The 288,358-nt window shown below is 43.6% G+C and overlaps 4 protein-coding genes, 1 long non-coding RNA gene and 1 pseudogene across 14 annotated transcripts in view; 4 read left to right on the top strand and 2 right to left on the bottom strand.

Moving 5' to 3' along the window:
* LOC106575852 (Nance-Horan syndrome protein) overlaps positions 1-50,897 on the bottom strand; it is a 200,237-nt gene extending 149,340 nt beyond the window's left edge. For 5 of the 6 annotated variants that reach the window (XM_045699498.1, XM_045699501.1, XM_045699500.1 and 2 more), the window contains exon 1: positions 50,296-50,897. In XM_045699498.1, coding sequence (XP_045555454.1) covers positions 50,296-50,578 — 283 coding nt within the window. In that variant the 5' untranslated portion in view covers positions 50,579-50,897. The remainder of the gene's footprint in view (positions 1-50,295) is intronic. The other variant, XM_045699503.1, reaches the window with a different exon arrangement.
* Positions 50,898-64,698: 13,801 nt separating this feature from the next.
* Positions 64,699-84,911, top strand: LOC106609069 (angiotensin-converting enzyme 2). Its single transcript, XM_045699497.1, has 18 exons — positions 64,699-64,998; positions 65,306-65,464; positions 66,590-66,683; positions 67,969-68,115; positions 68,581-68,693; positions 75,164-75,269; positions 75,368-75,465; positions 75,651-75,823; positions 76,851-77,077; positions 79,433-79,577; positions 79,801-79,899; positions 81,330-81,452; positions 81,554-81,732; positions 81,982-82,040; positions 82,150-82,250; positions 82,418-82,534; positions 82,827-83,021; positions 83,926-84,911. Exons 1-18 carry the CDS (start codon positions 64,807-64,809, stop codon positions 84,020-84,022), a joined length of 2,424 nt encoding a protein of 807 aa, XP_045555453.1. The 5' UTR covers positions 64,699-64,806; the 3' UTR covers positions 84,023-84,911.
* On the bottom strand, positions 84,159-115,094 carry LOC106609070 (uncharacterized). 2 transcript variants are annotated; one of them, XR_006760072.1, is made up of 9 exons: positions 114,894-115,094; positions 114,555-114,676; positions 110,471-110,567; positions 98,238-98,395; positions 97,321-97,538; positions 97,018-97,073; positions 95,208-95,339; positions 94,829-94,968; positions 84,159-84,841 (listed from the first exon to the last, which is right to left on the bottom strand). It is a non-coding gene; the product is annotated as an uncharacterized lncRNA (long non-coding RNA). The 2 variants fall into 2 exon arrangements; XR_006760071.1 differs by lacking the exon at positions 97,018-97,073.
* An 8,570-nt stretch (positions 115,095-123,664) lies between these two features.
* LOC106563837 (uncharacterized) lies at positions 123,665-137,137 on the top strand (annotated as a pseudogene).
* Positions 137,138-137,167: 30 nt separating this feature from the next.
* pir (pirin) lies at positions 137,168-254,686 on the top strand. 4 transcript variants are annotated; one of them, NM_001141576.1, is given in 10 exon segments: positions 137,229-137,417; positions 137,749-137,904; positions 139,601-139,693; positions 233,716-233,796; positions 235,546-235,752; positions 245,107-245,191; positions 252,101-252,145; positions 253,987-254,069; positions 254,152-254,218; positions 254,322-254,685. In NM_001141576.1, coding segments are annotated over 9 exon segments (873 nt in total). In that variant the 5' UTR covers positions 137,229-137,417; positions 137,749-137,811; the 3' UTR covers positions 254,441-254,685.
* A 1,357-nt stretch (positions 254,687-256,043) lies between these two features.
* On the top strand, positions 256,044-265,341 carry vegfd (Vascular endothelial growth factor D). Its single transcript, NM_001140636.2, is given in 7 exon segments — positions 256,044-256,248; positions 261,119-261,368; positions 262,360-262,550; positions 263,336-263,469; positions 263,631-263,749; positions 264,780-264,968; positions 265,204-265,341. Coding segments are annotated over 6 exon segments (933 nt in total). The 5' UTR covers positions 256,044-256,146; the 3' UTR covers positions 264,917-264,968; positions 265,204-265,341.
* Positions 265,342-288,358: the final 23,017 nt, after the last annotated feature.

The raw sequence follows: 288,358 nt of genomic DNA, 5'->3' as shown, positions 1-288,358 counted from the left end.
GTGTTCATATAGGAATCAGCTATATAGCTATATATTAAAAACAAACATGTGTTGTTTTCATATAGGAATCAGCTATATAACTATATATTAAAAACAAACATGTGTTGTGTTCATATAGGAATCAGCTATATAACTATATATTAAAAACAAACATGTGTTGTGTTCATATAGCAATCAGGTATATAACTATATATTAATAACAAACATGTGTTCATATAGGAATCAGCTATATAACTATATATTAAAAACAAACATGTGTTGTGTTCATATAGGAATCAGCTATATAACTATATATTAAAAACAAACATGTGTTTGTTCATATAGGAATCAGCTATATAGCTATATATTAAAAACAAACATGTGTTGTGTTCATATAGGAATCAGCTATATAACTATATATTAAAAACAAACATGTGTTCATATAGGAATCAGCTATATAACTATATATTAAAAACAAACATGTGTTCATATAGGAATCAGCTATATAACTATATATTAAAAACAAACATGTGTTCATATAGGAATCAGCTATATAGCTATATATTAAAAACAAACATGTGATGTGTTCATATAGGAATCAGCTATATAACTATATATTAAAAACAAACATGTGTTGTGTTCATATAGGAATCAGCTATATAACTATATATTAAAAACAAACATGTGTTCATATAGGAATCAGCTATATAACTATATATTAAAAACAAACATGTGTTGCATATAGGAATCAGCTATATAACTATATATTAAAAACAAACATGTGTTGTGTTCATATAGGAATCAGCTATATAGCTATATATTAAAAACAAACATGTGTTGTGTTCATATAGGAATCAGCTATATAACTATATATTAAAAACAAACATGTGTTCATATAGGAATCAGCTATATAACTATATATTAAAAACAAACATGTGTTTCATATAGGAATCAGCTATATAGCTATATATTAAAAACAAACATGTGTTGTGTTCATATAGGAATCAGCTATATAACTATATATTAAAAACAAACATGTGTTGTGTTCATATAGGAATCAGCTATATAACTATATATTAAAAACAAACATGTGTTGTGTTCATATAGCAATCAGCTATATAACTATATATTAATAACAAACATGTGTTCATATAGGAATCAGCTATATAACTATATGTTAAAAACAAACATGTGTTGTGTTCATATAGGAATCAGCTATATAACTATATATTAAAAACAAACATGTGTTCATATAGGAATCAGCTATATAGCTATATATTAAAAACAAACATGTGTTGTGTTCATATAGGAATCAGCTATATAACTATATATTAAAAACAAACTGTGTTCATATAGGAATCAGCTATATAACTATATATTAAAAACAAACATGTGTTGTGTTCATATAGCAATCAGGTATATAACTATATATTAATAACAAACATGTGTTCATATAGGAATCAGCTATATAACTATATATTAAAAACAAACATGTGTTGTGTTCATATAGGAATCAGCTATATAACTATATATTAAAAACAAACATGTGTTGTGTTCATATAGGAATCAGCTATATAGCTATATATTAAAAACAAACATGTGTTGTGTTCATATAGGAATCAGCTATATAACTATATATTAAAAACAAACATGTGTTGTGTTCATATAGGAATCAGCTATATAACTATATATTAAAAACAAACATGTGTTGTGTTCATATAGGAATCAGCTATATAACTATATATTAAAAACAAACATGTGTTGTGTTCATATAGGAATCAGCTATATAACTATATATTAAAAACAAACATGTGTTGTGTTCATATAGGAATCAGCTATATAACTATATATTAAAAACAAACATGTGTTGTGTTCATATAGGAATCAGCTATATAGCTATATATTAAAAACAAACATGTGTTTTTCATATAGGAATCAGCTATATAACTATATATTAAAAACAAACATGTGTTGTGTTCATATAGGAATCAGCTATATAACTATATATTAAAAACAAACATGTGTTTCATATAGGAATCAGCTATATAACTATATATTAAAAACAAACATGTGTTGTGTTCATATAGGAATCAGCTATATAGCTATATATTAAAAACAAACATGTGTTCATATAGGAATCAGCTATATAACTATATATTAAAAACAAACATGTGTTGTGTTCATATAGGAATCAGCTATATAACTATATATTAAAAACAAACATGTGTTCATATAGGAATCAGCTATATAACTATATATTAAAAACAAACATGTGTTGTGTTCATATAGGAATCAGCTATATAGCTATATATTAAAAACAAACATGTGTTCATATAGGAATCAGCTATATAACTATATATTAAAAACAAACATGTGTTTCATATAGGAATCAGCTATATAACTATATATTAAAAACAAACATGTGTTCATATAGGAATCAGCTATATAACTATATATTAAAAACAAACATGTGTTGTGTTCATATAGGAATCAGCTATATAGCTATATATTAAAAACAAACATGTGTTGTGTTCATATAGGAATCAGCTATATAACTATATATTAAAAACAAACATGTGTTGTGTTCATATAGGAATCAGCTATATAACTATATATTAAAAACAAACATGTGTTGTGTTCATATAGCAATCAGGTATATAACTATATATTAATAACAAACATGTGTTCATATAGGAATCAGCTATATAACTATATATTAAAAACAAACATGTGTTGTGTTCATATAGGAATCAGCTATATAACTATATATTAAAAACAAACATGTGTTGTGTTCATATAGGAATCAGCTATATAGCTATATATTAAAAACAAACATGTGTTGTGTTCATATAGGAATCAGCTATATAACTATATATTAAAAACAAACATGTGTTCATATAGGAATCAGCTATATAACTATATATTAAAAACAAACATGTGTTCATATAGGAATCAGCTATATAACTATATATTAAAAACAAACATGTGTTCATATAGGAATCAGCTATATAACTATATATTAAAAACAAACATGTGATGTGTTCATATAGGAATCAGCTATATAACTATATATTAAAAACAAACATGTGTTCATATAGGAATCAGCTATATAACTATATATTAAAAACAAACATGTGTTCATATAGGAATCAGCTATATAACTATATATTAAAAACAAACATGTGTTCATATAGGAATCAGCTATATAACTATATATTAAAAACAAACATGTGTTGTGTTCATATAGGAATCAGCTATATAGCTATATATTAAAAACAAACATGTGTTGTGTTCATATAGGAATCAGCTATATAGCTATATATTAAAAACAAACATGTGTTCATATAGGAATCAGCTATATAACTATATATTAAAAACAAACATGTGTTCATATAGGAATCAGCTATATAACTATATATTAAAAACAAACATGTGTTGTGTTCATATAGGAATCAGCTATATAACTATATATTAAAAACAAACATGTGTTGTGTTCATATAGGAATCAGCTATATAACTATATATTAAAAACAAACATGTGTTGTGTTCATATAGGAATCAGCTATATAACTATATATTAAAAACAAACATGTGTTGTGTTCATATAGGAATCAGCTATATAACTATATATTAAAAACAAACATGTGTTCATATAGGAATCAGCTATATAACTATATATTAAAAACAAACATGTGTTGTGTTCATATAGGAATCAGCTATATAACTATATATTAAAAACAAACATGTGTTGTGTTCATATAGGAATCAGCTATATAACTATATATTAAAAACAAACATGTGTTGTGTTCATATAGGAATCAGCTATATAACTATATATTAAAAACAAACATGTGTTGTGTTCATATAGGAATCAGCTATATAACTATATATTAAAAACAAACATGTGTTCATATAGGAATCAGCTATATAACTATATATTAAAAACAAACATGTGTTGTGTTCATATAGCAATCAGGTATATAACTATATATTAAAAACAAACATGTGTTTCATATAGGAATCAGCTATATAACTATATATTAAAAACAAACATGTGTTGTGTTCATATAGGAATCAGCTATATAACTATATATTAAAAACAAACATGTGTTGTGTTCATATAGGAATCAGCTATATAACTATATATTAAAAACAAACATGTGTTGTGTTCATATAGGAATCAGCTATATAACTATATATTAAAAACAAACATGTGTTGTGTTCATATAGGAATCAGCTATATAACTATATATTAAAAACAAACATGTGTTTTTCATATAGGAATCAGCTATATAACTATATAATAAAAACAAACATGTGTCGTGTTCATATAAGAATCAGCTATATAGCTATATATTAAAAACAAACATGTGTTCATATAGGAATCAGCTATATAACTATATATTAAAAACAAACGTGTTGTGTTCATATAGGAATCAGCTATATAACTATATATTAAAAACAAACATGTGTTCATATAGGAATCAGCTATATAACTATATATTAAAAACAAACATGTGTTGTGTTCATATAGGAATCAGCTATATAGCTATATATTAAAAACAAACATGTGTTCATATAGGAATCAGCTATATAACTATATATTAAAAACAAACATGTGTTCATATAGGAATCAGCTATATAACTATATATTAAAAACAAACATGTGTTCATATAGGAATCAGCTATATAACTATATATTAAAAACAAACATGTGTTGTGTTCATATAGGAATCAGCTATATAGCTATATATTAAAAACAAACATGTGTTGTGTTCATATAGGAATCAGCTATATAACTATATATTAAAAACAAACATGTGTTTTCATATAGGAATCAGCTATATAACTATATATTAAAAACAAACATGTGTTTCATATAGGAATCAGCTATATAACTATATATTAAAAACAAACATGTGTTGTGTTCATATAGGAATCAGCTATATAACTATATATTAAAAACAAACATGTGTTTTCATATAGGAATCAGCTATATAACTATATATTAAAAACAAACATGTGTTCATATAGGAATCAGCTATATAACTATATATTAAAAACAAACATGTGTTCATATAGGAATCAGCTATATAACTATATATTAAAAACAAACATGTGTTTTTCATATAGGAATCAGCTATATAGCTATATATTAAAAACAAACATGTGTTGTGTTCATATAGGAATCAGCTATATAGCTATATATTAAAAACAAACATGTGTTTTTCATATAGGAATCAGCTATATAACTATATATTAAAAACAAACATGTGTTGTTCATATAGGAATCAGCTATATAACTATATATTAAAAACAAACATGTGTTGTGTTCATATAGGAATCAGCTATATAGCTATATATTAAAAACAAACATGTGTTGTGTTCATATAGGAATCAGCTATATAACTATATATTAAAAACAAACATGTGTTTCATATAGGAATCAGCTATATAACTATATATTAAAAACAAACATGTGTTTTTCATATAGGAATCAGCTATATAACTATATATTAAAAACAAACATGTGTTCATATAGGAATCAGCTATATAGCTATATATTAAAAACAAACATGTGTTGTGTTCATATAGGAATCAGCTATATAACTATATATTAAAAACAAACATGTGTTCATATAGGAATCAGCTATATAACTATATATTAAAAACAAACATGTGTTTCATATAGGAATCAGCTATATAACTATATATTAAAAACAAACATGTGTTGGTCATATAGGAATCAGCTATATAACTATATATTAAAAACAAACATGTGTTGTGTTCATATAGGAATCAGCTATATAGCTATATATTAAAAACAAACATGTGTTGTGTTCATATAGGAATCAGCTATATAGCTATATATTAAAAACAAACATGTGTTCATATAGGAATCAGCTATATAACTATATATTAAAAACAAACATGTGTTCATATAGGAATCAGCTATATAACTATATATTAAAAACAAACATGTGTTGTTTCATATAGGAATCAGCTATATAACTATATATTAAAAACAAACATGTGTTGTGTTCATATAGGAATCAGCTATATAACTATATATTAAAAACAAACATGTGTTGTGTTCATATAGGAATCAGCTATATAGCTATATATTAAAAACAAACATGTGTTGTGTTCATATAGGAATCAGCTATATAACTATATATTAAAAACAAACATGTGTTCATATAGGAATCAGCTATATAACTATATATTAAAAACAAACATGTGTTGTGTTCATATAGGAATCAGCTATATAGCTATATATTAAAAACAAACATGTGTTGTCATATAGGAATCAGCTATATAACTATATATTAAAAACAAACATGTGTTGTGTTCATATAGGAATCAGCTATATAGCTATATATTAAAAACAAACATGTGTTGTTTCATATAGGAATCAGCTATATAACTATATATTAAAAACAAACATGTGTTGTTTCATATAGGAATCAGCTATATAACTATATATTAAAAACAAACATGTGTTGTGTTCATATAGCAATCAGCTATATAACTATATATTAAAAACAAACATGTGTTCATATAGGAATCAGCTATATAACTATATATTAAAAACAAACATGTGTTGTGTTCATATAGGAATCAGCTATATAACTATATATTAAAAACAAACATGTGTTGTGTTCATATAGGAATCAGCTATATAACTATATATTAAAAACAAACATGTGTTGTTTCATATAGGAATCAGCTATATAACTATATATTAAAAACAAACATGTGTTGTGTTCATATAGGAATCAGCTATATAACTATATATTAAAAACAAACATGTGATGTGTTCATATAGGAATCAGCTATATAACTATATATTAAAAACAAACATGTGTTGTGTTCATATAAGAATCAGCTATATAGCTATATATTAAAAACAAACATGTGTTGCATATAGGAATCAGCTATATAACTATATATTAAAAACAAACATGTGTTGTGTTCATATAGGAATCAGCTATATAACTATATATTAAAAACAAACATGTGTTGCATATAGGAATCAGCTATATAACTATATATTAAAAACAAACATGTGTTGTGTTCATATAGGAATCAGCTATATAGCTATATATTAAAAACAAACATGTGTTCATATAGGAATCAGCTATATAACTATATATTAAAAACAAACATGTGTTCATATAGGAATCAGCTATATAACTATATATTAAAAACAAACATGTGTTCATATAGGAATCAGCTATATAACTATATATTAAAAACAAACATGTGTTGTGTTCATATAGGAATCAGCTATATAACTATATATTAAAAACAAACATGTGTTCATATAGGAATCAGCTATATAACTATATATTAAAAACAAACATGTTCATATAGGAATCAGCTATATAACTATATATTAAAAACAAACATGTGTTGTGTCATATAGGAATCAGCTATATAGCTATATATTAAAAACAAACATGTGTTGTTTCATATAGGAATCAGCTATATAACTATATATTAAAAACAAACATGTGTTTTCATATAGGAATCAGCTATATAACTATATATTAAAAACAAACATGTGTTCATATAGGAATCAGCTATATAACTATATATTAAAAACAAACATGTGTTCATATAGGAATCAGCTATATAACTATATATTAAAAACAAACATGTGTTGTGTTCATATAGGAATCAGCTATATAGCTATATATTAAAAACAAACATGTGTTGTGTCATATAGGAATCAGCTATATAACTATATATTAAAAACAAACATGTGTTCATATAGGAATCAGCTATATAACTATATATTAAAAACAAACATGTGTTGTTCATATAGGAATCAGCTATATAACTATATATTAAAAACAAACATGTGTTGTGTTCATATAGGAATCAGCTATATAACTATATATTAAAAACAAACATGTGTTTGTTCATATAGGAATCAGCTATATAACTATATATTAAAAACAAACATGTGTTGTCATATAGGAATCAGCTATATAACTATATATTAAAAACAAACATGTGTTGTGTTCATATAGGAATCAGCTATATAGCTATATATTAAAAACAAACATGTGTTGTGTTCATATAGGAATCAGCTATATAACTATATATTAAAAACAAACATGTGTTGTGTTCATATAGGAATCAGCTATATAACTATATATTAAAAACAAACATGTGTTTGTTCATATAGGAATCAGCTATATAACTATATATTAAAAACAAACATGTGTTGTGTTCATATAGGAATCAGCTATATAACTATATATTAAAAACAAACATGTGTTGTGTTCATATAGGAATCAGCTATATAGCTATATATTAAAAACAAACATGTGTTGTGTTCATATAGGAATCAGCTATATAACTATATATTAAAAACAAACATGTGTTGTCATATAGGAATCAGCTATATAACTATATATTAAAAACAAACATGTGTTGTGTTCATATAGGAATCAGCTATATAACTATATATTAAAAACAAACATGTGTTCATATAGGAATCAGCTATATAACTATATATTAAAAACAAACATGTGTTGTGTTCATATAGGAATCAGCTATATAACTATATATTAAAAACAAACATGTGTTGTGTTCATATAGGAATCAGCTATATAACTATATATTAAAAACAAACATGTGTCGTGTTCATATAGGAATCAGCTATATAGCTATATATTAAAAACAAACATGTGTTTGTCATATAGGAATCAGCTATATAACTATATATTAAAAACAAACATGTGTTGTGTTCATATAGGAATCAGCTATATAACTATATATTAAAAACAAACATGTGTGTGTTCATATAGGAATCAGCTATATAACTATATATTAAAAACAAACATGTGTTGTGTTCATATAGGAATCAGCTATATAACTATATATTAAAAACAAACATGTGTTGTTTCATATAGCAATCAGCTATATAACTATATATTAAAAACAAACATGTGTTGTGTCATATAGGAATCAGCTATATAACTATATATTAAAAACAAACATGTGTTTTTCATATAGGAATCAGCTATATAACTATATATTAAAAACAAACATGTGTTGTTCATATAGGAATCAGCTATATAACTATATATTAAAAACAAACATGTGTTTTTCATATAGGAATCAGCTATATAACTATATATTAAAAACAAACATGTGTTTCATATAGGAATCAGCTATATAACTATATATTAAAAACAAACATGTGTTTTTCATATAGCAATCAGCTATATAACTATATATTAAAAACAAACATGTGTTCATATAGGAATCAGCTATATAACTATATATTAAAAACAAACATGTGTTGTGTTCATATAGGAATCAGCTATATAACTATATATTAAAAACAAACATGTGTTGTGTTCATATAGGAATCAGCTATATAACTATATATTAAAAACAAACATGTGTTGTGTTCATATAGGAATCAGCTATATAGCTATATATTAAAAACAAACATGTGTTCATATAGGAATCAGCTATATAACTATATATTAAAAACAAACATGTGTTGTGTTCATATAGGAATCAGCTATATAACTATATATTAAAAACAAACATGTGTTCATATAGGAATCAGCTATATAACTATATATTAAAAACAAACATGTGTTGTGTTCATATAGGAATCAGCTATATAGCTATATATTAAAAACAAACATGTGTTGTGTTCATATAGGAATCAGCTATATAACTATATATTAAAAACAAACATGTGTTGTGTTCATATAGGAATCAGCTATATAACTATATATTAAAAACAAACATGTGTTGTTCATATAGGAATCAGCTATATAACTATATATTAAAAACAAACATGTGTTGTGTTCATATAGGAATCAGCTATATAACTATATATTAAAAACAAACATGTGTTGCATATAGGAATCAGCTATATAACTATATATTAAAAACAAACATGTGTTTGTTCATATAGGAATCAGCTATATAACTATATATTAAAAACAAACATGTGTTCATATAGGAATCAGCTATATAACTATATATTAAAAACAAACATGTGTTTTTCATATAGGAATCAGCTATATAACTATATATTAAAAACAAACATGTGTTTCATATAGGAATCAGCTATATAACTATATATTAAAAACAAACATGTGTTGTGTTCATATAGGAATCAGCTATATAACTATATATTAAAAACAAACATGTGTTTTCATATAGGAATCAGCTATATAACTATATATTAAAAACAAACATGTGTTTTCATATAGGAATCAGCTATATAACTATATGTTAAAAACAAACATGTGTTGTGTTCATATAGGAATCAGCTATATAACTATATATTAAAAACAAACATGTGTTTTTCATATAGGAATCAGCTATATAGCTATATATTAAAAACAAACATGTGTTGTGTTCATATAGGAATCAGCTATATAGCTATATATTAAAAACAAACTTTTTTTCATATAGGAATCAGCTATATAACTATATATTAAAAACAAACATGTGTTGTGTTCATATAGGAATCAGCTATATAACTATATATTAAAAACAAACATGTGTTTCATATAGGAATCAGCTATATAGCTATATATTAAAAACAAACATGTGTTGTGTTCATATAGGAATCAGCTATATAGCTATATATTAAAAACAAACATGTGTTGTGTTCATATAGGAATCAGCTATATAACTATATATTAAAAACAAACATGTGTTGTGTTCATATAGGAATCAGCTATATAACTATATATTAAAAACAAACATGTGTTGTTTCATATAGGAATCAGCTACATAACTATATATTAAAAACAAACATGTGTTTTTCATATAGGAATCAGCTATATAACTATATATTAAAAACAAACATGTGTTTGTTCATATAGGAATCAGCTATATAACTATATATTAAAAACAAACATGTGTTTTTCATATAGGAATCAGCTATATAGCTATATATTAAAAACAAACATGTGTTCATATAGGAATCAGCTATATAACTATATATTAAAAACAAACATGTGTTGGTCATATAGGAATCAGCTATATAACTATATATTAAAAACAAACATGTGTTGTTCATATAGGAATCAGCTATATAACTATATATTAAAAACAAACATGTGTTGTGTTCATATAGGAATCAGCTATATAGCTATATATTAAAAACAAACATGTGTTTTCATATAGGAATCAGCTATATAACTATATATTAAAAACAAACATGTGTTGTGTTCATATAGGAATCAGCTATATAGCTATATATTAAAAACAAACATGTGTTCATATAGGAATCAGCTATATAACTATATATTAAAAACAAACATGTGTTGTGTTCATATAGGAATCAGCTATATAGCTATATATTAAAAACAAACATGTGTTGTGTTCATATAGGAATCAGCTATATAACTATATATTAAAAACAAACATGTGTTGTGTTCATATAGGAATCAGCTATATAACTATATATTAAAAACAAACATGTGTTCATATAGGAATCAGCTATATAACTATATATTAAAAACAAACATGTGTTGTTTCATATAGGAATCAGCTATATAACTATATATTAAAAACAAACATGTGTTTGTTCATATAGGAATCAGCTATATAACTATATATTAAAAACAAACATGTGTTCATATAGGAATCAGCTATATAACTATATATTAAAAACAAACATGTGTTTTCATATAGGAATCAGCTATATAACTATATATTAAAAACAAACATGTGTTTGTTCATATAGGAATCAGCTATATAGCTATATATTAAAAACAAACATGTGTTGTTTCATATAGGAATCAGCTATATAACTATATATTAAAAACAAACATGTGTTGTCATATAGGAATCAGCTATATAACTATATATTAAAAACAAACATGTGTTGTGTTCATATAGGAATCAGCTATATAACTATATATTAAAAACAAACATGTGTTGTGTTCATATAGGAATCAGCTATATAGCTATATATTAAAAACAAACATGTGTTGTGTTCATATAGGAATCAGCTATATAACTATATATTAAAAACAAACATGTGTTCATATAGGAATCAGCTATATAACTATATATTAAAAACAAACATGTGTTGTTTCATATAGGAATCAGCTATATAACTATATATTAAAAACAAACATGTGTTTCATATAGGAATCAGCTATATAACTATATATTAAAAACAAACATGTGTTGTGTTCATATAGGAATCAGCTATATAACTATATATTAAAAACAAACATGTGTTGTGTTCATATAGGAATCAGCTATATAGCTATATATTAAAAACAAACATGTGTTGTGTTCATATAGGAATCAGCTATATAACTATATATTAAAAACAAACATGTGTTGTGCATATAGGAATCAGCTATATAACTATATATTAAAAACAAACATGTGTTGCATATAGGAATCAGCTACATAACTATATATTAAAAACAAACATGTGTTGTGTTCATATAGGAATCAGCTATATAACTATATATTAAAAACAAACATGTGTTGTTCATATAGGAATCAGCTATATAACTATATATTAAAAACAAACATGTGTTGTGTTCATATAGGAATCAGCTATATAGCTATATATTAAAAACAAACATGTGTTGTCATATAGGAATCAGCTATATAACTATATATTAAAAACAAACATGTGTTGTGTTCATATAGGAATCAGCTATATAACTATATATTAAAAACAAACATGTGTTCATATAGGAATCAGCTATATAACTATATATTAAAAACAAACATGTGTTGTGTTCATATAGGAATCAGCTATATAGCTATATATTAAAAACAAACATGTGTTGTGTCATATAGGAATCAGCTATATAACTATATATTAAAAACAAACATGTGTTGTGTCATATAGGAATCAGCTATATAACTATATATTAAAAACAAACATGTGTTGTTCATATAGGAATCAGCTATATAACTATATATTAAAAACAAACATGTGTTGTGTTCATATAGGAATCAGCTATATAGCTATATATTAAAAACAAACATGTGTTGTGTTCATATAGGAATCAGCTATATAACTATATATTAAAAACAAACATGTGTTGTTTCATATAGGAATCAGCTATATAACTATATATTAAAAACAAACATGTGTTGTGTTCATATAGGAATCAGCTATATAACTATATATTAATAACAAACATGTGTTCATATAGGAATCAGCTATATAACTATATATTAAAAACAAACATGTGTTGTGTTCATATAGGAATCAGCTATATAGCTATATATTAAAAACAAACATGTGTTGTGTTCATATAGGAATCAGCTATATAGCTATATATTAAAAACAAACGTGTTGTGTTCATATAGGAATCAGCTATATAACTATATATTAAAAACAAACATGTGTTTCATATAGGAATCAGCTATATAACTATATATTAAAAACAAACATGTGTTTCATATAGGAATCAGCTATATAACTATATATTAAAAACAAACATGTGTTGTGTCATATAGGAATCAGCTATATAACTATATATTAAAAACAAACATGTGTTGTGTTCATATAGGAATCAGCTATATAACTATATATTAAAAACAAACATGTGTTTCATATAGGAATCAGCTATATAACTATATATTAAAAACAAACATGTGTTGTTTCATATAGGAATCAGCTATATAACTATATATTAAAAACAAACATGTGTTGTGTCATATAGGAATCAGCTATATAACTATATATTAAAAACAAACATGTGTTTTCATATAGGAATCAGCTATATAGCTATATATTAAAAACAAACATGTGTTTTCATATAGGAATCAGCTATATAGCTATATATTAAAAACAAACATGTGTTTGTCATATAGGAATCAGCTATATAACTATATATTAAAAACAAACATGTGTTGCATATAGGAATCAGCTATATAACTATATATTAAAAACAAACATGTGTTGTTTCATATAGGAATCAGCTATATAACTATATATTAAAAACAAACATGTGTTGTTCATATAGGAATCAGCTATATAACTATATATTAAAAACAAACATGTGTTGTGTTCATATAGGAATCAGCTATATAGCTATATATTAAAAACAAACATGTGTTGTCATATAGGAATCAGCTATATAACTATATATTAAAAACAAACATGTGTTTTCATATAGGAATCAGCTATATAACTATATATTAAAAACAAACATGTGTTGTGTTCATATAGGAATCAGCTATATAGCTATATATTAAAAACAAACATGTGTTGTGTTCATATAGGAATCAGCTATATAACTATATATTAAAAACAAACATGTGTTGTGTTCATATAGGAATCAGCTATATAGCTATATATTAAAAACAAACATGTGTTTTCATATAGGAATCAGCTATATAACTATATATTAAAAACAAACATGTGTTTCATATAGGAATCAGCTATATAACTATATATTAAAAACAAACATGTGTTGTTTCATATAGGAATCAGCTATATAACTATATATTAAAAACAAACATGTGTTGTGTTCATATAGGAATCAGCTATATAACTATATATTAAAAACAAACATGTGTTGTGTTCATATAGGAATCAGCTATATAACTATATATTAAAAACAAACATGTGTTGTGTTCATATAGGAATCAGCTATATAACTATATATTAAAAACAAACATGTGTTGTGTTCATATAGGAATCAGCTATATAACTATATATTAAAAACAAACATGTGTTTTCATATAGGAATCAGCTATATAACTATATATTAAAAACAAACATGTGTTGTTTCATATAGGAATCAGCTATATAACTATATATTAAAAACAAACATGTGTTGTGTTCATATAGGAATCAGCTATATAGCTATATATTAAAAACAAACATGTGTTGGTCATATAGGAATCAGCTATATAACTATATATTAAAAACAAACATGTGTTGTTTCATATAGGAATCAGCTATATAACTATATATTAAAAACAAACATGTGTTGTTTCATATAGGAATCAGCTATATAACTATATATTAAAAACAAACATGTGTTGTGTTCATATAGGAATCAGCTATATAGCTATATATTAAAAACAAACATGTGTTCATATAGGAATCAGCTATATAACTATATATTAAAAACAAACATGTGTTGTGTTCATATAGGAATCAGCTATATAACTATATATTAAAAACAAACATGTGTTGGTTCATATAGGAATCAGCTATATAACTATATATTAAAAACAAACATGTGTTTGTTCATATAGGAATCAGCTATATAACTATATATTAAAAACAAACATGTGTTGTGTCATATAGGAATCAGCTATATAACTATATATTAAAAACAAACATGTGTTGTGTTCATATAGGAATCAGCTATATAGCTATATATTAAAAACAAACATGTGTTTGTCATATAGGAATCAGCTATATAACTATATATTAAAAACAAACATGTGTTGTTTCATATAGGAATCAGCTATATAACTATATATTAAAAACAAACATGTGTTTGTTCATATAGGAATCAGCTATATAACTATATATTAAAAACAAACATGTGTTGTTCATATAGGAATCAGCTATATAACTATATATTAAAAACAAACATGTGTTTTTCATATAGGAATCAGCTATATAACTATATATTAAAAACAAACATGTGTTGTGTTCATATAGGAATCAGCTATATAACTATATATTAAAAACAAACATGTGTTTGCATATAGGAATCAGCTATATAACTATATATTAAAAACAAACATGTGTTTCATATAGGAATCAGCTATATAGCTATATATTAAAAACAAACATGTGTTGTGTTCATATAGGAATCAGCTATATAACTATATATTAAAAACAAACATGTGTTCATATAGGAATCAGCTATATAACTATATATTAAAAACAAACATGTGTTGTGTTCATATAGGAATCAGCTATATAGCTATATATTAAAAACAAACATGTGTTTCATATAGGAATCAGCTATATAACTATATATTAAAAACAAACATGTGTTGTGTTCATATAGGAATCAGCTATATAACTATATATTAAAAACAAACATGTGTTGTGTTCATATAGGAATCAGCTATATAACTATATATTAAAAACAAACATGTGTTGTTTCATATAGGAATCAGCTATATAACTATATATTAAAAACAAACATGTGTTGTCATATAGGAATCAGCTATATAACTATATATTAAAAACAAACATGTGTTCATATAGGAATCAGCTATATAACTATATATTAAAAACAAACATGTGTTTTCATATAGGAATCAGCTATATAACTATATATTAAAAACAAACATGTGTTTTTCATATAGGAATCAGCTATATAACTATATATTAAAAACAAACATGTGTTTCATATAGGAATCAGCTATATAACTATATATTAAAAACAAACATGTGTTCATATAGGAATCAGCTATATAACTATATATTAAAAACAAACATGTGTTGTGTTCATATAGGAATCAGCTATATAGCTATATATTAAAAACAAACATGTGTTTCATATAGGAATCAGCTATATAACTATATATTAAAAACAAACATGTGTTTCATATAGGAATCAGCTATATAACTATATATTAAAAACAAACATGTGTTGCATATAGGAATCAGCTATATAACTATATATTAAAAACAAACATGTGTTGTGTTCATATAGGAATCAGCTATATAACTATATATTAAAAACAAACATGTGTTTTTCATATAGGAATCAGCTATATAACTATATATTAAAAACAAACATGTGTTGTTCATATAGGAATCAGCTATATAACTATATATTAAAAACAAACATGTGTTTTTCATATAGGAATCAGCTATATAACTATATATTAAAAACAAACATGTGTTCATATAGGAATCAGCTATATAACTATATATTAAAAACAAACATGTGTTGTGTTCATATAGGAATCAGCTATATAACTATATATTAAAAACAAACATGTGTTTTCATATAGGAATCAGCTATATAACTATATATTAAAAACAAACATGTGTTGTCATATAGGAATCAGCTATATAACTATATATTAAAAACAAACATGTGTTGTTTCATATAGGAATCAGCTATATAACTATATATTAAAAACAAACATGTGTTTGTTCATATAGGAATCAGCTATATAACTATATATTAAAAACAAACATGTGTTGTGTTCATATAGGAATCAGCTATATAACTATATATTAAAAACAAACATGTGTTGTGTTCATATAGGAATCAGCTATATAACTATATATTAAAAACAAACATGTGTTGTGTTCATATAGGAATCAGCTATATAACTATATATTAAAAACAAACATGTGTTGTGTTCATATAGGAATCAGCTATATAACTATATATTAAAAACAAACATGTGTTGTGTTCATATAGGAATCAGCTATATAACTATATATTAAAAACAAACATGTGTTGTTCATATAGGAATCAGCTATATAACTATATATTAAAAACAAACATGTGTTGTCATATAGGAATCAGCTATATAACTATATATTAAAAACAAACATGTGTTGTGTTCATATAGGAATCAGCTATATAACTATATATTAAAAACAAACATGTGTTGTGTTCATATAGGAATCAGCTATATAACTATATATTAAAAACAAACATGTGTTGGCATATAGGAATCAGCTATATAACTATATATTAAAAACAAACATGTGTTGTGTTCATATAGGAATCAGCTATATAACTATATATTAAAAACAAACATGTGTTGTGTTCATATAGGAATCAGCTATATAACTATATATTAAAAACAAACATGTGTTTTCATATAGGAATCAGCTATATAACTATATATTAAAAACAAACATGTGTTGCATATAGGAATCAGCTATATAACTATATATTAAAAACAAACATGTGTTTTCATATAGGAATCAGCTATATAACTATATATTAAAAACAAACATGTGTTTTCATATAGGAATCAGCTATATAACTATATATTAAAAACAAACATGTGTTGTGTTCATATAGGAATCAGCTATATAACTATATATTAAAAACAAACATGTGTTGGTCATATAGGAATCAGCTATATAACTATATATTAAAAACAAACATGTGTTTGCATATAGGAATCAGCTATATAACTATATATTAAAAACAAACATGTGTTGTGTTCATATAGGAATCAGCTATATAGCTATATATTAAAAACAAACATGTGTTGTGTTCATATAGGAATCAGCTATATAACTATATATTAAAAACAAACATGTGTTGTCATATAGGAATCAGCTATATAACTATATATTAAAAACAAACATGTGTTGTGTTCATATAGGAATCAGCTATATAACTATATATTAAAAACAAACATGTGTTGTTTCATATAGGAATCAGCTATATAACTATATATTAAAAACAAACATGTGTTGTCATATAGGAATCAGCTATATAACTATATATTAAAAACAAACATGTGTTGTTTCATATAGGAATCAGCTATATAACTATATATTAAAAACAAACATGTGTTTCATATAGGAATCAGCTATATAACTATATATTAAAAACAAACATGTGTTGTCATATAGGAATCAGCTATATAACTATATATTAAAAACAAACATGTGTTTTTCATATAGGAATCAGCTATATAACTATATATTAAAAACAAACATGTGTTTTCATATAGGAATCAGCTATATAACTATATATTAAAAACAAACATGTGTTGTTCATATAGGAATCAGCTATATAACTATATATTAAAAACAAACATGTGTTCATATAGGAATCAGCTATATAACTATATATTAAAAACAAACATGTGTTGTGTTCATATAGGAATCAGCTATATAACTATATATTAAAAACAAACATGTGTTGGTCATATAGGAATCAGCTATATAACTATATATTAAAAACAAACATGTGTTTCATATAGGAATCAGCTATATAACTATATATTAAAAACAAACATGTGTTGTGTCATATAGGAATCAGCTATATAACTATATATTAAAAACAAACATGTGTTGTGTTCATATAGGAATCAGCTATATAACTATATATTAAAAACAAACATGTGTTGTCATATAGGAATCAGCTATATAACTATATATTAAAAACAAACATGTGTTTCATATAGGAATCAGCTATATAACTATATATTAAAAACAAACATGTGTTGTGCATATAGGAATCAGCTATATAACTATATATTAAAAACAAACATGTGTTCATATAGGAATCAGCTATATAACTATATATTAAAAACAAACATGTGTTGTGTTCATATAGGAATCAGCTATATAACTATATATTAAAAACAAACATGTGTTGTTCATATAGGAATCAGCTATATAACTATATATTAAAAACAAACATGTGTTCATATAGGAATCAGCTATATAACTATATATTAAAAACAAACATGTGTTGTGTCATATAGGAATCAGCTATATAACTATATATTAAAAACAAACATGTGTTGTGTCATATAGGAATCAGCTATATAACTATATATTAAAAACAAACATGTGTTTGTTCATATAGGAATCAGCTATATAACTATATATTAAAAACAAACATGTGTTGTGTTCATATAGGAATCAGCTATATAACTATATATTAAAAACAAACATGTGTTCATATAGGAATCAGCTATATAACTATATATTAAAAACAAACATGTGTTGTCATATAGGAATCAGCTATATAACTATATATTAAAAACAAACATGTGTTGTTCATATAGGAATCAGCTATATAACTATATATTAAAAACAAACATGTGTTGTTCATATAGGAATCAGCTATATAACTATATATTAAAAACAAACATGTGTTCATATAGGAATCAGCTATATAACTATATATTAAAAACAAACATGTGTTGTGTTCATATAGGAATCAGCTATATAACTATATATTAAAAACAAACATGTGTTGTTTCATATAGGAATCAGCTATATAACTATATATTAAAAACAAACATGTGTTTTTCATATAGGAATCAGCTATATAACTATATATTAAAAACAAACATGTGTTCATATAGGAATCAGCTATATAACTATATATTAAAAACAAACATGTGTTGTGTTCATATAGGAATCAGCTATATAACTATATATTAAAAACAAACATGTGTTGTGTTCATATAGGAATCAGCTATATAACTATATATTAAAAACAAACATGTGTTGTGTTCATATAGGAATCAGCTATATAACTATATATTAAAAACAAACATGTGTTTGCATATAGGAATCAGCTATATAACTATATATTAAAAACAAACATGTGTTGTGTTCATATAGGAATCAGCTATATAACTATATATTAAAAACAAACATGTGTTTCATATAGGAATCAGCTATATAACTATATATTAAAAACAAACATGTGTTCATATAGGAATCAGCTATATAACTATATATTAAAAACAAACATGTGTTGTCATATAGGAATCAGCTATATAACTATATATTAAAAACAAACATGTGTTTGTTCATATAGGAATCAGCTATATAGCTATATATTAAAAACAAACATGTGTTGTGCATATAGGAATCAGCTATATAACTATATATTAAAAACAAACATGTGTTTTCATATAGGAATCAGCTATATAACTATATATTAAAAACAAACATGTGTTGTGTTCATATAGGAATCAGCTATATAACTATATATTAAAAACAAACATGTGTTGCATATAGGAATCAGCTATATAACTATATATTAAAAACAAACATGTGTTTCATATAGGAATCAGCTATATAACTATATATTAAAAACAAACATGTGTTGTTTCATATAGGAATCAGCTATATAACTATATATTAAAAACAAACATGTGTTGCATATAGGAATCAGCTATATAACTATATATTAAAAACAAACATGTGTTTCATATAGGAATCAGCTATATAACTATATATTAAAAACAAACATGTGTTCATATAGGAATCAGCTATATAACTATATATTAAAAACAAACATGTGTTGTGTTCATATAGGAATCAGCTATATAACTATATATTAAAAACAAACATGTGTTTCATATAGGAATCAGCTATATAACTATATATTAAAAACAAACATGTGTTTTCATATAGGAATCAGCTATATAACTATATATTAAAAACAAACATGTGTTGGTCATATAGGAATCAGCTATATAACTATATATTAAAAACAAACATGTGTTGTGTTCATATAGGAATCAGCTATATAGCTATATATTAAAAACAAACATGTGTTGTTCATATAGGAATCAGCTATATAACTATATATTAAAAACAAACATGTGTTGGTCATATAGGAATCAGCTATATAACTATATATTAAAAACAAACATGTGTTGTGTTCATATAGGAATCAGCTATATAACTATATATTAAAAACAAACATGTGTTGTGTTCATATAGGAATCAGCTATATAACTATATATTAAAAACAAACATGTGTTCATATAGGAATCAGCTATATAACTATATATTAAAAACAAACATGTGTTTTCATATAGGAATCAGCTATATAACTATATATTAAAAACAAACATGTGTTTTTCATATAGGAATCAGCTATATAACTATATATTAAAAACAAACATGTGTTGCATATAGGAATCAGCTATATAACTATATATTAAAAACAAACATGTGTTTCATATAGGAATCAGCTATATAACTATATATTAAAAACAAACATGTGTTGTGCATATAGGAATCAGCTATATAACTATATATTAAAAACAAACATGTGTTGCATATAGGAATCAGCTATATAACTATATATTAAAAACAAACATGTGTTGTGTTCATATAGGAATCAGCTATATAACTATATATTAAAAACAAACATGTGTTTCATATAGGAATCAGCTATATAACTATATATTAAAAACAAACATGTGTTGTGTTCATATAGGAATCAGCTATATAACTATATATTAAAAACAAACATGTGTTGTCATATAGGAATCAGCTATATAACTATATATTAAAAACAAACATGTGTTGTGTTCATATAGGAATCAGCTATATAACTATATATTAAAAACAAACATGTGTTGTTTCATATAGGAATCAGCTATATAACTATATATTAAAAACAAACATGTGTTGTGTTCATATAGGAATCAGCTATATAGCTATATATTAAAAACAAACATGTGTTTGTTCATATAGGAATCAGCTATATAACTATATATTAAAAACAAACATGTGTTGTTTCATATAGGAATCAGCTATATAACTATATATTAAAAACAAACATGTGTTGTGTTCATATAGGAATCAGCTATATAACTATATATTAAAAACAAACATGTGTTCATATAGGAATCAGCTATATAACTATATATTAAAAACAAACATGTGTTTCATATAGGAATCAGCTATATAACTATATATTAAAAACAAACATGTGTTCATATAGGAATCAGCTATATAACTATATATTAAAAACAAACATGTGTTTTTCATATAGGAATCAGCTATATAGCTATATATTAAAAACAAACATGTGTTCATATAGGAATCAGCTATATAACTATATATTAAAAACAAACATGTGTTCATATAGGAATCAGCTATATAACTATATATTAAAAACAAACATGTGTTGTGTTCATATAGGAATCAGCTATATAGCTATATATTAAAAACAAACATGTGTTGTTTTCATATAGGAATCAGCTATATAACTATATATTAAAAACAAACATGTGTTCATATAGGAATCAGCTATATAACTATATATTAAAAACAAACGTATTCATATAGGAATCAGCTATATAACTATATATTAAAAACAAACATGTGTTGTGTTCATATAGGAATCAGCTATATAACTATATATTAAAAACAAACATGTGTTGTGTTCATATAGGAATCAGCTATATAACTATATATTAAAAACAAACATGTGTTCATATAGGAATCAGCTATATAACTATATATTAAAAACAAACATGTGTTGTGTTCATATAGGAATCAGCTATATAGCTATATATTAAAAACAAACATGTGTTGTGTTCATATAGGAATCAGCTATATAACTATATATTAAAAACAAACATGTGTTTCATATAGGAATCAGCTATATAACTATATATTAAAAACAAACATGTGTTGCATATAGGAATCAGCTATATAACTATATATTAAAAACAAACATGTGTTGTGTTCATATAGGAATCAGCTATATAACTATATATTAAAAACAAACATGTGTTGTGTTCATATAGGAATCAGCTATATAACTATATATTAAAAACAAACATGTGTTGTGTCATATAGGAATCAGCTATATAACTATATATTAAAAACAAACATGTGTTTTCATATAGGAATCAGCTATATAACTATATATTAAAAACAAACATGTGTTTCATATAGGAATCAGCTATATAACTATATATTAAAAACAAACATGTGTTCATATAGGAATCAGCTATATAACTATATATTAAAAACAAACATGTGTTGCATATAGGAATCAGCTATATAACTATATATTAAAAACAAACATGTGTTGTGTTCATATAGGAATCAGCTATATAACTATATATTAAAAACAAACATGTGTTGTGTTCATATAGGAATCAGCTATATAGCTATATATTAAAAACAAACATGTGTTTCATATAGGAATCAGCTATATAACTATATATTAAAAACAAACATGTGTTGCATATAGGAATCAGCTATATAACTATATATTAAAAACAAACATGTGTTGTGTCATATAGGAATCAGCTATATAACTATATATTAAAAACAAACATGTGTTTTCATATAGGAATCAGCTATATAACTATATATTAAAAACAAACATGTGTTGTTCATATAGGAATCAGCTATATAACTATATATTAAAAACAAACATGTGTTTGTCATATAGGAATCAGCTATATAACTATATATTAAAAACAAACATGTGTTGTTTCATATAGGAATCAGCTATATAGCTATATATTAAAAACAAACATGTGTTGTTTCATATAGGAATCAGCTATATAACTATATATTAAAAACAAACATGTGTTCATATAGGAATCAGCTATATAACTATATATTAAAAACAAACATGTGTTGTGTTCATATAGGAATCAGCTATATAGCTATATATTAAAAACAAACATGTGTTCATATAGGAATCAGCTATATAACTATATATTAAAAACAAACATGTGTTTTCATATAGGAATCAGCTATATAACTATATATTAAAAACAAACATGTGTTTTTCATATAGGAATCAGCTATATAGCTATATATTAAAAACAAACATGTGTTTTCATATAGGAATCAGCTATATAACTATATATTAAAAACAAACATGTGTTGTCATATAGGAATCAGCTATATAACTATATATTAAAAACAAACATGTGTTCATATAGGAATCAGCTATATAACTATATATTAAAAACAAACATGTGTTTCATATAGGAATCAGCTATATAACTATATATTAAAAACAAACATGTGTTTCATATAGGAATCAGCTATATAACTATATATTAAAAACAAACATGTGTTCATATAGGAATCAGCTATATAACTATATATTAAAAACAAACATGTGTTGTGTTCATATAGGAATCAGCTATATAACTATATATTAAAAACAAACATGTGTTGTTTCATATAGGAATCAGCTATATAACTATATATTAAAAACAAACATGTGTTCATATAGGAATCAGCTATATAACTATATATTAAAAACAAACGTATTCATATAGGAATCAGCTATATAACTATATATTAAAAACAAACATGTGTTGTGTTCATATAGGAATCAGCTATATAACTATATATTAAAAACAAACATGTGTTGTGTTCATATAGGAATCAGCTATATAACTATATATTAAAAACAAACATGTGTTTTCATATAGGAATCAGCTATATAACTATATATTAAAAACAAACATGTGTTCATATAGGAATCAGCTATATAACTATATATTAAAAACAAACATGTGTTGTGTTCATATAGGAATCAGCTATATAACTATATATTAAAAACAAACATGTGTTCATATAGGAATCAGCTATATAACTATATATTAAAAACAAACATGTGTTGTGTTCATATAGGAATCAGCTATATAACTATATATTAAAAACAAACATGTGTTGTGTTCATATAGGAATCAGCTATATAACTATATATTAAAAACAAACATGTGTTTGTTCATATAGGAATCAGCTATATAACTATATATTAAAAACAAACATGTGTTTCATATAGGAATCAGCTATATAACTATATATTAAAAACAAACATGTGTTGTTTCATATAGGAATCAGCTATATAACTATATATTAAAAACAAACATGTGTTTCATATAGGAATCAGCTATATAACTATATATTAAAAACAAACATGTGTTTTCATATAGGAATCAGCTATATAGCTATATATTAAAAACAAACATGTGTTCATATAGGAATCAGCTATATAACTATATATTAAAAACAAACATGTGTTTTCATATAGGAATCAGCTATATAACTATATATTAAAAACAAACATGTGTTGGTCATATAGGAATCAGCTATATAGCTATATATTAAAAACAAACATGTGTTTTTCATATAGGAATCAGCTATATAACTATATATTAAAAACAAACATGTGTTCATATAGGAATCAGCTATATAACTATATATTAAAAACAAACATGTGTTGTGTTCATATAGGAATCAGCTATATAACTATATATTAAAAACAAACATGTGTTGTTCATATAGGAATCAGCTATATAACTATATATTAAAAACAAACATGTGTTCATATAGGAATCAGCTATATAACTATATATTAAAAACAAACATGTGTTTGTTCATATAGGAATCAGCTATATAGCTATATATTAAAAACAAACATGTGTTGTGTCATATAGGAATCAGCTATATAACTATATATTAAAAACAAACATGTGTTGTGTTCATATAGGAATCAGCTATATAACTATATATTAAAAACAAACATGTGTTCATATAGGAATCAGCTATATAACTATATATTAAAAACAAACTATGTGTGTTCATATAGGAATCAGCTATATAACTATATATTAAAAACAAACATGTGTTTTCATATAGGAATCAGCTATATAACTATATATTAAAAACAAACATGTGTTGTCATATAGGAATCAGCTATATAACTATATATTAAAAACAAACATGTGTTGGTTCATATAGGAATCAGCTATATAACTATATATTAAAAACAAACATGTGTTGTGTCATATAGGAATCAGCTATATAACTATATATTAAAAACAAACATGTGTTTCATATAGGAATCAGCTATATAACTATATATTAAAAACAAACATGTGTTGTCATATAGGAATCAGCTATATAACTATATATTAAAAACAAACATGTGTTGTGTTCATATAGGAATCAGCTATATAACTATATATTAAAAACAAACATGTGTTTTTCATATAGGAATCAGCTATATAACTATATATTAAAAACAAACATGTGTTTCATATAGGAATCAGCTATATAACTATATATTAAAAACAAACATGTGTTGTCATATAGGAATCAGCTATATAACTATATATTAAAAACAAACATGTGTTGTGTCATATAGGAATCAGCTATATAACTATATATTAAAAACAAACATGTGTTTCATATAGGAATCAGCTATATAACTATATATTAAAAACAAACATGTGTTCATATAGGAATCAGCTATATAACTATATATTAAAAACAAACATGTGTTGTGTTCATATAGGAATCAGCTATATAACTATATATTAAAAACAAACATGTGTTGTGTTCATATAGGAATCAGCTATATAACTATATATTAAAAACAAACATGTGTTCATATAGGAATCAGCTATATAACTATATATTAAAAACAAACATGTGTTGTTCATATAGGAATCAGCTATATAACTATATATTAAAAACAAACATGTGTTGTTTCATATAGGAATCAGCTATATAACTATATATTAAAAACAAACATGTGTTCATATAGGAATCAGCTATATAACTATATATTAAAAACAAACATGTGTTGTGTTCATATAGGAATCAGCTATATAACTATATATTAAAAACAAACATGTGTTTTCATATAGGAATCAGCTATATAACTATATATTAAAAACAAACATGTGTTTTCATATAGGAATCAGCTATATAGCTATATATTAAAAACAAACATGTGTTGTGTTCATATAGGAATCAGCTATATAACTATATATTAAAAACAAACATGTGTTCATATAGGAATCAGCTATATAACTATATATTAAAAACAAACATGTGTTTCATATAGGAATCAGCTATATAACTATATATTAAAAACAAACATGTGTTGTGTTCATATAGGAATCAGCTATATAACTATATATTAAAAACAAACATGTGTTGTGTTCATATAGGAATCAGCTATATAACTATATATTAAAAACAAACATGTGTTGTCATATAGGAATCAGCTATATAACTATATATTAAAAACAAACATGTGTTTTTCATATAGGAATCAGCTATATAACTATATATTAAAAACAAACATGTGTTGTTCATATAGGAATCAGCTATATAACTATATATTAAAAACAAACATGTGTTGTGTTCATATAGGAATCAGCTATATAGCTATATATTAAAAACAAACATGTGTTGTGTTCATATAGGAATCAGCTATATAGCTATATATTAAAAACAAACGTGTTGTGTTCATATAGGAATCAGCTATATAACTATATATTAAAAACAAACATGTGTTGGCATATAGGAATCAGCTATATAACTATATATTAAAAACAAACATGTGTTGTGTTCATATAGGAATCAGCTATATAACTATATATTAAAAACAAACATGTGTTCATATAGGAATCAGCTATATAACTATATATTAAAAACAAACATGTGTTTGTTCATATAGGAATCAGCTATATAACTATATATTAAAAACAAACATGTGTTGCATATAGGAATCAGCTATATAACTATATATTAAAAACAAACATGTGTTTGTTCATATAGGAATCAGCTATATAGCTATATATTAAAAACAAACATGTGTTGTCATATAGGAATCAGCTATATAACTATATATTAAAAACAAACATGTGTTCATATAGGAATCAGCTATATAACTATATATTAAAAACAAACATGTGTTGTGTTCATATAGGAATCAGCTATATAGCTATATATTAAAAACAAACATGTGTTCATATAGGAATCAGCTATATAACTATATATTAAAAACAAACATGTGTTCATATAGGAATCAGCTATATAACTATATATTAAAAACAAACGTTTTGTGTTCATATAGGAATCAGCTATATAACTATATATTAAAAACAAACATGTGTTGTGTTCATATAGGAATCAGCTATATAACTATATATTAAAAACAAACATGTGTTCATATAGGAATCAGCTATATAACTATATATTAAAAACAAACTTGTTCATATAGGAATCAGCTATATAACTATATATTAAAAACAAACATGTGTTTTCATATAGGAATCAGCTATATAACTATATATTAAAAACAAACATGTGTTGTGTTCATATAGGAATCAGCTATATAGCTATATATTAAAAACAAACATGTGTTGTGTTCATATAGGAATCAGCTATATAACTATATATTAAAAACAAACATGTGTTCATATAGGAATCAGCTATATAACTATATATTAAAAACAAACATGTGTTGTTCATATAGGAATCAGCTATATAGCTATATATTAAAAACAAACATGTGTTGTGTTCATATAGGAATCAGCTATATAACTATATATTAAAAACAAACATGTGTTTCATATAGGAATCAGCCATATAACTATATATTAAAAACAAACATGTGTTCATATAGGAATCAGCTATATAACTATATATTAAAAACAAACATGTGTTTGTTCATATAGGAATCAGCTATATAACTATATATTAAAAACAAACATGTTTTGTGTTCATATAGGAATCAGCTATATAACTATATATTAAAAACAAACAGTGTTCATATAGGAATCAGCTATATAACTATATATTAAAAACAAACTGTGTTCATATAGGAATCAGCTATATAGCTATATATTAAAAACAAACATGTGTTTTCATATAGGAATCAGCTATATAACTATATATTAAAAACAAACATGTGTTTCATATAGGAATCAGCTATATAGCTATATATTAAAAACAAACTTGTGTTCATATAGGAATCAGCTATATAACTATATATTAAAAACAAACATGTGTTCATATAGGAATCAGCCATATAACTATATATTAAAAACAAACGTGTGTTGTTCATATAGGAATCAGCTATATAACTATATATTAAAAACAAACATGTGTTGTGGTCATATAGGAATCAGCTATATAACTATATATTAAAAACAAACATGTGTTGTGTTCATATAGGAATCAGCTATATAGCTATATATTAAAAACAAACATGTGTTGTGTTCATATAGGAATCAGCTATATAACTATATATTAAAAACAAACATGTGTTGTGTTCATATAGGAATCAGCTATATAGCTATATATTAAAAACAAACATGTGTTGTGTTCATATAGGAATCAGCTATATAGCTATATATTAAAAACAAACGTGTTGTGTTCATATAGGAATCAGCTATATAGCTATATATTAAAAACAAACATGTGTTGTGTTCATATAGGTATCAGCTATATAGCTATATATTAAAAACAAACGTGTTTTCATATAGGAATCAGCTATATAACTATATATTAAAAACAAACATGTGTTGTGTTCATATAGGTATCAGCTATATAACTATATATTAAAAACAAACATGTGTTGTGTTCATATAGGAATCAGCTATATAGCTATATATTAAAAACAAACATGTGTTGTGTTCATATAGGAATCAGCTATATAACTATATATTAAAAACAAACATGTGTTGTGTTCATATAGGAATCAGCTATATAGCTATATATTAAAAACAAACATGTGTTGTGTTCATATAGGAATCAGCTATATAACTATATATTTAAAACAAACATGTGTTCATATAGGAATCAGCTATATAACTATATATTAAAAACAAACATGTGTTGTGTTCATATAGGAATCAGCTATATAACTATATATTAAAAACAAACATGTGTTCATATAGGAATCAGCTATATAACTATATATTAAAAACAAACATGTGTTCATATAGGAATCAGCTATATAGCTATATATTAAAAACAAACATGTGTTGTGTTCATATAGGAATCAGCTATATAACTATATATTAAAAACAAACATGTGTTGTGTTCATATAGGAATCAGCTATATAACTATATATTAAAAACAAACATGTGTTGTGTTCATATAGGAATCAGCTATATAACTATATATTAAAAACAAACATGTGTTGTGTTCATATAGGAATCAGCTATATAGCTATATATTAAAAACAAACATGTGTTGTGTTCATATAGGAATCAGCTATATAGCTATATATTAAAAACAAACATGTGTTCATATAGGAATCAGCTATATAGCTATATATTAAAAACAAACATGTACATTTCAATTAGAGTAGACTTTCACTACCAGGAAGCAAAAACAACTGTAAGAGCTACATACATATCATGATGTCTATAACACCTCTGTGTAGATAGACAGGGTTATATCACGATGTCTATAACACCTCTGTGTAGATAGACAGGGTTATATCGCGATGTCTATAACACCTCTGTGTAGATAGACAGGGTTATATCGCGATGTCTATAACACCTCTGTGTAGATAGACAGGGTTATATCGCGATGTCTATAACACCTCTGTGTAGATAGACAGGGTTATATCACGATGTCTATAACACCTCTGTGTAGATAGACAGGGTTATATCATGATATTCTCTATTCATTGTATCAGTGCATGTTTTTCACATGCGGCTGTAGAGAGAGAGAGAGAGAGAGAGAGAGAGAGAGAGAGAGAGAGAGAAAGAGAAAGAGAGAGAGATAGAAAAAGGGAGAGAGATAGATAAGGAGAGAGAGGGCGAGAGGGAGCGAGAGAGAAAGAGAAAGAGAGACGGAGATAGAGAGAGGGAGAGAGAAAAAGGGAGAGAGATAGATAGGGAGAGAGAGGGAGAGAGGGAGAGAGATAGAGAGAGAGAGGGAGAGAGAGTGCGAGAGGGAGCGAGAGAGAAAGAGAGACGGAGATAGAGAGAGGGAGAGAGAAAAAGGGAGAGAGAGAGACAGAGTGAGGGAGAGAGAAAAAGGGAGAGAGAGAGATAGGGAGAGAGAGGGAGAGGGAACGAGAGAAAGAGAAAGAAAAAGAAAGAGAGAGACGGAGAGAGAGAGAGAGAGAGAGAGGGAGAGAGAAAAAGGGAGAGAGATATAGGGAGAGTAGAGGGAGAGAGAGAGAGAGAGATGGAGAGAGATAGAAAAGGAGAAGGAGAGAGAGAGAGGGAGCGAGAGAGAAAGATAGATAGGGAGAGAGGGAGGGAGCGAGAGAGAAAGATAGATAGGGAGAGAGAGGGAGAGAGAGAAAGAGGCAGAGGGAGAGAAAGAGAAAGAAAAAGAAAGAGAGAGACGGAGAGAGAGAGAGAGAGAGAGAGAGGGAGAGAGAAAAAGGGAGAGAGATATAGGGAGAGTAGAGGGAGAGAGAGAGAGAGATGGAGAGAGATAGAAAAGGAGAAGGAGAAAGAGAGAGGGAGCGAGAGAGAAAGATAGATAGGGAGAGAGGGAGGGAGCGAGAGAGAAAGATAGATAGGGAGAGAGAGGGAGAGAGAGAGCGAGAGAGAGAGAGAAAGAGGCAGAGGGAGAGCGAGAGAGTGAGAAGGAGAGAGATAGATAGGGAGAGAGGGAGAGAGAGAGAGCGAGAGAGAAAGAGAAAGAGGCAGAGGGAGAGAGAGCGACTGAGAAGGAGAGGGATAGATAGAGAGAGAGGGAGAGAGAGCGAGAGAGAAAACGGCAGAGGGAGAGAGAGAGTGAGAAGGAGAGAGATAGATAGGGAGAGAGAGGGAGTGAGATGGAGAGGGATAGATAGCGAGAGTGGCAGAGAGAGAGGCAGAGAGAGAGAGAGCCCAGAGGCCAGCCAATCAGTGCTAGGCCAGCAGTGTGACGTGGGCTCAGTTGATCCAGCTAGCAGCAGTAGTCTCTGAGCCAGGCAGCCAGGCAGAGTGTGTGTGTTGAGCCATCAGGATGATGATGTGCTGTCTACAGCAACTTTACTTCCAGGCCACTGGGGCTGGAGTTGGGGATAGGGATACGGCTGGGGATAGGGATAGGGCTGGAGCTGGGGATAGGGATAGGGCTGGAGCTGGGGATAGGGCTGGGGATAGGGCTGGGGATAGGGATAGGGCTGGAGCTGGGGATAGGGCTGGGGCTGGGGATAGGGATAGGGCTGGAGCTGGGGATACGGCTGGGGCTGGGGATAGGGATACGGCTGGGGAGAGGGCTGGAGCTCCTGTAAGGATAACACCCAATCAGCTCAATGTAATGGTTAACAGAGCTTTTTCCTTCAGCTCATTCTATCTCTCTGGGCCTCTTTCTCTCTCTTTCACCTCTCTCTTTCTCTCTCTTTTCACCTCTCTCTTTCTCTTTCAGACAAGCTATTTTCCACACCACATTTGTTCATGTGATGGTTACGTGTGTGTGTGTGTGTGTGTGTGTGTGTGTGTGTGTGTGTGTGTGTGTGTGTGTGTGTGTGTGTGTGTGTGTGTGTGTGTGTGTGTGTGTGTGTGTGCGTGTGCATGTGTGTGTGTGTGTGTGTGTGTTGTCTATTTATGGCGTTTGTAGCTAACACATGATGTACAAAATGTTTTGCTCCAAAGAGGATGTGCTACTGGACATTTACGAAAACAAAATGCAGAAAAGAGGTATGCTACCTAAAAGGTTACAGCATGCATCCCCTGTTAGCCTGCTGTTACTATGCAGACTCTGGCAGGGAGGAGAGGAGTCCCCTCCAGCACTGGGCGATGACAAAGGTAAGTAGAGCTAATGCAGTCTGTCTCTCTCCCTCTCTCTATCTCTCCCTGTCTCTCTCCCTCTATCTCTCCCTGTCTCTCTCCCTCTATCACTCCCTGTCTCTCTCTCTCCCTCTCTATCTCTCCCTCTCTCATTCTCTCTCTCTGCTTCACTCTCTCTTTCTCTCTCCCCCCCCCCCCTCTCTCTCTATATATAGTACCAGTCAAAACTATTAAATTACACATATGGAATCACGTAGTATCCAAAAAAATTGTTAAACAAATATTTTACATTCATCAAATTAGCTTAGCCACCCTTTGCCTTGATGACAGCTTTGCAGACTCTGGGCATTTTCTCAACCAGCTTCATGAGGTATTTACCTGGAATGCATTTCAATGAACAGGTGTGCCTTGTTAAAAGTTAATTTGACTGGTACTGTATATATCTCCCTCTATCAATTCAATTCATAAAAATGAACAGTAAACATTACACCCACACAAGTTCCAAAAGAATAAAGACATTTCAAAAGTCCTATTATGTCTATATACAGTGTTGTAACGATGTGCAAATAGTTAAAGTACAAAAGGGAAAATAAATAAACATAAATATGGGTTGTATTTACAATGGTGTTTGTTCTTCACTGGTTGACCTTTTCTTGTGGCAACAGGTCACAAATCTTGCTGTTGTGATGTCACACTGTGGTATTTCACCCAGTAGATATGGGAGTTTATCAAAATCGGTTTGTTTTCTAATTCTTTGTGGATCTGTGTAATCTGAGGGAAATATGTGTCTCTAATATGGTCATACATTTGGCAGGTTAGGAAGTGCAGCTCAGTTTCCACTTCATTTTGTGGGCAGTGTGCACATGGCCTGTCTTCTCTTGAAAGCCAGGTCTGCCTACGGCGGCCTTTCTCAATAGCAAGGCTATGCTCACTGAGTCTGTACATAGTCAAAGCTTTCCTTAAGTTTGGGTCAATCACAGTGGTCAGGTATTCTGCCACTGTGTACTCTCTGTTTAGGGCCAAATAGCATTCTAGTTTGCCCTCTTTTTTTGTTAATTCTTTCCAATGTGTCAAGTAATGATATTTTTGTTTTCTCATGATTTGGTTGGATCTAACTGTGTCTCTTTCTCTGTCTCTCTCCGTCTAAATAACACAGTAGTCTACTAGACGTACTGCATTTCAATTAAGCCATTAGCCAGTGAAATATGAACAAAACACATTTTGAATGGTCTACGAATGGTTATGAATGGTCTATGAGCGGTTATGAAGGGCCTTTGATAACAGATTAATAAAGCCTAATATAACAGGCTTGTACATGTGTGAACCCAGAACTGTGACATCACCTCATCACTCACCAGGTGACTGGGGAGGAGAGGAGTATAACACGTTGGGAGGTGTGGTAATAGTCCCTCTGTGTGTGTGTGTGTGTGTGTGTCGAATCAGTTGCTGTGTGTGTGTGTGTGTGTGTGTGTGTGTGTGTGTGTGTGTGTGTGTGTGTGTGTGTGTGTGTGTGTGTGTGTGTGTTTATGTGTGTATGTGTGTGTGTGTGTGTGTGTGTGTGTGTGTGTGTGTGTGTGTCGAATCAGTTGCTGTGTGTGTGTGTCGAATCAGTTGCTGTGTGTGTGTCGAATCAGTTGCTGTGTGTGTGTGTGTGTGTGTGTGTGTGTGTCGAATCAGTTGCTGTGTGTGTGTGTCGAATCAGTTGCTGTGTGTGTGTGTGTCGAATCAGTTGCTGTGTGTGTGTGTGTGTGTGTGTGTGTGTGTGTGTGTGTGTGTGTGTGTGTGTGTGTGTGTGTGTGTGTGTGTGTGTGTGTGTGTGTGTGTGTGGGTCGAATCAGTTGCTGTGTGTATGTGTGTGTGTGTGTGTGTGTGTGTGTGTGTGTGTGTGTGTGTGTGTGTGTGTGTGTGTGTGTGTGTGTGTGTGTGTCGAATCAGTTGCTGTGTGTGTGTGTCGAATCAGTTGCTGTGTGTGTGTCGAATCAGTTGCTGTGTGTGTGTGTGTGTGTGTGTGTGTGTGTGTGTGTGTGTGTGTGTGTGTGTGTGTGTGTGTGTGTGTGTGTGTGTGTGTGTGTGTGTGTGTGTGTGTGTTCGAATCAGTTGCTGTGTGTGTGTGTCGAATCAGTTGCTGTGTGTGTGTGTGTCGAATCAGTTGCTGTGTGTGTGTGTGTGTGTGTGTGTGTGTGTGTGTGTGTGTGTGTGTGTGTGTGTGTGTGTGTGTGTGTGTGTGTGTGTGTGTGTGTGTGTGTGTGTGTGTGTGTCGAATCAGTTGCTGTGTGTGTGTGTGTGTGTGTGTGTGTGTGTGTGTGTGTGTGTGTGTGTGTGTTCGAATCAGTTGCCGTGTGTGTGTGTGTGTGTGTGTGTGTGTGTGTGTGTGTGTGTGTGTGTGTGTGTGTGTGTGCGAATCAGTTGCTGTGTGTGTGTGTGTCGAATCAGTTGCTGTGTGTGTGTGTGTCGAATCAGTTGCTGTGTGTGTGTGTGTGTGTGTGTGTGTGTGTGTGTGTGTGTGTGTGTGTGTGTGTGTGTGTGTGTGCGAATCAGTTGCTGTGTGTGTGTGTGGGTGTGTGTGTCAAATCAGTTGCTGTGTGTGTGTGTGTGTGTGTGTGTGTGTGTGTGTGTGTGTGTGTGTGTGTGTGTGTGTGTGTGTGTGTGTGTGTGTGTGTGTGTGTGTGTAAATGCTTCACATTATCACAGTGCTGTGAAAGCCTCCATGTGATGCTGTGACAAGAGTTGTCTGATAATAGAGAAAGCCAGGAGAGCCATGGGGCAGGCTTTCACTACACCACCCCTCCCCACATCTGGCCACCCTAACTGGGGTTGTGGAACCGCAGGTATCCCCCCTGCCCACTTGATTAATGATGGGATTAGTGATGCGCAAGTTGACTCATAACCCGCGATTATATCTACGGGGTGGGTGGGTTTAGGGTCATGAAATATTGTGTGGTTGAATGGCGGGTGGCAGGCAGTTTGAATTAAGAGAAAACGATGCATAAAAAAAATCTGTAAGTGTATAATTCTTGTGCATTTCATACCTATAGGCTATATTTAGGTTTTACTTACATAATTTTTATCTGGCGTAAGTGCCTAAGATTTAGGGACTAATCTTTCCAGTTTAGTTTTTGTTGAGTTATTGCATTTTCTCTCCGGTCCCTAAACGTCTGCTGCACGAGAAAAGCAGAGATGAAAGAGAAAACTTGACGGATGTCATACACCACTATCCATATGAGTGGTATAGCCATCCCACTGACACAGACGTCAATTCAACATCTATTCCACGTTGGTGGAAACAAAGTTGATTCAACCAGTGTGTGCCTAGTGGGATACTGCTATACACTGCCCAGCCAACCAATCAGGACCTGAAGCTACTACTACTACTACTACATTACTATACTACTATTACTACTACTACTACACTACTACTACTACTATTACTACTACTACTACTTCTAATACTACAACTACTACCACTACTACTGCTCCTCCTCTTACTACTACTACTACCACTACTACTACTACTACTACCACTACTACTACCACTACTACTACTACTACTACTACTACTACTACTACTACTACTACTACTACTACGATGTTGTAAGTTAAGTTCCAGCCTCAACATAGTAACGTGACACTCCTCTGGGTCTCCCTCCTCTCCTCAGGCCAGACAACTGAGAAGAAACTAAACACAGACGTTCTCCAGACTGACTCCATCAATTACATCTTCCAGGCCCCTTGAAATACAGTATGATTAAAGAGTTGGACAAAATGAAAACAGGTATCAGTTGAAAGTGTAAACCTCCCTCTTATCCCCTCCTCCGTCCCATAGCCATCCAGCCATCCAAAGCAGGCCTAACTAACAGTGCCTTCAGAAAGTATTCATACCCCTTGACTTATTCAACATTTTGTTGTTACAGCCTGTATTCAAAATTTATTAAATAAATGTTTTTCTAACCCACCTACACACAATACCCCATAATGACGTCACAATACCCCATAACGAGAAAGTGAAAAGATGTTTTATAACATCTATTTAAAATTAAATACAGAAATATCGAATTGACATAAGTATTCACACCCCTGAGTCAATACATGTTAGAATCACCTTTGGCAGCGATTACAGCTGTGAGTCTTTGTGGGTAAGTCTCTAAGAGCTTTGCACACCTGGATTGTACAATATTTGCCCATTGTTCTTTTAAAAATCCTTTAAAATTGTTGATCATTGATAGACAGCCATGTTCAAGTCTTACTGTCTTGCCATCAAGCTGATTTAAGTCAAAACTGTAACTAGGCCACTCAGGAACATTTCATTTTCAATACTCCCTAGTCCTTGCCGATGACAAGCATACCAATAACATGATGCAGCCACAACCATGCTTGAAAATATGAAGAGTGGTACTCAGTGTTGTGCTGTGTTGGATTTGCCCCATACATAACACTTTGTATATAAAGTCAATTTCTTTGCCACCTTTATTTGCAGTTTTACTTTAGTGCCTTTATTGAAAACCCGGGTGCCTGTTTTAGAATATGTTTATTCTGTACAGGTTTCCTTCTTTTCACTCTGTCATTTAGGTTAATATTGTAGAGTAACTACAATGTTGTTGATCCATCCTCAGTTTTCTCCTATCACAGCCATTAAACTCTGTAACTGTGTTAAAGTCGCCATTGGCCTCATGGTGAAATCCCTTGAGCGGTAATTGAATAGGATCTATGTGAGCAGTTGTACAGTAGAGTTCTGAGGAAGGGAAGGCAGTCAGGGCATAAGTTCCTGGGTGTTAACATAACAGCGTTGTAATTCACCCTATTCACACAACAACACTGATGACATATTAACACAGCGTTGTAATTCACCCTATTCCCACAACAACACTGATGACATATTAACACTCAGCATTGTAATTCCCCCTATTCACACAACACTGATGACATATTAACACAGCGTTGTAATTCACCCTATTCCCACAACAACACTGATGACATATTAACGCTCAGCGCTGTATTCCACCCTATTCACACAACAACACTGATGACATATTAATACTCAGCATTGTAATTCCCCCTATTCACACAACACTGATGACATATTAACACAGCGTTGTAATTCACCCTATTCACACAACAACACTGATGACATATTAACACTCAGCATTGTAATTCACCCTATTCACACAACAACACTGATGACATATTAACACTCAGTGCTGTAATTCACCCTATTCACACAACAACACTGATGACATATTAACACTCAGTGTTGTAATTCACCCTATTCACACAACAACACTGATGACATATTAACACTCAGCGCTGTAATTCACCCTATTCACACAACAACAGAGATTACATATTAACACTCAGCATTGTAATACCCCCTATTCACACAACACTGATGACATATTAACACGGCGTTGTAATTCACCCTATTCACACAACAACACTGATGACATATTAACACAGCGTTGTAATTCACCCTATTCACACAACACTGATGACATTAACACAGCGTTGTAATTCACCCTATTCACATAACAACACTGATGACATATTAACACTCAGCGCTGTAATTCACCCTATTCACACAACAACACTGATGACATATTAACACTCAGCATTGTAATTCGCCCTATTCACACAACACTGATGACATATTAACACGGCGTTGTAATTCACCCTATTCACACAACAACACTGATGACATATTAACACAGCGTTGTAATTCACCCTATTCACACAACACTGATGACATTAACACAGCGTTGTAATTCACCCTATTCACACAACAACACTGATGACATATTAACACCCAGTGTTGTAATTCACCCTATTCACACAACAACACTGATGACATATTAGCACTCAGTGTTGTAATTCACCCTATTCACACAACAACACTGATGACATATTAACACAGCGTTGTAATTCACCCTATTCACACAACAACACTGATGACATATTAACACACAGCGTTGTAATTCACCCTATTCACACAACACTGATGACATTAACACAGCGTTGTAATTCACCCTATTCACACAACAACACTGATGACATATTAACACAGCGTTGTAATTCACCCTATTCACACAACAACACTGATGACATATTAACACAGCGTTGTAATTCACCCTATTCACACAACACTGATGACATTAACACAGCGTTGTAATTCACCCTATTCACACAACAACACTGATGACATATTAACAGTCGGCTTTATTATCAGACTCTAGGCGTTCTCTAGCCTTATACAGACAGACAGATAGGACAGATAAGAGAGAAAAGAGGGGGGATTCAGACAGTGAGAGAGAGAGAAAGAGAGAATGAAAGAAAGAAAAAAGAGAAACAGAGAAAAGACAACTAGCTACCTATTTAGCCAAGTGTAGAGTGTAAAGAGAAAGGGAGGGAACAAGGGAGAGAGATAGAGAGGAGAGATGCTGCAGTGCATGTCTATACTGTACTGTGCTGTGTGTCTGGTGAGGAGGGAGTGGTGTCATCTCTCTCAACTTGCTCCCTCTCTCCGCTGCTGCTTCCTGTGACCCACTTCCTCATCTCACCAACACCTAGGTAGCTGGCTGGCTTGTCAAGGCTACAACATGCTATTTAGGAGTTGAACAACGTGGCCACTCTGTAACAGACCTATCATCTTAAAGGCACAATCTGCAATTTAAACAGCCTGGCCCTGCTCCACATGATCGTTCTTTAAACCTTGTTTTGAAGCCATACAGATTTGGGGTTTTGTTCGGTTAAGGCAGTTGTAGTAAGTTCGTAATAAGGGATCTATGAGTTCTATTCTTCAAGAAGCAATTTGTTAGTACGTATGTGGCCTTTTTCAGGAAGCTAGGTGTATGACGATCGTCACTACTTCACAGGAGAGACATTTAAAAAAAATCTAAATGCATATTCTTTTTTCAGAAATGCCTTCTTCAACATGTGAACTTTAATGTGCCTTAATAATAAACGGGTATACCATCTGTAAATATGAATACAATTGTTCAATTACAAGCCTAGTTGGTTTAGCCACAGAAAAAGACAGGAACCTTCACGCTACCCATGATTGGTTGAGACAATTGATGGGCTGGACATGCCAAGAGATTAGTTCTGATTGGTCTGCCATGTCACAGGCTTCTGTCTATAACATGAGCTGCTCAGATAATCCTTGCTACCGGGTTTTAAAAACAAGATATAGCCATGGAGAACTGCAAGTGTTGCTACTGCTCTCAATGACATTGCTGCCCTGAATTTAGCAGGCGCAATTGACAAATATCAGTGGGAAAAAGTTGTGATGGACTACTTTCTGGAGAACGATCGTCCCATGTTGACTGTCTCTGACTCTGAAAATGAATCAGACGATGAGGAAATCCCTGACTTAGGTAAAATCATTTTTTTCTGTATTTTATCCCCTTTTCTCACCGATGTCATGATATCCAATTACGATCTTGTCTCATCACTGCAACTCCCCAATGGGCTCAGGAGAGGCGAAGGTCAAATCATGCGTCCTCAGAAACATGACCCGCCAAACCGTGCTTCTTAACCTGTTGGGTCTAGGGGGCAGCATTTGCACGTCTGGATAAAAAAAATGTACCCGATTTAATCTGGTTACTAATCCTACCCAGTAACTAGAATATGCATATACTTATTATATATGGATAGAAAACACTCTAAAGTTTCCAAAAATGTTTGAATGGTGTCTGTGAGTATAACAGAACTCATTTGGCAGGCAAAACCCTGAGACATTTTCTGACAGGAAGTGGATACCTGATGTGTTGTATTGACTTTAAACCTATCCCATTGAAAAACACAGGGGTTTAGGAATATTTTGGCACTTCCTATTGCTTCCACTAGATGTCACCAGCCTTTACAAAGTGTTTTGAGTCTTCTGGAGGGAGATCTGACCGAACAAGAGCCATGGAACGGTGATGTCCCATTAGACACCTGGCGCGCTACTTCATGTTGGGTACCCTCGTTCCAATACGTTATAAAAGAGTATGCATTCGTCCACCTTGAATATTATTCATGTTCTGGTTAAAAAGGCCCTAATGATTTATGCTATACAACGTTTGACATGTTTGAACGAACGGAAATATATTTTTTCCCCTCGTTCATGACGAGAAGTCCGGCTGGCTTACATCATGTGCTAACGAGACGGAGATTTTTGGACATAAATGATGAGCTTTTTTGAACAAAACTACATTCGTTATGGACCTGTGATACCTGGAAGTGACATCTGATGAAGAGAATCAAAGGTAATGGATTATTTACATAGTATTTTCGATTTTAGATCTCCCCAACATGACGTCTAGTCTGTATCGCAACGCGTATTTTTCTGGGCGCAGTGCTCAGATTATTGCAAAGTGTGATTTCCCAGTAAGGTTATTTTTAAATCTGGCAAGTTGATTGCGTTCAAGAGATGTAAATCTATAATTCTTTAAATGACAATATAATATTTTACCAATGTTTTCTAATTTTAATTATTTAATTTCTGACGCTGACTTGACTGCCGGTTATTGGAGGGAAACGATTTCCTCAACATCAATGCCATAGTAAAACGCTGTTTTTGTATATAAATATGAACTTGATAGAACTAAAAATGCATGCATTGTCTAACATAATGTCCTAGGAGTGTCATCTGATGGAGATTGTAAAAGGTTAGTGCATCATTTTAGCTGGTTTTATGGTTTTGGTGACCCTGTCTTTGACTTGACAAAACATTACACACAACTCTTGTAAATGTACTGTCCTAACATACTCTAAATTTATGCTTTCGCCGTAAAACCTTTTTGAAATCGTAAAACGTGGTTAGATTAAGGAGATGTTTATCTTTCAAATGGTGTAACATAGTTGTATTTTTGAAAAATTTGAATTTTTACATTTATTTGGATTCAAATTTGCCGCTCTTGAAATGCACCTGCTGTTGATGGAGTGCACCACGGGTGGCACGCTAGCGTCCCACCTAGCCCCAAGAGGTTAACACCCGCCCGCTTAACCCGGAACCCGCCCGCTTAACCCGGAGGAAACACCGTCCAACTGACGAACGAAGTCAGCCTGCAGGCGCCCGGCCCGTCACAAGGAGTCACTAGAGTGCAATAAGCCAAGTAAAGCCCCGCCAGTCAAACCCTCCCTTAACCTGGACAACACTGGGCCAATTGTCCTATGGAACTCCCGGTCATGGCCGGTTGTGGCACAGCCTGGGATCAAACCCGGGTCTATAGTGATGCCTCAAGCAGTGCCCTGTAGTGCTTTAAACCGCTGCGCCACTTGGGAGGCCCCGGTAAAACTTTGTTTCTTCCTCATTGAACTAGACATTGTAGAGTCTTCCAATGACGGTGATGGGGAAGAAATGGAGATCAACAGTGTTGTTGTTACAGAAGAAATTGACAGAGTTTTGAAATCAGTGGAATGCCCTGTGGAAACCGAGTTTGATTGTTAATGTAGAAGGAGTCAAAAAGAGAACACAGAAGGCTGTTTTATAAAACACCTGTCTCTAGATTACATCTTCAAACTAAGGGCAACCATGGCCGTGAAGCGTTCATACATGTATACGGGTAAGAGTCTAGCTATATTTTCAGATATTATACATTTCTAAAGTCATTTTCATTGCAAGTTAAAGCGTACTGTTAGCTAGCTAGCTAATGTTAGCTGGCTGGCTCACTAGCTAGCTACGTGTATGATATGTGTAGTAATATTATTCAAATCTCAGAAAGCCGTTTCCATTGCTACACTGAACAAAAATATGAACGCAACATACAACAATTTCAAAGATTTTACTGAGTTACAGTTCATATAAGGAAATCAGTCAATTCGATCCAGTCGATCCTGAGCATCCCAAACAAGCTCAATGGGTGACATGGGTGTATGGGTGACATGGGTGATATGCGTGACATGGGTGACATGGGTGATATGGGTGACATGGGTGTATGCAGGTCATGGAGGTTTCCTTCTTTTCACTCTATCATTTAGGTTAGTATTGTGGAGTAACTACACATTTTGTTGATCCATCCTCAGTTTTCTCCTGTCACAGCCATTGAACTCTGCAAACTATTTTAATGTCACCATTGGCATCCTGAGCGGTTTCCTTCCTCTCCGGCAACTGAGTTAGGACGGACACCTGTATGTATTTAGTGACTGGGTGTATCGATACACCATGCAAACTGTTAAAACCTGTTAGGGCTAGGGGGCAGTATTGACACGGCTGGATAAAAAACATACCCGATTTAATCTGGTTACCACTCCTACCCAGTAACTAGAATATGCATATACTTATTACATATGGATAGAAAACACCCTACATTTTCTAAAACTGTTTGAATGGTGTCTGTGAGTATAACAGAACTCAAATGGCAGGTCAAAACCTGAGAGATTCCTTTACAGGAAGTGGCCTGTCTGACCATTTCTTGAACTTCTTTTCCATCTCTATCATTTACTAAGGATCTCTGCTCTAACGTGACACTTCCCACGTCGTCCATAGGCGCTCAGAGCCCGGGAAAAAACAGAATGTCGTCATTCCAGCCCCAGGCTGAAACACATTATCGCCTTTCTCAAGTGGCCGATCAAGGGACACTGGGCTTATGCGCGTGACCCGACCGCCCCCGCCTTCGGGATTTTTTCCTCTGTTTGCCGAAAAGGAGATTCCCTGTCGGAATATTATCGCTTTTCTACGAGAAAAATGGCGTAAAAATTGATTTTAAACAGCGGTTGACATGCTTCGAAGTACGGTAATGGAATATTTAGAATTTTATTGTCACGAATTGCGCCATGCGCGCGACACTTCTTTACTATTTCGGATAGTGTCTGGAACGCACGAACAAAACGCGCTATTCGGATATAACGATGGATTATTTTGGACCAAACCAACATTTGTTATTGAAGTAGCAGTCCTGGGTGTGCATTCTGACGAAGACAACAAAAGGTAATCAAACTTTTATAATAGTAAATATGATTATGGTGAGTGCTAAACTTGCCGGGTGTCTAAATAGCAAGCCCGTGATGCCTGGGCTATGTACTTAGAATATTGCAAAATGTGCTTTCACCAAAAAGCTATTTTAAAATCGGACATATCGAGTGCATAGAGGAGGTCTTTATCTATAATTCTTAAAATAATTGTTATGCTTTTTGTGAACGTTTATCGTGAGTAATTTAGTTAAATGTTAGCGAATTCCCCGGAAGTTTGCGGGGGGTATGCTAGTTCTGAACGTCACATGCTAATGTAAAAAGCTGGTTTTTGATATAAATATGAACTTGATTGAACAAAACATGCATGTATTGTATAACATAATGTCCTAGGGTTGTCATCTGATGAAGATCATCAAAGGTGAGTGCTGCATTTAGCTGTCTTCTGGGTTTTGGTGACATTATATGCTGGCTTGAAAAATGGGTGTCTGATTATTTCTGGCTTGGTACTCTGCTGACATAATCTAATGTTTTGCTTTCGTTGTAAAGCCTTTTTGAAATCGGACAGTGTGGTTAGATTAACGAGAGTCTTGTCTTTAAATAGCTGTAAAATAGTCATATGTTTGAGAAATTTAAGTAATAGGATTTTTAAGGTTTTGAAAATCGCGCCACAGGCTGCCAGTGGCTGTTACGTAGGTGGGACGCAAGCGTCCCACCTAGCCCATAGAGGTTAATAATATTTCACCATGCTCAAGGGGATATTCAACATCTGATTTGTTTTTTACCCATCTACCAATAGGTGCCCTTCTTTACAAGGCATTGGAAAACCTCCCTGGTCTTTCACTGCTCGACTGAGGGACCTTACAGATAATTGTGTGGGGTACAGTGATGAGGCAGTCATTCTAAAATCATGTTAAACACTGTTATTGCAAACAGAGTGAGTCCATGCAAGTTATTATGAGACCCGTTAAGCCCCCCAAAACTTATTTTGGCTTGCCATAACAAAGAGGTTGAATACTTATTGACTCAAGACATTTCATTTGAATTAATTTGTACAAATAAAAAATAAACATTATTCCACTTGGACATTATGGGTATTGTGTGTAAGCCAGTGACAACAAAACATCTACATTTAACCCACTTGTAAATTCAGGTGTAACACAACAACATGTGGAAAAAGTTAAGGGATGTGAATACTTTCTGAAGGCACTGTAAAGTATAAACAACACATATTTTGTGAACAAGGAAGTGTAAAAAACGGAGCCAAAACTTTTCAAGGGCCATTTCTCAAAAGTGGGGTTACAAGTTTATCAACTTTCAACGTAGCAGTACTTTCCCATTGTTCCTCCAAACTGCAGTGAAGCTCAGAGCCTGTACTTTAATCCAATAACAAAAACACCATTTCAAATTTTGGAACATAAGACTGAAAAGAGATGAGGGGTCACATATTGTTGAAATGACCACTGAACAGCAGGAACTCTTATAGACTGTGTCTTTGAGAAAGCCAATCAGATTCTCTACAGTGTATATCATTTACAGCAGGGCTCCTGAGCTGAGATCACAAGTGCTTGTTGATTATCGCTGTGAAAAACCTAGTCATGTGTCATTCTGATTCACACAGGGTAGCCAATGACATGACAGCCAGAGTAGAGAGGAGAACTCATGGCTCTCCATGCTACAGCATATTGACTCCTGTTGACCAGATCAAATCAGATCCTAATGAAGGTAATCACCACCTCTCCTCAACTGTAGTTCAAATGTTGTACAAAAATATAACACGAGAACAGTAATGTAGTTCAATGTAGCTTATTCATCAACACTCAAACATAGTACTGTAAATGTATACCTTGGTGATTATAAAATGTATGCCACTAACCCATCCTCTGGACTATGTATCAATCACTAGGGTACATATTGGATAGAAAAAACACATACTTTAGTGAATGAAAAAGTCCACACCTCCACCTCAGGGGCTGACTGACCCTTTTAATGCAATGTTGTCAAGAGCACAACGGATCCCTGAACAATCTGTCCTTTCTGTCAACAGCACAACGGATCCCTGAACAATCTGTCCTTTCTGTCAACAGCACAACGGTTCCCTGAACAATCTGTCCTTTCTGTCAACAGCACAACGGATCCCTGAACAATCTGTCCTTTCTGTCAACAGCACAACTGATCCCTGAACAAACTGTCATTTCTGTCAACAGCACAACGGATCCCTGAACAATCTGTCCTTTCTGTCAACAGCACAACTGATCTCTGAACAATCTGTCCTTTCTGTCAACAGCACAACTGATCCCTGAACAATCTGTCCTTTCTGTCAACAGCACAACTGATCCCTGAACAATCTGTCCTTTCTGTCAACAGCACAACGGATCCCTGAACAATCTGTCCTTTCTGTCAACAGTACAACTGATCCCTGAACAATCTGTCCTTTCTGTCAACAGCACAGCTGATTCCTGAACAAGCTCTACTTCCTGTTCTTTAAGATGTATCCCTCAGGCCTCAGGGTGTCTTATTCACCTGGCAAACCTCTCAAACAGCACCAGGAGTTTTTTTTGTGTGTGTGTGTGTGTGTATCCTTGTGTTAGTGTGTGTACCTAGCCCCCCCCTCAGGGTCAGTTGTCTTTAGTTTAGACAGGAGGAAATCATTAAGAAGCCTTTCATTTCAGAGAACTAAGACCTGAGGAACACCAGCCACAGCATGTCTGGTAGTGGATGGAACTAAGAACTGAGGAACACCAGCCACAGCATGTCTGGTAGTGGATGGAACTAAGAACTGAGGAACACCAGCCACAGCATGTCTGGTAGTGGATGGAACTAAGACCTGAGGAACACCAGCCACAGCATGTCTGGTAGTGGATGGAACTAAGAACTGAGGAACACCAGCCACAGCATGTCTGGTAGTGGATGGAACTAAGAACTGAGGAACACCAGCCACAGCATGTCTGGTAGTGGATGGAACTAAGACCTGAGGAACACCAGCCACAGCATGTCTGGTAGTGGATGGAACTAAGAACTGAGGAACACCAGCCACAGCATGTCTGGTAGTGGATGGAACTAAGAACTGAGGAACATCAGACACAGCATGTCTGGTAGTGGATGGAACTAAGAACTGAGGAACACCAGCCACAGCATGTCTGGTAGTGGATGGAACTAAGAACTGAGGAACACCAGCCACAGCATGTCTGGTAGTGGATGGAACTAAGAACTGAGGAACACCAGACACAGCATGTCTGGTAGTGGATGGAACTAAGACCTGAGGAACATCAGACACAGCATGTCTGGTAGTGGATGGAACTAAGACCTGAGGAACATCAGACACAGCATGCCTGGTAGAGGATGGAACTGAGACCTGAGGAACATCAGACACAGCATGCCTGGTAGAGGATGGAACTAAGAACTGAGGAACATCAGACACAGCATGTCTGGTAGAGGATGGAACTAAGAACTGAGGAACATCAGACACAGCATGTCTGGTAGTGGATGGAACTAAGACCTCAGGAACATCAGCAACAGCATGCCTGGTACTGAATGGAACACATGAATGAATGGCACACTGTAAACTACTGAAACAACTCTCTTCTGAGTTCTCCTTGAGTAGAGTTCATAGTGAAACTATTCCCTTCTCAGGGCTAAGAGGCCAGGGGGTCAGGGAGCCAGGGGGGGTCAGGTCAGGCTTTGATGCCTTCACATGGCCCGCCCCTCCCCTGTGGAGAAGCAGAGAGACGGTCTGCTCTGTCTGGGCTGCTTGTGGAGGGGGGTAGAGGATTTGGGGGTTCCCTGGCCATGTGTCTAACTAACCCCAGCCTCATCACTCTCACCAACATCACCATTCAGCCTCAGCCTCCACTCCAGGCTCTTTCACACTAAACTAAGATGACAAGCCAGGTTACCCACCACCTCTGTTGAGATGACATTATAGAAGGCCAGGCCATCACCAATGATAAGGGTAATCATTTTATGAAACTTCAACTGGCTATGACTAACTAAGAGTCAGTGTTAGCAAAGAGGGCCACTTCAGGCCAGAGTAGCTTCATTTGAAAGTTCCCTGTCAGTGTAAGCAAAGATGGACACTCCAGGCCAGAGTAGCTGCATTTGAAAGTTCCCTGTCAGTGTAAGCAAAGATGGACACTCCAGGCCAGAGTAGCTCCATTTGAAAGTTCCCTGTCAGTGTTATTAATGAGGGCCCCTTCAGGCCAGAGTCGCTACATTTGAAAGTAATTTATTTTCTACACATTCAAGTTATTTTTAGCAAAAAGTTTGAGCACCTGCTAATAACCAACAAATGATTCAATTCAAAACGTGGCAGATCAGATCAGTGGGCTGGAAATAGAAATAAATAGTCTCTAGTCTAGATTCCCAGCCCCATTCATTTGCATTGGTCAGTAAAGTCCCACCTACCTACAGTACATGTACAAATGACCTCAACTAACCTGTACCTCCGCACACTGACTCAGTACCGGTAACCCCTGTATATAGCCTCATTATTGTTATTCTATTGTTATTTATTTTAGTTTTTTACTTTAGTTTATTTGGTCAATATTTTCTTAAACTGCACTGTTGGTTAAGGGCTTGTAAGTAAGCATTTCACGGTAAGGTCTACCTACACCTGCTGTATTCGGGCGCATGTGACAAATAAAGTTTGATTTGATTTGATGCATGCTTAACAGCCATAAACATAGAATTAGGCTTACTGGAACAGGAATCCCCATTCAAGCCAATTGCAATGGCCTGAGGCTTTTTCCTGTTCTAGCTATTATATTTCTTTGAACACAGCATCCCAGAGAGCTAGGGATTAGTTTAACATCAACACTGGAGAGGAACGATCCTCATCCTCCTCGTCCCTCAAATCCAGCCATTGACAGTCCTCCCTTTCGCCGTTTCACTGGCTTAGTTTAGCCATGCTGCTGCCCAGTCTCGGCTAGCAGCATGCCTACCTACAGCCAAACCCAGACCACATCATCATCACTGCATCCATCCACACCATAGTTGGCCTCTATCCCCCCCCCTCTCTCTTACTCTCTGTCTCTCTCACACTCTCTCTCTTTCTCAGTACTCCATGATGATTCACAGCAACAGCAGTAGCACTACAATATCCAGGCTACAACATCACCACCACATCTCAGCTAGGTGACTGTTAGAAATAGTGGAATATGTGAATGTCTCTCTTTTCCTTACGTAACTAAACCATGGCTTGCATTACACTGACTGCTGTGGCTCGAGGAAGAGGGAGGGAGGGAGGGAGGGAGGGAGGGAGGGAGGGAGGGAGGGAGGGAGGGAGGGAGGGAGGGAGGGAGGGAGGGAGGGAGGGAAGAGAGGGAAGAGAGAGGGGAAAAGCCAGGGTGGATGACTGAAATGAATTTTAAAGATGGAGTCTTGTTTTTTTTCCACCCTTCATTTCGCCTGAGGCTTTAGAATGCTGTTTAGTTCAGTGGAAATAGAAGGCTAGGCTACGGGAATGAATCCACATGATGTTGCTGATGCAGGAACCATTTTCAGACAGCCTATGAATGCATAAGGTCAGTGCAAGGTACCTACCATTCCCTATCTACTACACCATATGATGTAAAAAGGACATCAAACAACACATAGAACATCAATAGATCCAAAACAACATCTAGCCTATTCATATCTATGGGCTTGCAGTCCCTCCAATTGAGGCCACTGGGTTTCTTCTCAAATGCATCCATCCATTGAACAATTGTCTGTGTTTAATCATAATTTTATCTGACATAATTACCAGTCATATACTATCTATCCATGACTTCATATTCGGACTGTGTCCATTTCCATATAAAGTCATTATTAATGCTAGGACGAGCTGTGCTGTCAAGGGTGGGTTTGCTCTAGCGGCGGGTGATGAGTGTCAACAATATTACACTGCATTCTGAGAACGATATTCAACATTCCATATTTATTCCTTAACTTCCATGATAGAATGTTGCGTTTTACGCATTCCAGTCACAGTTATATTAGATGCAGGCTAGGCTACTATCAAGAGAGGATGAGGATGTGGAGAATACTGACACTGGTACCACTGCCCATTCCAATGCAGACTACACGCCCCTCTGTGGCATGACTTCTCCAAAGCTCAGAAATTCTACATCAAATGACTTTTAAAAAACTGCCAAGGGAAAAATACGCACGGATGTGAAACTCCAAACAGCGCATAATGGGTTTGTGTGGGCGTATATTCATATTTTCGATTCGTTATAACAAATTCACAATATCAGGGCCAGGTCAGTGCAATGCAGGTGTGCGCATGCATCCGTGTGACACATTTCAATGTGGAGGAGATTCTAGTGTGGGCTCGGGCGCCGCGAAAATCGAGGCGTGTGCGTCCTTACGACTTGAACGCACTGCGATGCCTCGGAATGAATGGAATATAAACAGAAATCCCACACATTGCAGAAGCAGACGCAACTATATAACATAGCGTACAGTTTAGACATTTTAGTCATGGGGGGTAGGCTACTTACGGACTGCCTCCTTTTTGGGATCGAGACCGCTGGCGTTCTGTTGGATCTTCCCTATTTTATTCTGCAGAACCCAGACCCTCTGGTTGGTGGACATGATCTCGTTCTCCAGCTCCTGAAATAGGGAGCAGGCGTGTTTGGCCAGGTCGGAGAGCTGCCGCAAGGTCCGCGAGAGCACCACATTATTGATGGAACACAGATCCTCAATGTTGAGCGAGCCTTCGTCATTTGGAATAGGTAACCTGCACAGTAACTGGGGTTCTACAATCCTTTTGGCAAATGGCATTTTGATCAACCGCAAAAATTATCCAAAATCCCCCCTAGAAAAAGCACACCAAAAATATCCAAGAAAAAAACTGTCGTTCATCGGGCGGTCTTCCGTCCCTCGTCCCCTCCTCTCCTCAATCGAAAGTTCCCCGTGTCTCCTTCAGACCCTCCATCCTTTTCGTTGCTGAGATCTTACTCCGTCCGTTCTCCCGAAGCGTGGCGCAGCCTGCCTGCATATAAGGATCCGCGCTGCCGGAATGATCTTGGGTTTCCTCCGTGGCCTCCCGGGTTCTAGTTTTTCATTGCTCCAGAGTAGCGCGTGAGGGCTTTAAAGGAAGAGAACACAAAATCCCGGAGTGTTGTCCTCATGATCCGGATCAGGATTCAGGAATAGGGGAAGCTATTCAAGCGGCAGTAGTGTTGAGCGCCAAATCAACGGCGAAGCGCGTGCTGCATACTGTCTCTACTATTACAGTCATAACGGGAAGAGCAGCGAATGAAAAATAGAGGGCTGGAATATAGTCAGATCTTTGTCTTTGAGAAAAGATTCAGCTTGATCTAATCTTTAGCTGCATTGCTGAGGTCAAGATCATATAAACTGTATAAACCAAAGAAAAGTCCAAAGGCATTGGGCCGATAACTACAAAAGTCTATTGTTTATAGAACTGACAGACAACACCAATTAATCATTGACATTTATGATAAAAACGCAGGTTCATTGTTCCTATGTAATAAAACAAGATACGCCACACCAGTTGCCAGTTCATAGGTCTTCTTCCAGAACCAGTGTTTAAAGCCATGCAAGGGCTGACCATCCATGATATCAAAATGATAGATTTAACCAGGGCTGTGTTTATTTAAATGAGCTTTGTTTAGAAACACTGGAGTAAAACAAGCTTATATTTTGGGTTCTCATGGAGTGTGACAGTTAAACTAAGCTCATGAGGCATTTATAAGTTATATTCTTCAAGAATCAATGGGTTCATATCATTCATTTCTGAGTCCAAAAGTGGATGTGCCATCTGCTGATTTCCCCTTTAACACAGCCCTGTTGACCCCTGTCAGGCCTGGTTCTGTATAGTGGTCATTTAACACAGCCCTGTTGACCCTGTCAGGCCTGGTTCTGTATAGTGGTCATTTAACACAGCCCTGTTGACCCCTGTCAGGCCTGGTTCTGTATAGTGGTCATTTAACACAGCCCTGTTGACCCCTGTCAGGCCTGGTTCTGTATAGTGGTAATTTAACACAGCCCTGTTGACCCTGTCAGGCCTGGTTCTGTATAGTGGTCATTTAACACAGCCCTGTTGACCCCTGTCAGGCCTGGTTCTGTATAGTGGTCATTTAACACAGCCCTGTTGACCCTGTCAGGCCTGGTTCTGTATAGTGGTCATTTAACACAGCCCTGTTGACCCTGTCAGGCCTGGTTCTGTATAGCGGTCATTTAACACAGCCCTGTTGACCCCTGTCAGGCCTGGTTCTGTATAGTGGTCATTTAACACAGCCCTGTTGACCCCTGTCAGGCCTGGTTCTGTATAGCGGTCATTTAACACAGCCCTGTTGACCCTGTCAGGCCTGGTTCTGTATAGCGGTCATTTAACACAGCCCTGTTGACCCTGTCAGGCCTGGTTCTGTATAGTGGTCATTTAACACAGCCCTGTTGACCCCTGTCAGGCCTGGTTCTGTATAGCGGTCATTTAACACAGCCCTGTTGACCCTGTCAGGCCTGGTTCTGTATAGCGGTCATTTAACACAGCCCTGTTGAGCCCTGTCAGGCCTGGTTCTGTACAGCGGTCATTTAACACAGCCCTGTTGACCCTGTCAGGCCTGGTTCTGTATAGCGGTCATTTAACACAGCCCTGTTGACCCTGTCAGGCCTGTTTCTGTATAGTGGTCATTTAACACAGCCCTGTTGACCCCTGTCAGGCCTGGTTCTGTATAGCGGTCATTTAACACAGCCCTGTTGACCCTGTCAGGCCTGGTTCTGTATAGTGGTCATTTAACACAGCCCTGTTGACCCCTGTCAGGCCTGGTTCTGTATAGTGGTCATTTAACACAGCCCTGTTGACCCCTGTCAGGCCTGGTTCTGTATAGTGGTCATTTAACACAGCCCTGTTGACCCTGTCAGGCCTGGTTCTGTATAGCGGTCATTTAACACAGCCCTGTTGACCCTGTCAGGCCTGGTTCTGTATAGCGGTCATTTAACACAGCCCTGTTGACCCTGTCAGGCCTGGTTCTGTATAGTGGTCCTATCTGCAGACACATTCAAGTTGAATGAAAGGATGTTATTCAAGTTCACTCAATAGGAGTTTCCTGGGCGTTCATTCATATTTTTGCTGAACGAGTGTTTCACTTAATCCATACTGTTGTTGTCAGAATCATTCAGTCAAAACTGTTCGCTGCTCTGGCACCCCAATGGTGGAACAAGCTCCCTCGCGACACCAGGACAGCGGAGTCAATCACCACCTTCCGGAGACACCTGAAACCTATACCTCTTTAAGGAATACCTGGGATAGGATTAAGTAATCCTTCTAACCCCCCCCCCCACACAAAAAAGATATAGATGTACTATTGTAAAGTGGTTGTTCCACTGGATATCATAAGGTGAATGCACCAATTTGTAAGTTGCTCTGGATAAGAGCGTCTGCTAAATGACGTAAATGTAATGTAAATGTAATTCAGAGGGCCTCAGTCTGAGCTCTGTCTATGGTGAGGGTCCCCACCTCTGTACTAGAACAGAACTGCTAAGTTAGCAAAGCTGAGGGACAGGCTCTAGAGGTGATCACAGTGGTTCAGTGTCCAGTCTCCTACAAAGCTGAGGGACAGGCTCTAGAGGTGATCACAGTGGTTCAGTGTCCAGTCTCTTACAAAGCTGAAGGACAGGCTCTAGAGGTGATCTGCAGTGGTTCAGTGTCCAGTCTCCTACCAAGCTGAGGGACAGGCTCTAGAGGTGATCTGCAGTGGTTCAGTGTCCAGTCTCCTACCAAGCTGAGGGACAGGCTCTAGAGGTGATCACAGTGGTTCAGTGTCCGGTCTCCTACAAAGCTGAAGGACAGGCTCTAGAGGTGATCACAGTTGTTCAGTGTCCAGTCTCCTACAAAGCTGAGGGACAGGCTCTAGAGGTGATCTGCAGTGGTTCAGTGTCCAGTCTCCTACAAAGCTGAGGGACAGGCTCTAGAGGTGATCTGCAGCGGTTCAGTGTCCGGTCTCCTACAAAGCTGGGGGACAGGCTCTAGAGGTGATCTGCAGTGGTTCAGTGTCCGGTCTCCTACAAAGCTGAGGGACAGGCTCTAGAGGTGATCACAGTGGTTCAGTGTCCAGTCTCCTACAAAGCTGAAGGACAGGCTCTAGAGGTGATCACAGTGGTTCAGTGTCCAGTCTCCTACAAAGCTGAAGGACAGGCTCTAGAGGTGATCACAGTGGTTCAGTGTCCAGTCTCCTACAAAGCTGAAGGACAGGCTCTAGAGGTGATCACAGTGGTTCAGTGTCCAGTCTCCTACAAAGCTGAGGGACAGGCTCTAGAGGTGATCTGCAGTGGTTCAGTGTCCAGTCTCCTACAAAGCTGAGGGACAGGCTCTAGAGGTGATCACAGTGGTTCAGTGTCCGGTCTCCTACAAAGCTGAAGGACAGGCTCTAGAGGTGATCACAGTGGTTCAGTGTCCGGTCTCCTACAAAGCTGAAGGACAGGCTCTAGAGGTGATCACAGTGGTTCAGTGTCCAGTCTCCTACAAAGCTGAAGGACAGGCTCTAGAGGTGATCACAGTGGTTCAGTGTCCGGTCTCCTACAAAGCTGAGGGACAGGCTCTAGAGGTGATCTGCAGTGGTTCAGTGTCCAGTCTCCTACAAAGCTGGGTTGAATTCTTTGGGAAACAGAAAGTTGCTTTCAGATATTACAGTCGTTGTTGTTCATGTTGAGATGTGGGATGTGAGCATCTTTCCACCGTCTTTATTAACCTTTTACTGCAGTGGGCTAAATCAGGGTCACACAGAGTGTTTCTTGGTAGTCTTAAACAAATCTACTTTGTAACAAAGTATAAACCTCACACACATGGTTATGGGTTTAACAAAAGAAGACACCTGTATCATGTCAGATATAAAGTTGAAATGTATTGCAAAGTAACAATGTTTATTGTAACCACAGGAGCAGGCAAACGACAGGTCAAGGCAGGCAGGGGTCGATAATCCAGAGCAGAGACCAAGGTACAGGACAACAGGCAGGCTCAGGGTCAGGTCAAGCAGAGGTCAGTAATCCAGAGGTGGAGCAAGGTACAGGACAACAGGCAGGCTCAGGGTCAGGGTCAGGTCAGGCAGTGTTCAGGCGGGCGAGAACAGGGTCAGGACAGGCAAAGGTCAAAAACCAGCAGGACGAGAAAAAGAGAGACTAGGGGCAAACAGGAGCTGAGACAAAACACTGGTAGGCTTGAACAAACAAGACGAACTGGCAACAGACAGACAGAAAACACAGGTATAAATACACAGGGGATAATGGGGAAGATGGGCGACACCTGGAGGGGGGTGGAGATAAGCACAAGGACAGGTGAAACAGATCAGGGTGTGTATATACATCACAGAAGACTGAAATATAACAAAAATGTTTGACATAGAAACCCTGGATTTCAAATCAAATCGTATTTGTCCCAACGCCCCGAATACAACAGGTGTAGACCTTACTGTGAAATGTTTACTTACAAGCCCTTAACCAACAATGCAGTTCAATAAATAGAGTTAAGAATATATTTACTAAATAAACTAAAGTAAAAAATCGAATAAAAAGTAACACAATACAATTAAATAACAATAACGAGGCAATATACAGGGGTTACCGGTACTGAGTCAATGTGCGAGGGTACAGGTTAGTCGAGGTAATTTGTACATGTAAGTAGGGGTGAAGTGAATATGCATAGATAATAAACAGCGAGTAGCTCAATGTAAATAGTTAATGGAAATAGTTAATGGAAATAGTCAATGGAAATAGTCAATGGAAATAATCAATGGAAATAGTCAATGGAAATAGTTAATGGAAATAGTCAATGTAAAAGGTTAATGGAAATAGTCAATGGAAATAGTCAATGGAAATAGTTCATGGAAATAGTCAATGTAAATAGTTAATGGAAATAGTCAATGGAAATAGTCAATGGAAATAGTTAATGGAAATAGTCAATGGAAATAGTCAATGGAAATAGTCAATGGAAATAGTCCGGGTGGCCATTTGATTAAATGTTCAGCGGTCTTATGGCTTGGGGGTAGAAGCTGTTAAGAAGCCTTTTGGACCTAACCTTGGTGCTCCGGTACCGCTTGCCGTGCAGTAGCAGAGGGAACACTCTATGACTTGAGTGACTATGACTTGAGTCTTTGACAATTTGTTGGGCCTTCCTCTGACACTGCCTAGTATATAGGTCCTGGATGGCAGGATTTTCAGCTGGTTTAAAATAATCTGTTTATTAACCCCCCCACCGGTGCGTCAATACAGGTTACATAACAAACACATCCACATCAAAACCAGTCAGTTAAAGCTGTAGAGATATGTGCTTTTGCATGGGCTGCATCTCAATCCACCGCATCCACCACTTCCGCATCTGTGGTGAAAGGTGGCAGAGCTAGAGCGGTGTTTGTCAGACCATGAGACATCTGCAGTGGAAGGTGGCAGAGCTAGAGCTGTGTTTGTCAGACCATGAGACATCTGCAGTGGAAGGTGGCAGAGCTAGAGCGGTGTTTGTCAGACCATGAGACATCTGTGGTGAAAGGTGGCAGAGCTAGAGCTGTGTTTGTCAGACCATGAGACATCTGCAGTGGAAGGTGGCAGAGCTAGAGCTGTGTTTGTCAGACCATGAGACATCTGCGGTGAAAGGTGGCAGAGCTAGAGCGGTGTTTGTTAGACCATGAGACATCTGTGGTGAAAGGTGGCAGAGCTAGAGCTGTGTTTGTCAGACCATGAGACATCTGCGGTGAAAGGTGGCAGAGCTAGAGCGGTGTTTGTCAGACCATGAGACATCTGTGGTGAAAGGTGGCAGAGCTAGAGCTGTGTTTGTCAGACCATGAGACATCTGTGGTGAAAGGTGGCAGAGCTAGAGCTGTGTTTGTTAGACCATGAGACATCTGTGGTGAAAGGTGGCAGAGCTAGAGCTGTGTTTGTCAGACCATGAGACATCTGCGGTGAAAGGTGGCAGAGCTAGAGCGGTGTTTGTTAGACCATGAGACATCTGTGGTGAAAGGTGGCAGAGCTAGAGCTGTGTTTGTCAGACCATGAGACATCTGTGGTGAAAGGTGGCAGAGCTAGAGCTGTGTTTGTCAGACCGTGAGACATCTGTGGTGAAAGGTGGCAGAGCTAGAGCTGTGTTTGTCAGACCATGAGACATCCCGAAAATCGGTCTTCTCACGAAAAACGTCTGGAGCATCCGAGCGGTTTGACCTAAAAAACGAATATGATTACTCTATCTCACAAACACGGTGGTGTTCTCCATTTTACTATACGAACCCAACAAGTGTCAGGACACTCGTCTGAAGTCAGTACCGTTGATGTGCCAGTAGCGTCAGAACCGTTTGGGCTACAAACTAATTTCCCCTAAGTGGAAAATGGATATTTGCACGAACACGATGATGTTCTTCGTTTTGATATATGACCCCCACAAGTGACACGGGATGTGTCTGAAGGTAACCGGTACCGGATTTAAAAAAGGAATGGAAGTCGAAGGTAGTTTTGTGCCTACCCAGGAGAAGGGGTTAAATACTGTATGTGATTTAGGACTGTGTCACGACTTCCACCGAAGTCGGTCCCTCTCCTTGTTCGGGTGGCGTTCGGCGGTCGACGTCACCGGCCTTCTAGCCATCTGTAACGGCTGTCGTAGCAAGGGGACCAAAGCGCAGCGTGTTGAGTGCTCATAATGAGTTTTTATTTTAACACAGAACACTAAAGAAAATAACAAAAGCGAAAACGATCAGCTCACAGTTCTGTCAGGAACATAGACTAAACAGAATACATCTACCCACAACACAGGTGGAAAAAACACCTACTTAAGTATGATCTCCAATTAGAGACAACGAGGACCAGCTGCCTCTAATTGGAGATCATCCCCAAAAAACCAACATAGAAATAGAAAACTAGAACTAAACATAGAAAACATAGAAAAACACAAAACACCCCCTGTCACGCCCTGACCTACTCTACCATAGAAAATAACATCTTACTACGGTCAGGACGTGACAGTACCCCCCCCCCAAAGGTGCAGACTCCGAATGCTCCTAAAAAACAAAAACAAAAAAGGGAGGATAGGGTGGGTAACACCTGTTTATGGCGGCTCTAGTGCAGTCCACATAACCCTAACCTCCAGCAGAGGAGGCGGCTCCGGTTCGGGGCGTAACCCCCGCTCCACCCGCTGATCTACCATACATTTTGCCATGTCTGAATGTGTTTTTCAATTAGTTTCTATAGGCTTTAGTACTAAAGACAAAAATCTATATTTTATCCAATAATTTTTGTATATATATCTTTTAATATGTAAAAGAAGTCCTAAAATTTCAAATCAAATAGCAATTCAAAATCTTAAAACAATTCCATAAGTCAGCTTAAACCCCCCCCCCAACGTTTAGACTCTAAATAATTATTTAATTAATTAATAACCAAATGATGAATAACATTCCGAGGCCACCAGGTCATTTGACTGCAGGAAAGGGCTACAGTGCAGACCGTCGGCTTTCATTTGAGTGTATTTTCATCCATATCAGGTGAACTGTTTAGAAAATAAACTGAGACCATCATCCTTTATAACCAGTTAATATTAATCAAACGTTTGGAATTATTCCATTCTCTCCCCATTAAAGGCTAAGATATGTAGCATTGGACACTAAGTAGCCACACATAGGCTACACACTGTCTGATAAAGGTATTCCTGGAATACCTGTTAGTAATGGCAGAATGGCAGACAGAGAGAGAGGCTGATTCTTCTGTGACACGGCTGTAACTATAGAGCTATAGAGCCCCCTCTTGTGGCAGATCTCATAACTTCATCTTCCTTGAATCAATCACATGCAGCATCACTAACGGAGCTCTCTCTCTCTCTCTCTCTCTCTCTCTCTCTCTCTCAGGGTGTTGCCTGAGTTGCAATGATATCAAGCAGCTACATAATGATAACAACTCAAAAATAGTTCCTCATTTCCTGAAAGGACATTAAAAGGGATGGTTTACATTGTTATTGTTCGGCCTGTCAGTCATAAGCCTCTGTCCCAAATGGCTTCTTATTCTCTATAGAGTGCACAAACGTCGACCAGGGTTCGCAGACACTGTCACCTGATCCTGGGGCAGACATGGAGGGAGTGATACGGTTACGCGAGCGATGAACTGAAAGCCAGAACAGGTTGAACAGGTATCCTTCCACCACGGCCTAGGGGCCACACAGGAAGTCACTCTATAATGCTGGAGGTCAGTCAGGTAAACTTGCACACAGATAGAAGAAACACCCCGTGTGACATTTTGGTCACTAAGCAACACCTTTTAGCTGTTTCATCTCTCTGGATACTCATGCAATACATATTCAGTCCAAAATAAACACAACTGCATTCTGAGGTAAATATATATATATATATATATATATATATATATATATATATATATATATAGTGTACTGACACAATACAAAAAGTCCATTAGATGTTTGGTTTCAATGAAGCCCAAACCATATGATGATATAGTGATATACATCTAAAATGAATGAGTCCAACTAGAGGGAACAACCCCCAATCCCTTTCTAGCCGTTCTCCTGCTGATTCATTTACTGAGACATAAATACAATACTGGGGACTGCAGGTACCGGGATCAGATATCTGTTATCATATTGTTGTAATAACAACTTTAATAATCAACTTTGCCTTGATCTGATCGATACTTATCTCCCTTTAGGGCCCAAAGGTGCTTGTCTTGCAGTTTCCATCCTGCCTGTAATAGTCCCCGAGTCTGATAAGGTGTCAGCTACAACCAAGAGGCCAGTTAAGACCTGCCGTTTCTTTTTAAACCATGTTCCCCTGCTGAAGTACAGCTAAGGACACAGGAAACCAAACAGTTGGGAATTGATCTGTTAAAATGAGTTTCCTTCCCTGTGTTAATAAAGTAGTTCCTTATAAATGATCTACTAAAGGCTTATTGACAAACAATAAATATATTGTTATATAAATATCAAGTATTTTTGTTTAGTATTATAAACTATCCATGTTTTGGAAAAGTTTGATAAACATTCGCAGTTGTGCATTTGAGATGACTAACTGTTAAAAATCCAAACATTTGTGCAGTCATTTTACTACATTGAACAGAGCTAATACATTTTAAGTTTGGTTTGAGTTCCTTTTAGCCCTTGTCCCAAATGGCACCCTATTCCCTACATAGTGCACTTATGGGCCATAGGGCCCTGGTCAAAAGTAGTGCACTACATAAGGAATAGGGTAACATTTGGGACAAACCTTAATGGATGTTTTTATGGCCATACAGTATTGATGTACTTTAGTGCAGCTGGACCAGGAGATCAGGGTTATCAGACCTAGCTGCCATCAGCTGTCTCACTGCGGTGCTGGTCAGCGCTCTTCTTCTGCCGTCCACTCGCCTTAGTGAGTGCGTCTTGGACGGCTCTCCAAGTGTCCTTCGAGCGCTGCACCCACTCCTCCTCCGCAGGAGCCTCGGTCTGGCTCTGGTGCCATGGAGCCAGGACTGGCTGGTAGCCCAACACGCACTGAAACGGCGACATATTGGTTGATGAGTGACGGAGGGAGTTTTGGGCTACCTCTGCCCATGGGACGTATCTCGCCCACTCCCTGGGCCGGTCCCGGCAAACGTCCTTAGAAACCTACCCACTTCTTGGTTCACTCTCTCCACCTGCCCATTACTTTCGGGGTGGAAACCTGAGGTCAGGCTGACCGAGACCCCCAACCGTTCCATGAATGCCCTCCAAACTCTGGACGTGAACTGGGGACCCCGATCAGAAACGATGTCCTCGGGCACCTCGTAGTGCCGGAAGACATGGGTAAACAGGGCCTCCGCAGTCTGCAGAGTCGTAGGGAGACCGGGCAATGGAATGAGACGGCAGGACTTCGAGAACCGATCCACAACGACCAGGATTGTGGTGTTCCCCTGAGATAAGGGAAGGTCGGTGAGGAAGTCCATTGACAAGTGCGACCACGGCCGCTGTGGAACGGGGAGGGGCTGTAATTTCCCTCTAGGCAGGTTCCAACCGTAACGCCCGCTGGATCTCTGCGTCCACCTCCCATACCACCGGTGCTACCAAGCACGACGCTGGGAGGATGGGAGTTGGATTGATGGCCCTCTCCTCGGTGTCATATAGGCGGGACAGTGCGTCGGCCTTCGTGTTAAGTGAACCTGGCCGATAGGAGATTGTGAACCGGAAACAGGTAAAGAACATGGCCCACCTAGCCTGACGTGGATTCAGTCTCCTAGCTGGCCGGATGTACTCGAGATTACGGTGGTCAGTCCAGATGAGGAAAGGGTGTTTAGCCCCCTCAAGCCAATGTCTCCACACTTTCAGAGCCTTGACTACAGCTAACAACTCCCGGTCCCCCACGTCATAGTTCTGCTCCGCCGGACAGAGCTTCCTCGAAAAGAAAGCGCACGGGTGGAGTTTGAGTGGCGTGCCCGAGTGCTGTGATAGCACGGCCCCCACCCCAGTCTCGGACGCGTCCACCTCCACTATGAATGCCAAAGAGGGGTCCGGATGAGCCAGCACGGGAGCGTCGGTAAACAGCTCCTTCAGACGACTGAACGCTCTGTTCGCCTCTGCTGACCAGCGCAAGCACGCCGGACCCCCCTTCAGCAGTGAGGTAATGGGAGCAGCCACCTGACCAAAGCCCCGGATAAACCTCTGGTAGTAATTGGCAAACCCTAAGAACCGCTGCACCTCCTTTACCGTGGTCGGAGTCGGCCAATTACGCACAGCTTTAACGTGGTCACACTCCATCAACACCCCCGAGGTGGAAATGCGATACCCCAGGAAGGAAACGTCTCGTTTGGAAAACACACATTTTTCAGCCTTAACGTACAGGTCATGCTCCAGCAGTCGCCCAAGCACCTTGCGCACCAGGGAGACATGCGCGGCGCGTGTGGCGGAATAGATCAGGATGTCATCAATATACACCACCACACCCTGCCCGTGCAGGTCCCTGAGAATCTCGTCGACAAAGGATTGAAACACGGCTGGAGCATTCTTTAACCCATACGGCATGACGAGGTACTCATAGTGGCCCGATGTGGTACTAAACGCGGTTTTCCACTCGTCTCCTCCCCAGATACGCACCAGATTGTACGCGCTCCTGAGATCCAGTTTCGTGAAGAAACGCACTCCGTGAAATGATTCCACCGCCGTAGCGATGAGAGGTAGCGGGTAACTAAACCCTACTGTGATGGAATTTAGACCTCGATAATCAATGCACGGACGCAGACCTCCATCCTTTTTCTTCACGAAAAAGAAACTCGAGGAGACGGGTGACATGGAGGGCCGAATGTACCCCTGTCTCAGAGATTCCGTGACGTATGTCTCCATAGCCAGCATTTCCTCTTGTGACAATGGGTACACGTGACTCCTGGGAAGTGTAGCGTTTACCTGGAGGTTTATCACGCAATCCCCTCATCAATGAGGTGGTAATCGGGTCGCCCTCTTTTTACAGAAGGCGATAGCCAAATCGGCATATTCAGAGGGAATGCGCACAGTGGAAACCTGGTCTGGACTCTCCACCATCGTCGCACCGATGGAAACTCCTTTACACCTGCCTGAACACTCCTCTGACCACCCTCTGAGAGCCCCCTGTTTCCACTAAATATCAGGATTGTGATTGGCCAGCCAGGGAATCCCCAGCACCACCGGAAACGCAGGCGAATCAATGAGGAAGAGACTAATCCGTTCCCCATGATCCCCCTGCGTTACCATGTCCAGTGGCACCGTGGCCTCCCTGACCAGCCCTGACCCTAATGGTCGGCTATCTAAGGAGTGCACGGGGAAAGGTTGGTCCAACGACACCAGGGGAATCCCTAGCCTTAACGCGAGCCCACGATCCATAAAGTTTCCAGCTGCGCCTGAATCGACTAGCGCCTTATGCTGGAAAGAGGGAGAAAACTTAGGGAAAGTTACAAGTACAAACATATGGAGCTCCTTCAGCACCTTCAGCACCGGTCGGCAGTGTGTCCTCTCCGACCACACCGGGTACAGGAGGAGCCTCCTCCTCCGGTTCCCCTCGATGCGGCCCCCCCTAGCTCCATAGGGATGGGAGCTGGAGGGCCTGGAGGTGGAACCAACAGGGCCCGGTCTGGACGCCCGCGGGCAGCCAGCAGGTTGTCGAGACGAATGGACATGTTGATAAGTTCATCCAGGGAGAGGGTAGTGTCCCGACAGGCTAGCTCCCGGCGGACGTCCTCCCGGAGGCTACACCGATAGTGGTCCATCAGGGCCCTGTCGTTCCACCCCGCTCCAGCAGCCAAGGTCCGGAACTCCAGAGCAAAGTCCTGTGCGCTCCTCGTCTCCTGCCGCAGGTGGAACAGCAGTTCACCCGCTGCCCGGCCTTCTGGTGGGTGGTCGAACACGGCCCGGAAACGGCGGGTGAACTCGGGGTAGTGATCCCTTGCCGAGTCTGGGCCATACCACACTGCGTTGGCCCACTCCAGGGCACGACCCGTTAAGCAGGAGACGAGGACGCTCACGCTCTCCTCTCCCGAGGGAGTCGGACGAACGGTAGCCAGGTACAACTCCAGCTGCAGCAGGAACCCCTGGCACCCAGCTGCCGCTCCATCGTACTCCCTGGGGAGAGCCAGGCGTAGGGTCCCGGGTCCAGACGCCGGAGGAGGGGTAGCAGGTGGAGGGGGAAGAGGTGCTGGGGATGCGGTAGGGAGGCCACTCCTCTCCCATCGATCCATCCTCTCCATCATCTGATCCATCGCTGAACCGATCCGGTGGAGAATGCTGGTATGATGGAGGACCCTTTCCTCCATCGATGGGAGAGGAGGTGCGGCTGCTCCTGCTGACTCCATTGGTGGTGCGGGATTCTGTCACGATGCTTGGAGTGGTGGTAGGAGTCAGGCGCAGAGAGCAGAGGTAAAAAAAATTAGATTTATTTTTCTCTGGATTGACAACGGTCGACGCCAACACAACAGGCGTGAGAACTACGTGCCCAACCCATACACAACGGGTCCACAGTATGGAAAGAAAAATAACTCAAGCAGATCACCAGCACATCCAAAAACACACACTGACGAAAATAACCCCGCACAAACCTGGGCGGGCTAAACAGGCTTAAATAACCACAAATCAAGAACACAAATAAGGAACAGGTGCAAACAATAAGACATACCAACCAAAAAGGAAAAAGGGATCAGCGGCTTTAGTAGGCCGGCGACGACGACCGCCGAGCGCCGCCCGAGCAGGCAGGGGAGCCACCTTCGGTGGGATTCGTGACACTCTTTATTATACGTGGGAATAGATTTAAAATTAAAATCACTTGGAGCCGATTTGCTGGTGCTTTGACAGTATTTTATGTAAAATAAAATAAAATAAATAATAATTGGCTGAGAAAACTTGGGGGGACATATAAAATCCCTGTGGGCCAAATTCGGCTCACGGGCCACCAGTTGGGGAACCCTGCGGTATATATTGTTTTTGTATTTATTTATTGTCATGTGTTCAATGTGTTTTCACTATGTGCTGCAAAATGAATTGCCCCCTGTGGATAATAAAGACTCTACTCTACTCTGTTCTACTCTACTCTACTCTACTCTACTCTACTCTACTCTACTCTACTCTACTCTACTCTACTCTACTCTACTCTACTGTTCTACTGTATTCTGTTCTACTCTATTATGTTCTACTCTATTATGTTCTACTCTACTATGTTCTACTCTACTATGTTCTACTCTATTCTACTCTACTCTACTGTAGTGAGATGGGTTTGGCACACACACACACACACACACACACACACACACACACACACACACACACACACACACACACACACACACACACACACACACGTACATATTCACTGTACAGCAAGGCAGTGTTATGTTTGAGATAGTAGCCCATCTACCGTGCGATAGCTGGCCCACTGACCTACACTGTACCCTTCTATCCACCAATCTGTGTATAAAGGACAAGATACACCCTGGAGTTATGACTCTGACCAAAGGGCGAGGACAGCCCTTAGAGTTAGATATAAGTGAATAAGAAACTGAAGTGGTGTCAGTGTGGCCGTAGGGGATATTCATACAGGATGTCTATGACCAGGCGTCTTCTAGTGGGGCTGATTGCTGTGGCCTGTGTGGCAGCACAGTCAGACTTAGAGAGAAGGGCACAGGAGTTTCTGGACACGTTTGATGGGAACGCTACTCATCTCATGTATCAGTATTCCCTGGCATCATGGGCGTACAACACAGATATTTCCCAGGAGAATTTAGACAAACTGGTGAGTTTTCTGGTAGATTTAAAGTGGCACTAATGAAAGGCAGAGTTTCAGAGCCATCTTCAGAGACCCCTATGGCCTGTAGCTGGGGGTCCACAAGACTGAACTGAGAAACACGGTGGATCTATGTGTCTGGTTCTGAACAATGGCAATAATGGTATATTGCTGTCAATTTTGGATTGGTGGGCTACATCTCAACACATAACTCCAGACAGACAACTAGTTATTTGATATTGTCTATTGTATTGTATTGTATTGTTAATATTATGAATCAAATGTAATTTCTGTCAATGTTTTGTTATGGTTTCAGGGTGTACAGAGCGCAATCTGGGGAGAATACTACAGCAAAGTATCCAAGGAGTCGGAGAACTTTCCAATCGATCAGATCAGTGATCCATTGATCAAACTCCAGCTGACTTCCCTCCAGGACAAGGGCTCTGGGGCCCTGTCCGCAGACAAAGCAGCACATGTAAGACACATTCTTTCACTTCTGTCTCTGACCTTTTTTTTCTTGATTTTAATGATTTAACCTTTTAAAATCACAATTCACCAACATGTGGGTACAATGCATTTAAAATCATTGACTAGAGGACTTCTTTCCATTGTGCTCTTCTTTCAGTCCATATGTAAGATAACTTTTCTTTCTGTCCTCATCTTTTCTATCAGTCTGACTGTCCTCATCTCTTCTATTAGTCTGACTGTCCTCATCTCTTCTGTTAGTCTGACTGTCCTCATCTCTTCTATTAGTCTGACTGTCCTCATCTCTTCTATTAGTCTGACTGTCCTCATCTCTTCTATTAGTCTGACTGTCCTCATCTCTTCTATTAGTCTGACTGTCCTCATCTCTTCTGTTAGTCTGACTGTCCTCATCTCTTCTATTAGTCTGACTGTCCTCATCTCTTCTATTAGTCTGACTGTCCTCATCTCTTCTGTTAGTCTGACTGTCCTCATCTCTTCTATTAGTCTGACTGTCCTCATCTCTTCTATTAGTCTGACTGTCCTCATCTCTTCTATTAGTCTGACTGTCCTCATCTCTTCTGTTAGTCTGACTGTCCTCATCTCTTCTATTAGTCTGACTGTCCTCATCTCTTCTATTAGTCTGACTGTCCTCATCTCTTCTATTAGTCTGACTGTCCTCATCTCTTCTATTAGTCTGACTGTCCTCATCTCTTCTATTAGTCTGACTGTCCTCATCTCTTCTACTAGTCTGACGGTCCTCATCTCTTCTATTAGTCTGACTGTCCTCATCTCTTCTATTAGTCTGACTGTCCTCATCTCTTCTACTAGTCTGACTGTCATCTTCTCTTCTACTCACGGGAACAGGCTAGTCAAATACTCAAGGGAACAGGCTAGTCAAATCATTGTAATACCACAACGTAGCATAACTTGTTTGTGTTGTTGTTGTTAATGTTGTTGTTGTTGTTGTTAATGTTGTTGTTGTTGATGTTGTTGTTGTTGTTGATGTTGTTGATGTTGTTAATGTTGATGTTGTTGTTAATGTTGATGTTGTTGTTAATGTTGTTGTTGATGTTGTTGTTAATGTTGTTGATGTTGTTGTTGTTGTTGATGTTGTTGTTGTTGTATTTCATGTCAGCTGAACAAAGTGATGAATAAGATGAGCTCCATCTACAGTACAGGCACGGTGTGCAAGAGAGAAGACCCCTTCGACTGTCAAACTTTGGAACCAGGTAAAGGCCAGAGTCCCACATCACCCAGTTGCGGCCCACTTTATGGAAGCAAACCACTCAATTTCGTCTCTGCGTTATATTGGCATCGAACATGTCACCCTCCCGAGGAGAGGGGGTGACCTTGATAATTTATTGTTAAAACGAGAGGCTGCCTGGATCTTTAATTTAAAGACCCTTGCTCCCTTCGGTCTCAACATAGACTTTGATCTGAAGCCATTCTTGTGATTATTGTGACTTTGCCATTGTAATTGTTTGTTAGCTTGTGTAGTCTAAAATGAATCTATGATCGTATGCTATCCATTTGTTTTTTGTATACTGTTCTTTGTATTCCATTTTAATATTTGAGAATTAACCAATGATATTAGGCCACACTTGGCCATGATTACAGACACCTGTGTGTCTTTTGACACTATATAAACGAGTCATCCAGCAGTGTTTGTCATTATACCCTGATGAAGACAGCTTGCCTGTCGAAACGTTGGACGTAAAAATGTTGCATCTGAGCTCCTAGAATGTGCTGCTCTCCTTTGTTTTCAAGTTTTCTACTCCGCTGGCCAGCACCTCGCCTAAATAGGTGTGCGTTTCTTTTTCTTCTAGAAAGGCCAGAGTCCCACATGGCTCTGGATGAAAGTAGGACACTAAGTAATGAATTGGCTGCCATTTGGTATGGGTACAAAGTACCAACTGCCAGCTCAGCTGTGGCAACCTGACTTTACGACCGACTGCCCTTTTACGGATGTCCAAGGTCATTGACTGAGTCCCAAATGGCACTATATTCCCTATATAGGGCACTACTTTTGACCATGGCCCTAGTAGTGTCAAACGTAGAGCAAAATATAGGGTCAAAAGTAGTGCACTATTTAGGGTCAAAATTAGTGTACTAAATTGTGTACCAGTGGGATGCAGACCCTAGACTTCTATAAAAACTGTATATCTCAAGACTACTAGTCACCCTGTCAGATATTTCAACAACAAAAAGCCCTGCCGAAAAACTCCCCTAGTTTTGGAGGAATAGTATTTCTTGTAAAAGGTGTCTCCTCACTTCAGGTTTTGGTGCTTGGATGTCTTGGTAAGGGAGATGGCTTCAGAAATCTGAGGTCAGATAGTGGTTTAATGTTGTATAGGAAAAAAGGAACCCCAGCTCAATGATATTCCTGATGCGAGGATACATAAAAGAATAACAAAAATACTAGGGAATGGACAAGAATACTGGTATGCTGGAGTTTCTATTTCAAATATGAACTAGCCTTTTTTCAACTGGTTTACTGCTGTGTCTAATGTCTAGGGCTGGAGAGTGTAATGGCCAACATGGACAGTGACTACTATGAGCGTCTGCATGTATGGGAGGGCTGGAGAGTGGAGGTAGGGAAGAAGATGAGGCCTCTATATGAAGACTATGTGGACCTTAAGAACGAAGCTGCCAAACTCAATGGTAGACCTACTTCTACTACTACTACTGCTAATACTACTACTATACTGCTATTATTACTACGACTACTACTACTACTACACTACCATACTACTACTGCACATATACTATACTACTACTACCACTACTGGTACTATAGTGCTACTACTACTACTACTACTGCTATAAGTACTACTACTAATACTATTACTACTATATTACTGCTACTACTACTACTATATTACTATTACTACTACTACTACTACTAAAACTACTACTACTACTGTACTACTACTACTGCTAGTATATTACTATATTACTATACTACTACTACTACTACTACACTGCTACTATATTACTATACTACTACTATCTTACTATACTACAAATAATATATTACCAATATACTACTACTATACTACTACTATATTACTACTATACTACTACTACAAACCTGTCCAACTACTACTACTATATCTATCGCCACAGGTTATGAGGACTACGGAGATTATTGGCGGTCCAACTATGAAACTATCGATGACAGCCCGTACAACTACGCCAGGGGCCAACTGATGACCGATGTGAGGCACATTTACAAAGAGGTACGTTGTCGACTGTTGTGGTGCTTCAACTACGCTGAGCTTTTCTCACATACAAATGAAATGTATTGTATGTAGCAAAAACACTGTTAATAAAATATTATTGATACTATTTTGTATTATTGGATGTATTTGTTATTGTATATATTTCTGTATTGTACAGTTAGGGTTTTGTAGGTTACTTTCTAAATGTAATCCGTTACAGTTACTAGTTACCTGTCCAAAATTGTAATCAGTAATGCAACCTTTGGATTACCCAAACTCAGTAATGTAATCTACTTTCAGTTACTTTTAGACTTCCCCTTAAGAGGCACAGGTTAGCGTTTTTTCGTCATGAATCTTCTTATGGAGGCAGCGCTGCAAAGTGGTCACTAGCTGGCACAGCCACAAAGTCATCAAATCTGATTTTAAACCTAACCCTAACCTTAACCCTAACCTTAACCACACTGCTAACCCATAATGTCTAACCCTAACCTTAACCACACTGCTAACCCATAATGTCTAACCCTAACCTTAACCACACTGCTAACCCATAATGTCTAACCCTAACCTTAACCACACTGCTAACCCATAATGTCTAACCCTAACCTTAACCACACTGCTAACCCTAACCTTAACCCTAACCTTAACTACATTGCTAACCCATAATGTCTAACCCTAACCTTAACCACACTGCTAACCCATAATGTCTAACCCTAACCTTAACCACTCTGCTAACCCTAACCTTAACCCTAACCTTAACCACACTGCTAACCCATAATGTCTAACCCTAACCTTAACCACACTGCTAACCCATAATGTCTAACCCTAACCTTAACCACTCTGCTAACCCTAACCTTAACCCTAACCTTAACCACACTGCTAACCCATAATGTCTAACCCTAACCTTAACCACACTGCTAACCCATAATGTCTAACCCTAACCTTAACCACACTGCTAACCCTAACCTTAACCACACTGCCAACCCATAATGTCTAACCCTAACCTTAACCACACTGCTAACCCATAATGTCTAACCCTAACCTTAACCACACTGCTAACCCATAATGTCTAACCCTAACCTTAACCACTCTGCTAACCCTAACCTTAACCCTAACCTTAACCACACTGCTAACCCATAATGTCTAACTCTAACCTTAACCACACTGCTAACCCATAATGTCTAACCCTAACCTTAACCACTCTGCTAACCCTAACCTTAACCCTAACCTTAACCACACTGCTAACCCATAATGTCTAACCCTAACCTTAACCACACTGCTAACCCATAATGTCTAACCCTAACCTTAACCACACTGCTAACCCATAATGTCTAACCCTAACCTTAACCACACTGCTAACCCATAATGTCTAACCCTAACCTTAACCACACTGCTAACCCTAACCTTAACCCTAACCTTAACTACATTGCTAACCCATAATGTCTAACCCTAACCTTAACCCCACTGCTAACCCATAATGTCTAACCCTAACCTTAACCACTCTGCTAACCCTAACCTTAACCCTAACCTTAACAACACTGCTAACCCATAATGTCTAACCCTAACCTTAACCACACTGCTAACCCATAATGTCTAACCCTAACCTTAACCACACTGCTAACCCATAATGTCTAACCCTAACCTTAACCACACTGCTAACCCATAATGTCTAACCCTAACCTTAACCACTCTGCTAACCCTAACCTTAACCCTAACCTTAACCACACTGCTAACCCATAATGTCTAACCCTAACCTTAACCACACTGCTTAACCCATAATATCTAACCCTAACCTTAACCACACTGCTAACCCTAACCTTAACCCTAACCTTAACCACACTGCTAACCCATAATGTCTAACCCTAACCTTAACCACACTGCTAACCCCAATGTCTAACCCTAACCTTAACCACACTGCTAACCCATAACGTCTAACCCTAACCTTAACCACACTGCTAACCCATAATGTCTAACCCTAACCTTAACCACTCTGCTAACCCTAACCTTAACCCTAACCTTAACCATACTGCTAACCCTAATGTCTAACCCTAACCTTAACCACACTGCTAACCCATAATGTCTAACCCTAACCTTAACCACACTGCTAACCCTAACCTTAACCCTAACCTTAACCACACTGTTAACCCTAACCTTAACCCTAACCTTAACCACACTGCCAACCCATAATGTCTAACCCTAACCTTAACCACACTGCTAACCCATAATGTCTAACCCTAACCTTAACCACACTGCTAACCCATAATGTCTAACCCTAACCTTAACCACTCTGCTAACCCTAACCTTAACCCTAACCTTAACCACACTGCTAACCCATAATGTCTAACCCTAACCTTAACCACACTGCTAACCCATAAAGTCTAACCCTAACCTTAGACCACTCTGCTAACCCTAACCTTAACCCTAACCTTAACCACACTGCTAACCCATAATGTCTAACCCTAACCTTAACCACACTGCTAACCCATAATGTCTAACCCTAACCTTAACCACACTGCTAACCCATAATGTCTAACCCTAACCTTAAATTAAGAATATAGCCAATTTTGACTCTGCAGCTGGCCCATCTAGCTGAAATCGCTCAGTTCTGCCTCCAGGACAAGACTCATCCCAATAAACGTCAACCTTCTTATTAACGTCAACCTGCTTATTAAGAGGCATTAGAAGAAGACAAAAAATAATATTACCAATTGAACAACATCCATTGCAGGATAAGTTAATGTTAGAGTTTACATAGCTGGCCATATATGGGTGTTACATTTTACTTCATGGGTTGGTTATTTAGGCTTCTTTTAACCCATCGCTTTCTACTACTGTATAGATAATAATAGGATTAGGCTATATTTTTACATTAAACACCAGTGTCTGCCAGATTTCCTGTCATTCCAATTCATTTAATACCCCTTGATCTTAAAGAATAGGACTTGGAAATATGGAAATATAGATTAGTCAAATTGTTTTACCCGAGTATAACCCAATAACTAAGGATTAATTAGCCTACTCTGTTGTTTATGATTTTGTTGTCATCGACGACTGATTGGGCTTTCTCGTGGTCATCTTAAATTATAATTTTTTTTACAGTATGTATAAAAATACCACGGGGGCGTTGAGCAGGGAGAAACTGCCTCAACCTGTTATTCCATAGGCTGGGATCCGCACTATGAAGCGGCTGCAAGAACGCATTTTATACTGGCTGTATACTGGCATATTCATTACGCCGATTCTGTTGCAAAACCTTTCTTAAACGGAAGCAAACTGGACGAAACGGGGAGGGACCTACCTGAATTTGTCCAATAGAAACTATTATTTTGCTCTGTTTGCTTCCGTTTGGTTCTGTCACAAAAACCACGATTGATAGGCAGCTTAAACTTATTATATTCAACCATTATTGGGTTAAAATACACATATACATTTGTGAACAGCCACACACATTCATAACATCCACAATCCGTAAGGCGCAAATAGCTAAATGAGAGCGCAGCAGTGTGATTCACATCCATGCGCTATGCAGCCTAGATATCAGTAATAAGTGATATCCATATCGCCCGTTGGGCTACACCACTACTGTCGTCCTTACCCCCAAGCGTTTATTCAAGTTGGATAATCTTTGGATGCCGACAGCAGTCACTCCATCGGAAGACATAGTTTGGACTGTAGCCTACAAAAGCATATTCCTGTGATCCATCAAACGCATTTGTTGTGTCATCATGGTGGTCTCTAATTTGTGGTCAAACTCGCTCAGGCAGAACAAATAAAAATGACCGAGGTAAAGAGTTTTAGTTGGATATTCGAAGGATATTCGCGCTTTCAAACCTCAATAGCTTTCAAACCACTTCAGCCACAGACTCCAAATAAGTGTCATGATGTTGGAAAAATTGCGCACACCAGATTTGGACATTAATTCGCTTTCCAAAGCTAATAAACATGTGGAAATGTGAGCAGCATTTTGTATTCCTAGTTGAATTAGTTAGGGCGCATAAACAAAGTACAAACTTTTTTTTACATTTGAATTTCAATAGCTCCTTGGTCATGTGACCTACTGACTTCAAACAAGGTTCAGAATGTCCACTCAGTGGGCCTACACATTGGACACCCTTTAGTTTGTTCATTTTCATCTCACACGTTTTTACATTAATTTTTCAAAATTTTAAATGTCAATAGCTCCTTGGTCATGTGACCTAATGACTTCAAACAAGGTCCAGAATGTCCACTGACTACCCTTCTATATTGCACACCCTTTAGTTTGTCCATTTTCATCTCACAAGATTTTACATACATTTTTCTAAATAAAAAATGTATATCTTACAGGCCAACATCTTCTCTCACTTCGTTGGTGTGTCACCTCACCAAATCTGAATACCATGATGTTGACATAGTTGCTATATTTGCTAGGCAGGTGGCCGAGGCACAGAAGTAAGGTGAGGCTTTTTTCCGTCTGTGACTAGCTTTGATATGCTGGTATTTGAATGCCAAGTTGCAGCATGGATTGACCTTATTTAATTCAGAACAAAGCACATCTGTCCATGGCTGTTTGAGGTACCTGGTTTGAGGTACCTGATTTAAGGTACCTGGTTTGAGGTACCTGGTCTAGGTACCTGGTTTGAGGTACCTGGTTTGAGGTACCTGGTAAGGGCTTTATTTTCTACCACCTGTCCATCTTAATAGAAAAGGAAAATGACTTTGCCCCTGGTCTGGTCATTCTTTTAGCATCACTCACTTGTTCTGTCCTTCCGTCTCTGGAGTACTCTTCGTCACTTTGTGTTTGTATGTCATCTTTCCTGTCCTCTAGAGCCCCTGCCTCATCTTCTGTCCCTCTGTCTCTAATGATCTAGTTGGTGTTGACTGAATTTCTGGCCATCATCAATATTTCCCTTTCCGTTGTCATCTTTATTTGCCAGTTTCATGACACGCTCTGTTTGTAATGTGTTGTTAACGCGATCATTTTGTTGTTGTTGTATGTTTTCTGTAATGACATTAAAAGTTAATTAATCACTATGTCGATACCTTTATGTCACTCAGAAATACAAAAAGCTATCAGAATGTAAGTTGATCACTTCACAGGAAAACAACTGTAGTTTTAACGTGTAGTTGTGGTGTGAATGTTAAACATTTTGGTGTTACACAAAAGATGTAGGAATTTATTTTCCCAGTTAGAAATAGTAGGCCATGCATCAAATAATTATTTTCATCAGAAAAACAAACCCTCAAATGCACTATTGCATTTTGTAAGTTGTCTGCAGGTGGCTTGTTGTGAATGCACTCAAATATCAAGTCGTTATCAGGTTATGTAAACTCCGTGCTAATACTCAATGTAGAAGGATTTGTCTTAATGTACTGTATATGAAAGTGATGCTATGAAAAGGATTCTTTCAGGATTTTATCAAGCTCACTCTGACTGACAAATCACTGCCTATTACTGTGATTAAAAAGAGCATATGAAACATTGTTTTTCATGAGGCCTACCTGTGCACCTTCCTTTAAGCACCTCTGTTCGAACACCTCTCCTGTCCTTGATCCATACCACATACAGCCATTTGTGGATCTTTCAGTGTCCATGTGAAAGATAGTTATTGCGAGGCTGGAACATTTGTTTACTTCAATTTTTTTTGTTTTACACCCATGTAAAATGAAGGCCTGCAAAGCTTACAGATTTAAGTCTAATAACATGAGATGAAAGTAGACAAACATCAGAGTGTGCAATATGAAGGCATAGTCAGTGGACATTCTGAACCTTGTTTGAAGTCAGTAGGTCACATGACCAAGGAGCTATTGAAATGTTTAATTTTGAAAATTGAATGTAAAATCATGTGAGGGGAAAATGGACAAACTAAAGGGTGTGCAATATAGAAGTGTATTCAGTGGACATTCTGAACCTTGTTTGAGTCCAGTAGGTCATATGATCAATGAGGTATTGAAATTTAAAAATGTAAATAAATAATTTAAAATAGTGCGAGATGTAAATCGACAAAGAATGTGTGTGCAATGTGTGTCAATGCCATCGGGTTAGCTACAACCAGTTTTGAAAGTTTTAGGAGTAATGGTTAAAGAGCTATTGAAATGTGAAAAATTTGATTTGTCACTATGTTGACGGTCCCTAACTGCTGTTGGTGGACGTAAGGAAAACTATAGGTGAATATCCGTGGAATATCCAACCTGAAACTGTCCTCGGTATAAAAATGTGCCCCTTTTTTCAATGCTGATTTGAATGTCATTGAGAAACAGAAAGGTGTCAAATAATTTGTTTCCTTTCTGAATTTAAAAGTAATACTATAAGTAATCATATCGGTATCTGATCACAATATTTTTGCTGGTAACATAACGAATTACAGTTAGATTTTTGGAATCCGTTATATGTAATCCATTACTCCCAACCAGCATGCTTTTCTTGCATTATGTAAATCAGACTTGCCACATCAAAGATATGGTGTATTTATGTTTTATTGCACACCACCAATTCTATTGTGTCTTTCCAGATCCTCCCCCTGTACAAAGAGCTCCATGCCTATGTGAGGTCTAAGCTGCAGGCCAAACACCCTGAACACATCCACCCAGAGGGGGGCCTGCCTGCACATCTACTGGGTGAGGTCACTGGACAGGGCGCAGCTTTTGCTCCAACACTGCTGGAACATGACTGATTCAGCTTATGAATGTCTTCTCTCTCTAATTACCTTTTTCAGGTGACATGTGGGGAAGGTTTTGGACAGGTCTTTACCCCATCTCAACCCCTTTTCCAGAGAAAACCGATATTGATGTGACGGACGCTATGATCGCACAGGTTGAGTGAAAATAAATCATGATCTGCTATTGTATGTATCCAATATGGACCTTGAAAATTGTAGACTAGGAATTGTGGGTTGGATCTGAAGGAAACAAGTGTGACTTTAATAGTGACTTCTATTACTTTCAGTTCTTACCCCCTAAAATACACTGTGAGTTAAACACCTTTTCTGTAATTCCCAGAAATGGCCTAAGGACAGACTGTTCCAAGAAGCAGAGAAGTTCTTCATGTCGGTGGGTCTATACAAGATGTTCGATAACTTCTGGAAGGACTCTATGCTGGAGAAACCTACTGATGGCAGGAAGGTAGTGTGCCACCCTACAGCCTGGGACATGGGGAACAGAGAGGACTTCAGGTAACAGGAATCGTATTCATCCTGCATTAAACTAGCCTAGCGGTTAACAGCGTTGGGCCAGTAACCAAAAGGCCGCTGGTTCGACTCCCTGAGCAGGCAAGGTGGAAAACTCTGCTGTTCTGCCTTTGAGCAAGGCAGTTAACCCCCAACAACAACTGCTCCCCAGCTATTGATGACGTGGACGGCGATTAAGGAAGCCCCCCACACCTCTCTAATTCAGAGGGGTTGGGTTAAATGCGGAAGACACATTTTGGTTGAATGCATTCAGTTGTACAACAAACTAGGTACCCCCTTTCCCTTTACTTAGCCCAGGACATGCAGAGTGACAAGCCTTAGGGAGGGACAGAGAGGACTTCAGGTAACAGGAATTACATTTACATTTACATTTAAGTCATTTAGCAGACGCTCTTATCCAGAGCGACTTACAAATTGGTATCATGTTGGTACTGTATTTATCCCTGGACACGCAGTAAGTAGAGCCTTAGGGAGGGACAGAGAGATTGCATGCACTAACTACTAATATAGAATTCATATCCTGTTAGTCACAGCAGCATGTCATAAAGATATGAAGGAATTCTGTTGTGAAACATAAATCATCAAGGTAAAATCCACAGTACGTTGAACTTCTTTTCAAAATGCTGTACACACATGTAGAATAAAATCTGAGGGAGTTTATCTGATTTTGTAGGCTATACCTCCTTACACTCGGCATCAATTGTAATGATTAAATATTAATCATAAATATTAACTTATTATACGTTATTGTACTGTATTAAAATGTATTATACTGTATTATATACTGTATTACTGTATTATACTGTATTATGTATTATACTGTATTATATACTGTATTATATACTGTATTATACTGTATTATAAGGTATTATACTGTATTATATACTGTATTATACGTATTATAATGCATTATTCTGTATTATATTGTATTATTCTGTATTATAATGTATTGTACTGTATTATACTGTACTTCCCTGACTTTGTCTACTTCTTAAATTTCCCCCATTTCCAGGATCAAGATGTGTACGGAGGTGAACATGGACCACTTCCTGACAGCGCACCATGAGATGGGACACAACCAGTACCAGATGGCCTACAGGAACCTGTCCTACCTGCTGAGAGACGGGGCTAACGAGGGCTTCCACGAGGCCGTGGGGGAGATCATGTCCCTGTCCGCTGCCACCCCCAAACACCTGAAGGCCCTGGGACTCCTGCCAGACGACTTCGTCGAGGATAAAGGTGACACCTGAGTCAGGGGTAGGGGCAGGGACAGGGACAGGGTCAGGGTCAGGGGTAGGGGCAGCTAGTGGTAGAAGCAGATCTAGATCTGATGATAACAGTTAGACAACAGTTGTTGTTATAGCTGGTCTATGGAATACCTGAGTTACACCTGAACAGAGTCAGGGGTAGGGACAGGGTCAGGGACAGGGTCAGGGTCAGGGGTAGGGGCAGGTAGTGGTAGAAGCAGATCTAGATCTGATGATAACAGTTAGACAACAGTTGTTGTTATAGCTGGTCTATGGAATACCTGAGTTACACCTGAACAGAGTCAGGGACAGGGACAGGGTCAGGGACAGGGACAGGGACAGGGACAGGGACAGGGTCAGGGTCAGGGACAGGGTCAGAGACAGGGTCAGGGACAGGGACAGGGACAGGGTCAGGGACAGGGACAGGGACAGGGTCAGGGTCAGGGACAGGGTCAGGGACAGGGACAGGGACAGGGTCAGGGGTAGGGGCAGGTAGTGGTAGAAGCAGATCTAGATCTGATGATAACAGTTAGAAAACAGTTGTTGTTATAGCTGGTCTATGGAATACCTGAGTTACACCTGAACAGAGTCAGGGACAGGGTCAGGGACAGGGACAGGGACAGGGACAGGGTCAGGGACAGGGTCAGAGACAGGGTCAGGGTCAGGGACAGGGTCAGGGACAGGGACAGGGACAGGGTCAGGGTCAGGGACAGGGACAGGGACAGGGACAGGGACAGGGGTAGGGGCAGGTAGTGGTAGAAGCAGATCTAGATCTGATGATAACAGTTAGACAACAGTTGTTGTTATAGCTGGTCTATGGAATACCTGAGTTACACCTGAACAGAGTCAGGGACAGGGTCAGGGACAGGGTCAGGGTCAGAGACAGGGTCAGGGACAGGGACAGGGTCAGGGACAGGGTCAGGGTCAGGGACAGGGTCAGGGACAGGGTCAGGGACAGGGACAGGGATAGGGATAGGGTCAGGGTCAGGGACAGGGACAGGGTCAGGGACAGGGACAGGGACAGGGTCAGGGACAGGGACAGGGTCAGGGTCAGGGACAGGGACAGGGACAGGGACAGGGTCAGGGACAGGGTCAGGGACAGGGGTAGGGGCAGGTAGTGGTAGAAACAGATCTAGATCTGATGATAACAGTTAGACAACAGTTGTTGTTATAGCTGGTCTATGGAATACCTGAGTTACACCTGAACAGAGTCAGGGACAGGGTCAGGGACAGGGTCAGGGTCAGAGACAGGGTCAGGGACAGGGACAGGGTCAGGGTCAGGGTCAGGGACAGGGTCAGGGTCAGGGACAGGGACAGGGACAGGGTCAGGGACAGGGACAGGGTCAGGGTCAGGGACAGGGACAGGGTCAGGGACAGGGACAGGGACAGGGTCAGGGACAGGGACAGGGACAGGGTCAGGGACAGGGTCAGGGACAGGGACAGGGACAGGGACAGGGACAGGGACAGGGTCAGGGACAGGGTCAGGGTCAGGGGTAGGGGCATGTAGTGGTAGAAACAGATCTAGATCTGATGATAACAGTTAGACAACAGTTGTTGTTATAGCTGGTCTATGGAATACCTGAGTTACACCTGAACAGAGTCAGGGACAGGGACAGGAACAGGGTCAGGGACAGGGTCAGGGACAGGGTCAGGGACAGGGTCAGGGACAGGGTCAGGGACAGGGACAGGGACAGGGTCAGGGACAGGGTCAGGGACAGGGTCAGGGTCAGGGACAGGGTCAGGGTCAGGAACAGGGACAGGGTCAGGGTCAGGGACAGGGACAGGGACAGGGTCAGGGACAGGGTCAGGAACAGAGTCAGGGTCAGGGTCAGGGACAGGGACAGGGTCAGGGACAGGAACAGGGACAGGGTCAGGGTCAGGGTCAGGGACAGGGTCAGGGTCATGGTCAGGGTCAGGAACAGGAACAGGGACAGGGTCAGGGTCAGGGTCAGGGTCAGGGACAGGGTCAGGGTCAGGGACAGGGACAGGGTCAGGGACAGGAACAGGGACAGGGTCCGGGTCAGAGTCAGGGACAGGGTCAGGGTCATGGTCAGGGTCAGGAACAGATTCAGGGCCAAGGCCAGGGCAGGTACGAGCAAATCTACATGTATATCTGATGAGGATAATTGACACTGAGTCAGACTATGTTGTTGTAGGTTTTGTTTCACATTGTTTCATCAAAATGGCTCCTCTAGTGACTTCCTGTCTCGGATAACACTCTATTCACTATGAAGTGCCCTACTTTTTTACCAGAGACCATTACACTTTATTTTCTATATAGTGTCCCCATTTTAGATGTACCCTCTCTCAAACAGCACTTCTTTCTCTTCCTCCCGCCCCAATACAGAGACTGAGATCAACTTCCTGATGAAGCAGGCCCTGACCATCGTGGCCACCCTGCCTTTCACCTACATGCTGGAGGAGTGGAGGTGGCAGGTCTTTCTGGGGACCATCCCCAAGGACCAGTGGATGCAGCGCTGGTGGGAGATGAAGTAAGGAAGGACCTCTTCTGGAATTTCTTCAGCTTGTCATAGGTCATAGTTTATTTAGCTTTAGGTGATGGGAGATAAAGAATCATAAATAATATATCAGTGTTGTATATCAATGTAAAGAAGGAGCTCTAGTGGAGGCCTAGTGTTTTTACCTCATAGTTGGTTTAGCAATACACTGTAGGGACATTACAATGCTAACTATTGATGCTAACTCTGTTACCAGGAGGGATATGGTCGGTGTAGTGGAGCCCTTACCCAGAGATGAGACATACTGTGACCCGCCTGCTCTGTTCCACGTGTCCGGAGACTACTCCTTCATCAGGTCTCATCTCAATACCCCTCACACCCAGCCGTTCTCAATACCCCTCACACCCAGCCGTTCTCAATACCCCTCACACCCAGCCGTTCTCAATACCCCTCACACCCAGCCATTCTCTATACCCCTCACACCCAGCCGTTCTCAATACCCCTCACACCCAGCCGTTCTCAATACCCCTCACACCCAGCCGTTCTCAATACCCCTCACACCCAGCCGTTCTCAATACCCCTCACACCCAGCCGTTCTCAATACCCCTCACACCCAGCCATTCTCTATACCCCTCACACCCAGCCGTTCTCAATACCCCTCACACCCAGCCATTCTCAATACCCCTCACATCCAGCCGTTCTCAATACCCCTCACACCCAACCATTCTCAATACCCCTCACACCCAGCCATTCTCAATACCCCTCACATCCAACCATTCTCAATACCCCTCACATCCAGCCATTCTCAATACCCCTCACACCCAACCATTCTCAATACCCCTCACATCCAGCCATTCTCAATACCCCTCACACCCAACCATTCTCAATACCCCTCACACCCAACCATTCTCAATACCCCTCACATCCAGCCATTCTTGTTGTAATGCCGTGTCTGTCTCTGTGTAGATCTGGGTCCAATAGCAATTGAGGTTTCGCTTGATTTAGTTTTTAGATTTTGTATTTTTGGGACAATTAAATTGGTTCCATTGTACCTGGTAAACTAAATCACACTTAGCTCAAGTATTAGAACTATGTACAGTCCATGTATGAGGACGGACCTATCCTGGAGCTTCTTCAGCTTGCCATAGGTCATTTAGCTTTAGGTGGTGGGAGATGATGAAGCATAGACATGTATTTAACCCAGGACTGTCTCTGTCTGTCATAGATACTTCACCAGGACATGTACTGTATTTGACCCAGGACTGTCTCTGTCTGTCATAGATACTTCACCAGGACATGTACTGTATTTGACCCAGGACTGTCTCTGTCTGTCATAGATACTTCACCAGGACATGTACTGTATTTGACCCAGGACTGTCTCTGTCTGTCATAGATACTTCACCAGGACATGTACTGTATTTGACCCAGGACTGTCTCTGTCTGTCATAGATACTTCACCAGGACATGTACTGTATTTGACCCAGAACTGTCTCTGTCTGTCATAGATACTTCACCAGGACATGTACTGTATTTGACCCAGGACTGTCTCTGTCTGTCATAGATACTTCACCAGGACATGTACTGTATTTGACCCAGAACTGTCTCTGTCTGTCATAGATACTTCACCAGGACATGTACTGTATTTGACCCAGAACTGTCTCTGTCTGTCATAGATACTTCACCAGGACATGTACTGTATTTGACCCAGAACTGTCTCTGTCTGTCATAGATACTTCACCAGGACATGTACTGTATTTGACCCAGAACTGTCTCTGTCTGTCATAGATACTTCACCAGGACTATCTATCAGTTCCAGTTCCAGAAGGCCCTCTGTGAGGCAGCTGGCCACTCTGGACCCTTATTCAAGTGTGACATCACCAACTCTACAGCAGCCGGGGACAAGCTCAGGTGCTCATACCAAATCTGTTCGTTGTTGCGTCTGTCATGTCTAAGAATGCTGAATGGCCAATGAACAAGTAAACAAACTAACATCAAATCTCATTTTACAGGACAATGCTGGAGTTTGGGAGGTCAAAGTCGTGGACCAGAGCCCTGGAGACGATTTCAGGACATGCCAAGATGGACTCCGCCCCTCTCCTGGACTACTTCAAGGACCTCCATGTTTGGCTAATAGAAGAAAACAGGAAGAACAACAGGAAGCCAGGATGGAGAGCAGCTGAGGACCCATGTAAGTACCTATAGAGTAGTGTCCCTATCCATACTAGGGCACTATCTAGTGTGCATAGCCAATATATCGCTTCACACGAAGTAGTACAAAAGTACAGAGGACCCATGTGAGACCAGATTCTGTATCTAGCTCACTATCTAGTATGCATAGTCAATACATCGCTCCATACTAAGTTGTATGCAATTTTAGATATAGTTAAAAGTGATATATTCTATATATAATAATGCATATTTTGTATCTGTTCATCAGTCTCAGAGAATGCCTACAAAGTGAGGTTGAGTCTGAAAGCAGCTATGGGTGACAAGGCAGTGAGTACACTAAGCTGAATTTACTGTGGTTGGAAAACAGCTTCACTACCTTCTCCTTTAGACAATCTCTTCATATAATCCAGTTGAACTGACTTTGTTTCTCTTCCAGTACATTTGGAACGCCAACGAGATGTACCTGTTCAAAGCCAACATGGCCTACGCCATGAGACAGTATTACCTTGAGGTCAACAAGACGGAAGCTCTTTTCACGTAAGTGTTTCACAATAAAAGTCCACCTAGACATCACTCTCAGCTTTGCTTCTCTTTATGTCATTCACTCCCATCACATTCCAGAATGAAAATGTATATTTATTGTATCAATATTATTTATTAGACTCTTGTGACATCACATAATTGTATTATTATCTTTGTTCCAGGACAGAGAACATCCACACCTACAAGGAGACAGCCAGAATCTCTTTCTACTTTGTGGTGACTGACCCTGCCAACCCTGCCGTGGTCATTCCCAAAGCTGAGGTAGAGGCTGCTATCAGGTAAAGGAGTCGACCCTTGAACGTGAGCTGATTAAACATGCTAAAACAAACTTTGCCCGATCATATCTGCCAAACTGAGTGAGTGACACCACAAGACTGTCTGAAACAGAGTAATAATACTTTGTGTAGCATTCTTGATGTGGTTTCTGAAACTACAGCCATAAACAAAGTTGCATTTTCCCGCCAGCATTCAGTAAATCCTCTTATGGGTGTTTTATTCCAGTATTTGTACTTGAAACACTCCTAACATTACCCATAACCCCATGACTCAGGCCATCGTCTATTTCACTAGGTTGTCCAGAGGTCGAATCAATGACGCATTCAAACTGGACGATAAAACTCTGGAGTTCGAGGGTCTCCTAGCAACGCTGGCCCCGCCCGTGGAGCAGCCGGTCACCGTCTGGCTGGTGGTGTTTGGGGTGGTCATGGGACTGGTGGTCTGCATGGGCTGTTACCTCATCATCTCTGGCTTCAGAGACAGGAAGAAGTAAGTCTGGGCCGTATTCATAACAGGGTTGATCATCTCTGGTTTCAGAGACAGGAAGAAGTAAGTCTGGGCCATATTCATAACAGGGTTGATCATCTCTGGTTTCAGAGACAGGAAGAAGTGAGTCTGGGCCGTATTCATAACAGGGTTGATCATCTCTGGTTTCAGAGACAGGAAGAAGTGAGTCTGGGCCGTATTCATAACAGGGTTGATCATCTCTGGTTTCAGAGACAGGAAGAAGTGAGTCTGGGCCGTATTCATAACAGGGTTGATCATCTCTGGTTTCAGAGACAGGAAGAAGTAAGTCTGGGCCGTATTCATAACAGGGTTGATCATCTCTGGTTTCAGAGACAGGAAGAAGTGAGTCTGGGCCGTATTCATAACAGGGTTGATCATCTCTGGTTTCAGAGACAGGAAGAAGTAAGTCTGGGCCGTATTCATTATAGGATTGCAAAATTCTTCCAACCAGGATCTCTGGAAAACCAGGGAATTTGGGCAAAATTACCAGGATTTTGCAACCCTATTCATAAAGCATACCAGAGTAAGAGTGCTGATCTAGGATCAGGTCCTCCCTGTCCATGTAATCATTATGATCTAAAAGGCAAACCTGATCCTAGGTCAGCACCAACTGTGAGATGCTATATGTTGTTTTAAGGAATGAAAAGAGTAAAAAGAGAGGTTCAAATAAAGATTGAACCAAACTTAATCCTGAACTTAAATCCTGCTATCTAGTCAACCTAAATCAACAACTTCAAGTATTTGACATGTATTCGACCCAGGTCTGGAAGAGACGAATTAATTGCTACATCACTGCAAATTGTGAGGTTGTTAATAAAATATGGAAAATGTGTCTTAAAATTGCTTAAATGAACATGACACAGTTTTTTCTCTTCTATATCTCCAGAAAATGTGCAGCGAAAGCTGAAGAGAATGCAGAGAACCCCTACGGCGTGACCAACAAAACATTTGAGAGGGAAGAGGATGAACAGACAGGATTCTGAGTCAGTGATTGTCAGTATGAAAGTTTGACAGACGACTTGACAGATCTGAAAACCCCCTACAGCAACAGCTCTTTCAAGACGACCGCATTAGAAGTTGGATCATTTGTTTAAATTATGTATAAATTCAAGACATTTGTAGCATTTTAGAATACATTTTATTCTAAATAAAAATACTTAAAAGTCACAGAAAAATAATATAAAAGCATTACTCATCTGACTAAACTATCAATAACTGAAAAATACAAACAAATGCTAATTATTTGTGTATGATACATAGCTACTTCTCTCTGCAATAGCAGAATAACAGGTCACTGCTGCATTGTTGCATTACACATACGTATTGTAATACCAGTACACCCCCATGCTTTTCCTGGGCTCTGTTTCTCTACATTCAATTCATCTACAGTACATTTATGGTAGCCAGTATAGTCCACTCAGCAATCATCATTGTTTTCCAGGGACTCATGGGATCAATACAAAAATACAAATTACATGGTATAAAATGATGGTATAAAACAGTGGTATAAAATGGTGGTATAAAAATACACTATAGAAACTACATAGAGTAACATAACATGCAGAAACAACAAACCCTCTTCATCATTTATGGATGACAAAGAGGAATGACTGGTCCCCTGTCATCCCCTGGGGTTTCCCCAAATCTACTTTGGTCTCATTAGAAGTGCGGATGAACCAGCCCTGGCAGTAGGCGGACTCAAACCGGCGCTGTTTGCTCATTTCAGCTTTCATGTAGAAGACAAACGCCTGGATCTCCTCATCATCCTTCCTGATGCTTTTCAGTCTGTGTTTGTCACAAGCCTGAAAGAATATGTACAGGTTAAAGCTATAATTATTATTATTCAACTACATTAAATAACAATTCCTTTAAGTCCTTGTGCATATCTACCTAAATCTGTTTTTAAAGCCTGAATGGACCTGTACAGGATAGGTAACACCATTCACTACCCAAATTCAACATGAACATGGAATAACATTAACAACATGGAATAACATTAACATCATGGAATAACAACAACCTGGAATAACATTAACAACAACCTGGAATAACATTAACAATAGTCCTTGGTCTCATTTCCTTTACTGACTACTATGAAGTTATTTGAAAAATATGCAATTAGTGGTGAACTAAAAATACATATAGTAGCAATTATATTGAACACATCTTAAATTCTTAAATCCTTAAGAGTCTATTGATGCACATCTGTGTGTCAATCTAGTGAACGTAATAAAAAAAATCCCCATCAAAATCCGTCAGTTTAAAACCTCTTTGGGCTAGGGGGCAGTATTTTGACGTCCGGATGAAAAGCGTGCCCAAAGTAAACTGCCTGTTACTCAGGCCCAGAAGCTAGGATATGCATAGAAAACTCTAAAGTTCCTAAAACTGTTAAAATAATGTATGTGAGTATAACAGAACTGAAATGGCAGGCGAAAGCCCGAGGACAAACCATCCCCCCAACAAAAGAAATTCTGCCTACCTCTGATTTCAATGGCTAGCACTTTTATTATAAGGCGAAACCCTCCCAAATTGCAGTTCCTAGGGCTTCCACTAGATGTCAAGTCTTTAGAAAGAGTTTCAGGCTGGTTTAAAGAAAAATTAGCCAGAAATTGTAGTTTTTCTAGGTGCTCCCATGTTGGCTGTAGTGTTTCCAAGCGCGTGAATGAGAGCGTGTTCTTTGGTATTTTCCTCCAGTAAAGACAATAACGATTCTCAATCTTAAATTTGATTGATTATTTATGTATTAGGGTACCTAAGGTTTGATTATAAACATTGTTTGACTTGTTTGGATAAGTTTATTAGTAATGTTTGGGATTCATTTTGTATGCATTTTGAGGGAGGGAAATCGGTGGATTATTGACTGAAGCGCACCAGCTAAACTGAGTTATGGATATAAAGAAGGACTTTATCGAACAAAAGGACCATTTGTAATGTAACAGGGACCTTTTGGAGTGCCAACAGAAGAAGATCTTCAAAGGTAAGGCATATATTATATCGCTATTTCTGAGTTTCGTGTCGCAACTGCCTGGTTGAAATATGGGTTTCATGTTTTTGTATGCGGGGCGCTGTCCTCAGGTAATCGCATGGTTTGCTTTTGCTGTAAAGCCTTTTTGAAATCTGACACCGCAGCTGGATTGACAAGAAGTTAAGCTTTATTTTGATGTATTACACTTGTATTTATATGAATGTTAAATATTTATATTTCTGTCGTTTGTATTTGGCGCTTTGCAATTTCACCGGATGTTGTCAAATCGATCCCGCTAAAGAGATTTGATGCATAAGAAGTTAAGCTAGAGATATTTGCATGGGCTGAGTCTCAATCCACACATCCTCCGGTGTCGCCCTTCCGCATCTGCGGCGGAAGGTGGCCGAGCTCCAGCTGTGTTTGTCAGACCATGAGACATCCTGAAAATCAGTTCTCACACGAAAAACGTCTGTAGCATCCGAACGGTTTGGCCTACTAACTCTATGGAAAGATGACTCTCACAAACACAATGGTGTTCTCCGTTTTGCTTTACGACCCACACAAGAGTCTTTGAGAATCGTCTGAAGGTAACCCATACAAATGAATGGAAGTATAGAAGTAGTTTTGTGCCAACAAAAATAAGGGGTTAAATATTTGTCCAAAAAAACAAAAATATTTCTTACATCTCGTAGATATAGAACAGATCACTTCAAAACAACGTTCATAAAATGATGGTATATAAAAAAAACTAGAGTAACATAACACGCAGAAACAACAAACCCTCTTCATCATTTATGGATGACAAAGAAGAATGACTGGTCCCCTGTCATCCCCTGGGGTTTCCCCAAAACTACTTTAGTCTCGTTAGAAGTGCGGATGAACCAGCCCTGGCAGTAGGAGGACTCAAACGGACGCTTTTTGTTCATTTCAGCCTTCATGTAGAAGACAAACGGCTGGATCTCATCATCATCATCCTTCCTGATGCTTTTCAGTCACAACACTGAAAGGACGTGTACACGTTAAAGCTTTCAAAAACGTTATTATGATGTCTTTTTTTTTTTTTTTTTACCATTTATGAATGTTATTCAATGTGTTTCTTTGGGCTATAATAGTAAAGGCCAAATTCAGTATTTTATCAAATATACCTAAAGAAGTCCTAAAATTCTAAATCAAATAGCTAAAATGATACATGGTATGACCATCTTAAAACAATTCCATATGTTAGTTTAGTAGCTCTTGGATTAAATGGTGTGTTAAGGTAAACCCAGGAATGATCCTGGATAAAGTAAGATACATCTGGGTGAGAACTCAAGGTAATAAATGTCAGAGTATGTATTTAAAAATTATTACTATGTATTTTGCGTGCTAGACCCATGGTAAATATCCCTTTATTATACTTTTTAGAAATTATTTTATGACCTGAACCTAAACACATGCAAATGATGTAAATACCAAATGCAAATATACCCGACGCACTCGCCAAAATATAGTGCCATCTGTATGTAGATGCACTATTGTAAAGTGGTTGTTCCACTGGATATCATAAGGTGAATGCACCAATTTGTAAGTCGCTCTGGATATGAGCGTCTGCTAAATGACTTAAATGTAAATGTATGTCTCATTGAACTGAAAAAGTGAAAATACACCTGAAGATCTCACCAAACTTGTAAAGTATATATTTTTTAAATCTGTTAAAAAAAACATGGGAGCCTCTAATTGTAAAGAGCAGGATGTTGAGACTGAAGACAAAATGGTCCCCGGACTACCAAGTAGCTCAGAGTTGTAAGAGTTCTCTCAAGATGAGTAAATGGAGGAGTACTTTCCTAAATCACAAGTTCACGGACACCATCTGGCCAAAGGGTGGTTCCCTGGACCGAGCAAGAATCAAAGCTGCCACAAAAAAGTCATTTGAAATGAAACACGGTCGGGACCGTGACCAATGCCTCCTGACATTAACATTATTTTCCAGTTTGGATCATTTGAAACACCAGACTTCGGTGGTTGAATCTCAAACACAACATGCAAAAACTAGATGAGGAACTGGAGTCACAAAGATCTCAAATTCAAGACATATGCCTACCCCGACAGTACAAACTAACCAGGTGACATCGACAAGGTTCACCGGTTGGGAAGCGAAACTGCTGTCAGGGGACATATAGTAAAATGTGCTAGGCTAAACCCCGCAACTCTCCCACCTATTCCGGACGACACCATCCATCACTGCTGTCTGGACGTGATGGTGACATCGTCACTGACAACCTTGAGTGACTTGCCAACCTTGAGTGACGTGCCTTTGTTAAATGCTGACTTAGTGTCATATACAGATGGGTCATCCTACCTGGACCAAATGGGAAATAGACGGGCGGGTCCTGCTGTAGTCACAGACCACACATGGCTAGAGTCTCTCCGTTACATCCAGGTACCTCAGCACAGTTGGCAGAGGTGACGGCGCTGACGCGTGCGTTGACGCTGACGAAGGGTAATGCCTCGATCACACCGACATTACACAGCATCATCTGGATATGTGTGCAACAAAAGTTCAACATTCACCTTCTGCTACCATTTCTGTCAAGCCATCTAAGCATACAGTTTTACACCAACATATGCACCACACAGAACGCACTGCAACTGTCTCTGTAACGCAATGCTGCAAGGCAAACGCAGCGTTCCATTGGAAATGAATGTAGTTCTGGTGTACTGAAACGTAATGAGGCTGTCGGTGTGATTGAGGCGTAAGGTGACAATCTATACTGATTCAAGGCACGCATGTGGTGTTTGCCACGACTTCAGAAGGTTGTGGAAACAGTGTGGGTTTATGACGTTGATAAATACGTCGCGGCGGTATCTGCATTGTTAGAAGCAGCTGCGTTACCCAACGCTGGTGCTATTATTAAATGTGCTGCCCACACTTCTGGGGCCAATTCTGTTATGAAAGGGGATGCCAGTGCTGACATGGTTCCTCCTCCCCTCACAGGACTCACCCATGGTGACTGTACATACTTATACTGATAATATGTAAAACAATGCTGATACCGTTGAAAAGTGGTGTTTGATGTCTTCAGGCTGAAAACCCGACGACGACGGCGTCTGGCGCCACCCAGACGGCTGTATGGGGGCGCCACTCATACTCCTTCTCTATCTTGCACACATATAGTATCATGGAACGACGCATGTGTCCAAGGAGAGATGTTAGGAATGTGTAGGAAAGAATGGCATTGTCCCAATTTGAAAAAACAATTGTTAAAAACGGTCAGAAACAATATGAAAGCAGCCACTCCAGTTACTGGGATGAGAAGCAGATCACTACCATGGGAACCCTTTGGAAAGCTTCAAATCAATGTCATCTATTTACCACCAGGTAAAGGGTCAAAATATAGTTTGGTTGTATTAGATACCTTCTCCAAGTGGGTTGAAGTCGCCCCCACTAGGAAGAATGATGCTACCACCGAAGCTAAAACCCTGTTGAGACTATATTCCCAGATGGGGAGTGCCTGAGCACGTGGAAAGCGACCAGGGCCCGGAACTTATGATTGACAACTCCTGTGAGTTTGATGTGTGATTGATAACCAAACATCAGTGGTGGAAAAAGTACCCAACCTTAATAGAAAATGACTTAATAGTAAAAGTGAGTCACCCTGTAAAATACTACTTGAGTAAAAGTATTTGGTTTTAAATATATTTAAGTATGAGAAGGAAACAGAATTGCTAAAATATACTTAAGTATCAAAAGTATGAATAATAAAAAATTCCTTATAGTAAGCAAACCAGATGGCTTTCTCCTGTGAGTTTGATGTGTGATTGATAACCAAACAAAGGACTTGTCTTTTTCCTGTGAGTTTGATGTATGTGATAAAGGGTGGTGGCCAATATACCACGGCTAAAGGCTGTTCTTAGCACGACGATTCGCGGAGTGCCTGGATACAGTCATTAGCCGTGGTATATTACATTTACATTTTAGTCATTTAGCAGACGCTCTTATCCAGAGCGACTTACAGTAGTGAATGCATACATTTCATTACATTTCATAATTAAAAAAATATATATATCATTCTGTGCTGGCCCCCCGTGGGAATCGAACCCACAACCCTGGCGTTGCAAACACCATGCTCTACCAACTGAGCTACAGGGAAGGCTGTAGCTGTAATAACTGTAGTAGTTGTAATAACTGTAATAACTGAAGTAGTTGTAGCCGTCTGACCTCCAGTTGTTTGAGGTTATCCAGGTCCAGAGAGCTCTCAGAACCAGCTCCCTCCATCATGTTGAGGTTATGAAGGCCCTGTTTACCACCTCTGTGCATCATGCGGTAACCGAAGAAGGCAGCGAAGATGATGACAGCCAGGACAGAGACAACAGCCAAGGAGATGACTACGGTCTCTTCACACTGCAACTGGTGGTATAGCGGCTGGGCTATATCCAACAAACCCTGAGGTGCCTTACTGCTATTATAAACTGGTTACTAAAGTAATTAGAACAGTAAAAATAAATGTTTTGTCAAACCCATGGTATACGGTCTGATATACCACAGCTGTCAGCCAATCAGCATTCCGCGATGCGTCGTGCCTAAGAACAGCCCTTAGCCATGGTATATTGGCCATATACAACACCGCCTTGTGCCTTACTGCTTAATTCTACCACCCCCTTTATCCAGACTCATCCTTGGCTAGTCTGGGACAGTAACTTCTCAGATGATTGTAGTCACTGGAGGACGGCCCATTTGAATGACATTTCTTCCTCAAATTGGAATCTCACTAACCATTTCACAGTCTAGCTAACAATGTGGTGGCGTGGTGTGTGAAATCAAACGCCGGCCCTCACTTCCCCTTCTCACTGCTGGTCGAGAGCAAGACAGGCTTTATTCACTCACTCTTACATAATAAGGATCCCACGAGTGCCAAAGGTCTCCAGGAAGACTACTTGTCCTGCGACACGTGCTCCACCTCCATTCAGTTAAATTCCCATGTCGTTACTGACACCACCCAAAGTTGACGGCTCCTGGCCCCATTTTAATCTAGCAACACAGGAGGTTGGTGGCACCTTAATTGGTGAGGATGGGCTTGTGGTAATGTATGGAGCGGAATTAGTGGAATGGTATGAAATACATCAAACATCCAGGCTATATCACATCCGGCCGTGATTGGGAGTCCCATAGGGCGGCGCACAATTGGCCCAGCGTCGTCTGGGTTTGGCTGTCATTGTAAATAAGAATTTGCTCTTAACTGACTTGCCTAGTTAAATAAAGGTTACATTTTTTTTTAAAGTTTTAAAAAACACATGGTTTCAGGTGTTTGATGCCATTCCATTCGCTCCATTCCAGCCATTGTTATGAGCCGTTCTCCCCTCAGCAGCCTCCACTGTCTTGCAAGTATGGTAGAAGTTCCTATTGGAGATAGACTCCCGGGGAAGACTCCCGGGGAAGCTGTCACCAGTGAGGGCAGCAAGTTGAGGGCTTGACTCTAATCACTCCTGTACCTTTCAGCAACGCTACTCATGACCAGATGCTATACCACACTGTCTAACATCCACTGTTCTATTTCAAACCACCAGCTGTTTCTCATGAAGGAACTCATCTGCATCCTGGACATGGGAGAGCCCCTCAGCTGGTAATGAACACAGTTCAGACATGTAAAGTCCCTATTGATTACTGTGTTGAAGTTCTCTTTTCCCAACGACGCCACATTTCTTTATTTTACCTTTATTTAACTAGGCAAGTCAGTTAAGAACAACTTCTTATTTTCAATGATGGCCTAGGAACAGTGGGTTAATTGCCTTGTTCAGGGGCACAACGACAGATTTTTACCATGGCAGCTCAGGGATTCGATCTAGCAACCTTTTGGTTACTGGCCTAACGCCCTAACCACTAGGCTACCTGCCGCTCCGTTGTTCCCTAGAACAACTTAACATACCCAGTCACTAACAGCAAACATACCTGTTCTGTATATTTCCACTATCCTTAAAATACTCACTGAGTTACACGAATTGACTGAGTCTGTCGTGCCCATATCACCCAGTTGAAGGCTATCTCCATTATACATTCCTCTGTAAATGTCAAGGTGAATGCTGCAATTGGTTCCTTTCGCAGTGAAAGGGTGATTGGTGAACAGATTGTGACCTCTCTGGTAAACAACAATACTGTATGTGAACACAATCTGGTCCTGGAATGACTCACTGTTGGTGAATGCCTGTAAACTGACTGTGGTTGTGCGCCGTACCTTTCATATGGGTTATGACCCTATGTCTGTGCTGCCTAGTGCCTGGCGGAACAGAGGGCAGGTATGATGTCACTACTAACTGTGAAAATGCTGGTAAAAGTGACCCCTTTGACAATGTAGGGAGTGACGTCTCGGTCCCTTATACCACTACAATAAGGAGCCAGAAGACTATAGCTCGCCTGAACCACCTAACCCCAATGTTTATTAGAAGGCCTTGAACCACCTAACCCCAATGTTTATTAGAGGGCCCTGAACCACCTAACCCCAATGTCTATTAGAGGGCCTTGAACCACCTAACCCCAATATTTATTAGAGGGCCCTGAACCACCTAACCCCAATGTCTATTAGAGGGCCTTGAACCACCTAACCCCAATGTTTATTAGAAGGCCTTGAACCACCTAACCCCAATGTTTATTAGAGGGCCCTGAACCACCTAACCCCAATGTCTATTAGAGGGCCCTGAACCACCTAACCCCAATGTTTATTAGAGGGCCCTGAACCACCTAACCCCAATGTCTATTAGAGGGCCTTGAACCACCTAACCCCAATGTTTATTAGAAGGCCTTGAACCACCTAACCCCAATGTTTATTAGAGGGCCCTGAACCACCTAACCCCAATGTCTATTAGAGGGCCTTGAACCACCTAACCCCAATGTTTATTAGAAGGCCTTGAACCACCTAACCCCAATGTTTATTAGAGGGCCCTGAACCACCTAACCCCAATGTCTATTAGAGGGCCTTGAACCACCTAACCCCAATGTCTATTAGAGGGCCTTGAACCACCTAACCCCAATGTTTATTAGAGGGCCCTGAACCACCTAACCCCAATGTCTATTAGAGGGCCTTGAACCACCTAACCCCAATATCTATTAGAAGGCCTTGAACCACCTAACCCCAATGTTTATTAGAGGGCCTTGAACCACCTAACCCCAATGTCTATTAGAGGGCCCTGAACCACCTAACCCCAATGTCTATTAGAGGGCCTTGAACCACCTAACCCCAATGTCTATTAGAGGGCCTTGAACCACCTAACCCCAATGTTTATTAGAGGGCCTTGAACCACCTAACCCCAATGTTTATTAGAAGGCCTTGAACCACCTAACCCCAATGTCTATTAGAGGGCCCTGAACCACCTAACCCCAATGTCTATTAGAGGGCCTTGAACCACCTAACCCCAATGTCTATTAGAGGGCCTTGAACCACCTAACCCCAATGTTTATTAGAAGGCCTTGAACCACCTAACCCCAATGTTTATTAGAAGGCCTTGAACCACCTAACCCCAATGTCTATTAGAGGGCCCTGAACCACCTAACCCCAATGTCTATTAGAGGGCCTTGAACCACCTAACCCCAATGTCTATTAGAAGGCCTTGAACCACCTAACCCCAATGTTTATTAGAGGGCCTTGAACCACCTAACCCCAATATCTATTAGAGGGCCTTGAACCACCTAACCCTAATATCTATTAGAGGGCCTTGAACCACCTAACCCCAATGTCTATTAGAGGGCCCTGAACCACCTAACCCCAATGTTTATTAGAGGGCCCTGAACCACCTAACCCCAATGTTTATTAGAGGGCCTTGAACCACCTAACCCCAATATCTATTAGAGGGCCTTGAACCACCTAACCCCAATGTCTATTAGAGGGCCTTGAACCACCTAACCCCAATGTTTATTAGAGGGCCCTGAACCACCTAACCCCAATGTCTATTAGAGGGCCTTGAACCACCTAACCCCAATGTCTATTAGAGGGCCCTGAACCACCTAACCCCAATGTCTATTAGAGGGCCTTGAACCACCTAACCCCAATGTTTATTAGAGGGCCCTGAACCACCTAACCCCAATGTTTATTAGAGGGCCTTGAACCACCTAACCCCAATGTCTATTAGAGGGCCTTGAACCACCTAACCCCAATGTTTATTAGAGGGCCCTGAACCACCTAACCCCAATGTTTATTAGAGGGCCTTGAACCACCTAACCCCAATGTCTATTAGAGGGCCTTGAACCACCTAACCCCAATGTCTATTAGAGGGCCTTGAACCACCTAACCCCAATGTTTATTAGAGGGCCCTGAACCACCTAACCCCAATGTCTATTAGAGGGCCTTGAACCACCTAACCCCAATGTTTATTAGAGGGCCTTGAACCACCTAACCCCAATGTTTATTAGAGGGCCTTGAACCACCTAACCCCAATGTCTATTAGAGGGCCTTGAACCACCTAACCCCAATGTCTATTAGAGGGCCTTGAACCACCTAACCCCAATGTTTATTAGAGGGCCTTGAACCACCTAACCCCAATGTTTATTAGAGGGCCTTGAACCACCTAACCCCAATGTCTATTAGAGGGCCTTGAACCACCTAACCCCAATGTTTATTAGAAGGCCCTGAACCTTGTGAGGAGTTATTTGTGTATCTGTAGAAATATCCTCTCTTTAGGGAAGTACTATTGAGAGACTATTGTACTGTTTTGGCGCACACGCTCTCTCCTTGCTGCGCTGCAATAAATATATATATCATTTGAGAACCCAACTTGATACTATAATTTTGTCGTTTCGTTTTTCAGGACCTTACTAACATTAGTCTTAGCAGCAGAAAGCAGAAGAGTATGTGCTCACCTCAACACAGAGAGAGACTCTCTCTCCGTCCTTAACACACTTGAGGAAACAGTTAGAGCTGGTGAAGTTGAGGACCACAGGGACCCCCCGAAACTCTCCGTCCACACAGTCAGACTTGTAGTGATAGATGGTGATCTTCTCTGGAATAAATCAATCAACAAATCAGTAATCAGTTATTACCATAGTAACAAAAAAACATTGGGATAAAGTTAGCATTCACAGTCTGTAGTCTATACAGTTTAGACTGTCCATCATCAAGTTAATATTTACACATAATTGCCATTGCAATGTTTAATAAACACAGTTCTATATTTTTTATCATGATAAAAGAATAAGAAATCGACGGCATAATACAAAAACACATTATTCTATAACAAACCTGGAGTTGGTGACAAACTAGGAATACTCCACATCCAACCTGTATGCCGAAGGTACGTGCGGTATAAATAGTTTTCAATAAAGATGTTGTCCAACTGTTGTACTTTTTCCAAGTTGCCCATTCCTCGAGACACTGAACACAAAGAGAGAAACAAACAGACAAAATGGCCATCAGAAAATACAATGAAGATGAGGAAACATACCTCAACAAGCTCGTCGTTTGGATGATGTCATTGTTTGGGACCCTCGGCAGAGCATTGGTGAAGCTACACAAGTGAAATAAACCCATGGTGCTAAGAGTGGAGGAGATGTGGAAAGTACCCAGTCTAGTTTATAACTATGTAGAGGAGATGTGGAAAGTACCCAGTCTAGTTTATAACTATGTAGAGGAGATGTGGAAAGGACCCAGTCTAGTTTATAACTATGTAGAGGAGATGTGGAAAGGATCCAGTCTAGTTTATAACTATGTAGAGGAGATGTGGAAAGGACCCAGTCTAGTTTATAACTATGTAGAGGAGATGTGGAAAGGACCCAGTCTAGTTTATAACTATGTAGAGGAGATGTGGAAAGGACCCAGTCTAGTTTATAACTATGTAGAGGAGATGTGGAAAGGACCCAGTCTAGTTTATAACTATGTAGAGGAGATGTGGAAAGGACCCAGTCTAGTTTATAACTATGTAGAGGAGATGTGGAAAGGATCCAGTCTAGTTTATAACTATGTAGAGGAGATGTGGAAAGGACCCAGTCTAGTTTATAACTATGTAGAGGAGATGTGGAAAGGACCCAGTCTAGTTTATAACTATGTAGAGGAGATGTGGAAAGGACCCAGTCTAGTTTATAACTATGTAGAGGAGATGTGGAAAGGACCCAGTCTAGTTTATAACTATGTAGAGGAGATGTGGAAAGGATCCAGTCTAGTTTATAACTATGTAGAGGAGAGGTGGAAAGGATCCAGTCTAGTTTATAACTATGTAGAGGAGAGGTGGAAAGGATCCAGTCTAGTTTATAACTATGTAGAGGAGATGTGGAAAGGACACAGTCTAGTTTATAACTATGTAGAGGAGATGTGGAAAGGATCCAGTCTAGTTTATAACTATGTAGAGGAGATGTGGAAAGGACCCAGTCTAGTTTATAACTATGTAGAGGAGATGTGGAAAGGATCCAGTCTAGTTTATAACTATGTAGAGGAGATGTGGAAAGGATCCAGTTTAGTTTATAACTATGTAGAGGAGATGTGGAAAGGACACAGTCTAGTTTATAACTATGTAGAGGAGATGTGGAAAGGATCCAGTCTAGTTTATAACTATGTAGAGGAGATGTGGAAAGGATCCAGTCTAGTTTATAAATACGTGGACATGGTGATTGTGATACAGTATTCATGACCAGGGTTTCACTTCTCTGTTGGAATGGTCATGGGAGATAGTGGGGGTAATGAAGGAAGTGTATTTTACATTACACAAACGAACCTGTATTTACTCAAATTATGTGATGAAATGGTTAATTCACAGTAATAAATATGAAAATATGATAGTTTCTATAAGCACCACTAGCCACGATTTGGAACCAGTTAGAGTTAAATAAATTGTAATTATACTGTAATAAAATATGATTGTTTCTACAAGCACCGCAATTGCCCACGATTTGGAAACAGGTAGAGCTGAGTAAGTAATAACAGAAAGTATCTGTTGTCACCATACAATGTCTTCTTAAATGCCAGGCAAAAACCAGTAGGAACAGTAGAATAAAATGCTACAGAAGCGCTGCTCGGGTGGCAGTACTGATACTATTAATAAAAGGAATAGCCAACTTACCAACCAGACGTGTTGAATCTGTTGAAGTAAGCACCAGAACATACCCAGGGTACACCCTGGTTAAATGAAAATAAAGGGTGGCCTGCTGTAGTCTAGCTTGTGGTTATATGCTGCCACTCCCCAGTGATCATGTATCGTGTCTGCCTAGGTACGAAACCATCCCACTATCTATTGAACACAATCTTCTCCTGTCTTTCCTGTCCCCTCTACTCACTGTCCTATCAATTAAAAGCAAGTCAAAAATACAAGTGGGCTAGGAACTTCCCCCACTGCTTAAAAATATAGAATAATAATCAGTCTTACCCAGTGTGATTTTGCTGGACTCTGCGACCATGACAACCTCGTTGAAGTTACAATCCGACTTGCCACAGTTGTGACAAGAGCTCCCGTCACCGCAGCCACGCCCCCTCACCACGGAGATTCTGGTGTTCGTCATGGCAACCACGAACAGACCGTCAACCTCACCATCGGCTTTGTTGACTTCCTCTTCCGTGAGGTCTTCCAAAGGGCGATAGGAGTCACTTTATTCAGGGACGATACATGACGTTATTATACATTGTTATGGAGATTTGTGTGAGGCCAGTGGTCCATTAAAACAGGGTTTCCCAAACTCGGTCCTGGGGGCCCCCCTGGGTGAACGTTTTGGCTTTTACCATATCACTACAAAGCTGATTCAAATAATCAAAGCTTGATGATGAGTTGGTTATTTGAATCAGCTGTGTAGTGCTGGGGTGGGGGGGCAGGACCGAGTTTGGGAAACATTAAAATACATTATACACAAAATATAATATGCGTGGAATATACAGTGAGCTCCAAAAATATTGGACTGTGACATATTTTTGGGCGGGTTTGACTCTGTTCTCAAGCACTTTGGATTTGAAATGATACAATGACTGAGGTTAAATTGCAGACTGTCAGATTTAATACAGCTAATGTATTATTTACTATTGGGCACAAAATTATCTAAAACAACCAAAACAAACAGCAAATGCATCCAACAAATTTGTAGAGTCACAAGCTTCATGTAATCATTACGTGCTAGGAAACCAAATACTTGAATATGTATTAAAGTAGTAAAAAGTTAAGTAAATTTGTCCCAATACCTTTGGTCCCCTAAAATGTGGGGACTATGTACAAAAACGGTTCATGGATGACTGACTGATTGGTTAACTGACTGAGTGATTGATTGACTAGTTGGTTGGTTGACTGATTCAGCCCACCTCTCCAGGTCATCCAGGTCATCCAGGTCGTCCTCTCGTCTCATCTCCAGGCTGAAGCTGAGCATGGTGCTCTCCTTGGAGACTGGGTGGAGAGCTCTGGCCTCAGCCCCCTCTGGGCATCTCTCTGGTGGAGGAGCCCTGCTGGCTTGGTGGACAGTCTAGAGAGATGGGAAGATAACAGACAAGACTATCTGAATAACAACACTGATGTCCTTCCTCTTTCTACCTGGGGAGGTGAAGAAAACTGTACCATAAACAATGACATCATCGCTGTCAATTTAAGGGGCTTCATTAGCATGGGAAACATATGTTAACATTGCCAAAGCAAGTGAAATAGATAAACAAAAAAAATGAACAGTAAACACTCACAAAAGTTCCAAAAGGATAAAGACATTTCAAAAGTCATATGTCTATATACAGTGTTATAATGACGTGCAAATAGTTAAAGTACAAAATGGAAAATAAATAAACATAAATATGGGTTGTATTTACAATGGTGTTTGTTCTTCACTGGTTGCCCTTTTCTTGTGGCAACAGGTCACAAATCTTGCTGATGTGATGTCACACTGTGGTATTTCACCCAGTAGATATGGGAGTTTATCAAAATCGGTTTGTTTTCTAATTCTTTGTAGATCTGTGTAATCTGAGGGAAATATGTGTCTCTAATATGGTCATACATTTGGCAGGAGGTTAGGAAGTGCAGCTCAGTTTCCACCTCATTTTGTGGGCAGTGTGCACATAGCCCGTCTTCTCTTGAGAGCCAGGTCTGCCTACGGCGACCTTTCTCAATAGCAAGGCTATGCTCACTGAGTCTGTACATAGTAAAAGCTTTCCTTAAGTTTGGGTCAGTCACAGTGGTCAGGTATTCTGCCACTATGTACTCTCTGTTTTGGGCCAAATAGCATTCTAGTTTACTCAGTTTTTTTGTAAATTCTTTCCAATGTATCAAGTAATTATCTTTTTGTTTTCTCATTATTTGGTTGGGTCTAATTGTGTTGCTGTCCTGGGGCTCTGTTTGTTTGTGAACAGAGCCCCAAGACCAGCTTACTTAGGGGACTCATCTCCAGGTTAATCTCTTTATAGTTGATTGATTTGTTTCCTTGTAACTGCTCTTTTCTGGATTTTGATCATCAGCGGGTATGGGACAAATTCTGCTCTGCATGCATTATATGGTGATAGGTTTGCAGGATTTTGTGTTTATCACATTTTGTGAATTCTTGGTTGGTGAGCGGACCTCACAACCATCAAGGGCAATGGGTTCTATAACTGATTCAAGTATTTTTAGCCAGATCCTAATTGGTATGCCAAATTTTATGTTCCTTTTGATGGCACATGTTCCTTGCCTGTCTCTCAGATTGTTCACAGCTTTGTGGAAGTTTCCTGTGGTCCTGATGTTTAGGCCAGGGTATGTATAGTTTCCTGTGGTCCTGATGTTTAGGCCAGGGTGTGTATAGTTTCCTGTGGTCCTGATGTTTAGGCCAGGGTATGTATAGTTTCCTGTGGTCCTGATGTTTAGGCCAGGGTATGTATAGTTTCCTGTGGTCCTGATGTTTAGGCCAGGGTATGTATAGTTTCCTGTGGTCCTGATGTTTAGGCCAGGGTATGTATAGTTTCCTGTGGTCCTGATGTTTAGGCCAGGGTATGTATAGTTTCCTGTGGTCCTGATGTTTAGGCCAGGGTGTGTATAGTTTCCTGTGGTCCTGATGTTTAGGCCAGGGTGTGTATAGTTTCCTGTGGTCCTGATGTTTAGGCCAGGGTATGTATAGTTTCCTGTGGTCCTGATGTTTAGGCCAGGGTATGTATAGTTTCCTGTGGTCCTGATGTTTAGGCCAGGGTATGTATAGTTTCCTGTGGTCCTGATGTTTAGGCCAGGGTATGTATAGTTTCCTGTGGTCCTGATGTTTAGGCCAGGGTATGTATAGTTTCCTGTGGTCCTGATGTTTAGGCCAGGGTGTGTATAGTTTCCTGTGGTCCTGATGTTTAGGCCAGGGTATGTATAGTTTCCTGTGGTCCTGATGTTTAGGCCAGGGTGTGTATAGTTTCCTGTGGTCCTGATGTTTAGGCCAGGGTGTGTATAGTTTCCTGTGGTCCTGATGTTTAGGCCAGGGTATGTATAGTTTCCTGTGGTCCTGATGTTTAGGCCAGGGTATGTATAGTTTCCTGTGTGCTCTAGGGAAACGGTGTCTAGATGGAATTTGTTTGTTGTCCTGGCAAATGAATTTTTTTTGGAACACCATTATTTTTGTCTTACTGAGATCTACTGTCAGGGCCCAGGTCTGACAAAATTCCCCTGTTTCTATCTCGCTCTCTCTCTGACTAATATTCAGATTAATGGGTTCAAACAGAAACACAAAACATCAAACAATGTTGGTCACTTCTGGTAAATATCTTATTCATACGTTGCACATCAGTCACATCAAGCCATTGTTCTGAAAATAATCAAGCCGCCCTCTACCAGCAGCATGGTTGCTACGTGGTTTTCCTTCTAAATTGGGCTGTAGAAAACGATGTCGCGGGTAAAATGTATTGGTCGCAGGTTGAGCTACTTTAACATTTCTTTAAAATATATTTCACTGTGACCTGCTGCTGCTGACTATCAGGCAGTGAGGCAGCCTGTTGCTGAGTGAACGAGAGAGACTATTTTAACATCACTGTATATAGACATGACATTTGCAATGTCTTTATTCTTTTGGAACTTCTGTGAGTGTAATGTTTACTGTTAATTTGTTATTGTTTATTATCTACTTCACTTGCTTTAGCAATGTTAGCAATATGTATCCTATACCAATAAAGCCCTTAACAATGAAATTGAGTGAGTGGTGGGGGAGTGAGTCATGTGAGTGAGAGGAGCCGGAGTAGTACACACGCACGTCGTGACACCTTTTTTCCAGTTAGGCTATTTAGTGTCATTATGGAGACACCTACAGTATTTCTAACACTTTTTCCATAAAACATATTAACACGCTAGAACTGATGCACATAAAGAAATATGGCGACAAAGCACAGGAAAACGACTTGGTCGTTTAAACTGCATTTTAATGTCGACTTTGCTTATGGAAAACCATACTGTATGAAGCGAAGGGTGGACATTTGAAATGGAAGTTATGGAACTCCCTCGCCTGCTTCTGTTATGGGGAAAAGTTAAATGAAAATGACATTAAAATGTGGAGAATGATACATTTGTATCTGTTGGCCAACAATTAGTATATTGATTTCTATGCCTATGTAGGCTACTGTAGCCTTGTCACGTTCGCTATCTTCAAACTCCCGATCATAAATAAACCAAGGCGCAGCGTGCATGGAATTCAACATCTTTTAATGAAGATGAAACTCTCCAAACAACAAAACAGGAGAAAAACTAAACATGACGTTCTGGGCTGCTCACAGGCAGCTACACAAAAACAAGATCCCACAATCACAGGTGGAAAAAGGGCTGCCTAAGTATGATTCCCAATCAGAGACAACGATAGACAGCTAGCTGCCTCTGATTAGGAACCATACTCGGCCAAAAACAAAGAAATAAACAACAGAATGCCCACCCCACATCACACCCTGACCTAACAAATAGAGGAATAAAACGGCTCTCTAAGGTCAGGGTGTGACAGTACCCCCCCCAGATGTGCGGACTCCCGGCCGCAAACCTGAACCTATAGGGGAGGGTACGGGTGGGCATCTACCCTTGGTGGTGGCTCCGGTTCGGGGCGTAGCCCCCGCTCCGCCCGCTGATCCCTCCGCTTTTGTGTAACCGGACCATGGATCATCGCCGGAAGCACTGAACTGGGAACCCCCGCTGGAGGCTCCAAACTGCGGGCCGTCTCAGGAGGCCGCGGGCCGTCTCAGGAGGTACCGGGCCGCTGGCCGTCTCAGGAGGCTCCGGGCCATCATGGATCATCACTGGAGGCTCCGGGCCATCATGGATCATCACTGGAGGCTTCGTACATGGAGCCGGAACAGGTCTCACCGGACTGGGGAGACGCACTGGAGACCAGGTGCGTGGGGCTGGCACAGGATATACTGGGCCGTGGAGGCGCACTGGAGGTCTGGAGCGTAGGGCTGGCACAACCCGACCTGGCTGGATGCTCACTTTAGCCCGACAAGTGCGGGGCGCTGGCACAGGACGAACTGGGCTGTGAAGGCGCACTGGCGACACAGTGCGTAGAGCTAGCGCAGGATATACTGGGCCATGGAGGCGCATTGGAGGTCTGGAACGTAGGGCTGGCACAACCCGTCCTGGCTGGATGCTCACTTTAGCCCGGCAAATGCAGGGCGAAGGCAACGAGCGCACCGGGCTGTGAATGCGCACCGGAGATACGGTGCGCATCACCGCATAACACGGTGACTGACTGGTCACACGCTCCCTACGGTAAGCACGGGGAGTTGGCTCAGGTCTCAACCCTGACTCCGCCTATCTCCCCGTGTGCCCCCCCAAACATTTTGGGGGGAGCTGCCTCTCGGGCTTCCATCGTTGCCGTGACTCCCGATCTTGTCGCTGTTCCTCCCTCGCTGCTTCCACTTGTTCCCATGGGAGGCGATCCTTTCTGGCCTGGATCTCCTCCCACGTCCAGGATCCTTTGCCGTCCAGGATGTCCAACTTGTCTTCCCAGTAGGCGCACGCTACTTGGTCTTTTTGTGGTGGGATCTTCTGTCACGTTCGCCATCTTCAAACTCCCGATCATAAATAAACCAAGGCGCAGCGTGCATGGAATTCCACATCTTTTAATGAAACTCACCAAAACAACAAAACAGAAGAAAAATGAAATGTGACGTTCTGGGCTGCTCACAGGCAGCTACACAAATACAAGATCCCACAATCACAGGTGGAAAAAGGGATGCTTAAGTATGATTCCCAATCAGAGACAACGATAGACAGCTGACTCTGATTAGGAACCATACTCGGCCAAAAACAAAGAAATAAACAACCCCACATCGCACCCTGACCTAACAAATAGAGGAATAAAACGGCTCTCTAAGGTCAGGGCGTATAAAATGGTAGGCTTGTCACAATAAATATGTTGAAATGACAATATCACTGGAGCCATTGCAAATCAATTCGTTTTTTATTTCTGGATAGCCAGGGGCTATCTCCAACACTCAGACATCATTCAGAAATTAAGCATGTGTGTTTAGTGAGTCTGACAGATCAGAGGCATTAGGGATGACCAGGGACGTTCTCTTAATACAGTTGAAGTCGGAAGTTTACATTCACCTTAGCCAAGTACATTTAAACTCCGTTTTTCACAATTGCTGACATTAAAATCCCAGTAAAAATCCCTGTCTTAGGTCAGTTAGGATCACCACTTTATTTTTAGAATGTGAAATGTCAGAATAGTAGAGAGAATGATTTATTTCAGCTTTTATTTCTTTCATCACATTCCCAGTGGGTCAGAAGTTTACATACACTCAATTAGTATTTGGTAGCATTGCCTTTAAATTGTTTAACTTGGGTCAAACGTTTCGGGCAGCCTTCCACAAACTTCCCACAATAAGTTGGGTTCATTTTGGCCCATTCCTCCTGACAGAGCTGGTGTAACTGAGTCAGGTTTGTAGGCATCCTTGCTCACACACGCTTTTTCAGTTCTGCCTACACATTTTCTATGGGATTGAGGTCAAAACTATAGTTTGTTAACTTGCCAAAACTATAGTTTGTTAACAAGAAATTTGCGGAGTGGTTGAAAAACAAGTTTTAATGACTCCAACCTAAGTGTATGTAAACTTCTGACTTCAACTGTAAGTGCTGAATTGGACAATTTTTCAAAATGTAACGAGTATTTTTGTCAGGGAAAATATGGTGTAAAAGTACCTACTTTTTTAAAGGAATGTAGTGAAGTAAAAGTTGTCAAAAATATAAATAGTAAAGTACAGATACCCTAAAAAACTACTTAATACTGTACATTATTTTTACACCACTGGATTTAATAAATAGGCTATATTATAACTTCAGTTAATTATTGTTATAGCCTTATGTTATTGTACAATTATGACTGGCCATGGTAAGTTAATGAAATTGGATGTTATCAATTGTGATCATGATCACAGTGCTAACGCAATTGCCAATCAGCTGTTTGTTGGAATTGATTAGATTGAAGGTAACAGTCAGTCAGACTACAGGTAAATAAATAAAAACACTGGCTGTTGTTGACAAGCATATTGTTCACATTTGGTTCAGTGATTGAAATTACGACCCCATCCTCAGTAGCCTATTCGGCAACGGAAGTACTTATTACCTTGAAATCGCCTCGATATTCATGTTGAATGAATTAGTCTGTAAATTTGAACTAAGCAAGCTGCTAAATCGTTTATGTTACATCTTGTCGAGGCTACTGTAGGCTATCTGAAATGAGATGTAGGCCTATCAGGGGCTATAGGCTACCTGCATCTAGCTAACCAAAACATGCCAAAGTTGAATTACAATCATAAACCTGGATTTTAGTCAGTAGGCCTAGCCTACGCTGATTGAAATGACAAGTCATTCTTGCAAATAAGCCATTTATAATGGTTTGTAGTCTTAACATCTGGCACATTTTCCAGAAGATAGCCTAACCTTCGTTTTTTAAAGTTTAATAAGGGCAAATGATCTTTTCTCTTGCAACATATAAGATGGCGCAGAAGAGGATGGCGAACGTTTCACATGCTCCTAACCAACTGTGCTATTTTGTTCGTTTTTTTGCGTTGTTTGTAACTTTTTTTATACTTATTTTGTACATAATGTTGCTGCTACCATCTCTTATGACCAAAAATAACTTCCAGACATCAGAACAGCGATTACTCACCACGAACTGGAAGAAGCTTTTTCTTTTAACGAGTCCGATGAGAAGGATATACTGCTTTCCCGGGAACAGGCCCAAATCCCCGTTATTTGCGTTTAGAAAAGACAGAGGAAAAGAGGGTGCAGATCGGCCTGCCTTCTGAGAATCCGTAGGCCGAGCGAGTAAACTCTCACTGTTATCCGTTCTACTTGCTAACATGTAATCATCAGAAAATAAAATTAATGACCTACGATTACGTTTATCCTTCCAACAGGACATTAAAAACTGTAATAGGTCCCGTGTGGCTCAGTTGGTAGAGCATGGTGTTTGCAATGCCAGGGCTGTGGGTTCGTTTCCCACAGGGGACCAGTACGGGAAAAAAAATAATGTATGAAATGTATGCATTCACTACTACTGTAAGTCGCTCTGGATAAGAGCGTCTGCTAAATGACTAAAATGTAAATGTAATATCTTATGTTTCACCGAGTCGTGGCTAAATGACGACACGGAAAATATAGAGCTGGCGGGATTTTCCATGTACCGGCAGAACAGAGAAGCTACGTCTGGTAAGACGAGGGGTGGGGGTGTGCGTCTTCTTGTCAATAACAGCTGGTGCGCGATATCTAATATTCAAGAAGTCTCGAGGTATTGCTCGCCTGGGGTAGAGTACCTTATGATAAGCTGTAGACCACACTATCTACCAAGAGAGTTCTCATCTATATTATTCGTAGCCATCTATTTCTCACCACAGACCGATGCTGGCACTAAGACCGCACTCAACCAAATCTATAAGGCCATAAGCAAACACGGAAATGCTCATCCAGGAGCGGCGCTCCTAGTGGCCGGGAACTTTAATGCAGGCAAACTTATCAGTTTTACCAAATTTTTACCAGCATGTCACATGTGCAACCAGAGGGAGAAAATATAAATAAAAATAAACTCTAGCCCAACTTTACTCCACACAGATGCATACATAGCTCTCCCCCACCCTCCATTTGGCAAATCTGACCATAATTCTATCCTCCTGATTCCTGCTTTACAAGCAAAAACTAAAGCAGGAAGTACCAGTGACTCGCTCAATACGGAAGTGGTCTGATGACACGGAAGTGGTCAGATGACGCGGATGCTACAGGACTGTTTTGCTAGCACAGACTGGAATATGTTCCGGGATTCATCCATTGGCGTTGAGGAGTATACCACCTCAGTCATCGGCTTCATCAATAAGTACATCGACGACGTCGTCCCCACAGTGACTGTACATACATACCCCAACCAGAAGCCATGGATTACAGGCAACATCCGCATCGAGCTAAAGACTAGAGCTGCCGCTTTCAAGGAGCGGGACACTAATAAGAAATTCCACTATGCCCTCAGACGAACCATCAAACAAGCAAAGCGTCAATACAGGATTAAGATTGAATCCTACTACACCGGCTCTGACGCTCGTCGGATGTGGCAGGGCTTGAAAACTATTACGGACTACAAAGGGAAACCCAGACACGGGCTGCCCAGTGACGGAGAGCCTACCAGACGAGCTAAATGCCTTTTATGCTCGCTTTGAGGTAAGCAACACTGAAGCATGCACGAGAGCACCAGCTGTTCTGGATAACTGTGTGATAACGCTCTCGGTAGCCGATGTGAGCTAGACCTTTAAACAGGTCAACATTCACAAAGCCGCAGGTCAGACGGATTACCAGGACGTGTACTCAAAGCATGCTGGCAAGTGTCTTCACTGATATTTTCAACCTCTCCCTGACCAGTCTGCCATACCTACATGTTTCAAGCAGACCACCATAGTCACTGTGCCCAAGGAAGCGAAGATAACCTGCCTAAATGATTACCGCCCCGTAGCAATGAAGTGCTTTGAAAGGCTGGTCATGGCTCACATCAACAGCATCCTCCCAGATACCCTAGACCCACTCCAATTCACATACCGCCCCAACAGATCCAGATGACGCAATCTCAATCAACACTGCCCTTTCCCACCTGGACAAAAGGAACACCAATGTGAGAATGCTGTTCATTGATTACAGCTCAGCATTCAAAAACATAGTGCCCACGAAGCTCATCACTAAGCTAAGGACTAAACACCTCCCTCTGTTACTGGATCCTGGACTTCCTGATGGGCTGCCCCCAGGTGGTAAGGGTAGGCAACAACATCTGCCACACTGATCCTCAACACTGGGCCCCTCAGGGGTGTGTACTTAGTCCCCTCCTGTACTCCATGTTCACCCACGACTGTGTGGCCAAACACAACTTCAACACCATCATTAAGTTTACTGAAGACAACAGTGGTAGGCCTGATCACCGACGACGATGAGGGAGCCTATAGGGAGGAGGTCAGAACTGGCAGTGTGGTGCCAGGACAACAACCTCTCCCTCAATGTGAGAAAGACAAAGGAGCTGATCGTGGAATACAGGAAAAGGAGGGTCGAACAGGCCCCCAATAACATTGAAGGGGCTGTAGTGGAGAAGGTCGAGAGTTCATGTTCCTTGGTGTCCATATCACCAATGAACTATCACGGTCCAAACACACCAAAACAGTCATGAAGAGGGCACGACAAAACCTTTTCCCACTCAGGAGACTGAAAAGATTTGGCATGGGTCCCGAGATCCTCAAAAAGTTCTACAGCCGCACCATCGAGAGCATCCTGACCGGTTGCATCACCGCCTGGTATGGCAACTGCTCGGCATCTGACCGTAAGGCGCTACAGGTTCACTAACTACTTCTCTAATAGAGTTTAGTGTGTCAAATCGGAGGGCCTGTTGTCTGGACCTCTGGCAGTCTATGGGGGTGCCACAGGGTTCAATTCTCGGGCTGACTCTTTTCTCTGTATGTATCAATGATGTCGCTCTTGGTGCGGGTGATTCTCTGATCCACCTCTACGCAGACGACACCATTCTGTATACATCTGACCCTTCTTTGGACACTGTGTTAACTAACCTCGAGACGAGTTTCAATGCCATACAACTCTCCTTCCGTGGCCTCCAACTGCTCTTCAACCGATCGCGGCCCGCACCCCCGACTAGCATCACTCCTCTGGACGGTTCTGACTTAGAATATGTGGACAACTATAAATACCTAGGTGTCTGGCTAGACTGTAAACTCTCCTTCCAGACTCACATTAAGCATCTCCAATCCAAAGTTAAATCTAGAATCGGCTTCCTATTTCGCAACAAAGCCTCCTTCACTCACGCTGCCAAACATACCCTCGTAAAACTGACTATCCTACCGATCCTCGACTTCGTCGATGTCATTTACAAAATAGCCTCCAACACGCTACTCAGCAAATTGGATGCAGTCTATCACAGTGCCATCCGTTTTGTCACCAAAGCCCCATATACTACCCACCCCTGCGACCTGTATGCTCTCGTTGGCTGGTCCTAGCTACATATTCGTCGCCAAACCCACTGGCACCAGGTCATCTATAAATCTTTCTAGGTAAATGCCCGTCCTATCTCAGCTCACCATAGCAACACCCACCCGTCACACGTGCTCCAGCAGGTGTATTTCACTGGTCATCCCCAAAGCCAACACCTCCTTTGGCCACCTTCCCTTCCTATTCTCGGCTGCCAATGACTGGAACTAATTACAAAAATAAATATATATAGATTTTTTTAATCACTGAAGTTGGAGACATATCTTCCTCACTAACTTTAAGCGTCAGCTGTCAGAGCAGCTTACCGATCGCTGCAGGTGTACACAGCCCATCTGTAAATAGCCCATCCAACCAACTACCTACCTCATCCCCATATTTGTTTTTCTGCTCTTTTGCACACCAGTATTTCTACTTGCACATATCACTCCAGTGTAAGTTGCTAAATTGTAATTACTTCGCCACTATTGGCCTATTTATTGCCTTACCTCATTTGCACACAGTGTACACAGATTTTTCTTTTGTGTTATTGTCTGTACGTTTGTTTATCCCCTGTGCAACTGTGTTGTTTTTGTCGCACTGCTTTGCTTTATCTTGGCCAGGTCGCAGTTGTAAATGAGAACTTGTTCTCAACTGGCCTACCTGGTTAAATAAAGGTGAAATAAAAAAATTAAAAAAAATACAGAGTGTAGTGCGTACGGCCCAGTACATCATTGGGGCCAAGCTTGCTGCCATCCAGGACCTATAGACCAGGCAGTGTCAGATGAAAGCCCATACAATTGTAGGAGACTCCAGTCACCCAAGTTATAGACTTTTCTCTGCTACCGCACAGCAAGCGGTACCGGAGCACCAAGTCTAGGACCAAAAGGCTCCGGAACAGCTTCTACCCACCAAGCCATAAGACTGCTGAGATATTTTCTTCTTGAACTGCACTGTTGGTTAAGGGCATGTAAGTAAGCATTTCACGGTAAAGTCTACACTTGTTGTATTCGGGCGTTAGAGACAAATAAAATTAGATTTCATTTGATTTTGTACACTGCTGCTACTCGCTGTTTATTATCTATCTATCTATCTATCTATCTATCAGTCACTTCACCCCTACCTACATGTACAAATTACCTCAACTACCAGTACCCCCTGTATATAGCCTCGTTGATAAAATGTTATTGTTATGTTGTTATTGTGTTACTTTTTATTCTTTTTTTACTTTAGTGTATTTGGTAAATATTTTCTTAACTCTTCTTGAACTGCACTGTTGGTTAAGGGATTGTAAGTAACCATTTCACGGTAAGGTCTACACTTGTTGTACTCGGCGCATGTAACAAATAAAGTTTGATTTGATATTCAAATTCCTTAGCTAGTCATTAGTTCACAATAATTATTATTTTGATGGAAAACTGAATTTTGCTTCTTAAGTCTTTAGAAGTTAAGTCGATATTCACTCGATAACGTTATTGAAAAATGTTTTTTTGGCTAAATGTGCCAACTCCTTTCTTGCTGCGAAAAAACTAACAATTTGGCTAGTTTTTAGGCCTTGTGGGTTGGTTTTGAGTAATCCATTTGAACCAGACCTGGCAACCCTGACCGGCTGCGTAATAGTGGTGCCCTAAAGTCGTGATAAGCCCCGTCATTCTGGGTGAGGGTACGGCTGTTTAGTCTAAATTCTACAATAGTGCCTGGAAATAAGATGACATTGCTAAACGAGTCAAATATTTAGTAGGAAACAACTTTGTCAGCATTATCATGTCGTCAAATGTACTTTAGACAGATGGCAATGTTGTCATCAAGCAAAGTTCGTCAAAAATAGTTAGCAATGCTAACGGCAGCTACCTCAATTTTAGCTAACGTTATACTGCATCTAAAGTCAATCTGGCGACATCAAAATGAGGACAAAAGGTTTTGCTACTAAATATTTGCATCCTTTTGAATGGCATTGTATTTCTAAGCCACTGTAACGCACTTTTGATGAAATCTTAATCAGTGCTCATTGACGATACATTTTAGTAGAATGCTCAGTTGGGCATTAGTTCAAAACAATATTGTGATGAAACATGCAACCCATTAAGAGAGTGAAGTAATATAAGAACTCTCCTCCAGCTATATCACTCACCAACATGGGGTTTCCTTCCGTCAGAATCTTGGCGAAGGCCTCTGGGGATAGATCCTGTAGGTCCACTCCATTGATCGTCAGGAGCTTGTCTCCTTCTCTGAGGAACAACAACACCACATACCTGTATATATTATATGTATATATTATATGTATATATACACTGCTCAAAAAAATAAAGGGAACACTAAAATAACACATCCTAGATCTGAATGAATGAAATAATCTTATTAAATACTTTTTTCTTTACATAGTTGAATGTGCTGACAACAAAATCACACAAAAATAATCAATGGAAATCCAATTTATCAACCCATGGAGGTCTGGATTTGGAGTCACACTCAAAATTAAAGTGGAAAACCACACTACAGGCTGATCCAACTTTGATGTAATGTCCTTAAAACAAGTCAAAATGAGGCTCAGTAGTGTGTGTGGCCTCCACGTGCCTGTATGACCTCCCTACAACGCCTGGGCATGCTCCTGATGAGGTGGCGGATGGTCTCCTGAGGGATCTCCTCCCAGACCTGGACTAAAGCATCTACCAACTCCTGGATAGTCTGTGGTGCAACGTGGCTTTGGTGGATGGAGCGAGACATGATGTCCCAGATGTGCTCAATTGGATTCAGGTCTGGGGAACGGGCGGGCCAGTCCACAGCATCAATGCCTTCCTCTTGCAGGAACTGCTGACACACTCCAGCCACATGAGGTCTAGCATTGTCTTTTGCATTAGGAGGAACCCAGAGCCAACCGCACCAACATATGGTCTCACAAGGGGTCTGAGGATCTCATCTCGGTACCTAATGGCAGTCAGGCTACCTCTGGCGAGCACATGGAGGGCTGTGCGGCCCCCCAAAGAAATGCCACCCCACACCATGACTGACCCACCGCCAAACCGGTCATGCTGGAGGATGTTGCAGGCGGCAGAACGTTCTCCACGGCGTCTCCAGACTCTGTCACGTCTGTCTCATGTGCTCAGTGTGAACCTGCTTTCATCTGTGAAGAGCACAGGGCGCCAGTGGCGAATTTGCCAATCTTGGTGTTCTCTGGCAATTGCCAAACGTCCTGCACGGTGTTGGGCTGTAAGCAAAACCCCCACCTGTGGACGTCGGGCCCTCATACCACCCTCATGGAGTCTGTTTCTGACCGTTTGAGCAGACACATGCACATTTGTGGCCTGCTTGAGGTCATTTTGCAGGGCTCTGGCAGTGCTCCTCCTGCTCCTCCTTGCACAAAGGTGGAGGTAGCGGTCCTGCTGCTGGTTTGTTGCCCTCCTATGGCCTCCTCCACGTCTCCTGATGTACTGGCCTGTCTCCTGGTAGCGCCTCCATGCTCTGGACACTACGCTGACAGACACAGCAAACCTTCTTGCCACAGCTCGCATTGATGTGCCATCCTGGATGAGCTGCACTACCTGAGCCACTTGTGTGGGTTGTAGACTCCGTCTCATGCTACCACTAGAGTGAAAGCACCGCCAGCATTCAAAAGTGACCAAAACATCAGACAGGAAGCATAGGAACTGAGAAGTGGTCTGTGGTCACCACCTGCAGAACCACTCCTTTATTGGGGGTGTCTTGCTAATTGCCTATAATTTCCACCTGTTGTCTATTCCATTTGCACAACAGCATGTTGTGCAAATGGACAGTTTGATTTCACAGAAGTGTGATTGACTTGGAGTTACATTGTGTTGTTTAAGTGTTCCCTTTATTTTTTTGAGCAGTGTATATTATGTTTTTTCATCGCAACCGCCAACCACAGGAGGAATCTCAATGAGTGTAGACTGCCTGCTGCCGCTCTGCTAATCATCAGATGGGGGGAAGGAGAGGAGGCAGCGGGCCCACGTGGGTAACTGTGGGTGCCCTGCCTTGATTGGGTAACTGATCAATGAAACAATTACAATAAACTGCATAATCAATAAATGTGACTGGTCAATATGTCGGTATGACATTTTTGTATTATTATCATTTTAAAAATATTTTTTTATCCAACCACCAGAGCCCGATCTCAATGTTCAAAATACACCAGAGATTTAGCGACCGAAAATCAAAAGTTTATAAAAACATAACTGTGAATTAAGTTTTATCACAAGCACATACAGGTGTCTGCCAAAATAAAGGAAACACCAACATAAAATGTCTTGAAGGGTGTTGTGTCACCACGAGCTGCCAGAACAGCTTCAATGCGCCTTGGCATAGATTCTACAAGTGGACCTAAACCATGTCAGGAAATTGCACCTGACACCATAACATGTAATTTGTAGCCAACTATAGGCTACAGATTGTTGCCATAGGCATACTATCCATAGAAGGATTTTGTAACCTCTTACCCTGGCAATTTGACTGTTAAACTCATGGGTACACTAGCAATGGATGCCAGTCCTGACTTGAATGGGAACTGCCATGTTTGGTTCCAGCTGTCGGTTTGCCTTTTGCAGATTTCAAAATATAATATTGCGGGAAAAACGTACAGTTTGGAAAGCAAATGAAAAGAGAAGTGCTGAAAAGAGAAGACTCATCTCTCTGTAGAACCAATAGAACAATATTTACTCAACAACACCCAATGTGTAGCTCATCTTGAGATAGGCTTTTGCTACGACAGGCGCATCGGTCATCACCGTGAGTAGCCTATGGCTTCATCTTCATCATTAGGAAAGTCAGTGTGCCACTGGAAATTGTATTTAGCAGCCTACAATATATATAAATATATATATATATATATACACACTGTACATTGCCTCCAAATATTGTACAATCTGTGTATGTAACAGGGTTGATTATGTTTCCTCTTGCCTCTAAAGAAAGGTGTATTTAATGTTCAAGCATTCTTATTGGTTGGTTCAACTCTGATGACAATAAGGCGTGTTGTGATTGGCCCCGCTTGCAGATAGGGGAGATCGCGAACGTCAGGTCTTCCCTGTATGAAAATGTGATGCAAGGGGTAGATCACATTCTGAATACTGTTTTCTATTTTCTATTTTTTACAATGTGTAAAAGTTTGCTGTACGTTACTGATTTATACATGTGTGGGTATATGGTACCTGTTAGGGATTGAGGGGCTTTCTGGGATGTGCTTTGGCATATGATTGCTGTAAATAAGTGTGTTAGCTAGCAAACACCGATGTAATGGTCACATAAGCCCACTGCTAACAGTTGTCTTCATGCTACAGATTTTGCCATCGACAGCCATCAATATCGTTAAGCCCTGCACAACTAACGTGATGTTTCCTATTTAATAACAGCAACAGAAATAAATTATGCTCAACTGGGACCACTGGCTGATGTGATTTATTTGGACAAAACACAACGCAAGGAGAGTACGATTTACATCTGTTACATGTGTTGCTTCATTGGCCGGGGCTATTGTTTGCTTGAATTCACGACCAGATTGATCTCAGTTTGTCAGAGCAGCCAGTCATTTCGGTCATTTGTGTGGTATTAAAAAAGATTCAGCTAATGTCTTCTGGCATGTAAATTATGTAGAATTGCATTAAATGCATTTTTAAAAGGCAGATTTTTTAAAAGGGGATCTCTAAAAAATAAAAAATAAAAAGCCCTGGGGCCTATGATTTCTTAATTTGGCCCTGCACAGACCCCGTGGTTCAATCTACACAGACCCCGTGGTTCAATCTACACAGACCCCGTGGTTCAATCTACACAGACCCCCGTGGTTCAATCTACACAGACCCCCGTGGTTCAATCTCCACAGACCCCCGTGGTTCAATCTCCACAGACCCCCGTGGTTCAATCTCCACAGACCCCCGTGGTTCAATCTCCACAGACCCCGTGGTTCAATCTCCACAGACCCCGTGGTTCAATCTCCACAGACCCCGTGGTTCAATCTACACGGACCTGGAGAAAAACAATACAGCTTTTTATGACATTCAGGGGTGGAATTACCAAATTAAATAACTCTGTGACCTCACCCCTGACATTAGATCAAAAACTATTTCTTTACATCATAAAGGAGTTTTACTATGGGAAGTCCCTATGGTTTCCCCCTAAAATGTCTCAACTCCTCTATCCTTAAAAGGTTTCAACCTACAGTATATTCAAATTCTTCACAGATAAACAGAGAGGTTATCAGAGGTTACCTGGCGAAGGCTCCTCCTCCTTGTCCTCCTTTCTTGAACTTGAGGACCTTCTCCACTTCATAGTGGTGTTTCCCATCCTCCTCTGTGTGAAGAATAGAGATACCTCCCTTCACAGGTGAATCCTATGGACCGGAATGGAAAACATAGCAACTCACATTACCATACATGGTTGAAAACAAAGCCTTAACCTCCACATGACGACTACTACTGTATACATTGTTGAAAAGACCAAAGATCATATCCCTGATCCCTCACATTTCTACTACCCTACATTGTTACAATTCAAAGAGAAAACTACAACATAAACTGGAAGGGAAGTGATGCAGTCATATCACTTACTTTGATATCCATATCCTTCTCTAGGTCTTCCTACTGGTAGTATGTAGGCAGTCTCCCCACTGGTAGTGAGTGTTAGCAGTCTTCCTACTGGTAGTATGTAGGCAGTCTTCCCACTGGTAGTGTGTGGGCAGTGCCACAAGTCCTGACTTAAATAGCTTTGTATAGGAGGGTTGACCAGGCACTTCTGCATCATGTGACCCGAGCAGCCAGAGAGGAAGTAGGTACACTCACACAAGAGGGACTATTATTTTGCCAAAAGAGGATCTTCTGCAGAACGAGGAACTGGTCATGAGTTGTAAAATGTAAAAACAATAGATTACAAGAACACAGCTGTTTGAGTTTTAAATGGACCATTCACAGTCTGCTTGTGTACTAGCTATCCACTCATTAAACTCCTGCCTTGTCCTGTGTAGAAAATGTTGGCTTTCCAGGTATTACATTTACATTTAAGTCATTTAGCAGACGCTCTTAACCAGAGCGACTTACAAATTGGTGCATTCACCTTATGATATCCAGTGGAACAACCACTTTACAATAGGTATGACATGGCATCAACATCATCACCACACATAGATCTGTGGCTTCGGTAGTTCCTTGTTATCCTGGTCCCTGATCACTTTGTGCCGTCAGGCCAACTCATATGGTCATTGTTTGGCAAGACAGCACACACAGACCTGGAATCAGCTCCCTGTTGCAACAGGAAGAAATTACTCACTACATACAGCTGAAGTCGGAAGTTTACATACACTTAAGTTGGAGTCATTAAAACTCGTTTTTCAACCACTCCACAAATTTCTTGTTAACAAACTATAGTTTTGGCAAATCGGTTAGGACATCTACTTTGTGCATAACACAAGTCATTTTTCCAACAATTGTTAACAGACAGATGACGTCATGGCTTTAGAAGCTTCTGATAGGCTAATTGACATCATTTGAGTGAATTAGAGGTGTACGTGTGGATGTATTTCAAGGCCTACCTTCAAACTCAGTGCCTCTTTGCTTGACATCATGGGAAAATCAAAATAAATCAACCAAGACCTCAGAAAAAGAATTGTAGACCTCCACAAGTCTGGTTCATCCTTGGGAGCAATTTCCAAATGCCTGAAGGTACCACGTTCATCTGTACAAACAATAGTATGCAAGTATAAACACCACGGGACCACGTAGTCATCATACCACTCAGGAAGGAGATGCGTTCTGTCTCCTAGAGATGAACATACCTTGGTGTGAAAAGTACAAATCAATCCCAGAACAACAGCAAAGGACCTTGTGAAGATGCTGGAGGAAACAGGTACAAAAGTATCTATATCCACAGTAAAATGAGTCCTATATCGACATAACCTGAAAGGCCGCTCAGCAAGGAAGAAGCCACAGCTCCAAAACCACCATTAAAAAAAGCCAGACTACGGTTTACAACTGTACATGGGGACAAAGATCGTACTTTTTGGAGAAATGTCCTCTGGTCTGATGAAACAGAAATAGAACTGTTTGGCCATAATGACTATCGTTATGTTTGAAGGAAAAAGGGGGGAGGCTTGCAAGCCGAAGAACACCATCCCAAATGTGAAGCACGGGGGTGGCAGCATCATGTTGTGGGGGTGCTTTGCTGCAGGAGGGACTGGTGCACTTCACAAAATAGATGGCATCATGAGGGGAAATTATGTGGATATATTGAAGCAACATCAAGACATCAGTCAGGAAGTTAAAGCTTGGTCGCAAATGGGTCTTCCAAATGGACAATGACCCCAAGCATACTTCCAAAGTTGTGGCAAAATGGCTTAATGACAACAAAGTCAAGGTATTAGAGTGGCCATCACAAAGCCCTGAACTCAATCCCATAGAAAATTTGTGGGCAGAACTGAAAAAGTGTGTGTGAGCAAGGATGCCTACAAACCCGACTCAGTTACACCTGCTCTGTCAGGAGGAATGGGCCAAAATGAACCCAACTTATTGTGGGAAGCTCGTGGAAGACTACCCAAAACATTTGACCCAAGTTAAACAATTTAAAGGCAACGCTACCAAATACTAATTGAGTGTATGTAAACTTCTGACCCACTGGGAATGTGATGAAATAAATAATTCTCTCTATTATTCTGACATTTCACATTCTTAAAATAAAGTGGTGATCCTAACTGACCTAAGACAGGGAATTTTTACTAGATTTAATATCACGAATTGTGAAAAACTGAGTTTAAATGTATTTGGCTAAGGTGTATGTAAACTTCCGACTTCAACTGTACATCACAATAGAGATGGCTGTTGAAGTGAACCCATGAAAGACAACATGTTTTTGGTTGACCGAGCTTTCTCAAAACATCTATTGACATGATGCTCGATTAGAGTTGTTTACACATTGAAATGCATCCCTTTAGTAACTAGACGTTGGCTGTTTGAAAGTAGAGTGCATTGTTATTTCCAGAAGTGGGATGTTAAAATAGCAGAAGCATTTGAAGTTCTAGATCATTAAAGGTACAGGTGGTTGCTGAATTAATGTACAGATTTGAAGATTAGGGATGTTGATTTAAACAATAAAAGGTTTATGCATACAGGTGAGTGAACACACATGTGCACATACACTAACACATACAAACACAATAACACACTGCCTCACTAACACAATACAGAGACATGATCCTTCACCTCCATGGGAAAGCCTAGAAAGGGGAACAGAGAGGGGAACTGAGATGATGACCCTGTAGAGGAAATCACATCACAATCACAGCTTCCTCTGTGAAGTCAACTGAAAATATGAGGTTCTCCCAGATTAACTTGATCATGTTGACCATTCACGGTGTGTGTGTCTGTGTGTGTCTGTGTAAGATACTTACACTACTGTTCAACAGTTTGGGATCACTTAGAAATGTCCTTATTTTTTAAAGAAAAGCAAATGTTTTGTTCATTAAAATAACATCAAATTGATCCGAAATACAGTGTAGACATTGTTAACGTTGTAAATGACTATTGTAGCTGGAAATGGCAGATTTGTTATGGAATATCTACATAGGCGTACAGAGGCCCATTATCAGCAGCCATCATTCCTGTGTTCCAATGGCACGTTGTGTTAGCTAATCCAAGTTTATAATTTTAAAAGGCTAATTGATCATTAGAAAACCCGTTTGCAATTATGTTAGCACAGCTGGAAACTGTTGTGCTGATTTAAAGAAGGAATATCAAATCAAATCAAATGTATTTATATAGCCCTTCTTACATCAGCTGATATCTCAAAGTGCTGTAAAGAAACCCAGCCTAAAACCCCAAACAGCAAGCAATGCAGGTGTAGAAGCACGGTGGCTAGGAAAAACTCCCTAGAAAGGCCAAAACCTAGGAAGAAACCTAGAGAGGAACCAGGCTATGAGGGGTGGCCAGTCCTCTTCTGGCTGTGCCGGGTGGAGATTATAACAGAACATGGCCAAGATGTTCAAATGTTCATAAATGACCAGCATGGTCAAATAATAATAATCACAGTAGTTGTCGAGGGTGCAACAAGTCAGCACCTCAAGAGTAAATGTCAGTTGGCTTTTCATAGCCGATCATTGAGAGTATCTCTACCGCTCCTGCTGTCTCTAGAGAGTTGAAAACAGCAGGTCTGGGACAGGTAGCCCGTCCGGTGAACAGGTCAGGGTTCCATAGCCGCAGGCAGAACAGTTGAAACTGGAACAGCAGCACGGCCAGGTGGACTGGGGACAGCAAGGAGTCATCATGTCAGGTAGTCCTGAGGCATGGTCCTAGGGCTCAGGTCCTCCGAGAGAGAGAAAGAAAGAAAGAGAGAATTAGAGAGAGCATACTTAAATTCACACAGGACACCGGATAAGACAGGAGAAATACTCCAGATATAACAGACTGACCCTAGCCCCCCGACACATAAACTACTGCAGCATAAATACTGGAGGCTGAGACAGGAGGGGTCAGGAGACACTGTGGCCCCATCCGACGATACCCCCGGACAGGGCCAAACAGGAAGGATATAACCCCACCCACTTTGCCAAAGCACAGCCCCGACACCACTAGAGGGATATCTTCAACCACCAACTTACCATCCTGAGACAAGGCCGAGTATAGCCCACAAAGATCTCCGCCACGGCACAACCCAAGGGGGGGCGCCAACCCAGACAGGAAGACCATGTCAGTGACTCAACCCACTCAAGTGACGCACCCCTCCTAGGGATGGCATGGAAGAACACCAATAAGCCAGTGACTCAGCCCCTGTAATAGGGTTAGAGGCAGAGAATCCCAGTGGAGAGAGGGGAACCGGCCAGGCAGAGACAGCAAGGGCGGTTCGTTGCTCCAGAGCCTTTCCGTTCACCTTACATTTACATTTACATTTAAGGCATTTAGCAGACGCTCTTATCCAGAGCGACTTACAAATTGGTGCATTCACCTTATAATATCCAGTGGAACAACCACTTTACAATAGTGCATCTAAATCTTTTAAGGGGGGGGGGGGGTTAGAAGGATTACTTTATCCTATCCCAGGTATTCCTTAAAGAGGTGGGGTTTCAGGTGTCTCCGGAAGGTGGTGATTGACTCCGCTGTCCTGGCGTCGTGAGGGAGCTTGTTCCACCATTGGGGTGCCAGAGCAGCGAACAGTTTTGACTGGGCTGAGCGGGAACTGTGCTTCCTCAGAGGTAGGGAGGCGAGCAGGCCAGAGGTGGATGAACGCAGTGCCCTTGTTTGGGTGTAGGGCCTGATCAGAGCCTGAAGGTACGGAGGTGCCGTTCCCCTCACAGCTCCGTAGGCAAGCACCATGGTCTTGTAGCGGATGCGAGCTTCAACTGGAAGCCAGTGGAGAGAGCGAAGGAGCGGAGTGACGTGAGAGGACTTGGGAAGGTTGAACACCAGACGGGCAGCGGCGTTCTGGATGAGTTGTAGGGGTTTAGTGGCACAGGCAGGGAGCCCAGCCAACAGCGAGTTGCAGTAATCCAGGCGGGAGATGACAAGTGCCTGGATTAGGACCTGCGCCGCTTCCTGTGTGAGGCAGGGTCGTACTCTGCGAATGTTGTAGAGCATGAACCTACAGGATCGGGTCACCGCCTTGATGTTAGTGGAGAACGACAGGGTGTTGTCCAGGGTCACGCCGAGGCTCTTAGCACTCTGGGAGGAGGACACAAGGGCCAGACTACACTCAATCATAGGACCCACTGAAGAGATGAGTCTTCAGTAAAGACTTAAAGGTTGAGACCGAGTCTGCATCTCTCACATGGGTAGGCAGACTATTCCATAAAAATGGAGCTCTATAGGAAAAAGCCCTGCCTCCAGCTGTTTACTTAGAAATTCAAGGGACAATTAGGAGGCCTGCGTCTTGTGACCGTAGCATACGTGTAGGTATGTACGGCAGGACCAAATCGGAAAGATAGGTAGGAGCAAGCCCATGTAATGCTTTGTAGGTTAGCAGTAAAACCTTGAAATCAGCCCTTGCCTTAACAGGAAGCCAGCGTAGGGAGGCTAACACTGGAGTAATATGATCAAATTTTTGGGTTCTAGTCAGGATTCTAGCAACCGTATTTAGCACTAACTGAAGTTTATTTAGTGCTTTATCCGGGTAGCCGGAAAGTAGAGCATTGCAGTAGTCCAACCTAGAAGTAACAAAAGCATGGATTAATTTTTCTGCATCATTTGTGGACAGAAAGTTTCAGATTTTTGCAATGTTACGTAGATGGAAAAAAGCTGCCCTTGAAACAGTCTTGATATGTTCTTCAAAAGAGAGATCAGGGTCCAGAGTAACGCCGATGTCCTTCACAGTTTTATTTGAGACGACTGTACAACCATCAAGATTAATTGTCAGATTTAACAGAAGATCTCTTTGTTTCTTGGGACCTAGAACAAGCATCTCTGTTTTGTCCGAGTTTAAAAGTAGAACGTTTGCAGCCATCCACTTCTTTATGTCTGAAACACAGGCTTCTAGCGAGGGCAATTTTGGGGCTTGTCACACCCTGACCTGAGAGAGCCTTTTTATGTCTCTATTTAGGTTTGATCAGGGTGTGATTTGGGTGGGCATTCTATGTCCTTTTTTCTATGTTTTTGTATTTCTTTGTTTTGGCCTGGTATGGCTCTCAATCAGGGACAGCTGTACATCGTTGTCGCTGATTGGGAGCCATACTTAGGCAGTCTGTTTTCCTTTGGGGTTTTGTGGGTAGTTGTTTTCTGTCTTGTGTTTTTCACCTGACAGAACTGTTGGCTTTCGTTTTTGTTTCGTCATTTATAATAAATTATGACTACTTACCACGCTGCATCTTGGTCCCCTCTTTCAGACGATCGTTACAAGGCTTCACCATGTTTCATTGAAATGTACAGCTGTGTGTCATCCGCATAGCAGTGAAATGAATCATTATGTTTTCGAATGACATCCCCAAGAGGTAAAATATATAGTGAAAACAATAGTGGTCCTAAAACGGAACCTTGCGGAACACCAAAATGTACAGTTGATTTGTCAGAGGACAAACCATTCACAGAGACAAACTGATATCTTTCCGACAGATAAGATGTAAACCAGGCCAGAACTTGTCCGTGTAGACCAATTTGGGTTTCCAATCTCTCCAAAAGAATGTGGTGATCGATGGTATCAAAAACAGCACTAAGATCTAGGAGCACGAGGACAGATGCAGAGCCTCGATCTGACATCATTAAAAGGTCATTTACCACCTTCACAAGTGCAGTCTCAGTGCTATGATGGGGTCTAAAACCAGACTGAAGCGTTTCGTATAGATTGTTTGTCTTCAGGAAGGCAGTGAGTTGCTACGCAACAGCTTTTTCAAAATTTTTGGAGAGGAATGGAAGATTCGATATAGGCCGATAGTTTTTTATATTTTCTGGGTCAAGGTTTGGCTTTTTCAAGAGGCTTTTTTAGTGAGTTTGGTACACATCCGGTGCATAGAGAGCCGTTTATTATGTTCAACATAGGAGGGCCAAGCACAGGAAGCAGCTCTTTCAGTAGTTTAGTTGGAATAGGGTCCAGTATGCAGCTGGCCTTTAGACTAGTTGAGTATCTGGAACATCAGCATTTGTGGGTTCGATTACAGGCTCAAAATGGCCAGTAACAAAGAACTTTCTTCTGAAATTGTCACGTCCTGACCAGCAGAGGGCGTTTTGCTTAGTCTTGGTCAGGATGTGGCAGGGGGTTTGTGTTTGTTAAATGTTGGGTTGATGATTGGGACTTCCAATTGAAAGCAGGTGTGTATAGTTGCCTTTGATTGGAAGTCCTATATAGGTGTGTGTGTTTGTCTTTGGGGTTATGGGGAATTGTTTTTGCACTGCGTTTCATACACTGCAGAGCTGTTGTAAATCGTGAGTACCGGTCATTGTTTTGTTTTCCCTGTGGATGCTTTTTTTCATTTACCAATTAAAAGAATGAGTGTCCACACTTCCGATGCGCCTTGGTCCTTCTCTCTCCTGTCTGACATTTTCGCCGAAGAGTACGACTTATTTTGTGACAGATTCGTCAGTCTATTCCTGTTCTTAGAAATGACGGCTATTCTATGCGATCAATTGCCAAGAAATTGAAGATCTCGTACATCATTGTGTACTACTCCCTTCACAAAACAGCTCAAACTGGCTCTAACCAGAATAGAAAGAGGATTGGGAGGTCCCGGTGCACAACTGAGCAAGAGGACAAGTACATTAGAGTGTCTAATTTGAGAAACAGACCCCTCACAAGTCCTCAACTGGCAGCTTCATTAAATAGGGGCCGCAAAACACCAGTCTCAACAGTGAAGAGGTGACTCTGGGATGCTGGCCTTCTAGGCAGAGTTCCTCTGTCCAGTGTCTGTGTTATTTTGCCCATCTTAATCTTTTATTTTTATTGGCCAGTCTGATATATGGCTTTTTCTTTTTCTAAATCTGAGACACTCAAATGAGTATGGTATGTTACGCTTAGTATAGTTATTTAAGACAGAAGGTTACTTAAGGCCAAAACAAAAGGAGGGTGGTTGGTCGGGGTGGATGGGCAGTTTTTTATAACGAGAATGTCGAGCAACCCAAGGGTTGCGTGTTTGAATATAATTACGGACAACTTCAGCATTTTAGCTAAGGAATTTTTCAAGTACTTACGACTTTTTTGCTATTTTTCAACTGCTTAGCATTCTAGCTAACCCTTACCCTAACCATAATGCCTTTAGCTATCCTTTCCCTTAACCCTAACCCCTAGCCTAGCTAACGTTAGCATTAGCCACCTAGCTAACATTAGTCACAACAAATTGGAATTTGTAACATATCGTACGCTTAGCAAATTCGTAACATATTATACTTTTAGCAAATTCATAACATGTCATACAAATTGTAATTCGTAACATATCATACAAAATGGGTGCTGGACATCCACAAAATAATACATACCATACGAAACGTAAAATATCATGCTAAATGGGATGTCTCGGACTTACGTAAAGAATAATGAAATGCTCTGAGACCAGGTTGTGTGTTTACACATTTATCATATTTATAGGACGTCTCTATAGTGCAATTGGTAGGTAGCCTATAGGTTAGAGTGAATGACTAATAGCCAGAAGGTTGCTGGTTCAAGTCTAGTGGTCTAAAAAACAACTAAAGTGCTGTTATATTTTTTTAATATCAATCCTATGATGTTATAGGTTCAGGGAGCACCATTGGTGGACAGTATCACGTCAGTTTAGATAACAGTGGTAATAAGCTGTGAGAGTGTGAGAGAGTTCAGAGCACCCCACCCTGCTTTACAAGGCTATTTTGAGAGCCCTCCCGGTAGCCAATGACACTCAACTGTGTCTATAGATTCCTGGGGTAGATAGGGTTACAGCCCTGACCAGCTGTGGGCTGGCTACCACCATTTTCATCTTTAGTTGTTTTCAGCCTTAGTTGTTTTCAGCCTTTAGTATATGTTGTTTTCAGCCGTAGTATATGTTTTCAGCCATAGTATATGTTGTTTTCAGCCGTAGTATATGTTTTCAGCCGTAGTATATGTTTTCAGCCGTAGTATATGTTTTCAGCCGTAGTATATGTTGTTTTCAGCCGTAGTATATGTTGTTTTCAGCCGTAGTATATGTTGTTTTCAGCCGTAGTATATGTTGTTTTCAGCCGTAGTATATGTTGTTTTCAGCCGTAGTATACGTTGTTTTCAGCCGTAGTATATGTTGTTTTCAGCCGTAGTATACGTTGTTTTCAGGCATAGTTGTTTTTAGCCTTAGTATATGTTGACTGTTTTATGTTGACACACTGTGACTGTTGGAGGCTTTACGTATTTTGACAAACTGAGTTGACAGATACTGAAAGTTCAATGAGGTACTGTTATGTGTTTACTTTGTCTTGGTACTTTTTAGGTAGCTAAATGACTAACTAGCCTATGGTAAGTGAAAATATATCTGAAGCAGTAGGCTTGAAGTGTTGGCATGAAATCTTAAACTGCCACACATTCCTGTAGGGTAGAGATCCCTCTGGAAGGCTTAGTGGTTTCAAAATCACTCACTGTTTTGCTCGGTTGTACTTTGCGATGGAGAGTTAGAGATTGACAGTGTGTGTTTGTGTGTGAGTGTGATTGGGTGTGTGTGCATGCCTGCATATGTGTGTGGTTGTGTGTGTGTGTGTGTGTGTGTTATATGAACAGTTTCTACTCCCAAGCCATAAGACTGTTAAATAGTTAACCAAATAGCTACCTGACTATCTGCAATGACTATTTTTACACTGACTCTTTTCACTCATCACTGCTGTTACTGTTTACTATCTATCCTGTTGACTGGTCACTTTATCCCTACCTATATGTACATATCTACCTCAATTACCTCGTACCTGTGCACATGGACTCGTACTGGTACTCTGTGTATACAGCCAATTTATCATTGACTTGGTACTGGTACTCTGTGTATATAGCCAAGTTATCATTGCCCTGGTACTGGTACTCTGTGTATACAGCCAAGTTATCATTGACTCGATACTGGTACTCTGTGTATACAGCCAAGTTATCATTGACTCAGTACTGGTACTCTGTGTATACAGCCAAGTTATCATTGACTCTGTACTGGTACTCTGTGTATACAGCCAAGTTATCATTGACTCTGTACTGGTACTCTGTGTATACAGCCAAGTTATTGTTACTCATTGTGGATTTATTCCTTGTGTTATTATCTTTCTATTATTTCTCTTTTTGTCTCTCTATATTGTTGGGAAGGACCGTCAGGAAGCATTTCACTGTTAGTCTACACCTGTTTACCAAGGAGTAGAATGTTTTTTTAATTTGATTTCGATTTTGTAACTTTTTTTCTGTGCGTGTGTGTGTCTCATGCCAGCCGTGTGATGTTGGACGTCCTAATAATAGGTGGAGGACCCCATGCCCTGACCCTGGCCACCCTGCTCTCCTGTCCAGACCAGGCCCTGTCCCCACCTCCCCCCAACACAGACATCCTCCAGGGGATCCAGCTCAGCCAGGGCAGGGCCAAGACCAGCCGCTCTAAGAACAAGAGAGGAGGAGCTACCAGTGAGGCTAACTACACTAGAGCTCAATGTTTTTACATGAGCTTTTCATAAAGGGCCCAGATGAAGCCTGTTCCCAGACTAAAGAGTGAATGTTTATTAAAGGGACGTTTTAGTCAGAGGTTAGACTCAGGCATGATCTGGGTCCAGGAAAACAGACCATCAAGTAGACCGATGTTTTTACTCACATTTTGGCCTTTCTTTATTTCAGTTAGGAGAGACATTCCTCTCTAATCTCTCTACACATATACTGTAAAGCCTGCTGTTAGTGCTCTCTGTTTGACAGGTCTCTAATGTCTCCCCATCCTCAGGACAACAGCCAGCTGAGGAGCAGGCCGCTCCAGGCCTGGCCCAGACCCAGTCTCTAGACTAAAAAGCAAATCTCCATTGAAAGTGCGTTTTAGTCGAGGTTGAAGGTGTAGGCTTAATTTGAAGTAGACACAGTATTGACTGTATTTTAGTCTCTCCAGTTCACACCATTCTGCTGGTGATGCTGTCTGGTTGACAGGTCTGTAATATCTCCTAGGACCGCAGACAGCCGAGCCCGAGTAGCAGGCCGCTCCAGACCCAGAGTCAGTTTCATCCTGCCCTCCGCTGGCCTTCAGAGTGGTGGACTCATACGGAGCATGGACCTCACTGTGGGAGAGCCAGTTCAGAGCACTCAACATCCCTCACCTTCGCTCACACACCCTGGTGCACACAGACCCACTCAATAAGGTACATCCATCACCTCTGCTCACACACCCTGGTGCACACAGACACACACACTCAACAAGGTGATGGTCCCAGCTGTAGGGTTGAATGAATGGTTCCTTCTGGACAATGCGAGTTGAGGTCTCTTCAGTTTTCAATCCAGTCAATTCAGGCAGTGTACTTGTTTTTGCCGATAATCCCTTTGTGTTGGTTCCCCCCAGAGGGCTTTGCAGGAGTTTGTTCTGGAGAAAGATCGGACAGCGGAGCTACACTGCCTCCCTGACCACACCTTCATTCTGGATGAGAACGCCTAATTCAATGACATGCGCCTGGGCAAGAAGGACAGGAGGAGACTGAGCAGCAGCAGAGGCCTGCAGAAGAGCCTGTACTTTAGCCTGCCAGGCACCAGGCTCAGTGTGGACTTCTTCAGGCAGCAGGTCGGAGATGCACGGTGACCGTGGCTTGAGTTGAGTTGAAGTGAAAAGGCATCATACCATGGTTGGGGTGAATTCCATTTCAATTCAGTCAATTCAGGAAGTTAACTGAACTTCCAATTGGAATTGAAATGGAATTGACCCTAACACTGCACCATACTAAACATACTATGTGAGTCCCTCCACTACACCAAATTGTGCAATAACAATGATGCTTCTCTGTGTGACACAAGTAGGACTTGGGCCTTAACTGGTAGTGACCAACTAACCCTCCTCCTGGAGAGATACTGGGGTTACAGGTTTTTGTTCCAGACCTGCACTAATACACTTGAAGACTACTAATGATAGTGAATGTGAGTTTAACAGTGAATGCTTGCTATATTGTAGGGTTCATGAACAGCAAGAAAAAGTCAGTGAACCCTTTGGAAATACCTGGATTTCTGCATAAATTGGTCATAAAATTTGATCTGATCTTCATCTAGGTCACAACAATAGACAAACACAGTCTGCTTAAACTAATAACACACAAACAATTATAAGATTTCATGTCTTTTTTTTTAACACACTCTGTAAACATTCACAGTGCAGGGTGGAACAAGTATGTAAACCCTTGGATTTATTAACTGGTTAACCCTCCTTTGGCAGCAATAACCTCAAACAAACGTTTTCTGTAGTTGCGGATCAGACCTGCACAATGAGACATTTTGGACCATTCCTCTTTACAAAACTGTTTCAGTTCAGCAATATTCTTGGGATGTCTGGTGTGAACCGCTCTCTCAAGGTCATGCCACAGCATCTCAATTGGGTTGAGATCAGGACTCTGACTGGGCCACTCCAGAAGGCGTATTTTCTTCTGTTGAAGCCATTCTGTTGTTGATTTACTTCTGTGTTTTGGGTCACTGTCCTGTTGCATCAACCACCTTCTTTTGAGCTTCACTTGTCAGACAGAGTCTTACATTCTCCTGCAAAATGTCTTGATAAACTTGGGAATTCATTTTTCCGTCGAAGATAGCAAGCTGTCCAGGCCCTGTGGCAGCAAAGCAGCCCCAAACCATGATGCTCCCTCCACCATACTTTACAGTTGGGTTGAGGTTTTGATGTTGGTGTGCTGTGTCTTTTTTTCTCCACATATAGTGTTGTGTGTTCCTTCCAAACAACTCAGTTTTAGTTTAATCTGTCCACAGAATATTTTTGCAAGAAGTGCAGTGGAACATCCAGGTACCACTTTTGCAAACTTCAGACTTGCAGCAATGTTTTTTTTTGGACAGCAGTGGCTTCTTCCGTGGTGTCCTTCCATGAACACCATTCTTGTTTAGTGTTTGACGTATAGTAGACTCGTCAACAGAGATGTTAGCATGTTCCAGAGATTTCTGTAAGTCTTTAGCTGACACTCTAGGATTCTTCTTAACCTCATTGAGCATTCTGCGCTGTGCTCTTGCAGTCATCTTTGCAGGACGGCCAGTCCTAGGGAGAGTAGCAACAGTGCTGAACTTTCTCCATTTATAGACAATTTGTCTTACCGTGGACTGATGAACATCAAGGCTTTTAGAGATACTTTTGTAACCCTTTCCAGCTTCATGCAGGTCAACAACTATTAATCTTAGGTCTTCTGAGATCTCTTTTGTTCGAGGCATGGTTCACATCAGGCAATGCCTCTTGTGAATAGCAAACTCAAATTTTGTGAGTGTTTTTTATAGGACAGGGAAGCTCTAACCAACATCTCCAATCTCGTCTCATTGATTGGACTCCAGGTTAGCTGACTCCAATTAGCTTTTGGAGAAGTCATTAGCCTAGGGGTTCACATACTTTTTACAACCTACACTGTGAATGTTTAAATTATGTATTCAATATAGACAAGAAAAATACAATAATTTGTGTTATTAGATGAAGATCAGATTAAATTGATGACCAGTTTATGTATAAATCCAGGTAATTCCAGAGGGTTCACTGACTTTTTCTTGCCACTGTAGTTGTTCATTAAAATCTAAGAACTTGTGATATATAATGTAATATGTGTATGCATGTAATCTATTATTAAAATCTATGAACTTGTGATATATAATGTAATATGTGTACGCATGTAATCTATTAGCCATCAACTCAAATCACCCTGAACAAAATAACTATACAACAACATTACTCTATCCAGGTGGACAAATATGGCCTGGACAGTGTCCTGACAAAGGGCACAGTGGACAGACTGACCCCTGTCATGTCAGAAGGAATTGTGACATCATTCAGGGTGTTCCTTCAGAATGGGGATGTCCTCGAGGCAAGGAGGGTCGTCATGGCGACCGGGCCGACCCGTGCCCAGATGGCCAACATTCCTTTCTGGGTGTCGTCCATAGCAGAGAGCTACCCTGAGGAACGCCTGCAGCACACCGTGCAGCTCATGCACCACCACCCCGCCTCACGGTCAGCACGGCAACAGGAACCAAGAAGCCAGAACCAGGAACAGGAAGAGAGTTCTTCTTCTTTCTCATCAGGTGTGTTGAGATGAGAATCCTCTGGTATTGAAAGCTATAGAAGTCACACATCTATATAGATGGACCATATGTCTCCACATGATACTGTACTATAATGCCCTCTCCTGGTGTAGAGGTGACATGACATGCCACTGTACAATAATGGCCTCTCCTGGTTTAGAGGTGACATGACATGATACTGTACTATAATGCCCTCTCCTGGTTTAGAGGTGACATGACATGATACTGTACTATAATGCCCTCTCCTGGTTTAGAGGTGACATGACATGATACTGTACTATAATGCCCTCTCCTGGTTTAGAGGTGACATGACATGATACTGTACTATAATGCCCTCTCCTGGTTTAGAGGTGACATGACATGATACTGTACTATAATGCCATGACATGATACTGTACTATAATGGCCTCTCCTGGTGTAGAGGTGACATGACATGATACTGTGCTATAATGCCCTCTCCTGGTGTAGAGGTGACATGACATGATACTGTACTATAATGGCCTCTCCTGGTGTAGAGGTGACATGACATGATACTGTACAATAATGCCCTCTCTTGGTTTAGAGGTGACATGACATGATACTGTACTATAATGGCCTCTCCCGGTGTAGAGGTGACATGACATGATACTGTGCTATAATGCCCTCTCCTGGTTTAGAGGTGACATGACATGATACTGTACTATAATGGCCTCTCCTGGTTTAGAGGTGACATGACACTGTACAATAATGCCCTCTCCTGGTGTGGAGGTGACATGACATGACACTGTACAATTATGCCCTCTCCTGGTTTAGAGGTGACATGACATGACACTGTGCTATAATGCCCTCTCCTGGTTTTGAGATGACATGACACTGTGCTATAATGTCCTCTGCTGGTGTAGAGGTGACATGACATGACACTGTACAATAATGCCCGCTCCTGATGTTGAGGTGACATGACATGACACTGTGCCTTCAATGGCCTCTCCTGGTGTTGAGGTGACATGAAATGCTGTCAAGCCAAAGGCTGCAATACTGTAATATCACACTGACAGGGCATCTGTTTGAGTTATCATATGTAGAAATTCACTTATTTACTTAGTACTTAGTCCTCACCATCTTAAATAAACATGCCCCATTAAAAAAAAATTAGAACCAGGAACCGATATAGCCCTTGGTTCTCTCCAGACCTGACTGCCCTTGACGAGCACAAAAACATCCTGTGGCGTTCTGAATTAGCATCAAACAGCCCCCGTGATGTACAACTTTTCAGGGAAGTTAGGAACAAATATACACAGGCAGTTAGGAAAGCTAAGGCTAGCTTTTTCAAACAGAAATTTGCATCCTGTAGCACAAACTGAAAAAGGTTCTGGGACACTGTAAAGTCCTTGGAGAATAAGAGCACCTCCTCCCAGCTGCCCACTGCACTGAGGCTAGGAAACAGTGTTACCACTGATAAATCCACTATAATTGAGAATTTCAATAAGAATTTTTCTACGGCTGGCCATGCTTTCCACCTGGCCACGCTCAAGGTCCTAAACGATATCATAACCGCCATCGATAAGAGACATTACCTGGCTAAGGCTTTCGACTCTGTCAATCACAACATTCTTATTGGCAGACTCAACTGCCTTGGTTTCTCAAATGATTGCCTCGCCTGGATCACCAACTACTTCTCTAATAGAGGTCAGTATTTCAAATCGGAGGACCTGTTGTCCGGACCTCTGGTGGTCTCTATTGGGGTGCCACAGGGTTCAATTCTTGGGCCGACTCTCTTCTCTGTATACATCAATGATGTCGCTCTTGCTGCTGGTGATTCTTTGATCCACCTCTACGCAGACGACACCATTCTGTATACCTCTGGCCCTTCTTTGGACACTGTATTAACTAACCTCCAGATGAGCTTCAATGCCATACAACTCTCCTTCCGTGGCCTCCAACTGCTCTTAAATGCAAGTAAAACTAAATGCATTCTCTTCAACCGATCGCTGCCCGCATCTGCCCACCCGCCCAGCATCACTACTCTGGACAGTTCTGACTTAGAATATGTGGACAACTACAAATACCTAGGAGTCTGGTTAGACTGTAAACTCTCCTTCCAGACTCACAATAAACATCCAAAGTTAAATCTAGAATCGGCTTCCTATTTCGCAACAAAGCATCCTTCACTCATGCTGCCAAACATACCCTCGTAAAACTGACCATCATACCGATCCTCGACTTAGCCTCCTCGACTTAGCCTCCAACACTCTACTCAACCAATTGGATGCAGTCTATCACATTGTCATCCGTTTTGTCACCAAAGCCCCATATACTACCCACCACTGCGACCTGTACGCTCTTGTTGGCTGGCCCTCGCTTCATACTCGTCGCCAAACCCACTGGCTCCAGGTCATCTACAAGTCTCTGCTAGGTAAAACCCCGCCTTATCTCAGCTCACTGGTCACCATAGCAGCACCCACCCGTAGCACACGCTCCAGCAGGTATATCTCACTGGTCACCCCCAAAGCCAATTCTTCCTTTGGCTGCCTTTCCTTCCAGTTCTCTGCTGCCAATGACTGGAACGAACTGCAAAAATCACTTAAGCTGGAGACTCTAACCTCACAGATCACTGCACCTGTACATAGCTGATCTGTAAATAGCCCATCCAATCTACCTCATCCCCATACTGTATTTATGTATTTATCTTGCTCCTTGCACCCCAGTATCTCTACTTGCATATTCATCTTCTGCACATTCTACCATTCCAGTGTTTAATTGCTATATTGTAATTACTTCACCACCATGGCCTATTTATTGCCTTACCTCTCTTATCCTACCTCATTTGCACATGTTGTATATAGATTTTTCTACTGTATTATTGATTGTATGTTTGTTTTACTCCATGTGTAACTCTGTGTTGTATGTGTCGAACTGCTTTGTTTTATCTTGGCCAGGTTGCAGTTGCAAATGAGAACTTGTTCTCAACTAGTCTACCTGGTTAAATAAAGGTGAAATAAACAAATAAAAAAAATATTTGTGTTGGACAATCTGTTCCTGTTAAGAGTCAGTGTAGTGTCAATATCTCTGTCTCCATCCAGCAGGTCCCTGCATGGTGTCACTAACTCTGTCTCCATCCAGCAGGCCCCTATGTGGTGTGTGAGCCTGGCCAGAGGGTGGTGGTGGTTGGTGGAGGCCTGACCAGCGCTCACATCATCTCCATCGCTCTGCAGCAAGGAGCCAGTCATGTGACCTGGGTGATGCGTAAACACTTACAGGTCTGTTTCTGTTTAGATCTATGGCCATGTCCCAGTTATCTTTCCTTCCTCCTGAAGTGGAAACTTGTTAGTTCTGGGAATTATCACATAGAAACTTCATTTGGAAGATCAAGGAGGTTTTAATGTACTTTTAAATTTGTAGCACAAACCATTGTTTTGAAAATCATGGTGAAGGTGGCAATTTTAGACGTATACATGCCTCCTGTAAGACCCTATGATCTGTGAACCGTACATGATACAGACAACATCTTGGTGTCATTACACTCTTCATAGAGTACTCTAAAATATGGAGTATTTATATATGTATTTAATATAGTATGTCTATATTGTTTAATACAATTTTACACATGAATTTATTCAACATTAAAACTAATAATATGAATATCTCAAAAGTACCCTTTTTGATTTTGTTCACTTTTAGACATATTGTTTTAAACAATATACTCTAGAAGTTCATCGCATTTCCAGAGTGCCCCCCCCCCGCTGAAGCAGTTTGATGTTAAGAGACTGTTATAGTCAGACCACCATGATCTCCAACCCCAAACCCCTCTGCCTCGGTCCTCTCCCCCAGCTGAAGCAGTTTGACGTGGGTGACGTGGAAAGCCTGGTGGGGCGGTACTCCCATGTGGAGCATGGCATCAAGATGGACGGCCTGGCCTACTTGCGCCAGTTCTACAACGAGAGCAGCGTCCATAAGAGACTGGCCATGATCAGACAGGCCAGGAAGGGAGGGGCAGTTACGCCTGAGGCCTACGCAGCTCTGCAGCCCTACATCCAGAATGGACAGCTGGCTGTCCGAGCATACTGCCAGGTACAGAAATAACAATAATATTGTAATACTACTAGTCAGAATAATACTGCTAGGTAAATAGATATCAATAATATTAATTCTACTGCGACCCCCAGGCACACACAACCTCTGTGCCTGGGGGTCGCAGTAGAGAGGGTGGACAGAGGTTGTGTGTGCCTGGGGGTCACAGTAGAGAACTAACATTTGGAACTAACATTTTGAAACATAAAACAATACAATCTGGTGAAAGAGAGAAAGTAGAGCCACGGTATTCATGGTGAACAGTGGTTATGGATTCATGACCTGTTGTGTTCTACAGGTGACTGAAGCTAAGTGGTGCTATGAAAGCCAGGTGTGGAGACTGTCACTGTGTGGACAGAATGGCTGTGAGACTTGGACTGGGGACAGGATATGGCTGCCTACAGGATGCAAACTGGACATCAACCAAGATCCTATGCTCTCTTCTGTCTTCAAGGAATTCCCTATTCAGGTGTGCTGCTATCATATCATATCTCAATTTTTTTTTACATCTTACATTTTAGTCATTTAGCAGACGCTCTTATCCAGAGTGACTTACAGTAGAGCGCATACGTTTTATTACACTTTAAATACTGGTCCCCCGTGGGAATCGAACCCACAACCCTGGCGTTGCAAGTGCCATGCTCTACCAACCGAGCTACCTCTGTACAAAATGACTATGCTACTATACTATACTACAGTGGTGTAAAGTACTTAAGTAAAAATACTTTAAAGTACTACTTAAGTCATTTTTTGGTGTATCGGTACTTTACTTTACTATTTATATTTTTTTACTACTTTTACCTTTACTTCACTACATTCCTTAAGAAAATATTGTACTTTTTACCCCATACATTTTCCTTGACACCCAAAAGTACTTGTTACATTTTTAATTCTTAGTAGGACAGGAAAATAGTCCAATTCACACACTTATCAACATAACATCCCTGGTCATCCCTACTGTCTCTGATCTGGTGGACTCACTAAACAGATAACATCCCTGGTCATCCCTACTGTCTCTGATCTGGAGGACTCACTAAACGGAGAACATCCATGGTCATCCCTTCTGCAGAGAACATCCCTTCTGCCTCTGATCTGGCAGACTCGCTAAACACATGCTTTGTTTGTAAATTATGACTGAATGTTGGACAAGAAAATGGTGCCATCTGGTTTGCTTAATATAAGGAATTTAAAATGGTTTATACTTTTACTCTTGATACTTTAGTACATTTTAAAACAAATATTTTTATACTTTTACTCAAGTTTATTTTACTGGGTGTCTTTTACTTTTACTTGAGTCATTTTCTATTAAGGTATCTTTACTTTTACTTAAGTATGATAGTTGGGTACTTTTTCCACCACTGCTATACTACTATACTATACTACACCACAATACCACTATACTACTACACTACAGGCGTCTAGTATACTACTATACTATAGGATACTACTATACTACATGATAATACTATACCATGCTACTATACTATAGGATACTACTATACTATACGGTGCTACCATACTATACTACTATACTATCGGCTGCTAAGATGCTAGGTTAATACACTATAGGCTACTACTATACTATACTACTATACTATAGGCTAATACTACACTACTATACTATAGGCTACTACAATACTATACTACTATACTACAGGCAACTACTATACTGCTATATGCAACCGCTATACCATAGGCTACTACTCTACTCTACTACTATACTATAGGCTACTGCTATGCTATGATTCTCTACTATAGGCCGCTACTATACTATAGGCTACTACTACATGACAATACTACCATACTACTATACTGCAGGCTAATACTATACTATAATTTAGGCAACTACTATACTATGCTACTATACTATACTACACTACTATAGGCTACTGCTATACTATAGGCTACTACTATACTACACTGCAATACTATTATACTACTATACTGTTGTTTACTACTATACTGCTATATGCTACTACTATACTATACTACAACGCTATAGGTTATTACTATACTACTACAGGCTACTACTATACTATACTACCATAGGCTACTACTATACTACTATACTACACTACTATACCTTAATAGGCTACACTACTATACCTTAATACTATACCTTAATAGTATACCTTAATAGGCTACTACTATACCATACCACTATAATATAGGCTACTACTATACTACACTACTATACTAATATCGGCTACTACTATAATATAGGCTACTACTGTACTATACTACTATACTAATATAGGCTACTACTTTACTATACTGCTATACTATACTAATAAAGGCTACTACTATATTCTACCACTATAGGCTACTACTATACTATACCACAATACTATACTACTATAGGCTACTACTATACTATACTACTATGGGCTACTACTATACTATACTACTATGGGCTACTACTATACTATACTACTATAGGCTACTACTATACTATAATTTAGGCAACTACTATACTATGCTACTATACTATACTACTATAGCCCACTACTATACTATATCCTACTATACCATACTATACTACTATAGGCTACTACTATACTATGCTACTATACTATACCATACCATACTATTATACTATACTATAGGCTACAACTGTACTATACCATACTATACTACTGTACTATACAATTATACTAGTTGAATATACTACTATAGGATACTACTATACTACTATACTATGGGCTAAAACTATACTAGTATACTATACTACTATACTATTAACAGGCTACTACTATATTACTATAGGCTGCTAATTTAATATTAAACTATAGGCTACTACAATACTACTATACTATAGGCTGCCACTATACTATACTACTATGCTATACTACTATACTGCTATACACCTATACTATACTACTATACTGTAGGCTCCTACTATACTATAATACTATAGGCTACTACTATACTACTATACTATAGGCTCCTACTATACAATAGGCTCCTACTATACTATAATACTGTAGGCTACTACTATACTATACTACTATAGGCTACTACTATACTATACTACTATACTATAGGCTGCTACTATACTACTATGGACTACTGCTATACTACACTACTATAGGCTACTACTATACTACTAATATACTATAGGCTGCTACTATACTACTATAGACTACTACTATACTATACTACTATACTATGTTATACTACTATATTACAGTTACCTGCATTTGATCCAAGTCTAATTACAACGTGTCTCAACTTAAGGTCCTGGATGGCTGGCCTTGTATATCTGAAAGCTTGCAGTGGGCTCCAGGATGTCCTCTGTACCTGATGGGACAGTACACAGCACTTCAGGTATATTGATATTTTTTGCTAATCACACAATGAAAACATTTTGTAGAAAATAATAGAATGGAATGTCAGAGGGAAAATATTTCATTCATATTGCTGGGAATTTGTCAAAGCATTGACAGACACATGTAATGAAAAAATGCCCATATGGATTAAAATAAAAGTAGCTTTTCTGGGTTTTGTAGTGGTGGAATTATAACCCAATTGAGTGTTGGCAAAAACGCAGCAGAGGAGGGATAGCCTTTTGATATATTTATAAACTTGTATTTTCTTTAGTCTTTCAAGGCCGCAATATAGGCTCTGAAATATAGGCAGCAAAAACCTACTAAATATGGCTTGGAAAGTAGACCTATGTGAGAATCTCTTTTGTAGGGTACTTGTCGATAGAGAGTTAGAGAGAGAGTTGGTTATGTAACACTGTACAGTCAGTGTGACTCAGCTGGATTCCCTTTGTTGTCACAAACAGGTTGGTCCACACGCGCTGAATCTGGCAGGAGGACAGGCTTCAAGTGCGCGCATCGCGAAGGACATAATATTCCAGCACAGCCAGAGTGGTGACGAAGGGACAGGGACACAAACCACCGTGGAGAGAGCACACACCGAAGAATACATTCAACAGATGCACGGGCTGATGTGGTTATGATTAAAGACCTTAGCGCAAATAATGTTTTGATGTCAAAGGGAGATTTACGCAGCGATAGATCATGGATTCAGCTGCCTTCCTAGCTGAGAATTAACTACACCTCACCCCTTCCTAGCTCAGAATAAACGACCCCCCTTCCTAATAAACTACACCTCACCCCTTCCTATCTGAGAATAAACTAACCCCCCCCCCTCTTTTTTAATTCAAACTAATCCCTTGCGGTTAAGCCACGCCCTTCATGTCCGTACATGCGCAACAGATGCAGTGTTGGCCACCGCGACAACAACATGACTGCGCTTGGAAGATGATAGGCTCCTAATGATAGGCTTCTAATGATGATAGGCTTCTAATTTTGTTGTTGCCAACACACTGGGAGGATTTGATAGCCTACATTACGTGCTTGCGTGATTGTAGTTGATATTCGGAGTAAATTAGTCTTGTTGAGTCCACATCCAACTTCTGCCAGGTTAGTGACATTGAGTTTCATGTATTAAAGTAAACTCCACTCCACGGAGAAGGAAGTTTTTCTTCACCATGGAGTGGAGTTTAGTCCGCTAAACTTAATTTATCCTAGCTAGAGACCGATGCTGTTATTGATCTGTCATGTTGTCTTTTTACTCCATATTATCCCAATAAAAGTCTTAGCAAAATAAGAAATATTGTAACATCTAATAACAAACACTCATTATGGTGTTTGGTATTGACGTGATGTTTTGTATTGACGTTGAACATCAACGGTGGGTATTTGAAGGCTTAGGCTATATATTCAATGCAGTTATTTTTCCTTTTCTCTTCAGTATTTTTGTTCAAGTGTACCATAATAAATAAGGTACTACTAGTAAATAACCCTATCCTCTACAATGAGGATAAGAAGAGTTGTGAAGACAGTTTTGAGTGTGGAGCAGGTAGAAGGTGTGGGAGCCCATGTCCGCAGAAGCATAGGAAGAAAGGAGGTGAGTTACTGTCATACTGTCTGTCTTACATCTGCCTAGTTTATCATGTTTAATAATATCCTTTTAAAACCTGTTGGGGCTCGGGGGCAGTATTGAGAAATTTTGAAAAAAATATGTGCCCATTTTTAACTGCCTCCTACACCAACTCAGAAGCTAGGATATGCATATTATTAACACATTCGGATAGAAAACACTCTGAATTTTCTAAAACAGTTTGAATGGTGTCTGTAAGTATAACAAAACTCATATTGCAGGCAAAAACCTGTGAAAAATAGATACAAAAAAAATGTGAATTTTGTGACTGTACTATTTAGTGTCATTGTTTTATAGATACCATAGTGAGAAAGGATTCATTTCGCAACACCTACGGCTTCCACTAGATGTCAACGATCTTTATAAAGTTGTTTGAAGCGTCTATGATAAACAGAGAGCAAATTAGAATGCAAGGAAGTTGACATGTCGTCACTTCATTTCTTTGCGCCTGCGCATAAATCTGAGAAGCGTGAGTTTGTCATTAATTGTTTATCAAGACATAGGATAGGTTGTGTGAAAATATTACTGATGTTTAACGTTAAAAATGGACCAAAAGATTAATGCTAAACAACGTTTGACATGTTTGAACGAACGTAAATAGATTATTTACTAGTTTTTTTTAGCTTTTCGGCGTGATTTTACAACCCCCCCACCACGTTTTGTGGGAGCATAATGAACGCTAACTACTTGGTGTTATTTGGACATAAATTATGAACTTTGTCAAAAGAAACCACATTTGTTCCGGACCTGGGATTCCTGGCAGTGCCTTCTGATGGAGATAATCAAAGGTAAGGGGATATTTACAATGTTATTATCGATATTAGATGATGCTAACTGTATAGCATAGCTTATTGTTCTTAGCATAGCACCCCGTTTATTGCTAAATGTGATTTCCCAGTAAAGTTATTTTGAGATCTGGCCATTCGGTAGCAATTACGAGATGATAATATATTATTCTTTGAATGACAATATTATAATTTACCAATGTTTTCGAATAGTAATTTTGTTATGTTCACCGGAAGCATTTCAGAGAAGAAAAAAATCTGAATTTCACGCTACTGTAAAATGCTGTTTTTGGATATAAATATGAACTTGATGGAACAAAAAATGCATGTATTGTATAACATAATGTCCTAGGAGTGTCATCTGATGGAGATTGACAAAGGTTAGTGCATAATTCTAGCTGGTTTCTGCTTTTGGTGACGCCTGACCTTGAATTGAAAATGGATGTTTGTACTTTTGTGGCTATGTACTGTCCTAACATAATCTAACTTTATGCTTTTGCCGTAAAGCCTCTTTGAAAATCGAACAATGTGGTTAGATTAAGGAGATGTTTATCTTTTAAATTGTGTAAAATAGTTGATTGTTTGAGAAATTGAAATTATTAGATTTTTGATGTTTTGAATTTCCAGCCTTGTTAGCAATCCCGACTCGGGGTTCATTGCTAACCTGTAGCCCCAACAGGTTATTAAAATACCAAACTGAAGCACATATTATGACATGGTAGGCTGATATCTTGTCCATCCATTTATTAAAATACCAAACTAAAGCACATATTATGACATGGTTTGCTGATATCTTGTCCATCCATTTATTAAAATACCAAACTAAAGCACATATTATGACATGGTAGGCTGATATCTTGTCCATCCATTTATTTCAGCTGATTAACCTGGATCCTTTCTTGATGTTGGATGAGTTCAAAGTCAAAAAGCCATCTGGCTTCCCTGATCACCCCCACAGAGGCTTTGAGACCGTGAGTAGGCTATCTATTCTCTCTCTCTCTCTCTCTATTCTGTCTCTCTGCCTCTGTCTGTCAAGCTACCGCGATGCAGCATCTATACTGTCTCAATCTGGAGTGATACAATGTTGTGTTCTGACTGAACCCCTGGCAGATCGGACCGTCATGTGGAATAACAGGTTCATATGAGGCCGTTGAGGGAGGGTGAGGCACGTACACCATTAATGATGAGGGAGGGTGAGGTACATACACCATTAATGAGGCACATACACCATTAACGATGAGGGAGGGTGAGGCACGTACACCATTAATGATAAGGGAGGAGGAGGCACGTACACCATTAATGATGAGAGAGGATGAGGCACACCATTAATGATGAGGGAGGATGAGGCACATACACCATTAATGATGAGGGAGGGTGAGGCACGTACACCATTAATGATGAGGGAGGGTGAGGCACGTACACCATTAATGATGAGGGAAGGAGGGTGTGGCACATACACCATTCATGAAGAGGGAGGGTGAGGCACATACACCATGATGAGGGAGGGTGAGGCACATACACCATTCATGATGTGGGAGGGTGAGGCACATACACCATTCATGATGTGGGAGGGTGAGGCACATACACCATTAATGATGCGGGAGGGTGAGGCACATACACCATTAATGTGGCACATACACCATTAACGATGAGGGAGGGTGAGGCACGTACACCATTAATGATAAGGGAGGAGGAGGCACGTACACCATTAATGATGAGAGAGGATGAGGCACGTACACCATTAATGATGAGGGAGAATGAGGCACATACACCATTAATGATGAGGGAGAATGAGGCACATACACCATTAATGATGAGGGAGGATGAGGCACGTACGCCATTAATGATGAGGGAGGGTGAGGCACGTACACCATTAATGATGAGGGAGGCTGAGGCACGTACACCATTAATGATGAGGGAGGGTGAGGCACGTACACCATTAATGATGGAGGGTGTGGCACATACACCATTAATGATGCGGGAGGATGAGGCACGTACACCGTTAATGATGAGGGAGGGAGGGTGAGGCACATACACCATTAATGATGAGGGAGGGTGAGGCACATACACCATTAATGATGAGGGAAGGAGGGTGTGGCACATACACCATTCATGATGAGGGAGGGTAAGGCACATACACCATTCATGATGAGGGAGGGTAAGGCACATACACCATTCATGATGAGGGAGAATGAGGCACATACACCATTAATGATGAGGGAGAATGAGGCACATACACCATTAATGATGAGGGAGGATGAGGCACGTACGCCATTAATGATGAGGGAGGGTGAGGCACGTACACCATTAATGATGAGGGAGGCTGAGGCACGTACACCATTAATGATGAGGGAGGGTGAGGCACGTACACCATTAATGATGGAGGGTGTGGCACATACACCATTAATGATGCGGGAGGATGAGGCACGTACACCGTTAATGATGAGGGAGGGAGGGTGAGGCACATACACCATTAATGATGAGGGAGGGTGAGGCACATACACCATTAATGATGAGGGAAGGAGGGTGTGGCACATACACCATTCATGATGAGGGAGGGTAAGGCACATACACCATTCATGATGAGGGAGGGTAAGGCACATACACCATTCATGATGAGGGAGGGTAAGGCACATACACCATTCATGATGCGGGAGGGTGAGGCACATACACCATTAATGATGCGGGAGGGTGAGGCACGTACACCATTAATGATGCGGGAGGGTGAGGCACGTACACCATTAATGATGTGGGAGGGTGTTGCACACATACACCATTAATGATGAGGAAGGGTGAGGCACATACACCATTAATGATGAGGGATGGTGAGGCTCATACACCATTAATGATGGAGGGTGTGGCACATACACCATTAATGATGGAGGGTGTGGCACATACACCATTAATGATGGAGGGTGTGGCACATACACCATTAATGATGGAGGGTGTGGCACATACACCATTAATGATGGAGGGTGTGGCACATACACCATTAATGATGGAGGGTGTGGCACATACACCATTAATGATGGAGGGTGTGGCACATACACCATTAATGATGGAGGGTGTGGCACATACACCATTAATGATGGAGGGTGTGGCACATACACCATTAATGATGGAGGGTGTGGCACATACACCATTAATGATGGAGGGTGTGGCACATACACCATTAATGATGGAGGGTGTGGCACATACACCATTAATGATGGAGGGTGTGGCACATACACCATTAATGACGGAGGGGGTGTGGCACATACACCATTAATGACGGAGGGTGTGGCACGTACACCATTAATGATGGAGGGTGTGGCACATACACCATTAATGATGGGAGGGTGTGGCACATACACCATTAATGATCAAGGGTGTGGCACATACACCATTAATGATGGAGGGTGTGGCACATACACCATTAATGATGAGGAGGGTGTGGCACATACACCATTCATGATGGAGGGTGTGGCACATACACCATTAATGACGAGGGAAGGAGGGACGGTGTGGCACATACACCATTAATGATAAGGGAGGGTGAGGCACATACACCATTCAAAAGGAGGGAGGGTGTGGCACATACACCATTCATGATGAAGGAGGGTGAGGCACATACACCATTCATGATGAGGGAAGGAGGGTGTGGCACATACACCATTCATGATGAGGGAAGGAGGGTGTGGCACATACACCATTCATGATGAGGGAAGGAGGGTGTGGCACATACACCATTCATGATGAGGGAGGGTGAGGCACATACACCATTAACGATGCGGGAGGGTGAGGCACGTACACCATTAATGATGAGGGAGGGTGAGGCACGTACACCATTAATGATGAGGGAGGGTGAGGCACGTACACCATTAATGATGAGGGAGAGTGAGGCACGTACACCATTAATGATGAGGGAGAATGAGGCACGTACACCATTAATGATGAGGGAGGGTGAGGCACGTACACCATTAATGATGAGGGAGGGTGAGGCACGTACACCATTAATGATGAGGGAGGGTGAGGCACGTACACCATTAATGATGAGGGAGGGTGAGGCACGTACACCATTAATGATGAGGGAGGGTGAGGCACGTACACCATTAATGATGAGGGAGGGTGAGGCACGTACACCATTAATGATGAGGGAGGGTGAGGCACGTACACCATTAATGATGAGGGAGGGTGAGGCACGTACACCATTAATGATGCGGGAGTATGAGGCACGTACACCATTAATGATGAGGGAGGGAGGGTGAGGCACGTACACCATTCATGATGAGGGAGGGAGGGGTGGCACGTACACCATTCATGATGAGGGAGGGTGAGGCACATACACCATGAGGGAGGGTGAGGCACGTACACCATTAATGATGTGGGAGGGTGAGGCACGTACACCATTAATGATGAGGGAGGGTGTGGCACACATACACCATTAATGATGTGGAAGGGTGAGGCACATACACCATTAATGATGAGGGAGGGTGAGGCACATACACAATTCATGATGTGGGAGGGTGTGGCACATACAGCATTAATGATGGAGGGTGAGGCACATACACCATTAATGATGGAGGGAGGGAGGGTGTGGCACTTACACCATTAATGATGAGGGAGGGTGAGGCACATACACCATTAATGATGGAGGGTGAGGCACATACACCATTAATGATGAGGGAGGGTGAGGCACATACACCATTAATGATGAGGGAAGGAGGGTGTGGCACATACACCATTCATGATGAGGGAGGGTGAGGCACATACACCATTAATGATGCGGGAGTGTGAGGCACATACACCATTAATGATGCGGGAGGGTGAGGCACGTACACCATTAATGATGTGGGAGGGTGTGGCACACATACACCATTAATGATGAGGGAGGGTGTGGCACACATACAGCATTAATGATGAGGAAGGGTGAGGCACATACACCATTAATGATGAGGGATGGTGAGGCTCATACACCATTAATGATGGAGGGTGTGGCACATACACCATTAATGATGGAGGGTGTGGCACATACACCATTAATGACGAAGGAGGGTGTGGCACATACACCACTAATGACGAGGAAGGGTGTGGCACGTACACCATTAATGACGAGGGAGGGAGGGTGTGGCACATACACCATTAATGATAAGGGAGGGTGAGGCACATACACCGTTAATGATGAGGGAGGGAGGGAGGGAGGGTGTGGCACATACACCATTAATGATAAGGGAGGGTGAGGCACATACACCATTCAAAAGGAGGGAGGGTGTGGCACATACACCATTAATGATGGAGGGTGAGGCACATACACCATTCATGATGAGGGAAGGAGGGTGTGGCACATACACCATTCATGATGAGGGAGGGTGAGGCACGTACACCATTAATGATGAGGGAGAATGAGGCACATACACCATTAATGATGAGGGAGAATGAGGCACATACACCATTAATGATGAGGGAGGATGAGGCACGTACGCCATTAATGATAAGGGAGGGTGAGGCACGTACACCATTAATGATGAGGGAGGGTGAGGCACGTACACCATTAATGATGAGGGAGGGTGAGGCACGTACACCATTAATGATGAGGGAGTGTGAGGCACGTACACCATTAATGATGAGGGAGGGTGAGGCACGTACACCATTAATGATGCGGGAGGATGAGGCACGTACACCATTAATGATGAGGGAGGGAGGGTGAGGCACATACACCATTAATGATGAGGGAAGGAGGGGTGGCACATACACCATTCATGATGAGGGAGGGTGAGGCACATACACCATGAGGGAGGGTGAGGCACATACACCATTAATGATGAGGGAGGGTGAGGCACATACACCATTAATGATGCGGGAGGGTGAGGCACGTACACCATTAATGATGCGGGAGGGTGAGGCACGTACACCATTAATGATGTGGGAGGGTGAGGCACGTACACCATTAATGATGTGGGAGGGTGAGGCACGTACACCATTAATGATGAGGGAGGGTGTGGCACACATACATCATTAATGATGTGGAAGGGTGAGGCACATACACCATTAATGATGAGGGAGGGTGAGGCACATACACAATTCATGATGTGGGAGGGTGTGGCACATACAGCATTAATGATGGAGGGTGAGGCACATACACCATTAATGATGGAGGGAAGGAGGGTGTGGCACATACACCGTTAATGACGAGGGAGGGAGGGTGTGGCACTTACACCATTAATGATAAGGGAGGGTGAGGCACATACACCATTAATGATGAGGGAGGGTGAGGCACATACACCATTAATGATGGAGGGTGAGGCACATACACCATTAATGATGGAGGGTGAGGCACATACACCATTAATGATGGAGGGTGTAGCACATACACCGTTAATGATCGAGGGAAGGAGGATGTGGCACATACACCATTAATGATGAGGGAGGGTGAGGCACATACACCATTAATGATGCAGGAGGGTGAGGCACCTACACCATTAATGATGTGGGAGGGTGAGGCATGTACACCATTAATGATGTGGGAGGGTGAGGCACGTACACCATTAATGATGTGGGAGGGTGAGGCACGTACACCATTAATGATGTGGGAGGGTGTGGCACACATACACCACTAATTATGAGGAGGGTGTGGCACACATACACCACTAATGATGAGGAGGGTGTGGCACACATACACCATTAATGATGAGGGAGGGTGAGGCACATGCACCATTAATGATGGAGCGTGTGGCACATACACCATTAATGATGAGGGAGGGTGAGGCACATACACCATTAATGATGAGGAAGGAGGGTGTGGCACATCCCTCATGATGAGGAGTGAGGCACTACACCATTTGATGCGGAGGTGAGGCACATACACCATTAATGATGCGGGAGGGTGAGGCACGTACACCATTATGTTGCACATCGGGAGGATGAGGCACGTACACCATTAATGCTGAGGGAGGGAGGGAGGGTGAGGCACATACACCATTCATGATGAGGGAAGGAGGGTGTGGCACATACACCATTCATGATGAGGGAGTGTGAGGCACATACACCATGATGAGGAAGGGTGACGCACATACACCATTAATGATGAGGGAAGGAGGGTGTTGCACATACACCATTCATGATGAGGGAAGGGGTAAGGCACATACACCATTCATGATGAGGGAGGGTAAGGCACATACACCATTCATGATGCGGGAGGGTGAGGCACATACACCATTAATGATGCGGGAGGGTGAGGCACGTACACCATTAATGATGAGGGAGGGTGAGGCACGTACACCATTAATGATGATGGAGGGTGAGGCACGTAGACCATTAATGATGAGGGAGGGTGAGGCACGTACACCATTAATGATGCGGGAGGGTGAGGCACGTACACCATTAATGATGCGGGAGGGTGAGGCACGTACACCATTAATGATGCGGGAGGATGAGGCACGTACACCATTAATGATGAGGGAGGGAGGGTGAGGCACGTACACCATTCATGATGAGGGAGAGAGGGGTGGCACGTACACCATTCATGATGAGGGAGGGTGAGGCACATACACCATGAGGGAGGGTGAGGCACGTACACCATTAATGATGTGGGAGGGTGAGGCACGTACACCATTAATGATGAGGGAGGGTGTGGCACACATACACCATTAATGATGAGGGAGGGTGAGGCACATACACAATTCATGATGTGGGAGGGTGTGGCACATACAGCATTAATGATGGAGGGTGAGGCACATACACCATTAATGATGGAGGGAGGGAGGGTGTGGCACTTACACCATTAATGATAAGGGAGGGTGAGGCACATACACCATTAATGATGAGGGAGGGTGAGGCACATACACCATTAATGATGGAGGGTGAGGCACATACACCATTAATGATGAGGGAGGGTGAGGCACATACACCATTAATGATGAGGGAAGGAGGGTGTGGCACATACACCATTCATGATGAGGGAGGGTGAGGCACATACACCATTAATGATGCGGGAGTGTGAGGCACATACACCATTAATGATGCGGGAGGGTGAGGCACGTACACCATTAATGATGTGGGAGGGTGTGGCACACATACACCATTAATGATGAGGGAGGGTGTGGCACACATACAGCATTAATGATGAGGAAGGGTGAGGCACATACACCATTAATGATGAGGGATGGTGAGGCTCATACACCATTAATGATGGAGGGTGTGGCACATACACCATTAATGATGGAGGGTGTGGCACATACACCATTAATGACGAAGGAGGGTGTGGCACATACACCACTAATGACGAGGAAGGGTGTGGCACGTACACCATTAATGACGAGGGAGGGAGGGTGTGGCACATACACCATTAATGATAAGGGAGGGTGTGGCACATACACCATTAATGATAAGGGAGGGTGAGGCACATACACCATTCAAAAGGAGGGAGGGTGTGGCACATACACCATTAATGATGGAGGGTGAGGCACATACACCATTCATGATGAGGGAAGGAGGGTGTGGCACATACACCATTCATGATGAGGGAGGGTGAGGCACATACACCATTAATGATGCGGGAGGGTGAGGCACATACACCATTAACGATGAGGGAGGGTGAGGCACGTACACCATTAACGATGAGGGAGGGTGAGGCACGTACACCATTAATGATGAGAGAGGATGAGGCACGTACACCATTAATGATGAGGGAGAATGAGGCACGTACACCATTAATGATGAGGGAGAATGAGGCACGTACACCATTAATGATGAGGGAGAATGAGGCACATACACCATTAATGATGAGGGAGGATGAGGCACGTACGCCATTAATGATAAGGGAGGGTGAGGCACGTACACCATTAATGATGAGGGAGGGTGAGGCACGTACACCATTAATGATGAGGGAGGGTGAGGCACGTACACCATTAATGATGAGGGAGGGTGAGGCACGTACACCATTAATGATGAGGGAGGGTGAGGCACGTACACCATTAATGATGAGGGAGGGTGAGGCACGTACACCATTAATGATGAGGGAGGGTGAGGCACGTACACCATTAATGATGAGGGAGGGTGAGGCACGTACACCATTAATGATGCGGGAGGATGAGGCACGTACACCATTAATGATGAGGGAGGGAGGGTGAGGCACATACACCATTAATGATGAGGGAAGGAGGGGTGGCACATACACCATTCATGATGAGGGAGGGTGAGGCACATACACCATGAGGGAGGGTGAGGCACATACACCATTAATGATGAGGGAGGGTGAGGCACATACACCATTAATGATGCGGGAGGGTGAGGCACGTACACCATTAATGATGCGGGAGGGTGAGGCACGTACACCATTAATGATGTGGGAGGGTGAGGCACGTACACCATTAATGATGTGGGAGGGTGAGGCACGTACACCATTAATGATGAGGGAGGGTGTGGCACACATACATCATTAATGATGTGGAAGGGTGAGGCACATACACCATTAATGATGAGGGAGGGTGAGGCACATACACAATTCATGATGTGGGAGGGTGTGGCACATACAGCATTAATGATGGAGGGTGAGGCACATACACCATTAATGATGGAGGGAAGGAGGGTGTGGCACATACACCGTTAATGACGAGGGAGGGAGGGTGTGGCACTTACACCATTAATGATAAGGGAGGGTGAGGCACATACACCATTAATGATGAGGGAGGGTGAGGCACATACACCATTAATGATGGAGGGTGAGGCACATACACCATTAATGATGGAGGGTGAGGCACATACACCATTAATGATGGAGGGTGTAGCACATACACCGTTAATGATCGAGGGAAGGAGGATGTGGCACATACACCATTAATGATGAGGGAGGGTGAGGCACATACACCATTAATGATGCAGGAGGGTGAGGCACCTACACCATTAATGATGTGGGAGGGTGAGGCATGTACACCATTAATGATGTGGGAGGGTGAGGCACGTACACCATTAATGATGTGGGAGGGTGAGGCACGTACACCATTAATGATGTGGGAGGGTGTGGCACACATACACCACTAATTATGAGGAGGGTGTGGCACACATACACCACTAATGATGAGGAGGGTGTGGCACACATACACCATTAATGATGAGGGAGGGTGAGGCACATGCACCATTAATGATGGAGCGTGTGGCACATACACCATTAATGACGCGGGAGGATGAGGCACGTACACCATTAATGCTGAGGGAGGGAGGGAGGGTGAGGCACATACACCATTCATGATGAGGGAAGGAGGGTGTGGCACATACACCATTCATGATGAGGGAGTGTGAGGCACATACACCATGATGAGGAAGGGTGACGCACATACACCATTAATGATGAGGGAGGGTGAGGCACATACACCATTAATGATGAGGGAAGGAGGGTGTTGCACATACACCATTCATGATGAGGGAGGGTAAGGCACATACACCATTCATGATGCGGGAGGGTGAGGCACATACACCATTAATGATGAGGGAGGGTGAGGCACGTACACCATTAATGATGAGGGAGGGTGAGGCACGTACACCATTAATGATGAGGGAGGGTGAGGCACGTACACCATTAATGATGAGGGAGGGTGAGGCACGTACACCATTAATGATGCGGGAGGGTGAGGCACGTACACCATTAATGATGCGGGAGGGTGAGGCACGTACACCATTAATGATGGGGTAGGGTGTGGCACACATACACCATTAATGATGAGGGAGGGTGTGGCACACATACAGCATTAATGATTAGGAAGGGTGAGGCACATACACCATTAATGATGAGGGAGGGTGAGGCACATACACCATTAATGATGAGGGAAGGTGTGGCACATACACCATTAATGATGAGGGAGGGTGTGGCACACATACATCATTAATGATGTGGAAGGGTGAGGCACATACACCATTAATGATGAGGGAGGGTGAGGCACATACACAATTCATGATGTGGGAGGGTGTGGCACATACAGCATTAATGATGGAGGGTGAGGCACATACACCATTAATGATGGAGGGAAGGAGGGTGTGGCACATACACCGTTAATGACGAGGGAGGGAGGGTGTGGCACTTACACCATTAATGATAAGGGAGGGTGAGGCACATACACCATTAATGATGAGGGAGGGTGAGGCACATACACCATTAATGATGGAGGGTGAGGCACATACACCATTAATGATGGAGGGTGTAGCACATACACCGTTAATGATCGAGGGAAGGAGGATGTGGCACATACACCATTAATGATGAGGGAAGGTGAGGCACATACACCATTAATGATGCAGGAGGGTGAGGCACCTACACCATTAATGATGTGGGAGGGTGAGGCATGTACACCATTAATGATGTGGGAGGGTGAGGCACGTACACCATTAATGATGTGGGAGGGTGAGGCACGTACACCATTAATGATGTGGGAGGGTGAGGCACGTACACCATTAATGATGTGGGAGGGTGAGGCACGTACACCATTAATGATGTGGGAGAGTGTGGCACACATACACCACTAATGATGAGGAGGGTGTGGCACACATACACCACTAATGATGAGGAGGGTGTGGCACACATACACCATTAATGATGAGGGAGGGTGAGGCACATGCACCATTAATGATGGAGCGTGTGGCACATACACCATTAATGACGCTGGAGGATGAGGCACGTACACCATTAATGCTGAGGGAGGGAGGGAGGGTGAGGCACATACACCATTCATGATGAGGGAAGGAGGGTGTGGCACATACACCATTCATGATGAGGGAGGGTGAGGCACATACACCATGATGAGGAAGGGTGACGCACATACACCATTAATGATGAGGGAGGGTGAGGCACATACACCATTAATGATGAGGGAAGGAGGGTGTTGCACATACACCATTCATGATGAGGGAGGGTAAGGCACATACACCATTCATGATGCGGGAGGGTGAGGCACATACACCATTAATGATGAGGGAGGGTGAGGCACGTACACCATTAATGATGAGGGAGGGTGAGGCACGTACACCATTAATGATGCGGGAGGGTGAGGCACGTACACCATTAATGATGGGGTAGGGTGTGGCACACATACACCATTAATGATGAGGGAGGGTGTGGCACACATACAGCATTAATGATTAGGAAGGGTGAGGCACATACACCATTAATGATGAGGGAGGGTGAGGCACATACACCATTAATTATGAGGGAAGGTGTGGCACATACACCATTAATGACGAGGGAGGGTGTGGCACATACACCACTAATGACGAGGGAGGGTGTGGCACGTACACCATTAATGACGAGGGAGGGAGGGTGTGGCACATACACCATTAATGATAAGGGAGGGTGAGGCACATACACCGTTAATGATGAGGGAGGGAGGGAGGGAGGGTGTGGCACATACACCATTAATGATGAGGGAGGGTGAGGCACATACACCATTCATGATGACGGAGGGTGTGGCACATACACCATTAATGATGAAGGAGGGTGAGGCAAATACACCATTAATGATCAAGGCTGTGGCACATACACCGTTAATGACGAGTGAGGGAGGGTGTGGCACATACACCATTAATGATGGGGGAGGCTGAGACACATACACCATTAATGATGAGGGAGCGTGAGGCACATACTCCATTAATGATGAGGGAGGGTGTGGCACATACACCATTAATGATGAGGGAGGGTGTGGCACACATACACCATTAATGATGAGGGAGGGTGTGGCACACATACACCATTAATGATGAGGGAGGGTGTGGCACACATACACCATTAATGATGAGGAAGGATGAGGCACATACACCATTAATGATGAGGGAGGGTGAGGCACATACACCATGAATGATGTGGGAGGGTGAGGCACCTACACCATGAATGATGTGGGAGGGTGAGGCACCTACACCATTAATGATGTGGGAGGGTGAGGCACGTACACCATTAATGATGTGGGAGGGTGAGGCACGTACACCATTAATGATGAGGGAGGGTGAGGCACAGATACACAATTAATGATGAGGAAGGATGAGGCACATACACCATTAATGATGGAGGGTGAGGCACATGCACCATTAATGATGGAGGGTGTGGCACATACACCACTAATGACGAGGGAGGAAGGGTATGGCACATACACCATTAATGATAAGGGAGGGTGAGGCACATACACCGTTAATGACGAGGGAGGGAGGGAGGGAGGGAGGGTGTGGCACATACACCATTAATGATGAGGGAGGGAGTGTGTGGCACATACACCATTAATGATGAGGGAGGGAGTGTGTGGCACATACACCATTAATGATGAGGGAGGGTGAGGCACGTACACCATTAACGATGAGGGAGGGTGAGGCACGTACACCATTAATGATGAGGGAGAATGAGGCACGTACACCATTAATGATGAGGGAGAATGAGGCACGTACACCATTAATGATGAGGGAGAATGAGGCACATACACCATTAATGATGAGGGAGGATGAGGCACGTACACCATTAATGATGAGGGAGGGTGAGGCACGTACACCATTAATGATGAGGGAGGGTGAGGCACGTACACCATTAATGATGAGGGAGGGTGAGGCACGTACACCATTAATGATGAGGGAGGGTGAGGCACGTACACCATTAATGATGAGGTAGGGTGAGGCACGTACACCATTAATGATGCGGGAGGATGAGGCACGTACACCATTAATGATGAGGGAGGGAGGGTGAGGCACATACACCATTAATGATGAGGGAAGGAGGGGTGGCACATACACCATTCATGATGAGGGAGGGTGAGGCACATACACCATGAGGGAGGGTGAGGCACATACACCATTAATGATGAGGGAGGGTGAGGCACATACACCATTAATGATGCGGGAGGGTGAGGCACGTACACCATTAATGATGCGGGAGGGTGAGGCACGTACACCATTAATGATGTGGGAGGGTGAGGCACGTACACCATTAATGATGTGGGAGGGTGAGGCACGTACACCATTAATGATGAGGGAGGGTGTGGCACACATACATCATTAATGATGTGGAAGGGTGAGGCACATACACCATTAATGATGAGGGAGGGTGAGGCACATACACAATTCATGATGTGGGAGGGTGTGGCACATACAGCATTAATGATGGAGGGTGAGGCACATACACCATTAATGATGGAGGGAAGGAGGGTGTGGCACATACACCGTTAATGACGAGGGAGGGAGGGTGTGGCACTTACACCATTAATGATAAGGGAGGGTGAGGCACATACACCATTAATGATGAGGGAGGGTGAGGCACATACACCATTAATGATGGAGGGTGAGGCACATACACCATTAATGATGGAGGGTGAGGCACATACACCATTAATGATGGAGGGTGTAGCACATACACCGTTAATGATCGAGGGAAGGAGGATGTGGCACATACACCATTAATGATGAGGGAGGGTGAGGCACATACACCATTAATGATGCAGGAGGGTGAGGCACCTACACCATTAATGATGTGGGAGGGTGAGGCATGTACACCATTAATGATGTGGGAGGGTGAGGCACGTACACCATTAATGATGTGGGAGGGTGAGGCACGTACACCATTAATGATGTGGGAGGGTGTGGCACACATACACCACTAATTATGAGGAGGGTGTGGCACACATACACCACTAATGATGAGGAGGGTGTGGCACACATACACCATTAATGATGAGGGAGGGTGAGGCACATGCACCATTAATGATGGAGCGTGTGGCACATACACCATTAATGACGCGGGAGGATGAGGCACGTACACCATTAATGCTGAGGGAGGGAGGGAGGGTGAGGCACATACACCATTCATGATGAGGGAAGGAGGGTGTGGCACATACACCATTCATGATGAGGGAGTGTGAGGCACATACACCATGATGAGGAAGGGTGACGCACATACACCATTAATGATGAGGGAGGGTGAGGCACATACACCATTAATGATGAGGGAAGGAGGGTGTTGCACATACACCATTCATGATGAGGGAGGGTAAGGCACATACACCATTCATGATGCGGGAGGGTGAGGCACATACACCATTAATGATGAGGGAGGGTGAGGCACGTACACCATTAATGATGAGGGAGGGTGAGGCACGTACACCATTAATGATGCGGGAGGGTGTGGCACGTACACCATTAATGATGCGGGAGGGTGAGGCACGTACACCATTAATGATGGGGTAGGGTGTGGCACACATACACCATTAATGATGAGGGAGGGTGTGGCACACATACAGCATTAATGATTAGGAAGGGTGAGGCACATACACCATTAATGATGAGGGAGGGTGAGGCACATACACCATTAATGATGAGGGAAGGTGTGGCACATACACCATTAATGATGAGGGAGGGTGTGGCACACATACATCATTAATGATGTGGAAGGGTGAGGCACATACACCATTAATGATGAGGGAGGGTGAGGCACATACACAATTCATGATGTGGGAGGGTGTGGCACATACAGCATTAATGATGGAGGGTGAGGCACATACACCATTAATGATGGAGGGAAGGAGGGTGTGGCACACATACACCATTAATGATGAGGGAGGGTGAGGCACATGCACCATTAATGATGGAGCGTGTGGCACATACACCATTAATGACGCTGGAGGATGAGGCACGTACACCATTAATGCTGAGGGAGGGAGGGAGGGTGAGGCACATACACCATTCATGATGAGGGAAGGAGGGTGTGGCACATACACCATTCATGATGAGGGAGGGTGAGGCACATACACCATGATGAGGAAGGGTGACGCACATACACCATTAATGATGAGGGAGGGTGAGGCACATACACCATTAATGATGAGGGAAGGAGGGTGTTGCACATACACCATTCATGATGAGGGAGGGTAAGGCACATACACCATTCATGATGCGGGAGGGTGAGGCACATACACCATTAATGATGAGGGAGGGTGAGGCACGTACACCATTAATGATGAGGGAGGGTGAGGCACGTACACCATTAATGATGCGGGAGGGTGAGGCACGTACACCATTAATGATGGGGTAGGGTGTGGCACACATACACCATTAATGATGAGGGAGGGTGTGGCACACATACAGCATTAATGATTAGGAAGGGTGAGGCACATACACCATTAATGATGAGGGAGGGTGAGGCACATACACCATTAATTATGAGGGAAGGTGTGGCACATACACCATTAATGACGAGGGAGGGTGTGGCACATACACCACTAATGACGAGGGAGGGTGTGGCACGTACACCATTAATGACGAGGGAGGGAGGGTGTGGCACATACACCATTAATGATAAGGGAGGGTGAGGCACATACACCGTTAATGATGAGGGAGGGAGGGAGGGAGGGTGTGGCACATACACCATTAATGATGAGGGAGGGTGAGGCACATACACCATTCATGATGACGGAGGGTGTGGCACATACACCATTAATGATGAAGGAGGGTGAGGCAAATACACCATTAATGATCAAGGCTGTGGCACATACACCGTTAATGACGAGTGAGGGAGGGTGTGGCACATACACCATTAATGATGGGGGAGGCTGAGACACATACACCATTAATGATGAGGGAGCGTGAGGCACATACTCCATTAATGATGAGGGAGGGTGTGGCACATACACCATTAATGATGAGGGAGGGTGTGGCACACATACACCATTAATGATGAGGGAGGGTGTGGCACACATACACCATTAATGATGAGGGAGGGTGTGGCACACATACACCATTAATGATGAGGAAGGATGAGGCACATACACCATTAATGATGAGGGAGGGTGAGGCACATACACCATGAATGATGTGGGAGGGTGAGGCACCTACACCATGAATGATGTGGGAGGGTGAGGCACCTACACCATTAATGATGTGGGAGGGTGAGGCACGTACACCATTAATGATGTGGGAGGGTGAGGCACGTACACCATTAATGATGAGGGAGGGTGAGGCACAGATACACAATTAATGATGAGGAAGGATGAGGCACATACACCATTAATGATGGAGGGTGAGGCACATGCACCATTAATGATGGAGGGTGTGGCACATACACCACTAATGACGAGGGAGGAAGGGTATGGCACATACACCATTAATGATAAGGGAGGGTGAGGCACATACACCGTTAATGACGAGGGAGGGAGGGAGGGAGGGAGGGTGTGGCACATACACCATTAATGATGAGGGAGGGAGTGTGTGGCACATACACCATTAATGATGAGGGAGGGTGAGGCACGTACACCATTAACGATGAGGGAGGGTGAGGCACGTACACCATTAATGATGAGAGAGGATGAGGCATGTACACCATTAATGATGAGGGAGAATGAGGCACGTACACCATTAATGATGAGGGAGAATGAGGCACATACACCATTAATGATGAGGGAGAATGAGGCACATACACCATTAATGATGAGGGAGGATGAGGCACGTACGCCATTAATGATAAGGGAGGGTGAGGCACGTACACCATTAATGATGAGGGAGGGTGAGGCACGTACACCATTAATGATGAGGGAGGGTGAGGCACGTACACCATTAATGATGAGGGAGGGTGAGGCACGTACACCATTAATGATGAGGTAGGGTGAGTCACGTACACCATTAATGATGCGGGAGGATGAGGCACGTACACCATTAATGATGAGGGAGGGAGGGTGAGGCACATACACCATTAATGATGAGGGAAGGAGGGGTGGCACATACACCATTCATGATGAGGGAGGGTGAGGCACATACACCATGAGGGAGGGTGAGGCACATACACCATTAATGATGAGGGAGGGTGAGGCACATACACCATTAATGATGCGGGAGGGTGAGGCACGTACACCATTAATGATGCGGGAGGGTGAGGCACGTACACCATTAATGATGTGGGAGGGTGAGGCACGTACACCATTAATGATGTGGGAGGGTGAGGCACGTACACCATTAATGATGAGGGAGGGTGTGGCACACATACATCATTAATGATGTGGAAGGGTGAGGCACATACACCATTAATGATGAGGGAGGGTGAGGCACATACACAATTCATGATGTGGGAGGGTGTGGCACATACAGCATTAATGATGGAGGGTGAGGCACATACACCATTAATGATGGAGGGAAGGAGGGTGTGGCACATACACCGTTAATGACGAGGGAGGGAGGGTGTGGCACTTACACCATTAATGATAAGGGAGGGTGAGGCACATACACCATTAATGATGAGGGAGGGTGAGGCACATACACCATTAATGATGGAGGGTGAGGCACATACACCATTAATGATGGAGGGTGAGGCACATACACCATTAATGATGGAGGGTGTAGCACATACACCGTTAATGATCGAGGGAAGGAGGATGTGGCACATACACCATTAATGATGAGGGAGGGTGAGGCACATACACCATTAATGATGCAGGAGGGTGAGGCACCTACACCATTAATGATGTGGGAGGGTGAGGCATGTACACCATTAATGATGTGGGAGGGTGAGGCACGTACACCATTAATGATGTGGGAGGGTGAGGCACGTACACCATTAATGATGTGGGAGGGTGTGGCACACATACACCACTAATTATGAGGAGGTGTGGCACACATACACCACTAATGATGAGGAGGGTGTGGCACACATACACCATTAATGATGAGGGAGGGTGAGGCACATGCACCATTAATGATGGAGCGTGTGGCACATACACCATTAATGACGCGGGAGGATGAGGCACGTACACCATTAATGCTGAGGGAGGGAGGGAGGGTGAGGCACATACACCATTCATGATGAGGGAAGGAGGGTGTGGCACATACACCATTCATGATGAGGGAGTGTGAGGCACATACACCATGATGAGGAAGGGTGACGCACATACACCATTAATGATGAGGGAGGGTGAGGCACATACACCATTAATGATGAGGGAAGGAGGGTGTTGCACATACACCATTCATGATGAGGGAGGGTAAGGCACATACACCATTCATGATGCGGGAGGGTGAGGCACATACACCATTAATGATGAGGGAGGGTGAGGCACGTACACCATTAATGATGAGGGAGGGTGAGGCACGTACACCATTAATGATGAGGGAGGGTGAGGCACGTACACCATTAATGATGAGGGAGGGTGAGGCACGTACACCATTAATGATGCGGGAGGGTGTGGCACGTACACCATTAATGATGCGGGAGGGTGAGGCACGTACACCATTAATGATGGGGTAGGGTGTGGCACACATACACCATTAATGATGAGGGAGGGTGTGGCACACATACAGCATTAATGATTAGGAAGGGTGAGGCACATACACCATTAATGATGAGGGAGGGTGAGGCACATACACCATTAATGATGAGGGAAGGTGTGGCACATACACCATTAATGATGAGGGAGGGTGTGGCACACATACATCATTAATGATGTGGAAGGGTGAGGCACATACACCATTAATGATGAGGGAGGGTGAGGCACATACACAATTCATGATGTGGGAGGGTGTGGCACATACAGCATTAATGATGGAGGGTGAGGCACATACACCATTAATGATGGAGGGAAGGAGGGTGTGGCACATACACCGTTAATGACGAGGGAGGGAGGGTGTGGCACTTACACCATTAATGATAAGGGAGGGTGAGGCACATACACCATTAATGATGAGGGAGGGTGAGGCACATACACCATTAATGATGGAGGGTGAGGCACATACACCATTAATGATGGAGGGTGTAGCACATACACCGTTAATGATCGAGGGAAGGAGGATGTGGCACATACACCATTAATGATGAGGGAAGGTGAGGCACATACACCATTAATGATGCAGGAGGGTGAGGCACCTACACCATTAATGATGTGGGAGGGTGAGGCACGTACACCATTAATGATGTGGGAGTGTGAGGCACGTACACCATTAATGATGTGGGAGGGTGAGGCACGTACACCATTAATGATGTGGGAGGGTGAGGCACGTACACCATTAATGATGTGGGAGAGTGTGGCACACATACACCACTAATGATGAGGAGGGTGTGGCACACATACACCACTAATGATGAGGAGGGTGTGGCACACATACACCATTAATGATGAGGGAGGGTGAGGCACATGCACCATTAATGATGGAGCGTGTGGCACATACACCATTAATGACGCTGGAGGATGAGGCACGTACACCATTAATGCTGAGGGAGGGAGGGAGGGTGAGGCACATACACCATTCATGATGAGGGAAGGAGGGTGTGGCACATACACCATTCATGATGAGGGAGGGTGAGGCACATACACCATGATGAGGAAGGGTGACGCACATACACCATTAATGATGAGGGAGGGTGAGGCACATACACCATTAATGATGAGGGAAGGAGGGTGTTGCACATACACCATTCATGATGAGGGAGGGTAAGGCACATACACCATTGATGATGCGGGAGGGTGAGGCACATACACCATTAATGATGAGGGAGGGTGAGGCACGTACACCATTAATGATGAGGGAGGGTGAGGCACGTACACCATTAATGATGCGGGAGGGTGAGGCACGTACACCATTAATGATGGGGTAGGGTGTGGCACACATACACCATTAATGATGAGGGAGGGTGTGGCACACATACAGCATTAATGATTAGGAAGGGTGAGGCACATACACCATTAATGATGAGGGAGGGTGAGGCACATACACCATTATTATGAGGGAAGGTGTGGCACATACACCATTAATGACGAGGGAGGGTGTGGCACATACACCACTAATGACGAGGGAGGGTGTGGCACGTACACCATTAATGACGAGGGAGGGAGGGTGTGGCACATACACCATTAATGATAAGGGAGGGTGAGGCACATACACCGTTAATGATGAGGGAGGGAGGGAGGGAGGGTGTGGCACATACACCATTAATGATGAGGGAGGGTGAGGCACATACACCATTCATGATGACGGAGGGTGTGGCACATACACCATTAATGATGAAGGAGGGTGAGGCAAATACACCATTAATGATCAAGGCTGTGGCACATACACCGTTAATGACGAGTGAGGGAGGGTGTGGCACATACACCATTAATGATGGGGGAGGCTGAGACACATACACCATTAATGATGAGGGAGCGTGAGGCACATACTCCATTAATGATGAGGGAGGGTGTGGCACATACACCATTAATGATGAGGGAGGGTGTGGCACACATACACCATTAATGATGAGGGAGGGTGTGGCACACATACACCATTAATGATGAGGGAGGGTGTGGCACACATACACCATTAATGATGAGGAAGGATGAGGCACATACACCATTAATGATGTGGGAGGGTGAGGCACGTACACCATTAATGATGTGGGAGGGTGAGGCACGTACACCATTAATGATGAGGGAGGGTGAGGCACAGATACACAATTAATGATGAGGAAGGATGAGGCACATACACCATTAATGATGGAGGGTGAGGCACATGCACCATTAATGATGGAGGGTGTGGCACATACACCACTAATGACGAGGGAGGAAGGGTATGGCACATACACCATTAATGATAAGGGAGGGTGAGGCACATACACCGTTAATGACGAGGGAGGGAGGGAGGGAGGGAGGGTGTGGCACATACACCATTAATGATGAGGGAGGGAGTGTGTGGCACATACACCATTAATGATAAGGGAGGGTGTGGCACATACACCATTAATGATGGAGGGTGAGGCACATACACCATTAATGATCAAGGGTGTGGCACATACACCGTTAAGGATCGAGGGAAGGAGGGTGTGGCACATACACCGTTAATGACGAGTGAGGGAGGGTGTGGCACATACACCATTAATGATAACGGAGGGTGAGACACATACACCATTAATGATGAGGGAGGGTGAGGCACATACACCATTAATGATGAGGGAGGGTGAGGCACATACTCCATTCATGATGAGGGAGGGTGTGGCACATACTCCATTAATGATGAGGGAGGGTGTGGCACATACTCCATTAATGATGAGGGAGGGTGTGGCACATACACCATTAATGATGAGGGAGGGTGAGGCACATACACCATGAATTATGTGGGAGGGTGAGGCACGTACACCATTAATGATGAGGGAGGGTGAGGCACATACACCATTAATGATGAGGGAAGGAGGGTGTTGCACATACACCATTCATGATGAGGGAGGGTAAGGCACATACACCATTCATGATGCGGGAGGGTGAGGCACATACACCATTAATGATGAGGGAGGGTGAGGCACGTACACCATTAATGATGAGGGAGGGTGAGGCACGTACACCATTAATGATGCGGGAGGGTGAGGCACGTACACCATTAATGATGGGGTAGGGTGTGGCACACATACACCATTAATGATGAGGGAGGGTGTGGCACACATACAGCATTAATGATTAGGAAGGGTGAGGCACATACACCATTAATGATGAGGGAGGGTGAGGCACATACACCATTAATTATGAGGGAAGGTGTGGCACATACACCATTAATGACGAGGGAGGGTGTGGCACATACACCACTAATGACGAGGGAGGGTGTGGCACGTACACCATTAATGACGAGGGAGGGAGGGTGTGGCACATACACCATTAATGATAAGGGAGGGTGAGGCACATACACCGTTAATGATGAGGGAGGGAGGGAGGGAGGGTGTGGCACATACACCATTAATGATGAGGGAGGGTGAGGCACATACACCATTCATGATGACGGAGGGTGTGGCACATACACCATTAATGATGAAGGAGGGTGAGGCAAATACACCATTAATGATCAAGGCTGTGGCACATACACCGTTAATGACGAGTGAGGGAGGGTGTGGCACATACACCATTAATGATGGGGGAGGCTGAGACACATACACCATTAATGATGAGGGAGCGTGAGGCACATACTCCATTAATGATGAGGGAGGGTGTGGCACATACACCATTAATGATGAGGGAGGGTGTGGCACACATACACCATTAATGATGAGGGAGGGTGTGGCACACATACACCATTAATGATGAGGGAGGGTGTGGCACACATACACCATTAATGATGAGGAAGGATGAGGCACATACACCATTAATGATGAGGGAGGGTGAGGCACATACACCATGAATGATGTGGGAGGGTGAGGCACCTACACCATGAATGATGTGGGAGGGTGAGGCACCTACACCATTAATGATGTGGGAGGGTGAGGCACGTACACCATTAATGATGTGGGAGGGTGAGGCACGTACACCATTAATGATGAGGGAGGGTGAGGCACAGATACACAATTAATGATGAGGAAGGATGAGGCACATACACCATTAATGATGGAGGGTGAGGCACATGCACCATTAATGATGGAGGGTGTGGCACATACACCACTAATGACGAGGGAGGAAGGGTATGGCACATACACCATTAATGATAAGGGAGGGTGAGGCACATACACCGTTAATGACGAGGGAGGGAGGGAGGGAGGGAGGGTGTGGCACATACACCATTAATGATGAGGGAGGGAGTGTGTGGCACATACACCATTAATGATGAGGGAGGGTGAGGCACGTACACCATTAACGATGAGGGAGGGTGAGGCACGTACACCATTAATGATGAGAGAGGATGAGGCATGTACACCATTAATGATGAGGGAGAATGAGGCACGTACACCATTAATGATGAGGGAGAATGAGGCACATACACCATTAATGATGAGGGAGAATGAGGCACATACACCATTAATGATGAGGGAGGATGAGGCACGTACGCCATTAATGATAAGGGAGGGTGAGGCACGTACACCATTAATGATGAGGGAGGGTGAGGCACGTACACCATTAATGATGAGGGAGGGTGAGGCACGTACACCATTAATGATGAGGGAGGGTGAGGCACGTACACCATTAATGATGAGGTAGGGTGAGGCACGTACACCATTAATGATGCGGGAGGATGAGGCACGTACACCATTAATGATGAGGGAGGGAGGGTGAGGCACATACACCATTAATGATGAGGGAAGGAGGGGTGGCACATACACCATTCATGATGAGGGAGGGTGAGGCACATACACCATGAGGGAGGGTGAGGCACATACACCATTAATGATGAGGGAGGGTGAGGCACATACACCATTAATGATGCGGGAGGGTGAGGCACGTACACCATTAATGATGCGGGAGGGTGAGGCACGTACACCATTAATGATGTGGGAGGGTGAGGCACGTACACCATTAATGATGTGGGAGGGTGAGGCACGTACACCATTAATGATGAGGGAGGGTGTGGCACACATACATCATTAATGATGTGGAAGGGTGAGGCACATACACCATTAATGATGAGGGAGGGTGAGGCACATACACAATTCATGATGTGGGAGGGTGTGGCACATACAGCATTAATGATGGAGGGTGAGGCACATACACCATTAATGATGGAGGGAAGGAGGGTGTGGCACATACACCGTTAATGACGAGGGAGGGAGGGTGTGGCACTTACACCATTAATGATAAGGGAGGGTGAGGCACATACACCATTAATGATGAGGGAGGGTGAGGCACATACACCATTAATGATGGAGGGTGAGGCACATACACCATTAATGATGGAGGGTGAGGCACATACACCATTAATGATGGAGGGTGTAGCACATACACCGTTAATGATCGAGGGAAGGAGGATGTGGCACATACACCATTAATGATGAGGGAGGGTGAGGCACATACACCATTAATGATGCAGGAGGGTGAGGCACCTACACCATTAATGATGTGGGAGGGTGAGGCATGTACACCATTAATGATGTGGGAGGGTGAGGCACGTACACCATTAATGATGTGGGAGGGTGAGGCACGTACACCATTAATGATGTGGGAGGGTGTGGCACACATACACCACTAATTATGAGGAGGGTGTGGCACACATACACCACTAATGATGAGGAGGGTGTGGCACACATACACCATTAATGATGAGGGAGGGTGAGGCACATGCACCATTAATGATGGAGCGTGTGGCACATACACCATTAATGACGCGGGAGGATGAGGCACGTACACCATTAATGCTGAGGGAGGGAGGGAGGGTGAGGCACATACACCATTCATGATGAGGGAAGGAGGGTGTGGCACATACACCATTCATGATGAGGGAGTGTGAGGCACATACACCATGATGAGGAAGGGTGACGCACATACACCATTAATGATGAGGGAGGGTGAGGCACATACACCATTAATGATGAGGGAAGGAGGGTGTTGCACATACACCATTCATGATGAGGGAGGGTAAGGCACATACACCATTCATGATGCGGGAGGGTGAGGCACATACACCATTAATGATGAGGGAGGGTGAGGCACGTACACCATTAATGATGAGGGAGGGTGAGGCACGTACACCATTAATGATGAGGGAGGGTGAGGCACGTACACCATTAATGATGAGGGAGGGTGAGGCACGTACACCATTAATGATGCGGGAGGGTGTGGCACGTACACCATTAATGATGCGGGAGGGTGAGGCACGTACACCATTAATGATGGGGTAGGGTGTGGCACACATACACCATTAATGATGAGGGAGGGTGTGGCACACATACAGCATTAATGATTAGGAAGGGTGAGGCACATACACCATTAATGATGAGGGAGGGTGAGGCACATACACCATTAATGATGAGGGAAGGTGTGGCACATACACCATTAATGATGAGGGAGGGTGTGGCACACATACATCATTCATGATGTGGAAGGGTGAGGCACATACACCATTAATGATGAGGGAGGGTGAGGCACATACACAATTCATGATGTGGGAGGGTGTGGCACATACAGCATTAATGATGGAGGGTGAGGCACATACACCATTAATGATGGAGGGAAGGAGGGTGTGGCACATACACCGTTAATGACGAGGGAGGGAGGGTGTGGCACTTACACCATTAATGATAAGGGAGGGTGAGGCACATACACCATTAATGATGAGGGAGGGTGAGGCACATACACCATTAATGATGGAGGGTGAGGCACATACACCATTAATGATGGAGGGTGTAGCACATACACCGTTAATGATCGAGGGAAGGAGGATGTGGCACATACACCATTAATGATGAGGGAAGGTGAGGCACATACACCATTAATGATGCAGGAGGGTGAGGCACCTACACCATTAATGATGTGGGAGGGTGAGGCACGTACACCATTAATGATGTGGGAGGGTGAGGCACGTACACCATTAATGATGTGGGAGGGTGAGGCACGTACACCATTAATGATGTGGGAGGGTGAGGCACGTACACCATTAATGATGTGGGAGAGTGTGGCACACATACACCACTAATGATGAGGAGGGTGTGGCACACATACACCACTAATGATGAGGAGGGTGTGGCACACATACACCATTAATGATGAGGGAGGGTGAGGCACATGCACCATTAATGATGGAGCGTGTGGCACATACACCATTAATGACGCTGGAGGATGAGGCACGTACACCATTAATGCTGAGGGAGGGAGGGAGGGTGAGGCACATACACCATTCATGATGAGGGAAGGAGGGTGTGGCACATACACCATTCATGATGAGGGAGGGTGAGGCACATACACCATGATGAGGAAGGGTGACGCACATACACCATTAATGATGAGGGAGGGTGAGGCACATACACCATTAATGATGAGGGAAGGAGGGTGTTGCACATACACCATTCATGATGAGGGAGGGTAAGGCACATACACCATTGATGATGCGGGAGGGTGAGGCACATACACCATTAATGATGAGGGAGGGTGAGGCACGTACACCATTAATGATGAGGGAGGGTGAGGCACGTACACCATTAATGATGCGGGAGGGTGAGGCACGTACACCATTAATGATGGGGTAGGGTGTGGCACACATACACCATTAATGATGAGGGAGGGTGTGGCACACATACAGCATTAATGATTAGGAAGGGTGAGGCACATACACCATTAATGATGAGGGAGGGTGAGGCACATACACCATTAATTATGAGGGAAGGTGTGGCACATACACCATTAATGACGAGGGAGGGTGTGGCACATACACCACTAATGACGAGGGAGGGTGTGGCACGTACACCATTAATGACGAGGGAGGGAGGGTGTGGCACATACACCATTAATGATAAGGGAGGGTGAGGCACATACACCGTTAATGATGAGGGAGGGAGGGAGGGAGGGTGTGGCACATACACCATTAATGATGAGGGAGGGTGAGGCACATACACCATTCATGATGACGGAGGGTGTGGCACATACACCATTAATGATGAAGGAGGGTGAGGCAAATACACCATTAATGATCAAGGCTGTGGCACATACACCGTTAATGACGAGTGAGGGAGGGTGTGGCACATACACCATTAATGATGGGGGAGGCTGAGACACATACACCATTAATGATGAGGGAGCGTGAGGCACATACTCCATTAATGATGAGGGAGGGTGTGGCACATACACCATTAATGATGAGGGAGGGTGTGGCACACATACACCATTAATGATGAGGGAGGGTGTGGCACACATACACCATTAATGATGAGGGAGGGTGTGGCACACATACACCATTAATGATGAGGAAGGATGAGGCACATACACCATTAATGATGTGGGAGGGTGAGGCACGTACACCATTAATGATGTGGGAGGGTGAGGCACGTACACCATTAATGATGAGGGAGGGTGAGGCACAGATACACAATTAATGATGAGGAAGGATGAGGCACATACACCATTAATGATGGAGGGTGAGGCACATGCACCATTAATGATGGAGGGTGTGGCACATACACCACTAATGACGAGGGAGGAAGGGTATGGCACATACACCATTAATGATAAGGGAGGGTGAGGCACATACACCGTTAATGACGAGGGAGGGAGGGAGGGAGGGAGGGTGTGGCACATACACCATTAATGATGAGGGAGGGAGTGTGTGGCACATACACCATTAATGATAAGGGAGGGTGTGGCACATACACCATTAATGATGGAGGGTGAGGCACATACACCATTAATGATCAAGGGTGTGGCACATACACCGTTAAGGATCGAGGGAAGGAGGGTGTGGCACATACACCGTTAATGACGAGTGAGGGAGGGTGTGGCACATACACCATTAATGATAACGGAGGGTGAGACACATACACCATTAATGATGAGGGAGGGTGAGGCACATACACCATTAATGATGAGGGAGGGTGAGGCACATACTCCATTCATGATGAGGGAGGGTGTGGCACATACTCCATTAATGATGAGGGAGGGTGTGGCACATACTCCATTAATGATGAGGGAGGGTGTGGCACATACACCATTAATGATGAGGGAGGGTGAGGCACATACACCATGAATTATGTGGGAGGGTGAGGCACGTACACCATTAATGATGAGGGAGGGTGAGGCACATACACCATTAATGATGGAGGGTGTGGCACATACACCATTAATGATGAAGGAGGGTGTTGCACATACACCACTAATGACGAGGGAGGGAGGGTATGGCACATACACCATTAATGATAAGGGAGGGTGAGGCACATGCACCGTTAATGACGAGGGAGGGAGGGAGGGAGGGTGTGGCACATACACCATTAATGATGGAGGGAAGGAGGGTGTGGCACATACACCGTTAATGACGAGGGAGGGAGGGTGTGGCACATACACCATTAATGATAAGGGAGGGTGTGGCACACATACACCATTAATGATGAGGAAGGATGAGGCACATACACCATTAATGATGAGGGAGGGTGAGGCACATGCACCATTAATGATGGAAGGTGTGGCACATACACCATTAATGATGGAGGGTGTGGTACATACACCACTAATGACGAGGGAGGGAGGGTGTGGCACATACACCATTAATGATAAGGGAGGGTGAGGCACATACACCGTTAATGATGAGGGAGGGAGGGAGGGTGTGGCCCATACACCATTAATGATGAGGGAGGGAGGGAGGGAGTGTGTGGCCCATACACCATTAATGATAAGGGAGGGTGAGGCACATACACCATTCATGATGAGGGAGGGTGTGGCACATACACCATTAATGATGGAAGGTGAGGCACATACACCATTAATGATCAAGGGTGTGGCACATACACCGTTAATGATCGAGGGAAGGAGGGTGTGGCACATACACCGTTAATGACGAGTGAGGGAGGGTGTGGCACATACACCATTAATGATTAGGGAGGGTGAGACAAATACACCATTAATGATGAGGGAGGGTGAGGCACATACACCATTCATGATGGAGGGTGTGGCACATACACCATTAATGATGAAGGAGGGTGTGGCACATACACCACTAATGATGAGGTAGGGAGGGTATGGCACAAACACCATTAATGATAAGGGAGGGTGCGTCACATGCACTGTTAATGACGAGGGAGGGTGTGGCACATACACCATTAATGATGGAGGGAAGGAGGGTGTGGCACATACACCGTTAATGACGAGGGAGGGAGGGTGTGGCACATACACCATTAATGATAAGGGAGGGTGAGGCACATACACCATTAATGATGAGGGAGGGTGAGGCACATACACCATTAATGATGTGGGAGGGTGAGGCACGTACACCATTAATGATGTGGGAGGGTGAGGCACATGCACCATTAATGATGTGGGAGGGTGAGGCACATGCACCATTAATGATGAGGGAGGGTGTGGCACACATACACCATTAATGATGAGGGAGGGTGTGGCACACATACACCATTAATGATGAGGGAGGGTGAGGCACATACACCATTAATGATGAGGGAGGGTGAGGCACATACACCATGAGGGAGGGTGAGGCACATACACCATTAATGATGAGGGAAGGAGGGTGTGGCACATACACCATTCATGATGAGGGAGGGTGAGGCACATACACCATTAATGATGGAGGGTGAGGCACATACACCATTAATGATGGAGGGTGTGGCACATACACCATTAATGATGAAGGAGGGTGTGGCACATACACCACTAATGATGAGGTAGGGAGGGTATGGCACAAACACCATTAATGATAAGGGAGGGTGCGTCACATGCACTATTAATGACGAGGGAGGGTGTGGCACATACACCATTAATGATGGAGGGAAGGAGGGTGTGGCACATACACCGTTAATGACGAGGGAGGGAGGGTGTGGCACATACACCATTAATGATAAGGGAGGGTGAGGCACATACACCATTAATGATGAGGGAGGGTGAGGCACATACACCATTAATGATGAGGGAAGGAGGGTGAGGCACATACACCATTAATGATGAGGGAAGGAGTGTGTGGCACATACACCATTAATGATGCAGGAGGGTGAGGCACCTACACCATTAATGATGTGGGAGGGTGAGGCACGTACACCATTAATGATGTGGGAGGGTGAGGCACATGCACCATTAATGATGTGGGAGGGTGAGGCACATGCACCATTAATGATGAGGGAGGGTGTGGCACACATACACCATTAATGATGAGGGAGGGTGTGGCACACATACACCATTAATGATGAGGGAGGGTGTGGCACATACTCCATTAATGATGAGGGAGGGTGTGGCACATACTCCATTAATGATGAGGGAGGGTGTGGCACATACACCATTAATGATGAGGGAGGGTGTGGCAGACATACACCATTAATGATGAGGGAGGGTGTGGCACACATACACCATTAATGATGAGGAAGGATGAGGCACATACACCATTAATGATGAGGGAGGGTGAGGCACATACACCATGAATGATGTGGGAGGGTGAGGCACCTACACCATGAATGATGTGGGAGGGTGAGGCACCTACACCATTAATGATGTGGGAGGGTGAGGCACGTACACCATTAATGATGTGGGAGGGTGAGGCACGTACACCATTAATGATGAGGGAGGGTGAGGCACAGATACACAATTAATGATGAGGAAGGATGAGGCACATACACCATTAATGATGGAGGGTGAGGCACATGCACCATTAATGATGGAGGGTGTGGCACATACACCACTAATGACGAGGGAGGAAGGGTATGGCACATACACCATTAATGATAAGGGAGGGTGAGGCACATACACCGTTAATGACGAGGGAGGGAGGGAGGGAGGGTGTGGCACATACACCATTAATGATGAGGGAGGGAGTGTGTGGCACATACACCATTAATGATAAGGGAGGGTGTGGCACATACACCATTAATGATGGAGGGTGAGGCACATACACCATTAATGATCAAGGGTGTGGCACATACACCGTTAAGGATCGAGGGAAGGAGGGTGTGGCACATACACCGTTAATGACGAGTGAGGGAGGGTGTGGCACATACACCATTAATGATAACGGAGGGTGAGACACATACACCATTAATGATGAGGGAGGGTGAGGCACATACACCATTAATGATGAGGGAGGGTGAGGCACATACACCATTCATGATGAGGGAGGGTGTGGCACATACTCCATTCATGATGAGGGAGGGTGTGGCACATACTCCATTAATGATGAGGGAGGGTGTGGCACATACTCCATTAATGATGAGGGAGGGTGTGGCACATACACCATTAATGATGAGGGAGGGTGAGGCACATACACCATGAATTATGTGGGAGGGTGAGGCACGTACACCATTAATGATGAGGGAGGGTGAGGCACATACACCATTAATGATGGAGGGTGTGGCACATACACCATTAATGATGAAGGAGGGTGTTGCACATACACCACTAATGACGAGGGAGGGAGGGTATGGCACATACACCATTAATGATAAGGGAGGGTGAGGCACATGCACCGTTAATGACGAGGGAGGGAGGGAGGGAGGGTGTGGCACATACACCATTAATGATGGAGGGAAGGAGGGTGTGGCACATACACCGTTAATGACGAGGGAGGGAGGGTGTGGCACATACACCATTAATGATAAGGGAGGGTGTGGCACACATACACCATTAATGATGAGGAAGGATGAGGCACATACACCATTAATGATGAGGGAGGGTGAGGCACATGCACCATTAATGATGGAAGGTGTGGCACATACACCATTAATGATGGAGGGTGTGGTACATACACCACTAATGACGAGGGAGGGAGGGTGTGGCACATACACCATTAATGATAAGGGAGGGTGAGGCACATACACCGTTAATGATGAGGGAGGGAGGGAGGGTGTGGCCCATACACCATTAATGATGAGGGAGGGAGGGAGGGTGTGGCCCATACACCATTAATGATAAGGGAGGGTGAGGCACATACACCATTCATGATGAGGGAGGGTGTGGCACATACACCATTAATGATGGAAGGTGAGGCACATACACCATTAATGATCAAGGGTGTGGCACATACACCGTTAATGATCGAGGGAAGGAGGGTGTGGCACATACACCGTTAATGACGAGTGAGGGAGGGTGTGGCACATACACCATTAATGATTAGGGAGGGTGAGACACATACACCATTAATGATGAGGGAGGGTGAGGCACATACACCATTCATGATGAGGGAGGGTGTGGGACATACTCCATGAATTATGTGGGAGGGTGAGGCACGTACACCCTTATTGATGAGGGAGGGTGAGGCACATACACCATTAATGATGGAGGGTGAGGCACATACACCATTAATGATGGAGGGTGTGGCACATACACCATTAATGATGAAGGAGGGTGTGGCACATACACCACTAATGATGAGGTAGGGAGGGTATGGCACAAACACCATTAATGATAAGGGAGGGTGCGTCACATGCACTGTTAATGACGAGGAGGGTGTGGCACATACACCATTAATGATGGAGGGAAGGAGGGTGTGGCACATACACCGTTAATGACGAGGGAGGGAGGGTGTGGCACATACACCATTAATGATAAGGGAGGGTGAGGCACATACACCATTAATGATGAGGGAGGGTGAGGCACATACACCATTAATGATGAGGGAGGGTGAGGCACATACACCATTAATGATGAGGGAAGGAGTGTGTGGCATATACACCATTAATGATGCAGGAGGGTGAGGCACCTACACCATTAATGATGTGGGAGGGTGAGGCACGTACACCATTAATGATGTGGGAGGGTGAGGCACATGCACCATTAATGATGTTGGAGGGTGAGGCACATGCACCATTAATGATGAGGGAGGGTGTGGCACACATACACCATTAATGATGAGGGAGGGTGTGGCACACATACACCATTAATGATGAGGGAGGGTGAGGCACATACACCATTAATGATGAGGGAGGGTGAGGCACATACACCATGAGGGAGGGTGAGGCACATACACCATTAATGATGAGGGAAGGAGGGTGTGGCACATACACCATTCATGATGAGGGAGGGTGAGGCACATACACCATTAATGATGGAGGGTGAGGCACATACACCATTAATGATGGAGGGTGTGGCACATACACCATTAATGATGAAGGAGGGTGTGGCACATACACCACTAATGATGAGGTAGGGAGGGTATGGCACAAACACCATTAATGATAAGGGAGGGTGCGTCACATGCACTGTTAATGACGAGGGAGGGTGTGGCACATACACCATTAATGATGGAGGGAAGGAGGGTGTGGCACATACACCGTTAATGACGAGGGAGGGAGGGTGTGGCACATACACCATTAATGATAAGGGAGGGTGAGGCACATACACCATTAATGATGAGGGAGGGTGAGGCACATACACCATTAATGATGAGGGAAGGAGGGTGAGGCACATACACCATTAATGATGAGGGAAGGAGTGTGTGGCACATACACCATTAATGATGCAGGAGGGTGAGGCACCTACACCATTAATGATGTGGGAGGGTGAGGCACGTACACCATTAATGATGTGGGAGGGTGAGGCACATGCACCATTAATGATGTGGGAGGGTGAGGCACATGCACCATTAATGATGAGGGAGGGTGTGGCACACATACACCATTAATGATGAGGGAGGGTGTGGCACACATACACCATTAATGATGAGGGAGGGTGAGGCACATACACCATTAATGATGAGGGAGGGTGAGGCACATACACCATGAGGGAGGGTGAGGCACATACACCATTAATGATGAGGGAAGGAGGGTGTGGCACATACACCATTCATGATGAGGGAGGGAGAGGCACATACACCATTCATGATGAGGGAGGGAGAGGCACATACACCATTAATGATGAGGGAAGGAGGGTGAGGCACATACACCATTAATGATGAGGGAAGGAGTGTGTGGCACATACACCATTAATGATGCAGGAGGGTGAGGCACCTACACCATTAATGATGTGGGAGGGTGAGGCACGTACACCATTAATGATGTGGGAGGGTGAGGCACATGCACCATTAATGATGTGGGAGGGTGAGGCACATGCACCATTAATGATGAGGGAGGGTGTGGCACACATACACCATTAATGATGAGGGAGGGTGTGGCACACATACACCATTAATGATGAGGGAGGGTGAGGCACATACACCATTAATGATGAGGGAGGGTGAGGCACATACACCATGAGGGAGGGTGAGGCACATACACCATTAATGATGAGGGAAGGAGGGTGTGGCACATACACCATTCATGATGAGGGAGGGAGAGGCACGTACACCATTCATGATGAGGGAGGGAGAGGCACATACACCATTCATGATGAGGGAGGGAGAGGCACATACACCATTCATGATGTGGGAGGGTGAGGCACATACACCATTAATGATGAGGGAGGGTGAGGCACATACACCATTAATGATGAGGGAGGGAGAGGCACATACACCATTCATGATGAGGGAGGGAGAGGCACATACACCATTCATGATGTGGGAGGGTGAGGCACATACACCATTAATGATGAGGGAGGGTGAGGCACATACACCATTAATGATGCCGGAGGGTGAGGCACGTACACCATTAATGATGCGGGAGGGTGAGGCACGTACACCATTAATGATGATGGAGGGTGAGGCACGTACACCATTAATGATGATGGAGGGTGAGGCACGTACACCATTAATGATGTGGAGGGTGAGGCACGACACCATTAATGATGTGGGAGGGTGAGGCACGTACACCATTAATGATGTGGGAGGGTGAGGCACGTACACCATTAATGATGAGGGAGGGTGTGGCACACATACACCATTAATGATGTGGAAGGGTGAGGCACATACACCATTAATGATGAGGGAGGGTGAGGCACATACACAATTCATGATGTGGGAGGGTGTGGCACATACAGCATTAATGATGGAGGGTGAGGCACATACACCATTAATGATGGAGGGAAGGAGGGTGTGGCACATACACCGTTAATGACGAGGGAGGGAGGGTGTGGCACTTACACCATTAATGATGAGGGAGGGTGAGGCACATACACCATTAATGATGGAGGGTGAGGCACATACACCATTAATGATGGAGGGTGTAGCACATACACCGTTAATGTTCGAGGGAAGGAGGATGTGGCACATACACCATTAATGATGAGGGAGGGTGAGGCACATACACCATTAATGATGCAGGAGGGTGAGGCACCTACACCATTAATGATGTGGGAGGGTGAGGCATGTACACCATTAATGATGTGGGAGGGTGAGGCACCTACACCATTAATGATGTGGGAGGGTGAGGCATGTACACCATTAATGATGTGGGAGGGTGAGGCACGTACACCATTAATGATGTGGGAGGGTGAGGCACGTACACCATTAATGATGTGGGAGGGTGAGGCACGTACACCATTAATGATGTGGGAGAGTGTGGCACACATACACCACTAATGATGAGGAGGGTGTGGCACACATACACCACTAATGATGAGGAGGGTGTGGCACACATACACCATTAATGATGAGGGAGGGTGAGGCACATGCACCATTAATGATGGAGCGTGTGGCACATACACCATTAATGACGCGGGAGGATGAGGCACATACACCATTAATGCTGAGGGAGGGAGGGAGGGTGAGGCACATACACCATTCATGATGAGGGAAGGAGGGTGTGGCACATACACCATTCATGATGAGGGAGGGTGAGGCACATACACCATGATGAGGAAGGGTGACGCACATACACCATTAATGATGAGGGAGGGTGAGGCACATACACCATTAATGATGAGGGAAGGAGGGTGTTGCACATACACCATTCATGATGAGGGAGGGTAAGGCACATAGAACCATTCATGATGCGGGAGGGTGAGGCACATACACCATTAATGATGAGGGAGGGTGAGGCACGTACACCATTAATGATGAGGGAGGGTGAGGCACGTACACCATTAATGATGAGGGAGGGTGAGGCACATACACCATTCATGATGAGGGAGGGTGTGGGACATACTCCATGAATTATGTGGGAGGGTGAGGCACGTACACCCTTATTGATGAGGGAGGGTGAGGCACATACACCATTAATGATGGAGGGTGAGGCACATACACCATTAATGATGGAGGGTGTGGCACATACACCATTAATGATGAAGGAGGGTGTGGCACATACACCACTAATGATGAGGTAGGGAGGGTATGGCACAAACACCATTAATGATAAGGGAGGGTGCGTCACATGCACTGTTAATGACGAGGGAGGGTGTGGCACATACACCATTAATGATGGAGGGAAGGAGGGTGTGGCACATACACCGTTAATGACGAGGGAGGGAGGGTGTGGCACATACACCATTAATGATAAGGGAGGGTGAGGCACATACACCATTAATGATGAGGGAGGGTGAGGCACATACACCATTAATGATGAGGGAAGGAGGGTGAGGCACATACACCATTAATGATGAGGGAAGGAGTGTGTGGCATATACACCATTAATGATGCAGGAGGGTGAGGGACCTACACCATTAATGATGTGGGAGGGTGAGGCACGTACACCATTAATGATGTGGGAGGGTGAGGCACATGCACCATTAATGATGTTGGAGGGTGAGGCACATGCACCATTAATGATGAGGGAGGGTGTGGCACACATACACCATTAATGATGAGGGAGGGTGTGGCACACATACACCATTAATGATGAGGGAGGGTGAGGCACATACACCATTAATGATGAGGGAGGGTGAGGCACATACACCATGAGGGAGGGTGAGGCACATACACCATTAATGATGAGGGAAGGAGGGTGTGGCACATACACCATTCATGATGAGGGAGGGTGAGGCACATACACCATTAATGATGGAGGGTGAGGCACATACACCATTAATGATGGAGGGTGTGGCACATACACCATTAATGATGAAGGAGGGTGTGGCACATACACCACTAATGATGAGGTAGGGAGGGTATGGCACAAACACCATTAATGATAAGGGAGGGTGCGTCACATGCACTGTTAATGACGAGGAGGGTGTGGCACATACACCATTAATGATGGAGGGAAGGAGGGTGTGGCACATACACCGTTAATGACGAGGAGGGAGGGTGTGGCACATACACCATTAATGATGAGGGAGGGTGAGGCACATACACCATTAATGATGAGGGAGGGTGAGGCACATACACCATTAATGATGAGGGAAGGAGGGTGAGGCACATACACCATTAATGATGAGGGAAGGAGTGTGTGGCACATACACCATTAATGATGCAGGAGGGTGAGGCACCTACACCATTAATGATGTGGGAGGGTGAGGCACGTACACCATTAATGATGTGGGAGGGTGAGGCACATGCACCATTAATGATGTGGGAGGGTGAGGCACATGCACCATTAATGATGAGGGAGGGTGTGGCACACATACACCATTAATGATGAGGGAGGGTGTGGCACACATACACCATTAATGATGAGGGAGGGTGAGGCACATACACCATTAATGATGAGGGAGGGTGAGGCACATACACCATGAGGGAGGGTGAGGCACATACACCATTAATGATGAGGGAAGGAGGGTGTGGCACATACACCATTCATGATGAGGGAGGGAGAGGCACATACACCATTAATGATGAGGGAGGGTGAGGCACATACACCATTAATGATGAGGGAGGGAGAGGCACATACACCATTCATGATGAGGGAGGGAGAGGCACATACACCATTCATGATGTGGGAGGGTGAGGCACATACACCATTAATGATGAGGGAGGGTGAGGCACATACACCATTAATGATGCCGGAGGGTGAGGCACGTACACCATTAATGATGCGGGAGGGTGAGGCACGTACACCATTAATGATGATGGAGGGTGAGGCACGTACACCATTAATGATGATGGAGGGTGAGGCACGTACACCATTAATGATGTGGGAGGGTGAGGCACGTACACCATTAATGATGTGGGAGGGTGAGGCACGTACACCATTAATGATGAGGGAGGGTGTGGCACACATACACCATTAATGATGTGGAAGGGTGAGGCACATACACCATTAATGATGAGGGAGGGTGAGGCACATACACAATTCATGATGTGGGAGGGTGTGGCACATACAGCATTAATGATGGAGGGTGAGGCACATACACCATTAATGATGGAGGGAAGGAGGGTGTGGCACATACACCGTTAATGACGAGGGAGGGAGGGTGTGGCACTTACACCATTAATGATAAGGGAGGGTGAGGCACATACACCATTAATGATGAGGGAGGGTGAGGCACATACACCATTAATGATGGAGGGTGAGGCACATACACCATTAATGATGGAGGGTGTAGCACATACACCGTTAATGTTCGAGGGAAGGAGGATGTGGCACATACACCATTAATGATGAGGGAGGGTGAGGCACATACACCATTAATGATGCAGGAGGGTGAGGCACCTACACCATTAATGATGTGGGAGGGTGAGGCATGTACACCATTAATGATGTGGGAGGGTGAGGCACGTACACCATTAATGATGTGGGAGGGTGAGGCACGTACACCATTAATGATGTGGGAGGGTGAGGCACGTACACCATTAATGATGTGGGAGAGTGTGGCACACATACACCACTAATGATGAGGAGGGTGTGGCACACATACACCACTAATGATGAGGAGGGTGTGGCACACATACACCATTAATGATGAGGGAGGGTGAGGCACATGCACCATTAATGATGGAGCGTGTGGCACATACACCATTAATGACGCGGGAGGATGAGGCACGTACACCATTAATGCTGAGGGAGGGAGGGAGGGTGAGGCACATACACCATTCATGATGAGGGAAGGAGGGTGTGGCACATACACCATTCATGATGAGGGAGGGTGAGGCACATACACCATGATGAGGAAGGGTGACGCACATACACCATTAATGATGAGGGAGGGTGAGGCACATACACCATTAATGATGAGGGAAGGAGGGTGTTGCACATACACCATTCATGATGAGGGAGGGTAAGGCACATACACCATTCATGATGCGGGAGGGTGAGGCACATACACCATTAATGATGAGGGAGGGTGAGGCACGTACACCATTAATGATGAGGGAGGGTGAGGCACGTACACCATTAATGATGAGGGAGGGTGAGGCACGTACACCATTAATGATGCGGGAGGGTGAGGCACGTACACCATTAATGATGCGGGAGGGTGAGGCACGTACACCATTAATGATGGGGTAGGGTGTGGCACACATACACCATTAATGATGAGGGAGGGTGTGGCACACATACAGCATTAATGATTAGGAAGGGTGAGGCACATACACCATTAATGATGAGGGAGGGTGAGGCACATACACCATTAATGATGAGGGAAGGTGTGGCACATACACCATTAATGATGAGGGATGGTGTGGCACATACACCATTCATGATGACGGAGGGTGTGGCACATACACCATTAATGATGAAGGAGGGTGAGGCAAATACACCATTAATGATCAAGGGTGTGGCACATACACCGTTAATGACGAGTGAGGGAGGGTGTGGCACATACACCATTAATGATGAGGGAGGGTGAGACACATACACCATTAATGATGAGGGAGCGTGAGGCACATACTCCATTAATGATGAGGGAGGGTGTGGCACATACTCCATTAATGATGAGGGAGGGTGTGGCACATACTCCATTAATGATGAGGGAGGGTGTGGCACATACACCATTAATGATGAGGGAGGGTGAGGCACATACACCATGAATTATGTGGGAGGGTGAGGCACATACACCATTAATGATGGAAGGAAGGACGGTGTGGCACATACACCATTAATGATGAGGGAAGGAGGGTGTGGCACATACACCATTAATGATGAGGGAGGGTGAGGCACATACACCTTTCATGATGAGGGAGGGTGTGGCACACATACACCATTAATGATGAGGGAGGGTGTGGCACACATACACCATTAATGATGAGGAAGGATGAGGCACATACACCATTAATGATGAGGGAGGGTGAGGCACATACACCATTAATGATGAGGGAGGGTGTGGCACAGATACACAATTAATGATGAGGAAGGATGAGGCACATACACCATTAATGATGGAGGGTGAGGCACATGCACCATTAATGATGGAGGGTGTGGCACATACACCACTAATGACGAAGGAGGAAGGGTATGGCACATACACCATTAATGATAAGGGAGGGTGAGGCACATACACCGTTAATGACGAGGGAGGGAGGGAGGGAGGGTGTGGCACATACACCATTAATGATGAGGGAGGGAGTGTGTGGCACATACACCATTAATGATAAGGGAGGGTGTGGCACATACACCATTAATGATGGAGGGTGAGGCACATACACCATTAATGATCAAGGGTGTGGCACATACACCGTTAATGATCGAGGGACGGAGGGTGTGGCACATACACCGTTAATGACGAGTGAGGGAGGGTGTGGCACATACACCATTAATGATAACGGAGGGTGAGACACATACACCATTAATGATGAGGGAGGGTGAGGCACATACACCATTGATGATGAGGGAGGGTGAGGCACATACACCATTCATGATGAGGGAGGGTGAGGCACATACACCATTAATGATGAGGGAGGGTGAGGCACATACTCCATTCATGATGAGGGAGGGTGTGGCACATACTCCATTAATGATGAGGGAGGGTGTGGCACATACTCCATTAATGATGAGGGAGGGTGTGGCACATACACCATTAATGATGAGGGAGGGTGAGGCACATACACCATGAATTATGTGGGAGGTTGAGGCACGTACACCATTAATGATGAGGGAGGGTGAGGCACATACACCATTAATGATGGAGGGTGTGGCACATACACCATTAATGATGAAGGAGGGTGTTGCACATACACCACTAATGACGAGGGAGGGAGGGTATGGCACATACACCATTAATGATGTGGGAGGGTGAGGCACATGCACCATTAATGATGTGGGAGGGTGAGGCACATGCACCATTAATGATGAGGGAGGGTGTGGCACACATACACCATTAATGATGAGGGAGGGTGTGGCACACATACACCATTAATGATGAGGGAGGGTGAGGCACATACACCATTAATGATGAGGGAGGGTGAGGCACATACACCATGAGGGAGGGTGAGGCACATACACCATTAATGATGAGGGAAGGAGGGTGTGGCACATACACCATTCATGATGAGGGAGGGAGAGGCACATACACCATTCATGATGAGGGAGGGAGAGGCACATACACCATTAATGATGAGGGAAGGAGGGTGAGGCACATACACCATTAATGATGAGGGAAGGAGTGTGTGGCACATACACCATTAATGATGCAGGAGGGTGAGGCACCTACACCATTAATGATGTGGGAGGGTGAGGCACATACACCATGAATGATGTGGGAGGGTGAGGCACCTACACCATGAATGATGTGGGAGGGTGAGGCACCTACACCATTAATGATGTGGGAGGGTGAGGCACGTACACCATTAATGATGTGGGAGGGTGAGGCACGTACACCATTAATGATGAGGGAGGGTGAGGCACAGATACACAATTAATGATGAGGAAGGATGAGGCACATACACCATTAATGATGGAGGGTGAGGCACATGCACCATTAATGATGGAGGGTGTGGCACATACACCACTAATGACGAGGGAGGAAGGGTATGGCACATACACCATTAATGATAAGGGAGGGTGAGGCACATACACCGTTAATGACGAGGGAGGGAGGGAGGGAGGGTGTGGCACATACACCATTAATGATGAGGGAGGGAGTGTGTGGCACATACACCATTAATGATAAGGGAGGGTGTGGCACATACACCATTAATGATGGAGGGTGTGGCACATACACCATTAATGATGAGGGAGGGTGTGGCACATACACCGTTAATGATCGAGGAGGAGGAGGGTGTGGCACATACACCGTTAATGACGAGGGAGGGAGGGTGTGGCACATACACCATTAATGATAAGGAGGGTGTGACACATACACCATTAATGATGAGGGAGGGGGGAGGGTGAGGCCCATACACCATTAATGATGAGGGAGGGTGAGGCACATACACCATTCATGATGAGGGAGGGTGTGGCACATACACCATTAATGATGGAAGGTGAGGCACATACACCATTAATGATCAAGGGTGTGGCACATACACCGTTAATGATCGAGGGAAGGAGGGTGTGGCACATACACCGTTAATGACGAGTGAGGGAGGGTGTGGCACATACACCATTAATGATTAGGGAGGGTGAGACACATACACCATTAATGATGAGGGAGGGTGAGGCACATACACCATTCATGATGAGGGAGGGTGTGGGACATACTCCATGAATTATGTGGGAGGGTGAGGCACGTACACCATTAATGATGCCGGAGGGTGAGGCACGTACACCATTAATGATGCGGGAGGGTGAGGCACGTACACCATTAATGATGATGGAGGGTGAGGCACGTACACCATTAATGATGATGGAGGGTGAGGCACGTACACCATTAATGATGTGGGAGGGTGAGGCACGTACACCATTAATGATGTGGGAGGGTGAGGCACGTACACCATTAATGATGAGGGAGGGTGTGGCACACATACACCATTAATGATGTGGAAGGGTGAGGCACATACACCATTAATGATGAGGGAGGGTGAGGCACATACACAATTCATGATGTGGGAGGGTGTGGCACATACAGCATTAATGATGGAGGGTGAGGCACATACACCATTAATGATGGAGGGAAGGAGGGTGTGGCACATACACCGTTAATGACGAGGGAGGGAGGGTGTGGCACTTACACCATTAATGATAAGGGAGGGTGAGGCACATACACCATTAATGATGATGGAGGGTGAGGCACATACACCATTAATGATGGAGGGTGAGGCACATACACCATTAATGATGGAGGGTGTAGCACATACACCGTTAATGTTCGAGGGAAGGAGGATGTGGCACATACACCATTAATGATGAGGGAGGGTGAGGCACATACACCATTAATGATGCAGGAGGGTGAGGCACCTACACCATTAATGATGTGGGAGGGTGAGGCATGTACACCATTAATGATGTGGGAGGGTGAGGCACCTACACCATTAATGATGTGGGAGGGTGAGGCATGTACACCATTAATGATGTGGGAGGGTGAGGCACGTACACCATTAATGATGTGGGAGGGTGAGGCACGTACACCATTAATGATGTGGGAGGGTGAGGCACGTACACCATTAATGATGTGGGAGAGTGTGGCACACATACACCACTAATGATGAGGAGGGTGTGGCACACATACACCACTAATGATGAGGAGGGTGTGGCACACATACACCATTAATGATGAGGGAGGGTGAGGCACATGCACCATTAATGATGGAGCGTGTGGCACATACACCATTAATGACGCGGGAGGATGAGGCACGTACACCATTAATGCTGAGGGAGGGAGGGAGGGTGAGGCACATACACCATTCATGATGAGGGAAGGAGGGTGTGGCACATACACCATTCATGATGAGGGAGGGTGAGGCACATACACCATGATGAGGAAGGGTGACGCACATACACCATTAATGATGAGGGAGGGTGAGGCACATACACCATTAATGATGAGGGAAGGAGGGTGTTGCACATACACCATTCATGATGAGGGAGGGTAAGGCACATAGAACCATTCATGATGCGGGAGGGTGAGGCACATACACCATTAATGATGAGGGAGGGTGAGGCACGTACACCATTAATGATGAGGGAGGGTGAGGCACGTACACCATTAATGATGAGGGAGGGTGAGGCACATACACCATTCATGATGAGGGAGGGTGTGGGACATACTCCATGAATTATGTGGGAGGGTGAGGCACGTACACCCTTATTGATGAGGGAGGGTGAGGCACATACACCATTAATGATGGAGGGTGAGGCACATACACCATTAATGATGGAGGGTGTGGCACATACACCATTAATGATGAAGGAGGGTGTGGCACATACACCACTAATGATGAGGTAGGGAGGGTATGGCACAAACACCATTAATGATAAGGGAGGGTGCGTCACATGCACTGTTAATGACGAGGGAGGGTGTGGCACATACACCATTAATGATGGAGGGAAGGAGGGTGTGGCACATACACCGTTAATGACGAGGGAGGGAGGGTGTGGCACATACACCATTAATGATAAGGGAGGGTGAGGCACATACACCATTAATGATGAGGGAGGGTGAGGCACATACACCACTAATGATGAGGGAGGGTGAGGCACATACACCATGAATTATGTGGGAGGTTGAGGCACGTACACCATTAATGATGAGGGAGGGTGAGGCACATACACCATTAATGATGGAGGGTGTGGCACATACACCATTAATGATGAAGGAGGGTGTTGCACATACACCACTAATGACGAGGGAGGGAGGGTATGGCACATACACCATTAATGATAAGGGAGGGTGAGGCACATGCACCGTTAATGACGAGGAGGGAGGGAGGGAGGGTGTGGCACATACACCATTAATGATGGAGGGAAGGAGGGTGTGGCACATACACCGTTAATGACGAGGGAGGGAGGGTGTGGCACATACACCATTAATGATAAAGGAGGGTGTGGCACACATACACCATTAATGATGAGGAAGGATGAGGCACATACACCATTAATGATGAGGGAGAGTGAGGCACATGCACCATTAATGATGGAAGGTGTGGCACATACACCATTAATGATGGAGGGTGTGGTACATACACCACTAATGACGAGGGAGGGAGGGTGTGGCACATACACCATTAATGATAAGGGAGGGTGCGTCACATGCACTATTAATGACGAGGGAGGGTGTGGCACATACACCATTAATGATGGAGGGAAGGAGGGTGTGGCACATACACCGTTAATGATAAGGGAGGGTGAGGCACATACACCATTAATGATGAGGGAGGGTGAGGCACATACACCACTAATGATGAGGTAGGGAGGGTATGGCACAAACACCATTAATGATAAGGGAGGGTGCGTCACATGCACTATTAATGACGAGGAGGGTGTGGCACATACACCATTAATGATGGAGGGAAGGAGGGTGTGGCACATACACCGTTAATGACGAGGGAGGGAGGGTGTGGCACATACACCATTAATGATAAGGGAGGGTGAGGCACATACACCATTAATGATGAGGGAGGGTGAGGCACATACACCATTAATGATGAGGGAAGGAGGGTGAGGCACATACACCATTAATGATGAGGGAAGGAGTGTGTGGCACATACACCATTAATGATGCAGGAGGGTGAGGCACCTACACCATTAATGATGTGGGAGGGTGAGGCACGTACACCATTAATGATGTGGGAGGGTGAGGCACATGCACCATTAATGATGTGGGAGGGTGAGGCACATGCACCATTAATGATGAGGGAGGGTGTGGCACACATACACCATTAATGATGAGGGAGGGTGTGGCACACATACACCATTAATGATGAGGGAGGGTGTGGCACATACTCCATTAATGATGAGGGAGGGTGTGGCACATACTCCATTAATGATGAGGGAGGGTGTGGCACATACACCATTAATGATGAGGGAGGGTGTGGCAGACATACACCATTAATGATGAGGAGGGTGTGGCACACATACACCATTAATGATGAGGAAGGATGAGGCACATACACCATTAATGATGAGGGAGGGTGAGGCACATACACCATGAATGATGTGGGAGGGTGAGGCACCTACACCATGAATGATGTGGGAGGGTGAGGCACCTACACCATTAATGATGTGGGAGGGTGAGGCACGTACACCATTAATGATGTGGGAGGGTGAGGCACGTACACCATTAATGATGAGGGAGGGTGAGGCACAGATACACAATTAATGATGAGGAAGGATGAGGCACATACACCATTAATGATGGAGGGTGAGGCACATGCACCATTAATGATGGAGGGTGTGGCACATACACCACTAATGACGAGGGAGGAAGGGTATGGCACATACACCATTAATGATAAGGGAGGGTGAGGCACATACACCGTTAATGACGAGGGAGGGAGGGAGGGAGGGTGTGGCACATACACCATTAATGATGAGGGAGGGAGTGTGTGGCACATACACCATTAATGATAAGGGAGGGTGTGGCACATACACCATTAATGATGGAGGGTGAGGCACATACACCATTAATGATCAAGGGTGTGGCACATACACCGTTAAGGATCGAGGGATGGAGGGTGTGGCACATACACCGTTAATGACGAGTGAGGGAGGGTGTGGCACATACACCATTAATGATAACGGAGGGTGAGACACATACACCATTAATGATGAGGGAGGGTGAGGCACATACACCATTAATGATGAGGGAGGGTGAGGCACATACACCATTCATGATGAGGGAGGGTGTGGCACATACTCCATTCATGATGAGGGAGGGTGTGGCACATACTCCATTAATGATGAGGGAGGGTGTGGCACATACTCCATTAATGATGAGGGAGGGTGTGGCACATACACCATTAATGATGAGGGAGGGTGAGGCACATACACCATGAATTATGTGGGAGGGTGAGGCACGTACACCATTAATGATGAGGGAGGGTGAGGCACATACACCATTAATGATGGAGGGTGTGGCACATACACCATTAATGATGAAGGAGGGTGTTGCACATACACCACTAATGACGAGGGAGGGAGGGTATGGCACATACACCATTAATGATAAGGGAGGGTGAGGCACATGCACCGTTAATGACGAGGGAGGGAGGGAGGGAGGGTGTGGCACATACACCATTAATGATGGAGGGAAGGAGGGTGTGGCACATACACCGTTAATGACGAGGGAGGGAGGGTGTGGCACATACACCATTAATGATAAGGGAGGGTGTGGCACACATACACCATTAATGATGAGGAAGGATGAGGCACATACACCATTAATGATGAGGGAGGGTGAGGCACATGCACCATTAATGATGGAAGGTGTGGCACATACACCATTAATGATGGAGGGTGTGGTACATACACCACTAATGACGAGGGAGGGAGGGTGTGGCACATACACCATTAATGATAAGGGAGGGTGAGGCACATACACCGTTAATGATGAGGGAGGGAGGGAGGGTGTGGCCCATACACCATTAATGATGAGGGAGGGAGGGAGGGTGTGGCCCATACACCATTAATGATAAGGGAGGGTGAGGCACATACACCATTCATGATGAGGGAGGGTGTGGCACATACACCATTAATGATGGAAGGTGAGGCACATACACCATTAATGATCAAGGGTGTGGCACATACACCGTTAATGATCGAGGGAAGGAGGGTGTGGCACATACACCGTTAATGACGAGTGAGGGAGGGTGTGGCACATACACCATTAATGATTAGGGAGGGTGAGACACATACACCATTAATGATGAGGGAGGGTGAGGCACATACACCATTCATGATGAGGGAGGGTGTGGGACATACTCCATGAATTATGTGGGAGGGTGAGGCACGTACACCCTTATTGATGAGGGAGGGTGAGGCACATACACCATTAATGATGGAGGGTGTAGCACATACACCGTTAATGTTCGAGGGAAGGAGGATGTGGCACATACACCATTAATGATGAGGGAGGGTGAGGCACATACACCATTAATGATGCAGGAGGGTGAGGCACCTACACCATTAATGATGTGGGAGGGTGAGGCATGTACACCATTAATGATGTGGGAGGGTGAGGCACCTACACCATTAATGATGTGGGAGGGTGAGGCATGTACACCATTAATGATGTGGGAGGGTGAGGCACGTACACCATTAATGATGTGGGAGGGTGAGGCACGTACACCATTAATGATGTGGGAGGGTGAGGCACGTACACCATTAATGATGTGGGAGAGTGTGGCACACATACACCACTAATGATGAGGAGGGTGTGGCACACATACACCACTAATGATGAGGAGGGTGTGGCACACATACACCATTAATGATGAGGGAGGGTGAGGCACATGCACCATTAATGATGGAGCGTGTGGCACATACACCATTAATGACGCGGGAGGATGAGGCACGTACACCATTAATGCTGAGGGAGGGAGGGAGGGTGAGGCACATACACCATTCATGATGAGGGAAGGAGGGTGTGGCACATACACCATTCATGATGAGGGAGGGTGAGGCACATACACCATGATGAGGAAGGGTGACGCACATACACCATTAATGATGAGGGAGGGTGAGGCACATACACCATTAATGATGAGGGAAGGAGGGTGTTGCACATACACCATTCATGATGAGGGAGGGTAAGGCACATAGAACCATTCATGATGCGGGAGGGTGAGGCACATACACCATTAATGATGAGGGAGGGTGAGGCACGTACACCATTAATGATGAGGGAGGGTGAGGCACGTACACCATTAATGATGAGGGAGGGTGAGGCACATACACCATTAATGATGGAGGGTGAGGCACATACACCATTAATGATGGAGGGTGTGGCACATACACCATTAATGATGAAGGAGGGTGTGGCACATACACCACTAATGATGAGGTAGGGAGGGTATGGCACAAACACCATTAATGATAAGGGAGGGTGCGTCACATGCACTGTTAATGACGAGGGAGGGTGTGGCACATACACCATTAATGATGGAGGGAAGGAGGGTGTGGCACATACACCGTTAATGACGAGGAGGGAGGGTGTGGCACATACACCATTAATGATAAGGGAGGGTGAGGCGCATACACCATTAATGATGAGGGAGGGTGAGGCACATACACCACTAATGATGAGGGAGGGTGAGGCACATACACCATGAATTATGTGGGAGGTTGAGGCACGTACACCATTAATGATGAGGGAGGGTGAGGCACATACACCATTAATGATGGAGGGTGTGGCACATACACCATTAATGATGAAGGAGGGTGTTGCACATACACCACTAATGACGAGGGAGGGAGGGTATGGCACATACACCATTAATGATAAGGGAGGGTGAGGCACATGCACCGTTAATGACGAGGGAGGGAGGGAGGGAGGGTGTGGCACATACACCATTAATGATGGAGGGAAGGAGGGTGTGGCACATACACCGTTAATGACGAGGGAGGGAGGGTGTGGCACATACACCATTAATGATAAAGGAGGGTGTGGCACACATACACCATTAATGATGAGGAAGGATGAGGCACATACACCATTAATGATGAGGGAGAGTGAGGCACATGCACCATTAATGATGGAAGGTGTGGCACATACACCATTAATGATGGAGGGTGTGGTACATACACCACTAATGACGAGGGAGGGAGGGTGTGGCACATACACCATTAATGATAAGGGAGGGTGCGTCACATGCACTATTAATGACGAGGGAGGGTGTGGCACATACACCATTAATGATGGAGGGAAGGAGGGTGTGGCACATACACCGTTAATGATAAGGGAGGGTGAGGCACATACACCATTAATGATGAGGGAGGGTGAGGCACATACACCACTAATGATGAGGTAGGGAGGGTATGGCACAAACACCATTAATGATAAGGGAGGGTGCGTCACATGCACTATTAATGACGAGGGAGGGTGTGGCACATACACCATTAATGATGGAGGGAAGGAGGGTGTGGCACATACACCGTTAATGACGAGGGAGGGAGGGTGTGGCACATACACCATTAATGATAAGGGAGGGTGAGGCACATACACCATTAATGATGAGGGAGGGTGAGGCACATACACCATTAATGATGAGGGAAGGAGGGTGAGGCACATACACCATTAATGATGAGGGAAGGAGTGTGTGGCACATACACCATTAATGATGCAGGAGGGTGAGGCACCTACACCATTAATGATGTGGGAGGGTGAGGCACGTACACCATTAATGATGTGGGAGGGTGAGGCACATGCACCATTAATGATGTGGGAGGGTGAGGCACATGCACCATTAATGATGAGGGAGGGTGTGGCACACATACACCATTAATGATGAGGGAGGGTGTGGCACACATACACCATTAATGATGAGGGAGGGTGTGGCACATACTCCATTAATGATGAGGGAGGGTGTGGCACATACTCCATTAATGATGAGGGAGGGTGTGGCACATACACCATTAATGATGAGGGAGGGTGTGGCAGACATACACCATTAATGATGAGGGAGGGTGTGGCACACATACACCATTAATGATGAGGAAGGATGAGGCACATACACCATTAATGATGAGGGAGGGTGAGGCACATACACCATGAATGATGTGGGAGGGTGAGGCACCTACACCATGAATGATGTGGGAGGGTGAGGCACCTACACCATTAATGATGTGGGAGGGTGAGGCACGTACACCATTAATGATGTGGGAGGGTGAGGCACGTACACCATTAATGATGAGGGAGGGTGAGGCACAGATACACAATTAATGATGAGGAAGGATGAGGCACATACACCATTAATGATGGAGGGTGAGGCACATGCACCATTAATGATGGAGGGTGTGGCACATACACCACTAATGACGAGGGAGGAAGGGTATGGCACATACACCATTAATGATAAGGGAGGGTGAGGCACATACACCGTTAATGACGAGGGAGGGAGGGAGGGAGGGTGTGGCACATACACCATTAATGATGAGGGAGGGAGTGTGTGGCACATACACCATTAATGATAAGGGAGGGTGTGGCACATACACCATTAATGATGGAGGGTGAGGCACATACACCATTAATGATCAAGGGTGTGGCACATACACCGTTAAGGATCGAGGGAAGGAGGGTGTGGCACATACACCGTTAATGACGAGTGAGGGAGGGTGTGGCACATACACCATTAATGATAACGGAGGGTGAGACACATACACCATTAATGATGAGGGAGGGTGAGGCACATACACCATTAATGATGAGGGAGGGTGAGGCACATACACCATTCATGATGAGGAGGGTGTGGCACATACTCCATTCATGATGAGGGAGGGTGTGGCACATACTCCATTAATGATGAGGGAGGGTGTGGCACATACTCCATTAATGATGAGGGAGGGTGTGGCACATACACCATTAATGATGAGGGAGGGTGAGGCACATACACCATGAATTATGTGGGAGGGTGAGGCACGTACACCATTAATGATGAGGGAGGGTGAGGCACATACACCATTAATGATGGAGGGTGTGGCACATACACCATTAATGATGAAGGAGGGTGTTGCACATACACCACTAATGACGAGGGAGGGAGGGTATGGCACATACACCATTAATGATAAGGGAGGGTGAGGCACATGCACCGTTAATGACGAGGGAGGGAGGGAGGGAGGGTGTGGCACATACACCATTAATGATGGAGGGAAGGAGGGTGTGGCACATACACCGTTAATGACGAGGGAGGGAGGGTGTGGCACATACACCATTAATGATAAGGGAGGGTGTGGCACACATACACCATTAATGATGAGGAAGGATGAGGCACATACACCATTAATGATGAGGGAGGGTGAGGCACATGCACCATTAATGATGGAAGGTGTGGCACATACACCATTAATGATGGAGGGTGTGGTACATACACCACTAATGACGAGGGAGGGAGGGTGTGGCACATACACCATTAATGATAAGGGAGGGTGAGGCACATACACCGTTAATGATGAGGGAGGGAGGGAGGGTGTGGCCCATACACCATTAATGATGAGGGAGGGAGGGAGGGTGTGGCCCATACACCATTAATGATAAGGGAGGGTGAGGCACATACACCATTCATGATGAGGGAGGGTGTGGCACATACACCATTAATGATGGAAGGTGAGGCACATACACCATTAATGATCAAGGGTGTGGCACATACACCGTTAATGATCGAGGGAAGGAGGGTGTGGCACATACACCGTTAATGACGAGTGAGGGAGGGTGTGGCACATACACCATTAATGATTAGGGAGGGTGAGACACATACACCATTAATGATGAGGGAGGGTGAGGCACATACACCATTCATGATGAGGGAGGGTGTGGGACATACTCCATGAATTATGTGGGAGGGTGAGGCACGTACACCCTTATTGATGAGGGAGGGTGAGGCACATACACCATTAATGATGGAGGGTGAGGCACATACACCATTAATGATGGAGGGTGTGGCACATACACCATTAATGATGAAGGAGGGTGTGGCACATACACCACTAATGATGAGGTAGGGAGGGTATGGCACAAACACCATTAATGATAAGGGAGGGTGCGTCACATGCACTGTTAATGACGAGGGAGGGTGTGGCACATACACCATTAATGATGGAGGGAAGGAGGGTGTGGCACATACACCGTTAATGACGAGGGAGGGAGGGTGTGGCACATACACCATTAATGATAAGGGAGGGTGAGGCACATACACCATTAATGATGAGGGAGGGTGAGGCACATACACCATTAATGATGAGGGAGGGTGAGGCACATACACCATTAATGATGAGGGAAGGAGTGTGTGGCATATACACCATTAATGATGCAGGAGGGTGAGGCACCTACACCATTAATGATGTGGGAGGGTGAGGCACGTACACCATTAATGATGTGGGAGGGTGAGGCACATGCACCATTAATGATGTTGGAGGGTGAGGCACATGCACCATTAATGATGAGGGAGGGTGTGGCACACATACACCATTAATGATGAGGGAGGGTGTGGCACACATACACCATTAATGATGAGGGAGGGTGAGGCACATACACCATTAATGATGAGGGAGGGTGAGGCACATACACCATGAGGGAGGGTGAGGCACATACACCATTAATGATGAGGGAAGGAGGGTGTGGCACATACACCATTCATGATGAGGGAGGGTGAGGCACATACACCATTAATGATGGAGGGTGAGGCACATACACCATTAATGATGGAGGGTGTGGCACATACACCATTAATGATGAAGGAGGGTGTGGCACATACACCACTAATGATGAGGTAGGGAGGGTATGGCACAAACACCATTAATGATAAGGGAGGGTGCGTCACATGCACTGTTAATGACGAGGGAGGGTGTGGCACATACACCATTAATGATGGAGGGAAGGAGGGTGTGGCACATACACCGTTAATGACGAGGGAGGGAGGGTGTGGCACATACACCATTAATGATAAGGGAGGGTGAGGCACATACACCATTAATGATGAGGGAGGGTGAGGCACATACACCATTAATGATGAGGGAAGGAGGGTGAGGCACATACACCATTAATGATGAGGGAAGGAGTGTGTGGCACATACACCATTAATGATGCAGGAGGGTGAGGCACCTACACCATTAATGATGTGGGAGGGTGAGGCACGTACACCATTAATGATGTGGGAGGGTGAGGCACATGCACCATTAATGATGTGGGAGGGTGAGGCACATGCACCATTAATGATGAGGGAGGGTGTGGCACACATACACCATTAATGATGAGGGAGGGTGTGGCACACATACACCATTAATGATGAGGGAGGGTGAGGCACATACACCATTAATGATGAGGGAGGGTGAGGCACATACACCATGAGGGAGGGTGAGGCACATACACCATTAATGATGAGGGAAGGAGGGTGTGGCACATACACCATTCATGATGAGGGAGGGAGAGGCACATACACCATTCATGATGAGGGAGGGAGAGGCACATACACCATTAATGATGAGGGAAGGAGGGTGAGGCACATACACCATTAATGATGAGGGAAGGAGTGTGTGGCACATACACCATTAATGATGCAGGAGGGTGAGGCACCTACACCATTAATGATGTGGGAGGGTGAGGCACGTACACCATTAATGATGTGGGAGGGTGAGGCACATGCACCATTAATGATGTGGGAGGGTGAGGCACATGCACCATTAATGATGAGGGAGGGTGTGGCACACATACACCATTAATGATGAGGGAGGGTGTGGCACACATACACCATTAATGATGAGGGAGGGTGAGGCACATACACCATTAATGATGAGGGAGGGTGAGGCACATACACCATGAGGGAGGGTGAGGCACATACACCATTAATGATGAGGGAAGGAGGGTGTGGCACATACACCATTCATGATGAGGGAGGGAGAGGCACGTACACCATTCATGATGAGGGAGGGAGAGGCACATACACCATTCATGATGAGGGAGGGAGAGGCACATACACCATTCATGATGTGGGAGGGTGAGGCACATACACCATTAATGATGAGGGAGGGTGAGGCACATACACCATTAATGATGAGGGAGGGAGAGGCACATACACCATTCATGATGAGGGGAGGGAGAGGCACATACACCATTCATGATGTGGGAGGGTGAGGCACATACACCATTAATGATGAGGGAGGGTGAGGCACATACACCATTAATGATGCCGGAGGGTGAGGCACGTACACCATTAATGATGCGGGAGGGTGAGGCACGTACACCATTAATGATGATGGAGGGTGAGGCACGTACACCATTAATGATGATGGAGGGTGAGGCACGTACACCATTAATGATGTGGGAGGGTGAGGCACGTACACCATTAATGATGTGGGAGGGTGAGGCACGTACACCATTAATGATGAGGGAGGGTGTGGCACACATACACCATTAATGATGTGGAAGGGTGAGGCACATACACCATTAATGATGAGGGAGGGTGAGGCACATACACAATTCATGATGTGGGAGGGTGTGGCACATACAGCATTAATGATGGAGGGTGAGGCACATACACCATTAATGATGGAGGGAAGGAGGGTGTGGCACATACACCGTTAATGACGAGGGAGGGAGGGTGTGGCACTTACACCATTAATGATAAGGGAGGGTGAGGCACATACACCATTAATGATGAGGGAGGGTGAGGCACATACACCATTAATGATGAGGGAAGGAGTGTGTGGCACATACACCATTAATGATGAGGGAGGGTGTGTGGCACATACACCATTAATGATGAGGGAGGGTGAGGCACTACACCATTAATGATGAGGGAGGGTGAGGCACATACACCATTAATGATGAGGGAGGGTGAGGCACATACACCATTAATGACGTGAGGGAGGGTGTGGCACACATACACCATTAATGATGAGGGAGGGTGAGGCACATACACCATTAATGATGAGGGAGGGTGAGGCACATACACCATTAATGATGAGGGAGGGTGAGGCACATACACCATTCATGATGAGGGAGGGTGTGGCACATACACCATTCATGATGAGGGAGGGTGAGGCACATACACCATTAATGATGAGGGAGGGTGTGGCACATACACCATTAATGATGAGGGAGGGTGTGGCACATACACCATTAATGATGAGGGAGGGTGAGGCACCTACACCATTAATGATGTGGGAGGGTGAGGCACGTACACCATTAATGATGTGGGAGGGTGAGGCACATACACCATTAATGATGGGGAGGGTGTGGCACATACACCATTAATGATGAGGGAGGGTGTGGCACACATACACCACTAATGATGAGGGAGGGTGTGGCACACTACACCATTAATGATGAGGAGGGTGAGGCACATACACCATTAATGATGAGGGAGGGTGAGGGGGTGAGGCACATACACCATTAATGATGAGGGAAGGAGGGTGTGGCACATACACCATTCATGATGAGGGAGGGTGAGGCACGTACACCATTCATGATGAGGAGGGAGAGGCACATACACCATTCATGATGAGGGAGGGAGAGGCACATACACCATTCATGATGTGGGAGGTTGAGGCACATACACCATTAATGATGAGGGAGGGTGAGGCACATACACCATTAATGATGAGGGAGGGAGAGGCACATACACCATTCATGATGAGGAGGGTAAGGCACATACACCATTCATGATGTGGGAGGGTGAGGCACATACACCATTAATGATGAGGGAGGGTGAGGCACATACACCATTAATGATGCGGAGGGTGAGGCACGTACACCATTAATGATGGGAGGGTGAGGCACGTACACCATTAATGATGATGGAGGGTGAGGCACGTACACCATTAATGATGATGGAGGGTGAGGCACGTACACCATTAATGATGAGGGAGGGTGAGGCACGTACACCATTAATGATGTGGGAGGGTGAGGCACATACACCATTAATGATGAGGGAGGGTGTGGCACACATACACCATTAATGATGTGGAAGGGTGAAGGCACATACACCATTAATGATGAGGGAGGGTGAGGCACATGCACAATTAATGATGTGGGAGGGTGTGGCACATACACCATTAATGATGGAGGGTGAGGCACATACACCATTAATGATGGAGGGAAGGAGGGTGTGGCACATACACCGTTAATGACGAGGGAGGGAGGGTGTGGCACATACACCATTAATGATAAGGGAGGGTGAGGCACATACACCATTAATGATGAGGGAGGGTGAGGCACATACACCATTAATGATGGAGGGTGAGGCACATACACCATTAATGATGGAGGGTGTAGCACATACACCGTTAATGTTCGAGGGAAGGAGGATGTGGCACATACACCATTAATGATGAGGGAGGGTGAGGCACATACACCATTAATGATGCAGGAGGGTGAGGCACCTACACCATTAATGATGTGGGAGGGTGAGGCATGTACACCATTAATGATGTGGGAGGGTGAGGCACCTACACCATTAATGATGTGGGAGGGTGAGGCATGTACACCATTAATGATGTGGGAGGGTGAGGCACGTACACCATTAATGATGTGGGAGGGTGAGGCACGTACACCATTAATGATGTGGGAGGGTGAGGCACGTACACCATTAATGATGTGGGAGAGTGTGGCACACATACACCACTAATGATGAGGAGGGTGTGGCACACATACACCACTAATGATGAGGAGGGTGTGGCACACATACACCATTAATGATGAGGGAGGGTGAGGCACATGCACCATTAATGATGGAGCGTGTGGCACATACACCGTTAATGACGCGGGAGGATGAGGCACGTACACCATTAATGCTGAGGGAGGGAGGGAGGGTGAGGCACATACACCATTCATGATGAGGGAAGGAGGGTGTGGCACATACACCATTCATGATGAGGGAGGGTGAGGCACATACACCATGATGAGGAAGGGTGACGCACATACACCATTAATGATGAGGGAGGGTGAGGCACATACACCATTAATGATGAGGGAAGGAGGGTGTTGCACATACACCATTCATGATGAGGGAGGGTAAGGCACATAGAACCATTCATGATGCGGGAGGGTGAGGCACATACACCATTAATGATGAGGGAGGGTGAGGCACGTACACCATTAATGATGAGGGAGGGTGAGGCACGTACACCATTAATGATGAGGGAGGGTGAGGCACATACACCATTCATGATGAGGGAGGGTGTGGGACATACTCCATGAATTATGTGGGAGGGTGAGGCACGTACACCCTTATTGATGAGGGAGGGTGAGGCACATACACCATTAATGATGGAGGGTGAGGCACATACACCATTAATGATGGAGGGTGTGGCACATACACCATTAATGATGAAGGAGGGTGTGGCACATACACCACTAATGATGAGGTAGGGAGGGTATGGCACAAACACCATTAATGATAAGGGAGGGTGCGTCACATGCACTGTTAATGACGAGGAGGGTGTGGCACATACACCATTAATGATGGAGGGAAGGAGGGTGTGGCACATACACCGTTAATGACGAGGGAGGGAGGGTGTGGCACATACACCATTAATGATAAGGGAGGGTGAGGCACATACACCATTAATGATGAGGGAGGGTGAGGCACATACACCATTAATGATGAGGGAAGGAGGGTGAGGCACATACACCATTAATGATGAGGGAAGGAGTGTGTGGCATATACACCATTAATGATGCAGGAGGGTGAGGGACCTACACCATTAATGATGTGGGAGGGTGAGGCACGTACACCATTAATGATGTGGGAGGGTGAGGCACATGCACCATTAATGATGTTGGAGGGTGAGGCACATGCACCATTAATGATGAGGGAGGGTGTGGCACACATACACCATTAATGATGAGGGAGGGTGTGGCACACATACACCATTAATGATGAGGGAGGGTGAGGCACATACACCATTAATGATGAGGGAGGGTGAGGCACATACACCATGAGGGAGGGTGAGGCACATACACCATTAATGATGAGGGAAGGAGGGTGTGGCACATACACCATTCATGATGAGGGAGGGTGAGGCACATACACCATTAATGATGGAGGGTGAGGCACATACACCATTAATGATGGAGGGTGTGGCACATACACCATTAATGATGAAGGAGGGTGTGGCACATACACCACTAATGATGAGGTAGGGAGGGTATGGCACAAACACCATTAATGATAAGGGAGGGTGCGTCACATGCACTGTTAATGACGAGGGAGGGTGTGGCACATACACCATTAATGATGGAGGGAAGGAGGGTGTGGCACATACACCGTTAATGACGAGGGAGGGAGGGTGTGGCACATACACCATTAATGATGAGGGAGGGTGAGGCACATACACCATTAATGATGAGGGAGGGTGAGGCACATACACCATTAATGATGAGGGAAGGAGGGTGAGGCACATACACCATTAATGATGAGGGAAGGAGTGTGTGGCACATACACCATTAATGATGCAGGAGGGTGAGGCACCTACACCATTAATGATGTGGGAGGGTGAGGCACGTACACCATTAATGATGTGGGAGGGTGAGGCACATGCACCATTAATGATGTGGGAGGGTGAGGCACATGCACCATTAATGATGAGGGAGGGTGTGGCACACATACACCATTAATGATGAGGGAGGGTGTGGCACACATACACCATTAATGATGAGGGAGGGTGAGGCACATACACCATTAATGATGAGGGAGGGTGAGGCACATACACCATGAGGGAGGGTGAGGCACATACACCATTAATGATGAGGGAAGGAGGGTGTGGCACATACACCATTCATGATGAGGGAGGGAGAGGCACATACACCATTAATGATGAGGGAGGGTGAGGCACATACACCATTAATGATGAGGGAGGGAGAGGCACATACACCATTCATGATGAGGGAGGGTGAGGCACATACACCATTCATGATGTGGGAGGGTGAGGCACATACACCATTAATGATGAGGGAGGGTGAGGCACATACACCATTAATGATGCGGGAGGGTGAGGCACGTACACCATTAATGATGCGGGAGGGTGAGGCACGTACACCATTAATGATGATGGAGGGTGAGGCACGTACACCATTAATGATGATGGAGGGTGAGGCACGTACACCATTAATGATGTGGGAGGGTGAGGCACGTACACCATTAATGATGTGGGAGGGTGAGGCACGTACACCATTAATGATGAGGGAGGGTGTGGCACACATACACCATTAATGATGTGGAAGGGTGAGGCACATACACCATTAATGATGAGGGAGGGTGAGGCACATACACAATTCATGATGTGGGAGGGTGTGGCACATACAGCATTAATGATGGAGGGTGAGGCACATACACCATTAATGATGGAGGGAAGGAGGGTGTGGCACATACACCGTTAATGACGAGGAGGGAGGGTGTGGCACTTACACCATTAATGATAAGGAGGGTGAGGCACATACACCATTAATGATGAGGGAGGGTGAGGCACATACACCATTAATGATGGAGGGTGAGGCACATACACCATTAATGATGGAGGGTGTAGCACATACACCGTTAATGTTCGAGGAAGGAGGGTGTGGCACATACACCATTAATGATGAGGGAGGGTGAGGCACATACACCATTAATGATGCAGGAGGGTGAGGCACCTACACCATTAATGATGTGGGAGGGTGAGGCATGTACACCATTAATGATGTGGGAGGGTGAGGCACGTACACCATTAATGATGTGGGAGGGTGAGGCACGTACACCATTAATGATGTGGGAGGGTGAGGCACGTACACCATTAATGATGTGGGAGAGTGTGGCACACATACACCACTAATGATGAGGAGGGTGTGGCACACATACACCACTAATGATGAGGAGGGTGTGGCACACATACACCATTAATGATGAGGGAGGGTGAGGCACATGCACCATTAATGATGGAGCGTGGCACCACCATGAGGGAGGATGAGGCACGTACACCATTAATGCTGAGGGAGGGAGGAGGGTGAGGCACATACACCATTCATGATGAGGGAAGGAGGGTGTGGCACATACACCATTCATGATGAGGGAGGGTGAGGCACATACACCATGATGAGGAAGGGTGACGCACATACACCATTAATGATGAGGGAGGGTGAGGCACATACACCATTAATGATGAGGGAAGGAGGGTGTTGCACATACACCATTCATGATGAGGGAGGGTAAGGCACATACACCATTCATGATGCGGGAGGGTGTGGCACATACACCATTAATGATGAGGGAGGGTGAGGCACGTACACCATTAATGATGAGGGAGGGTGAGGCACGTACACCATTAATGATGAGGGAGGGTGAGGCACGTACACCATTAATGATGCGGGAGGGTGAGGCACGTACACCATTAATGATGCGGGAGGGTGAGGCACGTACACCATTAATGATGGGGTAGGGTGTGGCACATACACCATTAATGATGAGGAGGGTGTGGCACACATACAGCATTAATGATTAGGAAGGGTGAGGCACATACACCATTAATGATGAGGGAGGGTGAGGCACATACACCATTAATGATGAGGGAAGGTGTGGCACATACACCATTAATGATGAGGGATGGTGTGGCACATACACCATTCATGATGACGGAGGGTGTGGCACATACACCATTAATGATGAAGGAGGGTGAGGCAAATACACCATTAATGATCAGGAGGGTGTGGCACATACACCGTTAATGACGCAGTGAGGGAGGGTGTGGCACATACACCATTAATGATGAGGGAGGGTGAGGCACATACACCATTAATGATGAGGGAGCGTGAGGCACATACTCCATTAATGATGAGGGAGGGTGTGGCACATACACCATTAATGATGAGGGAGGGTGTGGCACATACACCATTAATGATGAGGGAGGGTGTGGCACATACACCATTAATGATGAGGGAGGGTGAGGCACATACACCATGAATTATGTGGGAGGGTGAGGCACATACACCATTAATGATGGAGGGAAGGAGGGTGTGGCACATACACCATTAATGATGAGGGAGGAGGGTGTGGCACATACACCATTAATGATGAGGGAGGGTGAGGCACATACACCTTTCATGATGAGGGAGGGTGTGGCACACTACACCATTAATGATGAGGGAGGGTGTGGCACACATACACCATTAATGATGAGGAAGGATGAGGCACATACACCATTAATGATGCGGGAGGGTGAGGCACTACACCATTAATGATGAGGGAGGGTGAGGCACATACACCATTAATGATGTTGGAGGGTGATGCACCTACACCATTAATGATGTGGGAGGGTGAGGCACGTACACCATTAATGATGTGGGAGGGTGAGGCACGTACACCATTAATGATGAGGGAGGGTGTGGCACACATACACCATTAATGATGAGGAAGGATGAGGCACATACACCATTAATGATGGAGGGTGAGGCACATACACCATTAATGATGGAGGGTGTGGCACATACACCACTAATGATGAAGGAGGAAGGGTATGGCACATACACCATTAATGATAAGGGAGGGTGAGGCACATACACCGTTAATGACGAGGGAGGGAGGTAAGAGGGAGGGTGTGGCACATACACCATTAATGATGAGGGAGGGTGTGTGGCACATACACCACTAATGATAAGGGAGGGTATGGCACATACACCATTAATGATGGAGGGTGAGGCACATACACCATTAATGATCAAGGGTGTGGCACATACACCGTTAATGATCGAGGGACGGAGGGTGTGGCACATACACCGTTAATGACGAGTGAGGGAGGGTGTGGCACATACACCATTAATGATAAGGGAGGGTGAGACACATACACCATTAATGATGAGGGAGGGTGAGGCACATACACCATTGATGATGAGGGAAGAGGGTGAGGCACATACACCATTCATGATGAGGGAAGGGTGTGGGCACATACACCATTAATGATGCGGGAGGGTGAGGCACCTACACCATTCATGATGTGGGAGGGTGTGGCACGTACACCATTAATGATGTGGGAGGGTGTGGCACATACACCATTAATGATGTGGGAGGGTGAGGCACATACACCATTAATGATGAGGGAGGGTGTGGCACATACACCATTAATGATGAGGGAGGGTGTGGCACGCATACACCATTAATGATGAGGAGGGTGAGGCACATACACCATTAATGATGGAGGGTGAGGCACATACACCATGAGGGAGGGTGTGGCACATACACCATTAATGACGAGGGAGGGAGGGTGTGGCACATACACCATTCATGATGAGGGAGGGAGAGGCACATACACCGTTAATGATGAGGGAGGGAGAGGTGGGCACATACACCATTAATGATGAGGGAAGGAGGGTGAGGCACATACACCATTAATGATGAGGGAAGGAGTGTGTGGCACATACACCATTAATGATGCAGGAGGGTGAGGCACCTACACCATTAATGATGTGGGAGGGTGAGGCACGTACACCATTAATGATGTGGGAGGGTGAGGCACATGCACCATTAATGATGTGGGAGGGTGAGGCACATGCACCATTAATGATGAGGGAGGGTGTGGCACACATACACCATTAATGATGAGGGAGGGTGTGGCACACATACACCATTAATGATGAGGGAGGGTGAGGCACATACACCATTAATGATGAGGGAGGGTGGGCACATACACCATGAGGGAGGGTGAGGCACATACACCATTAATGATGAGGGAAGGAGGGTGTGGCACATACACCATTCATGATGAGGGAGGGAGAGGCACGTACACCATTCATGATGAGGGAGGGAGAGGCACATACACCATTCATGATGAGGGAGGGAGAGGCACATACACCATTCATGATGTGGGAGGGTGAGGCACATACACCATTAATGATGAGGGAGGGTGAGGCACATACACCATTAATGATGAGGGAGGGAGAGGCACATACACCATTCATGATGAGGGAGGGAGAGGCACATACACCATTCATGATGTGGGAGGGTGAGGCACATACACCATTAATGATGAGGGAGGGTGAGGCACATACACCATTAATGATGCCGGAGGGTGAGGCACGTACACCATTAATGATGCGGGAGGGTGAGGCACGTACACCATTAATGATGATGGAGGGTGAGGCACGTACACCATTAATGATGATGGAGGGTGAGGCACGTACACCATTAATGATGTGGGAGGGTGAGGCACGTACACCATTAATGATGTGGGAGGGTGAGGCACGTACACCATTAATGATGAGGGAGGGTGTGGCACACATACACCATTAATGATGTGGAAGGGTGAGGCACATACACCATTAATGATGAGGAGGGTGAGGCACATACACAATTCATGATGTGGGAGGGTGTGGCACATACACCATTAATGATGGAGGGTGAGGCACATACACCATTAATGATGGAGGGAAGGAGGGTGTGGCACATACACCGTTAATGACGAGGGAGGGAGGGTGTGGCACTTACACCATTAATGATAAGGGAGGGTGAGGCACATACACCATTAATGATGAGGGAGGGTGAGGCACATACACCATTAATGATGGAGGGTGAGGCACATACACCATTAATGATGGAGGGTGTAGCACATACACCGTTAATGTTCGAGGGAAGGAGGATGTGGCACATACACCATTAATGATGAGGGAGGGTGAGGCACATACACCATTAATGATGCAGGAGGGTGAGGCACCTACACCATTAATGATGTGGGAGGGTGAGGCATGTACACCATTAATGATGTGGGAGGGTGAGGCACCTACACCATTAATGATGTGGGAGGGTGAGGCATGTACACCATTAATGATGTGGGAGGGTGAGGCACGTACACCATTAATGATGTGGGAGGGTGAGGCACGTACACCATTAATGATGTGGGAGGGTGAGGCACGTACACCATTAATGATGTGGGAGAGTGTGGCACACATACACCACTAATGATGAGGAGGGTGTGGCACACATACACCACTAATGATGAGGAGGGTGTGGCACACATACACCATTAATGATGAGGGAGGGTGAGGCACATGCACCATTAATGATGGAGCGTGTGGCACATACACCATTAATGACGCGGGAGGATGAGGCACGTACACCATTAATGCTGAGGGAGGGAGGGAGGGTGAGGCACATACACCATTCATGATGAGGGAAGGAGGGTGTGGCACATACACCATTCATGATGAGGGAGGGTGAGGCACATACACCATGATGAGGAAGGGTGACGCACATACACCATTAATGATGAGGGAGGGTGAGGCACATACACCATTAATGATGAGGGAAGGAGGGTGTTGCACATACACCATTCATGATGAGGGAGGGTAAGGCACATAGAACCATTCATGATGCGGGAGGGTGAGGCACATACACCATTAATGATGAGGGAGGGTGAGGCACGTACACCATTAATGATGAGGGAGGGTGAGGCACGTACACCATTAATGATGAGGGAGGGTGAGGCACATACACCATTCATGATGAGGGAGGGTGTGGGACATACTCCATGAATTATGTGGGAGGGTGAGGCACGTACACCCTTATTGATGAGGGAGGGTGAGGCACATACACCATTAATGATGGAGGGTGAGGCACATACACCATTAATGATGGAGGGTGTGGCACATACACCATTAATGATGAAGGAGGGTGTGGCACATACACCACTAATGATGAGGTAGGGAGGGTATGGCACAAACACCATTAATGATAAGGGAGGGTGCGTCACATGCACTGTTAATGACGAGGGAGGGTGTGGCACATACACCATTAATGATGGAGGGAAGGAGGGTGTGGCACATACACCGTTAATGACGAGGGAGGGAGGGTGTGGCACATACACCATTAATGATAAGGGAGGGTGAGGCACATACACCATTAATGATGAGGGAGGGTGAGGCACATACACCATTAATGATGAGGGAAGGAGGGTGAGGCACATACACCATTAATGATGAGGGAAGGAGTGTGTGGCATATACACCATTAATGATGCAGGAGGGTGAGGGACCTACACCATTAATGATGTGGGAGGGTGAGGCACGTACACCATTAATGATGTGGGAGGGTGAGGCACATGCACCATTAATGATGTTGGAGGGTGAGGCACATGCACCATTAATGATGAGGGAGGGTGTGGCACACATACACCATTAATGATGAGGGAGGGTGTGGCACACATACACCATTAATGATGAGGGAGGGTGAGGCACATACACCATTAATGATGAGGGAGGGTGAGGCACATACACCATGAGGGAGGGTGAGGCACATACACCATTAATGATGAGGGAAGGAGGGTGTGGCACATACACCATTCATGATGAGGGAGGGTGAGGCACATACACCATTAATGATGGAGGGTGAGGCACATACACCATTAATGATGGAGGGTGTGGCACATACACCATTAATGATGAAGGAGGGTGTGGCACATACACCACTAATGATGAGGTAGGGAGGGTATGGCACAAACACCATTAATGATAAGGGAGGGTGCGTCACATGCACTGTTAATGACGAGGGAGGGTGTGGCACATACACCATTAATGATGGAGGGAAGGAGGGTGTGGCACATACACCGTTAATGACGAGGGAGGGAGGGTGTGGCACATACACCATTAATGATGAGGGAGGGTGAGGCACATACACCATTAATGATGAGGGAGGGTGAGGCACATACACCATTAATGATGAGGGAAGGAGGGTGAGGCACATACACCATTAATGATGAGGGAAGGAGTGTGTGGCACATACACCATTAATGATGCAGGAGGGTGAGGCACCTACACCATTAATGATGTGGGAGGGTGAGGCACGTACACCATTAATGATGTGGGAGGGTGAGGCACATGCACCATTAATGATGTGGGAGGGTGAGGCACATGCACCATTAATGATGAGGGAGGGTGTGGCACACATACACCATTAATGATGAGGGAGGGTGTGGCACACATACACCATTAATGATGAGGGAGGGTGAGGCACATACACCATTAATGATGAGGGAGGGTGAGGCACATACACCATGAGGGAGGGTGAGGCACATACACCATTAATGATGAGGGAAGGAGGGTGTGGCACATACACCATTCATGATGAGGGAGGGAGAGGCACAACACCATTAATGATGAGGGAGGGTGAGGCACATACACCATTAATGATGAGGGAGGGAGAGGCACATACACCATTCATGATGAGGGGAGGGAGAGGCACATACACCATTCATGATGTGGGAGGGTGAGGCACATACACCATTAATGATGAGGGAGGGTGAGGCACATACACCATTAATGATGCCGGAGGGTGAGGCACGTACACCATTAATGATGCGGGAGGGTGAGGCACGTACACCATTAATGATGATGGAGGGTGAGGCACGTACACCATTAATGATGATGGAGGGTGAGGCACGTACACCATTAATGATGTGGGAGGGTGAGGCACGTACACCATTAATGATGTGGGAGGGTGAGGCACGTACACCATTAATGATGAGGGAGGGTGTGGCACACATACACCATTAATGATGTGGAAGGGTGAGGCACATACACCATTAATGATGAGGGAGGGTGAGGCACATACACAATTCATGATGTGGGAGGGTGTGGCACATACAGCATTAATGATGGAGGGTGAGGCACATACACCATTAATGATGGAGGGAAGGAGGGTGTGGCACATACACCGTTAATGACGAGGGAGGGAGGGTGTGGCACTTACACCATTAATGATAAGGGAGGGTGAGGCACATACACCATTAATGATGAGGGAGGGTGAGGCACATACACCATTAATGATGGAGGGTGAGGCACATACACCATTAATGATGGAGGGTGTAGCACATACACCGTTAATGTTCGAGGAAGGAGGATGTGGCACATACACCATTAATGATGAGGGAGGGTGAGGCACATACACCATTAATGATGCAGGAGGGTGAGGCACCTACACCATTAATGATGTGGGAGGGTGAGGCATGTACACCATTAATGATGTGGGAGGGTGAGGCACGTACACCATTAATGATGTGGGAGGGTGAGGCACGTACACCATTAATGATGTGGGAGGGTGAGGCACGTACACCATTAATGATGTGGGAGAGTGTGGCACACATACACCACTAATGATGAGGAGGGTGTGGCACACATACACCACTAATGATGAGGAGGGTGTGGCACACATACACCATTAATGATGAGGGAGGGTGAGGCACATGCACCATTAATGATGGAGCGTGTGGCACATACACCATTAATGACGCGGGAGGATGAGGCACGTACACCATTAATGCTGAGGGAGGGAGGGAGGGTGAGGCACATACACCATTCATGATGAGGGAAGGAGGGTGTGGCACATACACCATTCATGATGAGGGAGGGTGAGGCACATACACCATGATGAGGAAGGGTGACGCACATACACCATTAATGATGAGGGAGGGTGAGGCACATACACCATTAATGATGAGGGAAGGAGGGTGTTGCACATACACCATTCATGATGAGGGAGGGTAAGGCACATACACCATTCATGATGCGGGAGGGTGAGGCACATACACCATTAATGATGAGGGAGGGTGAGGCACGTACACCATTAATGATGAGGGAGGGTGAGGCACGTACACCATTAATGATGAGGGAGGGTGAGGCACGTACACCATTAATGATGCGGGAGGGTGAGGCACGTACACCATTAATGATGCGGGAGGGTGAGGCACGTACACCATTAATGATGGGGTAGGGTGTGGCACACATACACCATTAATGATGAGGGAGGGTGTGGCACACATACAGCATTAATGATTAGGAAGGGTGAGGCACATACACCATTAATGATGAGGGAGGGTGAGGCACATACACCATTAATGATGAGGGAAGGTGTGGCACATACACCATTAATGATGAGGGATGGTGTGGCACATACACCATTCATGATGACGGAGGGTGTGGCACATACACCATTAATGATGAAGGAGGGTGAGGCAAATACACCATTAATGATCAAGGGTGTGGCACATACACCGTTAATGACGAGTGAGGGAGGGTGTGGCACATACACCATTAATGATGAGGGAGGGTGAGACACATACACCATTAATGATGAGGGAGCGTGAGGCACATACTCCATTAATGATGAGGGAGGGTGTGGCACATACTCCATTAATGATGAGGGAGGGTGTGGCACATACTCCATTAATGATGAGGGAGGGTGTGGCACATACACCATTAATGATGAGGGAGGGTGAGGCACATACACCATGAATTATGTGGGAGGGTGAGGCACATACACCATTAATGATGGAGGGAAGGACGGTGTGGCACATACACCATTAATGATGAGGGAAGGAGGGTGTGGCACATACACCATTAATGATGAGGGAGGGTGAGGCACATACACCTTTCATGATGAGGGAGGGTGTGGCACACATACACCATTAATGATGAGGGAGGGTGTGGCACACATACACCATTAATGATGAGGAAGGATGAGGCACATACACCATTAATGATGAGGGAGGGTGAGGCACATACACCATTAATGATGAGGGAGGGTGAGGCACATACACCATTAATGATGTGGGAGGGTGAGGCACATACACCATTAATGATGAGGAAGGATGAGGCACATACACCATTAATGATGGAGGGTGATGCACATGCACCATTAATGATGGAGGGTGTGGCACATACACCACTAATGACGAAGGAGGAAGGGTATGGCACATACACCATTAATGATAAGGGAGGGTGAGGCACATACACCGTTAATGACGAGGGAGGGAGGGAGGGAGGGTGTGGCACATACACCATTAATGATGAGGGAGGGAGTGTGTGGCACATACACCATTAATGATAAGGGAGGGTGTGGCACATACACCATTAATGATGGAGGGTGAGGCACATACACCATTAATGATCAAGGGTGTGGCACATACACCGTTAATGATCGAGGGACGGAGGGTGTGGCACATACACCGTTAATGACGAGTGAGGGAGGGTGTGGCACATACACCATTAATGATAACGGAGGGTGAGACACATACACCATTAATGATGAGGGAGGGTTAGGCACATACACCATTGATGATGAGGGAGGGTGAGGCACATACACCATTCATGATGAGGGGAGGGTGAGGCACATACACCATTAATGATGAGGGAGGGTGAGGCACATACTCCATTCATGATGAGGGAGGGTGTGGCACATACTCCATTAATGATGAGGGAGGGTGTGGCACATACTCCATTAATGATGAGGGAGGGTGTGGCACATACACCATTAATGATGAGGGAGGGTGAGGCACATACACCATGAATTATGTGGGAGGTTGAGGCACGTACACCATTAATGATGAGGGAGGGTGAGGCACATACACCATTAATGATGGAGGGTGTGGCACATACACCATTAATGATGAAGGAGGGTGTTGCACATACACCACTAATGACGAGGGAGGGAGGGTATGGCACATACACCATTAATGATAAGGGAGGGTGAGGCACATGCACCGTTAATGACGAGGGAGGGAGGGAGGGAGGGTGTGGCACATACACCATTAATGATGGAGGGAAGGAGGGTGTGGCACATACACCGTTAATGACGAGGAGGGAGGGTGTGGCACATACACCATTAATGATAAAGGAGGGTGTGGCACACATACACCATTAATGATGAGGAAGGATGAGGCACACACACCATTAATGATGAGGGAGAGTGAGGCACATGCACCATTAATGATGGAAGGTGTGGCACATACACCATTAATGATGGAGGGTGTGGTACATACACCACTAATGACGAGGGAGGGAGGGTGTGGCACATACACCATTAATGATAAGGAGGGTGAGGCACATACACCAGAGGATCATACACCATTAATGATGAGGAGGGAGGGTGTGGCACAACACCATTAATGATAGGAGGTGAGGCACAACACCATATGAGGAGGGTGTGGCACATACACCATTAATGATGGAAGGTGGGCACATCCCCACCATATCGAGGGAAGGAGGGTGTGGCACATACACCGTTAATGACGAGTGAGGGAGGGTGTGGCACATACACCATTAATGATAAGGGAGGGTGAGGCACATACACCATTAATGATGAGGGAGGGTGAGGCACATACACCACTAATGATGAGGGAGGGTGTGGCACATACCCATAATAAGTGAGGCACATACACCATTATGATGAGGGAGGGTGAGGCACATACACCATTAATGATGAGGAGGGTGAGGCACATACACCATTAATGATGGAGGGTGTGGCACATACACCATTAATGATGAAGGAGGGTGTGGCACATACACCGTTAATGACGAGGAGGGAGGGTGTGGCACATACACCATTAATGATGAGGGAGGGAGGGTGTGGCACATACACCATTAATGATGAGGGAGGGTGAGGCACATACACCATTAATGATGAGGGAAGGAGTGTGAGGCACATACACCATTAATGATGAGGGAGGGTGTGTGGCACATACACCATTAATGATGCAGGAGGGTGAGGCACCTACACCATTAATGATGTGGGAGGGTGAGGCACGTACACCATTAATGATGTGGGAGGGTGAGGCACATGCACCATTAATGATGTGGGAGGGTGAGGCACATGCACCATTAATGATGAGGGAGGGTGTGGCACACATACACCATTAATGATGAGGAGGGTGTGGCACACATACACCATTAATGATGTGGAAGGGTGAGGCACATGCACCATTAATGATGTGGGAGGGTGAGGCACATACACCATTAATGATGAGGGAGGGTGTGGCACACATACACCATTAATTATGAGGGAGGGTGTGGCACACATACACCATTAATGATGAGGGAGGTGTGGCACATACACCATTAATGATGAGGGAAGGGGGTGTGGCACATACTCCATTAATGATGAGGGAGGGTGTGGCACATACACCATTAATGATGAGGGAGGGTGTGGCACACATACACCATTAATGATGAGGGAGGGTGTGGCACACATACACCATTAATGATGAGGAAGGATGAGGCACATACACCATTAATGATGAGGAGGGTGAGGCACATACACCATGAATGATGTGGGAGGGTGAGGCACCTACACCATGAATGATGTGGGAGGGTGAGGCACCTACACCATTAATGATGTGGGAGGGTGAGGCACGTACACCATTAATGATGTGGGAGGGTGAGGCACGTACACCATTAATGATGAGGGAGGGTGTGGCACAGATACACAATTAATGATGAGGAAGGATGAGGCACATACACCATTAATGATGGAGGGTGAGGCACATGCACCATTAATGATGGAGGGTGTGGCACATACACCACTAATGACGAGGGAGGAAGGGTATGGCACATACACCATTAATGATAAGGGAGGGTGAGGCACATACACCGTTAATGACGAGGGGAGGGAGGGTGTGGCACATACACCATTAATGATGAGGGAGGGGTGTGTGGCACATACACCATTAATGATAAGGGAGGGTGTGGCACATACACCATTAATGATCAGGAGGGTGAGGCACATACACCGTTAATGATCGAGGAGGAGGGTGTGGCACATACACCGTTAATGACGAGTGAGGGAGGGTGTGGCACATACACCATTAATGATAACGGAGGGTGAGGCACATACACCATTAATGATGAGGGAGGGTGAGGCACATACACCATTAATGATGAGGAGGGTGAGGCACATACACCATTAATGATGAGGGAGGGTGAGGCACATACACCATTCATGATGAGGGAGGGTGTGGCACATACTCCATTCATGATGAGGAGGGTGTGGCACATACTCCATTAATGATGAGGGAGGGTGTGGCACATACTCCATTAATGATGAGGGAGGGTGTGGCACATACACCATTAATGATGAGGGAGGGTGAGGCACATACACCATGAATTATGTGGGAGGGTGAGGCACGTACACCATTAATGATGAGGGAGGGTGAGGCACATACACCATTAATGATGGAGGGTGTGGCACATACACCATTAATGATGAAGGAGGGTGTTGCACATACACCACTAATGACGAGGGAGGGAGGGTATGGCACATACACCATTAATGATAAGGGAGGGTGAGGCACATGCACCGTTAATGACGAGGAGGGAGGGAGGGAGGGTGTGGCACATACACCATTAATGATGGAGGGAAGGAGGGTGTGGCACATACACCGTTAATGACGAGGGAGGGAGGGTGTGGCACATACACCATTAATGATAAGGGAGGGTGTGGCACACATACACCATTAATGATGAGGAAGGATGAGGCACATACACCATTAATGATGAGGGAGGGTGAGGCACATGCACCATTAATGATGGAAGGTGTGGCACATACACCATTAATGATGGAGGGTGTGGTACATACACCACTAATGACGAGGGAGGGAGGGTGTGGCACATACACCATTAATGATAAGGGAGGGTGAGGCACATACACCGTTAATGATGAGGGAGGGAGGGAGGGTGTGGCCCATACACCATTAATGATGAGGAGGGAGGGAGGGTGTGGCCCATACACCATTAATGATAAGGGAGGGTGAGGCACATACACCATTCATGATGAGGGAGGGTGTGGCACATACACCATTAATGATGGAAGGTGAGGCACATACACCATTAATGATCAAGGGTGTGGCACATACACCGTTAATGATCGAGGGAAGGAGGGTGTGGCACATACACCGTTAATGACGAGTGAGGGAGGGTGTGGCACATACACCATTAATGATTAGGGAGGGTGAGACACATACACCATTAATTATGAGGGAGGGTGAGGCACATACACCATTCATGATGAGGGAGGGTGTGGGACATACTCCATGAATTATGTGGGAGGGTGAGGCACGTACACCCTTATTGATGAGGGAGGGTGAGGCACATACACCATTAATGATGGAGGGTGAGGCACATACACCATTAATGATGGAGGGTGTGGCACATACACCATTAATGATGAAGGAGGGTGTGGCACATACACCACTAATGATGAGGTAGGGAGGGTATGGCACAAACACCATTAATGATGAGGGAGGGTGCGTCACATGCACTGTTAATGACGAGGGAGGGTGTGGCACATACACCATTAATGATGGAGGGAAGGAGGGTGTGGCACATACACCGTTAATGACGAGGGAGGGTGTGGCACATACACCATTAATGATAAGGGAGGGTGAGGCACATACACCATTAATGATGAGGGAGGGTGAGGCACATACACCATTAATGATGAGGGAGGGTGAGGCACATACACCATTAATGATGAGGGAGGAGTGTGAGGCACATACACCATTAATGATGCAGGAGGGTGAGGCACCTACACCATTAATGATGTGGGAGGGTGAGGCACGTACACCATTAATGATGTGGGAGGGTGAGGCACATGCACCATTAATGATGTTGGAGGGTGAGGCACATGCACCATTAATGATGAGGGAGGGTGTGGCACACATACACCATTAATGATGAGGGAGGGTGTGGCACACATACACCATTAATGATGAGGGAGGGTGAGGCACATACACCATTAATGATGAGGGAAGGGTGAGGCACATACACCATTAATGATGAGGGAAGGAGGGTGTGGCACATACACCATTCATGATGAGGGAGGGTGAGGCACATACACCATTAATGATGAGGGAGGGTGAGGCACATACACCATTAATGATGAGGGAGGGTGTGGCACATACACCATTAATGATGAGGGAGGGTGAGGCACATACACCATTAATGATGAGGGAGGGTGTGGCACATACACCATTAATGATGAGGAGAGGGTGAGGCACATACACCATTAATGATGTGGGAGGGTGAGGCACATACACCATTAATGATGAGGGAGGGTGAGGCACATACACCATTAATGATGAAGGAGGGTGTGGCACATACACCACTAATGATGAGGGAGGGTGTGGCACATACACCATTAATGATGAGGAAGGTGAGGTCACATACACTATTAATGACGAGGAGGGTGTGGCACATACACCATTAATGATGAGAGGAGGGTGTGGCACATACACCATTAATGATGAGGGAAGGAGGGTGTGGCACATACACCATTAATGATGAGGGAGGGTGAGGCACATACACCATTAATGATGAGGGAGGGGTGAGGCACATACACCATTAATGATGAGGGAGGGTGAGGCACATACACCATTAATGATGAAGGAGGATGTGTGGCACATACACCATTAATGATGCGGGAGGGTGAGGCACATACACCATTAATGATGAGGGAGGGTGAGGCACATACACCATTAATGATGTGGGAGGGTGAGGCACATACACCATTAATGATGAGGGGAGGGTGAGGCACATGCACCATTAATGATGAGGGAGGGTGTGGCACACATACACCATTAATGATGAGGAAGGGTGTGGCACACTACACCATTAATGATGAGGGAGGGTGAGGCACATACACCATTAATGATGAGGGAGGGTGAGGCACATACACCATATGAGGGAGGGTGAGGCACATACACCATTAATGATGAGGGAGGGTGTGGCACATACACCATTAATGATGAGGGAGGGAGAGGCACATACACCATTCATGATGAGGGAGGGAGAGGCACATACACCGTTAATGATGAGGGAAGGAGGGTGAGGCACATACACCATTAATGATGAGGGAGGGGTGTGGCACATACACCATTAATGATGCGGGAGGGTGAGGCACCTACACCATTAATGATGTGGGAGGGTGAGGCACGTACACCATTAATGATGTGGGAGGGTGAGGCACATACACCATTAATGATGTGGGAGGGTGAGGCACATACACCATTAATGATGAGGGAGGGTGTGGCACATACACCGTTAATGATGAGGGAGGGTGTGGCACACATACACCATTAATGATGAGGGAGGGTGAGGCACATACACCATTAATGATGAGGAGGGTGAGGCACATACACCATTGTGAGGGAGGGTGAGGCACATACACCATTAATGATGAGGGAAGGAGGGTGTGGCACATACACCATTCATGATGAGGAGGGTGAGGCACATACACCATTAATGATGAGGGAGGGTGAGGCACATACACCATTCATGATGAGGGAGGGTGAGGCACATACACCATTCATGATGAGGGAGGGTGAGGCACATACACCATTAATGATGAGGGAGGGGTGTGGCACATACACCATTAATGATGAGGGAGGGAGAGGCACATACACCATTAATGATGAGGGAGGGTGAGGCACATACACCATTCATGATGAAGGTGAGGCACACACTGTGAGGAGGGTGAGGCACATACACCATTAATGATGAGGGAGGGTGAGGCACATACACCATTAATGATGCGGGAGGGTGAGGCACATACACCATTAATGATGCGGGAGGGTGAGGCACGTACACCATTAATGATGATGGAGGGTGAGGCACGTACACCATTAATGATGAGGGAGGGTGAGGCACGTACACCATTAATGATGTGGGAGGGTGAGGCACGTACACCATTAATGATGTGGGAGGGTGAGGCACGTACACCATTAATGATGAGGGAGGGTGAGGCACGATACACCATTAATGATGTGGGAGGGTGAGGCACATACACCATTAATGATGTGGGAGGGTGAGGCACATACACCATTAATGATGAGGAGGGTGTGGCACATACACCATTAATGATGGGGAAGGGTGAGGCACATACACCATTAATGATGAGGGAGGGTGAGGCACATACACAATTCATGATGTGGGAGGGTGTGGCACATACAGCATTAATGATGGAGGGTGAGGCACATACACCATTAATGATGGAGGGAGAGGGTGTGGCACATACACCGTTAATGATGAGGGAGGGAGGGTGTGGCACTTACACCATTAATGATAAGGGAGGGTGAGGCACATACACCATTAATGATGAGGGAGGGTGAGGCACATACACCATTAATGATCGGAGGGTGAGGCACATACACCATTAATGATGGAGGGTGTAGGCACATACACCGTTAATGTTCGCAGGAAGGGGGATGTGGCACATACACCATTAATGATGAGGGAGGGTGAGGCACATACACCATTAATGATGCAGGAGGGTGAGGCACCTACACCATTAATGATGTGGGAGGGTGAGGCATGTACACCATTAATGATGTGGGAGGGTGAGGCACGTACACCATTAATGATGTGGGAGGGTGAGGCACGTACACCATTAATGATGTGGGAGGGTGAGGCACGTACACCATTAATGATGTGGGAGAGTGTGGCACACATACACCACTAATGATGAGGAGGGTGTGGCACACATACACCACTAATGATGAGGAGGGTGTGGCACACATACACCATTAATGATGAGGGAGGGTGAGGCACATGCACCATTAATGATGGAGCGTGTGGCACATACACCATTAATGACGCGGGAGGATGAGGCACGTACACCATTAATGCTGAGGGAGGGAGGGAGGGTGAGGCACATACACCATTCATGATGAGGGAAGGAGGGTGTGGAACATACACCATTCATGATGAGGGAGGGTGAGGCACATACACCATGATGAGGAAGGGTGACGCACATACACCATTAATGATGAGGGAGGGTGAGGCACATACACCGTTAATGATGAGGGAAGGAGGGTGTTGCACATACACCATTCATGATGAGGGAGGGTAAGGCACATACAACCATTCATGATGCGGGAGGGTGAGGCACATACACCATTAATGATGAGGGAGGGTGAGGCACGTACACCATTAATGATGAGGGAGGGTGAGGCACGTACACCATTAATGATGAGGGAGGGTGAGGCACGTACACCATTCATGATGCGGGAGGGTGTGGCACGTACACCATGAATGATGCGGGAGGGTGAGGCACGTACACCATTAATGATGGGGGAGGGTGAGGCACACTACACCATTAATGATGGGGAGGGTGTGGCACACATACACCATTAATGATTAGGAGGGTGAGGCACATACACCATTAATGATGAAGGAGGGTGTGGCACATACACCACTAATGATGAGGGAGGGGTGTGGCACATACACCATTAATGATGAGGGATGGTGTGGCACATACACCGTTCATGATGACGGAGGGTGTGGCACATACACCATTAATGATGGAGAAGGAGGGTGAGGCAATACACCGTTAAGATCAGGAGGGTGTGGCACATACACCGTTAATGACGAGTGAGGGAGGGTGTGGCACATACACCATTAATGATGAGGGAGGGTGAGGCACATACACCACTAATGATGAGGGAGCGTGAGGCACATACACCATTAATGATGAGGGAGGGTGTGGCACATACTCCATTAATGATGAGGGAGGGTGTGGCACATACTCCATTAATGATGAGGGAGGGTGTGGCACATACACCATTAATGATGAGGGAGGGTGAGGCACATACACCATGAATTATGTGGGAGGGTGAGGCACATACACCATTAATGATGGAGGGAAGGACGGTGTGGCACATACACCATTAATGATGAGGGAAGGAGGGTGTGGCACATACACCATTAATGATGAGGGAGGGTGAGGCACATACACCTTTCATGATGAGGGAGGGTGTGGCACACATACACCATTAATGATGAGGGAGGGTGTGGCACACATACACCATTAATGATGAGGAAGGATGAGGCACATACACCATTAATGATGAGGGAGGGTGAGGCACATACACCATTAATGATGAGGGAGGGTGAGGCACATACACCATGAATGATGTGGGAGGGTGATGCACCTACACCATTAATGATGTGGGAGGGTGAGGCACGTACACCATTAATGATGTGGGAGGGTGAGGCACGTACACCATTAATGATGAGGGAGGGTGTGGCACAGATACACAATTAATGATGAGGAAGGATGAGGCACATACACCATTAATGATGGAGGGTGAGGCACATGCACCATTAATGATGGAGGGTGTGGCACATACACCACTAATGACGAAGGAGGAAGGGTGTGGCACATACACCATTAATGATAAGGGAGGGTGAGGCACATACACCGTTAATGACGAGGGGAGGGGGGAGGGTGTGGCACATACACCATTAATGATGAGGGAGGGAGTGTGTGGCACATACACCATTAATGATAAGGGAGGGTGTGGCACATACACCATTAATGATGGAGGGTGAGGCACATACACCATTAATGATCAAGGGTGTGGCACATACACCGTTAATGATCGAGGGACGGAGGGTGTGGCACATACACCGTTAATGACGAGTGAGGGAGGGTGTGGCACATACACCATTAATGATAACGGAGGGTGAGGCACATACACCATTAATGATGAGGGAGGGTGAGGCACATACACCATTGATGATGAGGGAAGGGTGAGGCACATACACCATTCATGATGAGGGAGGGTGAGGCACATACACCATTAATGATGAGGGAGGGTGAGGCACATACACCATTAATGATGAGGGAGGGTGTGGCACATACTCCATTAATGATGAGGGAGGGTGTGGCACATACACCATTAATGATGAGGGAGGGTGAGGCACATACACCATTAATGATGAGGGAGGGTGAGGCACATACACCATGAATTATGTGGGAGGGTGAGGCACGTACACCATTAATGATGGAGGGAGGACGTGTGGCACATACACCATTAATGATGAGGAAGGAGGGTGTGGCACATACACCATTAATGATGTGGGAGGGTGAGGCACATGCACCTTTCATGATGAGGGAGGGTGAGGCACATACACCATTAATGATGAGGGAGGGTGTGGCACACATACACCATTAATGATGAGGAAGGGTGAGGCACATACACCATTAATGATGAGGGAGGGTGAGGCACATACACCATTAATGATGAGGGAGGGTGAGGCACATACACCATTAATGATGAGGGAGGGTGAGGCACATACACCATTAATGATGAGGGAGGGTGAGGCACATACACCATTAATGATGAGGAGGGTGTGGCACACATACACCATTAATGATGAGGAAGGATGAGGCACATACACCATTAATGATGAGGGAGGGTGAGGCACATACACCATTAATGATGTGGGAGGGTGAGGCACCACACCATGAATGATGTGGGAGGGTGAGGCACGTACACCATTAATGATGTGGGAGGGTGAGGCACGTACACCATTAATGATGTGGGAGGGTGAGGCACGTACACCATTAATGATGAGGGAGGGTGTGGCACACATACACAATTAATGATGAGGAAGGATGAGGCACATACACCATTAATGATGAGGGAGGGTGAGGCACATACACCATTAATGATGGGGAGGGTGTGGCACATACACCACTAATGACGAGGAAGGAGGGTGTGGCACATACACCATTAATGATGAGGGAGGGTGAGGCACATACACCGTTAATGATGAGGGAGGGAGGGTGTGGCACATACACCATTAATGATGAGGGAGGGTGTGGCACATACACCATTAATGATGAGGGAGGGTGAGGCACATACACCATTAATGATCAAGGGTGTGGCACATACACCGTTAATGATCGAGGAAGGAGGGTGTGGCACATACACCGTTAATGACGAGTGAGGGAGGGTGTGGCACATACACCATTAATGATGACGGAGGGTGAGGCACGTACACCATTAATGATGAGGGAGGGTGAGGCACGTACACCATTAATGATGAGGGAGGGTGAGGCACATACACCATTAATGATGAGGGAGGGTGAGGCACATACACCATTAATGATGAGGGGAGGGTGAGGCACATACACCATTCATGATGAGGGAGGGTGTGGCACATACACCATTAATGATGAGGGAGGGTGTGGCACATACACCATTAATGATGAGGGAGGGTGTGGCACATACACCATTAATGATGAGGGAGGGTGAGGCACATACACCATTAATTATGAGGGAGGGTGAGGCACGTACACCATTAATGATGAGGGAGGGTGAGGCACATACACCATTAATGATGGAGGGTGAGGCACATACACCATTAATGATGGAGGGTGTAGCACATACACCGCTAATGTTCGAGGGAGGGAGGATATGGCACATACACCATTAATGATAAGGGAGGGTGAGGCACATACACCGTTAATGACGAAGGAGGGTGTGGCACCTACACCATTAATGATGTGGGGGAGGGTGTGGCACATACACCATTAATGACGTGGGAGGGAGGGTGTGGCACATACACCATTAATGATGTAGGAGGGTGTGGCACGTACACCATTAATGATGTGGGAGGGTGAGGCACGTACACCATTAATGATGTGGGAGAGTGAGGCACACATACACCACTAATGATGAGGAGGGTGTGGCACACATACACCACTAATGATGAGGAGGGTGTGGCACACATACACCATTAATGACGAGGAGGGAGGGTGAGGCACATGCACCATTAATGATGGAGCGTGTGGCACATACACCATTAATGACGAGGGGGAGGATGAGGCACGTACACCATTAATGCTGAGGGAGGGAGGGGGGTGAGGCACATACACCATTCATGATGAGGGAAGGAGGGTGTGGCACATACACCATTCATGATGAGGGAGGGTGAGGCACATACACCATTAGATGGAAGGGTGACGCACATACACCATTAATGATGAGGGTGAGGCACATACACCATTAATGATGAGGGAAGGAGGGTGTTGCACATACACCATTCATGATGAGGGAGGGTAAGGCACATACACCATTCATGATGCGGGAGGGTGAGGCACATACACCATTAATGATGAGGGAGGGTGAGGCACGTACACCATTAATGATGAGGGAGGGTGAGGCACGTACACCATTAATGATGAGGGAGGGTGAGGCACGTACACCATTAATGATGCGGGAGGGTGAGGCACGTACACCATTAATGATGCGGGAGGGTGAGGCACGTACACCATTAATGATGGGGTAGGGTGTGGCACACATACACCATTAATGATGAGGGAGGGTGTGGCACACATACAGCATTAATGATTAGGAAGGGTGAGGCACATACACCATTAATGATGAGGGAGGGTGAGGCACATACACCATTAATGATGAGGGAGGGTGTGGCACATACACCATTAATGATGAGGGAAGGTGTGGCACATACACCATTCATGATGACGGAGGGTGTGGCACATACACCATTAATGATGAAGGAGGGTGAGGCAAATACACCATTAATGATCAAGGGTGTGGCACATACACCGTTAATGACGAGTGAGGGAGGGTGTGGCACATACACCATTAATGATGAGGGAGGGTGAGACACATACACCATTAATGATGAGGGAGCGTGAGGCACATACTCCATTAATGATGAGGGAGGGTGTGGCACATACTCCATTAATGATGAGGGAGGGTGTGGCACATACTCCATTAATGATGAGGGAGGGTGTGGCACATACACCATTAATGATGAGGGAGGGTGAGGCACATACACCATGAATTATGTGGGAGGGTGAGGCACATACACCATTAATGATGGAGGGAAGGACGGTGTGGCACATACACCATTAATGATGAGGGAAGGAGGGTGTGGCACATACACCATTAATGATGAGGGAGGGTGAGGCACATACACCTTTCATGATGAGGGAGGGTGTGGCACACATACACCATTAATGATGAGGGAGGGTGTGGCACACATACACCATTAATGATGAGGAAGGATGAGGCACATACACCATTAATGATGAGGGAGGGTGAGGCACATACACCATTAATGATGAGGGAGGGTGAGGCACATACACCATGAATGATGTTGGAGGGTGATGCACCTACACCATTAATGCTGTGGGAGGGTGAGGCATGTACACCATTAATGATGTGGGAGGGTGAGGCACGTACACCATTAATGATGAGGGAGGGTGTGGCACAGATACACAATTAATGATGAGGAAGGATGAGGCACATACACCATTAATGATGGAGGGTGAGGCACATGCACCATTAATGATGGAGGGTGTGGCACATACACCACTAATGACGAAGGAGGAAGGGTATGGCACATACACCATTAATGATAAGGGAGGGTGAGGCACATACACCGTTAATGACGAGGGAGGGAGGGTGTGGCACATACACCATTAATGATGAGGGAGGGTGTGGCACATACACCATTAATGATGGAGGGTGAGGCACATACACCATTAATGATCAAGGGTGTGGCACATACACCGTTAATGATCGAGGGACGGAGGGTGTGGCACATACACCGTTAATGACGAGTGAGGGAGGGTGTGGCACATACACCATTAATGATAACGGAGGGTGAGACACATACACCATTAATGATGAGGGAGGGTGAGGCACATACACCATTGATGATGAGGGAGGGTGAGGCACATACACCATTCATGATGAGGGAGGGTGAGGCACATACACCATTAATGATGAGGGAGGGTGAGGCACATACTCCATTCATGATGAGGGAGGGTGTGGCACATACTCCATTAATGATGAGGGAGGGTGTGGCACATACACCATTAATGATAAGGGAGGGTGAGGCACATACACCATTAATGATGTGGGAGGGTGAGGCACGTACACCATTAATGATGAGGGAGGGTGAGGCACATACACCATTAATGATGGAGGGTGTGGCACATACACCATTAATGATGAAGGAGGGTGTTGCACATACACCACTAATGACGAGGGAGGGAGGGTATGGCACATACACCATTAATGATAAGGGAGGGTGAGGCACATGCACCGTTAATGACGAGGGAGGGAGGGAGGGAGGGTGTGGCACATACACCATTAATGATGGAGGGAAGGAGGGTGTGGCACATACACCGTTAATGACGAGGGAGGGAGGGTGTGGCACATACACCATTAATGATAAAGGAGGGTGTGGCACACATACACCATTAATGATGAGGAAGGATGAGGCACATACACCATTAATGATGAGGGAGAGTGAGGCACATGCACCATTAATGATGGAAGGTGTGGCACATACACCATTAATGATGGAGGGTGTGGTACATACACCACTAATGACGAGGGAGGGAGGGTGTGGCACATACACCATTAATGATAAGGGAGGGTGAGGCACATACACCGTTAATGATGAGGGAGGGAGGGAGGGTGTGGCCCATACACCATTAATGATGAGGGAGGGAGGGTGTGGCACATACACCATTAATGATAAGGGAGGGTGAGGCACATACACCATTCATGATGAGAGAGGGTGTGGCACATACACCATTAATGATGGAAGGTGAGGCACATACACCATTAATGATCAAGGGTGTGGCACATACACCGTTAATGATCGAGGGAAGGAGGGTGTGGCACATACACCGTTAATGACGATTGAGGGAGGGTGTGGCACATACACCATTAATGATTAGGGAGGGTGAGACACATACACCATTAATTATGAGGGAGGGTGAGGCACATACACCATTCATGATGAGGGAGGGTGTGGCACATACTCCATGAATTATGTGGGAGGGTGAGGCACGTACACCCTTATTGATGAGGGAGGGTGAGGCACATACACCATTAATGATGGAGGGTGAGGCACATACACCATTAATGATGGAGGGTGTGGCACATACACCATTAATGATGAAGGAGGGTGTGGCACATACACCACTAATGATGAGGTAGGGAGGGTATGGCACAAACACCATTAATGACGAGGGAGGAGGTGTGGCACATACACCATTAATGATAAGGGAGGGTGAGGCACATACACCATTAATGATGAGGGAAGGAGTGTGTGGCACATACACCATTAATGATGAGGGAGGGTGAGTCACATACACCATTAATGATGCAGGAGGGTGAGGCACCTACACCATTAATGATGTGGGAGGGTGAGGCACGTACACCATTAATGATGTGGGAGGGTGAGGCACATGCACCATTAATGATGTGGGAGGGTGAGGCACATGCACCATTAATGATGAAGGAGGGTGTGGCACACATACACCATTAATGATGACGGAGGGTGTGGCACACATACACCATTAATGATGAGGAAGGGTGAGGCACATACACCATTAATGATGTGGGAGGGTGTGTCACATACACCATTAATGATGAGGGAGGGTGAGGCACATACACCATTAATTATGTGGGAGGGTGAGGCACGTACACCATTAATGATGGAGGGAAGGGGTGTGGCACATACACCATTAATGATGAGGGAAGGAGGGTGTGGCACATACACCATTAATGATGAGGGAGGGTGAGGCACATACACCTTTCATGATGAGGGAGGGTGTGGCACACATACACCATTAATGATGAGGGAGGGTGTGGCACACATACACCATTAATGATGAGGAAGGATGAGGCACATACACCATTAATGATGAGGGAGGGTGAGGCACATACACCATTAATGATGAGGGAGGGTGAGGCACATACACCATTAATGATGTGGGAGGGTGAGGCACCTACACCATTAATGATGTGGGAGGGTGAGGCATGTACACCATTAATGATGTGGGAGGGTGAGGCACGTACACCATTAATGATGAGGGAGGGTGTGGCACAGATACACAATTAATGATGAGGAAGGATGAGGCACATACACCATTAATGATGGAGGGTGAGGCACATGCACCATTAATGATGGAGGGTGTGGCACATACACCACTAATGATAAGGGAGGGTGTGGCACATACACCATTAATGATAAGGGAGGGTGTGGCACATACACCATTAATGATCAAGGGTGTGGCACATACACCGTTAATGATCGAGGGAAGGAGGGTGTGGCACATACACCGTTAATGACGAGTGAGGGAGGGTGTGGCACATACACCATTAATGATAACGGAGGGTGAGACACATACACCATTAATGATGAGGGAGGGTGAGGCACATACACCATTAATGATGAGGGAGGGTGAGGCACATACACCATTCATGATGAGGGAGGGTGAGGCACATACACCATTAATGATGAGGGAGGGTGAGGCACATACTCCATTCATGATGAGGGAGGGTGTGGCACATACTCCATTAATGATGAGGGAGGGTGTGGCACATACTCCATTAATGATGAGGGAGGGTGTGGCACATACACCATTAATGATGAGGGAGGGTGAGGCACATACACCATGAATTATGTGGGAGGTTGAGGCACGTACACCATTAATGATGAGGGAGGGTGAGGCACATACACCATTAATGATGGAGGGTGTGGCACATACACCATTAATGATGAAGGAGGGTGTTGCACATACACCACTAATGACGAGGGAGGGTGTGGCACATACACCATTAATGATAAGGGAGGGTGAGGCACATGCACCGTTAATGACGAGGAGGGAGGGAGGGTGTGGCACATACACCATTAATGATGGAGGGAAGGAGGGTGTGGCACATACACCGTTAATGACGAGGGGGAGGGTGTGGCACATACACCATTAATGATAAAGGAGGGTGTGGCGCACATACACCATTAATGATGAGGAAGGATGAGGCACATACACCATTAATGATGAGGGAGAGTGAGGCACATGCACCATTAATGATGGAAGGTGTGGCACATACACCATTAATGATGGAGGGTGTGGTACATACACCACTAATAACGAGGGAGGGAGGGTGTGGCACATACACCATTAATGATAAGGGAGGGTGAGGCACATACACCGTTAATGATGAGGGAGGGAGGGAGGGTGTGGCCCATACACCATTAATGATGAGGGAGGGAGGGTGTGGCACATACACCATTAATGATAAGGGAGGGTGAGGCACATACACCATTCATGATGAGAGAGGGTGTGGCACATACACCATTAATGATGGAAGGTGAGGCACATACACCATTAATGATCAAGGGTGTGGCACATACACCGTTAATGATCGAGGGAAGGAGGGTGTGGCACATACACCGTTAATGACGAGTGAGGGAGGGTGTGGCACATACACCATTAATGATTAGGGAGGGTGAGACACATACACCATTAATTATGAGGGAGGGTGAGGCACATACACCATTCATGATGAGGGAGGGTGTGGCACATACTCCATGAATTATGTGGGAGGGTGAGGCACGTACACCCTTATTGATGAGGGAGGGTGAGGCACATACACCATTAATGATGGAGGGTGAGGCACATACACCATTAATGATGGAGGGTGTGGCACATACACCATTAATGATGAAGGAGGGTGTGGCACATACACCACTAATGATGAGGTAGGGAGGGTATGGCACAAACACCATTAATGACGAGGGAGGGAGGGTGTGGCACATACACCATTAATGATAAGGGAGGGTGAGGCACATACACCATTAATGATGAGGGAAGGAGTGTGTGGCACATACACCATTAATGATGAGGGAGGGTGAGTCACATACACCATTAATGATGCAGGAGGGTGAGGCACCTACACCATTAATGATGTGGGAGGGTGAGGCACGTACACCATTAATGATGTGGGAGGGTGAGGCACATGCACCATTAATGATGTGGGAGGGTGAGGCACATGCACCATTAATGATGAGGGAGGGTGTGGCACACATACACCATTAATGATGAGGGAGGGTGTGGCACACATACACCATTAATGATGAGGGAGGGTGTGGCACACATACACCATTAATGATGAGGAAGGGTGAGGCACATACACCATTAATGATGTGGGAGGGTGTGGCACGTACACCATTAATGATGAGGGAGGGTGAGGCACATACACCATGAATTATGTGGGAGGGGTGAGGCACGTACACCATTAATGATGGAGGGAGGGTGTGGCACATACACCTTTAATGATGAGGGAAGGAGGGTGTGGCACACATACACCATTAATGATGAGGGAGGGTGTGGCACACATACACCATTAATGATGAGGAAGGATGAGGCACAATACACCATTAATGATGAGGGAGGGTGAGGCACATACACCATTAATGATGAGGGAGGGTGAGGCACATACACCATGAATGATGTGGGAGGGTGAGGCACCTACACCATTAATGATGTGGGAGGGTGAGGCATGTACACCATTAATGATGTGGGAGGGTGAGGCACGTACACCATTAATGATGAGGGAGGGTGTGGCACAGATACACAATTAATGATGAGGAAGGATGAGGCACATACACCATTAATGATGGAGGGTGAGGCACATGCACCATTAATGATGGAGGGTGTGGCACATACACCACTAATGACGAAGGAGGAAGGGTATGGCACATACACCATTAATGATAAGGGAGGGTGAGGCACATACACCGTTAATGATGAGGGAGGGAGTGTGTGGCACATACACCATTAATGATAAGGGAGGGTGTGGCACATACACCATTAATGATGGAGGGTGAGGCACATACACCATTAATGATCAAGGGTGTGGCACATACACCGTTAATGATCGAGGGAAGGAGGGTGTGGCACATACACCGTTAATGACGAGTGAGGGAGGGTGTGGCACATACACCATTAATGATAACGGAGGGTGAGACACATACACCATTAATGATGAGGGAGGGTGAGGCACATACACCAATAATGATGAGGGAGGGTGAGGCACATACACCATTCATGATGAGGGAGGGTGAGGCACATACACCATTAATGATGAGGGAGGGTGAGGCACATACACCATTCATGATGAGGGAGGGTGTGGCACATACTCCATTAATGATGAGGGAGGGTGTGGCACATACACCATTAATGATGAGGGAGGGTGAGGCACATACACCATGAATTATGTGGGAGGTTGAGGCACGTACACCATTAATGATGAGGGAGGGTGAGGCACATACACCATTAATGATGGAGGGTGTGGCACATACACCATTAATGATGAAGGAGGGTGTTGCACATACACCACTAATGACGAGGGAGGGAGGGTATGGCACATACACCATTAATGATAAGGGAGGGTGAGGCACATGCACCGTTAATGACGAGGGGAGGGAGGGAGGGAGGGTGTGGCACATACACCATTAATGATGGAGGGAAGGAGGGTGTGGCACATACACCGTTAATGACAAGGGAGGGAGGGTGTGGCACATACACCATTAATGATAAAGGAGGGTGTGGCACACATACACCATTAATGATGAGGAAGGATGAGGCACATACACCATTAATGATGAGGGAGAGTGAGGCACATGCACCATTAATGATGGAAGGTGTGGCACATACACCATTAATGATGGAGGGTGTGGTACATACACCACTAATGACGAGGGAGGGAGGGTGTGGCACATACACCATTAATGATAAGGGAGGGTGAGGCACATACACCGTTAATGATGAGGGAGGGAGGGAGGGTGTGGCCCATACACCATTAATGATGAGGGAGGGAGGGAGGGTGTGGCCCATACACCATTAATGATAAGGGAGGGTGAGGCACATACACCATTCATGATGAGGGAGGGTGTGGCACATACACCATTAATGATGGAAGGTGAGGCACATACACCATTAATGATCAAGGGTGTGGCATATACACCGTTAATGATCGAGGGAAGGAGGGTGTGGCACATACACCGTTAATGACGAGTGAGGGAGGGTGTGGCACATACACCATTAATGATTAGGGAGGGTGAGACACATACACCATTAATGATGAGGGAGGGTGAGGCACATACACCATTCATGATGAGGGAGGGTGTGGCACATACTCCATGAATTATGTGGGAGGGTGAGGCACGTACACCCTTATTGATGAGGGAGGGTGAGGCACATACACCATTAATGATGGAGGGTGAGGCACATACACCATTAATGATGGAGGGTGTGGCACATACACCATTAATGATGGAGGGTGTGGCACATACACCACTAATGATGAGGTAGGGAGGGTATGGCACAAACACCATTAATGATAAGGGAGGGTGCGTCACATGCACTGTTAATGACGAGGGAGTGTGTGGCACATACACCATTAATGATGGAGGGAAGGAGGGTGTGGCACATACACCGATAATGACGAGTGAGGGAGGGTGTGGCACATACACCATTAATGATTAGGGAGGGTGAGACACATACACCATTAATGATGAGGGAGGGTGAGGCACATACACCATTCATGATGAGGGAGGGTGTGGCACATACTCCATGAATTATGTGGGAGGGTGAGGCACGTACACCCTTATTGATGAGGGAGGGTGAGGCACATACACCATTAATGATGGAGGGTGAGGCACATACACCATTAATGATGGAGGGTGTGGCACATACACCATTAATGATGAAGGAGGGTGTGGCACATACACCACTAATGATGAGGTAGGGAGGGTATGGCACAAACACCATTAATGATAAGGGAGGGTGCGTCACATGCACTGTTAATGACGAGGGAGTGTGTGGCACATACACCATTAATGATGGAGGGAAGGAGGGTGTGGCACATACACCGTTAATGACGAGGGAGGGAGGGTGTGGCACATACACCATTAATGATAAGGGAGGGTGAGGCACATACACCATTAATGATGAGGGAGGGTGAGGCACATACACCATTAATGATGAGGGAAGGAGTGTGTGGCACATACACCATTAATGATGAGGGAGGGTGAGTCACATACACCATTAATGATGCAGGAGGGTGAGGCACGTACACCATTAATGATGCAGGAGGGTGAGGCACGTACACCATTAATGATGTGGGAGGGTGAGGCACATGCACCATTAATGATGTGGGAGGGTGAGGCACATGCACCATTAATGATGAGGGAGGGTGTGGCACACATACACCATTAATGATGAGGGAGGGTGTGGCACACATACACCATTAATGATGAGGTAGGGTGTGGCACACATACACCATTAATGATGAGGGAGGGTGTGGCACACATACACCATTAATGATGAGGGAGGGTGTGGCACACATACACCATTAATGATGAGGGAGGGTGAGGCACATACACCATTAATGATGTGGGAGGGTGAGGCACCTACACCATTAATGATGTTGGAGGGTGAGGCATGTACACCATTAATGATGCGGGAGGGTGAGGCATGTACACCATTAATGATGCAGGAGGGTGAGGCACGTACACCATTAATGATGAGGAAGGGTGAGGCACATACACCATTAATGATGAGGGAGGGTGAGGCACGTACACCATTAATGATGAAGGAGGGTGAGGCACGTACACCATTAATGATGAGGGAGGGTGTGGCACAGATACACAATTAATGATGAGGAAGGATGAGGCACATACACCATTAATGATGAGGGAGGGTGAGGCACGTACACCATTAATGATGGAGGGTGAGGCACATGCACCATTAATGATGGAGGGTGTGGCACATACACCACTAATGACGAGGGAGGAAGGGTATGGCACATACACCATTAATGATAAGGGAGGGTGAGGCACATACACCGTTAATGACGAGGGAGGGAGGGAGGGTGTGGCACATACACCATTAATGATGAGGGAGGGAGTGTGTGGCACATACACCATTAATGATAAGGGAGGGTGTGGCACATACACCATTAATGATGGAGGGTGAGGCACATACACCATTAATGATCAAGGGTGTGGCACATACACCGTTAATGATCGAGGGAAGGAGGGTGTGGCACATACACCGTTAATGACGAGTGAGGGAGGGTGTGGCGCATACACCATTAATGATAACGGAGGGTGAGACACATACACCATTAATGATGAGGGAGGGTGAGGCACATACACCATTAATGATGAGGGAGGGTGAGGCACATACACCATTAATGATGGAGGGTGTGGCACATACACCATTAATGATGAAGGAGGGTGTTGCACATACACCACTAATGACGAGGGAGGGAGGGTATGGCACATACACCATTAATGATAAGGGAGGGTGAGGCACATGCACCGTTAATGATGAGGGAGGGAGGGAGGGAGGGAGGGTGTGGAACATACACCATTAATGATGGAGGGAAGGAGGGTGTGGCACATACACCGTTAATGACGAGGGAGGGAGGGTGTGGCACATACACCATTAATGATAAGGGAGGGTGTGGCACACATACACCATTAATGATGAGGAAGGATGAGGCACATACACCATTAATGATGAGGGAGGGTGAGGCACATGCACCATTAATGATGGAAGGTGTGGCACATACACCATTAATGATGGAGGGTGTGGTACATACACCACTAATGACGAGGGAGGGAGGGTGTGGCACATACACCATTAATGATAAGGGAGGGTGAGGCACATACACCGTTAATGATGAGGGAGGGAGGGAGGGTGTGGCCCATACACCATTAATGATGAGGGAGGGAGGGTGTGGCACATACACCATTAATGATAAGGGAGGGTGAGGCACATACACCATTCATGATGAGAGAGGGTGTGGCACATACACCATTAATGATGGAAGGTGAGGCACATACACCATTAATGATCAAGGGTGTGGCACATACACCGTTAATGATCGAGGGAAGGAGGGTGTGGCACATACACCGTTAATGACGAGTGAGGGAGGGTGTGGCACATACACCATTAATGATTAGGGAGGGTGAGACACATACACCATTAATTATGAGGGAGGGTGAGGCACATACACCATTCATGATGAGGGAGGGTGTGGCACATACTCCATGAATTATGTGGGAGGGTGAGGCACGTACACCCTTATTGATGAGGGAGGGTGAGGCACATACACCATTAATGATGGAGGGTGAGGCACATACACCATTAATGATGGAGGGTGTGGCACATACACCATTAATGATGAAGGAGGGTGTGGCACATACACCACTAATGATGAGGTAGGGAGGGTATGGCACAAACACCATTAATGACGAGGGAGGGAGGGTGTGGCACATACACCATTAATGATAAGGGAGGGTGAGGCACATACACCATTAATGATGAGGGAAGGAGTGTGTGGCACATACACCATTAATGATGAGGGAGGGTGAGTCACATACACCATTAATGATGCAGGAGGGTGAGGCACCTACACCATTAATGATGTGGGAGGGTGAGGCACGTACACCATTAATGATGTGGGAGGGTGAGGCACATGCACCATTAATGATGTGGGAGGGTGAGGCACATGCACCATTAATGATGAGGGAGGGTGTGGCACACATACACCATTAATGATGAGGGAGGGTGTGGCACACATACACCATTAATGATGAGGGAGGGTGTGGCACACATACACCATTAATGATGAGGAAGGGTGAGGCACATACACCATTAATGATGTGGGAGGGTGAGGCACCTACACCATTAATGATGTGGGAGGGTGAGGCATGTACACCATTAATGATGCGGGAGGGTGAGGCATGTACACCATTAATGATGCAGGAGGGTGAGGCACGTACACCATTAATGATGAGGAAGGGTGAGGCACATACACCATTAATGATGAGGGAGGGTGAGGCACATACACCATTAATGATGAATGAGGGTGTGGCACATACACCATTAGTGATTGAGGGTGTGGCACATACACCACTAATGACGAGGGAGGGTATGGCACATACACCATTAATGATAAGGGAGGGTGAGGCACATACACCGTTAATAACGAGGGAGGGAGGGTGTGGCACCTACACCATTAATGATGAGGGAGGGAGGGTGTGGCACATTCACCATTAATGACGAGGGAGGGAGGGTGTGGCACACACCATTAATGATAAGGGAGGGTGAGGCACATACAACATTCATGATGAGGGAGGGTATGGCACATTCACCATTAATGATGGAGGGTGAGGCACATACATCATTAATGATGGAGGGTGTGGCACATACACTGTTAATGACGAGGGAGGGAGGGTGTGGCACATACACCATTAATGATGAGGGAGGGTCAGGCACATACACCATTAATTATGGAGAGTGTGGCACATACACCATTAATGATGCGGGAGGGTGAGGCACATACACCATTAATGAGGTACATACACCATTAACGATGAGGGAGGGTTAGGCACATACACCATTAATTATGGAGAGTGTGGCACATACACCATTAATGATGCGGGAGGGTGAGGCACATACACCATTCATGATGAGGGAGGGTGAGGCACATACACCATTAATGATGAGGGAGGGTGAGGCACATACACCATTAATGATGAGGGAGGGTGAGGCACATACACCATTAATGCTGAGGGAGGGTGAGGCACATACACCATTAATGATGAGGGAGGGTGAGGCATACACACCATTCATGATGAGGGAGGGTGAGGCACATACACCATTCATGATGAGGGAGGGTGAGGGACATACACCATTCATGATGAGGGAGGGTGAAGCACATACACCAATATTGAGGAGGTAGGGTGAGGCACATACCCCATTAATGATGAGGGAGGGTGAGGCTCATACACCCTTAGGGATGAGGGAGGGTAAGGCACATACACCATTAATGCACTTCCTGCTAACGCCAGCAGATGGCACTAACAGGCCTACTGTCATTTAAGCCTCGTCCAGAGAAAGCTTCTCAATAGGTTTGTTATACATAGCATTAGCTTGCTTTTGGATACTGGGGTTTGAATGAAAACCCACCAATATCACATATTTAGGCAGAGGGGAGGAGGGAAATTAAACTTCTGCTTTGGAAGTGGTGTTGGTGAATCACGGTTTCCTCAACCATAAAGGCGTTGGTCCACAGTGGGAATTTATAGAGTCAAAACAAGTGTTTTTAATAGAAAAGACTTGGCCTGTGTTTGATACTGTAGATACATGTGTAACCTAACATAGCGTCTATCATGGCCCAGACCAGATGAGGCCATAGGCCCAGCTGATACTGTAGATACATGTGTAATCTAGCTTAGTGTCCACTATGGCCCATTCCAGATGAGGCCATAGGCCCAGCTGATACTGTATATGTGTAGCTTAGTGTCCAACTGGCTGCGGACTGGACCAGACCTGACGGGGGCGGGGCTGAAGCGCCCACGGCCCAGCATGCCATGCAGCAGGTGTGTTTGCTCACGGTTACATCTCAGAGCTCATAGCCACGTGCACTGCCAGATCAGAGAGAGGCTCTCGGCCCCCTGGCTGGAGGTTTGGAAGCCTCTCTGAGAGACAGATGTTTACCTCTAACCTCTATAGCTTTCTACTTCCTGTCCGTTTTGACCTCAGTCCATGTGACAGTGGAATGGACACGGAGTGAACACGTGCTCTTGTCTGTCCTGGTCAACGGACACTGCATTACGCACACACACACTGTACATATTTAATCTGTTAGACTTGCGTGAGGAAAATATGAAGTAAATTATTTACCATACTATGTTTTCCAGTCGTACAAGCTTTATGATGAGATTTCCTTCCGAAACCATTCATGTTTACAACTGAGATTCATTCATCTCTTTCCTAACCTCAACCTCAATTGGCAAAGACTTAGAGAAAGTTGTTTTCCACTTCTCTAGACATGGTTGGTATTCGGGAGAGGGACAACTTCAGAGCACAGTTAATGTTTTGTTTTGCCTCTCAGCTGTTATATAAAATCAGCAATGGCTCATCTATGGGTTTGAGAATATATTTGGATCTATTTTGTCTTTGTTTAGGTGACCTACGTTTTGAAAGGCGTTTCAGCCCATGAGGATTTCTGTGGCCACTCTGGACTACTGAAACCAGGGGATTTACAGGTAGAGAAACATCTTGTGACAGTACTGTATGTAGGTTCCTACTCTTCACCATACTCCCACCAGAACCAATGAAGCATCGTGCCTTCAGGGCATTTCCTGTGTTTTTCCCATGCAGCAGTCGTAAAGCTGTTGTCCCTGGTCAGTCAGTCAGCATCAACCAGGGAGTGGTTTAAAAGGCACTAATGCCACTGGCATTTAACAAAGCATGTTTGTCCATGTATGCTAATGATTCAACCATATCCGCATCAGAAACCACAGCTAGTGAAGTCACTGAAACCCTTAAAGAGTTGCAGTCTGTTGTGGAATGGGTGGCCAGTAATAAACTGGTCCTGAACATCTCTAAAACTAAGAGCATTGTATTTGGTACAAATCATTCACTAAGTTCTAGACCTCAGCTGAATCTGGTAATGAATGGTGTGGCTGTTGAACAAGTTGAGGAGACTAAATTATGTCATGTTTTGTGTGGACCCAGGAAGAGTAGCTGCTTCTTTCGCAACAGCTAATGGGGATCCTAATAAAATACCAAAATACTACTACAAGAGAATTGGTGTGTGTGCGTGCGACAGCGAGAGAGAGCCAAACACTATTTGGGGGGGGGGCTGGAGCTACTAACCCAGGGCAGACGGGTTTCCTCACAGTGGAACAGGAGGGGAAAGCTGCTGACAAAACTTGAAGTGTTATTGCTCAATTAGCTTCCCACAGCAACGCTGCATCACCCTTAGGGCACTGAAAAGTTGCATCAGAAATGGCTCCCTATTCCCTATGTAGTGCACTACTTTTGGCTAAAACCCCTATTCCCTGAGCCCTTATTCTCTAGACCAGGGGTACTCAACTCTTACCCTACGAGGTCCGGAGCCTGCTGGTTTTCTGTTTTACCTGATAATGAATTGCACACTCCTGGTTTCCCAGGACTAAACCAGTCCCTGATTAGAGGGGACAATGAGAACATGCAGTGGAACTGGCTTCGAGGTCCAACGTTGAGTTGGAGGGCTCTAGACCCTATTTAGTGCACAGCTTAGCCCCTAGACCAAAAGTAGTAGCAGTCATTTTGAACACAACCTTCCAGTGTGTTATTTTGATGTTAGCGGAGCTTTGAGAAGAACAATGGACATCCACTAGGTACATATCACAGCAGTGGGGAAGATGGACATCCACTAGGTACATATCACAGCAGTGGGGAAGATGGACATCCACTAGGTACATATCACAGCAGTGGGGAAGATGGACATCCACTAGGTACATATCACAGCAGTGGGGAAGATGGACATCCACTAGGTACATATCACAGCAGTGGGGAAGATGGACATCCACTAGGTACATATCACAGCAGTGGGGAAGATGGACATCCACTAGGTACATATCACAGCAGTGGGGAAGATGGACATCCACTAGGTACATATCACAGCAGTGGGGAAGATGGACATCCACTAGGTACATATCACAGCAGTGGGGAAGATGGACATCCACTAGGTACATATCACAGCAGTGGGGAAGGAAAGGTGTAAATGTGAAGTTAATTTCCTCCTGGAAACCAGTTAGTTCCAGTATTAAGTCCACATGGGTGATTTATTATGGAAATCATATCAGACAACACTTATTTAATGTATATTATACTGTACAATTCTCCTTTATGTGGTTAGTAATTGTGTTTTGTGTGTGTGTGTCTATGCCTCTCTGTATCTGTGTGTGTGTGTGTGTGTGTGTTTCTGTGTCCGTCTCTGTGTGTCTATGTCCATGTCTCTTCATAAGTGGATGACGGCAGGCCGAGGGGTGGTCCATGCAGAGATGCCTGTGTCTGAGGAGCCGGTCCAGGGCCTGCAGCTGTGGGTCAACCTGAGGAGGGAGGACAAGATGGTGGAGCCCCAGTACCAGGAGCTGAAGGACAGCCAGGTCCCCAAGCCCAGCAGGGAGGGGGTCACTGTGGCCGTCATCTCTGGACAGGCCCTTGGGGTACAGGTGAGGAGCACCATACTAACCATAACCATAACCCTGGGTGTACAGGTCAGGAGCACCATACTAACCATAACCCTGGGTGTACAGGTCAGGGGTTTAATGGGGGGTTTAATGGCACAGGCAGGGAGCCCAGGGAGCACCATACTAACCATAACCCTGGGTGTACAGGTCAGGAGCACCATACTAACCATAACCCTGGGTGTACAGGTCAGGAGCACCATACTAACAATAACAATGGGTGTACAGGTCAGGAGCACCATACTAACCATAACCCTGGGTGTACAGGTCAGGAGCACCATATTAACCATAACCCTGGGTGTACAGGTCAGGAGCACCATACTAACCATAACAATGGGTGTACAGGTCAGGAGCACCATACTAACCATAACCATAACCCTGGGTGTACAGGTCAGGAGCACCATACTAACCATAACCCTGGGTGTACAGGTCAGGAGCACCATACTGACCATAACCATAACCCTGGGTGTACAGGTCAAGAACACCATACTAACCATAACCATAACCCTGGGTGTACAGGTCAGGAGCACCATACTAACCATAACCCTGGGTGTACAGGTCAGGAGCACCATACTAACCATAACCCTGGGTGTACAGGTCAGGAGCACCATACTAACCATAACCCTGGGTGTACAGGTCAGGAGCACCATACTAACCATAACCCTGGGTGTACAGGTCAGGAGCACCATACTAACCATAACCCTGGGTGTACAGGTCAGGAGCACCATACTAACCATAACAATGGGTGTACAGGTCAGGAGCACCATACTAACCATAACCCTGGGTGTACAGGTCAGGAGCACCATACTAACCATAACCCTGGGTGTACAGGTCAGGAGCACCATACTAACCATAACCCTGGGTGTACAGGTCAGGAGCACCATACTAACCATAACCCTGGGTGTACAGGTCAGGAGCACCATACTAACCATAACCCTGGGTGTACAGGTCAGGAGCACCATACTAACCATAACAATGGGTGTACAGGTCAGGAGCACCATACTAACCATAACCCTGGGTGTACAGATCAGGAGCACCATATTAACCATAACCCTGGGTGTACAGGTCAGGAGCACCATACTAACCATAACAATGGGTGTACAGGTCAGGAGCACCATACTAACCATAACCATAACCCTGGGTGTACAGGTCAGGAGCACCATACTAACCATAACCCTGGGTGTACAGGTCAGGAGCACCATACTGACCATAACCATAACCCTGGGTGTACAGGTCAAGAACACCATACTAACCATAACCATAACCCTGGGTGTACAGGTCAGGAGCACCATACTAACCATAACCCTGGGTGTACAGGTCAGGAGCACCATACTAACCATAACCCTGGGTGTACAGGTCAGGAGCACCATACTAACCATAACCCTGGGTGTACAGGTCAGGAGCACCATACTAACAATAACAATGGGTGTACAGGTCAGGAGCACCATACTAACCATAACCCTGGGTGTACAGGTCAGGAGCACCATATTAACCATAACCCTGGGTGTACAGGTCAGGAGCACCATACTAACCATAACAATGGGTGTACAGGTCAGGAGCACCATACTAACCATAACCCCGGGTGTACAGGTCAGGAGCACCATACTAACCATAACCCTGGGTGTACAGGTCAGGAGCACCATACTAACCATAACAATGGGTGTACAGGTCAGGAGCACCATACTAACCATAACCATAACCCTGGGTGTACAGGTCAGGAGCACCATACTAACCATAACCCTGGGTGTACAGGTCAGGAGCACCATACTGACCATAACCATAACCCTGGGTGTACAGGTCAAGAACACCATACTAACCATAACCATAACCCTGGGTGTACAGGTCAGGAGCACCATACTAACCATAACCCTGGGTGTACAGGTCAGGAGCACCATACTAACCATAACCCTGGGTGTACAGGTCAGGAGCACCATACTAACCATAACCCTGGGTGTACAGGTCAGGAGCACCATACTAACAATAACAATGGGTGTACAGGTCAGGAGCACCATACTAACCATAACCCTGGGTGTACAGGTCAGGAGCACCATATTAACCATAACCCTGGGTGTACAGGTCAGGAGCACCATACTAACCATAACAATGGGTGTACAGGTCAGGAGCACCATACTAACCATAACCCCGGGTGTACAGGTCAGGAGCACCATACTAACCATAACCCTGGGTGTACAGGTCAGGAGCACCATACTAACCATAACCCTGGGTGTACAGGTCAGGAGCACCATACTAACCATAACCCTGGGTGTACAGGTCAGGAGCACCATACTAACCATAACCCTGGGTGTACAGGTCAGGAGCACCATACTAACCATAACAATGGGTGTACAGGTCAGGAGCACCATACTAACCATAACCCTGGGTGTACAGGTCAGGAGCACCATACTAACCATAACCCTGGGTGTACAGGTCAGGAGCACCATACTAACCATAACCCTGGGTGTACAGGTCAGGAGCACCATATTAACCATAACCCTGGGTGTACAGGTCAGGAGCACCATACTAACCATAACAATGGGTGTACAGGTCAGGAGCACCATACTAACCATAACCATAACCCTGGGTGTACAGGTCAGGAGCACCATACTAACCATAACCCTGGGTGTACAGGTCAGGAGCACCATACTGACCATAACCATAACCCTGGGTGTACAGGTCAAGAACACCATACTAACCATAACCATAACCCTGGGTGTACAGGTCAGGAGCACCATACTAACCATAACCCTGGGTGTACAGGTCAGGAGCACCATACTAACCATAACCCTGGGTGTACAGGTCAGGAGCACCATACTAACCATAACCCTGGGTGTACAGGTCAGGAGCACCATACTAACAATAACAATGGGTGTACAGGTCAGGAGCACCATACTAACCATAACCCTGGGTGTACAGGTCAGGAGCACCATATTAACCATAACCCTGGGTGTACAGGTCAGGAGCACCATACTAACCATAACAATGGGTGTACAGGTCAGGAGCACCATACTAACCATAACCCCGGGTGTACAGGTCAGGAGCACCATACTAACCATAACCCTGGGTGTACAGGTCAGGAGCACCATACTAACCATAACCCTGGGTGTACAGGTCAGGAGCACCATACTAACCATAACCCTGGGTGTACAGGTCAGGAGCACCATACTAACCATAACCCTGGGTGTACAGGTCAGGAGCACCATACTAACCATAACAATGGGTGTACAGGTCAGGAGCACCATACTAACCATAACCCTGGGTGTACAGGTCAGGAGCACCATACTAACCATAACCCTGGGTGTACAGGTCAGGAGCACCATACTAACCATAACCCTGGGTGTACAGGTCAGGAGCACCATATTAACCATAACCCTGGGTGTACAGGTCAGGAGCACCATACTAACCATAACCCTGGGTGTACAGGTCAGGAGCACCATACTAACCATAACCCTGGGTGTACAGGTCAGGAGCACCATACTAACCATAACCCTGGGTGTACAGGTCAGGAGCACCATACTAACCATAACCCTGGGGGGACAGGTCAGGAGCACCATACTAACCATAACCCAGGGGGGACAGGTCAGGAGCACCATACTAACCATAACCCTGGGTGTACAGGTCAGGAGCACCATACTAACCATAACCCTGGATGTACAGGTCAGGAGCACCATACTAACCATAACCCTGGGTGTACAGGTCAGGAGCACCATATTAACCATAACCCTGGGTGTACAGGTCAGGAGCACCATACTAACCATAACCCTGGGTGTACAGGTCAGGAGCACCATACTAACCATAACCCTGGGTGTACAGGTCAGGAGCACCATACTAACCATAACCCTGGGTGTACAGGTCAGGAGCACCATACTAACCATAACCCTGGGTGTACAGGTCAAGAGCACCATACTAACCATAACCATGGGTGGTGGTAGTGGGTGCCAGTTTGTCTCTGGCCGCAGAGACAAACTGCTGCTGTTTTAAAGCAAATTTCCTGCAATTTTATACATTTTGCTGTGGGGCAGAGAGAACATTGTACTGTTTTTTAAAGCTAATTTCATGCCATTCAAAAAAATGTGCCATAAGGCTGAGAGAAGATTTTAAAGCAAAATTCCTTAAATTCTACACATTTTGCCGTGGCTTATGCCTTGTTCTTATGCTATCTGAATGACTCAAACATTATAACAAAATGAATGTGGTGCCCCATGCCATGACATTTTTTTTATTTTAGATTCTCCCTGACGGTTTAATTTTTCTTTTGGGGATTGTTAGTTCTCAAAGGTAATCTTTAAAGAAATATATATTGCTCTATTATATTTTCTACATATTTTATCTGGGTTTTAATTATTTAAGTTTATACAAGTTCTGGATGTTTGTTCTGACTTCCACATGACATCAACCAGTGTTTCCCATATATGCGCTTAGCAGCGGTGCACCACGGGATGGTCAAATTATTTATTATTTTGATATATTTTTTTGGTGGCATCCACGAATTAGCAACCGCAGTGTGCCGCTGCTAAACGCATATAGGGGAAACACTGGTTGATGTCATGTGGAAGTCAGAACAAACAGCCATAAGAACATGTATAAACTTAAACGACTAAAAATAGATTTATATATTTCTCACCCTACAAAGTAACGCATTTGTAATCACAGGTCCAAAACCACAGTGGATGAAGAAGGGGGGGAGTTTATTATCGCCATCATTGTCATCATCATTGTTCTGTTGTCACTGTATTATACAGAATGAATACTTAGTGTCGGCTGTTGATATGACGTGCTGGGGTCTTGCCCATATCAAGCCAGAAAACTTTATACAAAGCAATGACTGAGATGTTGAAAGCCTCAGGCCTAGATATGCCTCGCCAGAAATCCCAACCAACCACAAGACATTCAGCTTCATCATGTGACGTTTGCAGGCAATTACATCCTCTTTCTCACCCCCCCCTCCCCCCTCCTTATTTTTTCTGTGTCTGTCTGCTGAGTTAGATGAGACAGGAAATGAGTAAGTGGGTTTGTCATGTTTCAGATGTAAATTTGACCGGGCCGGTTGGGTTTGGGGTTACTCTAGGGCAGGAGAGGAGACTGACAGACAGAGTTTCTAATGACGTCTATAAGGTTTGTCATTTTACAGACGAAAATGTGTTGAAGCTGGGAAATGGGCCCAACTTGGGATTGGGTTGCCTCTGGTTACTATAGGGCAGGGGGAGACACTACAGACAGGCAGAGAGGCTAACGATGTCCAACAGGGTAATAGACAAGTAACTGTCAAAATAAATGAAATACCAACATAAAGTGTTTTGTCATTGGGCCACCATGAGCTGCCAGAACAGCTTCAATGCACCTTGACGTAGATTCTACAAGTGGAGGGATGCGACACCATTTTTACTCTAGAAATTCCATCATTTTGTGTTTTGTTGATGGTGGTAGAAAACGCTGTCTCAGGCGTTGGTCCAGAGTCTCCCGTAAGTGTTCAACTGGGTTGAGATCTGGTGACTGAGACACACACACACATTATACATGAACCTAAGCATGATGGGATGTTCATTCCTTAATTAACTCAGGAAACACACCTGTGTGGAAGCACCTGCTTTCAATATACTTTGTATTCCTCATTTGTGTTTCCTTCATTTTGGCAGTTATCTGTATGTAAATGTATTGGGGCTGGCACTGGGCTGGGGGTGGGACTGAGCTGGGACTGGGTGGGATAGCTGCACAGCCAAATTTGATTGGTAAAACACACTGTGGTTGTTCAATTTCACACTTTGTAAGTGTTTATATGAGAACCAGCCAGAAAGTGTTGAATTAACGCATTTCGAAGTGTTGCCCTTTTAACACTGATACTTACCAACACCAGTGGCATTAAAATGTTACACTAACTCAGTGTTAAAGTTACACGGTTATGGTGTTCACTGATACCTTCACAGCATATTCTTCAATATTAAATAAACACTAAGAGTGTTAAATGTAACACTTGTCCAGTGTCTATACTGGTCCACACTTTCAGTGTTAAATGAACACACTGCTTTGTGTAAAGCCTATTTTCCAGAGTGCCTTGCCTTTTGAGTGAATTGTTGAGTTACGACCCATGACTGTATTTGTTAGTGACAGAGACATGAGCAGCCGAAGTTTGATGAGAACGGATAGAAATTCATTGCTTTAACTAATTATGACAAATGTTAAAGAAATGTTGAGCAATGTAATAAAGTAATGACTTTTCAAATAAGTTACGTTACACGTTATGCTGGCTTACAATTTGTTAGCTACGCTAGCCTTACGAACCGCATAGCATATCATTACAACAATTGCTTGTATGTACTGACTCGTATGTTAGCTAGCTACCTAATGTTAGTTGGCTACTAATACATTGAACTTTCCAGTATATTAACTATATGCTATCTAATTACCTACCCAACATTTATTAACTTGATTATTCACTTCATTCTTAGCTTAGCTAAGTGGTATAGTCTTGGTGCGTTCTCAATGGACATTGTTAATAAAGTCATAAGATGTCTAGCTATTAATTTGTTATCTATGCTAACAAACTAGCAAGAAGTTACATAGCAACAGCATCAACTTCCAGTAGACAGGCAAAGCGCTACTACACTCAACTGAAAGGATATCGTTTGTTTACAGTATATTAAAATGAACTAATATTATGTAGTATATATACTCATTAAGTATGTCATTTACAGTATGTTAGTATGGGTATTCAAACACAGCTATGGTTGTTGCATTCATCCATTTTCTGTCCTGTGGCCTTCACCAAGTGAGATCCTAAGAAATTATGTTATCATTACAATTGTATTATTTAACACAATACAACACATAATTCATAAGGCCTTATTTTTGAGGGCTTAGTTTTACCATAATACAGTGGCCTGAAACTCATGGTTTACAGGAAAAATGTAGGTCTGCAAATCACATTATGCTGGCTTGCAAAGTGATGTGTAATTCCTATTGGAAGCTAGCCAGAGTGGGGATATCCAACATTTAGAATTTTTATTCACCTGCAACCTGATTCAGAATGACTGCCGGGATGGAAAGATTAAGGTATGAGAATACCTTAAGCATCTAAACTGGATCAACCATTTCAGTAATGGGTGCAGTGAATTTAATACAGCTGGGTTTGGGCTGCCGCTGACTGACAGGGTTACAGAGTAATGACTTCCAACAGGGGTTAATACAGCTGGGTTTGGGCTGCCGCTGACTGACAGGGTTACAGAGTAATGACTTCCAACAGGGGTTAATACAGCTGGGTTTGGGCTGCCGCTGACTGACAGGGTAACAGAGTAATGACTTCCAACAGGGGTTAATACAGCTGGGTTTGGGCTGCCGCTGACTGACAGGGTAACAGAGTAATGACTTCCAACAGGGGTTAATACAGCTGGGTTTGGGCTGCCGCTGACTGACAGGGTAACAGAGTAATGACTTCCAACAGGGGTTAATACAGCTGGGTTTGAGCTGCCGCTGACTGACACGGTAACAGAGTAATGACTTCCAACAGGGGTTAATACAGCTGGGTTTGGCCTGCCGCTGACTGACAGGGTTACAGAGTAATGACTTCCAACAGGGGTTAATACAGCTGGGTTTGGGCTGCCGCTGACTGACAGGGTTACAGAGTAATGACTTCCAACAGGGGTTAATACAGCTGGGTTTGGGCTGCCGCTGACTGACAGGGTTACAGAGTAATGACTTCCATCAGGGGTTAATACAGCTGGGTTTGGGCTGCCGCTGACTGACAGGGTAACAGAGTAATGACTTCCAACAGGGGTTAATACAGGTCAGACAGATAGACTGCCCATTGAGTTTGACTGGAACCTGGACTAGTCTAGAGGATGAAACATTCACGTATGTACAGCTGATCTGGTCTTCCCTCACAGTAGGGCTGGTCTGGTCTTCCCTCACAGTAGGGCTGGTCTGGTCTTCCCTCACAGTATAGCTGGTGTGCCGTGGCCTCTTCACAGTCTATCCTTATGACTTCCTATGACTCTTCCTATTTTGCGGGTGATAAAGGGCAACTCCTCCACTTTCAACCTCATGTTTATTATCTCCAGCACCATACCAGTGTCTACATATGTGAAAACATCACGTGAATATGAGGTTGAAAAGTTGTGGAATTGCCCTTTAAAAGAGGAAGTGGGAAAGGTAACACCAACGGATCAGGGTGCTAGGTGTTAAAAGAGGAAGTGGGAAAGGTAACACCAACAGATCAGGGTGCTAGGTGTTAAAAGAGGAAGTGGGAAAGGTAACCAACAGATCAGGGTGCTAGGTGTTAAAAGAGGAAGTGGGAAGGGTAACACCAACAGATCAGGGTGCTAGGTGTTAAAAGAGGAAGTGGGAAAGGTAACACCAACGGATCAGGGTGCTAGGTGTTAAAAGCGGAAGTGGGAAAAGTAACACCAACGGATCAGGGTGCTAGGTGTTAAGAGGAAGTGGGAAAGGTAACACTAACGGATCAGGTTGCTAGGTGTTAAAAGAGGAAGTGGGAAAGGTAACACCAACAGATCAGGGTGCTAGGTGTTAAAAGAGAAAGTGGGAAAGGTAACACCAACAGATCAGGGTGCTAGGTGTTAAAAGAGAAAGTGGGAAAGGTAACACCAACAGATCAGGGTGCTAGGTGTTAAAAGCGGAAGTGGGAAAAGTAACACCAACGGATCAGGGTGCTAGGTGTTAAGAGGAAGTGGGAAAGGTAACACTAACGGATCAGGTTGCTAGGTGTTAAAAGAGGAAGTGGGAAAGGTAACACCAACGGATCAGGGTGCTAGGTGTTAAAAGAGAAAGTGGGAAAGGTAACCAACAGATCAGGGTGCTAGGTGTTAAAAGAGAAAGTGGGAAAGGTAACCAACAGATCAGGGTGCTAGGTGTTAAAAGAGAAAGTGGGAAAGGTAACACCAACAGATCAGGGTGCTAGGTGTTAAAAGAAGAAGTGGGAAAGGTAACCAACAGATCAGGGTGCTAGGTGTTAAAAGAGAAAGTGGGAAAGGTAACACCAACAGATCAGGGTGCTAGGTGTTAAAAGAAGAAGTGGGAAAGGTAACACCAACAGATCAGGGTGCTAGGTGTTAAAAGAGGAAGTGGGAAAGGTAACACCAACAGATCAGGGTGCTAGGTGTTAAAAGAGGAAGTGGGAAAGGTAACACCAACAGATCAGGGTGCTAGGTGTCTGTCTCACAATTTGCAGACAGAGTATATAGACAAAGAATTTACACAAATAACATACAGCAATAACGCTATTCTTTGTAACACTCCATGTCCATGAGAGGACTCAGTGAGTGGGGTGCTGCCTGGGGGTCAATGAAACTCAGAAATACTATAAATGTCTTGTCCTTTTTTTCTGTCCAGTCAAAGATTTTCACCAGGACTCCAACACTGTATCTGGACTTCAAGCTGGATGGAGGATCCAAGCATGTACAACCAGTTCCTTCAGGTAAAAACCATCTTTACTCAGTAGATCTTTTGTGGCTCTGGTCCAGGGCGTTACGTGCTCCTTGAAGAAGGCTCAATCTGCATGTAACACCATTACATTTACATTTACATTTAAGTCATTTAGCAGACGCTCTTATCCAGAGCGACTAACAAATTGGTGCATTCACCTTATGATATCCAGTGGAACAACCACTTTACAATAGTGCATCTAAATCTTTTTAGGGGGGGTTAGAAGGATTACTTTATCCTATCCCAGGTATTCCTTAAAGAGGTGGGGTTTCAGGTGTCTCCGGAAGGTGGTGATTGACTCCGCTGTCCTGGCATCGTGAGGGAGCTTGTTCCACCATAGGGGTGCCAGAGCAGCGAACAGTTTTGACTGGGCTGAGCGGGAACTGTGCTTCCTCAGAGGTACGGGGGCCAGCAGGCCAGAGGTGGATGAGCGCAGTGCCCTTGTTTGGGTGTAGGGACTGATCAGAGCCTGAAGGTACGGAGGTGCCGTTCCCCTCACAGCTCCGTAGGCAAGCACCATGGTCTTGTAGCGGATGCGAGCTTCAACTGGAAGCCAGTGGAGAGAGCAGAGGAGCGGGGTGACGTGAGAGAACTTGGGAAGGTTGAACACCAGACGGGCTGCGGCGTTCTGGATGAGTTGTAGGGGTTTAATGGCACAGGCAGGGAGCCCAGCCAACAGCGAGTTGCAGTAATCCAGACGGGAGATGACAAGTGCCTGGATTAGGACCTGCGCCGCTTCCTGTGTGAGGCAGGGTCGTACTCTGCGAATGTTGTAGAGCATGAACCTACAGGATCGGGTCATCGCCTTGATGTTAGTGGAGAACGACAGGGTGTTGTCCAGGGTCACGCCAAGTTTTCTTAGCACTCTGGGAGGAGGACACAATGGAGTTGTCAACCGTGATGGCGAGATCATGGAACGGGCAGTCCTTCCCCGGGAGGAAAAGCAGCTCCGTCTTGCCGAGGTTCAGCTTGAGGTGGTGATCCGTCATCCACACTGATATGTCTGCCAGACATGCAGAGATGCGATTCGCCACCTGGTTATCAGAAGGGGGAAAGGAGAAGATTAATTGAGTGTCGTCTGCATAGCAATGATAGGAGAGACCATGTGAGGATAAGACAGAGCCAAGTGACTTGGTGTATAGCGAGAATAGGAGGGCCTAGAACAGAGCCCTGGGGGACACCAGTGGTGAGAGCACGTGGTGCGGAGACAGATTCTCGCCACGCCACCTGGTAGGAGCGACCTGTCAGGTAGGCCGCAATCCAAGCGTGGGCCGCGCCGGAGATGCCGAACTCGGAGAGGGTGGAGAGGAGGATCTGGTGGTTCACAGTATCAAAGGCAGCAGATAGGTCTAGAAGGATGAGAGCAGAGGAGAGAGAGTTAGCTTTAGCAGTGCGGAGATCCTCCGTGACACAGAGAAGAGCAGTCTCAGTTGAATGGCCAGTCTTGAAACCTGACAGATTTGGATCAAGAAGGTCATTCTGAGAGAGATGGCAAGAGAGCTGGCCAAGGACGGCACGTTCAAGAGTTTTGGAGAGAAAAGAAAGAAGGGATACTGGTCTGTAGTTGTTGACATCGGAGGGATCGAGTGTAGGTTTTTTCAGAAGGGGTGCAACTCTCGCTCTCTTGAAGACGGAAGGGAGGTAGCCAGCGGTCAAGGATGTGTTGATGAGCGAGGTGAGGTAAGGGAGAAGGTCTCCGGAAATGGTCTGGAGAAGAGAGGAGGGGATAGGGTCAAGCGGGCAGGTTGTTGGGCGGCCGGCCGTCACAAGACGCGAGATTTCATCTGGAGAGAGGGGGGAGAAAGAGGTCAAAGCACAGGGTAGGGCAGTGTGAGCAGGACCAGCGGTGTCGTTTGACTTAACAAACGAGGATCGGATGTCGACGACCTTCTTTTCAAAATGGTTGACGAAGTCATCCGCAGAGAGGGAGGAGGATTCAGGAGGGAGGAGAAGGTGGCAAAGAGCTTCCTAGGGTTAGAGGCAGATGCTTGTAATTTAGAGTGGTAGAAAGTGGCTTTAGCAGCAGAAACAGAAGAGGAAAATGTAGAGAGGAGGGAGTGAAAGGATGCCAGGTCCACAGGGAGGCGAGTTTTCCTCCATTTCCGCTCGGCTGCCCGGAGCCCTGTTCTGTGAGCTCGCAATGAGTCGTCGAGCCATGGAGCAGGAGGGGAGGACCGAGCCGGCCTGGAGGATAGGGGGCATAGAGAGTCAAAGGATGCAGAAAGGGAGGAGAGGAGGGTTGAGGAGGCAGAATCAGGAGATAGGTTGGAGAAGGTTTGAGCAGAGGGAAGAGATGATAGGATGGAAGAGGAGAGAGTAGCGGGAGAGAGAGAGCGAAGGTTGCGACGGCGCAATACCATCCGAGTAGGGGCAGAGTGAGAAGTGTTGGAGGAGAGCGAGAGGGAAAAGGATACAAGGTTGTGGTCGGAGACTTGGAGGGGAGTTGCAATGAGATTAGTGGAAGAACAGCATCTAGTAAAGATGAGGTCAAGCGTATTGCCTGCCTTGTGAGAAGGGGGGGAAGGTGAGAGGGTGAGGTCAAAAGAGGAGAGGAGTGGAAAGAAGGAGGAAGAGAGGAATGAGTCAAAGGTAGACGTGGGGAGGTTAAAGTCACCCAGAACTGTGAGAGGTGAGCCATCCTCAGGAAAGGAACTTATCAAGGCGTCAAGCTCATTGATGAACTCTCCAAGGGAACCTGGAGGGCGATATATGATAAGGATGTTAACCTCTATGGCGTCCCACCTACTCAACAGCCAGTTGAATCCTGTGGCGCGTTATTCAAATACCTTAGATATGATATTACTTCAATTTCTCAAACATATGACTATTTTACACCATTTTAAAGATAAGACTCTCGTTAATCTAACCACACTGTCCGATTTCAAAAAGGCTTTACAACGAAAGCAAAACATTCGATTATGTCAGCAGAGTACCGAGCCAGAAATAATCAGACACCCATTTTTCAAGCTAGCATATAATGTCACATAAACCCAAACCACAGCTAAATGTAGCACTAACCTTTGATGATCTTCATCAGATGACAACCCTAGGACATTGTTATACAATACATGCATGTTTTGTTCAATCAAGTTCATATTTATATCAAAAACCAGCTTTTTACATTAGCATGTGACTAGCATGTGACTAGCATGTGACTAGCATTCCCACCGAACACTGCCGGTGAATTTACTAAATTACTCACGATAAACGTTCACAAAAAGCATAACAATTATTTTAAGAATTATAGATACAGAACTCCTCTATGCACTCGATATGTCCGATTTTAAAATAGCTTTTCGGTGAAAGCACATTTTGCAATATTCTCAGTAGATAGCCCGGCATCACAGGGCTAGCTATTTAGACACCCAGCAGATTTAGCACTCATCAAAGTCAGATTTACTATAAGAAAAATGTTATTACCTTTGTTGTCTTCGTCAGAATGCACTCCCAGGACTTCTACTTCAATAACAAATGTTGGTTTGGTCCAAAATAATCCATCGTTATATCCAAACAGCGGCGTTTTGTTCGTGCGTTCTAGACACTATCCGAAAGGGTAAATAAGGGTGACGAGCATGGCGCAATTCGTGACAAGAGAATTCTAAATATTCCATTACCGTACTTCGAAGCATGTCAACCGCTGTTTAAAATCAATTTTTATGCCATTTTTCTCATAAAAAAGCGATAATATTCCGACCGGGAATCTGCGTTTAGATAAACAGACAAAGGAAAAGAAAGCATTCGGTCGAAGCGGGCACGGGCCTAAGCCCATAGTACTCTGAGTGGCCACTTGCCAAAAGCGATAAAGTGTTTCAGCCAGAGCCTGCCTCGATATCGTTCAATGTTTTCCCGGGCTCTGAGACCCTATGGAAGACGTAGGAAGTGTCACGTTATTGCACAGATCCTGAGTCTTCAATAAAAAGAGCCAAGATGAAACACTACTTCTCAGACAGGCCACTTCCTGCTTGAAATCTTCTCAGGTTTTGGCCTGCCATAGGAGTTCTGTTATACTCACAGACACCATTCAAACAGTTTTAGAAACTTTAGGGTGTTTTCTATCCAAAGCCAATAATTATATGCATATTCTAGTTACTGGGCAGGAGTAGTAACCAGATTAAATCGGGTACGTTTTTTATCCAGCCGTGTCAATACTGCCCCCTAGCCCTAACAGGTTAAGCTTGAAAGGGCTGGTAACTGTGACAGCATGGAATTCAAAGGAGGCGATAGACAGATGGGTCAGGGGAGAAAGAGAGAATGTCCACTTGGGAGAGATGAGGATTCCAGTGCCACCACCCCGCTGGCCAGATGCTCTCGGGGTATGCGAGAACACGTGGGCAGACCAGGACAGAGCAGTAGGAGTAGCAGTGTTATCTGTGGTAATCCATGTTTCCGTCAGCGCCAAGAAGTCGAGGGACTGGAGGGTAGCATAGGCTGAGATGAACTCTGCCTTGTTGGCCGCAGACCGGCAGTTCCAGAGGCTGCCGGAGACCTGGAACTCCACGTGGGTCGTGCGCGCTGGGACCACCAGGTTAGAGTGGCAGCGGCCACGCGGTGTGAAGCGTTTGTATGGCCTGTGCAGAGGGGAGAGAACAGGGATAGACAGACACATAGTTGACAGGCTACAGAAGAGGCTACGCTAATGCAAAGGAGATTGGAATGACAAGTGGACTACACGTCTCGAATGTTCAGAAAGTTAAGCTTACATTGCAAAAATCTTATTGACTAAAATGACTAAAATGATACAGTACTGCTGGCTGGTGAAGTAGGCTAGCTAGCAGGGGCTGCGTTGTTGACTTTGTTTGAAAGTATAGCTGGCTCAGTAACCTCGATAGTTTCAGTACTACACCTTATCATGATACAAAGGCAACTATGTAGCTAGCTAACATAGCACTCATCAAGACGTTCCTTTGTAAAGTATTTAGTTTCTACAATGCTGCTCGTCGGTAATAGTTGGCTAGGTTTGGAAAAATGGCGTCGCGGGGGACAAAAATAGCTGGCTAGCTAACCTCGATAATTACTCTAAACTACACAATTATCAAACTGTGACAAAGACAACTATGTAGCTAGCTAACACTGCACCAGTCAAATTGTTCCGTTGTAATGTATTAGTTTCTACAGTGCTGCTAGTCGGTAAAGGTTGGCTAGCTAGCAGTGGGTTTGATGATGACTAGGTGTGTTGACTAAGTCTGGAGTCTGGAGAACGGCGTCACGGCGCGGCTGGCTAGCTAACCTCGATAATTACTCTAAACTACACAATTATCTTTGATACAAAGACAGCAAAGACAACTATGTAGCTAGCTAACACTACACTAATCAAGTCGTTCCATTGTAATGTAATAGTTTCTACAGTGCTGCTAGTCGGTAGAAGTTGGCTAGCTAGCAGTGTTGAATAAGTTAGGAGAACGCGTCGCGGAGGACGAAAATAGCTGGCTAGCTAACCTCGATAATTACTCTAAACTACACAATTATCTTTGATACAAAGACGGCTATGTAGCTAGCTAAATTGCTCAGATCAAACAAATCAAACCGTTTTAATGTAATGAAATGTAATATTACCTGCGGAGCGAAGTGCAACTACTCGCTCCAAACAGAGCTTGGCCTTCTGTAGCTATAGTGTTCTGTGTGCTCCATTCATCCACAATCTGGCACTAAATCTGTTAACCTTTTCAGTAAAGTTAGCAGAACCTTTCAACTCAAACCCTAGCTAAGTGCTGTGTGGTTTGTATGACACAAGCTTTCTAATTCTGGGAACTGTACTGTACCTGACGTTGGTTTGTAGTGGGAGAGAGTTGCTATCTACTGTCTGTGACAAACAGAAGTCCTCCAGGGGTTGGGAGTCTTCTAAAGTTTATACAACTGGCTTGGTTTCCATTGTCACCCTGCCTGTTCTCTATGGAGTCTGGTTCTGTGTGGTTGCTATGGAGTCAGTGTGGTTGCTATGGAGTCAGTGGTGCTGTGTGGTTGCTATGGAATCAGAGGTGCTGTGTGGTTGCTATGGAATCAGAGGTGCTGTGTGGTTGCTATGGAGTCAGTGGTGCTGTGTGGTTGCTATGGAGCCAGTGGTGCTGTGTGGTTGCTATGGAATCAGTGGTGCTGTGTGGTTGCTATGGAGTCAGTGGTGCTGTGTGGTTGCTATGGAGCCAGTGGTGCTGTGTTGAATGGTTACCATACCTGTTGTCTATGGAGCCAGTGGTGCTGTGTTGAATGGTTACCATACCTGTTGTCTATGGAGCCAGTGGTGCTGTGTTGAATGGTTACCATACCTGTTGTCTATGGAGTCAGTGGTGCTGTGTTGAATGGTTACCATACCTGTTGTCTATGGAGCCAGTGGTGCTGTGTTGAATGGTTACCATACCTGTTGTCTATGGAGCCAGTGGTGCTGTGTTGAATGGTTACCATACCTGTTGTCTATGGAGCCAGTGGTGCTGTGTTGAATGGTTACCATACCTGTTGTCTATGGAGTCAGTGGTGCTGTGTTGAATGGTTACCATACCTGTTGTCTATGGAGTCAGTGGTGCTGTGTTGAATGATCACATATAGTACGTAAGACGTTAAGTAGTCCATTACTCTACTCTGTGTGTGTGTGTGTGTGTGTGTGTGTGTGTGTGTGTGTACACGCAGTCAGTGTTGGTGTGTTGAATGGATGGCTCCCACGTCATCATACTACAGGGCCCTATGGTGGATTAGATGTTAGACCATCTCAGTGTTATGGCCCACAGCTCACATGGCAAGACGTTGGTATACCAAGTGGTCAGACTCCCCCACCAAGTCACATCATTTAGATATGACACTTTATAAATGTCATGATTGTTGTGTATACTGTGGCAGTTAACTTGTTAATGAGGTGACAAAATGCATTATCAATGCCAGCCCAAAACAACAGTTTTTCTATCGTCTCTGCTAGGATGGACTTCGTTTATCTACACACTGGCAGGATCTGTTTGTGTTGGTGAGTTTCCTCTATTTAGTTTCTCTTGAACAGTTTTCCATTAGGTCCTAACTGCCCTGCAGCCTGTTGATGGTCATCCAGAACAGTGTTATGTTTGGTGGTGGTTCAGAAACACTCTGCATCTTGTTGCTGTCCCTCGTCCAGAGAGAGGGACAATCAAACAGAGCAGGTGCATTTATTTATTTATTTATTTTCCCTTCCTCGTCTCCTCCGTCCTCTCTGGGATGTTCCCTTCCTCTTCTCCTCTCCTCCGTCCTCTCTGGGATGTTCCCTTCCTCTTCTCCTCTCCTCCGTCCTCTCTGGGATGTTCCCTTCCTCTCCTCTGTCCTCTCTGGGATGTTCCCATCCTCTTCTCTCCTCCGTCCTCTCTGGGATGTTCCCTTCCTCTTCTCCGTCCTCTCTGGGATGTTCCCTTCCTCTTCTCCTCTCCTCCGTCCTCTCTGGGATGTTCCCTTCCTCTCTACCGTCCTCTCTGGGATGTTCCCTTCCTCTCCTCCGTCCTCTCTGGGATGTTCCCTTCCTCCTCTCCACCATCCTCTCTGGGATGTTCCCTTCCTCCTCTCCTCTGTCCTCTCTGGGATGTTCCCTTCCTCCTCTCCTCCGTCCTCTCTGGGATGTTCCCTTCCTCTCCTCCGTCCTCTCTGGGATGTTCCCTTCCTCTCCACCGTCCTCTCTGTGATGTCATGTCAACATTGGGATGTAGCCTTGTGATCTGAAGCCAATAGCAACTCTAGGAATGGTTTAGGAATGGTTTAGGAATGGTTTAGGAATGAGACACAATCACACTGGAACCCTTCATGTTGTGGTTCATGTTCTAGGGCAACCTTTTCCCTATATAGTGCCCTATGTGGCCTGGCCAAAAGTAGTGCACTATGTAGGGAATAGGGTGCCATATGGGACGCAAGCCATAGATGTATGTCTTATGGTACTATACCTGTAACAAATGGTTTCACCTGCAGTCCTGTGACACCCTGCTATACAGAGTTGAACTGTTGCCTACAGTCCTGTGACGTCCTGCTATACAGAGTTGAACTGTTCCCTACAGTCCTGCGACGTCCTGCTATACAGAGTTGAACTGTTCCCTACAGTCCTGTGACGTCCTGCTATACAGAGTTGAACTGTTCCCTACAGTGTTTGTCTATACAGGACACATTAGGCCTGTCCTTTTTCACGTGTAAAAATGTCATGCTGAAGTTTTTTGACGTTTCTTTTGTTTGTCTATGGGAAGCACATATTTGAGTAGGAGGAATTGTATTTTCATTATGATAGATGTTAGCTAGCGTGAGAAGGAGTTATTTAACGCTCTTCACTCATTTAGAAAGGGGTTTTGTTACATTTCATACATAGTTGATATTTGTTTCTACAGGAAGTTGCATTATGATCTGATTAAATGGAATCGTTGTTTGGTAGGATCTCACGGAAAGCTCCTTTTTAATTGTAGACAGATGTTTTGAAACCAGAATAAAGTTAAGCCGTTCGCTGTAACTAAGATGAAGGTGGGTTTGAACGGAGATGCCACTGAATCGACAGAGTGTAGTCTGTAAGGCAAATCCAGCACAGCTGTGTCTGATAAATATATCCACCACAACTTGAAGCGTTTGGCGTTTCAGCATTTCTTTTGACCGTAGTATTCAGACGACGGAAGCAGACTTAACCATGTCAGATGAAGAGGAAATGCACATTTTCTTTGGTTCTTGATTCCAGTGTTTGTCTCGGGTTCAAATCTGACAGAAATCCTCAAATGAAAGCTGTTTTGTTGCCATTTGTTTTGAGGTAATAATCTTGTTTTCATCCCAGGGACCATCTGTAGACTTCTATTCTGTTTTCCATTGCTCTTTCAGGCCCAGAGGCAGAGCAGCAGAAAGTGGAGCCACATCACACCATAGTGTTTGATGATGGAGACTGCATAGCAGTAGAAAATAAGGTAGGCTGTCTGAGCTTCTTACAGACTCTAACACAGTTTTCAGGAATTGTAAATTCACTACAACTCAAATTCCTTACTCCAGACATCAGAGGTCTCCCATTTTGTCTTGGTTGCTGGACAGCCGATCAATGAACCGGTGGTCCAACATGGTAAGACCTTCATTTCTTTACATTACTGAACTCCAGTCAGTTACCACAATATTGCATTGTTCTTGTGTAATGCGACACACTACACTTTCCTCTTTCTCTCCAGGTCCATTTGTGATGAACACGGAAGAGGAGATCAACCAGGCAGTCAGAGACTACAGGACAGGGACCAATGGGTTCGAGAGGGCTAAGGCTTGGAGGTCTAAGATCAGGGATTCCTTCTAAGAATCAGCAGACATCTTCTAATCATGTTATAGGTCTTGTTATGATCATGTGACCAAAGTGTATTTTAATAATGAACCAGCTTGATGTGTGTTTGTCTCTTTTTAAATCATTAAGATCTCATTTTATACTGATTTCTTTTTTTCTCAAATAGATGTTTTGTCACTGTGCCTCCAAGCCATTAAACTGAAATGTAAATGATGAAAAAGGCACTTTTAATTCAACCTCAATAAAACTATCCTGCCGTGATGTCTCCAGAAGCTATCTAATGGAACCACTGATTAGTTCCAGTCATTATGTCTTTAGACAGACCTCAGAGGAGATGCAAGTATCCATTACGGGAAGGAGGGAAACCAACCACGTCTCACATTTCAAGGCCATTTGCATCTGGCAGAATGATGTCTCATGCTGCGAAACAGCGGGTCTTCCCTCCCTCCTCTCTATCTCATCTCCTGTTTCTCCCTCCCTCCCTCCCTCCCTATCACATCTCCTCTTTCTCCTCTCCCTCCATCCCTCCCCCCGCAGACAATCAAACCCCTGGGCACACACTGGTTGAATCAATGTTGTTTCCTCGTAATTAGATGTTGAAATGAAGTCTCTGCCCAGTGGGAAGTGAGTTTTGGCTGGGCTGGGATAGGGGTGGGGTGGAGGGTGGGAGCGTCCCTCTCTGGCCCATGTATCCATGCTGCGTAGCTGAGGTCTGGATCACATTTAAAACACATGTTCATGCTGCTCCAGATAAGCTGAACTCTGTGGAAATACAGTGGCATTGGATTTAACAGCCAAGGCAGGGGCAGACAGAACAGACTTACAGAGACAGAGCAAGGCAACATCAGACAGACAAACAGAACCAGGCAGCAAGCTAGGGACAGAGAGACAGACAGAGCCAGGCAGCAAGGCAGGGATAGAGAGACAGACAGAGCCAGGGAGACAAGGTAGGGACAGAGAGACAGACAGAGCCAGGGAGACAGACAGCCCTCTCAACCCTGAAGAAGGGGAACTAAGTGTGGGGCCGTGCTCGCTCGCTGTGACAAGCAGGCCCTTTAACGCAGAGGCTGAGACACAGTAGATAATGAGTTCTGAAGAGGTCTGGACTAACTGGGGAGAAGAGAAGAGAGGGGATAGTCAAGACAGGCAAAAGATAGAGAGACAGTCTTAAGAGTCCTTGCTTGTAGTTGGACCAATAGAGAGACAGTCTTAAGAGTCCTTGAGGCTGTCTCAAGTGACTAAGTGAAACTTTAAGTGTCCTTGCTGTGTGTAGTTTGGGGGGAGTGAGAATGACAGAGGTAGAGGTGTTTTAAATCCTCTTTAGCTGCTCCATTTGCTCTGGGGTGTCTGTGACCAGACGGAGAAAGAGAGAGGGATAGGTGTCTGTGACCAGGGAGAGAGAGAGAGGTGTCTGTGACCAGGGAGAGAGAGAGAGGTGTCTGTAACCACGGGAAACGTGACAGGAGCTTGTGTGTGGTCTGAGGAGTCAGCGCCGGTCTGAGAGGGGCTGGTCTGTAGTGAGGAGACTCCTTCCTCTGGCTCTGCTCTCTATTATAGAGGATTACCCAATACAGAAACGTCTCTCTGTTATAGAGGATTACCCATTAGAGAAACGTCTCTCTGTTATAGAACTTCTGTCCAGAGACTGAAAATTGACCGTACAGAGACAGAAGGAGAACTTTGAACACAGAAGAGATTGAGATACAGCATCGAACCAGAGGATGCAGAGTATGCTTGCTGCAAGTGTTGGAATGATGCTGGTGTTGGTGAAGTTGAACTTGGGAATGCCAAAAAAGGTTCAAGATGATCCCAGCTCTCTCAGGGTAAGTGTCCAGTGTCTATGCACTTCATTCCTGTATGGTTTCAATGTCCAGACCAGGCACTGTTTCATCTGCAACTCATGTTCTGCTCAGGCTCTTATTCTGTGGATTCAATGCACGATCAGCATCATCATCAAGAGGCTATTTATTAATGACCAGTATGTCATGAAATGCGGACATGTGTCTCCCACTGGAGACACCAGGTTTGAGTCCATCTTTGTGTTCTTATGAACTGAATCAACTCTCCTTACAACTCACCATGTGAGCTAATAAAGTTAGCGCTGACCAGTTGGCAGGGGGCGTAGAGAAACCACACACACGCACCACCTGTGAGCTGTCCATGAAGATCAGAGCTGACATGGTCTAATGAGCAGTGTGTGTGTGCCTCTTATGTAAATGGTGCAAATGTATTGGAAGTGCAAATGCAGCGTCACCGGTAACAAGATCTCACTGACCTGGAGAGGAGCGTTTGAACTTCCTAAATTATCAATCACTTCTCTCTCTTTCTCTTGCTCTTCTTCGCTCTCTCCTCTCACTTGTTCGCTGTCTGTCTCCCCCCCCTTTCTCAATCTCCGATATCTCCCCTTGGGCCATGCTTTCCCCTGGGTCTAAATTGCAGAAGAGGGAAAAGAAAACTCCTTGTCTGTCTGGTTTAAGAGCAAGCAGCCAGCTACACCCTAACATCACAATACTCACATAGAGGAAGCAGCCAGCTACACCCTAACATCACAATCCTCACATAGAGGAAGCAGCCAGCTACACCCTAACATCACAATCCTCACATAGAGCAAGCAGCCAGCTACACCCTAACATCACAATCCTCACATAGAGGAAGCAGCCAGCTACACCCTAACATCACAATCCTCACATAGAGGAAGCAGCCAGCTACACCCTAACATCACAATCCTCACATAGAGGAAGCAGCCAGCTACACCCTAACATCACAATCCTCACATAGAGGAAGCAGCCAGCTACACCCTAACATCACAATCCTCACATAGAGGAAGCAGCCAGCTACACCCTAACATCACAATCCTCACATAGAGGAAGCAGCCAGCTACACCCTAACATCACAATCCTCACATAGAGGAAGCAGCCAGCTACACCCTAACATCACAATCCTCACATAGAGGAAGCAGCCAGCTACACCCTAACATCACAATCCTCACATAGAGGAAGCAGCCAGCTACACCCTAACATCACAATCCTCACATAGAGGAAGCAGCCAGCTACACCCTAACATCACAATCCTCACATAGAGGAAGCAGCCAGCTACACCCTAACATCACAATCCTCACATAGAGGAAGCAGCCAGCTACACCCTAACATCACAATCCTCACATAGAGGAAGCAGCCAGCTACACCCTAACGCCACAATCCTCACATAGAGGAAGCAGCCAGCTACACCCTAACGCCACAATCCTCACATAGAGGAAGCAGCCAGCTACACCCTAACATCACAATCCTCACATAGAGGAAGCAGCCAGCTACACCCTAACATCACAATCCTCACATAGAGGAAGCAGCCAGCTACACCCTAACATCACAATCCTCACATAGAGGAAGCAGCCAGCTACACCCTAACATCACAATCCTCACATAGAGGAAGCAGCCAGCTACACCCTAACATCACAATCCTCACATAGAGGAAGCAGCCAGCTACACCCTAACGCCACAATCCTCACATAGAGGAAGCAGCCAGCTACACCCTAACATCACAATCCTCACATAGAGGAAGCAGCCAGCTACACCCTAACATCACAATCCTCACATAGAGGAAGCAGCCAGCTACACCCTAACATCACAATCCTCACATAGAGGAAGCAGCCAGCTACACCCTAACATCACAATCCTCACATAGAGGAAGCAGCCAGCTACACCCTAACGTCACAATCCTCACATAGAGGAAGCAGCCAGCTACACCCTAACACCACAATCCTCACATAGAGGAAGCAGCCAGCTACACCCTAACATCACAATCCTCACATAGAGGAAGCAGCCAGCTACACCCTAACGCCACAATCCTCACATAGAGGAAGCAGCCAGCTACACCCTAACATCACAATCCTCACATAGAGGAAGCAGCCAGCTACACCCTAACGCCACAATCCTCACATAGAGGAAGCAGCCAGCTACACCCTAACGCCACAATCCTCACATAGAGGAAGCAGCCAGCTACACCCTAACATCACAATCCTCACATAGAGGAAGCAGCCAGCTACACCCTAACATCACAATCCTCACATAGAGGAAGCAGCCAGCTACACCCTAACGTCACAATCCTCACATATTGAACAGATCAGTGGCAGCTCATGTCGTTACAACGACTGGAAGAAATGAAAGCAAACCGTTTCTGTTTGACAAGTTTTATATTGCATGACAGTCCTTTTCTCTGCCTCGCCTCTGACCCGGCCTCTCTCCTCTCCTCTCCGTCGTTTATTAAACTTTCCATCTGTTCTGTGGGTTTCCCTTTCCGTCTCATAAATGAATGGAAGTCCCTTATTCCCTCGCTATTTGTCTTTCTCAACAAATCTGACCGCACCCTTTTTATATTGTAAATGTTTAAAAGGTTATTATGATTTTTACAACTTTTACAATTGGCAACAATAGACAATTTAAATTGCAACATTTCGTTGTTATATTTACATTACACCAACACAGTCATAATGTAATGTCTTAGTTTTTTGGGTAATAGTGTGCAGAGTGAATTTAGTGTAAATATTATTTGAACACTATAAGTGGAGGCAGGGAAGAAGCCACAGCTCCATAGGACTGGTCAGCTGTAATACCAGACTCAGAGGGGTTTCCTCCAATGTGTTTGGAGTTGTACACGTGACTGTTCCCATTCTCCATGTTGGCCTGTAGGGCACTGAGAGAGATCACACAACACAAGTTTCTGAATTATTGTGGTCTGATTTTCCTACCTGCTTGTTATCTGCAGTAACACAGTATATTAGTTAGTGATCTACCTGCTTGTTATCTGCAGTAGCATGTGCAGCAGCAGTTGTAAGCTTGTCTCTGTGGGAAACAGTAGCTAGGTCTCCTAATATTCTGTGTCTCTCCTCCATCCTCTGCTCCATGGGAAGGAGGAAGCTTGTCTTCTCAGAGCTCCTAGAGCTCCTCAACAGGTGGACCCTGGGAACTCCTGCCCCCCACTACCCCTTAATGCCACCCCAGCCAACTCCACATTTCCAGCTGTTATGTTGTCTATGGGCTGATGCCAGGGGATCTACTGTGCATTTGGGGTACAATGAGTCTCCTCTCATCCCAGTTATAAACAGTCATGGGAATGAGAAGAAGTAATGATTACAAACATAGTACTATAATACTGTAGAACTACAATACTACAATACTGTAGTACTATAATACTACAATACTGCAGTACTATAATACTGTAGTACTATAATACTATTATATTGTAGTACTATAATACTGGGGTACTATAATACTGTAGTAATACAATATTGTAGTACTATAATACTACAATGCTGTAGTACTATAATACTGTAGTGCTATAATACTGTAGTGCTATATTACTATAATACTGTAGTACTATAATACTACAATACTGTGGTACTATAATACTGTAGTACTATAATACTGTAGTACTATAATACTGTAGTACTATGATACTACAATACTGTAGTTCTATAATAATATAATACTGTAGTACTATAATACTACAATACTGTAGTTCTATAATAATATAATACTGTAGTACTATAATACTGTAGTACTATAATACTGGGGTACTATAATACTGTAGTACTACAATATTGTAGTACTATACTACTACAATGCTGTAGTACTATAATACTGTAGTGCTATAATACTGTAGTGCTATATTACTATAATACTGTAGTACTATAATACTACAATACTGTGGTACTATAATACTGTAGTGCTATAATACTACATTACCGTAGTACTATAATACTGTAGTACAATAATACTACAATACAATACTGTAGTGCTATAATACTACATTACCGCAGTACTATAACACTGTAGTACTATGATACTACAATACTGTAGTACTACAATACTGTAGTGCTATAATACTACAATACCGTAGTACTATAATATTGTGGTACTATACTACTATTGTGCTATAATACTACAATACTGTAGTACTATAAAACTGTAGTACTATTCTACTGTAGTGCTATACTACTATAGTACTATAATACTACAATACTGTAGTACTATAATACTACAATACCATAGTACTATAATACTGTAGTACTATAATAATACAATGCTGTAGTTCTATAATACTTTTGTACTATAATACTACAATACTTTTGTACTATAATGCTGTAGTACTATAATACTACAATACTGTGGTACTATAATACTGTAGTACTATACTACTGTAGTGCTATAATACTATAATACTACAATACTGTAGTACTATAATACTGTAGTGCTATAATACTGTGGTACTATAATACTACAATACTGTAGTACTATAATACTGTAGTACTATAATACACAGAAGCATCTGTGTATCTGTTGTAATCTAAATGATGATAGTCTTAAATCTTAAATCCCAGGACAGCTGTTAATGGTCTGTGGGACCTGGCTTTGGGCAATAATTGCACAGTCAGAGGTGGATATGTGTGTGAGGAATCAGACTGACTTGCATGTATCATCAGCTCAGTCCTTATAAGCCAGCCTCAATGGCATCTAAAGTTTATCCTGACTTGGATGTTAGAGTGCTGCCCTCTTGTGGTGAGACGGTTGACTCTCACAAACCAACTGACAATGTTAACCAACACTTTACCAGCGTGTTGGAGCTTATTTTCTATCCTGTCTTTAAAACAACATATATCATTAAATGATTTGTGTCCTCCTCCTCTCCTCCCTGCAGGTGATCAACCAGGAGAAGTGGGAGAGGGATGTGCGTTCGGCCTCCAGTCTGGATGAGCTGCTCATGCTGACAGACTTCCCTGACTGGAAGCTGTGGAAGTGTCGTCTAAAATTCAAACACCTGGAAACGTCTCCCTCATCCTCTTCCTCTCAGCAGCCCAACCACCGTTCCTCCTCCTCCTCTGCTGGATCTGGGTCACACCGCTCCACGCGCTACGCTGTGGCATCCTACAGCCTGGAGATACTCAAAGGTATGTGGGTTCGAAACCTGGGTCTTCTCAAAACTGTGTTGGCTCTCTAAGCTAAAGCTTTGGTATTGTTTGTTGAGATATGCTACTGGCTCCTACAGCCTCGGGATACTCAAAGGTATGTGGGTTCAATATCTGTGTCTACTGTGTACTTGTCAGGAGAATTTTCAATCCCAATGACAATAACTAACAATCAATAAGCTTTGACCAATCCCCGAGGTTTGTAAGACCCTGGGTTTAATAATAATTAGGCAAGGACTCATCTTATGCAAAAGGTTCGTACAGTTTTTTCACGAAAGCGCTCTGAAGTCCATAATACAAAGACATCCATTTTATAACTCATATGCACATACACACACACAAACAGTAGATGAGTTTCCCCATAGTTCTCACCACTGTTTATCACAACCAAGCCGACAGTTCCATTTCCCCGAGATTAGAGGAACCTTGAAAGGACTCCCTGTCCTATCGTAAGTTTCTCAGAGTTATAGCCAGGTCAAGTCATACACAGTTGAATTGTTCTCGGTATCTCCTTAGTCACACACACACACATTTCTCTCCCTCACATGTCTCTACCGAACCTTATTGGACTTACGTTTAGTACTTTAATTATTCATTATACATGCTACATAAACTAGTAATCACTAATAGTTACGTTTCAGGGTGGAATCCTTTAATCATTACCTTTAAGCATATAAATACCCTTATCAGCACTGCAAGAATGTGTTAGACCTCTGAGCTAAAGGCTGGGCATTATTCAATGTTCTCCCTGGAGTTATTCATAAAGTATGTGACAGACTGGTTTGAACCCTGGCTCTTCTCGAGACTGTGTTAACCCTCCAAGCAAAAGCCAAGACATTCATTCCAGGTTGCTAATGCATGTTTTGATGTTAGAATGTGAGTGTACCTAGACGGTACCCAAAGCAAGTCTCTATAGTGGCTATTAGTTTTGTTCTGTGTGTAACTGTTGGTGTTGTGTGTATGTGATCATCAGCTATAGACGATGAGTGGCAGAAGACCCAGTGCATGCCCAGAGAGACGTGTGTAGACGTGGCAAAGGAACTGGGCACCACGACCTCCATGTTCTTCAAGCCCCCCTGCGTGTCAGTCTTCAGGTGTAACGGATGCTGCAACAAAGAGGGTGTCTCGTGCAGAAACACAAGTACTGCCTATGTTAATAAAACAGTGAGCATTTCCTCTTTAAATATCTGTTAGAAAGTGTATTACAAATAAAACGCATTATTAATATTATTCTTAATAAATGGCAATGATTTCTGGCAGGGGTCGGCAACGGGCAACAGGCAGCCCGTGGGCCTAAAGTTTTTAGTAAATAAATATCATTTTTTTAAATATGATTTTAGTTTTTGGTCTAAAAAATACCTTTTAAATTCACCAGGAATTCAGCTAAAAATGTGTTTAATTTAGGAAAACTGTTCCCAAGTATTGCTACTAATAAAATAGATATTTAATCGTGTCTCAATGTAATCAAGGTATGAAATAATGTTTATTTTCAAATACAACCTCTTTTGGGATGTTTGCGGTGTACAAATGATTGTAATTATGTTCCGGCCCCCTGACCATCCGCTCTAAATCATCCCGGGGCTGTAGTTGTGGACCCCTGTCCATCCGCTCTAAATCATCCCGGGGCTATAGTTGTGGACCCCTGACCATCCGCTCTAAATCATCCCGGGGCTATAGTTGTGGACCCCTGACCATCCGCTCTAAATCATCCCGGGGCTATAGTTGTGGACCCCTGATTTAGATTTTAACACAATTGTGATCATGATAAGTGCTCCTAAATTACAAGGATTTTGGAGAATGTGAATATATACAGTACGTATAGACTACGTAATGTACACTCTGCACATCATTGGGCCATCAATGAGTCAAATAAAATACAGCTCTCTCTACAAAATGGATCGCTGACTCCAGAAACGGACTAATGTGTTCTGACACTTTTCGTCCTGCAGCTGCTGAGTGTGATACCATTCAAATACGGACCTGAGCCGGTGTTGATAAAGGTAGCCAATCACACAGAGTGTAAGTGTATGGAACCACCCCTGATCCGACGGCAAGCCCATATACGCTCTCACAGGAGGAACGGGTGAGTCCAGATGTACAGATACACACACACACACACACACACACACACACACACACACACACACACACACACACACACACACACACACACACACACACACACACACACCTCTCTCTCTAGTCGTACCCTTAGCACTAACCAGGCTGTGTGTTTGGTTGCAGGTGCTCTCCGATGCGTCAGCTCTCTAAATCGGAGGACTCCAGGCGCCTGTGTGCCAGTGGGTTGATCTGGGACTGCATGGCCGACCGTTGTGTGTCCTACCCCTCCACTGAACAACCAGGTTAGTCTACCACTGTATCCTACCCCTCCACTGAACAACCAGGTTAGTCTACCACTGTATCCTACCCCTCCACTGAACAACCAGGTTAGTCTACCACTGTATCCTACCCCTCCACTGAACAACCAGGTTAGTCTACCACTCCATCCTACCCCTCCACTGAACAACCAGGTTAGTCTACCACTGTATCCTACCCCTCCACTGAACAACCAGGTTAGTCTACCACTGTATCCTACCCCTCCACTGAACAACCAGGTTAGTCTACCACTGTATCCTACCCCTCCACTGAACAACCAGGTTAGTCTACCACTCTGTCCTACCCCTCCACTGAACAACCAGGTTAGTCTACCACTGTATCCTACCCCTCCACTGAAGAACCAGGTTAGTCTACCACTGTATCCTACCCCTCCACTGAACAACCAGGTTAGTCTACCACTCTGTCCTACCCCTCCACTGAACAACCAGGTTAGTCTACCACTGTATCCTACCCCTCCACTGAACAACCAGGTTAGTCTACCACTGTATCCTACCCCTCCACTGAACAACCAGGTTAGTCTACCACTCCATCCTACCCCTCCACTGAACAACCAGGTTAGTCTACCACTGTGTCCTACCCCTCCACTGAACAACCAGGTTATTCTACCACTGTATCCTACCCCTCCACTGAACAACCAGGTTAGTCTACCACTGTATCCTACCCCTCCACTGAACAACCAGGTTAGTCTACCACTGTATCCTACCCCTCCACTAAACAACCAGGTTAGTACCACTGGTAGATATATCAACTATTAGCCCAGTTGATGCACTAGATTTAGCTGGTATGCAGCACCGGGTTTGGGCAGTGTTTGCACTTTGGGGACCATTCCATTGTAATGTGCTGGGGATGCTAAATCAGGGTGTATTCAGGATATTATTTAGCCTCTGTAGGAAGTCGTTATTCTGATGTTTTGTTTTGTTCTCGCTCCATTTTCCCTGGTCTGGTCTCTGTACTAATATTAAGTCATTCCTATGTTTTTCTCTCTGTTTGTTCCAGACTTCTCTCCCAATATGAGAACGGTGGACTGTGACATAGATGTTGACAGGTGTGACTGTGTCCCAGACCGCACTACCCTGTCCCCACAGCCCACCCTAACCCAGGACCCAGACCATCCTACCCTGCATGTCACCTGAACCATACTGCCTGTGCTAACAACAAACAACACTTCAACCATGCCTCTTGCAGGTAGAGTGCAACTTGAGACACACCCCTTTTGACTAGTTAGTTTGATCGTTTTCATTGTAGTTAAATTGATAAATGTATGCCATTACTTTGCCAGAGAGTCCACTCAGCTGATGTTCAAGGTCTGAATGAATCAGTACCTGATGTACATCAGAAATGTTTGGGTCCTCAGAGACCGTGGTTGAACAGCCATATCACAACACATGTAATATCACCTTTCCATTCCTTTGATCCACAGATGCCAGTGATACTAAGAAGAATATAACCTTTGACATCTGCTTGGCTTTGAAGTTTGGATGCAGAGAAAAAGTTCATAATTTATTTATGTCGCTATTTATATATCTAACTTCAAATAAAATAGTTTCTCTTTCTAACCTACATACATGACCCTGTTAATTTTTTTTTTAAAGCTTTACATGTTTTCTTTACATATGTAAATTATTTGTATTTCTATGCACTGAACATGTATTTTACGCTAAAGAACGATATTTTTGTAATAATTGCTTCCAACATTTTGTAAATATAATCGCAGTTTGTCCTTTTGGTGTCTATCCTTCATATTTACAATTACAGTTTTAACAGTTATGTTCAAAGTTCTCTCACCTTGTTTAGTATGGGTCGCGACCGGACCTGTTAATGGTGGGTCGCGACGTGTTAGAGAAAATGTATAATTATTTCATTAATTACTGGAATTGATTTGGCCAAGTACAAATGGTCTGTGTTCACTGCGCTCTCTGCTCAGCAGCGGTGTCAGTTCGGCAGCTGCGCGAGGGAGAGGGAGAAGCCGTTGTGTTCGCGGTTTACCGGATCTTGTTTCTGCGGTTTTCTTGAAGATCACTCCGCGACCCACACGACGCAGCGCTGTGGTTCAGCAGCAGATGATGCGCTGTCAGCCAGTGACTTGTTGTTCCCACTCACCGCTGTCATTAAATGGAGTCAAGCTAGCCATACATTTTGACAGCTCAATCGTCATTAAACGCAAATACAGCGATGAGTTTCTCTCTCTTGGTTTCATACAAACTTTGAGAAATAACGAGGAGCGCCCACAATGTGTTTTGTGCGGGGAAGTGTTTAGTAATGAGTCTCTCAAAACGAACACGTTAAAACAACACATCCTGACCAAACATCCACAGCATGATGGTAAACCCAGGGAGTTCTTTCAGAACAGGGCAGAATGCTTCAGGAAACAGCGCTTCGACAGTGGAAAAGTAAGTCAACTAGAAAATCATTGTTGTCATTTTATAACAGGTAAGCAGAAATAAGGGAGTAATATCTCTCAAAGTAGGAACTTAGATGTGAGTTTCCCAGTCAAACAATTCCATTGTACACAGCTATTAACGTTAGTTAGATTGCTAATATTAGCCAAAGCAAGCAAGCTAGCTAGCTACTGTGCAACCCTAAGTTACAGTACTGTACATTTTCAAGATAAAATGATCGGGCCTACTGTACAACTTACTGTAGAAAGGATTGGTGAAAACAACAAGTCTAGGCTGGAACTGTTGCTGTTAAAATACAAGTAATCATTTTTATTCTGAACTGGAATAAACTGATTGAAGCAAGATGCTTTTTTAGGCAAAAACACAGTTCTGGGTTGCTCATCTACAGCAGGAGGCGGTCTCCTGCCTGACTGAGAAAGCAGTAGATGTTCTGGTCCAGTTTGGCACCACATACCGATGCGAGTCATGGTTCCCAACTCTGGCATACTTAAAAAAACAAGTACAGAAACAGACTCCATGCTGAGCATGACCTCAGGGTTGCACTGTTAAAAACTGATCCCAGAATAGAAATGCTTGTTGAAAGCTTCAACCAGCCACACACCTCTCATTAGGACTGTGTGTGTTTTCTAGTCTACATCTGTGTGATGTGTTCAGTCAGTGTATTCCAATTCATAATGCAAATAATTTATTCTATTTTAACAACAACAGTTCCAACCTAGATTTTCTTTCAACAATACTTTCTACAGTGAGATGTACAGTAGGCCTGATCATGTTTCTTCTGTACTGTTACTTCGGGTTGCACTATCAAAAACTCAGCCTGTGTGTGTTCTGGTCTACATCTGTGTGATGTGATCAATCAGCTTATTCCAGTTCAGAATGAAAATGATTTCTTATATTATAACAGCAACAGTTCCAACCTAGACAGATGAGTACAGTGCATTCGGAAAGTATTCAGACCCCTTCCCTTTTCCCACATTTTGTTAAGTTACAGCCTTATTCTAAAATGGATTAAATAACAAAAAATCCTCATCAATCTACACCCAATACCCCATAATGACAAAGCGAAAACCGTTTTTTAGAAATGTTTGCAAATGTATTTAAAAAACGGAAATACCTTATTTGCATAAGTATTCAGACCATTTGCTATGAGACTCGAAATTGAGCTCAGGTGCATCCTGTTTCCATTGATCATCCTTGAGATGTTTCTACAACTTGATTGGGGTCCACCTGTGGTAAATTCAATTAATTGGACAATTGTCTATATAAGTACCCACAGTTCATGTCAGAGCAAAAACCAAACCATGAGGTCAAAGGAATTGTCCGTAGAACTCCAAGATAGGATTGTGTCGCAGCACAGATCTGAGGAAGGGTACCAAAAAATGTCTGCAGCATTGAAGGTCCCCAAGAACACATTGGCCTCCATCATTCTTAAATGTAGGAAGTTTGGAACCACCGAGACTCATCCTAGAGCTGGCCACCTGGCCAAACTGAGAAATCGGGAAAGGGGGATACCTAGTCAGTTGTATAATTGAATGCATTCAACTGAAATGTGTCTTTTGCATTTAACCCAATCCCTCTGAATCAGAGAGGTGTGGGGGGCTGCCTTAATCGACATCCACATCATCGGTGCCTGGGGAATATCATCAGCTCGGGGATTCAATCCAGCAACCTTTCGATTACTGGCCCAAACGCTCCTACCCGCCATGCTACCTGCCGCCCCAGGGGAGAAGGGTTTTGACCAAGAACCCGATGGTCACTCTGACAGAGCTTCAGAGTTGCTCTGTGGAGATGGGAGAACCTTCCAGAAGGGTAACCATATCTGCAGCACTCTACCAATCAGGCCTTTATGGTAGAGTGGCCAGACGAAAGCCACTCCTCAGTAAAATGCACATGACAGCTCGCTTGAAGTTTGCCAAAAAGCACCTAAAGGATTCTCAGACCATGAGAAACAAGATTCTCTGTTCTGATGAAACCAAGATTGAACTCTTTGGCCTGAATGACAAGCGTCACGTCTGGAGTAAACCTGGCACCATCCCTACGTTGAAGCATGGTGGTGGAAGCATCATGCTGTGGGGATGTTTTTCAGCAGCAGAGACTGGGAGACTAGTCAGGATCGAGTCAAAGATAAAGATAGCAAAGTGCAGAGAGATCCTTGATGAAAACCTGCTCCACATCGCTCAGGACCTCAGACTGAGGCGAAGGTTCACCTTCCAACAAGACAACAACCCTAACCACACAGCCAAGACAATGCAGGAGTGGCTTCGCGACAAGTCTCTTCGGGACAATGTCCTTGAGTGGCCCAGCCAGAGCTCTGACTTAAACCTGATTGAACATCTCTGGAGAGACCTGGAAATACAGTTGAAGTCGGATGTTTACATACACCTTAGCCAAAAACATTTAAACTCAGTTTTTCACAATTCCTGACATTTAATCCTAGTAAATATTCCCCGTCTTAGGTCAGTTAGGATCACCACTTTATTTTAAGAATGTGTGATGTCAGAATAATAGCTGATAGAATTATTTATTTCAGCTTTTTTTTCTTTCATCACATTCCCAGTGGGTCAGAAGGCTACATACACTCAATTAGTATTTGGTAGCATTGCCTTTAAATTGCTTAACTTGGGTCAAACGTTTCGAGTAGCCTTCCACAAGCTTCCCACAATAAGTTGGGTGAATTTTGTCCCATTCCTCCTGACAGAGCTAGTGTAACTGAGTCAGGTTTGTAAGCCTCCTTGCTCGCACACGCTTTTTCAGTTCTGGCCACACATTTTCTATAGGATTGAGGTCAGGGCTTTGTGATGGACACTCCAATACCTTGACTTTGTTGTCCTTAAGCCATTTTGCCACAACTTTGGAAGTATGCTTGGGGTCATTGTCCATTTGGAAGACCCATTTGCGACCAAGCTGTAACTTCCTGACTGATGTCTTGAGATGTTGCTTCAATATATCCACATACATTTCCTGCCTCATGATGCCATCTATTTTGTGAAGTGCACCAGTCCCTCCTGCAGCAAAGCACCCCCACAACATGATGCTGCCACCCCCGTGCTTCACGGTTGGGATGGTATTCTTCGGCTTGCAAGGCTCCCCCTTCTTCCCTCAAACATAACGATGGCCAAACAGTTCTATTTTTGTTTCATCAGATGAGAGGACATTTCTCAAAAAAGTACGATCTTTGTCCCCATGTGCAGTTGCAAAGCGTAGTCTGGCTTTTTTATGGCGGTTTTGGAGCAGTGGCTTCTTCCTTGCTGAGCGGCCTTTCAGGTTATATTGATATAGGATTCATTTTACTGTGGATATAGATACAATTGTACCTGTTTCCTCCAGCATCTTCACAAGGTCCTTTGCTGTTATTCTGGGATTGATTTACACTTTTCGCACCGAAGTGCGTTCATCTCTAGGAGACAGAATGCGTCTTCTTCCTGAGTGGAATGGCAGCTGCGTGGTCCCATGGTGTTTATACTTGTATACTATTGTTTGTACAGATGAAGTGTGGCATTTGGAAATTTCTCCCAAGGATGAATCAGACTTGTGGAGGTCTAATAAAAATTCTGAGGTCTTGGTTGATTTCTTTTGATTTTCCCATGATGTCAAGCAAAGAGGCACTGAGTTTGAAGGTAGGCCTTGAAATACATCCACAGGAACACCTCCAATTGACTGAAATGATGTCAATTAGCCTAGCAGAAGCTTCTAACGCCATGACATAATTTTCTGGAATTTTCCAAGCTGTTTAAAGGCACAGTCAACTTAGTGTATGTAAATGTCTGACCCACTGGAATTGTGATACAGTGAATTAATTATAAGTGAAATAATCTGTCTGTAAACAATTTTTGGAAAAATTACTTGTCATGCACATGCACTAACCGACTTGCCAAAACTATAGTTTGTTAACAAGAAATTTGTGGAGTGGTTAAACTTCCGACTTCAACTGTAGCTGTGCAGCGACGCTCCCCATCCAACCTGACAGAGCTTGAGAGGATCTGCAGAGAAGAATGGGAGAAACTCCCCAAATACAGGTGTGCCAAGCTTGTAGCGTCATACCCAAGAAGACTTGAGGCTGTAATCGCTGCCAAAGGTGCTTCAACAAAGTACTGAGAAAGGGTCTGAATGCTTATGTAATTTTTTAAAACATTTGCTAACATTTCTAAAAACCTTTTTTTGCTTTGTCATTATGGGGTATTGTGTGTAGAATGATGAGGGGAAAAAACTATTTAATCAATTTTGGAATAAGGCTGTAACTTAACAAATGTGGAAAAAGTCAAGGGGTCTGAATTCTTTCCAAATGCACTGTAAGAGTGTTTTTAATGGGGAAAAATAAACATGAATAGCTATTTATATTATTACATTTCGTTGTTATTTGCTATTTGTCTATCCGTCTGGATGACGGATCACCAGCTCAAGCTGAACCTCGGCAAGACGGAGCTGCTCTTCCTCCCGGGGAAGGACTGCCCGTTCCATGATCTCGCCATCACGGTTGACAACTCCCTTGTGTCCTCCTCCCAGAGTGCTAAGAACCTTGGCGTGATCCTGGACAACACCCTGTCGTTCTCCACTAACATCAAGGCGGTGACCCGATCCTGTAGGTTCATGCTCTACAACATTCGCAGAGTACGACCCTGCCTCACACAGGAAGCGGCGCAGGTCCTAATCCAGGCACTTGTCATCTCCCGTCTGGATTACTGCAACTCGCTGTTGGCTGGGCTCCCTGCCTGTGCCATTAAACCCCTACAACTCATCCAGAACGCCGCAGCCCGTCTGGTGTTCAACCTTCCCAAGTTCTCTCACGTCACCCCGCTCCTCCGCTCTCTCCACTGGCTTCCAGTTGAAGCTCGCATCCGCTACAAGACCATGGTGATTGCCTACGGAGCTGTGAAGGGAACGGCACCTCCATACCTTCAGGCTCTGATCAGGCCCTACACCCAAACAAGGGCACTGCGTTCATCCACCACTGGCCTGCTGGCCCCCTACCTCTGAGGAAGCACAGTTCCCGCTCAGCCCAGTCAAAACTGTTCGCTGCTCTGGCACCCCAATGGTGGAACAAGCTCCCTCACGACGCCAGGACAGCGGAGTCAATCACCACCTTCCGGAGACACCTGAAACCCCACCTCTTTAAGGAATACCTAGGCTAGGATAAAGTAATCCTTCTAACCCCCCCCCTTAAAATATTTAGATGCACTATTGTAAAGTGGTTGTTCCACTGGATATCATAAGGTGAATGCACCATTTTGTAAGTCGCTCTGGATAAGAGCGTCTGCTAAATGACTTAAATGTAAATGTGTTGTTCATGCCTCCGTGATACAGCGGTTTTGTTTTTTTTAAATAGAAGAAACATTTTGATGTTGCTACGGCAACCAATTATTTAACAGAGAGGATTTCAGAGCACTCTCGTCTGTGTGCCACTCTGGCACTCCATATTGAATTTACCAACACACCTCTTCTCTGAACAAATTTGTGGAATGTTGCTCCAGGTATCTAGAAACTAGCCTGGGTACCAGTCTGTTTGTGCTAACATTCCACTCGTTGTCCTCTATATCCTATGCCAAACATGACTAGCTAGAAACCGAGGATGGAGACACTTTGTTCTGCTCCTAGTCATCTCATCTGTTCAAATATAGTTAGAATGTCCTAGTCTGGGTACCAGTCTCTTTAGCTAATTCACTCCTCCTACTCCATGTCATTGTGCCAAAGTGAATGGCTTTACTGCCATCTTGAAATATGAGCATTTTATCATTAATGAGCTTGAGGAGAACAGAGGATTTTATCCTGATTTGATCACCCTCACAGTTATCCTCCAACCACAACTCAATCCTTTTTTTTCTCCCCAGAACACCTTGGTATCCGGTTGCTCAGCAAAAAACCCAAATTTTCCAGAGGAAACCAGTGCATCAAAAGTTACTAGCTCATATCTAAAATTCTCTAACAAAATACATACTGCTATTCCAAACACAAAACACATTTTTAAGCCTCAAAATACAACAACTTGCCTAGCTAAAAGCTAAATGTTTGTTTTTTTGAATTTGTTATAAATTCTAATTCTATTTTCGAGGCTCCACATGTTGTCCTGAAAATATGAATGTTATTGCAAACAACCAATGAGCAACTCCGAGGTAAATCCAGCGCATATTGAACGTTGAGATTGCCGAAAGGCCAGTCTCATTGGCAATGGCAAGGAGTGAAATGTTAGCTAAAGAGACTGGTACAGACTTCTAATGTCCCCCCCGTTGAAATATATAGGTATAAAGACCCCCTCTGTTCAGATATAGCTAGATCAAATCAAATTGTATGTGTCACATGCTTCGTAAACAACAGGTGTAGACTAACAGTGAAATGCTTACTTACGGCTCCAGTCTGTGCTAGCGAAACAGTCCTGTAGCTTAGCATCCGCTTCACCGGACCACTTCTGTATTGAGCGTGTCACTGTTCTTCCTATTAGAATCTTTTTCTTGTAAGCTGGAGTTATGGTCTAATTTGCCAAAGGGAGGGTGAGGAAGTGCCTTGTATACATTTCTGTCTGTGGAGTAAAGGTGATCTAGAGTTTGTGTTTCTGTGTGTGGAGTAAAGTGATCTAGAGTTTTTGTGTTTCTGCCTGTGGAGTAAAGTGATCTAGAGTTTTTGTGTTTCTGTCTGTGGAGTAAAGTGATCTAGAGTTTTTGTGTTTCTGTCTGTGGAGTAAAGTGATCTAGAGTTTTTCGCCTCTAGTTGCACAGGTGACATGCTGGTCAAAATGAGGTAAAACGGATTTCAGTTTCCCTGCATTAAAATCACTGGCCACGTGTGTTTTCTGAATGTGTCTGTGATAGCTTAGAGAAACTACTGACCTTCCAGCATCCATAGCTGGTTATGGTGTTTGAGGTTACAACAGGGGGGTAGTAGACATACATGTATGTACTGTATAGATTGTAGATATGTTCCTCTATATTACTGATATGTTCAGCTGTCTATACCAGATAACACATGGATTTCTACTGTATAGATTGTAGATATGTTCCTCTATATTACTGATATGTTCAGCTGTCTACACCAGATAACACATGGATTTCTACTGTATAGATTGTAGATATGTTCCTATATATTACTGATATGTCCAGCTGTCTACACCAGATAACACATGGATTTCTACTGTATAGATTGTAGATATGTTCCTATATATTACTGATATGTTCAGCTGTCTACACCAGATAACACATGGATTTCTACTGTATAGATTGTAGATATGTTCCTATATATTACTGATATGTTCAGCTGTCTACACCAGATAACACATGGATTTCTACTGTATAGATTGTAGATATGTTCCTATATATTACTGATATGTTCAGCTGTCTACACCAGATAACACATGGATTTCTACTGTATAGATTGTAGATATGTTCCTATATATTACTGATGTGTTTTAGTTGTCTACACCAGATAACACATGGATTTCTACTGTATAGATTGTAGATATGTTCCTATATATTACTGATGTGTTTTAGTTGTCTGAACCAGATGAGACTTTGATGTTTATGGTAGCCTGGACATTCTCTCTTTTCCTTAGATTCCTGGTGAGGAGATTCTTGTGTAAGTCATAATCATGTCTTAATTACAGTATGTCATAAATTAACATCATTTGAGAAGCTAATTTCTTGGTTTTCAGTGTGCATTGTTTTCACCAGTCTTGGAAAATTAAAGCTTTGTCCAGACTAGTCATTCTTATAAGTCAAGCCTTTAACCCCCTGGTATCGTGTAAACACACAAGACATGGAAGAATGTGTAGAATTGCAGGAAATGTGCTTTAAAACAAAACAAAAAAATAATTGCCCCATGCAAAAATGTGTAGAATTGTGGGAACTTAGCTTTAAAACTGCAACAAGTTCTCTCCGCCAACAAGAGGTGTGTGAACAGTTTGGGGTCGCATGGAACATGCCTTAGCATCCAGAACATCCTCTCAAACACTCACTGTGTGAACTTATGTGACTTTATAAGCTCCTCACAGATAGATTGAGCAATATTAACAGCTGCTCTGTTCTGCTTTAAGACCAGCCACGCACTGCGGTTTAGTGATATCAGAGCTGTTGTTCTGTCGTCTCGTCCTCCAGCCATTTCTCCCTCCCTCTCCATCTCCCTCCTTTCCCCCTGGTTATTGTTCTGTTCTGAGACCAGCTGTCATCCAATGAGCAGTGAGTCAGTGACCTTCTAACAAGCCCCTGCATCTCTGCCCGGAGACCCCTGCTGGCCATGGGAGGGTGCTTTGAGGTCCAATCAGACTGAAGGACAGACAGCAATAATGTGCTGGGCGCTGAGGGCAGTGGAGATGGTGTGAGGGAGGTGAGCCTTCACACCACTACCACCAACACTGTCAAATCCTTCACGTCAAACCCTCCCTCCATGCATCTGAGTCACCCCAAAAGCAATCGGCTAGGTTTGAGGTGTGGGCCATGTTACATTCAGCTAGGTGTGGGCTATGTTACATTCGGCTAGGTGTGGGCTGTGTTACATTCGGCTAGGTGTGGGCCGTGTTACATTCGGCTAGGTGTGGGCCGTGTTACATTCGGCTAGGTGTGGGCCGTGTTACATTCGGCTAGGTGTGGGCCGTGTTACATTCGGCTAGGTGTGGGCCGTGTTACATTCGGCTAGGTGTGGGCCGTGTTACATTCGGCTAGGTGTGGGCCGTGTTACATTCGGCTAGGTGTGGGCCGTGTTACATTCGGCTAGGTGTATTTGGACTGCAGGGGGCCAGTGTCGGGAGGGAAGGAAGGAAGGAAGGAAGGAAGGAAGGAAGGAAGGAAGGAAGGAAGGAAGGAAGGAAGGGAGGAAGGAAGGAAGGAAGGAAGGGAGGAAAGGAAAGAAAGATTTGGCTGCTGTTGCTAAAGGAGTGTGAGGTATGATGAGATGCATGCCACCTTCCTCTGTTGGTTCCTGACCAGAGATGATACGATGTGGGCTGTAGCAGAGGTCACTTTGGATGGATGGATGGAGGGAGGGAGGGAGGGCTCTGACAAGGGACTGTGTGATCTTTATTCTCTGTCACGCTGTGACAAGAGACTGGGTCTTTAGCCCCCACTCCTCCAGTTGTCAAAGAGAAAGTGAAAAGGTTGTGGTCTAGTCCAGTCTCTCTACATTCTGGTGCTGAGGTAGCTGAGCACCATGGACAACATATGGAATACTGTTGAAATTGTCCTTTTTATTTGCTCTTCCAGTGCATTTAATCAGCTAATAATAGAATTCAAGTTAAAATTCAAAGGACAAGAATAGTAATTTGTTTGCTGAGATGATTCTGTACTCTAGGTTGGTTAAATGTAGTCCGTCTGCTGAGGTGTTTCTATACTCTAGGTTGGTTAAATGTAGTCCATCTGCTGAGGTGATTCTGTACTCTAGGTTGGTTAAATGTAGTCCATCTGCTGAGATGATTCTGTACTCTAGGTTGGTTAAATGTAGTCCATCTGCTGAGATGATTCTGTACTCTAGGTTGGTTAAATGTAGTCCATCTGCTGAGATGATTCTGTACTCTAGGTTGGTTAAATGTAGTCCATCTGCTGAGATGTTTCTATACTCTAGGTTGGTTAAATGTAGTCCATCTGCTGAGGTGATTCTGTACTCTAGGTTGGTTAAATGTAGTCCATCTGCTGAGATGATTCTGTACTCTAGGTTGGTTAAATGTAGTCCATCTGCTGAGATGATTCTGTACTCTAGGTTGGTTAAATGTAGTCCATCTGCTGAGGTGTTTCTGTACTCTAGGTTGGTTAAATGTAGTCCATCTGCTGAGGTGATTCTGTACTCTAGGTTGGTTAAATGTAGTCCATCTGCTGAGGTGATTCTGTACTCTAGGTTGGTTAAATGTAGTCCATCTGCTGAGGTGATTCTGTACTCTAGGTTGGTTAAATGTAGTCCATCTGCTGAGATGATTCTGTACTCTAGGTTGGTTAAATGTAGTCCATCTGCTGAGATGATTCTGTACTCTAGGTTGGTTAAATGTAGTCCATCTGCTGAGATGATTCTGTACTCTAGGTTGGTTAAATGTAGTCCATCTGCTGAGATGATTCTGTACTCTAGGTTGGTTAAATGTAGTCCATCTGCTGAGATGATTCTGTACTCTAGGTTGGTTAAATGTAGTCCATCTGCTGAGATGATTCTGTACTCTAGGTTGGTTAAATGTAGTCCATCTGCTGAGGTGATTCTGTACTCTAGGTTGGTTAAATGTAGTCCATCTGCTGAGGTGTTTCTATACTCTAGGTTGGTTAAATGTAGTCCGTCTGCTGAGGTGTTTCTGTACTCTAGGTTGGTTAAATGTAGTCCATCTGCTGGTTAAAGGATGTTCAGACATGAAAATGATTCATCCTTGTGAAATAAAATGGCATTCAATTCATATTTAGTTTCCATTTCTTTTTGTAGGTTTTTCTGTGCTTGAAAACCACTAGACCCTGACCTATTCCCATTAAAAGCCCAGCAGTGCGTTCCATTTGAAGTTATTATTGACTGCATAGGTTCATTCATGGGAGACCTGTAGCTATAGCAACAGACCATTCTTTTTACAAATGGTACTGAATCAAAGAGAAGACATTCCATTAGTCATTCTCTTTGAGGGAAACTGGGTGGCCAAAGGTCTACCATGACGACAAATCCTCAATGGATGTAATCCCCATAGGTGTAGGTTCTGTGAAATGTTCTACTCTGTCAAATTACCCACAGCAAGGTTTATTTTAACAGCAATGAGAACAATAACCCTAATTAAAACACTGGTGGTTAGTCTGAGCAGATACAGGATGGTTTTTAATGTGACAAATGTGTTACCTCTTCAATATGTGTTACATAATGAACACTGTATATTAATGTGTTACCTCTTCAATATGTGTTACATTAATATACAGTGTTCATTATGTAACACATATTGAAGAGGTAACACATTAATATACAGTGTTCATTATGTGTTACCTCTTCAATATGTGTTACATAATGAACACTGTATATTAATGTGTTACCTCTTTAATGTCTTACATAATGAACACTGTATATTGTTACCTCTTCAATATGTGTTACATAATGAACACTGTATATTGTTACCTCTTCAATATGTGTTACATAATGAACACTGTATATTGTTACCTCTTCAATATGTGTTACATAATGAACACTGTATATTAATGTGTTACCTCTTCAATATGTGTTACATAATGAACACTATCACAGAATGGTTTTAATAATGGTTAAATAAGGTGTAAGATGTTTTATTTGTATAATATTGAACAGGGAGAGAAGACGGGCACCATAATCACATCAATGTATTGAAGCTCCTAGACACAGGTGGAGCAGGACAATAGTCGGTTGTTATGGTTACTGAATATCATTCATGATATTACATTCAGCTCAGCATCAAATTGTATTTGTCACATGCGCCAAATACAACAACCGTGAAATGCTTACTTACAGTACCAACAACGTAGTTTTAAGAAAATATTTAATGAATTAACTAAAGTAAAAAAAATAAAAATAAGAATACCGAGGCTATATACAGGCGGTAGCAGTACCGAGTCAATGTGCGGGGGTACAGGTTAGTCCGGGTAATTGTGGTAATATTTACATGTAGGTAGTGGTAAAGTGACTGCATGGATAATAAACAGCTACTTGCTGCAGCGTAAAAAAGGGTGTCAATGCAAACAGTCCGGGTGGCCATTTGATTAGCTGTTCAGCAGTTTTATGGCTTGGGGGTAGAAGCTGGACCTAGAATTGGCACTCCGGTACCGCTTGCCGTGCTGTAGCAGAGAGAACAGTCTATTTTTTTTATTTTATAATTTTTTTATTTCACCTTTATTTAACCAGGTAGGCAAGTTGAGAACAAGTTGTCATTTACAATTGCGACCTGGCCAAGATAAAGCAAAGCAGTTTGACAACATACAACAACACAAGAGTTACACATGGAGTAAAACAAACATACAGTCAATAATACAGTAGCAAAATAAGTCTATATACAATTTGAGCAAATGAGGTGAGATAAGGGAGGTAAAGGCAAAAAGGCCATGGTGGCAAAGTAAATACAATATAGCAAGTAAAACACTGGAATGGTAGATTTGTAGTAGAAGAAAGTGCAAAGTAGAAATAGAAATAATGGGGTGCAAAGGAGCAAAATAAATAAATACAGCAGGGGAAGAGGGTAGTTGTTTGGGCTAAATTATAGATGGGCTATGTACAGGTGCAGTGATCTGTGAGCTGTTCTGACAGCTGGTGCTTAAAGCTAGTCAGGGAGATGAGTGTTTCGAGTTTCAGAGATTTTTGTAGTTCGTTCCAGTCATTGGCAGCAGAGAACTGGAAGGAGAGATGGCCAAAGGAGGAATTGGCTTTGGGGGTGACCAGAGAGATATACCTGCTGGAGCGCGTGCTACAGGTGTGTGCTGCTATCCAGTGAGCGGAGATAAGAAGGGACTTTACCTAGCAGGGTCTTGTAGATGACCTGGAGCCAGTGGGTTTGGCGATGAGTATGAAGCGAGGGCCAGTCAACGAGAGCTTACAGGTCGCAGTGGTGGGTAGTATATGGGGCTTTGGTGACAAAACGGATGGCACTGTGATAGACCAGGGTGGCTGGAGTCTTTGGCAATTTTTAGGGCCTTCCTCTGACACCGCCTGGTATAGAGGTCCTGGATGGCAGGAAGCTTGGCCCCCAGTGATATATGGGCCGTATGCGCTACCCTCTGTAGCGCCTTGCGGTCTGATGCCGAGCAGTTGCCATACCAGGCGTTGATGCAACCAGTCAAGATGCTCTCGATGGTGCAGCTGTAGAACATTTTGAGGACCCATGCCAAATCTTTTCAGTTTCCTGAGGGGGAATAAGCGTTGTTGTGCCCTCTTCATGGCTGTGTTGGTGTGTTTGGTCCACATCGCCAACAAACTATCATGGTCAAGTTTCAAACAGCGACCCACCCACAGAGAGAGAACTGAGGCAAACCTTCATGATTTCAGTTAGATACAGTGAGCTCCAAAAGTATTGGGACTGTGACAATATTTTGTTGTTGTTTTGGCTCTGTACTACTTTTAAATTATACACTTACAGACTGTTAGCTTTAATTTGAGGGTATTTTCATCCATATCGGGTGAACCGTTTAGAAATTACAGCATTTTTTGTACATAGTCCCTCCATTTTAGGGGACCAAAAGAATTGGGACAAATTCACTTATGTGTAGTAAAAAGTGAAGTATTTGGTCCCTGATTCCTAGCACATAATGACTACATCAAGCTTGTGACTCTACACATTTGTTGGATGCACTTGCTGTTAGTTTTGGTTGTGTTTCAGATTATTTTGTGCCCAATAGAAATTAATGGTAAATAATGTATTGTGTCATTTTGGAGTCAATTGTATTGTAAATAGGAATAGAAAATGTTTCTAAAGACTTCTACATTAACGAGGATGCTACCATGATTACGGATAATCCTGAATGAATCGTGAAAAATGATGAGTGAGAAAGATACAGATGCACAAATATCATACCCCCCACAAAAAATGCTAACCTCCCCTGTTATTGTGGTGCGAGGTTAGCATGTCTTTGGGTATGATATTTGTGCGTCTGTAACTTTCTCACTAATCATTATTCACGGTTCATTCAGGACTATCCGCAGTGCACAAAAACCAGTGTGGTCAGATGAAGGATTTTAGCTTTTCAGGCTACGACCGTCTGAAAGAAAACCGAGGTAAACCTCTGTATTTCATTGAGATATTACTGGACCCAAATTGTCTAGCTATCAGCTCGTGTCTGTGTTTTAAAGAGAGGTTTTTGTGTTTGACATAGGAATGCTGTGATATCTGTGTGGTTTCCTGTTTAGCATATTTCACATAAAATACCACCTTCCTCTCCGACTGCTTTTCTCTGAAGTCTATCCATGTTTTTCTCACTTTCTCTTTTTTTGACTGGGAACACAGTAACAATTTGGTTCATTTTCTGGCAAAAAGATCGTCAGGACATTGCTCTGTAACTTTTACGTTGTTCATGCAGGCTCCATTCTTTCGGAACACACAGGGTATGGAGAGTTTAAGAAGACAGAGAAGGGGGGAGAGGGGGGGAAGGTGAAGAGCGAGGGGTAGAGTGGGGCGATGAGAGCGAAGAGAGAGGGGGGGCGATGAGAAGAGACAAAAAAGATGACATAAGAGGAAAGGAAAGGACGGTTCCCCTGTACCTACATTAAAATATTCCAGATTAGATATGTACAGCAGTAGATATATAGCAGGCCTGGAGTGCCAGATTAAAAATCAACAAAATACAAGATTTGGAAGAAATGTCTTCTCCTGAGAATAATTCTTCAGAATTCTTAAAACGTAATAAATTATTGAAGATTAAAGCGGTGTCTCTTTAAATCCAACAGTAAATGACGGTCTGATTACCTACACCTAACAGCCCTGGTATAGTCTATTTTGGGTAGTGAAATAAAAAAAATAAAAAGTATTATTCCTGTGCCTGTCTCCAATCATTATACAACGTGACTCAGGCATTAATGGGATTTGTATCAGATCATGTGACTCAGGCATTAATGGGGTCAGTATCAGATCCTGTGACTCAGGTATTAATGGGGTTTGTATTAATGGGGTCTGTATCAGATCCTGTGACTCAGGTATTAATGGGGTCTGTATCAGATCCTGTGACTCAGGTATTAATGGGGTCTGTATCAGATCATGTGACTCAGGTATTAATGGGGTCAGTATCAGATCATGTGACTCAGGTATTAATGGGGTCAGTATCAGATCCTGTGACTCAGGTATTAATGGGGTTTGTATTAATGGGGTCTGTATCAGATCCTGTGACTCAGGTATTAATGGGGTCTGTATCAGATCCTGTGACTCAGGTATTAATGGGGTCTGTATCAGATCATGTGACTCAGGTATTAATGGGGTCAGTATCAGATCATGTGACTCAGGTATTAATGGGGTCAGTATCAGATCCTGTGACTCAGGAATTAATGGGGTCAGTATCAGATCCTGTGACTCAGGAATTAATGGGGTCAGTATCAGATCCTGTGACTCAGGAATTAATGGGGTCAGTATCAGATCCTGTGACTCAGGTATTAATGGGGTCAGTATCAGATCATGTGACTCAGGTATTAATGGGGTCAGTATCAGATCCTGTGACTCAGGTATTAATGGGGTCTGTATCAGATCCTGTGACTCAGGTATTAATGGGGTCAGTATCAGATCATGTGACTCAGGTATTAATGGGGTCTGTATCAGATCATATGACTCGGGTATTAATGGGGTCTGTATATAAAAGGGAAATGGAGATACCTGGTCATTTGTACAACAATGTATTCAACTGAAATGTGTCTTCAGCATTTAACCCAACCCCTCTGAATCAGAGAGGTGTGGGGGGCTGCTTTAATTGACGTCAACGGCGCCCAGAGAGCAGTTATTTGGGGTTGCCTTGCTCAAGGGCAGAATGGCAGATTTCTACAGCAGTAGATATATTCCAGATTAGATGGTACGTACAGCAATAGATATATTCCAGATTAGATGATACGTACAGCAGTAGATATATTCCAGATTAGATGTCCACAATGTGTTAATGCTTGATGTAGCTATATTTTTATTCCTGTTTATGACAGCTATGTATAAATAAGACTCATCACCTCTAATCTGCCACTACCATATGCTAAAAGGAGTGTCATATTAAGGTGCATTAGAGTAAAAGTAGGCCTGGAGTGTCACGCTCTGACCAATGAGAGCTGCTTTTTCTCTGTGTAGTTAGGTCAGAGTGTGATATAGGTGGGTAGTCTGTTTGTTTCTATGTTTAGTTCTTGTTTTTCTATGTCTATGTTGAATTTTGGGATGATCTCCAATTAGAGGCAGCTGGTTCGTGTTGTCTCTAATTGAAGATCATATTTAAATTGGGGGTTTTCTATGGTGTTTTGTGGGTAGTTGTTTTCCGTTTTGTGGTTGTTGCCTGACGGAACTGTTTGCTGTCGTTTTTGTTCCTTTGTAAAGTGTTTAATTTTTTTCATTAAATAATAATCCTGAGCACTCAACACGCCGCGCCTTGGTCCCCTCTATACGACTGCCGTTACAGAACTACCCACCACAATTGGATCAAGCGGCGTGCCCAGGCAGAGATGGATACCTGGTCTAATGAGGATTGGATTGAAACGAGAAACTGGATTTGGGGCCAGGTAATAGACAGGTATCGTAGCCTACCGGGGAGTAACGAGAGGCAGCCCCCACATTTTTTTTGGGGGGGGGCACACGGGTAGTTTGGCGGGGCCAGGGGTGAGACCTGAGCCAACTCCCCGTGCTTATTGTGGTGAGCATGTGCCTGCCTCTCGCACTCTCTCTCCAGTGCGCCTCCATAGCCCAGTACGTCCTGTGCATGCTTCTCGCACTCTCCCTCCAGTGCGCCTCCATAGCCCAGTACGTCCAGTGCCTGCTCCTCGCACTCTCCGTCCAGTGCGCCTCCATAGCCCAGTACGTCCGGTGCCTGCTCTGCGCACCCGGTCCTCAGTGCGTCTCTCCAGTCCGGTGAGACCTGTTCCAGCTCCACGAGAAAAGCCTCCAGTGATAATCTATGGTCCGAAGCCTGTAGAGATGATCCATGGCACGCAGCCTGTAGAGATGATCCATGGCACGCAGCCTGTAGAGATGATCCATGGCACGCAGCCTGTAGAGATGATCCATGGCACGCAGCCTGTAGAGATGATCCATGGCACGAAGCCTGTAGAGATGATCCATGGCACGAAGCCTGTAGAGATGATCCATGGCACGAAGCCTGTAGTGACGATCCATGGCCCGGAGCCTGTAGGGATAATCCATGGCAAGAAGCCTGTAGGGATTATCCATGGTCCGGAGCCTGTAGGGATAATCCATGGCAAGAAGCCTGTAGGAATGATCCATGGAACGAAGCCTCCAGTGATGATCCATGGCACAAAGCCTGTAGAGATGATCCATGGCACGCAGCCTGTAGAGATGATCCATGGCACGCAGCCTGTAGAGATGATCCATGGCACGCAGCCTGTAGAGATGATCCATGGCACGCAGCCTGTAGAGATGATCCATGGCACGCAGCCTGTAGAGATGATCCATGGCACGCAGCCTGTAGAGATGATCCATGGCACGCAGCCTGTAGAGATGATCCATGGCACGAAGCCTGTAGTGATGATCCATGGCAAGAAGCCTGTAGGGATTATCCATGGTCCGGAGCCTGTAGGGATAATCCATGGCAAGAAGCCTGTAGGAATGATCCATGGTACGAAGCCTCCAGTGATGATCCATGGCGCAGAACCTGTAGAGACTATCCATGGCATGGAGCCTCTGGCGACGCTCACCAGTCCGGAGCCTCCGGCGACGCTCACCAGTCCGGAGCCTCCGGCGACGCTCCGCAGCGACTCCGTAGCCCGGAGTCTTTGGCGGCGGTTCGCAGCCCGGAGTCTTTGGCGGCGGTTCGCAGCCCGGAGTCTTTGGCGGCGGTTCGCAGCACAAAGCTTCCTGCGATGATCCACGGTCTGGTTCCTCCTGACATACAGAAGCGGGGGGGATCAGCGGGCGGTGGGGGTGCTACGCCCCGAACCAGAGCCGCCGCCAAGTACAGATGCCCACCCAGACCCTCCCCTATAGGTTCAGGTTTGCGGCCGGAAGTCCGCACCTTTGGGGGGGGTACTGTCACGCTCTGACCTATGAGAGCTGTCTTTTCTCTGTGTAGTTAGGTCAGGGTGTGATATGGGTGGGCAGTCTGTTTGTTGTTTCTATGTTTAGTTCTTGTTTTTCTATGTCTGTTGAGTTTTGGGATGATCTCCAATTAGAGGCAGCTGGTTCGTGTTGTCTCTAACTGGAGACCACATTTAAGTTGGGGTTTTTCTATGGTGTTTTGTGGGTAGTTGTTTTCCGTTTTGTGGTTGTTGCCTGACGGAACGGTTTGCTGTCATTTTTGTTCCTTTGTAAAGTGTTTCATTTTTTCATTAAATAATAATCATGAGCACTCAACACGCCATGCCTTGGTCCCCTCTATACGACTGCCGTTACATGGAGTGGCAGATTACAAATCAATGTCCAATGCTGCCGTTTTTATCTCAATATCAAATCATTTCTGGATTACAATTAATTATCTTACTGTGTTTTCAATTAAAATGGTTAAAAATGAGCAAAGAGCAATTTCTCAAGGAAAAATGTTGCTTGGACTGCCTGGCAGTGGTCTGAGTTGGAAGGGGAAAACTGAAAATTAGCTGATATTGGCAGAGAGGTTTGGAACTCTCTTTCCTATTGATCTATTAACTAATTTTCTGCCAGGTGATGTCATCAGGCAGGCCAATGCTCGATCCCACCAGAACAGGCTGAAATTTCAGGCTGTCTTTTTAAACAGCTCTTACACTAAAAGGGCATTATCATAATTTTCACAATTTAAGAGTATTATTCCGACCACATAGTGTGGATATATATATATATATAGCAGGAAAATCAAGTTTGACTGCACTGGGCTTTTAAGAAGTAATTGAAGATTAAAGTGGTTTCTCTGCGTGTGGTTTGAAGGACGTTGCTAACTAGCGCAATAGCAGATACCCATAGACTTCCAGTCAATGCGCTAACGCTAGTTAGCATTGGCTTGTGAAACTACCTCTAACTTTCATCATATTGGACACAGAGACATACAAATGGTATCCACAAGTTCATCTGACTCTGGGTAAGTAGATAAAGGGCCTTGTTGCCAAAATCCTGATGTATCCCTTTAAGTCCAACAGTAAACGATGGTCTGATTACCTACACCTATCAGCTAACAACACAGCCCTGTTATAGTCTGATTACCTATCAGCCCTGTTATAGTCTGATTACCTACAGTGGGGGGGGAAAAGTATTTGATCCTCTGCTGATTTTGTACGTTTGCCCACTGACAAAGAAAGGATCAGTCTATAATTTTAATGGTAGGTTTATTTGAACAGTGAGAGACAGAATAACAACAAAAATATCCAGAAAAAAACATGTCAAAAATGTTATAAATTGATTTGCATTTTAATGAGGGAAATAAGTATTTGACCCCTCTGCAAAACATGACTTAGTACTTGGTGGCAAAACCCTTGTTGGCAATCACAGAGGTCAGACGTTTCTTGTAGTTGGCCACCATGTTTGCACACATCTCAGGAGGGATTTTGTCCCACTCCTCTTTGCAGATCTTCTCCAAGTCATTAAGGTTTCGAGGCTGACGTTTGGCAACTCGAACCTTCAGCTCCCTCCACAGATGTTCTATGGGATTAAGGTCTGGAGACTGGCCTACTACTAACCTGACCTACTATTAAAATTATAGACTGATCATTTCTTTGTAAGTAGGCAAACGTACAAAATCAGCAGAGGATCAAATACTTTTCCCCCCCACTGTATCAGCTAACAGCCCTGTTATAGTCTGATTACCTACACCTATCAGCCCTGTTATAGTCTTACCTACACCTATCAGCTAACACAGCCCTGTTATAATCTGATTACCTATCAGCTAAAACAGCCCTGTTATAGTCTGATTACCTACACCTAGCTGCTACCCGAGTGACTATTGGCTAACGTCGGTCCCGGAGCTAACAGCAATTATTCTGGAGCTAGCCAGCTGAAGAGTTCCATCAGCCACTCCTGGGCTACAGTCACCTATCCGGACCCGTTTTACTGCCGATGCGGAGCCCCATCTGGCCTTCACGACTGGACTACCGATGTTATCTGCCCGAGGGAGTTATCCAACTGGCCCCTCCGTCGCGACGTAACCTTAACGCCCATCAGCGGCCCGCTAATCATTAGCTGTCTTATTGGCTGCTATCTGAATAGGTCTATCGGACAATTTTCTTGGGCCACTATAACTATTTTGGCAATTGGACTGGTCCCCCCTTCCACACGGAACCCCACTAATCTACTGACGGAAACGCACGAGGTGGCTAAAAACAGACTTCCCTCCATCTTCTGTGGATGGCCCGGCTAGCTGTCTGAATCTCACGGGACCCTTATGACCACTCGGCTAAACATGCCTCTCCTTAATGTCAATATGCCTTGTCCATTGCTGTTCTGGTTAGTGTTTATTGGCTTATTTCACTGTAGAGCCTCTAGCCCTGCGCATTATACCTTATCCAACCTTTCAGTTCCACCACCCACACATGCTATGACATCTTCTGGTTTCAATTATGTTTCTAGAGACAATATCTCTCTCATCATCACTAAATGCCTAGGTTTACCTCCACTGTATTCACATCCTACCATACCTTTGTCTGTACATTATACCTTGAAGCTATTTTATCGCCCCCAGAAACCTGCTCCTTTTACTCTCTATTCTGGACGTCATAGACGACCAATTCTCATAGCTTTTAGCCGTACCCTTATCCTACTCCTCCTCTATTCTTCTGGTGATGTAGAGGTGAATCCAGGCCCTGCGGTACCTAGCTCCACTCCTATTCCCCAGGCGCTCTCTTTTGATGACTTCTGTAACCGTAATAGCCTTGGTTTTATGCATGTTAATATTAGAAGCCTTCTCCCTAAGTTTGTTTTATTCACTGCTTTAGCACACTCTGCCAACCCGGATGTCCTAGCCGTGTCTGAATCCTGGCATAGGAAGTCTACCAAAAACTCTGAAATCTTCATCCCTAACTACAACATTTTCAGACAAGATAGAACGTCCAAAGGGGGCGGTGTTGCAATCTACTGCAGAGATAGCCTGCAGAGTTCTGTCCAACTATCAAGGTCTGTACCCAAACAATTTGAACTTCTACTTTTAAAAATCCATTTCTCTAAAAACAAGTCTCTCACCGTTGCCGCCTGCTATAGACCACCCTCTGCCCCCAGCTGTGCTCTGGACACCATATGTGAACTGATTGCCCCCAATCTATCTTCAGAGCTCATGCTGCTAGGTGACCTAAACTGGGACATGCTTAACACCCCAGCCATCCTACAATCTAAGCTTGATGCCCTCAATCTCACACAAATTATCAATGAACCTACCAGGTACCACCCCAAAGCCGTAAACACGGGCACCCTCATAGATATCATCCTAACCAACTTGCTCTCTAAATACACCTCTGCTGTTTTCAACCAAGATCTCAGCGATCACTGCCTCATTGCCTGCATCCGTAATGGGTCAGCGGTCAAACGACCTCCACTCATCACTGTCAAACGCTCCCTGAAACATTTCAGCGAGCAAGCCTTTCTAATCGACCTGGCCCGGGTATCCTGGAAGGATATTGACCTCATCCCATCAGTAGAGGATGCCTGGTTATTTATTTAAAATGCCTTCCTCACCATCTTAAATAAGCATGCCCCATTCAAGATATTTAGAACCAGGAACAGATATAGCCCTTGGTTCTCACCAGACCTGACTGGCTTTAACCAACACAAAAACATCCTGTGGTGTTCTGCATTAGCATCGAACAGCCCCCGTGATATGCAACTTTTCAGGGAAGTTAGAAACCAATATACACAGGCAGTTAGAAAAGCCAAGTCCTAGCTTTTTCAAGCAGACATTTGCTTCCTGCAACACAAACTCAAAAAAGTTCTGGGACACTGTAAAGTCTATGGAGAATAAGAACACCTCCTCCCAGCTGCCCACTGCACTGAGGATAGGAAACTCTGTCACCGCCGATAAATCCACTGTAATTGAGAATTTCAATAAGCATTTTTCTACGGCTGGCCATGCTTTCCACCTGGCTACCCCTACCGCGGTCAACAGCACTGCACCCCCCACAGCTACTTGCCCAAGCCTTCCCCATTTCTCCTTCTCCCAAATCCAGTCAGCTGATGTTCTGAAAGAGCTGCAAGATCTGGACCCCTACAAATCAGCTGAGCTAGACAATCTGGACCCTTTCTTTCTAAAATTATCTGCCGAAATTGTTGCAACCCCTATTACTAGCCTGTTCAACCTCTCTTTCGTGTCGTCTGAGATTCCAAAAGATTGGAAAGCAGCTGCTGTCATCCCCCTCTTCAAAGGAGGGGACACTCTTGACGCAAACTGCTACAGATCTATATCTATCCTACCCTGCCTTTCTAAGGTCTTCGAAAGCCAAGTCAACAAACATATTACCGACCATTTTGAATCCCACCGCACCTTCTCCGCTATGCAATCTGGTTTCAGAGCTGGTCATGGGAGCACCTCAGCCACGCTCAAGGTGCTAAACGATATCGTAACCGCCATCGATAAGAAACAATACTGTGCTGCCGTATTCATTGACCTGGCCAAGGCTTTCGACTCTGTCAATCACCACATCCTCATCAGCAGACTCAATAGC

The sequence above is a fragment of the Salmo salar genome, chromosome ssa17, assembly GCF_905237065.1.
Source record: "Salmo salar chromosome ssa17, Ssal_v3.1, whole genome shotgun sequence".
NCBI classification, from domain to species: domain Eukaryota; kingdom Metazoa; phylum Chordata; class Actinopteri; order Salmoniformes; family Salmonidae; genus Salmo; species Salmo salar.
Note: the sequence above shows the minus strand (reverse complement) of the source record. Positions and strands in the feature narration are given on the sequence as shown.

Bases quoted from the DNA above. Each gene is read 5' to 3' on its own strand.
- LOC106609069 (XM_045699497.1), top strand. From the start codon at position 64,807: ATGTCTATGACCAGGCGTCTTCTAGTGGGGCTGATTGCTGTGGCCTGT. The intron at 66,684-67,968 runs GTAAAGGCCAGA...TCTAATGTCTAG, and splicing joins CTGTCAAACTTTGGAACCAG to GGCTGGAGAGTGTAATGGCC. The intron at 77,078-79,432 runs GTGACACCTGAG...GCCCCAATACAG, and splicing joins CGACTTCGTCGAGGATAAAG to AGACTGAGATCAACTTCCTG.
- pir (XM_045698482.1), top strand. From the start codon at position 137,812: ATGAGGATAAGAAGAGTTGTGAAGACAGTTTTGAGTGTGGAGCAGGTA. The intron at 233,797-235,545 runs GTAGAGAAACAT...TCTCTTCATAAG, and splicing joins TGAAACCAGGGGATTTACAG to TGGATGACGGCAGGCCGAGG. The intron at 254,219-254,321 runs GTAAGACCTTCA...CTTTCTCTCCAG, and splicing joins TGAACCGGTGGTCCAACATG to GTCCATTTGTGATGAACACG.